Source organism: Diadema antillarum, unplaced genomic scaffold (genome assembly GCF_040938485.1).
Source record: "Diadema antillarum isolate AM-2024a unplaced genomic scaffold, OU_Dant_1.0 seq00000674_RagTag, whole genome shotgun sequence".
In the NCBI taxonomy this organism is placed as follows: domain Eukaryota; kingdom Metazoa; phylum Echinodermata; class Echinoidea; order Diadematoida; family Diadematidae; genus Diadema; species Diadema antillarum.
Window position 1 is genome coordinate 613671 of NW_027271580.1, and position 288358 is coordinate 902028.

A 288358-nucleotide genomic window follows, 5' to 3' on the forward strand; every position below is an offset into this window, starting at 1 on the left:
TTTACTTGCCTATGGCAACTGTTTGTCGGAGAACAATGAAAAATGTGCGCGATCCGTAGCAGGATACATTGTAAAAGGGCAATAAAAAAGGACTCTAAGAGTGCCAGAGAAGAAGATTGATAATAGTCTTACTTGCCTATGGCAGTTTTGTGCAAGATCAATGAGAAATGTTCCTCACAGCAGCGAGATCAGTTGGATATAGATTCCAGCAGAAAAAAGGATAAGACACAGTCAGCAAAACATTGATGTGCCTGTGGCTACATTAAAAAAAAAAAAAAAATCAATGTGAAATGCCCACGGATGTGTGGCAGGATGCATTTGATGGATATTTTGTAACCAAGAGAAAAAGAGAAATAGAGAGACATACATGTAGAGAGAAGAGAAGAGATAGATAGATAGATAGATAGAAAGATAGATACATACAAGGAGAGAGAGAGAGAAAGTGTGTGTGTGTATGTATGTGTGTGTGTTTGTATTAGAATTTGTCATTCAGGCTTTTATGAATACAATTGCCTGTAGACAACTGGATGTGCACACATTGATGCAAGTGGCAAGAAGGGCTTATGATGAAGGCTAGCCATACGTAGCAATGCCACATATATGTATCCATCAATTTAGGCATGCGTGTGTGTGTGTGTGTGTGTGCGTATATGAAATGAGGCAGTGCAAACCGTTGGACCAATGCTTGCACAGTATGAATGGCATATAGCAGGTCATCCAAATACACGAGGCAGTTGCCTAGCAACAGGAAATCAAAACAACCTCGCCGAGATAGCGGCAAAAGTTTTTGATGAGCGTTCAATTAGCATCCGTAGCAACAGAGTGCTGCAAATCCACGAGGGTGGCACGTCGCAGTAATTTATCTAATACCTGTGTTACCAATCCCCTCCCCCCCCCCCCCCCCCCCCACTGCTCCCATCTCTCCACAGCTCCTACTTTGCTCTCCATCTAAACAACATGATTGGTAGTCGCTGACGCACAGGGAGAAAATGAGCCCATTCGTCCACGGACTTTCCCCAATTATGAACCCCAATTATCAACTGTGATGGGTGTAATTCACGCTGTACTCAATGACGGTGCTACATACAGAATGCCCATAAAAATGCGTTAGGCTAGATTGTTATTGCTAGAAATTTCATCTTGAGGAGAGTCTGTTGTGCAGAAGAAAGCATGGACAGAATATTGACCTTGATTTCTTTTCCTTCTTTTTCTTTTTTTAACAAAGCAGGAACCTTTGTAACTATTAAGTCCTTCCCCACCTGCCAGAAAAAAAAAAGAGAAAAAATGAATTATATCAGTGAAAACAAATTCATTCATTTTTAGAGCATACTACTACTGGTTCCATGTTCAGCAACATTGGATTTCTGACTATATCATTTTCCATCATTAAATTTCTGAAACTGTACGTATCGTGTCATGACTTTAATCCACCCACTTTGGTTGTGAAGCAATCAATGGCTTCACAGTACTACCAAATTTTAGCATGACTTTGACCATCTTGAGTAATAAGTGATATGCTGTATATTAAAATAATGGAAAGATGTTTGACACATTTTTCTTTATACATGTACTACAATCCCATCTTCAAATCCAGTTTCTTCAAGCTGTGTGCAAGCAGTTGTGCATAGCTGGAAAAAACAAAAACAAGCAAAGAACAATAATTTTTGTCTCCAAATCATGAACCTTTTAGCAGATGAGATGCATGTTATATATAAAAAAGACAACCCTTGATCTAGGAATGAATTTACAGCATTACCCTATTGAATTGAAACTTTTTAAATGGTGTTAGAGTTATAATTTTCAAATTGCATCATTACAGATATTGCTATCCATCCATTTTCCTAGGCATTTACAGTTTAAGTTAGCTTAGACAAGCAGTAAATTTGAATGTATGTGATGACGTTATTTTATTTAGCATGCCTAGACAAGCAGTATATTTGAATGTCTGTGATGACGTTATTTTATTTGGCATGCCTAGTAGTAACAACATGCTCATACAGCATTTAAGCACATGTTGCAGTTGCATGCTGAAGTCCACAGAAATGGCAGTTCTTGCAGTATTAATGCATTGGTACATCAAATCATTGTCTTTCTAAGATGTGAATATATTGATTTGCACAAAAAAAACCCAAAACAAAAACACCAAAACAGACAGACTTACATTTGCAGCAGGTCTCAAGGTAAAATGAATTAAAAATGCATGACATGGAAGATACACGTAGTTCAGAGCAAACTTGCATTCGATGTATAAAAAAAAAAATGCAGGGTTGACTCTGAGTGAACCGGGGTGTACTTTGCCGCATTTCATGGGAAAATAAATCACTGTATTCCTGTCGTCATTGATGTTTGTGATGGCTTTCCGCATGAACTACAAGATAATATTATGTTTTAGAGCTTGCCACCATTTTCTAGAATGTGCAAGAACATGTGCTACAGATTTCGCGCGTAATCTTTCAATAGATGATAATTTTAAAAAATACTTTAAAAAATGAAATAATCTGATGATTTGTAGTCCCCTTCATCTGGCTTGAACACAGCACAACCTCTGGAGGTTGTGCCATGTTTGTTTGTTTGTTTATATGTTTTTGTTTTGTTTTTTTGAGGGGGGGGGGGGGGACTCTAAACATGGTATTGATGAGTTACGAAAATAATATTCCTATACACCATGTCACCCTGTGACATTCCAGCAATACTAACCTTGCAGACAGCAGACCTTTTTCTTTTTCTTTTTCTCTTCTATCCTTTCTTTCTTTCCTATTGTTTTTTTATCTATCCCTCTGCCTTTCTTTCCACACGGCTGTCTTCATACATGCACAGTGCTGTACAAAATACACACGAATCATGTTGCTGAGGAAAGCTTGAGTTTTGTGAAGCAGACATGCTGCTCAGCCGATAGTGACCTTTTGAAAGCTAATTACCATATTATCGACAGGTCCCCTTGTTGGCTCCCAAAGCAGTAGCCGTAGAAGAGGGAAAGGGCAGGGGAAAAAATGTTGTCGTTGAAAGGACAATCAGCACGAATATATTTAAGGATAATTTGATCAATGGGTTTTGTGGTCACATGGCGGATCCGTTCAAGGTCATTGGTTATATGCAAATCTATAGATGGTTATTATTGATTATTTCTAAGCAGAGAATTTAAGCAATGTAATATATCAAACTTGCCATCTCTCTACTTGAACCTCTGTTTGTTTTTGTTTTTAAGGCATGTTATCAAATTTTTAGATTTGAAAAAAATTAATCCTTTGCATCTGGAGGTTTATTATACAAATGATAGTTTTAAGTATTATTTTTCTCTTAGTATAAGGATAGAATGTACATCAAAAAGATATTTCATCTGTCTGAATTTAGACTTGCAGCCTTCTTATCTATAGTAATAATTGCAAACAGATTTGATCAAGACTTTGCAAATTCACAACTTTTGAACAGACTGATCGAGTTTTCTAAACTGATGTGTTCCTTTTACTATTTTTGGCATCCTCTGAATCCGCATATGTGTGTTTGGGGCAAATTTCCCTTCAAAAGTAACTTTGGGCTAGACCTATTCTTCTGAAACAAAATGGATTTTGACACAGTGAACAGTAAAATGACGTACAATAATTACCCTGGGGATACCACAGTATATAAGATGGCCTAGTGTTCACAAAATGAGTAACTTGCTTAATGTTTCATGTTGATATGAATGCACATGACTGACTGAAGGTCAGCAGTGCTGTCCTTGAAATGTGTGTATACAGGCATTGAAAAGATTTGCTTGCACAAGAGGATTACCTAGCTTTGATAAAAGGAGGGAGCATGTAGAAGAAAGAGCAAGAAAGATCGAGGGGGGGGGGGGAACACGTCAGTTTCATCAGTGTCGTCACATTGCAGTATGCCACTATATTTCCATGAATGACTGCTTCTCCTTAATTGCGTGTCAACTCATGATATTTCTAATATTCTTTAATATGTTTTATATTTGATATTTTCAAGGACTTTGGTAGATATTGATTGCTGCTAGGTCAGGCAAGCCTTAAAATCACAAGCAATTTTTGGAATGTTTATGGATAGTCACTTGCTGATGAATTAAACAAGAGGCTTTCATACATTTGTCAGTATGAACACGAATGATTTCAGGAAAAAAAAATGTAATACACAGTGCACACTCTACGTGATCAGTTGATTGTTATGTTGCCATGGAAACAGGAAGTGCAAACATGATATGGTGGTTCCTGGGAATTTCTTATCAACAGAGTCTGTGTGTGGGAAAAGCGGGTCCATGTCAAAGACAGATTATCAATCAAGAATCGCTCCGTTCTAAATATCCTCAAGAGTGCTGACTTATCCTAATGTTCATAGGTGACCACAGCCATTGTGATTTACCTATTCCTTTGCTCATTGCGTGCAAATGTCTGGGGGTGTGAATTCAGTTGATGGAAGAGATTTCATGCAGTCTGGTTTACTTTGTGAGACGGAAGAAATGTGAGAGCAATAAAAGTTGAAGCTCATCAAAGATCCGTCTTCACTTTGATGAATTAGTTCATCAATAATTCTGTGAAAACCACACTCCAGTGACTATGTTTTCAAGTGATCTGAGAAGAGGAAGGATGTTCAAAAAAGAATAAGAAAGAAATGCTTTGCGGCATTTGCTGAAAACAGTCCGTCCACATTGAATTACTGTTGCATTGAGACAAGCTTCCTTTTAATCGACAACCTAATATTACTTTATGAAACCATTACAAAGAGCTGTACATCCTGTTGCTCTCCAAAACACTTGACAAGGATGGGCAAAATTTGATTGTTTGATGTTTATTCCTGTTGATATCACATCAAATTCATTTCCTACAACCTGTTTGTTCAATTTGCATCACAGCTTGTCATAAATCAGCTTTGTCTATCCACTCGCAAATTAAACCAATCAAGTGGATCAAGAGAAAGAGCATGCTTCCTAATGAAATTCTGTTTACAAGCGACTGCGATGTGGCACAACCAGTTGTTACAGGTTACACAAGCGTGCATGCGAGATGCACTCAAACTCACTTGCAAAGATTGTGAGTTTATTCTCTTTTTGAGCACAACCATTGTTATCGATTTCTTTCCTTTCCTTTTCATGGAGCAGTGTGAGCGGATTACATTGGCTTCTGTAAAATATTTGTGATTCTAATGAATTCAGAATGAGTGAATTAATGTAAAAGGTGTGCTTGTGTCATACAATGTATTGCCATAAATCTAAATACCCTGGTATCATAGGGCCACTGTACTTTCTACTGAAGTTGACCTTCAACAACTACAGAAAAATTAAACAGACCGGTATAAGATTTGTAGACTGTAAGTCAGACCCCCACAAAGTTATGAAATTTCACAGTTTAACATATTTTCTGAAAACAGAGCTGTTGGTCACTTGTATGTTTTATGACATGATGGTGCTGCCCATCTCCTAAGCCCTTTTGACCTTACCTTAGCTCTTTTATCAGCTGGATCACATAATACCAATCTTGTCTGAATTTCACTTCGTCTTTTTTTTTCTGTAAACTAAATTCCTGAAAGAGGTGCGCTAGATTTCATATCAAATTTCACTGAGGGTTTTGATGATTTGACACTAATGACAATTTGATAGAGGAAATGATAGCTGTTGAAATATTGAGAAAAATATGGCAGATTTATTAGATTTTTACCAAATGAATGATATTAAAGTAAAACAGAGGTGCCATTGTTTTCTCATCAGCAGAATTATGAATGATATCACTGTTACATGAAAACATGCACATTGTTAACAATTCAGTTGTACTTTTGTGTTTGTCTTTCTGTTTTCCAGAAAGCAAGGTGAATTTTCTGCTTATAAATATAAATTGCCACTGGCAATTTCACTTTCGAGGGCCTATGATTTTAAAGACTGGAAAGCGTACAGTTGTGATCATTTGTTTTTTTTTTTTAATGCCTTAGCCTCCAAAGGATGCGGGGGCTGCATCATTTATTGTCGACTGTTTTTATTGTATTTTTCTTGTAGCTTCTACTGGTGTCAGTATGATGCTGTTGTGACCAGTAAAAGAAGGTCAATTCAATAGTCACAATGTTGAGGAAAACAAGTTTGATTATTACGGCCTTTTCTTCCTCTTTGATATTACCTTGGAAAGGGCATTTGCAGTTCATTCAGGTAAAAGTAATTTTGAAAAGTAGCAACAGCAGCCACAGCAACCACCACCACATAAACAAGTACTAGCGTCATCTCATCAGAGTGAGAGAATGAGTGGATGGCTTTCGTAATTACGTGGTTACCCAGGAACTACAATGTATGTGATCTGAGAATGGACTGTTGTCTGTTTGCTTTGTTTTTTTTTTGTTTTTTTTTCCCACTGGGATATTTATTATTCCACACCAAACATAATGTATATTCATCTTTTTTTTTTTATTTGTATGTTTTATTGATTTTCTTGATTACAAACAATACAAATTACACAATAATTATGATCATATGGAACAAAAAATTATGTCTTATTGATGATCTTATTTTAATGTATATTCATCTTAACACATAATACATCATATTATTAAAATCAGCACTTGGAAAGATATGCAATGAAATATCGTGACTCAGACCATCTTATCATACATATCAAGAAAACAGGTGTCTAACCAGACAGCTTTGTTTTGTTTTGATATGTTTGTGTTTGGTTATTTTCTTTCTTAGAACATCTTTGTAAAAATGCAGTTTTGTGTTTAACGTTATTTAGAACATCTGATATTGGATGAAAACTTACAAAGACTAGATGAAAATGATACATGACATGACATGTCAAATGTGTCATAAAAAGCCTAATTATTAATGTGTGTACATTGTATGGAAGCCGAACTTTGCTTTGAAGGGATACTGAGTAACTTCACTCCCAAATGATTAATGTTACAAAGTCCAATATTTTCCTTGATATTTGGACAATCACAATTTGTAATAAAAGAAATACAGTACCACATGGTTATGTGGCCTGATGGAATAATGAAAGCTAAGCATAATGAATACGAATATTAAGATTCAGCACTTTTTTTTGCCTCAACCCTTCCTCGTACTTGCACATATTATACATAATTATTTGCTTTATTGGCTGGAAAGAAAATAATAAGCATTCTGTGGTGGTTTCTCAGGCTTGAGACAATGATTCTATTTTTTTTTTCAAACTACTGATTTGTTTGAAACCCAGCAATTCATCCACATGTGTATGAGGAATATGGAAATTTCATGATGACCAATTTATCCCAGTATTAGAGATTTTTCAAATTAGACATGAAAAAAAAAATTCCTGAATTAATTCTTCGACAGAATGGAAAAAGGCAATGTGGAAAAAGGAAGTTGCACTTGTCTAAACACACCTTTATCTTTGATGAGGAACTAAAAAAGGGGAAAGGTATACGTGAGAACTCACCCTCCGTATTCATGAATTAAGGTAATTCTAGTCCATAGAGTACTTTACACCCAGTTCACCAGACTCTGCTGTTGTTTACATGAATGTGTTGCACTCAGCACCTGGTTATTCCGGTCTTGTAGGGTGTAATTTCAGCTGTCGCAAAGGACCTCGGTAGTGGGTATTAAGAAATGATGTGACTGGGAGCAGAGAATGCAACTTTTCAAGCACACATTCATCTCTTGTTGTTGAGGAAACAGCTGAAATATTTTTTTTTTTAATGTGGAAAAACAAATTTTAATGTTATCTGAAATAATTGTGATGTGTTTTCCTCGTAAGATGATAGAGTTTGAAGGCAGCATGCACATCATATGCTTGATTTCCATCTTTAGAAAAACACAAATTCAAAATCTTATAAAGAAAGATCTATTAAAAAAATGCTGGTTGACCAGATGTTGGAAGTCAGAAGGACTTGTTCTTTAGTGCCTCACACAAGAAATTATTGCACAATAGATTTTTAGGTAGTGAAGTCATGAGGGTTAAAGGGACAGTTTAGTTTTGGTGTAGAGGGCGCTTCAGATTTTTTTTTCCTTTTGTGAGATAAACTGTTCTCAGTGGCTACTACAGTACAGTTACAGTATTTCAAGACTGATAGGACTTACCACATCATGGAATTCATTCGGAATCATGTTCTGTCATGTTTTTATCTAAAAGAAAATGTACCCCTATGAGAACTTTATTTACCTTCTTCAATAAAGCAGTGAAATGACAAGTGTTCTTTTTTTCTTTAAATCAATCTTATAAAGGGGAGACACATTGCTATAGGGACCACATAGAGAGCTCTCTCATCTATGCGACTTTAATAAAGGCTGCATTTATCAATTCTCCCCTGTTTGAAATGTGTTGAATACCCACTATCAAGACGCATTTGTAAATGCCTATTGGATGGAGTTTCTTGAGTTGTTGCATTCATCAGCTCTGTCGTAGGTCAATTGGGAGGACTTGTCACTGCACAGCTCTGTTAGGCAGTTCGACCTGAGGAGCAGAGATGTGAATTGCAGCGGTTGGTGTGGGTAGGTCCAAGCTACAAACGCGTTTTTAAGAAACTTTGCGTTAATCAACTCTACAGAAACATGTTTCTGGCTCAAACGCGTTTGGGATCGCACTTTTTCGGCATTTGAAAAATTGTGCTTCTAACCCTTTAGTCAAATCAGCATTGTGGTTATCAACTGCCCAAAACTCTGTGAAAGTTGTTCGGAAACCGCAATTCTGCACCAGAAGTGAGTTGATAAACGCACCTTTTGATATGTGTGAATCTTTTTGGCTAACATTAGAGATGCAATAAAGGCATTCAGGTCTGTCTATAATGCCATCTGATGTGGATCACAAGGTTATCTTCCAGTCGTCACAGTGCAAGACAAGCACAACACCTGCTTGCACTACATCTACTGGAGATTCATCGTTTTCTCTTGACTCGAACCCATATTGTTTGATGTTTGGCATTCCCATAATCTTGGCGCAGGGGATGATCTGTTTCCATGGGTTATAAATTCTGCTTACACCGTTCCACACCAATGATATCAAAACAGTTTAAGGGAAGCAAATGGGGACAATTTCCTGTACTTGAAGGCCCTCTGCCCTTTCTCAAGCAAGGTCACATGGTGAAATTGAACGGCATAATGACTGCCGCTTCTGTTACCACTTGCCTAAAATCGAGGGCCATTTCACTTCTGGTTTGAATTATGTCTCCTGTTTAGTGCTTGTGCCCAGAAGCTCACTTTTCATTACGATGATGGGGTCGTTGCTTGAGTGGTAACAGGCCATAGTGCTGACCCCTGTGTGTAGTCCAGAATGAAAGTGACCTCTGAGAGTAGTCATTATAATGACCATGTAGCTTTGCCCCAAGAGCCCAGGTCAGTGGGTGATGAGTGTCATAGTCTTTGCTTTTTATACTTTTTTTAGGGTAATTTTTCATACCGTTTTGGCAATTTTCCACGTACACAACATTTTATCTATTCCTCACAATCTATCAGTGTTAGTATATCTTGAAATTCCCTGCATATTATGGTTTTATGTAACTTATCACAGACACAAGCGTAAAGTTTTTTTTGTCCCTTTCTTGCATCAAACAGAGAGCGGAGAGGGTACTTTTTCTGATGTGTCGTCACATCAAATTGTATGCGTAGAAACAATGCCAGCCTAACAAAGCATGGTTTTCAAAATTATTGAGTCAACATGAAGTTTATTGGAATTATTTCGTAAGCCATTCGTGGAATGGTGGAATGATATCGTAATGATATGCCATTGTCGGTGTCAAAACCAGACATTTTTGTGTGCATAAGACTTTCACAAATTTTGCAATAAGCCAAGATTTGCGAAAGTAGAATGCACAGGAGAGGTTTTGTCTCCACAATCCAGTGCATGTACTTTACCTGGTACATATGTACTTGCAATATTTTCACGGTGGGCAATTCACGAAAGTTCACTTAGGCTACAAATTTGCAAAAATTTCATGCCATGAATGTTTCTGGTTTTACAGTGCTCGAATGATATGGCATGATTGGTTATACTGGACTTGCTGTAACTAATGATTCTGCCTGATACATTATGGCAACATACAAGTACACATGTTCAGTCTGATAGGGAAAAAAGTGGCTGTCTCCCAAGTTCTATGACTGCAAGTGAGTGAGTGACTGAAATTGTGAGACTAAACCCTTTGATAACTTCGCAAATAAACTGCCCATTGCAAGAGCCTGTGTAGTGAGTGAAGCATACATATTGTGGATGTGCAAGATTGACTGCCACGCATAACACATCAATTGTGCGATTGTGTGTGTGTGTGTGTGTGTGTGTGTGTGACCATAGCATGTGTCAGCTATTATTGCCGAGATATTGTAGGATCCCTGACATGAGGAAAGAGAGGGAGAGAGATAGAAAGAAAGTAAGTGTGTGAGAAGGGAAGAGAGATGGTAAGATGGTAATCATAACGAGAGAGAGGAGATCGGGATGAAGTTGTGTAGGGAGTGGATCAAGGAGGCACTCTGAGGAATGTAGTAGTATGTATCCTAGTGTTGCTCATCCTCCATCAGATGCTCCTTCCTCCCAGCTACTGCTTCCAGGACGTATCGTCATCCTTCCACCCCGGTGAAAGTCGAGCCAAGGAGCTGCATTCATCCACACGTCTGTCATATATTGAGTAGGATCTGTATATGGCTGCATAAAAAGCAGGGTGATTTTCTGCATCAGTCTTTTTTCACTGACCCTGGTCAAATGATGTAATGCCAGCCTCTCCGCAGAGTTATCCCCATCTGGGTGGCAGCGGAAGGCAGAGAGGTGCAGCTGCCTGGTAGATCCTGAAATGTATCTAGCCTGCTCTTTGATCACTGCTTGTGGCTCTTGTCTGCATGACAGTGATAGCGGTGAGAGGCATCCTGGAAGATTAATGACATCATCTGAGTTGGACGTCTTGGGGTGAAGCGAGGAATTCTTGATGGTAGGAAGTGGATTTTATGGCCACGGGAAGCGTGTCCGTTTGCGAAATCTCGGTCTGTGCAATTGTCGCTCTCAAGGAATTGAAATAGGATGAGGAGGATGCTGAATCGGAAGTGCTTGGAGCAAGTGATGAGGATGATGAATGTGTCATGACAACGCCTCGCTGCCGTTTTTCGTCTTGCTTTCGCTTTGTCGTCCAATGTTTGATGTATGCCTACGCTGCAGTTTATCAGATTGTATCAGGGGATTCGCACACCTTCTCGTCAAGGTTTTGCAGCTATACTTCATCTTGTGCACCGTGCAAATTCCTAGGAGAGATGAGCTGCAAGTGGGAACCATGGACACTGATTTAATATATCATTATTAGTCTCCTCCTATTCTGTGTGATCTAATTCTGCCAATGTTCACTGGTTCTTGTGTTGTCAGCAATGTGCCACATTGTTGAAGACACAGGGATGATTCCCGAGTGGTTCAATTCTTTTTCATAGGAGTCTGAGCTGCTGGAGCGGGGGTATTAATCACCTTCAGTGATAGTTCTAGTTTCAACTAAGTTTAATCAACACCGATGTGCCCCTGATGAGTGCTATATATGTTTGTAGCACTATGCACTTTCGTTTGCTTTGGCATGTGGAAAGAGAGGTGGTTCAGGGTGATATTTAATTCTTTGAGGATGATTTGTACAAGACGTCAAGCTCTAGGTTTTATCTTTGAGTGGCACTACACAACCTGGGATTGAAGAGGGAATTTTGTTATTTCATCCTGCTGTATGCTTGTGTCAGTTTTTAGGACATGACATTGTGTCTTATACCATACATGTACTTTTACTCACTTGTAAATACTATTTTCAGCATAGATTTACAGGATAGCCTTTCAGGTACAGACACTGTTGAACTAACGGACCTTTTGCCATGAATGGTACAGAATTGTAATTGAACCAAAACAAATTTGACCTCTAATGGTAGAAATATGTTGTGTAATACATGTACAGCTTACAATAAAGAGGGCAAGATATATTCTGAATGAGAAACATACTGGTTAGTATTCTGGGACAAGGCCATGCAGCATTTTAAATGAAGGGATGTAATATTGTGATATACTGTAGGTGATTTATCTGTCTACCTCAGCACAAAAGTGACTCCCTGTACCATAAATATTCCAGTTGCATTCATTTTTTGGGGGTGGTGAGTTGTCCTTGAAACACTAGTGTGGGAATATTAACCCGTTTGATTGATGTATAGCTGGGGTGATTGTACTTCCCTCCTGTGACCTATATTCAGCTATATGCTTGCATCAACAGCATTTCATATCCAGAACACGGAACATTAATTTCAGTGACAAAGCATCATGTGAATGTTATCATCAGTTTGGAACCAAAAGGGCATTCACTTCATGATGAAGTGAACACGAGATTGACAATCATCAACAAGTCATGCCGATTTGTCTCTATCCTTAGCGCCTGATCGATATTCTTTTAAACTGTATGAAAAGCATTAGGTCCCTGTATAGTCTCTCTGTGTCAGACCTGTATATGAATTAACAAGTCAGTACATTCTAATTTCTGTCAGTAACTCATACGCATGCTAAGATGTTTTAATGACCAAACTCATAAGCTGCCCTCAAAATGTGTATTTGTGTAGGTTGGGGGGGGGGGGGTATAAAGTTTGACATATGTTTATAGGGACACGGTGATCTGTGCTTGAAATGGTCAGCAGAACTGGTTTTGTGTTGCAGCTGATATTTCAGTTCATGTAGGTACTTCACAGAACCGTTCAATTTCTTCTTCAAGAAAATATTTCCTTGTTCAATGAATTAGTTTTGCCGTGTGGAGTTGGTAGTAATAGAAAAGAAGACTTTGATATTCTGCAAAGTGAGCGCACATGCTCAAGTCGCGCTCTCCGTGCGTGTAGAATAAGGTGATGGTCTTCCCTTTTGCTCCTGTGCGGAGGATAATCCTACAGAGAAGCTATCATATACAGCCTCTTGTTTTTACTACTAGTATATGAATATGACTGTTTAAGAGCATTGCCTTTGTATAACTACAATGTACGAAGTTTTGTCTCTTGCATAATGACAGAGATTGCTCTCTCTCCCTCTCTCTCTCTATAGAGCCTCTGCATTTTAATGGTTACCATTAACATCTCAACAACAAAGTAGATTTTAAAGGATGTTGAACAAAGTGATAGCAGATGGCATCGTATAATGAAGATGTTATTCTTAGCATCATCTCTCGCCTAATGAAGCAGCACTTCTAGAAGCTGGGCATTAGAATCACCCAGGTCTGAGAGGTGATTTCCTAGGTGTAATGCCCAATCAGTTCCTTGGCAGTTAGTGGAAGAACCCCATAAAATCAGCCCCACAGCGGGAATGCACATGTCATGTCATTAGCAAACTCGTCGAACGAGCACTCGCCTAATTGGTTTTATGGCTCCAAGTGCATCTTATTCAATTAGTCCTTCCAATTAGTCCTGAAATACTGGACGGTGTAATCCCGACCTGCTTTGCGAACTGGCCCCCTGTTTTATCGCAGTTTCTCAAGTTGTTTGCATTTTCTGTTAGAAATGCAAAGAACCAGTTTTAACTGACGACCCTTTCAGAATAGCCCAAACAATGGACAAAGTCAGTCATCTTGAGAGGATATTGTGTAAACACTACACATTTGTGAGGAGAAAAAAAACGTAACAGAAATTCGAACTTTGGAGATTTAATTGTGTCCAGCACTGTGAATGCATGATGGATCATGTTGAGTAAAATTAGGCCACTTCTTTAAAAAAAAAATTAAGTTTTTATGCATCAAAATTGTAAATATTGTCTTTTTAATCCATGTTTGACATCACGTCATATCAATTCTAATTCATATATGTAGAATGACTGAAGAAATATTCCATATGATTTATTTCTGACTGAAAGAAAAACGGCAGCCCTCTTAATTAGATTGCAAGTATTGTGGAATGATTGTCCATGAATCATGGAAAAAAATTACAAAATTTCTCAAACTACTTCCGTGATTATCAGCAATATTTCTTCAATTTGCAGATAGAATTAAAAATCAATAGACCTCTACAAAATCAAGTCAGACATCTCAGGCCACATTTACATTAAGCAGGTATAATGCCTCGCCATCTCAGTATCACTGAATATACCATTGAAGGAGAATTCATGTGACAGCCGAGTGGAAGTGACATCCAGGAAGGAGGAGAGCTCTGGATTTCTGCGTCTTCGCAAATATCATGAGTGCAAGAAGCCCATATCGTTTGCTGCGTGCGGTAAATTTAGCCAATTCCATACTGGATGGGCACAATTGTCACGGGCAGACTCGACGGCAGCCTCCAAGGAGAGAACCATAACACGATTGAAGCGGGGGGAATGGTAAATTGGGGTAACCAATATGTCTAGCTCGACTTACATTTCCGGGAGTAGAAGTGGGTATGAATATGAATGGAACTGCGAGATACGATCGGGCTAAGGTATATCTGACCGTGCCTCTGCCCTGTGGCTTCGGTACACAGTGCCAACTATCCTTACCAGAGATTTGAATAGGGATTCGGGGAGTAAATGAATCCATTTCTGTTCTATTTATGGACTATCAAGATGCAAAGTTTGAGCCAAGTGGGCCAGACAAAAACACAATAAAAACGTGGGTACATGGAATCATCTTCCCCCCCCCCCCCCTCATTTGATATCCGTGCAGGAGAGATGGGCAGTGTATGAAAAAGTGAACAAAAGTAATTTGAGATATTTCACTCATTGCCCATGGTTACCATAAACCAGGGTTGGCATGATTTTTGTTTTTTTTGTTTTTTTTCCTTTCAATTTGTCTGCACCTAATTTCGCAAGTCATCTGCTAGCGATGGAACTGTGGCTTGTATGGTGGAGTACCTGTAGTTTTTTATTGTTTCCACAGGGCTGTGGTTGTAGTGAAAAGGGGGAGGTCATTATTAATGTAAGAAACTGCAATTATTGGACTGTAGGGTCTTCGTTCTTTTTCCTTTGCGTCATACGTAAAAGGCTTGTGTTAGGAATAGGATGTTCATTGAATACCTACTTTATCAAGGGTAGCAAAGACAAGGGAAATGGAGTGAAAAGTGGGACACTGCTATCAATGTGAAAAGCCGCCTGAGGAGACAAAGTACCTATTCATTTCTCAAATTTCTGTCAATTCGGGGTTTTGAATAGACCCCTCAAAATCAAGTCAATTTTCACTCCCTATCCACTGGGGCTTTTATTCCTGCAAGTATGAATAGAGCATGACCATTTCAAATGGACCATGTCAGTCTCCCCCACTATATTCAATGGAACAATGACTTGTTTTTCATCAAAGAAATGTTCAAATGATACCCCCCCCCCACAAAAAAAATGAAATAAAGCAAAGAAGAGTGATAATCCTTCATATATAGAATGCATTTACAGCCAGTCACTGAAAAAAAAGAATACTGTAATATTTGATTTTTCTTCTTAAAATTTATGTATGAGGTTTGAAACAAACAAACAAACAAAAACTTCCTTGTCATTTTCCAGTCAGTAGAGAGAACTGTCCATCCTGTGTATTTGGTATCATTGGATTCATGATAGCCTGTTTTGTGAAGCTGAAAAAAACTACAACAAGACCGAAAAATGCCACACTATTCCTTTCTTCCCTTAGTCCCATGAATAATTAATCGGTCATCCAACCCCAAACTGGGGCTGCCACTCGTGATCGCACCGATTCTGACAAGTATGCCCTTCAGATTTGTACTTCAAACTGTCACTGTGAATTCCAAACCAGCACCCCCCCCCCCCCCCACCCTTCAAACCAAAATATCCTCAGCCAGCCACATGTATGCGACTGGACACAATGTTTTCCTCAGTCAGTCTCTGAAATGTATGGTTACACTCCTGTACTGAGGGATAAAAGTGAGATTTTCATTCTCATTCAAGAGCTAGAGTACAGAGCTATTCATATTTTTCTTCAATTCTCAAGGTGTCCTTTGTACATTTTCACAAGGGTTATGATTAACCTCTCTTTAAAATTAAAAGGTGTCTGCATAACTGTCATTTTAATTTCTTTTATATTTTTTTCGGGGGGGGGGGATGAATGAAAGAATTGTTATAAATAATATGGTAGTTGTCATTGGGGGCAAAATTGAAAGCTAGGAATTAGTCATTAATGGAAAGTTGAAATGTTGACGCTGTCATTGCTTCTAATGTGGTAACATACTGTAAAGCGAGGAATTTTCGCGTGCATTTTAATTTCGCGAATTTCGCGAGCGCCAAGATTCGTGAAATTAAAATGCATGCGAAAGTTCTTTTCTACACTATATGCATTGAATGCCAGTGGCAGTTCGTGAAAATTTCATGCCGCAAAAAAAGGCCGTCGGCTCCAATTCGCGAAAAATTCATGCTGCGAATATTTCATGTTTTACAGTATTCAGGAAGGCAAATTGTTCCAGTCAGCACTTCCATCTTGAGATAGAGGACTTGCAGTAGACTGCTCAGCCATTGGTGCATGCACATTGCTGTGGCAAAAGCTTGCCGTCTCTCTACTTTCATGATCTTTCAATGCAGTAGTAAGCAAAAAGCATAATATTATGATCCTTGACAGTCATGATTTTCAATGTTGCAATATTTCCCAATGGGGATAGGTCTAAGGCTGAAGTTATCATGAAGCTCAGATAAATGTCACGCCCCCGCCAGCATCAGCTTTAATTGTTTTGTTTCTTCTGTCTCTTGGGAGAATTCGTTTCTCTCTTCATTTCTCTGAGGTTTTTAAAGGGGAATTTTGGACCAGTTGGAAGATGGTGCCAGTTGGTGCCAGTCGGTGCCAGTATGTCGTACACTATCAATGCAAAATTGTGAGGTAATGACATCATCAGTTATTTAAGAACTGTTTTTGAAAATTCATCAAATCTTTCAGTGTCATAACTTCCTTACTTTTGATCCAATTTTTACCCAATTTTCTTTGCTGTGCTTGTCATATTTTACTCTTTCTTTTTGCACTAACTTTTAACTGGTCCAAAATTTCCCTTAAAGTATTCAACAACTGTGATGCAATACTGAGTGTCCATATTAGGTGCTCCGTTTTGGATGAGGCAGTAATGTCAATCTCATTATCTTTTTTTTTTTTTCATACATCTCAGCATTATCGTCCTGATCAACCCGTCCTCCAAACACCACCACAGACCCCTGGGATACAGAGTATGTGTGATATATCCCCTCTGATTAATGAGGAAAATCATTAGCATAGGACCAATCTAACCCCTTGATTGGCATGCTCCACGTACAAATGCCTCAGTCAGCAGCATTCAAGGATAGAAAACAGAGGCGGAAAGAAAAAAAAACCACACGGAGATCGATCTGAGTCAGGGAGAGACGGAATAAATTATGAATTATTTTTGTGTCTCTCGCGTCAGTTTGATATGTGAATTTTTTTCCCCCACTTTTTCATCCAGTCGTGTGTTTTTGCAGATGTTACATTCCCAGCTTACTCTCCGTCAATTTTCCCCCTCCCCCTTCCCCCCCCCCCAATGTGTGCTCTCTCTCGTTTGATTTACTCCGTCTCAGTCATCTGCCCGTTTCCGTCCATGTGACCAGGGTGGAAGACACAAAATTGTGTGATGTACGGGTGTCGGGATGCGTATTGGGAGAGTAATCGCGGAGTGAAAGTCTTGTTTGCGCAAGGATACATGTGATTGAAATCCGCCTCAAATCACCTCCTCCCCCTCGCTCTCTCTCACTGTGATGTGCAGCATGTGGATGACTCTTGATGCTTGTCTTGTGTTTTAACATCTCAAGCAGATGCAAAGTGTTTGATTGGTTTTCCTTCTCTTTTTTAAAGAAGATCTGTCTCTGACCTGTTTTTGCGCTGGACGTACAGTTATCACTCCTGATATGTATACAGCAACAACAATTTTGTGGTAGTCCATTTGCCTTGTAGTGATAGTCCGTTTTCCATTCAGATGCCAGAAATGCGATCTTACAAGTCTATATTCCATCATTATGAAGGAACTTTGTGCTACTGCAGACTTTGTGCTCCATCTGTGGCTGCTGGATGAAATAAATGGTGTTGAGGGATGAACCGCAGTTTGTGATGATTTCTGCTGATACGATTCTTGCCCAGTTCTCCGTGTCATTCCGTCAAAAAGAAAAATGATGACTTTTCGGGGAGCCGCGTGGCCTGGTCGTCTGCGACTTGACGAGAACACTGGTTGCTTTGCACACGTATCATGGTAGGAGGCAGTCGCAGGATACATAGCGCAGCAATCGCCTCAGCATGTCCGTTTCGTCGCAGCAACGCTCTCTGGCCACCATGCTGTGGCTGGATGTGTACGTTGGGGACAAGGCGCGATTCAGCCTCCCCCCACCACACAAGAAGAAAGCGGGCCCGAAACGAAAAGGCGCCACCTGTAGCTTGATGATCATTGGGTGGGTAAAACGATTGTCGGCATCAATGTTCTTTAGCAATGCTTATATGTGGATATCCTGCAATCTTTTTCCAAACTTTTTCTTAAATCAGCCACACTTTAGACCAGAGTTTATGTGAATGGAATACATATTTGCATCAAAGCTTTTAGTCTCAAGGACTAATAGGCTCATGTTGTATTAAAAATACCACCAATCTTGAAGATGTATTTCTTTAATTTGTTGATAGATTAGGCTTTGTGCTATTTATCAAAGTTTTCTTACCTTTCATATCACCTTTTCTCATCTTCTCTGTCTATGTCTATTTTCCTTTATTTCTATATTTTCTCTCCTGCAATATGCAGTCTTTTCTTTTGATAAATGCAGTGTGTAGAAATGTGTTATTATCATTATTATTGTTATTATTATCATTATTATTATTATTATTGTTGTTATTATTATTATCATGATTATTATTATCATCATCATTATCATCATCATCAGTTTTACATAAGCTCATATTATTACTGTCACTATTATCATAATAGTAATTCATATCAAGTTAATATTATTATGATGTAGTATGATACATCCCTGTTTGCAATTTACACACTGTCAACGTGAAAGTGAAATTGAGGTTGTATAGGCATCATACTCCATGCCAGTTAACCAAGGTAGCCGGCATAATCATGAGGTTCCACGGCCATTCTTGCACCTTCATGCAAAATCAACAGTGTCACCATCTGTCGGTGATGTGAAATGTAAATGAATCTTGACAAATTATCTGGCCATTGATTTTTGGCCATCAATGTCTGAACAGTGAGGGTAAATGTGTGGGCACACAATGTCTATTTGTGATTCCATGAGTTATATTAGTTGGTTCGTGAGCCCTGCACAACCGTAGTTCTTGCTTGGATGTTTCAGCAGAATTTGAATGGGACATGAAAATCACATGAAGGTGTAGAGAGTGCAGACTAGAGAACATTATACTGCGGTAAAGAGAGGCGCTGTACCTTGCTAACTTCCTATTATTGATTGTCAAGAGATTCTTTAATGAAAAAGTGTTGTTTGTCAACAACAACAGAAATGAGAGTATGAAGCTGTAGCTACGAAATGCTCACCAAGTAATATGAAATTATCAAATGTGTGATTTCGCAATGGAAAAAGAAAAAGTACTTTTCCTGTTTCTCTCTATGAACATTTTTTGTAGGATACATAAACTCATCTATAGATGTTCCGTGTCACGGCTTAGCTGCAGAGAAAATATATATCTCTCTCTCTAGTCTCTCTCTTTCTTTTGCTCATCTGCTTCCTTGTTTATGTTCATGTATGTCTCTATCTCCCAAATGATCAAATGAATAATTCCTCAATGTGTAAATGTTCACTCATTAGGTCTGTTTAGATTGACATCTTTCATGGTGATTTCAAAATAGCCCATGAATATATTTCCATGTTACTTATGGCCCAGCTATAAATGTAGCGTCTATCCGTCTGTCTCTCTTCAGCTTGTATACTTCCTTTGTGAAAACCTCTGTGTGTGTATATGTGTGTGTGTGTGTGTGTGTGCGTGGGTGTGGGTGTGTGTCTGTCTTTCTGTCTCTCTGTCCCATTATTGCTCTCTCTGTTTGTTTTTGCGCAAGTTTCCATATACGTGCATTTTGCATCCAGACTGTTTTAGCAGCACTTGACGCATGATGTGTTCACAGTTATGATGGATAGGGTAGGTGCAGCCCTGCAGTGAGGCATTATATTATGAGCTGTGATATATGATTGCTCCATTTTGCCTCTGCTGGTGCAACCACACTAAATCCTCGTTTTTTTGTTTTTTTTTTTAATAAATGGATGGGGTAGGGGGAGTGAAAACAGTGTAAATAAAAAACTTGATGTTCCTTGATATCATACATTTATACTGATGAAAGAAGAAAATCGTTTGCTTTTTATGAGAAACCTAAACATGATAAGATTAGCAAAGTGAGTTTATCTTAGATCAATCTAGCCTTCATTCATGGTTTCACTATTTTTTGGTGCCCTCTCCTATGTCCACACTATGTTTGATTTTGCATCTATAGTAAACAATCCACGATACTGCTGCTGTGTTGATTTTGCTGTACTCCTATCATACACGTGATGTGAGAGAACACCAAAATTGACATGAGTAGTAAACACAATATTTTCTTTTTCATACCTTTTGCCAGCTGTATTGAAATCAATGATAATTCATAAGTTTTCCTATCAAATTTTCACCAACTGTATGCTGGGTGAAGACATTCAACACGTCATACAGCGGGTATTTGCCAAATGCTTTCCATTAAACATCAAGAAAGCGGCAAACAAAAAAAATACCAGTTAATGATATGTGTAAGGCATGCATAATGCGTGACTAGAAAGCAAGTTATCATCGTGCTAACCTAGCCTGCCCCCCCCCCCATCCTTTCTTGTATCGCAGTCTACTTTCACCATTCACTCATCACGTACCATCGTTTACAGGGCCCTAAAACAATCACTCAACCCACAATTTACTGTGCCTGGTGGTTTAGTCGTATCCATGGTAATGACTGTGAGAGGCTCGGTGCAGCAGCAGCAGCACGCGAGCCTGGAGCGTGCATCCATTGTCGAGCCGTGGGGGCTTGGCTTTGCTTCAGCAGCAACTGATTGTTGATCAAGAATGAGAATTCAAGTTTGATTGAAGAAGGAGAAGGGAAAGCCATTGGAAGGACAAATGCTTTTGCCCGAATGTATACTTTATAGGCCGTGGCATTTTCCCGGCATGAAGGAATATGGGATTTAGAGAAATATGAATAGAGTGATTTTGATGTCCATGTATATGGCTGTTTGTTTGTTTGTGTGTGTGTGTGGGAGGGGGGGATGAAAATACGTTGTATGTACTTACTGATGTGTATATAAGGATAGTGTTTTTTTTTTTTTTTAATACTTGAATTAGCACTCGATAATGATGTACATATGAAAGGAAACACCTCTTTATGAATGAGCATCTGAAAGACATGAGAATGTCTTTCTTCATTTCTCTTTTTAATTTTTTCAGAAATGTATCCTTATTTGAACGAGCAGAAAAATGAATTCAGCTATAAAGCGTAGGTAACTACCAGTTGATATTCCCCCCTTACATCCTTTCACACACGTATATCAAGTGTTGACCAAATGTGGACATAACATCTTTATCATTCAATCTTCTCACTTTAAGGATATCCCTCTTTTTAAAGTTACGGTACCCCACTGTGTAATGCTAGTGACTCTCTTTAACTTCTCTCTACCTCCATCTTGTCTATCCATCACAGGCGTGGCATATCTTCCCGGAACGAGAGCCACGCAGTGCCCCTCCCGGAGCGGCCGGACGAGGCACTCCCCTTCCCGTTCATCCACACGGTCAGCCAGGCACTGGACTCCTACCTCACCGCCTCGGTCAGCGACGAATCCCTGCTGACAGAGGATGACCCCCAGCACATCCTGGTCACGTCCAACAATGGCTGGACGACAGGCAACTCCACGGAGCGGAGCAGTCTCTTTTCCTGGGGAGATGATGTGAGACCCTTTCCTAGTTTGTTTTTTTTTCATTTTGTTTCCAAACCTTTTCCCCATGTAATTTATTTAAGCAGCTTTCAACATATCTAAACATAGTTGGGTCAAAGATGGGGCTTTGTATGTACATTAAAAAACAAAGAGAGATCCTGAGTTTGGAATCCTGCCCATCACAAACATCCTCTGACAAAGATATATTGCTGACCATATTTTTGTTGACCCTGGTTATTCCAAAAAAGAAAATGAGCATCTAAATGGGGTATCTCCCAGAGGGACTAATGTTTTCGAAAGCAGTGAGTTTTAGGTTTCGTTAGGGTTCATAAACAGTTGCAGTTAGGTTCATACACAGTTGCAATCAAATACGCAAACAGTTTTCATTGCTGAAAAAACATATTGAACATGTTCAAGACGATTGCAACGGTTTATAAACCCTGATGACACCTAAAATTTGGTAAAATTTGCTATGCTTTCAAGCACTCGCCACTCTGTGAGATACCCCTTTTAATGCTAGGTCGATGATAAAGTCAAGGCCCTTTGGAAGGACAGTCTCCACTCTGAAGAGTCCTCCCTGGGCGAGTAAGACCATGTTGTTATCACCATCATTGCTAATAAGCATTTTGAAAGCCTTGCTGAATGCATTTTGTAATCCCGTATGTTTTTTTTTCTGTAAGGAAAAGAAACAAAGAATAAATGCATTATACTGGATGTAACAAAATCTACCACTTGTTATGAGGAGACAGTAAGTAACCTGATGACTATTGCTCAGGATAGAGAAAATGTTAGTATGTGTACATGGTCTGTTGCTCTACATTATTTTAGTCTCCTTGAACCACTATAGACACATGATTGCTGAAGGAATGTGACAGTAGTAGCTCCCTTCTAGATAAGCCTGCCTGAAATTCATCTGTCATGAGCAACACATAACAATAGTTATTGTTAGTGTTTTCTAGGGGATGTAGGGTGAGGGAGAATGGGTAATCCCATTCTGAATCTGCAAAGTATCCACCTCAGACATCTCCCCCCCCCCCCAAAAAAAAAAAAAAAAAGTCAAAACATCACAGCAAGAGAAGAAAATGATACGATATCTACTTGGCATGATCTCATGGATTTTTATCACATTCTTGTCCTGAAAATTGAAAAAAAAAATGTGCAGGAATTTGACAAGCAGTCGGCCAAGCGAGTGCAGCGCATGTTTGAGGAGATTGACAGCATGCTGTACGAGGGACAGAAGAGCTCATCATCCAGCTCACAGCTACACAACGAGTGCAAAGTGTGGAAGTCTCGCTTCCCTCACCTCAGGTGAGTTTCACAAATTCTTCAGTTTTCCCTTCTTTTTTTCCCCCCGAGGTGAGATGAAATGTGAGAAAGAGAAACTGTTGTTCTGGATTTGCTCACCCACATTGTCATGATCTGTCCTGTGCATGAAAAGTTGAAAAAAAAAGTAATTTGCAGCGAAAGAGGTAGCATCACTTTCTTTACTCTCTACATTGTCCTGGTGTCATCATTATAATCATACAATAGCAGACAGAAATTGTGAATCAAGTGTAAAACAGAAAAAAAAAATGGTTCAAATGCACCAAGATAGTTTAAATCAAATCCATGTTGGCGAGTCTGTTCGCAGACACAAACAGGGTAACGTAGGAATATCTTGCACCTACACATGTCAGCATGCATTCAATATTGTTTGTCTTTTTTTTTTTTGCCGTGCATGATCGGTCACATGCATTTATGCAATCAAAATTTGCATAATGCATAGCCTCGATGTAAATTATTACCTTGGCGAATTCCGACCCATGCAATTGATAAACGTGGTAACCTGAGTGACTAAAAAACACTGACAGTGCCCATGTTCAAAATTGTCAGTGCATGTTCCCTATGCATTCTGTTGTTATTGTCATAAATGGATATTTGTTGAGAGTGGATAGCTGTAATTGTGTTTGTTTGAGATATTTTCGTAGTTTTTCGTTGTTTTTCGTTTTTTATTTTTCATTTTTTTGTTGCTCACAGTGCTTGGGCCTTTTTTGTATGATCAATTTGTTTATATCAAATTCTATGTATGATGTGTCTGGTAAAGGCCTACTGGCTTTGTATGAGTGACTTTTATGGCAAAGCATGTGTCATGGTTGTGATTGAGAGTAGTGCCACATTCATACATGTTTGAGATGTTTGAGCATATGAATCATGAATCCTCGCTATGGGGCATGTTATTTACCACTGGTACTGAATTGCGAAAGAAGCTCAGCTTTTGTGAATATTTTTGTTTGAAAAACAGAACAAAAAAGATCTTCAATGTGATTTTCTTATTCAGAGAAGTCTGCTGTAAGTGACATGCAGTGCTTCATTATACATCCAGTTTTCTTTTCACAACACATTCAAGTGCATATTGACTCAGCATCAATAAAGAGTTATATGAAAGGTTGAAGAACATTTGAATTCTCCATCATGTAAAATTGGTATTTGCTTGAAAAATATGTGGATAACTCTAAATACAAGTTTCTAGCAGTCTCTATTTCAGTCTTTCTGTTATGAAAAGTACCAGTTTTTAGAACATTATAGGTGTAGAGCTTGGGCATTTTTTTATCAGAAACCTCAAGGCAAGAAAAAAAATCCTTTTCTGCGAGAGTGTGATATTGTAATGTGTATTGCATGTAGTAATTAATTGTGCTTTAAAATGCCATAGAGCACTAAACTCTTGGGATATGTACAAATTGTACATGCAGAAATGTTGTGAGGAACAAAATGCATCTTTTCCCAATTTTGTTGATCAATGTTTTTGTTAATACTTGTTGTAGTATATTGTTTTATATTTTGCCAAATACTAGTAAATGAATGAATGAATGAATAGTACTAGTACTGCTTCAGAATCAATAGTAGCCCTATACAATCTATGAAATACAACTTCATGGTTCTGCAAACTACCACGGTCCATAACGTGATAATTCCTAGACTGAGTTCTTCTTTGAAGCGGACTGGTGTAATTCATTGAAAGGATGGTGGGGGGGGGGGGGGTGTTGAGAGGAAGAAAAAAAAATATATTGATGAGAAAGATGAAAGGATGTGCTCATGTTGTGTCTGTAATACATGGAAGTGCAGTGACCCCTGATGGAGCCACATCCGGCAAGGAATGTGCGTGTGTTTCTACCAACTCCAATCAATAATTTTCTCTCCTGGAGTGTGAGGCAGTCAGGGGCTTGTTACGGTCAAGTGATGTCATCGCTCATGCGTCCCTTTGGAATGTGAAACAAGAGCAATGTGCACAACACATGCAGTCGCTGGATGAGGATTGGAAGGATGTTGATACCGTTAAAGACCTTGCACCTTGTGTATTTTCTTTCCTCTTGTCAGTTCACTGTTTGTTTGTAGTTCATACTCCAAATAGCAATTGTTGTGTTTTGGTTACATTTTCGGACTTTTCGTGGCCATAGACCTCAAGCCTCCCATACAATGATAATTGTCACATGGCTGTCATTCAGTTTTGATTTAGTTATTAATGAAACATTGTAATGTCACAGAACTACCATGTGTGGTATCTACATATTGATAATGGTATCAGATGTAATGCTTCTCATTCATAATGAGAACAGACATGCACTGTAGTCTGTATATTGCATCTGTTTTCAAAATGGCAGACATAAAGGCCTAATGCATCCCTATCATAATGATACCAGATATGCACAATGTAATGTGATGATCATGGTCCTTACAGAAAACAATAAGTATCAATGAAAGATTTAGACTGTCATAAAAATGTTTATAACAGATTATTTTAGCTGATGAATATGCCCAAGTCTTGGACAAAAAGGGGCAATGTCAACAGTGTTACTGTCTCAAAAAGCCACAGAGCTAAATGGCATAGATTGTCAGATACCACTGAATGTCCAGACCATTTCACTGCAGTGATGTATCTCATCATGTGAATTTGTGATTTGAAAGATGTTTATAAATGCTGGACAGGTACGGACATTAAAGCTCATGAAAGCATTATATACGAGACTAACTGCTTGCATGCCTCTATATCTTCCAAGGATAATGGCAGTTTTGGAGACATTTTATATAGACTGACTGTATGTGTATAGAAGATGCTACTGTAGAAAAAGTCAAAAGGTAATTTCACTCACAGTGAGCAATCTTTTGCCTTTGCAGTAATAACATGCACAATTCATGTTCTGTGGTGGTATGGGGGGGGGGGGGGTATTGTGACATTTCTCTGCCAACTACCACTCAAATTACAATGGGCCATGGATTGATTCATTGTAGTGCACGGTGCAACTAGCACTGAATGTGGCTGTGCAGGAAGATATCATGATTCGTTGTCATGACGATCCAATCATGTTGCCACACAGAAATATACAAAAATGGTACTGTGAATGTGAAACGTTAAAGATTTAAATATCTAGTACTGTAACTGAACATTTCATGTGATATATTTACCTTTATTTATGTAATCATTTACTTATTTTATCTTTTGCATGGTCTTCTTTACAGAAAATTGATTATTGAATTAGATGCATGAGAGCTTCATGTACTTGTTTGATGTGCAAATGTGGATTTTTTTTTTTGCAATTTATTTTTCCCACTGAAGCGAGTGATCGTCAACCTCAAATATTCTGTTTATAAGATACTTTCATTTTATTCCTCAAATCCATCATGGATGAGCATAGAGTACTATTAAGCAAACTTACCTCGGTAAGTATTGGATGGGGATACAAGATTGGTAATACATCATGTATGAATCCAATGCAAAGCTTGTGAAATACAAAGATGTGTGAGAAACTAAAAAATTAATCTGTGATGTGCCAAATCATATGTCACTAGAAATTAATCACAATTGCTTGAAGGACGGGTAGCATGATTTTCTTAATCCTATTTAAAAAAAATGCTTCTACTACTGTGACTTTGATGTATATGGATATTTATCATTTTTTATTTTCTATTTTCTCTTTTCCTTCCAGAATCCTTGGTAGTCAACTCCTAGCCCCCAGGGATGATGGGTTCCAACTCTTTCCTCAGGGTGACCCCTCATCGGCGACCACCGGTGTCCTACTTGACATCGCTGATCACGAAGTTCCTGGTAGATCAACTCAGGATAGAAATGGGTGAGTGGCCAGTTTTTGACATAAAACTACTCTTTCCAGAAACAGTCACTGTCATGTGCAACAGTGTTTCGTAACTCTTGTGCAAGGCCAACTGAATAACTTACCACTAAGTGATGAAACTTGAATGTGAGTGAGACGATCTGAGCTATACTTTAATGTAGCGGTAGTACCTAGGTACTTAAATGGGTTTTTACTACACACAGCAATAGTGCAGTACTTTATAGAAGTGCATAGCTTAAGCTTCTTTGGGACACACTAAAAATGCCAGCCTGGTCGTTTCAAGAAAATCTGGTGTTACACTTGTCAAAGTGAATAATGTGCTCATCAGTCTCATTAATGTGAAATAAGATATGAGTGTTAAGAGCGCAGTGATGTTGTGTTTAGAATTTCTCAACTCTATTTGTCCATCGTCTAGAGGAGAATCGAGCAATACTTTGCCATAACTTGATTAACACACTTGATTGCGGCAATACGTCTTTTGTATGGATGTTCAATGTGACATCTATTTCAGTATGCTGCCTGTGAAGTGAGTATGTAGTCATGCTCACCATGGCATGCCAAATTTGAGCAATGACAGAATTCATACTGTAGAAATCACAAATCAAGCACCAAGGTTTAAGCAATTTCTGGCATTCAAACATTGAATCTCAAACAAATTGTGCCCAAGGGATCCAGGGAGGGATGTTGGCTTCATAGCCTGCTCGCCTGTGTCCACAGCACGAAGAGCAAATTAGCTTTAATTGGATTTATCTAAGTGAACGGAAATGCTAAGACATTTAAGAAAATTTGGCATGGGCGAGCGGTAGCCTTGATGCATGCTCTACACAGTGGCCATGTCTGGTTACCATGGAGACTGGTGACGTGTGAGGGCATCTGGGAAAAAAAAAAAGAGGACTTTCTGCCTTTCTTGTATGTTCCTGTGTACACGGGGAGTTCCCTTGAACTTCATCGATCGCGGCGGTTTTGTTGATGAGCGTGTGAATAGAGATTGCTGGTGAAACCCACTTAGACGTTCCACCTGTCCGCAGCGTCGGCCATTGGAAGGAGGACAATACGCGGGGGTGATGATAAATGGTTCATCCCGTGAATGTAGATCCCTGTAAGACAAGTGCCGCTCCGCGTAGGCTCAGAGCTGCGTCGTCTTGCGAGCGATGCTGCAAATTGTGGCACCAGATGCAAGATATGAATAATCTCCATGGCAACCCAATGTCATGAAAATTGATTTGCACATATCTGAAGGATGTCCACAAGATTACAGATGAATTTGTGTGATTATCAAAGTCTGACTAACACTAGAAGAAAATTTACCTTGCTTAAAAATGCTTAAGATATGAATGAATAAATCGTTCACCTCTTCAGTTGTGATACCAAAGGATTACATTTATGTACACAGTGTATGACCTCATTAAGATACTCCATTCCTATTAAATATTATGCTGAATGTTACACAAATTTAAAGCACCATATCAGCTAGTTTTTACAAGTATTTCAAAAATCATGAGTTATGACAATCTGTTAGGCATCTGTCAGTGATCTTACTGGCTTTATTGTGTGACAATGATATCAATATGGTGAATATGATACTTTTTTTCTTTTTTAGTGATGACATGCTATTTTTGAAGACTTATCTGGTGTGTACTTTCTTTATAACCATTCATTTTGCTCAAATTCATATTTTCTTTTTGACTCACTAGATTTCCCTGAAAACACATTTCTCCAAGGTTTAGAATTTCCTTTTCTGTCTTTTCGAATATATGCCACTGAACATTGTTGAATTTGGTCTCCTTCATGCAGCCTGACGCTATCTGGTCACCACATCCACCCTATTGCCAGTCTGGACACCTCCTTCTCAGCTGAAATCTCGCCAATGGATCATTTCAATGGCCTCGATGAGGAAATCTTTGAGGTGGATGGAATTGTGGAGGAGTTCTTTGCCTACGACCAGGGAAAACTAGGGTAAGCAATTGAACCCTCTTTTAGGCCACAATCAACTGCAAATTGTGCATGAATTATGTGAATTGTACAATTTCTCTAGATGCTTCTTACGTTTCATATTGAGGTTAGACTTATTATTATGAATTTTGATATTCCTAGTAGCAATAATGGTGATAATGGTACTGTAATAGAACTTTTATGAAAATAATGATGCTAATGATAAAGATCTATAATGTTGATAATAAGAATAAAAATGAAACAACCCGCAAGCACCAATAACCACTGAAGCTTTGCAGTTAAATGAAACTTTTTGAATCAGCCACTAAACCATTTGATGTTAATATATGTAACAAAATCAAAAGAGGTTGAGTGAAAAGACTGCAGCATGTATTTACTTCTTGTATTGCTGACTTCCACTTCTGATTGATGTTCCTTTTATGATAGAACTGAGACATACTAAGTTACTGTAAAACCAGAAATGTTTGTGCGAATTTCTAATTTCGCAAATTTTGCGAGAGCCAAGATTTGCAAAATCATAATGCATACAAAAGTTCTTGTCTACACTACATGCATTGGATGCCAGTGGCAGCTCATGAAAATTTGCTACCTTGAAAATATCTTGCTTTTTACAGTATATCATTGTAGATAGAAAAAATGATTTCACTCAAGTCTGTTGAGATATTAGCTATAAAGTCTCATAAAGTGCATTATAGTGTTTTAGAAGTGATTTTGATTAATTTTCCCTGTCCTCTCTCTCCCACCCCTACCCCCCTCCACAGAGATGATGAAAATCATGAGAGGAAACGGTACCACACGGCGCGGAGGCGAGAGGGCTTCCCCCCGCTCACCCCCAATGCCTGTGTCCAGAACACAGTGATGAGTCAGGTCTTTGACGTTCTCTGGGCTGAAATCGTGGGCTGGATGAGGATGCTTGTCAGAAGGCATCAGGAAGGTAAGTGGACCTAAAAAAAACCCTCCCCCCCCAAAAAAAAAAAAAAAGAAAAAGAAAAAAAGAAAAGAAAATTAATAAATAAAGAAAATATAAAGAAATAAAAAAAAGTTAAAAAAATAAATAAATATTGTGCCTTTTCCTTCCGGATCTAGAAGCTGAACCTCTTTATCTTGTAATCAATATTAAGTCTGTTAAAAACTTTCAGCAAGTGAATTTCTGATTGAATACAGTACTTATGTGCTTTACCTCAGTAATATGAATTCTTGTCTTGGTTTCCCCTGAGCATTATGTTTCTGCTCTGAGCTGAGATTTTATATATTTTTGGGTTATTCTGCTGTTTTGTTTTGTTTTTGTTGTTGAGTTTGTCTTTGTGTTGGTGTTTTGATCTATGTTGTGTGGCGAGCCTTGTGACATAACAAAAAATTCTTTGAAGTTGATTGAGGGAGTGTGCAAATGAGAGGTCTGTAAAAATGTTAACACATATTTCCAGATTGGATATCTTCTTTACCTTAAAAGAAATATTTCGTAAATGATTGACAAGTATATTATTTTATTCTAATATATGACGTGTTAAAAAAAAAAGTCAGTGCAGTACAAATGAGGATAAACGAAGACATAGCATTAGCAAAAGTTCCTGAAAATCTCATTATTTTGTCAAACATATTTATGTAGACAAAGACAAAGGGCTCCACCAGGCTGTGGAATCGGACCACCAGGACAGCCACATGACCCCCATCCTGGCTCCTACCTTTGCCATCCCACTCAGCCCCAGTCCTCTTGGGGTGACTACAGGGAGGCTCATGGAACCTCCGGGCAAGCTGGCCCCTATGGGATCGGTAAGAACCTGCATTCCTTTCCATCCCATCTTGTCAATAGATTTTACATGTGTGTGAAATGTTGCTGAGATGTCAAAATATTGCTCTTTCTGTCATGTACTTATCTTTTTAATATGCTTTACACTTAGTACCACATTTTGATGTCAGTGCAAGAAATCATGTTGGTCTTTATGCAAATCAGACATTTTAGTTTGAGGAGTATCATTTCTCAAAAGTGGTGCACCATGAACATTACATTGTAATTGCACCATTTTTAGTATTGCAATTTTATATGATGTCAAAAGCTTGATTTTCTTTGATCGCAAGGAAGACAGAACACAAAATGCAGTCCACCATAGTGTAGGGAACACCTGTGAATAAAGAGTAACTGTATGTAAAGACCTCTCAACTTTATCATTCCTATCAGACTCGTTTCCATGTCAATGATGCTGTCTGAGAAGGCTACATTGAATATCTCGCCCTGGTATAGTCTTTGTGGACAGGCTTTACTACAGAAAGACGACAAATGCATATCATCATTCTTTCTTTTATTGCTCCAGTTCCGTGCTGGTCCTTCGGCACCATTCAACTGGCAGACCCGCAAGCCCAACATGTTGACCGGTGTAATGACCATCTCCTCCAAGGCGCTCCACAACAGACAGGGCGAGAAGGACCGGGTTCCATCTTCCTTGATGTGAGTCTGTTTGACCATACACGGTGTCAAAGGTCAACTCTCTTTCAATACTGCACAATCAAGTCTTTTTCCCATATTCTTCTTTATCTATGCTATTGACTGCTGAGATATTTGAGAAGCTGTGTGAGATTTCTTGTCTAAAAGCCTTACTAGGAAATGCTTCTTTTTGTATTTAAATCTTCAGTTTTCAGGGAAGCATAACAGCCCAAAGACTGAGTTATCATTCATACATGTTTTGGATTTTGTTTTGTGTTGTTTTATCTTTTTGTCAGTTCTGATGAGAGGATAGTAGGAGGTGTAACGACATTCAAATGATCAGGGTTTTCAGTGAGAGTTACCTGTGTTTGTAATGCCAGTTTAGTTGCAAAATGTCACCGAGTATTCTTCTGTCACCCTAGTGAGGAGGCCCCGGCACTGCCAGCCAATCTAACGAGACCCAACAGCAGCAGCCTGGCCATCAAGCCCCTTGGAAACCGGCCGACCAGCACACGACTGTCGGATGTCCACGGCCACCGCATGTCGTCGGCGAGGGGCGGGAAGAGCAGGCTGCGACCGCTTGAGAGGACCAAGACGCCAAGTGTGCCCACCATGGAGGGTATCGTCATGGGAAAGAGAATGTAAGGATCCACATTAGCCATGCCCTAAATGATGCCATCCTAGTGATAAGAGCATTAAGTATGCCACATCCAACTGCCCCACCCTCACAAAAACATTGCAATAACTATAACCTAATCTCCACATCTATACAAGAATATCTTGGTTTAAACTGCACACTGATATCTTGATGTTTGCAAAGACAACCTATGGTCGCACATCAAGAGAGGCCATTCATCAAAATCACGCTCTGCTTCAGTATAGCCAGTGCACTTCACTGACGGGGGGATGTAATTTTAGCACATACCTTTCAGGAAGTAAACCCTCCTAGATAAGCATATATACACATTTTGGGCCCCAGTTCTATGAGCATGTGGTTGCACAGTGAAAAGAATTAGCAAGGAATATGCATTGAGTTTAAAGAAAAAAAAACCGGATATCATGAGGGACGTTTGATAATCTTTCTAGTTATGCCAGGAAGGAATTTGACGTACAACTCCTTCCCCAAATAAACTGGTGATTTTATTCTCGATTTGCTCAATTGGGTGACATTCATTAGAGGGGAAACAAAACACTCTGGTTTTCATTCTGATACAAAATTAACATAACTTTAATCTGGTGATGAGAGTCCAGCACTATCTGCATGTTTTGGATGATATCAGAGAAGAATCATTCTTTTCTTTCACTGTGGTAAAAAATGAAAAGAAAAAAAAGAGTGTTTTTTACCATAATGGACTACTCGCTTATTTGTGTGTTTGTAATAAATCTTTTTTTTTTTCTGTTCTCTTCCTCTTTCGTTTGTCCATCCAGGATGACTGCCAATGATAGGCTGAACTCCCCGCCCCACCCAACAGCTGCATCGCCCCCTCACCACTGGAGTAGGAACACAATGCTGCCCCCTATCGAAGCCGTGCCTGACAATGTTGGCATCCTGAGGGACAACAACAGGCCACCAGTAAGTTTTGTTTTCTTCTCAGTAATTTTCATTAGGGCTCTTCAGGAATAGAAGTGGAGTACACCACCTTTTTATCATGATACACTTTTGATCTCAGAATGCCCCCAAACAACTCATTATCCTTGCAAATTATGCCAACCAGGCAAGTTTCTTGGTAGACCCTTTTGATATATTGCAAGCAATTATTTTCAAATGGTGGGAGATGGATGTTGAGCCCTTTTCAGAACTGTGTTTTTGGCTTAAAGTGTACTAAGATACTTGTATATGTTCACTTCACACTTCATAAATGGGATGTGCATCAGCTTATTCTATGCACAACAGCTAGTGTCAAATCAACTGACGGTTACCACTACCCCGTAATGCAGTTTCACACTCTGTATCATGTGCCATATACTTGTGGATTTTGCAGTTTCAATTTACTCGGATATACTAACAAATCAAGTAGCAAACCATTAGTATGTGCATGCTATCAATTTCTCTTATTCATATTCTTCTAGATTTGTTTATTGATATTTGCCTCTTTTAAATGATGCAATTTCACGGTCCTTTTCACGTGTGATATGTTCATGATTTTGATGTAGCAGTGTACCCAGAAACGCAAGCTAATAGTCTGCATACTACCGATTTGGCTCTTTGAAAACTTTTCAAATTTTATCTTTGAAAGGGATTGTATTGACACGTCCAACGTTTGTTTGGTTTTTCAGACTTCGTCGGGAAACCGCGAGTCCTCCAGGCAGAGGATATCGAGTGCTGTCATCGACAACAGGAGCCAAAAACCCAGCAGACAACTTCTGCCGTTCCCCTACAACGACTCCAGGCCAAACACTACACACTCATTCAGGGTGAGTGGCCAGATAAAAGTTCCAACCTATGTTCACGTTCGTGAGAGATATCAGTACGGTGGTCCCTGCTTTATCTGGAGGGGTTGGGAGACAAGTTCTTCTCCCATTGAAGAGGGGCTCACGCTTAAACAGTGACTGGTATTGGCCTTTGCACATCACCCAACATGAAACTGTGTGTGTGGGCATTACACTAGTCCGTGCACAGTTTTTAATCCCAGTGATATCCGTGCACTATGACAAGCAGAAAACAAACCCCGGCAATAAAGAAGGACACTGGACATATCCTGCTGCCCAACAGTAAATGTTCAGACTGTGCAATCAGCAGAATCTATCCGGGATTGGTTAGAAATTAACCCTTCTGTTGGGGAAATGCAGTCACTGTGATCAGTTCTAAGAATTTACCTGTACTTACTATGTTAGACATTAATGATGGACAATGAAAGTTTTTCCATCAGAATGTGTCTTGACTAAGTGGTTTATGGTTCTGATTAAGCGGTGAAAATAAACAGAGAAAGTTTGTTACATTGAAATTTGTTGCATCTAAGCGGGATTTCAGCTAAAGCAGTTCCTGAGTATTTAATGAACAGAGTACCACCAAAGTCAAACATATGGAAGGTGGGCACACATAGAAAAAGATGTCACCACCATACACCATTTTGTTTGATTCCCTTTAGGCAATTTCAAAAATGAACATAATGATTATCAGCAGCCCACACCTGTGGCCTGAAAGATAGCAATGTTGTAGATTTGGGGGAGAGAAGTCTGAAAAGAATGGTGGATTTTACATGCACGCCAGCTTCATAATTGCATCGCCAAAGCACACAAATTACCAGCCAGTGCTCAAAGAATAACAAAATGAACACACTACCCACAGTTATATGCATTTTATGATAATGACTCTCTGGTGTAGGTTCATCTGTAATTATGATCATATATTTTTCAGCTTGTGCAGTCCAGCATTGTTTTTACCTTGATTTTTCTTTTTAACCAGACTCAAGCTGAACTATTTGTTCGACTGTTTCCATGTGTGCTCTCTCTGTCTTTCTTCAAAGACTATGATAAGATGAAACGAAATCGCTAAGGACGGGAAAGAGATACTGTGCCAGTCTGTACTACTTTCCTAAGACTGTATAGTTAACAGATCTATGAGTGCTGCATTTATCTTGTAATGTCCTTGTTGTTGCAATCTCTAAATCCAGTCTGACATGATGCTCGCTAGACGCTCCTCCACGCCACAGGGAATGGCCAGCCTACTAAAAGCCAACCTTGGCCCGACACCAGGTGAGCGTACAGCCCTGCATGGTTGGTGGGGGCCGTGTCCACTCTATTGAGGGAGATGTATACGCCCTCGCTTGGTGGCCCAAATCAATTATTTAATGGGCATTTGCCGAAGTGGCTCGCTTTACAGCAAACCTCACATGTGACTTGATTGATAACTTGTGCCTCAGTTGTTGCATATTGAGTACCAGGGCATACAGCATACGTGTGTGCATGTGTTTCAACTTTCAGTGCAAGTTTTCAGTTGTCTTGTTACCACAGTATCACATGCGGCACAGTGTAGTATATTGATCCCCCACAGAGAGCCAAAGTATATGATGTCAATTTTTTTTTAATTGAAGAGATACGGCATAGATAAATCAAGAGTTAATTCTTCTTTCTGTAGAGCCTTCATTTATAATTCTTTTTATGTGTGTGTGTGTGTGTGTGTGTGTGTGTATGTGTGTGTGTGTGTGTGTGTGTGTGTGTGTGTGTGTGTGTTTGGGGGGCAAAGGCTCGTAATGATAAGAGAAAGAGTGTCCTATAGTTGTAGCTTCAAATGATAGCTCATATGGTGAATGCGTCAACAACTTGGATTTTATGTAGTATGACAGATGAGCAATCTGTGGCTATATATGATTTAGAATTCGTAGATGCTTCCCTGCATAGCAGGGGGAAGTTATTGTCAGCACTTTTCAAAACAAATTGTGATTGCTCCCATAGAATCAAATTAGAGTTGTTTTATTTTTTAAGATTTTCACCACATACATTTTTGTTTTCTCTTGCCATTGCTCAGGTTACATTAAAATTGACTGAATTGTTTACTTTGAATGTCTGTATTTATCATATTTTGCAGTTTCTGGTCACCTGAACGACCTGGGAATCATCACAGGGCGTGGCATTAACCCTGGGGGTCTGTCCCAGCTGGAAGGGACCATCGGGGGCGGTCAGTACGGGCCATCGCAGCCGGGTTACCTCAAGACGTTATAGCGAAGGCTGTCGGTGCAGGGCTGCACCACCCGAAATTACGCCCTACCCTACCAGGACTTTCCTCGCGACATCACTTCTATTTTTCCTTCACATTATTTATTCATCAATTCTCTTATAGTCACTTTGGACACAATGTCTGCTGTGGAGGGGCTTGTATCTTTGACATTGATTCAAGATCTCCAGTGCTTTATTCGTCAAAAGATGAGGAAAGATGGTGAGACTCATTAGTTGGGGTATGGTAGTCATGAGATGAGATTCCCTGCAGGTAGCCAGAGCTGCTGAGAAAAAAAGAAAGAAAGACGTTTTAGTGCTGGTTGCACAAACTGGAAGCAAGCGCATGAAGCATCTTTACTCATATGACCAGCTCCTCTGGCCTCCCACCCCTGGAGAGGGGGGTTAAAAAAAGGGAAAGATAAAGAGCTAGTAAAGATTATGGAAGGCAAAATGAGTTGAGACAAAAGTGTGGAGAGAACATCTATCACTGAATAAAGATTGACTGGAAGGAGTCCTGTAAGGGGCGAGGATAGCAGCACTCCAGGGGAGATATCTATTGCTCTCACCAGTTCCACTGGTCCGAGGGATCATGTGGATAGTCACCTTGACCTAGTGCGCTCGACCACACTCGGCATCTTGCGTAGGATTGCTCAACTGTGCCAGTGAGTGTGAGCTCGAAAATTTGAGCCGAATTGTACATCATACTTGCGCGAGTCCACGGAAGAGGGCTTGAGCCGTGCCTCGCTCACGAGGTAGAATAATCCCTCGTACCGGAGGACCGTAGGCCTGATGAGTGCAGGAATATGTAACACACGCAGCAGAGACACAAAATCTTTTCTGAGAATGATCATCATGTACTCGCTGCACGGCCTGACTTTCATTCCATATGGGCCTCCAGGGATTTAGATTCTGAAGCAGCTGTAAAACTAGATAATGAGTAGCTCTCAATTACTTAATCTGTTACTTTCCCGTTTGCCTGTCTGTCAGGTCATTTGATGGAGTTCAGGTTCAAGGAGCCTGACATATTTCAAGTTTGATGGAGAGTTATTACAATCATATCGCACTGTCAATGCATGGGTGATTCTCTGGATGTCATTCAGAGTATCGTCTAATTAGTTTTCCAGGTCCTCATAGTATGTCATTTGTGAAAACCTTTTATTTGCTTAGCATTTTTTTTGTTAGTCATAGATGAGAAAGTTATTACTGTGATCATCAGTTGATCTAAGGTTACTGCCCAAAAAGATAATTATAATAATAACAAAATGTTGTCAGTGCTTCTGTGCAGCAGGAACAACACTTCATTATCAACAATGATAATAACATAATTGAAGGCGTTGCTTAGTGCTTCGTTCATTATTGAAGTAAAATTCAATGCTTTGTAATCGGATGCAACCTACAGTCTGATATCTATTTTCTGTTGGAAGGGGGAGGTAATGAAGGGGAGACTTCAAGATAAGGCACTTGAAGTTTGCCACAAATGCATCAGATAGTGTATTTGCGTTAGCTCAACTCCAGCAAAGTTTGCCTCTGCTGAAAAGTAGGTTTTTACTATCGAAAGCGAGATATTATCATTGAATTTGACATGAAATTGCTTTCTTCAAGGCTGACATCAAATAGAGGAATATTGTTTTTGTTTTCCTCCTTCTCACATCTGTAAGTAGACAGGGGAAGAGAGAAAGGGAATAATATTGTGCTGAAAATAAGACTGCTTTTTGTTTTGTTTTCTTTGTAGAGGAAAACAAAAGCTGCCAAAGACCAATGGCTGAAAATGCTGACTCTCGTGCTTCTGTTCAAAGGTTTTCTTTCTGTAATTTGTTAGAATGAAATAGTTCATTATGACATTGTGTATTGAGGATTAGCTGTGATATCATCTTAAGAGATTAGCATTTGATTTTGAATATTTTGATTCTTGTACATCGCATGCGGCTTGTTAAGTTGAGGAAAGTATCACTGTATTTTCCCCTGCTTTGCTTGCCCCAGCATTTGGAAGTGGAATGTGCCAAGGTAGATTAAGTTGTGTGTGTGATGGTTGCATAGTCTTATGTAGACCGGTAGACGGAGAATTTATTTTGTTAAATTCTGTCTTTCTGACCAGTTTGCCATGTGTGACCACCCAGCTCAAAACCCACACAATGTAGGCCGAAATGAATGTCCACATATCTACATAGTTGAAAAGAGTAAGCTTGGGTTTAAAAACAGTTTAAAATGGTATATAACTTCTTGAAATTGAGCCATCCTAACCCTTTCAAAATATGATTGACATAGAGTTAGGAGGTGCAGTTTTATAGAAAAGGGAGAAAGGAGGATTTAAAGATGAGGGTCAATCAGGCGTACTTTGCAGAAGTATCAGTGAAAACATGTTCTATTTCACAGTGAAAGCAGCGCCTGTCCAAAAAGGTATGGTCCGGAAATATCCAGTACTGCTAATATCCAAATCTTGGTTTTGTATTCAGCTGTCGAATTTTGACAGTAGGTAGAGAAAAGATTACTCTCCAAGATAAGACAAACTTTTGAAAAAAAAATTGAGTTAGTCAACTCAAATGACATATTTTGGTCCATTACTGCGTATCCCATTCTTCAACTTTTTGTGGGTTTTGAGCTAGGCGGTCACACATAAAAACGGCAGTGCTATGTACAATGTTTTTATGAAACTGTATTCTTTTTTCTTAAGCTTTAAACCTACTCCAAAGAGAATTTTTGAATGCCTTCTCGATTCATAGACAATCTCTTTTGTCTCTGCAAATATATTCCATTATGTCCCATGTATTTTTCATTTGATTGTCCCGCATTGTTTCATGTTTAAACCACAGAGTGGGTGTTATCCAGAAATGGCTTTAATGTAAGCTGTCTGGCATGGGGAAACACATCCATGCTTCTTCAAAAGATTACCCTAGTAGTTGGTTCTCACAGAAGTTTCCTTCATCCATGAACAGCATCATTACTACCAGGTATTGATTTCCCCGAATAGCCAAGGATTTGTTATTGTTGTTGTTCATCTTGCAGTCCTTGGCTACAGCTCTCATGTGTCAGAGTGAATAGGGGTAATTTGATCTTTCTTCAGAACACTCTTGTGTTCGAGACAGAGTGTGATGCCAATACCAACGGTCCCACTTTTCTGGTAGATCGTTTGGAGTGCAGCTCCATGAAGAGTGCCAAGCAGATTCTCGCGGCCTTGCCTTATACACATAACAGATCAAATGAGAATGTTTGGAGACCACACACCTAAATCTTTTCCAAAATTTGCTGCAATGTAGCTTGTATTGAGATGGTGGTGGAGGGGGGGGGGGGACCAATAGATCTCGTCAGAACTCAAAAGTGTTATCGTTGACAAGATCCTCTTTTTATCCCCAGTTCATGGATGTACATGTAACCCTGCAGATTGTCAGTTCTTGATGCAGTGAATTAGAACTGAAGACTCACATTGTCAGACTTTGTAAGTCTCATGTAATTGTGTCATACTACTGTATTCATGTCAACATTTTGTGTTTCAATGTGAGTAGTAGTATTCTGTTCAATGGCCCGTGTGAGATATATTGACCCCTCTCCTTGAACTACCCTCCATAAAAAAAATAAAAAAAAATTTAAAACAGCAATGGTTTCTAGTTGATTCCTTCACAGCCATCGAGATTGATTTTTTAAAAAAATCCATTTTGTAAACATAAGTTGGAGAAACAGAACCATACTTGCTGACTTTCATTCCCTGAGGTAATGCCATACAAGTGGTTGCACATTCTGTTTATGGTACATAGCTCATGTATTAGTGAACACGAAGATGACCATTATCTAACCGTATGATCAATGTGATTATCAATGCATAGAAGACAATCAATATTCTTTGAAGACTTTTCAATTTTATCATTACTACTTCAGATTTTTTTTGGTGTGTTTGTCAGTATTGTTGTGAGAGTGAAGTTGAGGTGTGTTGTCGCGGCATCGCCAAGTTAAAATTTGAAGACGTAAGGATATCTATAAACACTTGCATGGGCAGCTGGTCCATTACATTTAGCCACTCTTGTTGTTTTCATCTTAACTGTGCTAGTGGAGGGCAGAGGTGATCTAATTTTTTTTTAATATGTACTCCTATTCATTTACCCTTGTCACTCAGGTGAGTACTGTAATGCAATTGGGAAGAGGGGGGGGGGGGGGGGGAGGGGAGGAGGATCTCTGCATCACATGTAACAGTTCAGCATTTTATTCCTTCAAGCTTGAAAACAAAGCATCCAGAACCACAGTACTAGAGCACATAGCTGCAACGGTTTTTGTCTTCATGTCCACATGAGACTTTCCAGATAACTTTATTACTAATTCCTGTTACTTTCAACTGTCAGGTACAATTGTGTGATACTTTTAACCATAAAAGTTTTTTTTTTTAAATATTATTTGGAGGGGGGTCAATTGTCTAGAATAACACTGTTCGGCAATGTCTCCCCTTTCAGTCGTTGTCAAACAGGCACTGAAATGCATTTTAGCACCCGACAAACAAATGGTTTCAAGAGGTCTCTATTTGATGTCATTGTATTTCATGTTTGAACTCTTCTGTGGTAGAGTTTTGCTGAAGCCTTACGTGATCACTTGAGTAACTGTCCTTGAGCGTATAATTGAAATTATTTGGACATCGTTCTTTATTAGTTTGGTTCAGTTTCAGTGTGAACGCACACAAGCGTCGCATCGGATGCCCTGTTGAAATTATGAGACGTGCCTGATGGTAAAACCATTCAAAATGTTCATGTGCATCTTCAACAAAAGTAACTACCGTTTATACCCTTTACATGTACATGTATTTTCCTGCAAAGTTTGTCAATCTACTGAAAATTGGTCAGGTTTTACTGACAGTAGTCATTGGGAAAATTATGGATTTCGTTTTCAAGACACCGTGTGAGTGGTTTGCGTCAATTGCTCTGTTTAGCTGGTTTTTCAAGTATTGTTTCTCGTGCTCCGATTCATTCTAAGAGTCGACAGCCGCTCAGGGATATTCGCTGGTGAATACTGGAGGTCTTGAAATGTTGCATACAGAAATGGTATTGTGGTTTTGTTTCACTGTCCTGTATTTTACTCATTTCTCAAATGCTGGGTCTTGATGCGATAATTTCAAGAAGTTTTACAGCAGGAGGATACTTCAATCATGACAGGCATTTAGCCTGTATATTGGTAAATCTTTAGACATTTTTTTTTTTTAATGTGACTACCAAAAGATGTGTAAATAGATAGAGGCATAGCCAAGAGCATGACAATTGTATACACAGAATTATACATGTATGAAGGAATGAAACATTTGTAAAAATAAAGAAATAACAATATCAGATAAGCAAACCTTGCACTAGTAATGGACTTTGTGTTGATGCTTGAGATGATGAAATAGATGACAAAATGATTTGGTGGAACTGGTGATGCAGTATAAGTGCATTATTGTGAATGATCCCTAACCCTAGAATACAGTGAAAGTAAAGATAGTGGACTAAATAACGGTCAGATACAATCAAGTGTAGGCACATGAATGTGGATTGGATGTTAGGGGATGTTTATGAGAAAGAAAGTGATGATGATGATGATGATGATGGTGGTGGTGGTGGTGGTGATGGTGGTGATTATTGATGGATGATGGCTATGATGAGATGAGAGGCCCATATCTTTGCATAGTTCCTGGTGTGCAATGAAAACTGAAGTAGGTGAGAATACATGTGTTGTAACCACGTTCTTCATGCACAACATTAAAACAAGTTACAGCAATTCGCATCAAACTAAAATGCTGGCAGTGAAGCTATTTGGTTGGTGGGTATCTGCTGCCATTATAGCTGGAATTGTAGCATATAAATTGTTTTTTGAAAATTGTTGTAAGGCATTAAAGGTCCTGTTTACCATTGGGAGCAGTGATTTAGATTTTTTTCGAGATATCACATTTGATGCATATGAGTTGGTCAGTTGAATCACAAAACTTCCTACCATAAAAAAGTGTGCAATAAAGCCTAAGATATAAGGAGATATCACTAATTTCTCAATAAACCACAACTGTAGAGGGTTTAGTCTAGAAACATTTTTATCATACCTATCATATGCGTTTTATATATTCATCAATACTTGATATTGATTATACTGATAAACATTTTTACATTGGTTGCTTCTATCCCCAACTCACATTTTAGAACCATTTTGAAGCATTAAAGCTGGGTTTTTGTTTCATCTGCAAATGGTAAATAATGCCTTTGATGTATCCGAGTCCAGGCTTAGAGTTCAAAGAAGCACAATAACAGGGTTCATACGGGTCATGGAAAACCTTGAAAGTCATGGAATTTCGCCTAGTCTTTTTCCAGGCCTTGAAAGTCATGAAAATCTGATATTTTCATCAAAAGGTCATGGAAAGTCATGGAATTGCGAAAATTATAGAAGTTTATCTGTTGTTTGTGTGAGATGTATATGTATTCCCTTTGCTCGCTTTGATTTGAGATCAAATTTTTTGTTTAATGTGTTTAAAAAAGAATTGTGTAAAAGTCATGGAAAGGTCATGGAATTCTGGCTAAAATGGTCATGGAAAGTCATGGAATTTAATTCATGAGAAAGAGTATGATCCCTGAATAATGTTCTGCAGATGAGCCGCTGTCATAAATGCATCCATCTAAACCTGACGTATAAAGATAGAGAAGTTAAGATCGAAACTCACTTTGCACACCGTACATACATCTTTCACAACACTTTGACTAAGAGGAGAAAAGGACTTACATCGGAAAATATCGAAGATACGTTCATCAACCTTCGCCCAATGTCTTTGCAAACTTGCCGTGAATGTGGAGCATGGCGTAGATCGCAACTATTGGAGTTATATTTTGTAAGATATATGGCGGTCATTTTGCATGCTCGATCTTTTATATCCCGCCAAAGTTCATCTGAAATTGACATATTTTGAAACTGGATTATAATCTTCAAGTTGTCTTTCGATGAGAGTGCCGAATACAATTCAAACAAAGTAACAGTGAAAGAAAAAGAATGAAAAAGTCAAGACAATCTGATGCAATAAAAGCGATGCATGTGGGGCAACGCATATTTTCGTTTTGTTCCAAGTTTTCCATGGCAAGTACGTGTTCAATAAACACAGCACATGTCTGTTAAATTTAGAATAGAAAGTTTGAAAGTTTATGAAAAAATTGTTTAGAGAAAACAATTAGTTCTTTTAATAATAAGTTCCTTGCGTGGTGTGATTATCGGGATATGACGTTTCGCTCTAGCTCATTCGCGCGTAGCGTATGCATAACGTTCACACTATAGAAACAAGCAAATCGTACATAATGAATAACATCGTAGCTCTTAATAAATTCCATGGCGTGTCATTTTCCAATTCTAAGAGCGTTGACTTCGATGCGAACAAAACGTAATTTCACCTGTTATTCATGAATATTTTGGATTTTACGCGGTATGTTGCTCATTGCGTCAGTCCATGAATTCCTTCATGACCTGCGCGCAACGCATATGCCACTACGCGCGTACCTGACAACTTTTAAACGCAATGGCACAAGAGCGCGAAAACTCGAAAGGTTTGTATTCATTGAAAGTGTCACGTGTGAGTTTAGACTGTATGTCTACACATTTCATATAAATCCCCCGGATTTCACGTTTTTTTTCGGCATATTTTTTCTTTCATACATGTATACGCAATGCTCGGACTTCCAGGTAAGATATCATTGTTGATTTCAATACATTAATAATTTGCATAAGTTGACCTTGACTGAATTGCGTCGAGAATAAAGGGAAGTGGCGTTCAGATTTGCGCTTCTCTCCCCCTTTTCTTCAGAAGTGCAGAGTTCTTGTCCTGTCAGTAAGTAAAAGACGAAGGTCATAGATGACTTGTAACCCGGAACTACTATATTTGAAAACAAGAATATCAGTGGAAGTGTCGTCAACAAGTTCGATGATTAATATATGTTAATACAAGTTGTCCGTTGGTAAAAGAGGCGTAAAGCACATTGGTTTCGGTTGATGCCGCGAAACTCTCCTTCCATTTCCGATACATGTTTTTGTTCGGAAAGAATTAAGACACAGTAACATCACATTTCTTTTAGAATGTCTAGTGAAATCGATTGTTTCTTTGTGACGTTCTTACATCGTACGGTCTTACATCATATCATGGACATGATCACACATTTGAGTGTATTTTTTTTTGTACCAATATACGATACTACCTGTAATAGGAGTAGCATGTGTTGCGATTTCAATGTCCTATATCTGTTTTCAAAGTCGATTTTACGCTCAAAACAAGATTTTGAAATTATAAACAAGTGTGTCTAGACTCATGGTTGTGCTGATGTTAATGTGAATGTTATTCATTTTCATCAGTTACGTTTATCATATCAAATCTAAATGTTGAGCAATGTGTGTTTCTCCATTTTTTTCCCACGTCGCCTCTAATTGACAGTTACTAGATGTGGAATCAAGACGTTCAGTGTTTGGCCAAGATTCTACATGATTACAATTCGTTATTTCGAAAGTTCGTATTTCCGAATATGAAATACGGTTTGGTATTCCGAAGATTCGTCAATCCGATATATAAAAACTAGGTTCGTTATTTCGAAGGTTCGTTAATCCGACAGAGAAATAAAATCATAATTTCGAAGGTTCCTTATTCCGCATTTTTTCCCCTTCTTTTTCATCCACTTTCGGATTAACTCATCTCTGGAATAACGCAACAACTTAATGATCGCATCAACGAATCCTATTTCATTTTCAGATTCGGAATTTGTGTCTTTCGGAATAACGAACCTTTTTTTTCAATTAACGACGAACTTCCAGAATAACGAACATATTACCCATTCTATATCACAGTTATTGAGATGCAAGTACTAAAAATATATGTTATTCGAAACTTCGATCAGCCATGTTTATCAGCTCGCGGTTTCTCCGCTCGATGCGATGGTATCACCCGAGCTACGCAGCCACAACATCCAGGACATCTCTGGCCCGCTCGGTCTTCCCCGAACGCTTCCATTTCTTAACCACCCCCACCCATCGCTCAAGCCTCCCGACTTTCCTTGGGATAAGATTACGACTCTGTCACCATGGCAACAGCGGAGACAGGAAGTCATCATCCGGAGACAGTAAGCGAACCCGAGGAGCGGTTCAAGGAGGAGGGAAAGGCGTCTCACACGGTAAGGGGAGCAGCGACACCGCTCGCGGCGGTGCAGTCGATCGTGGCAACGCTAGCGGGCACAGTGGCGGCAAGAAGGGTAATGGTGATGGTGAGGGATACCAGACCGTCAACCCGACAACCATTCAGGTATCATCATGGGTTACTGAGAATATCATCATTCCTAATTATCATAGGCGCGCTTTCATAGCGCATTCGTGATATCGTCTCTGCCTTCAAGTACTGTAATGAGACCGACCCCTGGAAAAGAATGGTACATTGTAGCTGGGTATCCACAAATGCGAAAAGTGTCGTGATGTCGTTTCAATATAAGTCGTTAACATCATACGAAAAAAAAGTCACAATTACCAACATACCTTCAAATAAAATTTAAAAAATGAGATGCAAACTCAAATTATATATCCTTCAGTTGATGTCGAAATGAAATCAAAGTGACTACGCAGTGTTTTTTGTCTTCCCTTCATGGAAAACAGGTCTACGCGGATCCAACGCTTTCACGAACTGTGCGCGAGTTGTCCGTGATCCTGCAGCGCATGCGGAGTCACGTGAAGAACCTGAAGGAGGATGTGGAAGACTGCACGTTCGAAATCCTGCGACAGAGCCAGTCACTGAGGACGCTGGAGAAGAACGTGAAGGAGACGAAGACCCTTTCAGCGGACGCCACAGAGTCACTCAAGATGCAGCGGGACGACTTGCGGACCTTGGAGAAGAACCTGGTCTTCTTTTCGAAGATGACGGCGAACCACGACAATCAGCTGCGGGACTCGATCCTGCGCCTCAACGAGTGCGACAAGCGGCTCCTTGCGGCCGTGGCGAAGCTGGACTACGTGGGTTCGTCGCTGGAGCGAGTGAAGCGACTTGTGGACGAGGAAGTGCGCGCGGAGCTCCGCGAGTTGAAGCTTGCGATGCGGATGGCGAAGAACGATACGAGGAACATCCGGGAGGTTTTGATTCGGGCGGGAATCGTAGTCCCCGACCCGTCGCCGCCAGATGAGAGCGGGCCACCAAAGCTAGAATGACATCGCTACAGTATTACAGATGTGCCTAGGGTTGTGATACTGAGCTGTAATGGCTAATCTTGATGTGATTGTCAAGTGGAAATGCCAGCGACAAATGCCTGCAGCAAGAGAAAACGTTGTCGACAGAGCTGTTACCCGACCATCAATCATACCCTGTACTTGTATATATTTCTTCCCCCTTTTTTTCCTGTCAAATAATACACACACCTTCAAATGGGAACCAGAGGCCTGTTTTCAATGGCATTATAATGAGAGATATTGAAGGTTCATCAGTTGATATAGAGATTCCAAATTGAAAAGGGGCATTAGAATCAGTATTTGTGGATGAGTTTTGAGCCACTTGATATACACATATCAATGATAATACATATTTGTATATGACTGTGTAATGGTAGTTGACAGAAATTCATAGCCTATTAGGTAAAAAGACCTACCCTTTAATCAAAAAATATGTGCCATAATCAAATTCTGCAAGTAATATACTACTGATGTGTGTGTGTGTGTGTGTGATAAACAGTTCATGAATAATGATTGTTTAAAGATATTCAAAGCTTATAATATATTGTCATTCACCATGCAGCATTATGTGAAATCATCATCTATTTCGCCATTACAGGTATGAATATAGAGATTTAATATTTTGATGATGGAAATGACATTCAAATGAAAAAGGTAGATGTAATCACGTACAGCAGTCACTGTGACTTGCTAAGATACGGGGTAATCACTGCAAAATGTTGCATTTTAGGCGAACATTACAGGAAAAAAAATCTTGAATTCTAGTATATCAAAGCTTTAATAAAGTGTGTGAGACGAATCAGTTGGGACTCTAAGAAATTTGATTCTTTTGTTTTTTTCCTCCTTCGTCTTCTTCTTTTTCATAAGTTAATTTCAGGTTTTTGTTTAATTCAAGTTCATTACATAGCAAAGGAACCATCACGTTTCTGAAGACAATGACAAATGTGATTAGGAAGCTTAACCTTAATGTTTCATGTTTTGTGCTTTTTACTTAATATTACCAGCTTGCCTTAGCATGAGCAGTTGGACCTATTGTGTGTTCACAATATCCTTTGCCATCATCACTGGTATTGGTGTGCCTGTTGTACTGATATGGAGGAAGTTGAAATAAAGTAATGTTTGTACATTAAAAAACAACAACAAATCAAAATTGCAACTGATTGACAAATTGCCCTACATCGACATAATGAAATTTTGAACAAATATTAAAAACAAAAAACAGAAATGCTTAGTATTAGACTGTGTGGAGAGCAGAAAAGAATACTTCGTAGATAATGAAGCCAACATCACTTGATTTTTTTTTTTTCAAAATAATTTGAGATTTATGACTACAGCTGCAGCTATTGTGAAGGTTGTGTCTTTCTGAAGCAGTGATGACAATAAACTAGGGTTTGCCCAGCCATTCCGGACCATACATTGAAAACTTCCCTTTGTATGCTTTTCATTTCTTTTGCATATTTCCCTTTTCTCTTTGCACAAACCAAAATTCTGCCTCATGTGCCTTAGAAAAAAAAAATCACCAATCTTCCTTTCATTCAGAAGAAAAGAAAAATCAATGCTAGATGCTAATTAAAATGTGCGTGTGTGCCAATGTACTCTTCCCTCTTCCAATGGACTGGCTGATATCAGGTTGAATGTAACAGCATGTTCAACAGAATGATGAATTAAGTCAATCTTCAAAGACAGAAAGAGAATAAAAAATAATTGGACATCAACTTTGCATGATACCATAGTTTATTATCAAACTGTTTCAAAGTATTTACAAATTTGTATATCTCCATTCCCTCTCCATTCATACTGTTGATATATGGAACAATGACCTACTCACATACCGGCACATAGAGAACAATGTGGGTTCATGTATCTTATCACAAAGCTTCCTACATCAGGCAACTCTCTTTTTTTTTTTCTTTTTGAAGGAAGTAGCCCTCATCTGCAAAGCATCATGGGAGACAGGGCAAAATACCATCAAGGAAACTTGTAACAATGAAACATCCAAGTTCACTTGTTACTACGGTCTGTCCATGTTGATAATGGACATAGGACACCAATCCCTTCGATTCTCCAAACATTGCTGAGCCTAAGACCACCTAGAAATGACTTTTGTGCTAAAAGATTGACATAAGAGATATTTGGAGGATCATTTTCAATTTCACTGTTCATATTAAAGGGTAGTGTGAATATTGCTTTGGCAAAATATGATCATTATTCTTTTTTTTCTTTTTTTCTTACATTCCAGCAGCTATTTAATACTGAAATACTGAGTTTGGCACACATACTTGCCAGCATGAAGTATCACATGGCTCAAGTTATACACATTACCCAGAACTTATACAGGGATGTATTTTAGTACCTCACATCACATTACATCTTAGGGCTTCTTTTGATATGACAAAATGCTTTTTAACTATGTTGTTAGTCCTTCAAATTAACATCTCCTTTGCCACAGATATCGAGAGTAATAATAACAGCTGGTTTGCCAAGTGCATTTTAGAACACATGACCTGAGTGAAGTCCTGATGCTAAATATTCCTGAATGGTGAATAACAGTGTTCTTAATGACGTGCCAGAGTTGTCAAATTGCCCACAAACTATCTGAAGATTGATGCAACTGAAGCATATTTCCCCCAAATATCACAGAAATCTTGCAGATATCTGTACTTCTATAAAGTATGTATGCAATAGACTTGCAGTGGTTGAACACACAGTAAATCCAGTTCCAATACGAGTATCAAAGAAATTTTCCAATCCAAACAGAGAGCAAAGCATTAAAAAGCGTACCAAACCATGTGTGTTGTTTGTACAATTAGCCATTGTACATGCAGACCTCGCACTACTTACAACAAACAGTGTAGAAAAAAATATCTGGAAATTTGAAAGACCAGGATGAAGCCATGGAACACATTTCCTGCTTTTCAAGCTAACACAAAGACGCTTAAAATAATTCCCAACCATCAACAATAAACAAAATAAACATATTGAAAGTGGACTGTAATAATGTCAGGATTAATTAGGTGCGGTTACCCTATGCAAAACTACGCATAGTTTGCTTCCCGATAACTTCCAGAAGTTTGGGCACGTAGTCACACTACAGACAAAACTATGCATACTTTCAGAGATAGAAAACTACCCGTATATTCGGTCTCTTGCAGGAAAAAAATGCAGATGCACAAGAGCGTACAAAAGAATGCACAATGTGCGTAAACAAGAAGAATGGAACTGTTATGGCATCACAGATTTCCTGAAATTTCAGTCGCATGCGGTCACACTGCATAAAATTACACACAACTTTGTGAGAAGTGAAAAACTTCCCCAGTGTATGCAGGAAGTTTTTGCGGGAAGCTTTGCTAGTAACTTCTTGAGAAGTTTGTGGTCACCTACCTAAAATATGTGAAGCAAAATAACGGGTAGTGAAACTATGCATAGTTTCGTGTATTGGGACCGCGCCTATAGAGTATTATCTGTAATGACCCTTACATGATCCATGCCTCTTTGAACAAGGAAGGAAAAAAAAAATGCTGCGTATGACAAAAAGGCATATCATACAGACAGCAGTAAAAAATAAAAAAAATCACACAAACAGACAAACAAAACAGGCCATAGTCATCATGTCACAATCGAATGGGAAATTAAAAATTTTTAAGGCAGCTGGAAGATGCCTTCAAGAGTAAGTTGCAAAAATGGACACAATGGAGTTGGGTGTCCCTTTTAGACCCTCCAGGCACTGCCTCACGTGGAGGGAAAAGCAGTTGTTTCTGCTCAGTCTCTGTCCTTGCCACGGTGAACTGGAGCTTGACTTGCACTGCACATGCATGTACAAGGTCGACACCTCGTCCTTTTTGAGCAGTTTGTCCATGTTTACGCACCAACGGATTAACGCATGCCTGACAAAGTGATACCAACAAATAGTTTACGATGTTTGGCATCAAGGCTGTGTGTGACAACATCCCTCCAACGTTTTGTTTATCATCCTGTTTCAGAACAGTTATGCCGTGCTCACATCTGAGGGACGAAATATGAGTTCAGAATAAAATGACCCTTTTCAGCCATGCCTCACCAGTTTCACGTCAAGTATACCAATGACTTCCTTATCAAAACAGCAGCAGTAATTCAGCGATACACCTGTAGCCAATTCATATGTCGATGAGGATGCCGCGAGCTGCCATCTCGTAGTCCTTCTCGTGCTCCACAAGAAAGAGAATGTCCGATATTGTCTGCTCCACAGCCGAAAGGTAAGCAAGATCGCTGATTGGCCGGAAGTCACTGATCCCTTTGGGCGGGAACTTGAAGTCTGGTCCAAAGTTGATGCTTGCCTGGAACAAAGAAGAAATATAATAATACTGAGCCTCCAACAATCATTTGGAATATAGTAGTCATGAGCTGCAAATAAGAAGTCAAATATGGTAACATCTGGTGAGATGGAATTTCACATTCATTTCAGATTCAAATGGATTATACTTCAGAAGACTCTATCCACTTGCAATGATTGAAATAAAATTGAAAGGGCAATGAGCAAAGATTTTACTGTTATCTCAGTATTTCCATTGCTTCTGATTTCAACACTTCGACCTGTGAAAATGTCTGGCAACATGCACCGAAAACCATCATGGGAGGATTTAAAACAGACAGTCTGTAGAGTCTGTGCGCAGCTTGTCAAGCCCCACCAGGCCGGAATTTAATCTATGTTCTTGTACGTACAAATCCACTCAACACCACAACAACCCCATGGGTTGGGCGCCAGTACTTTACAGGTTAACCAACCCCTCTCTCACACAGTGTCAATTACTTTTCAAGGTGTGGTTTTGAGAGAGTCAACCCAAAGGGCATCTTCTGGAGATACTCACGGAACACTGTTTGTAGAGTGAGATCGCTGGATGGTAGGTCCCCTCATACAGGTTCTCATATGCCACTCCCTTATTCTCGCCATTCTTGAAGAAAATTATCTGTGTGGAGATTAAAACAGCATAGGTAGTATTAAAAATAACAACCATTGTGGCACAGCAACTGCTCGCTTGTACCTACATGGATTATGAATGTATTTCATACAATCAGCACTGAAACAAGCATATATCAACAATTCAACTGCTGATGTGTATGTTGTAAATTATTACTATTATTATTTTTTTTTCTTAAATGAATCAATCACACCCACTTTCCCACACAGGTACACAAGCTTTTTCTTTCCAACATACCTTGGTCCTGTTTCATAAAGCTGTTCGTAAAGTTACGAACGACTTAAGAACGACTGGTGGTCAGTTCTGATGTACTTTACTTATCAGAATTTCCATAATTCAGCACAAGAATTGATCACCAGTCGTTCTTAAGTCGTTCCTAACTTTACGAACAGCTTTATGAAACAGCCCCCTGGTCTTCAGTGAACTTTGGTAATTCTATGTATCACATCTTACAAAGAAAACATAATGAAGGATGGGAGAGAATGTGTCATCCTGTACACAGAGCAAATGCAGCCAATTTCATTTGGACCAGATTGTTGATACAATGGCTCCATAGGAGGGCTTTGCAGCATCAAAGAGCCAACAGCTTTCACATAGCATCATCAACAGTGCACCCACCTTGCTGTTTTGAGTTGACTTGAGGGCCTTCTCTGCTTCTGATGTCTGATCCTTCTCCTCAAAGTAGAGATGACTCTTGAACTTAATGAGAGCCTTTGGAAAACAAAAACAAAAGCATTTCATTGAAAAGAAAGAAAGAAAGAGAAAAGGGAAAAGCAAGTAAGGCTTCAAAATTCAAACAAGGGAGGCTCCAATATCCATTTTCCACCTGACAACAGTAACTGCCTGCCAGCCAGTCAAACTGCAGAAACAACTCAGATGAGTCATGAAACTGTTGGAGGAGTGATCTGAATGCTAGATGGTGAGATTCACACCTTGTGTTACTATCAAGTCTTCCAGTAAAAACTGTACTGAATATAAATCCTAACGAATCTCATTTCTTCGTCTACTGACAGTGATGTGCAGAAACTAAGTGACCCTCATGGGTGCAGAACAAGAACCGAAATATGTGATGACCACATGGTCCAAGAGCAGAGGGTGAATGCATTCTACATACAGTTTGAGGCCCATGCCCCTATCAAGGGTGGAACCCTCATCTACAAGCATCACTACAGGGTCTTAGTCAAATATGGTCTGCTTGTAGATCAAAGTGACCCCTAAAATGTGAGAAATATTACTTCAACATTGATTTCTTGGTCACTTTTCTTTCCACAATAACAACTTTTGATTCCAGATCCTGGCTGGTTCACAAACCACTCCACTCGTCATTCCTAAATAATATACAGCCTGTGCTAATTAAGATTGACTAAAATTTACCACATGGCATTTTGTTTATATCCATGTGTCATCTCCTTTCATATCTTATGACTCATGTATCATTATGAGACATACAAACGTGGGAAAATGTGAGGAGGATCTTACTCACCCTGTCTTTGTAGGTGGGGGGAATGATCTGCTCAATGGCAGTCTTATCGGGGAGCTGTATGTAGAAGCCCAGCGTGTCCCCCACCCCGTAGGCTTCGCTGTAGTGCTTACCCCGGCTCTCATGGAACCGCGTCCCTTTCCGGCTCCGCCATGAGTACGAAAACTTGTCGTATCCAAGAGGAGCTTGCAAGTTGCCTAAATATGCAAACACACAGGGAGGTAACAAGAAAAAAATATATTCAAATGTCTTGAAAATCACCATGAGATCTTAGACATGATAAGAGCTGCTCAGGACTCGGGATCACCAGTGTAATAGTTGATGCTTTTGCATGTGCTGTAGCACGGGATGGCATTCTCAGTTGAAACATTTTGCTTTACTGTGCTATTGATAGTCCCAAGACTTCCAATACATCAAGTGTCAGCATACATGTTCAATCTCTCCCATTAACACACTCAAACAGACACAAGTCTAAAATGAAAACCTCCCCCCCCCCCCCCCCCCATTTACAATATTGTTGATGCAGTACTGGCCTTCCATTTCAGTCATAACCATCAATTTCCATGGTTTTGAGGTAATCAAAATGCGCACCACCCCCTGACTTACCAAGGGGCTGAGACCACCCCAGCCTCGTGGCACTCCCTTCAGGCATCTGGTCTATCGTGACCTCAAAGTACCACGATCCCCGGTTCACGCCGTGGGTGGAGCGGACCATACAGTAGCCTCGATCACCGGTCACTGATAAACGATCCTCGGATATCTTAAGCTGTGGAGCTGGCAGAGGAGAAATGGAGCAAATCGGATATGAGGAAATTAAACTAGTATTTGTATCATCTTGGCAAGGCTCTTCATTTGCATAGAATTGCTGACCGAATGAAGCCATCAGCAAAATTAAACACATAGTATGCATTTGGGGAAAAAATATTGAGAAGTTAGTACCATTGCTTTAATGCAGATTGCAATGATATGGAGAAGCATAATTGATGCATGACAGAACTTCACAGATAGTCATACTTTGAGATCGATGTGAGATGTTCAAGTTAATTGCCAAGAGAGAATCTGGGTGAATTATATTTTTAGCAATCACAAAAACCAAAAAATATTTGGTGACATATTCCTATTTCATAGTTTTCAACTGCCAAAGTCCAGGTGGGGCACAGTCTATTAAAATGTCAAGTGCCAATTACAAACTGACACTGAATGTGTAATAAATCAAATATTGTTGGAAATGAGCACCACTAGTCAAAGGAGGTACTAAGCAAAAACTGAATATTGGTTGCATAAACACCAAAGAATCTGGACTAATGTATATACCTCTGTCGTGCAAGGCAAGAAGAACATCCTTGCTGAGAGCCATGCGGTAGAGGTGGGCGGGGATGGGCTTCCCGATCCACTGGTCTTCCTCGAAGGCACTGCTGGGGGCATGGGGGTCCGCCTCCGTCAGGATGTACCTGTAGCCGTCCTTGTTGAATGGGTGCTCCAAGGGGTAGCCATGTGGGGGTAACTTTTGGGATGCAGGTACTTCACTGGCCGTTAAGAAATGTGCAACAATTCACACGACATATTCAGTCATCCAGTTAAGTATGATCGAAACAGCAGAAGGTTCAAAAGCTATACAAGCTTACCAGTACTTGCTACAGACATGCGAAGTTATGTCACAAGGATTACTATTCAACTATCTAAAAAAATTCTGGTAATTATGTAGGTGTACTCAAGAAACTGCCGAGTTCCCTACAATTCAATTTCAAGACCTTCTCAAGAGACCCACTTTGTATATTGCCAGGTGAAAATACACACAAAATCTGTCTTTCTTCATTGCAGCTGAATCAGTAGTGTGATTAAAAAATAATAATGAATAAATAACCCCCTGCTGATTTTCATCGGCATGGGTAAAAAGAATATACAGCAGCTGAGAATATTGAGTGCCTGTATGATTATAACTATGTTTTCTTTTGTCTGTTAAATATGTTAATAAATCGTTGGTACTTGATAGGACTTTGCTTTTACCTCCTTGTTCTTTTACTGGAAGTCAGCCCCTGGCTGCTTTCTAGACCTTTCCTCTTGGCACTACGGCTGATTCGGTTGGAAGCTGACAAATTGGAATTCCCTTTGAAGAAAACATAGAAGCATGATATAAAATGAACAAGAACAGTAATGTTGTCTACTGACCCTTACAGAGACTCCAACTCTCCCGTTTTCGACAGGAGATCTCCTGCCGAAAACCCATTTTTGCAAAATCTCCCGTTCTCCCGCTTGAGATTTAATTTCTCCCGCCCTGGCTCTGTGTCTCCCGTTGGAAAGGATTTCTTACTTATTGCTATTGTATGTTGAAAAAAAATAAGCCTTAGATAGCACTACAGAGCATCTAGAACCCTAGGAACTTCGCGCTTCGCACACATCAACTTGGAGTCTCCCGTTTGTTAGGGGTTTCAGGCGGGAGAATCTCCAGATCAGAAGGTGCTTTGGGTTGGAGTCTCTGCCCTTATTTCTTTATTTACCAGTAGATGGGAATAACAAGTTATGTATTTCCTTTGCCCATGTAGGTATCACATAGCAGATACTGCATAGTGACATCAAGAGCAGCTTGGCAAACTGAACAAGTGGTGTCAAATAAGAACTGTCAAACACTTTGCTATCAAATATCATTGAGTTATCATTGGCTTCTATATCCTTCTTGTAACTATGGCAACCAAGGTACAAAAAAAAAGAAGACACGTCTTGGGTGTGTGATAGCATCTTAAAACTATGCTCCACTTGCTTTGGAAAAGAAATAACAATTTTACAGAGTCAACTATGCGTATAAATCAAAAGTGTATAACATGTGATATGCTCTTATATATTCTCTACATAAAACTGAGACAAATTTCTATTTTACATAAGCTTATGTACAGAGTCCATCAAGAATATCAGGTAGTCCTACACATTTCACATCCCTCATATGATTGAGCTGACAAATGTAAGTGGTAGGCCATACAGAACAATGCATTCATTTACTGAATCAATGCTGCTAAAATTTTACTATTTGTCTGTGTGATACAACTACCTGATATTCATTTCTTCAATTTCTGCATGTTTTCTGTCTTGTGTGTTTGTTTTTTTGTATGGAACGTTTTTATATCAAAATTCTCTTATTAGTGGAAAGCACATTGTGTTGGCATGCTTGGTATCTCACCATTGACAGAGCTCAGAGACGAGCTGAGTTTTTGCGAGTTGTCCAGCTTAAGGCTACTTCCTAGCTTGATCTCTGAGATTGGGCTGATTTTGGACAGGTCCTGTTGGATTCATGAGATAGATCAAAGAAAGAGAAGATGACAGTAAAAGGAAACACTCATTACTCACAATTCATACACAAAGGACAGCTCAGATTTACCTGATTCAGATTCAACCTCTGAGTATATTCTTGGTGCTTATACTGAAATGTGCGAGTCTCTAATGCAATACAATAAGGTAACAGGGAAAAGTGATGGCATTGATTGAACCACCACAAGATTTTGCATACACAAATATTAACGCACTGTAAAAGCACAAATTTTCATGGTGCATTCATTTTCGTGCATTTCATGCTATTTTGGGCTAGCGCGAATTCTAAAACCTGTGAAAACATCTGCACTATTTTCTCTGCACATAATAAATGGGTTGACAATCATGCAGTGTGAATTCTACAACCTGCGAATATGTTTTTGAGTCGCTCGGCACGAAAATTAATTGCGCAAAAACATGGACACTTACAGTAAGTGAATTTTGGTGAGCTGACAAGAAAAGCATGATCTTCAGCAATGTATCTACACACTGTCTAATTCATTTCTGTCAAACTCCAGTCAGGGTGAACTAGAGAGGGGCCGTCAAAGGCGGCAGACCCACGCCTGAAGTACAAAGTCGGGGTAAACATAATGTGCATTCGGTCATCTACCAGAATTCGGTCACTTAATTGCCAGTGTGCTTTATCACCAGCCAGTGAGTTCTACCAAAGATCGTACACTGACATCGTTGACTGAGGTGTACGATCTTTGGTTCTACAGTCACATCACACGCAAAGTCACATCATTTCACATACGGTAACACTCATTCACAACAGAAAGTCCTTTAGTCTCCTCCAAAAATCCATCAAATATCCCAAATTCCACCGTCAAAAGTGCAGAATCGGAACTTTTCCAAGCGCGCGCGAATTAAGTCCAGTTTTAAGAGTATTGTCTACGCGACGGGTCGCCGAAAAAGCGCTAAAAATCGAGAAATACGCCGTTTTCTTGCGGGATATTTTGATTATAGCAAGCCGAGAGTGTGATGATATCAAAGGTCGTATGAGTGTACGATCTTTGATGGTATCCACAAAAGCGCAAAAGAAAAACAAAATTTACGTACCCCCTAAGCAATTACCCCTATGATTAGTGTCTACGGGAATTATTCAATGCAAGGATTGAATGCAAATGTCTACTGCACCAGTATTCGGTCACCAACGAGTGCCGCAACGTCCCCGATGCAATTTTGCACCAACAGTGTAGAGCGCGATGCATTGTCAGCGGCCTTGCACACGCATTGACATTGAGCGCGCATATCGTGCAGTGTGACTGCGACCGAGCAAATGCTCCTCCAACGAAAAAAGCAATCAATGTTAATTTGAAAAATCATCAAAATACGGGCCAGTTTGTGGCGACGGAGAACGAACTTTCATAAATCTAGAAGGACATAGTCCCTCAAATAGGCCTAAACGTTAATTTCGGAATTCTTACGAACATTTGAGCAGCGAAGTCGGATCGTTTGGGAGTTTATGTTTTCGTATGGTAGCGGAAAATCGCAAAGTGAGAAACGGAAAATTTTCGGAGTGGTCACTACTAGTGGGGTCAAAACTTCAAGGTCACACAGAATTTGCAAGGGTCAACCGATTATCACCAAAATCTAATCGATTCTTTCCTACCATTATCCAAACATCCCCTGAACATTTCGTGCAAATCCGTTTACCCGTTCTCTTGTTATCTTGTACACAAACAAACAAACAAACAAACAAACAAACAAACAAACAAACAAACAAACAAACAAACAAACAAACAAACATACAGAACCCTTTACATAACCCCCTGCCGATTTTCATCGGCGTGGGTAATAATGCACTTCCAACGTAGATTTTATTATGTATGAACACATAAAGCAGATGGACAATTTGATTGGACAGTACAGCATCACTACAGCCACAGTGAAAGCAACAACAAATTGCACCGCACTTGCAGGACATTTTCTTCAGTTGAGATACTGACCTGGTCCACTAAGCCAAAGAGGGGATACTCTGCCTCGCTTTGTGATATGTCATCTGGCTTCTCCTTACAGATGAAAACATCATCCTCTTTCATCTAAAGAGAAATAAAGAGAAAGAGAAAGAGAAACAAGAGCATATTTGACATCAATAGTGACAATGCATAACTGCTCTCCTTTCATTTTGTTTTACTGTTCCAATATATCACAGCCATTTGACGCACGTATTCGCTTCCTAACTTCTTCGCATGATGAACTTTCTATGATTCATACAGCAGGATGATTGAAAAGAGAGGAACTCCATCTCAGAGGAACAAAGCTTTCATGATAAATGATGCTTACTACAATGAGAGAAAAAGTTTACTATTCACTGGCTGGATTGTGACTTAATCATATATAAATTGTAACGCATCGTTGGTACGTAACCATTGTATCAGCCTCTCCAGCATCTTTCACTGTGACAAGTCAAACTCTAGCAATTATATAGACTCTTGCATAGAATGTACAAAGTAATGCTCAGAGAAGATGCCATGTTAAGTGCAAAACCTCAGCTCACAAAGATGGAGTGCTATACTTTACTGATTTCTGGTATTCTGGTCACAAGATGAATAAAATGTCACGGTGAGGATATAAAGTGCAAATGATTGGTGCTTGTCCGCCATCTCACCATGGCCTTGACGATGGTCCCATGCCAAGTGACCGTGGTGCGGCGGGGCATAGGAGTCAGCTGCTCCCAGTGGGTGTCGATAAAGGGGATCATGTCGGCTTCCTTGGAGAAGAGCACCTTTGGGGGGTCGTCACTTTTGTGCTTGGCCAGAAGGTTAGCCAGGGCACAGTGGCACAGCTCTCGGAAATCTGACAGAGAAGACAAGGACAGGTTGCACAATGTAGAGAGGAACAATTTCAATCTCAATGTATGACAGTGAATAAGACACTAGCAAGACAAGAGGAATGAAGACTAAAAGGGCTATTGAGATCTATCCCTATCGCAGTACAAATATGGCAAATTGACGAAAATCCATGTTCCAAATTGCATAAGAATTATGTGCACTATAAAATGTGTACTGTGCTGCTAAAGTATTTTCTCAGGAAGGAAAGACATAGTAGAGCTGCAAGTTGCAAAAGATAAAGCCCTATTATGACAGATCATGGAGGCACTACTAAAACAGTCCAGTATGGTCAATTTGGGCAGCCTGGTATGATGAAACTATGCTTTATAGAAAATGTTTTCATTGCTTCTTGATGATGAAGTCAGGTCCGGAGAAAAGGGCAATGAAACCAGCTTGTGGGGTGTGAGAAAATCACATGTGGTGTGCAATATGGGCCTCAATGAGATCATGACAAGCTGTAGACTCTTACTAACTGACAGCTGATGTCTACCTCAGGCACACATGGGAGATTATCAAAATCATGGTGCCATGATCTTGAAAACATTGGTTGTTATATTTTTGCTTAATGAAGCGAGATTGATTCAGCAAGTGTTCATGCTAGAGCTTCAAGTCAGCAAACTTACTTGCAACTTTTCTGCTGAATGTTTCAATTTTGCTGGCATTGCAGTTTTTGCAGGTGAAAGTGTAGGTTGTCATATATGGCAAGGAATTTCTGTTGGGTTCAACAACAAAACAAAATGAGAAAAAAATGGTTAGTTAAGGTACATGAATGCAGCTGGTTTTGTCTCAGAATCAAATTTAACTTGAAGTGCATATTGAAATGCTTCTTTAATTTCACTGTATATGATCTAAAATACACTGTGGCCCTAGAAATCAAAACACACATTTGATTTGTCATTTTTACAATAACCTGCACTTCTGAGGCACTGCATGGCTCTCAAAAATGAAAATTTATTGAATTTTAAAGGACTTCAGCTGACATAAAATTTACCCATACTTAAGAGTGCATACTTTTCATACTGTGAAATACTGACACAATACAGATGAAACATAAAGATTGTACTTACACTACACTGACGGTTGTGATGCAAGCTTTGTGGAACCACTTAGCACACTGTGTACACTGAAGTTCAACGTCCTCAAAAGCCCTGCCCTTTCCGCTGAAATATCACAGACACAAGTGACATCTTCATTCTCTGTATCTCTTCATTATTGTCATCTCAAATTCAGTTATACAAACAGGTCACATGGATTCCTGTCAAATGACAAACTGATAGACAACATCAGACCCAACAACAGTTCAAACGAAAAATAAGAATTACTTTTAAACAACTAGTCATTTCTATCACCACCAACTTGAGATAGATTCATACATATTTTTCTTGACATTTGGATAATAGTCAGACAATTTTAGATTCATTCTTCATTCAATCACACTACTCGGGACAAAGCTCAAAATTAATCTTCCAGCATTTTGAATTTTCTCGCAATACATCAAAATGGTCTATCACGAAACTTGTATGGCTGATGTGATTTGCTAGGATATTGAGTTATTTTGGAGTATTTTGAGATCAAAGTGGTAATGTAATTTGATCACAGTACACAACTTTCATTCCTATAGTGCCCTCCTAATCAGCAGTAGTCAGATAGAATTTTGCATGATGATGGGTCACGCCCTAACAATTGTATTCTGAAATAGGCTGCATGTGATACACAATGTACGAAACGAAGAGTGTTGAAACATTTCAGCTGCAACTGCTAGCCTTCATCAGGTAAACACTGTAGAGAGAGTACTGTGCAGGCGGCTTTATAGCGCACGTGAGGATTAGTTGCACACAGGAGAGGCCCATGATTGGCTAGCAATACGTCATTGTTTGAAGTGCTAGCCGTGCTGCTAATGGCTGATATGGAGGCTGACTGTACCCGAAAGAGCACAGTTATTAGATAGGACCAGACTATAAAATCTCACCAGTAGCAATAATCTCCCCCTGTCGTTTCTATACTCTCTTCCCCCTGACTAGTGTCACCACTCTCCATGGCCATCACAGCTTCAGAGATGTTTTCCTTGTTCTCCACCTCCATCAGGACTTCCTCCTCCATCGCTGGCTCTGCCGGTTTCTCTTCCTCCTCCACCACCTCCTCTTCCCTCACCTCCTCCTCTCGCTGCTTCTCCTCCTCCTCCTCCTCCTCCCCCTTACCGGTGGCTTGCTCCACGACACTCATCTCAACTGACTCCTGAACCTGTGTCATGTCAATGTACATAGATGAATAGCTTGACAGTGACTTGCTATCTTTCTATTTATGTTTTACAAACATCACTTTATGTGTATATATATGGGAATATATATGGATAATCACAAACACACACTTAAATATAAATTAATTGCATAACACAGGACATCAACTACCAAAGAGTTTTTGTGCATATTACTGCTAAAAGTACACTTTTCAAATAGGGTTACAAACTTTGCTCAATTACATAGAAATAGTTGCAAGAATTTAAAATACATTGAAAGGTTTATTTACTGAAAGTCTACATTATCTGGGTGACTGAGTATTTGCTTTTCTTGCATGTCATAACCTGACTTCACAGAGGATACTGACCTGAATTGCCTCTGTTTGAGTTTCTGTCACCTCCATTGGCTCCGGATCGTCAGATGGCTGTGTGGATAGAGTGGTTTCCGTTTTGGCTTTGTTCTGCTCATCAGTGTCAACTTCATCTGTCTTCTCTGCTGCCTTCTCCACCTCCTTCTCCTCTTTCTGCTCTACCTGCGACTCTTCTTTCCTTTCCTCCGCTTTCTCACCATCAGATGAGGTTTTGGCACCTTCTGGCCGATCATCCTTCAAGCTGCCTGATCCACTGAAACAAATCACACAACCTACCAATTATGATTCGATTCAAGGAGGGACATTTTATACCCATCATTGCAACCTTGAAAGCTCAATCCATTTTCAACATAAAAACACAAGGACATGAAATCTGAAATTCTGAAAATGTTTGCCAAGAGCAGTTGAATTTAAAGGACAAGTTCACCTTCATAAACATAAGGATTGAGAGAATGCAACAATATTAGTAGAACACATCAGTGAAAGTTTGAGGAAAATTGGACAATCGATGCAAAAGTTATGAATTTTTAAAATTTTTGTGTTGGAACCGCTGGATGAGGAGACTACTACAGCTTGTGAGTCAAATGCATACAACAGTTTAAAGAAAATGTAAAGAAAATTCAACATATTTTCATTTTTTTTCGCATAATAAAAGAGCACTTGACTTGCCACTTTCTAAAGCCAGGGGGAATAAATATTACCCATAACATATGTCGGTAACGAGTCTGGGGAATGTGTACTTTTTTCAAAAGATGAAATTTTGTGAAATTCTCTTTATATTTTCCTTATATTGTTGTACGCATGTGACATCTAAGTTATTCACACACTGCAATAGTCTTCTCATCCAGTGGTTACTGCACAAAAACTTCAAAAATTCATAACTTTTGAACAGATTGTCCGATTTTCCTCAAACATTCAATGATGTGTTCTACTAATATTGCTACATTCTCTCAATCCTTATGTTTATGAAGGTGAACTTGTCCTTTAAGTAATGCCATGTTTAACCATGATTGAAAATTGAAATACAGTCTTAAATTGCATAAAAACTGGCATACCTACAAAATCTGTATTGTGGGTTGACTGGTAGCATGCCATGGATCTTCAAATTTACAATTTATACACACTGTAGCCTCATTCATGATTAACATCGGTAATGGCAGTCTTATGTGACCTCAAAATTGTGTGATAGTGGCATGCACGTTTGAATCAACTTATTTTACATATCCACCAAAATATGATGATTGATGACATAAATCATTATGTTATTTTACATTTATTATGCACCTGCACAAGCACTGCAGCAGAATGCACCATCTAAAAATAAAATGTGAAATTGTCAAAAAAAAAAAAGCTCTGCGAGTTTCTAGTCCCATCACTTGCCCAAAGATAAAGTAGGGGCACCAATTTGCTGCAGGGCTCCAGTTTGCGGCACCCCTACGAATATCTCACCATATCTTCAAAAGTAGAAGGGTAGTTTTTTTCTAAATTGTTTTATTTCAACAGCAATTGAAGAGCTTTCTTTTGATACCAAAATTGTGAAATAACTCAGATGATGGCCTTCATAATTCTAATCTAAACTGTCTGTGTCACTCTGTTTTTAAAAAAGTATGACTTTCTTAAAGAAACGTTAAGATTTTGTTCTGTTGCTAGGCAACCACCATCATCCCATGTTTTCATCTTTATACAAAATCTTAATATCAAAAGAGGCCTGGCATGGTAAGGATTCCTCCTGTGACTGTGTTAAATATTCTAAAATTCATTTCCTTTGTCAGATTTGAGGATTGCAACAGTGACCACAATGTCAGGGATGGGTCAGGTTTGCAGCACCCCTATGGGATTTACACATTTTAGCGCTATTTTACATGTCACAATGGGTGCAAATTGATGAAATGCATTCAATCTTGAAAAACTATAAAATCATGAAGGATCGAGATAATGAATCCAAATAAAGTGTTCTAACAAGCTGAAAACTAGTTGGACCATCAAAAAATATTTGGTTTTTGCAAAATTTTAATGTTTGAAGATATCAGGGGACATTTTTGTTTGGGGTGCCGCAAATTGGACCCCCCTGCCACAAACCAGGTTCTCTTGGTGGTTGCAAATTTTCTACATAAAAATTGATTATTACGACTAGGGAAATTTTCCACCATACAAAATTGTGAAGCAGTGTCAAGAGGCCTTTGGTATGGCACCTCTTCCAATAAAAAAAATGAATAATAATTTCTGTTGCCCGTTTTAACAGAATACTACAATAGAACAATACCCTTGAAAAAGCCTTAGCCTGCCGCAAACTGGGTTCGCTCGCTACGCGCTACTCTAGTAGATCTATAGACAGGTCTAGTAGCTATCCGCTATCTGGCCTTGCAGCCTTGCCGCAATCGCCTTGGCCCAGCTTCAATGCCTTTCCACCTCCCCCGCCCCCCAACATCCCAGCGATCCCCCGTCCTCGTATCCCGCCACGCCTCCCTCCCTCGCCGGTCGCCTGCTGCGATGGAGGCGTATGAGACCCCTATTATATCATAATAATATGCTTTACATGGCAAATGCAGTGCAAGTCGCTCTGTCGAGTTATAAATAACTAGAATTTTTAGTCTAAATAAAATGGATCTGTACACACTACGTGATTGATGATCATACAATACAGATACACACACACATGTCCGGCGTCCACACACACACACATGGCTATGTTGTTATACTAACGCAAGTTTCAAGGCGTCGGACCACAGTTTTATCGTAGCCTCAAGCATTTGATGACGCGAGTGACCATTGCATTATGAATACCTCCCAGATCAACCCTCTGAAATACAAACTTAATGAACTGTCAGTGAAACTAAAACAAAGTTAGTACGAAGCACGTAACTGTAATATTTCAATCCCTATACTCATGAGAATCAAACTTAACGACAAATAACATTATGGTGGTTTCAAACCTGTCTTTGTTTTCCGCCATGGTGGCTTCCCCTCTGTGTGGCCGACTTTGTGGCTGTCTGTAGAGATTGTGGGTCGTAAATCAAACTTAAATGTTTTTGCACTTATAGAAATGTGCTGTGCCAGTGAAATTATTTATTTCATCGTAAATATATTTATAAATTTTCTTTAATTTGTTTAGCAATTTAATCAAATAATATTTATGAGTCGCATCTTTGACATATTGGCTCTGTATTTTCATCACAGATTAGTGTAGAATGAAAGTGTGCACGCGCTGCATACAGTAACTTTCGCGACAAGAAGGCCGGGTGAGATGAAACCACAAAAAGAGTTCTGTGGATGAAACCCCCGATGATGCGACAATCAACGCCTGCTCGCGCACCGTAGACGTACAAGAATCTGAAGCAAAAATGAAGGCAAGCGCATGATAGAAAAAAAAAAAAAATAAATCAACCAACAAAACATTCGTAATTGAACAGAAAAATAGTTGAATATGAAGCCTTGTGAGTAAAGGACATGAAATAAAATAAAGTAAAATGAAATGGAATTAAAATAAGATCAAATGAAAAAAAAAATGATAAAAGAACAATGACCGAATATATATGTTTGCAATGATAATTGCGGGGCCTAATCTCCTATCAGTTGCTCGAGAAGAATTATATTTGTGACTGATAAAAAAAAAAGAAACAGTCAGGGGTGCTGAATAAATTGAGATGTCATCAATTCAGAAGGCAAATCGAAGAGGAAAAGGCGATTAAAGATAATGTAAAGAAAATGAAATATTTTCACATTTACTTTTTCAATACAGGTATGGTACCAGTGGCGTATCTAGGGAAAACGGCGCCCGGGGCAAGCGCGAAAATTGCGTCCCTAATTTCTGAAAAAGACTAGTGTTCAACCCCAACCTGATCCCGGCAGGGACTTTAAGCAAAGTCCACATGATATGCTTTTCAAGCTCTTAAAAGGGGTCTTTTGAAAGTGATTTAAATGTAATGAATTTTGATAAATTTTGGCGAGCGAGCGCAGCGAGCGAGCCGAAAATTTTTGTATTTCAGCTGACAAAACATGGAATTCTTGTCATTTTTTGCTTATCAAATCTTACAATTCTAATCAAGATAGTGACGGCCTTATAGATAACGATTTATCTATACCAAGAGACTTATTATACTTTAAAAAATAATCTAAATCAGGGGGGCATTTCATGAAGCATTTTGTCCGACAACTTGTCGGACAAAATTTGCTCTCAGCCAATCAGACGCAAGGATTTCAGTAGCTTTTAATAGTTTGTCAGACGAGATATCTGACAAATTGCTTCATGAAATGCCCCCTGTACGCGCGATTGAGCCGAAATTTGTATATTTCCGCGTCATCATGACGTTTTGTTCTTATCTCCTTTTTGTTTTGATAAATTTTGGCGAGCGAGCGCAGCGAGCGAGCCGAAAATTTTTGTATTTCAGCTTACAAAACATGGAACTCTTGTCATTTTTTGCTTATCAAATCTTACAATTCTAATCAAGATATAGTGACGGCCTTATAGATAACGATTTTTACCAACAAACTGAAGACTTGAAAAAATACTCTAAATAAGTACGAGTGAGTGAGCCGAAATTTGTATATTTCCGCGTCATCATGACGTTTTGTTCTTATGTCCTTTTTGTTTTGATAAATTTTGGCGAGCGAGCGCAGCGAGCGAGCCGAAAATTTTTTTATTTCAGCTTACAAAACATGGAACTCTTGTCATTTTTTGCTTATCAAATCTTACAATTCTAATCAAGATATAGTGACGGCCTTATAGATAACGATTTTTACCAACAAACTGAGGACTTGAAGAAATACTCTAAATTAGTACGAGCGATTGAACCGAAATTTGTATATTTCCACGTCATCATTACGTTTTGTTCTTATCTTCTTTGATTTTTTTGGCGCCCCCCCCCCCCCGTATTTTCGAAACCGTTGGCGCCTTCTTTTGATCCAATTGGCGATCGCTTCAGAACAAAAGAAATTGCAGCCGCTGCTCCGTGAAACATTTTGCCTGCTAAACATAAAATGACATGTGTGAACACAATAGACATTGTCATTTTGTCCGCGCCATCATCCCATTTTGTTCTCACCTTCTTCTTCTATATAAAATTTAGAGAGCGAGCGCAACGAGCGAGCCGAAAATTGTTGTATTTCAGCTTACATAACATGGAATTCTCGTGTGAACACAATAAACATTGTCATTTTGTCCGAGTCATCATTATGTTTTGTTTTTATCTTTTTTTTGATTTGGTTTTCTGCCCCCCCCCCCCACCATTCTTCCTTCCCCCCCCCCCCCCCCCCTTTCCGGTGAGTTGTTTCTTCTTCTTCTTCTTCTACTTCTTCTTTTTTCTGTTTCTTTTTTTCTTCCTTTTTTTCTTTTTTCTTCCTTTTTTTCTTTCTTCTTCTTCTTCTTCTTTTTTTTGCGCCCCCAAGGAGTGGCGCCCGGGGCACGTGCCCCCCTTGCCCCCCCCCCCCCTAGATACGCCACTGTATGGTACGGAGGTGAAGATATGGCTCCACATGTCTGCCAATATAGCTTACAAATGGGCAGTTATAAAAAAAAATAGATGCATTTAACTTAAGAAATGGAATGATGGGAGCTAGCAGTAGGACCTATATTAGAGCAGTCACGAATATCGGAGCAATCTGCAGTGTAACACGGCAGACAATGCAGACAAGTCATGTTAGAATGACTGATAATCATAATGATTGTATAGGCCTACGACCACTATACTGAGAGATAGGGTCCTAACTGTATTCAATAATGCAAGGTGTGTACTCTGCTTACAAGTTACCTGATTTCTTTCAGATGTTTTTTTTTCTGAAAAATAATGTAAAGAATTCGGAATACACGTATTTGCTTACCGGTACATAGGCTTAATTGCTAAAAGGAGGATAGGGTCTACGATTCTTCTGAGGTTCATAATCGTTTATTGTGTGTTTTTTTTTAACTCTTTACAATGATTTCTTACTATTCTTATCATTATCATTCTTTAGTGATATTAAAAGATGATAACGTTCTCATGGCGTTTGCCTCATCCCGATGTAAGGATAGGCCTACTTGATATAGGCCTTCTTATTATATTGATGGCAACAACAACAAAAAAGGGGAAAAAAGGAATCTTCTCTTTTTAGATATGGAGACTATGCAGCTTCAAGATCAGACTTATTTTACCCTGTCAGCTACAGCAAAGAGCTAGTGGCTCTTTGGCTATGTTAATAGTGTCTAAAACAGACAAAACAAAACTTGTTTTGTTCCGTTTTTTATTTAACCCCTGCATATCTTCATTTTGACATTCATGGTGTATTTATTGATTTCCAAAAGGCCTTCGACACAAACCACAAGATCCCCTTAAGCAAGTTGAGTTTTTATGGCATTCGCGGCAAACCTTTACAATGGTTTCAGAGTAATCTTGCGAATCGATCACAAGTAATATGTTACAAGGAAACAGTCAGTAGTCCGAATACTTTAGTGTGGTGTACCACAAGGATCAGTTCTCGGGCCAACGCTCTTCTTAATATGCATAAACGACCTACCAAATTCAACTTCATTTTTTAATTTTACTATTTTGACTATTTGCTGACGATTCAAATATATTTCATACATTCAATGTTGGCCAGAGGGAAGTTGACATGGGATTATTAATCTGCATTTAGGGAAAATTCAAGAGTGATGCAATTTTAATAAAGTAACAATTAATTTGAAAAAGACAAATTATATGATTGTAAAAAGTAGAAAATGGGAAGTTACTGTAAAAGGAACAATGAAACTATCAGATAATGTCATTAGTAGAGTGAATGAGGCATCTTTTGTTGGAATATGCATTGATAATCATTTGACTTGGAAAAGTCACATAAGCTGTAAATAAATGTGTAAGACGGAAGGTTGGTATTCTGTTTAAATTACGACACTGTGTCCCCCAACATACACTTATTCTACTTTACAAATCCTTTATCCAGTCCAACATAACATATGGAATTGAAGTGTGGGGGAGTACATGCAAATCTTATCTAAACTGCCTTCGTCTTAGTCAGAAAATGGCCATGCGAGCTATCACTTTCAGTCCACTCAGAACACCTTCTGATCCCTTATTTCAAAAACTGGGAGTAATGGATGTATTTGAACTGCATAAACTTTACATCTGTACATTTATATTTGATTCATCAAAGGGAAATATGCCACATGATCTAGTAGAATATTATCAAAACATCGAACATTCTTATTCAACAAGGGGTAAAAAAGAAGGCTTGCTTTATCTACCAAAATGCAAAACTATGTATGGCCAACTCTCACTTTCTTATATAGGAGTGAAATTGTGGAATGCTTTGCCAAAAAAATTAAGGAGTATTAATACCAGGAAAAATTTCCGAAGTAATTTAGCAAAACACATTAACTCTGTATAGACAATGGTACTACAAACCAATAATGTTATAACAGTATTTTTAAATGTATTTCAATAGTTCATTATGTAATACGTGTTTAAAAGGACCAACACCTACTAGCGCCTGTGCTACCTCCTGGTTCTTTTAGCAACGTCATTGTGTGCAACATTGCCATATTGTAGCTCTTTTTTAGATTAATAGTTTTAGATTACATAATCATTTATCAATTATATATTATAGATTATATTCAATATGTTTTGTTTAGATCGTCGTATAGACAGTTACATGTGCTATGTATTAATATTGATGTATAAACATGTATTCAAACTTTCCTGTACATATGTTGTTGTTACAAATAAACTCAAACTCAAACTCAAATACAGCCTAAGCCTAAAAAAACTGAATCGTGTTTTAATTGTCACTGGTAGCAACCATGACAGAAAGTAAGTTTGATTTCACTGATTTGGAAAATGTATAGATACAACTGACTTCTCTTTGGGCCATGGGTTGCCTAACATCATAATTAATTACACAATGTATACTGAAAGATGATAATCGTGTCTGAACATGGGCGGGTGCTCCGTAAAGGTCCAATGATCCTAAAAGATCTTACACGTCACACCTCCTATCAGCCTCGTGTGTGTCAGGGTGAGTGTAGCTCATAAGAGCTGTATTTACAATACAGCTCTATGGTGTAGCTTTACCAAGGATGATAGAGCGCGGCACTCTGTCATCTTTGGCCTTACCCCTATGGTGGTACAATGTACCGAATTGCGCGCACGGACCATCGCGCTCTTCATCCCGGCCATGTTATCATAGTACACGCCTCGCCTATGGGTTTTTGCTGGCTGTACTACTACTACTGTAGTATTCTCGATCTCGCAAGTCTCATGCTGCGCAACCAGCGTGCACATGCGTGCGACGAGCGCTGGAGATCGTGATCGTGTGCGTGGACCTTGATGATAGATGAGTGTACTTTACCATTGCCTTGCACAGTGTTGTTTTGTGTGGCTTCGAGCTGGCTAGCGCACACTGACTACGATACGGCACGGCACACACAAGCCTAGCCTGCATAATATTGCCATTGGGATACTGCGTGCATGCATCATTGTGAACTCAGAAAAGGCCTCGAAGAGAAAGGACGTTCGACAATGAAATTAATTAATTGCGTCACCTGCACAAACCAGAAATGCTCTTGAAGTGAAAATTGATTTCTTGCGTATTACATGGACTTATCAATGAGTGACAGAGGTATTAGAGATCAGGATTAGCCATGAAGAAACAGAAGAAGTTTTCGTCCTTAGTCGGACGATCGTACACTGTTGGGCGACTCCAAGTGACCGTCGATGAAGTTATTGCAGAAGGTAAATGATCGAGAGTGAAACGTCGTTCTTGCCCTCTCGCCTGTCTAGGCCATTGTTTTATGTCTTTTTTCCGCAATTTGTTCTGTCCTTGCCAATTCACTGCTTATACATAGAGCCCTTGCTATGTTGCTTCTGATTTTGCAATATCAGTCTAGTACAACACGTTATAGACGTCTAATACTATTCGTGAAGTAGTGTCTAGCCTTGTTAGTTGTAAGGCCAGGTAAAAAAAGAAAGTAGTTTCTCGTCCGGGTTTTTTGAGCAAGGCGATGAGGGAGGTCCTTACTATTTGATATCTTACTATTTTTTCAAGGATCGTCAAAATGAAAGTAGGTCCCTAGTATGTGTTTCTCGTCCGGTAATTCTAAGAAAGGTAACGAGAGAGGGCTTTACAATTTTCCATATTCAATTTATGAAATGAAATATCACTCTGGTAGCTGTGTTATGAGACCAGGTCCCAAGTGTACGTCTTGCCTGCACTCTGTGCATTTTCAAACAAATAGATATATGTGCCATACTTGAAATGAAACTTCATGCATGCAGAAATACATTTGCTTTTTCTTTCCACTACAGATGTCAAGGGAAAATGACCATCTTAATACTGGTATTTAGTGTTGTAATGGCTTTTCTGATACCAGTGTTCTTGCAATTCTGATGTATTGTGCTATTAATTGAAACAGGTATAAAACATGTCTTTCAACAAATGTACGACTGAAATAAATTCCATGATATTCAAAACACTGCTTTATTTATTGGTGTTTGTGGCTTTTTGTGTCCACACAGCTGGTATGTATATCTGCAGTTCTTCACAGTACAATTGTAGCACATTCAACTGGAAACTGGCTTGTACAATTGCAGATGGATGTCAAAATGATACTGATATGGCATTCTAGCATTAAATGTTTAAAGATGTTTCTTCATGTTCTAAAAAGACATTTGATAATCACTCATTATTTGGATGATGAATGATTGTATAACAGTACACACTACAGATGATACCACTCACAGCTGTGTCCGTGAATTTACATCGTGAAGAAAAGTATCCCGCAGAAATACGAGACAAACCAGGATCCGTGGAAAAGTTATTTATTTTGTAGATACATCCATTTAATAATTCTACATTTGCTGGAAAAGCGCATTCATTTTCTCTTCAAAATAGAATGTATCGCCGTGACAGACCAGGGGATGGGGACCCTGGACAGCTACAAAACACGCACACTTTGCCGATATACGGTGCGGCACGGCCAGTGCACTGGCGCATGGCACCAGGGAGTGTGGACCTCCCTGCTGGCACCGTACCTTCCGACACTGCACACACATGCACATAGTCACAATGACATGAAAATGTATACAAACTCGATACCGTACAATCCTCACAAGCATTTGTACAGTACAATTCATCCGCTTAAAATATCAGAAACGGGGAAAAATACGAACAACGCGCGAAATATGCGTGGAATATCAGCGATTGTTCGCAAAAATGTTGCCGCTATCGCGTTCACAACGTACCGAGTGCGCTGTACATCACAGCCCAGTACAGGCCGGCCCGCCGCGCCGCCCATCCAACTACAGTGCAGTTCGACTGCTTTGTGGGTCATTCCTTCTTGCCGATCGGCCGAGCTCGCAGTGTGAAATGCATGCGTTATTACATACGCACTACACACAGAAGCTACAGCTGTACTACAGTCTACAGCTAAGTAGAGGACGCAAGGCGTAAAAATTAGAAATGAGACGTCACGATTGTTAGGTGAATTGTCGATCTTTCTTTTTTTCGGCCGCCGAAAAAATAGTAAATATCAAAAAAGTCGATGCGGCAACTGAAAATCGATGCGGGCGGGGAGCGGGCTGGGACGAGAATTATGAATTTCTTGGTATTTTCAGCGCCATTTTGAAAATAGTAAATAGTAAAAAAATCGATGCGGCGGCCAAAATCGATGCGCGCGAGGACGAGAAACTGGTTTCTTTTTTTACTTGGCCTAACTAAACCTGAACTCGACAAGGTATCAAGTGTATTACTAAACGTTAGACCCATTCCATTACGCCCTACGGTATCTAAACTCTGTTAAGTAGTCTGTAGAATTCTATACGTTAGTCTAACGTTGGGCTTATTCTACTGTAAGATTTTTTATTTTTTTTTAAATCAGAAATGTAGATCTATTGCACAATGTTGCATAGAGACTATGCTGAGTGTGATGCTCGTACTCCCAACCCTGCCCTGTCCAACACAGTTCGGGAAACCCACTCACAAGGGGGGCCCCTCCTTATAAGTAACCCGTCCCCCTTATAAGTAACCCCATCCCCCTTGTAAGTAACCCCCGGGGCACCCCTTATAAGGAGTCTCCACGCTTTTTTGCAATGCAACGCGAAAATGAAAGGACTGCGGCAATTCGCTTGATTATGTCCATAAAGCTTCACAAGTTTCCTAGTTAGGTAATCATGTACAAATGCACACCTACCGTTTGCTTCGCCGTTTGTCAATCAAATTTTGTGCAGCTATTGGAGATGCTAAATTGAACCATATCAGAGAGTTTTCATGGAATTAGAAAGCCGAAAAGGTAAGAAAAATGAGAAATCGGAGTTGAAAAGTACGTCGGTCGCGAACATAGTTTCCGACGTAAGTAGTGCACCGATTTCGCAGAGAACGATGTCAACTATTATAATCGATTCTGTTAGTCTCTAATTAGCCGCTTACTACAATATCGAACTTGACTCGTGCAATACGTGTAGCTCCTACTTTCTTCTTTTTCATATTTTTTTTTCTGATTGTTAGCTCACCTGAGTTGAAGGCTCAAGTGAGCTATTGTGATAGTTCTTTGTTTTCATTGCCACTATCATGATTATCACTATTCAAATTATTGATACAGATTATTCATACCAGGATTTAGACATCGATCCTTTCTTTAAAAATTGTGGCAAGTATTGATTTTATCATGACTAAGTTGATAATAATAATTTGAGTAGTGTTGAAAGGAATAGAATAAGGTTGAAGGAAAAGTGGAAGAAAAAGGTTAGGCTATTTAGAAGGGAGAGAGAAAGAGAGAGAAAAGAAGATGAGAAGGAAGTTGAATTCAAAGGGGATTTGTCTCTAGTAATCTACATAATTTATAGGCCTAATTTAATAAATTAAAGAGAATAGTATTAGTATTACAAAAAGTGTATGTTTTACAATCATGTATTAACATTGTGGACTTCTCAAAGTGCTCATTTTACCTAAAAAGAAACATAATATTGAAATTAAAATAGTAATATGTTTTTAATTGATAAGTTCATCTTAGGGATAGTAGAAAGTAATTGTTTTCATGATAGTATTTATTTTTCCATTTCATTTTTTTAATTACCGGTATGTATACAAAAACTGCAACCCCAGTATTTGCTTTTGTTTTGTAGTAAAAATCCATTGTATTGTGCAATATTCATGATGGATAATTCCCATTTTTTCATATATCTTTTACTGTTTTGTAAACATATTATCCGTCCATCATCTAGTCAGCAAACAATGTTGACAAACATACAGTCACACGCAGGAGAAAATTAACTAAAACGATTAAAAAAAAACAGACGCATCAAGATCACTTTCTTTCTTCCACATTTTACTGTCGAGCCGACGTAATTATTGTGGTTAAACACCAAACAAGCGGCTGTATCACAGACTACAACGATCGATTATCATCGTTATATCGCTCTTCCACATAATCGATCATCCATCATGCTACACTGACACAGCCGTCGATCGGCGTACTTTTGAGTCAAAATTAGCTACTTTTCTTCTGTAATTGACTATGAAAGTTCATGAAACCGTCAAATATGGTCCATCTTGACATTTCTGATAGCCACAAGAAGTTTTCATTGACAAATTAAGGAAGGAAATGGTAGGTGTGCATGGTGTGCATTTGTACATGATTACCCCTAGTTACTCACGAAATTTGAGCAAAATCGGTTCGAGGCATCATATCTAAAATCATGGATTTAAATGCGATGTCAAACGACCCATGCGAATGCTGAAATGCGAGCGATTACTGGCGTGAGTGTCGCCAGGCGCGGCGGCGCGGCAATGCTTGAGTGCAGACGTGGCGACTGAGTCCCACTCAGTCGCCATTTTGAACATTTTGAACATTTTGAACGGGATGAATTGTGTGCGCTTCATCGATGATACTGCTACGTAGTACAATGTACATGTACAGGCATGTTTACGCTACTAGTACTGTGCGAAGAGACGATACCCTAGATTGCTGTGTACTGTAGCATGCATGTGTGCACCGCACGCATCGATGCTACAGTCCCCCGTGACTACGGTACTAGAGTCACAGCTGTACTACGTATTTGAGTGCTTGTACTCGCAGTCGAGCCGCTCGCTACGTCGCTTGTCGTACGCTGGCATAGCAAGCTATGTAGCAGAGGCTTTGGATGAAAGCAGTGAATGTGTACTACAGTAAAGTAACCTGCTGCGGAGCGCGAATTTAAGAACCCGCGAATACGTTTTCGAGCCGCTCAGCGCGAAAAATTAATCGCGCGAAAATATTGACGTTTACAGTACTCAATTAATATGTTGATTCAAAACAAAAATGAATATTTGCATTTATGGCTTGATTGTATTTGCATATCATCCTCTGGCTTCACCCGTAGCATATACTGTACACCCACTGTACATGATACTCATAGGGAGATGGAAAGAGATTTTCCCACTTCCCTAGGGTACCTACAGGTAGCATGCACATGTGCATTGTATTGCACTCCCCCATAAAATTGTTGTCACTCACGCTGACTTGGTTCATTTTTGTTCTCCGGGATGAGGTCATGAGGAACACTGCAATAATTATTAGTCAACACAGCAAGCACGCATGACGCTTGTCATGCATTTCACTGACTGCCCTGCCTCATTCAATGAACTTTCTGTCATAACAACTGCAGATATTTAGTGATGATGGGATCACGAGATCTCACCAGCCTGAAACTCACTGTCCCCTCCCTAACCCAATTCTTCTGATGAACAAAGCACAAAGTAATGCATGATCACCTTTCCTTGGCCAGCCTGCTCTTTAAGAACAATGCAGCAATATTTTGAGTGTGAATTGTGTGTTACTGGAATTTCAGGCATTGTTGTAATATCCTCACTCAGAGTAGCACAGTATTACACTGTAATGGGTCAAAGGACCACTTGGGATAAACTTCTATGAACGTAGTCCACCAAAGATTTAAAACAGAGGGTATTGCTCCTTGACAGAGTAGTATACTGAATATTTCTTCATTTTCAACTGTTTACCGACTTCATTTTCTCTCCCTTCATTTTGTGATACATCATTTGAAATATTATCACATGTCTTTGTCACTTCTCTCTCTTATCTCCTTGATTTTCCAAACTTCTTCTTCCTTTCTGGTTCATCTTTCTCCTCCATCAGTGATCAGGATGAGTGCTCTCGTAGCAGAAAAGACCTCTCTTTGCTGAAGTTTGCTCTCTCTTTTAAGGTTTTGGCAACAATGAGTGCATGTATTTTCACCGGTAATTAAAGCAGTAGCGTATCAAAATGCAGTGTGAAAATCACACTTTAAACATCAAAACGTAGAAACCATGCTCTAACATGCTTTAGCGGAGTTACATGTATGCATTTGACAGATCAAATAAATGCCAGATTAAAAGATGGGAAGGTTACAGTACATGTGCAGATGTCAGCATCATGGGAAAAAAAAAGGTAATTCTTTAATTTTCCTGTCATTTCAATTTGCGCACTTCTAGAAGAACAGAAATATGTGTATAACTTTGAATTCTTTTCTTAACTGTCCTGAACAAATCCTTGTATTTCAGTGTAAATTCCATGTTGGAGTACATGTTTTATGTACATTGTACAGCCAATAATTTGATGAAATTTGAAACTTTTTTTTTCTTTGTTTCCGAATTTCTTCTTGGAGCTAGAGCACACTGAGCATGACGTCAGAGTATGGAGAGATTTTACACCTTACATTTCAATGCTGCAGAACCCCAGCAAACATTTGCATGGACTATAAAAGTTGTACGAAAAGTTGTCACTCCATCTACCTGTGTAACACCTTCCTGCCATAATTAAGCTTTGCCAATGTAGGGCCACTACAGTAAAGGCCATTGCTCTGTATATTGAGAAACTCAAGTGTGAAATTTGGCAACACCATGAGCAGATGTGTGTAATGTTGATATGAAAAGATTTTTACTTGAGATCTGTGATTATAATTTCAGTTTTTAGAGCTGTTCCTCTGTGACATTTTGATGCCATGCATCTGTATGTAACTAAACCATTTTGTAATTTCCTAGAAGGGAGGAGGGGCATTATTAATGGAAATGTAACTTGAACCAATTTTTGTGGTACAGATGACAGATACAGTAGTCCAGAGAAGAAAGAAATGTCAAAGCTAAGGCAGGGCTACACACTAACCCGTTATTGTCTACTGGTCCGACCTGTCTGTCGGACCAGTAGGTACCCAGTTTTTCAATTTTTTTACTGGTCCTAGACCGTCGGACCATTGCCAGTGTGCAGTGTTGGCTAGGGGTGCATAAATGTGATATGTAAATATATGTTAACAGGATGTCAGATACTCTCTACATGAAGTGCCAGGTAAAGTTTAGTGCATTATACACACATTTAGTGTTATTTCATGGTATTGGCAACTGATGAAAGAATGAGATATTTACAATGACACTTTTGTTTTAATTAAATAACATTATGAGGGTTTCTCCACAGAAAGTGTGATTTAGCTTGCCGTAATAGCTATACAGTACTGTATATACATTGTATGTTGTACTTGTGATTTCCTTGAGACCTATCCATCAAATGTAGCTAAACTTAAGTGTATAGGCCTACCAGTAATAGACTTAAAAATGAAATCTATATATGCATTCTGTACATTATGAACAAAAGTTGTAGCGGCCTGTCCGGTTTATTCTTGGTTATTCCATACAAGTGTGGATGGGAAAAAAACACTTCTTCGTCTGCACAGAACAGTGGTAGACTTTCTTGGGATACAATACATATCATGGTATCAATTGTCAAGTTCCCCCCCCTTTTTTTTTCCATTAGACACATACTGTATAGGGCAAGTCCAAGATAACACGCACGTTACGTATGGGACATTCAGAGACTTTTATGACCTGAAAAATAGTGTTAATGGCCTTTGATCATATTGAACTTCATCATGGTGATTGATATCTAGAAGAAGTATAATCATGTAAAACATTGAGAAAAATGACCTTGACAATTATATTCTAGAAGAGAAAATATGTGCCGTTACGTATGGGACCAGAAAATTTTTGTTTTTTTTGAACATTTTTTTCAACCTCAAAACTCTCTGAAAGTTTATCATTCTACAACTTGTAACTCACTGTGATGAAAGTCACAACACTCAAGATTATCACAGGTAAGTTTCATGTCATTAGGCAAAAAGCTCTAATTACAGGTTCTAATTAAAGACAGACATGACGTGTTACGTATGGGACAGTTACGTATGGGACAGTTTGTCCCCCATTCATTTAGTGTGTGAAGAACCATGTTTATGGGTATTTTGCATAATTATTGAAGTAAAATCAGTTGAAACTACTCAAATACTGATCCAGATTGTCAAGGAAACAATATTCCCCAAATATTCACCATCATAATCATATTCAATCATATTTTTATATTTTTATGACCAACCTGGGTATGCATGCCCTTTGTCCCCCATTCATTTAGTGTGTGGAGAACCATGTTTATGGGTATTTTGCAAAATAATTTTGCAAAATACCCATTTAAACAAATTTTTGCATAATTATTGAGGTGGAATCAGTTGAAATTACTCAAATACTGATCCAGATTGATAAGGGAACAATATTCCCCAGATATTTACCATCATAATCACATTCAATCATATTCTATATTCTTTATGACCAACCTGAGTATGTATGCCCTATTTTTATCAGGATAGTTACTATTGAAAAATTTGAATAGTTTAAAGTGTTTACTTCCATTGATGAAGGGCAGTTTGCCATTTAGTTTCAATAAAAAACAACTTGACACAAGAAATATTAAGTTTAATAAATAAGCAATACCTGCTTCGTGGAACCCCAGTGATCGAGTAGATATGTGATGTCTGTCTAGCAGTCAGGTCATTGATTCGAGTCACAACTCAGTATGTATACCCATTAATTTTGTTGTGGCTACTACTGAAAACTGAATAAGGACAATTTGTGTATCACTTGCAATTAAAAAAAAAAAATCATTTTACTTTTAATCTTTTTCCTATATATTTCACAACCATTTCAAATTGGATCTCCATCACATAAACTTTGAATTCCTCTAGTCTTAGGATTTTATGCTCTTAAGTAATACATATAATTGGTTTCCAATCATCTCTTTAAATGTTGAAAACTGAATCCCCATTTCTACAAAAAACTATACCATCCCTTTAATGCTGATTTTTCATTGTGTATTTTGCCATTTTCCCCTTCCCCTTTCTGAAAATTGTTCAGTCAAGTTCATGTATTGTTTCAAGTGTCTATAACTCAAAAAGTAGCTACAATGTTGGGATGCTTTCTTCAGGATGATTGACCATTTGTGTACTGAGAGACCTTCCCAGCTAGCTACATGCATTCACATGCAATATGTATGAGGATGTCCCATACGTAACGCATTTGTCCCATACGTAACATTATTTCAATGCCTAATAAAAAATATTTCTTTCACTTTTTTTTCTTTTTTCTCTGGTATTTAATTTCTCTAAACAATAAATTAGAACTTTCCAAAAGGGCATTAAAACAACCTTAGCAATTTCAGAAAAAACCTAAAAAAATGACCTCATTTTGTTACGTATGGGACATCTCATGATAGGACACGAGCTAATTTGCATAATCATTTGCATAATCCTTAAATTTTCATACCAAGTTAAACTATGTGATGAACTTCTTATGTCCACATATTAATCAAATATCATTTGCTTTCCTTTGAATTAATATGAATTCTTATAAATGTCCCATACGTAACGCTGTGTTTCACATTTATGCAAATGAAGCCCTTGAAATTTGCATAAATTTACATAATATCATTTTTTCCTCCACGGAAATCAAAACTTCAACTCATAAGCTTCAAAATGATACCAAACATGTCAATATTGAGCAAAGATGAAATTTTGCCTTCTGAGGGGACCTTATCTTGGACTTGCCCTATATTACACAGGAGAAGGAGAAATTGTCGATGGTCGTGCCAGAGGCATGAACTTCATAATTTATCTGCTGTGAGGGTACGATACAGAGAATCCTGGAGTGGGTAGACAGTACCCATGATGTCTGCAAGGCTGTTTGCGTCTTCATCAATTCATCAGGTCTGCTGTATTTCTTAATCAAATAAAAGCTCTTCCCTGCAAGTTCCCTCTTTGCCCTCTGCAGGCTCCAAGATAGGAAAACAAAAAAATCAATCTCACTTGCAAAATGGCCTTGATGCCCTTCGCCTCTCCACTGGGGAATAACTAGAACATGGGACAAGTCAGGCAGCGCCAATAAAAGAGAGTGATAACCAGAACAACTGCTTGAAAGTTGATGAATTCTAGGAATAGGTAGGAGCTATATAGTGGTGTTTGATTTTTGTTCCATGAAACCATCCCCCAAAGGATATGCTATTTTGTACTTAGTTTTATTTTGTGTTTTAATAGGATTTGTTTGTTTCGTTTCTTCAGAGCAGACAGAGTTATGATTTACTGCTTGGTAGGCGTACATTGTACAGCTCCTTTGGTGATCACATTTTCTTTCCGTGTACTCTAGCCAAGTCCCCCCCCCCCCCCCCATACATGTACATGCAATTTCAATTTAGATGCACATGCACATGTGCATGTCTGTGTACAGATCTGTATGCACAGGATTTTTTTCCAGGGCTGTGTAAAATGTGGCTATTACACAACTGTGAATACGAGATGCTGTGCTAATTACATACCAATTTTGATTGCTATTCCATCTCTGCTGTAGTGTGTGCTAATTTTAAAAGTATGTATGTACTCTATACTCTGTGAGTAAGCAGCTGGTATTACTTGAACTCTCCTCAAGTGTTTGTGTGACTTCTGCGACTTCATAGGAATGATCAATAGGTGGAGGTGATCATACAGTAGTTTGCACAAATGATGAAGGTGTCCAATAGGGGGACCTTACAGTTGGACTCAAGTATCTGAATTAACAATTCTTATATTTATGTTCTTGAAATATGGTGGCTGGATTTTGACCAAACTTGCCAAGAATCAAGGGGGGGGGGGGGGGCGGAGGGGGTTATAGTTTGTGTAAATGGTGGTCGGCAACCCTAGGGGGTCTATAGGACAAGACCCAAATATCCCAAATTAGGAGGATGTTGCATATTGGGGCCTACAGCAATCCCCAAATCTCAAGATTTTTAAAAAATTTTACGTCAGGTGGGGTGCCATGATAACAAAATGTGCTGCTCACATGTGAGCTAGACGTGCGGGTCTCTTGTTAGTTTTGTGTTGTTCTGTGCTCCATACACAAGTTTTCCTCCGAGTCCCAAGTTTGTAGCCTTGTGATGTTATGGTCACCTTACAGTTAGCATCCGGTGTCTTCTGGTTATGAATATCAATGTCGGTGGAATATTGTGTATCACATATCAGAAAGCTGATCCCTAGCCCTTTCTAAAGTCTGAATTTTGGTGAGGCAACAGTCTGCATTGTCTATTTAGTTTCCTTGCAGGAAAGCTGTGATGCATCTACATTCTGCAAGACATAACTTTGATAAAGGGTCTTGAGTATTTCACTTGTCTCATATAATGTGAATGTTATTAGGAATGGTTGGAGTACCTGGTGTACAACTGTATATCATACAGAGTATGCAGAGTCCTTGTGACTGCTGTGAGTCATCAGCCTGGGAATGCATGCATGGAGGGGAAAGGGTGGACGGACTTACATCAAAAGTTTGTTGACACCATCATCTTTGTTGCAGACTTGAAACACAGTAACATTCCAAGTGCGTCTTCGGCCCTCGCACTAATTGATCCATAGATCTTCACTGTAATATGTACATTGTAGGCCTACATGCCACAGTACAGTGTGTCAAAATTGGTACAGTATAGTAGGGAAAGGAATGTCGAAAGAAGCTGTGTAAAGTGATGTGTCTTTGCAATGACAGTGTCTGATTACACAGTAACTCCTGATGATGATAATTGTGATCGTAATTATTATAGTTATTATCATCATCATCATTGTGTAGACCTCTATTTACAGCCATTGTAAGGGATTGATCTAGAGAAGTACAGTATTTTGTGCAACAGCCATTTTGTACCACATATTGTACAGCGTGTATTTGAGGCACAGACACTCTATACAGTGTAGGCCCTACTTCTTGTCAGTTTGTCTGTGTTGCAAAGCCCTGTGACTCTTGGGAAGGATGCAGGCGTGAAGTGTGACAGATGTGTAGTATACTACATAGCAATCCAGTTTTGCACACGAGTGTCGCAATGATGATACCTCAGACACTCCTGTGGGTGCCTGCATATTATATTTGTGTCTCATGTTTTGCTCCTATTTCCTCCTCTGTCCCTTGGGGGGGACAAAAGCAGAATGAAAACAAAGACATCAAAGTAGAGGGTTTGGGAGGAAGCCAATCTTGAGATTTTAGATTCTGTAATGCAGGACTTGCTGAATCTCCCCTCTAGTGCTGCTGAAACAAAGAAACCAAGCTGCTGGTAGCCTCGTGCCCACAATACCAAATAAGTGCTCTTCACAGAAGCCTTCCACAAAATCATAATATCTCTGACCTCCATGCCTTGATGGCAAACACCAGAGGTACCATGTAGAACTGTAAACAGAGTCTGATCACTGGCTAGAGTCATAGAGATAGACTGTACATGACTCATTTCAGGTATGGACTTCATACTGTATCTCCATTTGATAAGTCTCAGATTGATAAGAAAATTATAGTTGATTAGAAGAGCCCATGTCAATTTGAGGGCACCGCTCAATAAAGACAATTCAAAAAATATAGATGCAGAACAAAGCACAATGCATATATTATGAGTACCCTTTGTTTTGGCAGACACGACACAGTACTTCCATAAATAACTGTGCAATTTTGAAGTTCATCAAGTGTGCTTTGTAAATTCAAGTACAGTATAAGCAAATGAAAAGTGTCATTTTCCCATGTGTACCGGAAGAAAGAACAAAAAAAAAATTTGCCCCAAGGAAAGGATGGTAAAACCAGAGTTCACATGTTTATCAGTTTTTAGTAGGATCAATTCAGTATAGTTAGATATGAGAAAAACAACTGTCTTGTGTACAAAAGTAGTGTCTGTTGATATTCAGATTCGTTATACTTGTCTGTCTTTTATATTGTATATTCATTCTACAGGTGGCTTTGCCTTGGTCTTTCTGGTAAAAGGTCGCAATGGAATGCACTATGCCCTTAAGCGGATGTTTGTCAACAATGACCAGGATTTGGTCGTCTGCAAAAGAGAGATCAAAATCATGGTGGGTATAAATTTTCATGAGTTGCAAACATACTGGTACCATTTCACTAAAGCTTATTAAAGGACAAGTTCACCTTCATAAACATAAGGATTGAGAGAATGTAGCAATATTAGTAGAACACATCATGGAAAGTTTGAGGAAAATCGGACAATCCGTTCAAAAGTTATGAATTTTTGAAGTTTTTGTGCAGTAACCGCTGGATGAGAAGACTACTGCAGTGTGTGAATAACGAAGATGTCACATGCGTACAACAATATAAAGAAAATATAAAGAGAATTTCACAAAATGTCATCTTATGAAAAAAGTTCACATTCCCCCGACTCGTTACCGACAAATGTTATGGGTAATATTATTCCCCCTGCCTTTAGAAAGAGCAAAGTCAAGTGCTCTTTTGTTATGTGAAAAAAGTGAAAATATGTTGAATTTTCTTTATATTTTCTTTATACCGTTGTACGCATATGACTCACAAGCTGTAGTAGTCTCCTCATCCAGCGGTTCCAACACAAAAATTTTAAGAATTCATAACTTTTGCATCGATTGTCCAATTTTCCTCAAACTTTCACTGATGTGTTCTACTAACATTGTTGCATTCTCTCAATCCTTATGTTTATGAAGGTGAACTTGTCCTTTAATGTGTATTCTGTCACAGTTGTGTGCGGCAAGTAGACAGCATGTTCAGTTTATGTGATTTTTGGTTTGTTTTTTCCTCGGCAATCATGGTCAACTTTTAAATCATGAATGCAAGGTCTGTGAATATTGTTATTTTTTTGACATTGCCTTCCACATCATTGAGCTAACCTGGGTCCATTGCCATTATTCTTACATTAATTTTGAAGACATATAAGAATACCATCAGGTGGTCATCTGAATGATTTACTGGGTCAATTGGCATGTCCATGACATGTCCAGAGTGGTTGCATTTGATTTTTTGTTTTTTGTTTGTCTTGTCTTGTTTTGTTTTGTTCATGTTTTTTTTCTCTCTTCATGAAAGTTGTACTTGCCCAGTAACTGGACTGAACTGGACTGGACTGGACTAATTTACCCTTCACAATACACATTGATATTGCCCCACTGTAGGCTTGTGTGTTCTAGCCTCAATGAAATTACAGTCGATTGTGAAATGTCTAGTATTAAGTATTCATATTCTTTTTTGCTTTCTTCCATGTGGTAAATCTGTGTCCTTCTGACATGATAGATAGTACCATGTGCCATTTTACAATCCTGTTCCTCACAACAACAACAACAACAAAAAAAATGATCTGCAGGGAAATGGCAATTGCAGCCATCACATTGACCATGTGTACGCATCATTGGCAATTGTAGAGGCCAGTGTAAATTGCCTTGCACACCACAATATAGGATGTCATTTGGCAGCTCTGCATCAAAGTGAGTTCATGGAAAGTTGATAGCCTGTCACATTTTGTGTTACTTCTGTCAAATGGAAATTGTTCAAAGTAAATTGCAAAACACCCACATTTGGCCCTTCTGACCAGAATCGTGCCAACATGAACACTATTGACAGCTCTGTTGTGGGGCTTCAGTCAGTGCATGTTGCGGCATACTGAAGGTCGAAAAGTCTTGTTGCATGACCAAATAATCACAATTTGATCTTGGACGAGGAAGACCCTGTGCAGGAACTTATCTGTTATCAGGGGATTGTACTTGCTCAGGGCCACATCTTGAAGAACTAAATTACATTCAGTGGTTGCAGCGATCGATCGATCCCTAGATGCATTTGTCCTAGAATTTGGTAGCCTGATTGCCAGACTGTGGTCTTCTTTTTTTTTTCCCCTCTCTCTGCCTCGCTGCACCAAAGTACCTTATTCAATGTGAATACTTGTAACCTTATACGGAGAAATATATGAAAAGACAAGGGCTCATGGCACGGCTACCCATTTCAGCTCACATGGGGGGGGGGGGGGGGGGGAGGGGATGGGGGGTTTCAATTCTGAGCAAAATGCAACAGTAGGTCCAATGGAAACATTATTCACAAAATTGCATCCTGTAGACATCACTAATAAGAATGATAGAAAAGAGGTCGAAAAGAAAATGATCCAGAACAAGTAGTGGTCATTTTATATAGATCCCCTCCTCCCTCCCCCCCCCCCCCCCCACATTCACAATAATATTTGAGAAGCCTACTAGTGGCCCAGGAGCCAACAGCAGTGCAAAAACATGATAAAGAAATAAAATAGACTAATATCAATTAGTAAGCAAGAGAAAAAGGAGATGAGAGGAGAGGAGGTAATTAGAATGAAAGAGGAAAAAAAAAATCATATCACTCTTGATGAAAGTATGGCAGCATAAAATATGGCACTTCAATTTGATAATTGCATGTAGCAGTGCCTTAAGATCCATCTGTCATGTCTTAATTGGTGGTAACTCCCATAGGTTTTTCTTCGGTCGATACCCAACAATTTTTGTCAAAACTGAGGCACTTTCTCATTATAGATGTCTGCTGTTATGTCAATGCATTTATTTCATTTCCTTCAATATTTTTTCCCCCTCCCTCTTGTGCATTTCAGTCGACGCTCTCTGGGCACAAGAACATCGTCCCGTACGTGGACTCCAGCATCACCCGTAGCAACAGCGGCGTGTACGAGGTCCTCATTCTCATGGAGTACTGCAGAGGTGAGCCTATGACGGTAGTGCGGTCCATCCCGAGGCTAATGGGTGGACGATAATTGCGCCGCTGTTGTCGTGAAAAATGAAATGATGCCTGATGGGGCTGAAGATTCCCAGTACGGGGAAGGTCGGAAGGCAGTGGCACACTTTACCCACATTTTCTTTGTGCTGTTTTGACAGCCGTCATTAGATTATGATGCCGGCATTGCGCATGTTGTGAGAGTGCTAAAGAGTGTACTGAAATGTCGTGCTTTGCTTCCCGCATTAAAGGGAAGTCTCCAACTACACTGCTGCATGCATGTTACGAACCATCATAAGCTCTGAAAGCTCCTGAGTTGGTCTACTTTAAAAACAAAATATAAAACAATAAAAAGAACAAAAATCCTGAAAGGTCATATATTTTTGACAAGCCAGTCATTTTGATAAGTTGATACAAACCTGACTACAGTATTGATAAATTGTGATGCCATGAAACAATGAAAATGAAATTGATCTTTTTGGAGGTTTCTCTTTGTAATTCTCTAACTAAAGCAGTTTCGAATCTCCAAGTGGTTGCCTTTATTATACCTGGCCTGGTCTGAAACAAAAATGTAATCTTGCTCGAAGGGGAAGTCTGTCAAAGCAGAGCATAGCAAAATCAAGAATTTGATCTTGATATATTAATCAAATAGTGCACGCTCCTTTCAAAATAAAAAGGGTAAGATATGGATGACTCATGAATAACTCACCTTGGGTTTGTGAAATGTTAACCCATTGAGGATGAGTCCTGAGTATACTCGGGCAAGTGTCTATGGGAAATGTGTGTTGTAGCAAAATCAGCCCATCCTCAACGGGTTAATTAAGAGACTTCAGTGGCTTCAAATCAGTCATTAGGAGGAAAAGTGTGACTTACAATGTACAAGTAATCAGAAGCAGTACTCTGGGCCAAATGGACAGCTCGGAGCCTCTAGATTTGTATCAGGGCAGCAGCAAGGTGCTTTATATAATTCTTGCCTTGAGAGTATCTAAAGGGGACCTTGTCATCAGTAGCATAGAAAGAGCTCACCAAGCCCTGAGCTGCTCATGAAGTCTGTGAACATATATGCCAGTTTTCCTCTCATATGTGACATTTTCCCCCGTCAGTGTGGACAGATTTCACACACAAATAATAGCTTTTTCTCCCGCTCTGATACAGAATGTTCAGCCTTGATATTATTTTTCTCATGGACTGAAGACATATTGATAACAATTCCCCTTGCCCTCATGACTGTCATTAAATTCAGTATACTGTTTGCCTTGGATAATGGTGGGTCAGCAGATTCAGTGACGCTCCAGTGGGTCAAGCTGGTCTCTTTTGTCCAACATGGTGACTCATCGAACAAGACCAGGTCTTGATGGATATTTCATGGTTCATTTCTCAGAAACCAATACACAAAGAGCTTTTGTATTACTTTTGTGTATTCCATTTGTCAGACCCTCACATCTTACACAGACTCCAATATAAAAGCCTATGCTTAGAAATAACAAGGCATCTTTCACAGCTGTTTTGTTCTCTGGTCATGGTATCTGCACTGCAGTACAATTAACTTGTACAGTGGGTTTTTTTTTTTTCAGAATTGCATAATATTATGACAAAATATGACAGCTATTGTTCACCTAACCAAGGGTACAACCAATCAGATTTGTGATGTTCATTACAACTTATTCATAGAGCAAATCAAAGCAGTAACACTCAAGAGGTGATTTTGCCCTGACTCCCCTCTCTTTCTCAACCCTCCTCCTCCTTACTCCCACCCCAGGAATATGGCACAGGCTTTCTTGCATGTGTTTTAGGCATTCGTGAGTCAGGTCCATCAACATTTATAATCATGTAGGCCTACATAACATAACCGTAGGTTACTTCTGACAGCCAGAAAGTTTGCTTGAGTCTTGCTTGATAAAGCAACAATTAACACTTGCTGACATGATTTCAAGGATTGAATATGCGTTGAGTAGGTACTGATGGATGGATGAGCATATTTATTGGTCCTCGGTGATCCCTGAATATGAATACATTAACAAATTGGCCTACTCTCAGTGGCTAGATTCTATAGGTAAAATAATGGATTATGCTCATGGATTTTCCATGATGGATTGCCATTGCTGTCATTTTTAATCCCCCCCCCCCCCCCCCCGAGTTTGAGTGGGTGGTGTTCCTCCATAATTATAAAACAAGGCCAAGTTTGCATGCATATCAGAGGGTTTCCAGAGCATTCCAGGATGAAAAAGGGACGTCCTGGATGAGTGAAATGCAAACATGGGCAGGTCCTTGTTAGTGCCCATATGATTGAGAGAGCGTGGAAAGAGGACATATCATGTTATGGTCAGATCTTGAAATCATATTACTATTATATTTATATTTGTTTTGATTGCATCAATATTTTTTGGTAGGTCTGTTATGTACTGCCATAAACAAAAAGGGTTTCTATGATTTTTTTATATTTGTAACTTGAGACCAGATGATTTAATGATGATCCCTACTTTTTATGCCATTCTCTTCCCTCCCCCCCCCCCAAAAAAAAGACCTTCTTGGCTGAAAGGAAATGGCTCTTCTGGAGAATTTGTTGCTTCTTTCTATGATTTAGATGGCATTCTCAAATGACTATGCTTTAAAATGTAAACAAGCCCCTATGCTTCATGAATAAGAGAAGGGGAAGCTGTGTTCAAGTGGGAAAGCCTGCGGATGCTCTTTTACCAGCACCATTTGAAAGTGGCTCAGTGTGTCCTTCTCCAGGTAAACATCCTAAATACACATGTAAGTGCAAGGAGGAGGTGGTGAAGGGTCGTCTGGTAACCTTTCAAGGTGGCAGTGTGTTTTGTCCGTGTGGAATTGTGCCTACGCTGTATCGAGAAATTGCGTCTCACGGGCCATGAGTGTTTGAGTCGATCAACAGTCTGCCCCGCCAGAAAAGAAATAGGAACTTGACACGAGGATATCCTGTATTTGATGCACATAACATATCACATGGTAGGCTGCGCAGCTTGACAAGACTGCTTTTGTATTTTGTATAGATTTAGCAGGATTCAGTCCTCACCTCTTCAGATGCAGAGTGTTGCTACTGCAAATGAACATGTGTTTTGCTTTCCCATTTTGAAAAGCCCTCAAAAGAGTTGGGTCCATATGCTTACCAGTGTGTCCATGATAGCTTGCCTTTGGGCATAGAGTCTTTTATTGCTTTCTGTGGATGTTGTGCATCAAATGATGTATGCAGCGTTCTGCTAATCAGTGCTCTTCATGCCTCAAAACCTGGTGCACTATTGCCCACCTCTTTTCATACTGTTCCTCACTCTTTGAACCCACTCGCATCACCATAGATACTTCATTTCTCAACTGCCCGTGCCCTACTCTTTCTTCATCCCTTGCCACAAAAGTAAATTAATTTGGAATAGCTTTCTTATAAAACAAACAAACAAACAAACAAACAAACTAACAAGTTATCAGCAATAATGAAAGACATATCTCCCACCCCGCAGCCGTGATTAAATCCAACTGCATGATACATGTAGGTTTCCCCCAGATAATTTCAGAAGAGTAGCTGTCAGTTTGATTATAGGGTCTTTAAAGGGACTGTACAGTTCTGGTTGAGGTGAGGATATATTTAACTTTTAGCGTTTTGCAAGATATTCAGAAACCACTCTATGACATGTCAAAGAGCATGCAATTCTAAGGGGAATCAAAAGTTTATTTGGTGAAAATCGGTTTTGAAATGACTGAGATATCTAAAAACAAGTTGAAACAAAGAGATCCTAATAAAAGACGTGGCCTTTCGCCTTTTATTATTATCACTTTCTTGATATCTCAGCCATTTGAAAACCAATTTTCAGCAAATGAATGTTGAATCCTAAAAATTACATGCTCTTTCATATTTCATAAGAGGTTTCTCATTATCTCACTTAGGAATGTTATAAACCTGAATCCACACCTCAACCAGTATTGCACAGTCCCTTTAAAGGTTATGAAGGAAATTGCAATAGGAAATAAAGGTCATCCTTTATTAGTATTGCATTCATTTAATTTCATGATTAAGGTGTCGGATTCTGCATGTACGTGTATCATTGCGAACCTAAGCACCTATAGACAGAATTATGATTTGTTATTGATCTAGGAAGTTTCGATTCCAGCATTCAATGTCGTTGTCTCGATTCAGAGTGAGCTCACTCAAATTTGCATGTGTTGGTAAGAAATACATTTGATGTAGAATGTTGTGGCACACTTTCATAGGCCTACCCTTTTCATGGATTTTTGTACACAGTGGAAGCGCATTTGAGATTGTGTTTACATCTGTGACAAATTGAGATGGCTAACTTTAATGCACTTCAGGGGCTCAAAGAAAATTGTTTAAAATGCACAGATAACACAGACAGTATAACTTAATAGTTGATCGCTCAAAATTGCTTTGAATGCTGTGATCACTCGTTTGCTTGGATGGTACAGTGTATGACCATTTTGCCATCCAGTACATTTCCTGCAAATTGGAATGAGAAAACATTGATAATTTATATGCCTCATTAAAAGTTTGAATACCAGGTCCTGGAAAATGAGTATGGACTCTCAGAGAGCTGTGTATTAACCCAAATCTTTGAAACGAAATGCATTGAAAATGGATTGAACTCTCCAAATCAGGAAACTGACCTGGATATTGTGTAAATATTGTATTTCTACACATGGTAACTTAACAACAAAGCACTAGATATGTTTATGTATGATTTGTCCTGTTTTCCATGTATTTTATTAGGCCTTTCTTAATATCAAGAAATGTGAGCATGCAGCTCTATCTGTTTACGAGTGGAAATTAAAAGCATCCTACAGTACTGGGTCACAGAGCAAGAGAAAAATATTTTCTGCAGCTGCTATGTATCATATTACATTTTTTTTTTTTCAAATCACCATGCGAAAGGAAAACCGATGCACTGATATAAGTTTCTGTGTCATGCGTTTTTGCTAAATGTTTGTAGTGCCTTACGAAAGGTTTTGTTTTTCATGTTTAATAGAAAGTTGACTGAAGGCATCTGTTTTCAGGAATCCAATGCTGCTACATGTGCTGGTACACGTGCAGATTTATATGGAGCATATTCAATTTGATGTGCCTACCAGTGGTAATATGTTTAAACTAATAATAGTAAATATATGTTTGCTCCATTGTATCTGAAGTAAATGCTCTGAAATGTATAAATGTCACAGAACCATTGTCCAGATTTTCCATCTGAGAAACATTTTTAAAACCTCCCATTTTATTTTGTTGTCGTTGCTGTTTTTGTAGTTTTGTTGTCCGTCATATGCTGCTCAGAGGGATATGCACTGCAAGAGAAGCATCAAAAGACAAAAGTCCTTCATGTAGTATACATGTATAGACTTCATTATAATTGAAGCCTGGTGAGCAGACTCGATTTTTAATTGAAGCTTCGGATGTCAAGTGTACCGTGTGGCCGGTAATAGCTGGAAGTAATCATTCCATGTACTGTGCATAGGAGAAAGCAATCTCATGCCATGCACATATACAGCATGGCACCAGCTCGTTGGTAATCCCTAATTCTTGGGCAACCTGTCTCCCGTTTCACCCTTTAAAGATTAATCCCCTAGCTGCCTTGCCTCAAAAAGGTTATGCGCCCTTCTTCATGGTGCCAGCCACCCAATCCAGCCTGGAGTTTGTGTACGCATCTTTGGTTTAATACCTCAATGAGGAGGAGAGGAGATTGCATTTGCCACAACACTTCTGGGAATCCTAGGCCTCCATTGAGTCGATATGTCTGGTCTGGCAGGAGCACCCCTAGCAGGAGCACCCTGCTTCTATCCGTCTCTCACCTTACGTGTCCCCAAAATGAGGGATTTCTACATCTGTGACCTGTGTCCTTTTCCCCAGAATCCTGATTTCCTACATTCCCGTTCTCTCTTTGATCCAGTGTGTGTGCTCTTTTTATGGCATACCCATGCTTGTACACTTTATCAGCTCAACTACATATATAATATACCAACCATGAACTCACAGATTCATTAGCACAGTAGAGGCTTAAATCGTGTGTCTTGAATTCTCTCTCTATTTAAACTCTATAAAGCTCGAAGATTTTCACAGCGTCGACCACTGCTCACCGAAGGAAACGGTGAATTTCCCTCTCATGGTGGTGCTAAAGCTGCAGGGTAGGAAGTGTGATACAGGGGATGAAACGAACCTGACCACACAAAATTTACATATTGTAGGGGTGGCTACAATGTATGACCTTCATATATGCTTGTAAGCTAACGGGGTAACCCATTATCAGTGGTCATGTATTAGAAATGGTTTTGGCTACATGTATGTAACAGGATACTGGCGCATCATATGCCATGTAAATTTTGCATGTATTACAATGTTAAGTACCCATAAACATTGTAGGCCCTATGCATATATATATATAGTATGTGTTGTTGAGGTGGGTCATTTGTTTGCCTTGTCTCCAGTTTTCAGTTTCGATAGGTGATATGAAAGGAGCCCAAGTATACAGTATTGTGTCTGTCATGTTTGAGGTGGAGAAGGGGTTTGAAGCCATTTTTTGTCTGAAGAATTTTTGAAATTGTTTTACGGGGCTATGCTTAGAACTACTCTTGAGGTTGCTCTGTGCTTAGCATGCCTAGGGACTCAGTTGTCACACTTAAAGTTCACAATTTAAAATGTTTCTACTATAAAACAAAACAATGAAGACCATAAACCATTGCATCAGTGTGTGTATTATCTCTCATGACCTTTATGGTCAGATGCACTAAATTAACTCACATTTTGCAATAAACAAGTCATTTTGCGCAATCTTTGATATGCAAGCAGTGGATAGTGCTTCATGCAGTTCCACTTCGTATTCATCATTATGTTGCACATTGGACTTTGTATTGGGAGCTGCATTCAATATATTATCCATCCTCTATCTTTGTTGATAACTAAGGAATGGTTGTCTACTGTACAGACCATGACAACTGAATCATCAAAACTTCTGTCCCTCGAACACTAGGGTGATGGAAAGACAATGACAAACACAAGTCTCACATAATGTCAGCGAGCATCCATTATGTACTTTTAGTATCGAAGTACTCTTAGTAGTCAATATGCCCCTAACTAGCTTCATACAGTTAGTGGTAAAGAGGCCCTTGCTTAATCAGGAAGGGTTGGGAGACGAGTTTTCTCTCCTTTAACCCGTTCACGACCAATAGCGAGTTAACTCGCTGGAGTACATGCCTGTCTATGATCTTGAATATAAGCTCTGTATGCTGCCCTCGTGCCGCAAAAGTTTGGCCATTTGTGTGTTTGCTGCATCCACTTTATATAGATACCAAATACGATAGGGAGTTATCATTGAAAATTCTTGCGAAAATTGTCAACAAAGCTCTCCTTCCACTCGAATTCATGCTGTGCTTCGCTAGTGTGGTGTAATTACGTGTGAGTCTATGGGAGCTCTGCGGTATCGTAAGTTCAAGCTACCAGTTCTGATTTTCTAGACTGAATAGTTATTTTTCTATAGTCTCTAGAGTGAAATAAAGCTGATAGCGTGAAAACCTGATTAGCAGAGAATATCTTTTATACAGGAATATTCCTCATTCGTGGCTTGTGAGAAGACTTGACTTGAAAAGCAGTTTGCATTGAGCATGCTGCTAAACATATTATGAGTGAAACCCTGTATTTGAGCATAACATCAAACCATGCACAGTTATTTCACCCATTGATATCCAGAGCAGCAAGTACACACACTACAACACGCATAAACAAAAGGATGATTAAGAAAATGACACAGTAGTCATATAATTTGTAGATATGTCTCTAGAGGTAATACATTTCCCAATGTAATCCTGTGCAGAGTTCACAATATGTATGAAGTCACGATGCCTTTGACTCTGCCGATGCTGAGAAAGAGGCAACACACCTAACTTGAACATGTTTCTATTACACCATTCAAGCGATCAATGCATACATACGCATATAACAGTGAGTTATGAACACATTTGCTTTTTCGACATTCCTTTTCCGATCACCCCTACTTTCTCCTCTGTCACACACACAACATGTACATATTATGCACAGCTAAGAGAGAGAGAATGGATTTCACATGGGGAAGGTGACTCTTCATACTCACACCAAGGAGCTTCAAGCTCCTTGCTCACTCCAGGGAGGTGGGAAGAGTCTTTCCCACCTCCCTGCCCACACTGAAGTGGGGCAAGTGCATATACACGTGCATATGTGAGTGGACGTGGAAGCTCATGGCACTCATCGTGATTGCCAACACAAGGTCCTACTGCCCAACACAAATATCTAGACTACAAAGGGTAGAATTCGCTTGGAAATAACCCTTCTCATAAGGAAATTAAAGTACATCCCTATGGCTATTTCTAAGGATTTAGTTATGATTTTAGACATTAAAGATAGAGAGTTGAAGTGTTACATTCGAGTGTATGTATCCTGGTATTTAAAAGCAGTTTGTGGTTCCAAGTATGTCAAAATAATATAAATTGTACATGCATAAAATATTTGTTTTGTCAAAGTTTGTTGTGCTTTTAAAAAAATGATTTTCTTGTCAAAGCATTTTCCAATTATCGGGTGAGCAATGTTACATATTTTTTTTTTTTTAATGGAAATGATTTGGATGTGGATGTTCAACCCTTAAGAGAGCATGGTGCAATATTTTGGCATCTAAGTTCTGGCCAGGCAATGATATTTGACCTCGCTGCAGCTGATTGACTCATCAGAATGTAATAATTGATGTTGAGACTCTAATATGGGAGTAGTGCCAAAACTCATTCTTCACTCATTCTCTAGGACATGGAATATGATATTGGGTTCTGGTATGATCTATTTTCAGCTTTTTGTCTAGGCAGAGGAAGTTGGTAAAATACACACACACACGTTGTGTGTGTTGGAGTATGAGTTTTGCTTTTCAGAAAAGCAAACATCCATAATTAATGGGCATTTCAGTCAGCCACTTTTCAGACAAAACTATATCTTCACATCAATCAGCACTATTTTATTTTTATCTAATGCCTAAAGAACAATGTTGAGGATTCTATGGTCTGAATACTGGTATGATAAGCATATCATTTTCTTAGAACTAGATCCAAAGTACAACTACATGTGATATGCAATATGTAGGACATGGGACAAAGGGGGTGGGGAGAGGAATTGCAATGAACTTTATCCAAAGGGTTCGTTCAGAACAGTTTGTCTTCTATGAGTTTATATTCATTGTTTGCTGAAGTACAATTACATGTGATATGCAATATGTAGGACATAGGACAAGTTGGGGGGGGGGGGGGGGAGAATTGTAATGAACTTTATCCAAAGGGTTCGTTCAGAACAATTTGTCTTCTATGAGTTTATGTTCATTGTTTGAAGAATTGTGGCTAAATAAATAACATTTAATGCTTTCATGAAAATGCATTCCAACATAAAGACCAATTAAAGAATTTAGATTTGGCGAACCAAAGTCAAATTAAAGTGTTTATAATTCCTCATATGTCATATGCATGGTAGTAGTTTTATATTGTAGTTTCTGATCTCTCTCGGCAGTAAATGAATTCTTTCTCCTTAGATGTGTTTGATTTGATGCCCAAAGTCCTACAGAGGGTTTATAACCATTTAAGAAAAAAAAAAAATCGGATGGGGGGGGGGGGGGGGGATGGATGTCTTGTCAGAAAAAAAAATATGTGATTTTGGGTTGTTGTTGTTGTTATGTTTTTTTTTGGGGGGGAGGGGCTTTTTAATGCATGTGGTTTAATTACTTTTGTTCGGTGTGAAATGCCCTGATTTCTCAGAACACCTCTCTCTCACTACCTTTTCCTCTCTCTCTCCCTCCCATGCCTGTGCCATTTCCCTCTATTACAGTCCTGTACTTTTTTCCCCCTATAGATGTGTTTGTAATGGGTCCGATGCTCCGTGTAAGATAAGCCACGTGGAAGCAAAAGCGTGTCGTGGTCTCATACGAGGGGAGACATGCTAATACATGCATGACGACAGACTGTGGTGGGCTGCTTTACTGCACTCTCTGGGATGCCCAGGTACAGCGTGAGGCGCTGGTGCAGTGGACTGGGGGGGAATCTGGCAGCCCTACTGCTAAGGATGGATTACCACGGTGAAAAGGGTTATTGCACCGCCAGGCAGCAGGGATTTGGGGTTGTGGCAAAGATGAGCAGGGGAGGGGTGGTGGGGAAAGGTGGATGGGATCGGGTGGGTGTGTCAGGTTTATGCCTACAATGTATGAACTAGAGGTAAATGATAGACATTTGAGATATGGGGGAACTGTGCTGTGATTTCATGCATTTGAACATTGTAGAGAGAATATTCATTGAAAATTTGGTAATTTCCAAATGGGAAAAGGGGGGAGGAAATGAAAGATAATTGCAAGAAGATTAAACAGAAACAAAGTTGTACTTTACAAGTTGTACTTTACAAAGTTGTACTTTACAAAGTTATACTTTACAAAGTTGTACAAGTTGTACTTTACAAGGTTGTACTGTACTATACATATTTTTATGCTTCTAAAATGTTAGAATAGACCTGAATGTGCAGATATAAGTTAGATACATATTTCCAGGTTTTTCATATTTGCCCTTATGTAGTTTTCATGAAAGTGAATCCAAATGATTTGAAAAAAAATTAGATGATGAAAAATATATTTTTATAAATTATATGAAATATTGTATCCGTACAGTGCAAGTGCTTGCCACTTATCACATTCAAAGCGAAAAGTGGACAAGCTTCATCATGTAGAGCTCACAATGTACTGGCTACTCAGCAAATCATGCATACAAATGTACTGAAGAACAGTGGTAGTGAATCAGGAAGAAAAAGCTGTAATAATATGGGTACATGTTTGATGTATCCCAGTTAGTTCCCCAAAGTCAGTAGATACATGACATTTGTATCTAGGTAGATAGAGAGATATATAGGCACACACATAGATTTACACTTGTATGTTCATAGAAATTGGAGGAAGAATGATTTGAAGGGAATATCAAGGCATTTAATGATCATCTGATAACACTACCTCACTAGTTTATTTTGTTGAAATCTGTTGTTTTCTGGTGGGTTTTGTATATTACTTGTTTACTCTGGTGATTGATTGATCTCCTACCATAATTGTACTTTTGGGGGGAAATGTTAATCATATGTAAAAAGAAATGAATGGAACATTATAAATATCAAGGCAGTTATGTCTTTTCTCATAACTTAACAAACTCTTTTCCCCCCCTGTTTGTTGATGAAGGAGACTGTCTTATCTGTGTAATCTAATTCACAGGATTAGCTATCTCACCAATAGATTGTAAAGATGTGTATTCATTCATCAAATTTCTAGTTTGTCCTAGTTTTTAGCTCTCACGTCTCTGCTATCTGATATTGATGCAGCTTTGACTATTCTAGCTTTATGCCGGATATTGTGAAATATAACTTCAAGTGCTTAGAACTTGAGCAATGCCAAGTTAGCATTCATTTGTGGATAGAATGTTGGTTTTTTTTTTCTCCTTCTGGAGTACATATGGAAAAAGAAAGAAAGAAAAAATTAAACAAAACCCTAGGAATTTATCACCCTTTAGGCAGGAACCCCCATTACTAGTTCTTCAAAAATATCCCTTCCCTAACCTCAGTTATTATCCATAAATGTAGTTTAAATCTGTGTATTGGGTATGATAGTTAAGATCAACACCTATCCTAGCTAGTCAAGGACACATACAAAAACTGTTCTCAGATTATTCTTTTACTTTCTATTATATTTTTCAGTTAGCATAAAAGTGACATAACAAACAAGTAAACAAAACCAAACAAAAGATTTAACTTGTCTGTGGTAAACCTTGTAACCCTCTCTTTGTAGGTCATTGCAAGTTGCACTATGGGAAAAAAAAAATCCTGAAGAGAATAGAAAAAGAGGTACAAGGTATTAGACCTAAAGGAGCATTGAGCTTTAATTAGCTTGTTTTAATTTTAATTTTGTAGTATTGCACATAGTATCTCAACGCTTTGCAGGGCATCTTTTATTCCCTTGAAAGACAGTGGCCTTAATCAGGGATGAGGTTTATGTGATAAAATGCCATGGCTAGTGTATATTGTGAGCAGTCCTCGGCTGGCATGAACTTATTGTGTTTTTAAGAGTGTAAGGGTAGCAAGTGATGAACTTCTTGAATGACAGTTGCCTTTATTATAGATGGGATGGATTCATGATTCCATGAGCAACATTCATAGCCAGCTTGAGAAGGTTGATTCTTCGCCTTGAGTTGACACGGTTGCATGAGCATTTTAAAGAAGCCTTGCTGACGTCTGTCCTTCAGTATTACATGATGTGAAGAAATTGTCATTAGTTTTATTAGTGCTGAAAAGGAAAGCTCATGTTTTTACATGTCAAAAAAAACCCCCTGTGTATAAAGTGATGTTATGCATGAATATTCTGAGTGTATCCTCACGTTTGTATGATATATGTCCCTTTTGAGCTAGACATGGAAATTACTTGAGGATATACGAGATAGTTGACACAAAACATGAATAGGGACTTTTTGTTTGAAGCTCATGATGTTTATTGATGTATTCTCTATCAACAAGACCCTTTAAAGCATGATGTTTTCCTGTGTTTTAGTTGTGCAACCAAATTGCACATTTACACTTTAGGCATGTTACCTACTGTCTGTACCTTTGTACGTACAAGTACTATGACCTCTTCTTGCATCCTGCCGATGTTGTGTTAAGCTCCACCAAACTGAATTATTCATTATATTCAATGAGATCAAATGAAAATGTATGATCTATCCTTTTGATAATATTTTGATTAGAGTGATTTGCACTGTGTCACATGAAGTGTGCATGCTGGTCTGCAGATTCCTTCTGTCTCAGTGAGTGTGTGTGTGGTTTTTTTTTCATTCATTATATGCAGATGGACATGTGGTACAACAGATGAACGAGAGGCTGTCGGTGGGGTTCACAGAGCAGGAAGTGCTGAAGATATTCTGCAACGTGTGCGAGGCTGTGTCCAGACTCCATCACTGTCAGACTCCCATCATCCACAGGGATCTAAAAGTGAGTACTCACCTCTGCCTTGCTATTTTTAACCCCCGCCAAGGAGTTTATGTTTGTTGGAGTTAGTTTGTTTGTTTGTTTGTCTGTTTGCAAAATAACTCGAAAAGTTATGAACAGATTTAGAAGAAACTTACTGGAAAAAATGATAATGACACAAGGAACAAATGATTGAATTGTGGTAGTGATCCAAGAAATTTCTGTGAATTTTTGAAGGATTTTTTATTTTTCGGCAAATAGGGTCAATGAGTTTGGGAGGTCAAGCTGTGCATATCTGAGGTTTGCATACGCACAATAAAGCTTGTACTCTGCTCAAGGCGCCGTGCAGCTGGAAGCTGATGAGGTATTATAAACACAAGGCTTCTTTATTAGTGGTATTGGGAAATAGGGTGATTTTCAGTGTGCGTGTATGGGTGGAAATGAGATGCTCAACAGAGGTCTACACTTTGAGATTTGTTGTATAATTGTTTCATTGCTATTTTTGCTTTTCTTTCACAACTTTTCATTTTATCAATAAACTAAGAGGTGTTTCGAGCTAGCATAGTGCAGTACAGAAGGTATCCAGTCACGGGTTAATTAGCACAGTCAGACAAAGGCCCTGTTTAATCAACAGAAATGAAGGATAATACATTTCATTACCACACAGACTTATGATAGAAATCAAGTATATAATCAATTATAGCTCTTCATAAAACAGGGCCAAAGTGTACTGACGATTGCCATCAAATAAGGCAGGAGACATAGAAGAATATATTTCACCATCTGACAACAACAACAACAAAAATCATCTTCCTTTTAAGGACAGGTTCAAGAGTAGAAATAAACCAACACAAACTGGCTGTCCAGCAAGAATACTGTTTGCTGGTCTCTAGAACCTATTTTTAACACACAAATTCCTGTGCAAGCATTGTGAAGCAGGACCTTCCTTCCTGTATGCCTGGGGAGACTTTCAGCTGTGGGGAGAGATGCTGCTGGTGATGTGGAACAACATTCCTGGGGTCCTGCCCCACCAAGAATTGCTGAGAGATGTTAAACTATCCTATATGAGATGTCCCTTTTTTGTCAGGTTTGAGTTAGACTATGGTTATTTCATAATTATTGAGGTTGCCTCTTAATGTTCTGGGCACAGAAAAAATTGGAATGCGAATAATTTTCAGAACATGAAAATTTCTCTAGAACAATGGAGAGGTGGTATTTTGACACCCTTTTCTGAACGCCAGCACCCGATCTGATGGCGAAATTTGGGGGACCCTAATTATATCAAAGCCGATTTTCATCAAATAAACTTTCAATTCCCCTTAGAATTGTATTCTCTGGAGTGGTGTTTAAATATCTCACAAAATGTCTAAAAGCCGATTCCTCACTCAACCAATACTATCCTTTTGAGGGGAAAAAACCCTGAAAGTCACAATCTGTAATACTGAGAGTGATCGGAATACCGATCGTCTTTAACATTATAAATTTGTGTGTAGCAGAGTATTCATTCGCTGGGACTCTTTATGACATTCTATGAAGCAGATGTCTGGATTGTACAGTATTCACTGTGACTAGGGAAAAATGCCCCTGTGTATGATGATGCATTCTCAGCGAAAAAAAAAAAACAATGAAAAGGAATAGCAACGACATTTCAGCATTGACCATGTTGGAGCCATTGCAATGCAAAACCTTGTGTTCCAATACCCTGCCATTTGTTTCTTCGTAACCTCAGTCTTTGCAGGCTGCAATGTTATGGAAGGTATTGTCAGGAACAAAAGAGAGCTGTCATTTCCAAATCTGTATTGCATTGCTGATGAGTGCTTGGCCGCATGTTGAGACTTTGTCACTCTTCCAGGAAGTTCAGAAGAACAAGCTACCTGCAGTTCAAATTATCTCTTTGCCACTACCAAAGTACATTTGTATTGTTGATTGTTTTAGAGTGGCCTGTGTGTTATCTGGGAACAGGGAAGAGATAATGCATCCTAAATTGTACATCGTAGCCAGTATGGGAAAGAAACCTTTGCTAGGCAGCGCTGCTCTCATGTGCTGTGAGTGCATTCCACTGCTTTGTTTGCTGATCACATTTGTGTTTACCCACTATCTGCATAATGGAATCACCACCTCCCATTCTGTGTGTCCAAGTAGAGATTATGGGTGTGTTACTATGGTTTGTCTGCTCTCATATGGTTGAATCTATTTAATAAAGACTGATAACAATGCAAGTGGCATACTTAAGAAGATAGTATACTGACCATTGGAAGGATTTTACGATTCATAGGAGTCACATGTTATTTTTTTACCCTCAAAACTCCCTGTAGTGTTTCTACAGACTATATTGTGTCACCAGAAGTCTCCGAGTTTCAAAGTGCAATACTCCAGACCCTGTAGAACCTTCGGTAGCAATGTGTGGATAATGAATCAGTGTTAGTTAAATTGCTATCTTCCTTTTCCCCTCAGGGTGATGCCAACAAGAAATTGGGCTGACCAACATTTGTTTCACCTCAATTATGAGGTAGTGCGATAAAATCAAGAGAAGTCTGCAGTCAGTTTCCTTCAATAGCTTCAGTGTCACTTTGAACACTTCTTCAGATGTGCTAAGTTAATATTGTGGAATTGAAACATTCCAGTAGATTTTAGACACATTTCCATTTATCATCCGTATTTTGCTCCTTTACCGGAGTTTTTATGGGAAATGCCACTCGTGCATACACAGTATTTCATGCGTGTAATAATCCATCCATTCAATTTTAGTCTACTTTTGTAAGAGCTTATGAAGCATCTATGATGTACATTGTATGTTTGGAAGATTGTAAGCTTTTGCATGCGCACTCACAATGTGGCTCTAATCTACTCGCTATGCTATCTTTAATTCATTTGTCAAAATGAGCTACTACAAGTATGATGAGACCTGGATATTTCTCTTTAAAGGAGTTTTTTTTTTTCTTGCTGGTAGAAAGAACTTGCATTATAAATGTCCAAATGCAGCTGTCGGTCTAGGTCAGTTGTTTTTGTGCAACCAGATACAGCCAGGAGGAAAGAGAACTGTCGTATAAAATATTACTGTGAGTATCTTTATGAGGCAGCATGGCATTACATGTGCATAGTCAGTGATAATACAGCGCAGCTGTTTGTGTGCAAGACCCTGGCATTACATTAAAATCTGCATTGTGTGTGCAATACTCTACCTGCACTTTTTAGCGTAGTTTATTGCCATGGCATGTAAACAGAGTATGAATGCACTCACAGGAGAAAAATTGAATTCGTGAATAACAAAGCAGCAAAACAGCAGCAAAACTTGCCCTGCATATCTGTACATGCACACAGAATGTACACAATTCAAGTGAAAAGGTACTAAATGTAGAGCAATATGCAAGTGGAACATGTCTCTACTGCACAGTCCTACATCATTGCTGTAGTTCACTGTCCCTCCTCTATCATTGGGTCTGAGGAGTGATGAATCAAGGTGATATTGATGTAGGCCAGAAGGAGCAGGGACAGTCCAAGAAGAGGCCTCTTCAAATTTCTGCTTCTTACCCCCTCCCCTCCCCCCCCCCCCCCCATTCCAAGGTTTTGACAGGCCTGACGAGGCAAGTAATTTATTACCATTTGCGGGAGGACCTCTTTCTACCCGCTGGCTAGACATTCAGAGGAATCTTCATGCCTCTCTCTACTGCATTGAGGCAGTGCTGACATTATGATAGTATCAGACCCCCTAGAGCAGTAGGTCTTTTTGAGAGAATATTAGGTCTTTGTGTGTCACATTATTTTGTTCCTCTCATTTTGAGGCATATGATGTGGTATTTAGTACCCTGGGGTATCAACTAAGAATGCACCATTTTGCTGAATTTTTAAATTTTATTATGGTGCTGTATCCTGGGTTACCATAAACTAGGTGAGGGTAATTTTTGGCACTTTATGCAAGAACATTTTGAGATCTTAATACAGCAATAAATGAACGCTTCTGAAAAAGCTGCTATTCTCACGAATTTCGCGATCACAGTTTGATCACAAATTTTAACAGCACAAATTTAGCACAAACAGCACAAATTTCAGTTTAGTGATACCTCACTGGTTTGTATAGAAACGGGTATTCAGTTATACAGAATACAGAGCATAGCAAGTGTATTGGTAATGTGATTTATAGAGCTTGGGATGTATCTCATAACGATTTGTACCTAGTAGCATTTGGTACTGCAATTATGAACACTCATATCAATATCCTCTCTTTTTTTATCCTGATTTTAATCTTTGTCATCATTTTATTTAAATTGTAATTATTGCAGAAATAGTTTCCTTGTATTGCATTGCAATCTGCTATGCATTTTTTATACCACTGCTACACAAAGTGTCTGGTGTAGCAGTTTTCTTCCATAGAAGAGTAACAGAATACCATTTGAAATAGTTCCTTCACCTGAAATTGCTAATCAAATTCTAAGTTGAAAAATATTCCCTGTATTATATCATTATTAAAATCATCACTAACACTTTCTCTCTGTGTTGCATTCTGAGATACGATGTAAATGAGGCCATCCAAGGGTTTTCTTCGCATACAAACGGTCAAAGGACATGCCGGGACAATGTCAAAATGTCATACCTTCCTTCTAGGAAAGAGAGAATATCACAAGTTTTAGCAAAGTTTTACACAGATATAGGATTTCAGAAAAGTTGATGGACAATATTATAGATGTAATGAATTTCAGCTGTATGCAGTTGCCAGCATCCTATGCCAATGGTGCTATACATTTCAAAATATGTCTAAAATGTTGTAAATTGAGTATTTGACAGGAGCAGAGATAACAGGATTTTCAGTAGAGTGATCGTTTGAAAGATTCTGTGAGGCCGTACAACAGACGGACCTTCATATTGCCTGCATTTCGCTGGTGAATTGAGAGACACTTTTATGCTCATCAAATTATGACTGGGACAAGTGCACATCTCAATGTTTTTCTTTTTCTCGCTTCATCATTCTTTATTGCACCCAGGTTGAAAATATTCTCCTTCATCGCAGCGGCAACTACATGCTGTGCGACTTTGGCAGTGCCACTGGGCGTGTCCTGGACCCCAAACATCACAGTGTCAACGACATCAAGGATGAAATAGAGAAGTAGGAAAGCTTATTGGCGTCTGTATGTCTCTCTCCACTTTCTCTTTCTTTTCTTTTTCCTCTCAATCTCATTCTATTTCTCATACTTTCTTTCTCTATCTACATGTAAATGCACAATGTGGAAAGCTAACATGTGTATAATACTGTGCAGTGAAAGAGGAGCTTTTTTCAGGAATTTGATAACATGAAGAATTACAGAGTTTGCTTTAATCTGTAGTGAGCGCAGCAAGCCCTTGTTCAATGTGAATTATGTCTGCCATCACAAAGCATGGTAACCTTTCTGCAGTTTTGTTATGAGATGGATCCTGAAATGATGGACATGCTGTTGGACCAGTATCCAAATGAGCACTTGGTCAGTTCTTAAAGGATTGCAAATTCAGATTAAGTGTATTTTCATGAGCATTGAAAGATTAGTGAGCCTGTCTCATGAGGGCTTTGTATGTTTAATTATCTACATGATAATGTAGTTCTGTTCCTAGTGTCATGTATCTTGTAGATAATTCTCCATTTGCTCCATGTCCTTCTACTGATGTGCATTTTTTTTTTCTCTTGTCCCTTTTTCATTCCTCCTCATCATCATCAATCTCAGGTACACCACAGTGTCGTATCGCTCCCCTGAAATGATTGATCTGTACTCGGAGAAGCCCATTACGACCAAGGCTGATATATGGGTGAGTGTGCCACAGTGCAAATAGGGCCAAAAACGTGGTACTCCACATTCTCCTTTCCAAGAAACGCCTCTGTCTGCAAGAGAAGAGCAACCAAGATTGATGCCCAACCAGTTCCAAAACTTCCATTTGCTTATTAGGTCACTTGATGCATGTACTTTTAATGAAGTGATTCTTGTATCCTTTTTCTAGCACTTTCTATAATACTTTATCATGAGGTTGTTGTTTACTGTATGTCAGGTACCTTTGCAAAATTTATTGACTAAAACACTACTTTCTTCACCAAGAAGAAAAGGAAATATTTTTCAGAACCTACTTTGAGAGTACTGTCAGTCACCATCAGGTAATGTGACATTTACAAACAATGCCTGACGTATACCAGTGATGTGATACACATTCGTAGTTGAATGATAATAAGCTGTGTTTTATATAGTACAGTCATAAAATGCTCATCAGTCAACTTAACATGATGAAACTGCCATAACTACAAGCTCAAAAACAAAATGTGAGCTTCTCAAGATTCTTTTTGAAATTAGGTACTGAGGGTGATGAGTGGGGTTCCTTTGGCAATGTATTCAACAATGTGGGGGCACAAAGTACAGCCTTTATCGTCATGTGCGGTACTTGAAGCACTGTGATATCTGTCATGGAGTACAGTTCATAATGTTATTTATCCGTTGGGTAAGTGTCTATCATAGATGGGAAATACGTGTTGTAGCAAAATCAAACCGTCCTCAACGGGTTAAAGATTGGGAGAGTGTAAGATCAGGAGATAAATGTATGGGAGCATAAGCACTTGAAAACCAAGAATGATATTTTATTTGTGACAGGAAATGCAAGTAATGTGACATGTTTGCATGCTAAATCGTAATTACATTAAGACTACCAATGAGTTGTTTATATTCATCTTCAAGAGAATGTTCCGCTTGTCTCTTCCCTGTATTATTATTATCATGCAGGCTCTGGGTTGTATGCTGTACAAGTTGTGCTTCTTTACCCTCCCGTTTGGTGAGAGCAGCCTGGCGATCCAGAGCGGCAATTTCACGATACCAGACAATTCCAAGTACTCCAGAGAGATGCACATCCTCATTCGTAAGTGTGTGCAATAAAGAATTGCCAACCTGGGTTATGTTTATATTTGCTGTCGGGGCAATGCATGTGGTCTTCAAAAGTTAAAGAATAATCAGAGTTGATGTGGCATTGTACTCAGTGATGGTTTGTTTATGAAGCTCTCATATTTCACTAGTGTCAGTTTCCAGATTTATCCTGTTAATCATTAGCGATGAAGAGTGAGAGAGAGAGAGAGAGAGAGTGAGAATGGCTGAGACTCCTATACAAGTTGCCTGTACCACTAGCCTCTTGTATTATGGTACGTAATACAGCCATAACCCAAACCTGTTGGCAAATCTCAGAATGATGTATATTTGATAGCAATTTTTTGCCAAGTCTTATGTAAATAAATGATGTTGTTCTGTTTCACATTTTGTATCACAATCATAATATGATCAGTCCTGAATCTCAGAATTATGTATGTGTGATATCTTCCATTTGTAGCCAAGGTTTATAATGATGAATCTTTTGTTCAGTGTGGTAACCCTACTCCCAATTCCATATGATTCTTGTAATCATATATATGTTTGATATGTTGAATTTGTGGCCAGTTCTAATGAAGAGGATTATTTTTGTATTCTGTATCACAGCCATAGCCCAATCCTGTTCATGATTCTCAGAATTTGTTAAATATCTTTACTTAGTGGCCTTGTCTCATAAAGTTGTGTGTGAATCTGTTTTGCCCCATATCACAATTCAAAAGTGATTATGGTTATGAATCTTCGAATCATATTCGTTTGTTGATATATTCAATCTATGGTCAGGGCAAGTGGTATCATAAAGTTATGTAGCACCCTGCATATGCTTTATGAAATGTTGCAGTACCAAGCTATGTTCACTGTTCTCGTATGATTATCATATGATTCATATTATTGACATTGTTAGGATTTCAGGACTAAGTAAAGAGGACCAAATTAAACATATAATGTAGGATTAACTTCTAGCTGTGTATCTACACACCATTACACAGGTCCAGATGCCATACATAATCTGATTTTTATTTGTGGGTCGTTTTTTTTTTGTGTGTGTGTGTGCATTGGTTTGTGCACATATTTCCATTCACTCATAGTATGACCTCCAATTGGTTTGTCTTCCATCTGTTGCTAGGTTACATGCTGGAGGTGGATCCTGAGCGGAGACCAGACATCTTCCAGGTTTCTTACCTGGCATTCAAGGCAGCTGGGCTGGAAACACCTATCCAGAATCTCCATGTAAGAAACTTATCAAACAGTCTCATTCTATCTCCCTTGAGCACAGGATATTTGTTTCTATTTCAGTTCTTGTATTCCTTCTAAATTCTCTGTCCAAGTGCTACAGCTCCATTATTCTTGGAATCACGTACTGTGTGTACTTAAATAATTTGACTTATGCTGTTAGTCAGGAGTGTAGTTTCCTATCATATTCCCCTGCTTAGGGAACGCAAACCCAAAGAGCAATGTGGTTTGAGTGAAAGCAGCAACATTAGTAGAACACATCAGTGAAAGTTTGAGGAAAATCGGACGATCGATGCAAAAGTTATGAATTGTTAAAGTTTTGGTGTTGGAACCGCTGGATGAGGAGACTACTAGAGGTTATGACGTATGAGTGGACAACAATACAAAGAAAATATGAAGAAAATTCAACAAAAATTCACCTTTCTAGCATTATAAAAGAGCACCTGACTAACCACTTTCAGAAAGCAGGGGGAATAATTGCTACCCTTAACATATGTCAGTATCAAGTTGATGGAATTTGTAATTTTCATTAAAAATGATTTTTTGTGAAATTTTCTTCATATTTTCTTTATATTGTTGTCCACTCATACGTCATAACCTTTATTAGTCTCCTCATCCAGCGGTTCCAACACCAATACCTTAAAAATTCATACCTTTTGCATCAATTGTCTGATTTTCCTCAAAGTTTCACTGATGTGTTCTACTAATGTTGCTGCTTTCACTCAATCCACATTGCTCTTTGGGTTTGCGTTCCCTTGTCTTTTGTGTCAGTCATTCAGTCCATTCTGCTTTGGTTCTCACCATTGGCGGGGGGGGGGGGGGGGGGGGGGGGGGGGAGAATGAGGAGTCTGCAAATAGAGCTGTTAGGACTAGAGTGATAGCACTTTGTATGGGTGACTGTACTAAGATTAAATCCCTCTATGGAAACCCTTTCCGTTTCCATGTTTATGCAGAGGAAAGAAAGGTATCTTTGTTGGTCAAGATAAGACGTCAAAGTGGTGGAATGCTGTGATATGTTCTCCATATGAGGCAATTTAAACTCAATTTCGTTGATTCTCTGTGTACACCATCATGATGTTCCATGACGTGGAACTTTGATGTTTATAAGATATTTGATAAGAATAGATACTGCGCTTTTGTTGACTTGCTGAAATGGAAAAAGAAAAAAAAACAGACAATTCAGTTGGGGGGAAAAAGGAAACATAGTAAAGATATTCTTTTACAAGCAGTGGCTTCATGTTCAACAGATTCCAATTTCGGTATACTGCTCCGAGTGTGTTTCTGCACAGTTTGCTAACGTCATGAAAATCATTTGTGTGTTTACCTTCTCTTTAACTCAAAAGTTTGTGGAGAAAGAGAAAGTCGGTACACTTTCCTGCCATTGTCTGCTTTGTGTCAGCTGTGGTCCCTGATAAGCAGATTGAGGGCTTGTCCCGATACACTTAAAGACCTAGTCCCTTATTTGCAGTAAGCAAATTGACAATAGAATGTGGTTATAAGCGTGATGGTTTTGTAGAGTGTGCATGGATTTTACATGATGTTCCTGTTCTATGAATAAGTGTTAATCATGTTGTTTGAACCCAGTTTTAAGTGCATCCCATCATTTGTTTCTCAATTTCCAAACTGAAATCCCCCCCCCTCCTTACCAACAAAAAACCCCCAAAACACAGAAATCGCCCATTCCTGATATCAGCAAGCTTCCCCTACCTTTGACGGAGAGCGAACAGCGTCAGCAACATTCCAGAAACAAAGCCAACAATCAGAACAGGTAAGACGGAAATTCAGTGTTTCCTCCCACCAAATTGTATGTTACCTCAGAGAGGGGAGCTGGCAGTTATGATGGGCAAATTTTGAGACGGCTGAAGCCACTGAAATTTGACAAATTAATCGTGATGTGCAAACAGTAATGGATGTCTGTAAGCATGACACTAAATCGAAAGATATTTCCCTTAGAAGTCAATGTATATAGACAGTAGAAAAATGTCTGCACGTTGAGAAATTGAAAGATCACACAATTTTTTTTTTGCCCGTCTTTTTCCATTGTATACACCAGATATTGTAACCCTTGTAAACACTTTTGTAGCTGCGAGGATTGTGCTGTGAAGTTGTCAAGTTTACAGACAGTGGACAAATTTAGAGTGGTTGCTAAGGTTTTAGTTCTAATATATGGATTGTAGCCTGGCCCACGCTGGAGTTATTTGCTGTGCGCAACCCTCCTTCTCATGATGGCAGATTAATTGATCACTGAGGTCGGCTCTATTTTCACTGCCGTTCTTCCAGCCTACCTTCACCATCGTCTCAAATGACTTCCTCTCAGGGGGGTCACATGACATGTGATGTCTTATTTATATTTTGATTGATGTCCTTCTTTCTTTTTTACCCCTCACAGTCGTGTGCCCTATCTTTTTTTTTTTTTTTTTACCCTGTAGCTCTGAACGTGATGAGTGTATATCAGAATGTTGCAGATCAGCTGCAAGATGGATGCTTGCTATCACATAGAAGTGATGCTTTTGAAGGTCAACAACGCATCGGCTCCTTTTAGCGAATTCCCCAAATGTTTCCGTGTAGCTACCAAAGATGAGCAAGTCACAACTTAAGATAGGTCATGCATTTAGTTGTCTGGTTAAAACACTATGTCAAGTAAAAGGCATAGACCAGTCATATTCAACATTTGCTGATAATGAAGGAAATTTCTTCTTATTGTGGGCAGGAACAAAAGTTGATGAAAATATTACCCATTTCATCTTCCTGATTGATCTTACTGATTGATCCCAACATGACTGCTCTTTAACCCGTTGAAGACTTGTCCCGAGTATACCCGGGTAGGTGTCTATGGGATATTTGTGTTGTAGCAAAATCAGCTCATCTTCAATGGGTTAAACATTTAAAATTTTTCCTCCTTCAACCCTTCATCAACTCTCCCTCATATCAGAACCCAGGCTGCACCAATGGAGGTTAGCACCTCGGTCACACCCAGGCAGCGACCCAAGGGATCCCAGCACGGAGGGGCTCCCCCTCCGCCAGGGGGCTTTCCCTCCCAACCCCGACCTCGGTATCTCGGCAGCGCTCGACGAAGCAGACACAGCAGGCTGTTGCAGCACAGAGTGAGTTGGCACAGGGAGGGGAAACCCCCCTGCTCCCCAGCAGCAGATAGTGGGGAGAGGGAAAAAAGGGGGAAAAAAAGGGAAAAGATTTTGAGGCTACTAATTATTCAAAAGAAAAAAAATAAATGAAACTGCATGTTTATAAATGAGTGACAGTGAATAAGTGGATGAGTTGGAACTCCTCGGGACTGAAGAAAGTGCATAGACCCAACCATACTGTAGACGTTGATATTTTCGTGTGATTAATTTTTCGCGCTTAGTGGCTCAAAAAGCATATTCGCGGGTTCTTGAATTCGTGCTACGCAATTGTCAACCCGTTCCCAATGTGCAGAGAAAACTGTGAAAATATTTTCACGGGTTTTAGAATTTGCGCAAGCCAGAAGTAGCGTGAAATTCGCGAAAATTAATGTACCGTGAAAATTTCTGCGTTTACAGTGTTCAACTCTTACGAGAATTATATTTCTGTTTTTTTTTCTTTTTAAACTGATGTGATTTTTCAATTGTTTGGAATAGTTCAAGCTGTAATTGAATGTACATATGTTTTAATGTGCTGATCTTTCCTGGAGTGGTCCATTTGAATGTTGTATTTGATGTGTTGCATTCATGTGCAGGATTGAGTCCACCTCAAGTTCAACCACAACAAGCAATGCAGCAACAACCACAGCAGCAGCAACATCAACATCAACAGCAACAGCAACAGCAACAGCAACAGCAACTGTTGCAAGAACAACAATTAGCACAGCAGAAAAACCAAAGACTTCTTGCCCTTGCCAAGCAACATCAACAGCAGCAACAGCAGCAGCAGCAGCAGCCACAGCCACAGCCACAACAGCAGCAACAAGTACCATTCAACAACGCAAAGGCACAGCCAGGCTATGGTCAGCAGCAACAAGTTGCTGCTTTCATGCCGGGACAGCCTCCCCAGCAAGTGGCGTTTGCTGCTCAGCCACCCTACCAGCAACAGTTTCAGCAGCCACAGCCGCCGCAGCCAGGATTTGGACAGCATGGAGCCTTCACAAGACCACAGCAACTGACCTTTGAGCAGCAAGCCAGCATACAGGCTCAATACGCTCAACAGCAAGCGGCTCTTCAACAGCAGCAACAGCAACAAGCAGCACTACAACAGCAGCAGCAAGCAGCACTACAACAGCAGCAGCAAGCAGCACTACAACAGCAACAGCAGCAGGCAGCCTTTCAGCAGCAGCAGGCACTGTTACAGCAACAACAAGCAGCATACCTCAGCCAGCAGGCTGCGCTGGAGCAACAGGCTGTGTTGCAGCAACAGGTGAATTGATTTTTTCATGATAGATTGTAGACAATTGAGCAACATAGTTTGATATCTATAGAATAAAAAAAGAAATTTAGTTACAGGCTGTCTATGATATACTTAGAAATATTGAAATATTAAAAGTTGATTAAGTTGATATATTAAATGTAAGTATGCTAACTCAAGAGAGAAAATTATCAAAATGCCTGATATTGAAGAATATGGAAATGGAAATAATATTCTGCAAATTAGTACCAACTTGTCATATATTACTCCTGTCATTAATCCATGTAATCGAAGCAATGGGTGAGATTGGCATCAGCTTCTTTATTATTACTTTTGCCAGCCTAATTCAAATACTTGAAAAGAAAATGTGTGCATCTCAAAGCACAAATTTGCAATTAACCATCCATGCTGTTCCACAAACACCTTTCTAGATTTATCCATTTTTTATTCAAACATGGTTGGTAAAGGGTGAGGGTACCACTCTGTCCGTTCAGGATTTGTAACTGTATCCACTTTCCCCCATCACAGCAGCAACTAGCTTACCAGCAACAGCAGCAGCAACAGGCAGCTGCACAGCTGGCTTCCCAACAACAGCAGTACCAGCCACGTCCCCACCACCCTATGCCCAGCCACCACAGTTTCTGCCCCAGAGCAGCAGGCCCTGTACCAGCAGGCCCAGCAGCCCAGCAGGCCCAACAGGCAGTGCTCCAGCAGCAGCAGCAGCAGCAAGCAGTATTTGCAGGCCCAAGCGCAGGCCCAGGCCTTGGCCCAGGCTGGGGCCTCAGCCGTGGGTACTCTGGTAGAAGGTAATGTGGTGTCATTTTTCTCTGTAACTTATGTACCAGAAGGTTCTAAAACCGGACATTGTTTCCCTTGGGCGTAGTTCTTTGGGCAGGTTATGCTATCATGATGTGTTGTATATGCCACGCATATCCCACGTGTGATATTTCGTGAACTGGGACTTGTAAGACAACTTCGCGAAGTTCTGTGAATTCACAATCAAGAACAACATAATGGAATGAGAAAGAAATTTATAATCTTCTTTTAAGAGAAAAGTTGGCAATTTCCCACCTTTGATAGGATACACGGGTATTGTGCTGCATTAGGCAATATTTTCATAAATTTCATGATTATTTGGTTTACTCATGAAGTTCACAAAAATAGATACACCATGTATACAGTTGTTTTCTTCTTTATGTGTACAGTGGAGGGTAGTGAGTGTTGCTTTAGGGTATGTGAAGTTCAAAATGTAACGTGATTAAGAAGAGTGTTTGAATTCGAGAGGATTCCAACCATTCTAGTAGAGTCACAAAGTAGACACTGGACTTTTCACTATTTGGTTTTAGCCATGAGTCATTTCAAAACCATCTTCAAGGACTGTGGCTTTTGTAGATCGCCTTTTCTTCCCTGAAAGAAGGCATTTATTGTTAAGCCATCACAAGTACTTCCCCGCAAATCTGTATCCTGTGTGGTATATTTGGACAGAGAGAGTCTAAAATCAAAGAGTTGTACAATAGAATTAGCTCTGTGAAGGGGTTGTCCTCAAGTATCACTCTCCATTATCTAAATAGCTTCTATTACTGTCTACATCAGTCACTTTGCCTTGGGAAGATTCATGTCAACTTTCCTATACCCAAGGTTTGCTTTGGAGCGTTAGCTTTGTATGGTTAATCTTTCCTTGCTACATGTTTAACTGGCTTCGTCTTTTTTGCATTAGAGCTCCAATAAAAATGTGAGGATGATCCACTTTTTTTTTTCCTTCTTTCTCCCATTTTCCCGTCCCCTCTCCACTGAAACAAAGTTGACACAGCCCACGTGTCACCGGTGCAGGAACTAGCGAGTCCAACGAATCCCTTTGGACAAAACCAAGTCGTGCTTTCAGTTTTGAACACTGCGGCGACCGAGGAGGACTTGGATAGTGAATTTGATCAGCTCAGGAAAGTCAGTCCAGGTATGCAAGAAAATCCTGACTCAATTGTATGACTCCTCCAGACTTTGATGCTAGATGCAGTATATCATGTCCTTTTGTTAACCCTCAATCTTATTCCTTTTTTTTTTTAGGGGGGGGGATCAAGCTGAATATCTTGAAAGTAACTTAATTATAGATCTAATGAATGTCAAAGATCCAGATAAATTTACACTATCTCTGTTCAAAGAAAGGTGTTATGGAGCCAGTTGCCTAGAGAAACAACGATGTGTCCTAGGTGACTGGTCAAAGTTGAGTTCTGAAATGATATAGTATTTGCCAAAGCTGAAACAACACTTCATTGAATTTATAGTAGACTTGCTATGGGGTTGTACTATCACAGATCAATGCCTTGAGATGATTTTGAGCCTCAGTCTGCTATTAGTCAGAAATGGCACTGACCTGGTGATTTTACAGAAGGAAAAAAAAAAAGTGACTGGAAAGCAGCTTATTTTTTTCCTCTCTCTTATCATATGGACCAACAGTCTAAACAGGTCTACAAATGGGAGAAAGCGTGTAAACTGAGATTTTAAAGAAAATTAATGCCCTGTGTCTTTTTGGAGTTTGTAAACTGTTCCCTTCCAGTAAACCTGCCTTGTCACTCCCAGCTCAATATGCACATGCTTCATTTGTGCTCATGTATGTTTCCATACTCTGTTGACATTCTCCCCCCAAGAAACCACGGTAAACGTGCCACAGCCGTCAGTACAGGATGTCCCCGCTCAACCCCTGGCCACTGACGCCTTTGGTGCGGTCCCTTTCAACTTGAGAGGTGAGACACTTACAGGAAGTCTGTCAAGAAAGTTAGATCATGTTTGATATCAGACATCTTGATCTGTTGTTGTTATTCCCTCTCAGTATTGGTATTTCAATATATTCGTAGTGCCATGTTGCCTGTATCAAAAGAGAGACCCTCTGAAGTAGAATTTAAGGATATTGGGAACCTTGTCATTCTCCTTCTTTAAAAAAAAAAATAGGACTAGATAAAAGAATGACGTAGCTTGATTCATGATGGTAGCTGGCTTGATGTCACCTAGACAACTGTAGCTGGTGATGGGATGACGAGGTGGTTTTTAAAATGTAATTTACCCAAACATATCCTAGTATGTGAATTCTACTAATGTAGAACAAGTGTTATGAAGTAAAGTTTGGTTAATTCCATATGTTGTTGCCCTCTCTTGTTTGTCACTCTTCCACAGTTCGTAATGTCAGAATTGTGAGAAAGGTTTTAGTGAAGTTGTTGCTTCTGTTGTTATTGAAAGTACACAGTTTGACATGTTGCTCAGATTTGTTTATGGCAAATATTCTGCTTACTTCCTGGTGGAGTCATGCCAAGAGCTCTTTTGTTGTCCAAGAAAAATTCATTAGTTTGAAATTATGTTTAAATTGGCTTAATATTTGTAGTAATGGTGATATGACAATCGATCAATGTTGACATTCAAGATTTAGTAACTATTAAACAGACTTGCAAATTTTCGATCATCTTTCTGTCTCTACTGATTCTTGTAGAAGTTTTAGGGAAACTTCCCCTTCAAGGACCCTTTAAAAGTATGACTTACCACTGAGTCCATCAAACCACTCATCTCATTGCTTGCAACCTTCTCACAGATCGACCTCAGTCCAGCAGTGCAGCTGAAATGGAATTGATAGCCAGTGTAGGTGCCTCTCAGCCTCCACCAGCCATTGGTCAAGTAATGGAGACATCCCCACCCCTTGCAGGAGGAGAGGCAGCGGAATCCCAGCCCTCTGGGAAGGCTGTGGATGTCTTTGGTGCAACCCCTTTTGGCCTGCCAGATGGCAAGGTGCAGCAGCCCTCCCAGACCCAGCCGCATGTCCAGCAGCAGCGCAACATGAGCCCAAGGGAAGCAGACTTTGTGGGCGTCACTGCGGCAGAACCTCAGCCGGAGTCGGCGTCCACGCCCCGCATCACGGTCGGCTTTGACGACGACTTTGTCAGAGACGGCAAGGCGGACGGCTTCAATTTGGACCGCTCCCAGCGAGAGCTGGATGAATTTGGAGCCAAGCCATTTGGGACAGTCAGGCAGGACTGCGGCAGCGAGTCCAGCAGCGACCATGAAGGGGAGCGACTGTCCAGCAGCTTGCGAGACTTCAGCTACGACACCTTTGACAGTGACTCCATCGACATTCGCAAAGATGAGGAGCATGCCCACAGGGGGCTCCTTGATCAGGAGGAGTCCTCGGAAGAGGAGTCCGATGATGACTCGGACCACCATGACTTTGACGAGGTAGGGGCCCAGCCCCTGATGAGCGATGATGGTCATGGTTTGTCGGACAAGGAGTTAGCCAGCCTTAATTTACGTGAGGATCTGCCTTTGAAGAAGGTTCCCAAGAAGGAGCCACCAGTTGCCAAACTCATCGACATGACCGACGATGACCCCTTCGGCCAAGCCCCTTTCAAGGCCAAGACGGGGAGCCTGAAACGTGCCACAGAACCAGTTGGCATGTGTGCCCTCACCCCTCCAATCTCGCCTCCCATGCAGGAGGAGGACCCATTTGGTGAGGCTCCATTCAACCCCCGCAGTGGGCTCCAGAGGGAGACGAGCAAGACGTCTGTGGGCTCGACTGGTTCTGATGTCTTCTCCAAAGCGCCCTTCCAGATGTCCTCCAAGAAGCGTCAGGGCACGGGGTCGGATGCCAGGAAGGCCAAAACTCAGCATGTCTCTGGCGAGCAGACTGCTCTCGGCAATCCAACTCCTCCCATTTCGCCAACAGAGCTTGGGGTGCAGGCTGTGTCTTCCAAGGTGGCTAAGCAACAGGCCGATATGTTTGGGGCAGTTCCTTTTGACACCGTCGCTTCTCAAGTCTCAGACTCTCAGGAGGGCAAAGAGTCTACCCAGCCAGGTATGTTCTTTGATTTGTGTAGTCAGGAGTTCTCCTTTCAATGGAGTTCCTTTAAAAATCCTGTATAAGTCTGTGATGCTCTAGATAGTATTGGGAAGATCCCTGTCCATATTTTGTTCAACATTGACAAAACAAGCTAAACAAAATTCATGTTGATATGGAAGCCTCCCTTATCTATGAGAAGAACTCCACATGAGTGAGGGAAACCATGGTGGAGAGTGTAGGATTGTGAATCAAGTTCAAGTAACTCTCAGCATCCAGTTCCATCTGTGGAATATACAATGACCTGACAGACTCTTCAGCAATCAAAAGGTCAAATATTGAGTACATTACAAGGCATAGGATGAGTATGTTGCCTTTATCATTCCTTGAAGTTTAAACTTCTCTCCTTAATTTCATGTCCCTTAATCTCTCAAGGTCCTGCCAGCCATAAACGTCCCCATGTGGTCAGTACAGCGGTAGGTGTGCGCCGTTCGAGTCGCACATCTTCTGGGGGACGGAGGAGACGCAGTGGCAGCAACAGTTCAAGGTCCTCGCGGCGCAGCAGCTCCAGCTCAGCATCCAACTCGCTCAAGTCCAGTCCAGGCAGCCAGCCGAGGCTTCAGGGTTCACAGGACAGTCTCGATGCCTTTGGCTCACGTCCCTTCATCCAAGATGATGATGCCCAGTGCAAGCTGGTGGAGGGCAGACTCGGCTTCGAGGATGCGTTCGCCCGGAAGCTCACGCCGCCGCAGATGCACAAGCAGTTCGAACTGCCACTGACACAGCAACAGTGCCGTGTGGATGACTTTGGGGCCGCGCCCTTCACGAGCCCGGAGTCTCCGCCCGCAGCCCGAGCCCCAGATGACGTAGATCCATTCGGAGCAGCACCATTCCGCCCGCCTCCAGTTGCTGGCCAGCTGAAGCGACAAGGTGCCAGAAAGGCCAGAGGGTCCGTTGACGACCAGGGCGCGATGGAGAAGACCAAGTATGCTCCAAGGCAACGCCGGAGCTTTCAGACCGATCTCTAAGCACCTTTTCTCCCCGGGCTTGAATGTTCTTTGTCAGCTGGCATGCCACACTAGGTGACAGGCAAGTTCCACAGTCAAGTGTATTTGCCAAATTTTTTATCCCTCCCTTTACAGTGACATGCTATTGAAGGTGTCTAGCATGTGGATGTGTGTGAGGGCAGACTACCCCCTTCCCCAAATAAAAAAAAAAACCACACACATTACATGCTGAAATACACAAGAGTCATGTTGGTGATGTTGATTCTGAGTAAGTCATGGTCAGTTCATATTTACTTCCATTTTTTAAGTTTCATTATTTCCTTTTGGAAAATGCAGAAGAGAGAAGAGTTGAAATCTGACAAATCAAAGCACACTTAGCTCAAATTCACTGCAAGCCATGCTTTACATAAACTTGATTGATTCAGAACTGAAATGTTGAATTGCCTGAATGCCTTGTTGATTCTCACCTGCACTGAACGTGTATACTGAGCAACCTCTCTAAATGTTGAAAATGGATATCACAGCATCAGATTATGGTCGACTGGGTTCTTCAGACAAACTTCTTCTCTGTTTCTCTCCAAAAAAGGTCGTTTCTCTGTTACAGATGCAGTTCTGTGTTTAGCACAAATGTGTCATTAGGGGGTATGTATGCTATCTGTTGAGTGTATCTGTGATTGGTAAATGAACATACTTCTCTACATAGCATTAAGGGAAGGCATCTAGCAAACTGATGGCATTGTTGGAACACAATGAAAGACCTGCAGGCCCATTGCGACATCGGCTAGTGTGTGATTTGAATGGATATTTTAGTAGCCTTGCCCGTTTGATAGATAATTGTCGAAAAGGATCCATCATTAACAGTAATTGTTATATGCCAAGTTGTTCTTACGTTATCTAATGACTATTACACAAGTATTGAATATGGTGTAGTGTGTTTCTATCCTGTTCTTCGTGAATAGACATAAATTTATATATATCTATATATATTTGTACATTACACACAAAACGCTGTGGTTAAAATCTAGTTTTGTAAAGCGGTAATGTCGTGTTTTGGGGATTACAGGCATTTCAGATGTGGATGTACATGTGAATGAAGGCGTTCCACAAATGTTCCTGGCATTACCAATAATAATGAGTGAAATGTGATGCCTTTCTTTTACAATGACTAACGAGTATTGGGCTTCGTGGTTGTGATAAGTGTTATCAAATTGTGTCTTTGATGGAGAAGAAAACAAGTTTGCTTTTCGGGTTTCCGTTATGTCACATGCGTTGATCCTTTGTATGTCAAACTGGAAATCTTCAGCCTCAAATCTGTCAAATATCAAAGCAAGTGTTTTTTGTCTTGTACAGACTATTTAACCTGGCTTATTTGGAAGTCGAAGTGTAATTGTTGAAGGTCCAAAGTTGATCTCTCAGTGAGTGCAGGCAGGGAGAGAGAGAAGGAAGAACTGGATGTGCTTTTAAAAAAGACTTTGGAAAGCAGGTCAAGACAGTAATGGATAAAATCATTCAAGAATGATACAGGTGGTTATTCCTAAGTATCCTAGATATCACAATATGCGTGCAACCATAGACAACTGTGAAACAGGAAGCAACGTATCGATGGACGTGGAATTACGATGCATCCAAAGCTTGTTTGCCCATGTCTGTTTCCAGTCGCATGCAGCAAATCGTACCGCTGCGTTGCTCACTAATTCTTTCATGATATCAGAGACACGATTACAAGCAACGATCATCACCAGAATTGATACTCCTGCATAACTAAATCATTTTGTATAGCTATGTTCATCGAAAGAAACATCTTATCAACTATGGGTATATGTTTATGTGAGTGTTCGTTTGTTTGATCTTTTGTGAATTTCAAGTTTTTACAGTGGATGTTAACCATTTTTTACATTTTAAAAAGTGATTTTTTTTTGTGCGAGTGGGATGAGAGTGGGATGTGTTTGCTGTTTGCATCCCCCCCCCCCCCCATAAAAAAGATGATATTTTACTCTGAAATTGTACTAAATGTAACTTTTCCGATATCTGGTGCTTTAGGTAAATGTGTCAAGCAGAAACGTGCTTCAGTCCTGATTTCTTGCTCAGCTATATACTGTTTCCCATGTATCCTTGAATTGTTTTGATAGCGGGGAACAATCATTGTCAAACTTGGTTACTTTTCTTTGCTTCATGCTAATTTGGAGGGGGAAAAATGCTGTTTTGGTTTGTGAGGGTCTGCAATGCACACTGCAAATGTGATTTTAGAATTTGAGTGAAAACTTTGCTGTCATTTCTCTTTGTTTTATATCGATTTTAGAGAATGCATACTTGATGCAGGGGATTGCAATACTCTTTCAGGCGAAGGATGAAAGTGTGAAATATTTGGTAAACTTTCCTCCGAGACAATGAGTTTTGAGAAATCAGTAACAGGGCACTGACCTAAATAATAGGAAACTATATATTCTTGCCACGGTGAATAAGAAATTTTGAATGGAATGTTGAATAAGAATGATCCGAAAGCTGCTGCAGTACAAGGTGTAAGCATTTCAAATTGATTGCTTGCAAGTCTTCATTCCGCTTGTTTACCATGTTATTGTCATTTGCAATCAATGTAACATTAACATGCATTAAGTCTTCTGTTTTTTTCAGTTTGCAATAGATGGTACATGGTGAACTTTTGCTCAGTAATGTTTGTTTTTTGTTTTTTGTCAGTATGTACGGTAACCAATATGATTGATCTTAAGCTGCCGTTGAAATCTAGTTTTACTCTGTCCAACCATCCAAGTGGTTGATAGATTTCATGCTACGACTGAATTTAGAGATAACCTATTGTGGAACTGATATCTCAGTTTTAAACTTGACAGCCTTGTACAGTATGTTTTCATATTTTTATTGTATGCTCAGTTCTGTTAAGTTGTCTAAAATGGCCACACAAAATGTGTTGTTTTGTTTTTGTTTTTTGCTCTCTCTCTTTCATTGATTACCACCAGGTATGAGTGAGAGATAATGATGCATTATGTTCTGTGTTTCAGTTGAAAAATGAAAGGATTTTTCGTTGTTATTAGAGTAGATTTTATGATTACTTTACAGAATTAAGAGGGATGATTTTGACTTGAAAAGGGCTTTGCAAGTACTGACACAGAACATGGCCAAGCTTGGTATTATCCCGCAATGCATTTCTAGTTCCATTTTGAAAGAGTGACACATAAGAGTTAAGAGCGGGAGCGCATTGAAATCAGAAGCTTGTACATTGCACTCGTGACAAAACTGCAAAAGAAAAAAAAAAATGCAAGCAGCGTGCATGATGTCGAGTCGGGCTTGTGAGGATGCAAAAATCAGAAAATGCCAGTAGGACGATTTCAGTTTTGTAGCGGTTGGTACCATAGCCTGGCCCAAGTTTCTGTGGAGTTCTTTCAGCCGCTCTGTATGATAGTCAAAGTGTAGAAGGGGCATTGGTAACCCACCCCATTTCCCCCTGAAAAAAAAAAGAGAAAAAAAAAAGAAAAAACTTCTCATTTCATTTGCAGGTTGTCATTCGTGTACCTTCGACAAAAGGCTAACAAGTATCCCAATTCTGTACAGTTCATGTAGAAACCTGCAGGTGGTTATCCATCTTGTCATTATTTTTAAAAGTATGAAGATTTTTGTTTTGTTTATTAATGTTTGTATCTTGAGACAATGCACAGTGTATCATATATTCACATGCGGATTTGTGGATCCTTTGACAGGGGGATGTATGTGCTGTCGCTTTTGCAATAACTTTGTTTGTTTGTCTGTCTGCCAACAACTGTTTACTCAAACATGTTTTGTGTAGTCTTTGTAGAGATCATACACTTTAGGCCCCATACAAAAAGAGGTCAACTTTGTTTCCCAAAGTGTTATCGCAGTAGCTGTAGGTTTGCACACCTTTTATTTGTGAATATACATTGTACCGAGGCAAAGAAGGAATGAGGAGCGAATGGTGACATCATAATGATGTAATGTATAATTTATTCATTGTCATCGTATCATATCTTACAGCAATTATTTCATAAATATGAAGCATCATGGTACATCAAAGAGTGTATATGAAAAGTGGGGGGGGGGGGGGTAGTAAAAAGTTGCCAATGGAATACAAGATATATAAGACAAGTTACAACTATACGCTCTTTTTATTTTAACCTTTTATCTCTTAAAGCCACCGTCAGGGTATAGCAGTAGTAATGACCACCATGCCGATTTTTGTAACAACACTCTAGTACGCATATTTTACCTGCAAAGAAAATAAAAGGAAGTTTTTCTACAGTGAAACACATTGGAGAATTCTGCACAGACAATGAATATTTGAATCGTTTTTAGGTATCATCCATTTATATCTGTCCATTTTGTGTTGATATGAAACGGCAAAACATGGCAATAGCAATTCCCGCATTTACTGATCACGAATAACGGACAATGCCAGACTGATATCGTTTAAATATTTTAATGTCTACTCTTGAATTAAAACAAAAAAGCATGAGAAAATAAAAACTCTTTAAAAAAAAAAAGAGTTCCGTTTCTTTGTGTGTCTTGTGAGTTGCAGTATGACTTAGTCACTACTTGTGGAACATCAAGTTGAAAGACCTTAATTCATATATGGAATTTTACAACTTACAGTTCCTCATTATATACATGTAATCTCCAACACAAAGGGCTTTGGCTTGTATCCTTGTTCACTACATATTTGTTGTGTCTAATAAGTCGGTCATAGGTAAGTGACACATTATCAGTTATTACCATCAGTAGTACGACATGGTAGGTGGGACAGCCAGATCTTTACCTCACAATGTTCATTTTATGGTTTCAATCAAGAACTTACTGGTATATTATTCTTTACTTGTTTCTCATGAGCATTTGCAACAGTCTCACAATTCATAATGTGGCAAAATGACAGACGGATAACTCTGGTAATGACACCCATGCAAAACTTATATCAAACTACATTGTATGTCATGACTTATTACATGTTGTCACAGGAAAGCATGACAAAATGTATTCCCCTAACCGTGAGAAAATTCTGCTGAACACCAATACCAACTGCTAAAATGTCAAGAACCCATATCACAGTGGCATCATTTGCCCCATGACATGCCATCTGATATTCTTAGCATGCATTTGATGGTTGTATAATCGGAACAAACATGCTCCATCCCCTTTCGGAGCCATTTTGGAGTGTCAAATGTGTGTGACCATACCCTCTAGCAGGGTAGTTAAAATCAAATCCACTGTTTAAATTGAGCCCATGGACTAAAACAAGGGCAAAATAGGCTTACCTTTCACAATTGTGCATCAGTATGCATTCATTATTAGAGCATCAGGACAATGCCCCGTGGCCACAGGCAACATAAAATAAAGCTGTGCTGCTGGGCACACAAGAGTTTGACCTTTTGCCCAAAATGCCTGGATGTGGGATGGATTCCAATTCATGAAATCACATACGAATGCATGTAATCTTCACAACCAAGCATTAAGCATGACCTTTAAGTGTACTGGTGACACTCTTTTGCAAGTGAATGCTGCTTCTCCAAGTTGAAATGTGGCAAAATTTATTCCAGTTTACGCATTTGGCAGCAAGTTATAATGGCTACTATTTCAAAAAAGAAAAAAAAAAAGAATACAACAGATAAAATTTGCATGTCACTGTGAAAGTACTACGAGTAGAGAACAATGCTCTACTTGAGAAAAGGTATAAAACATAGCAATGATACCAGTATCATTCACAAATGTATTCACTGTCATATCGTGCAACTAAATTCACTTGGTAGGTGCATTCTTCGTGTACCAAGCTTGATATACACACTATCAATATTATCAAATCAAGTCATTAGTGAATCTCAACAAAGACAAATCAAATATCTCATAACATACTATAATTTATTCATAAGAAAATACCATCTACAGTACTCTAATCACTCTCTATTGCATACATTTCAACACAAGAAAGAACCATAGCAATATAGCAGTGCCACTAAATTAATGAACCTGCCCAGCAGTGATTATACATATTATACAGTGTATCTGCTCCATCTTGCAATGCCATCAATTCATCTTTTTTTTAACACCCCTTCAAGTTCACAAGAAAGTGGCTGGCAAATAAAAGATAACCTAAATAGGTCTATTCTCTTCTGTACACATCCAGGTATGCTCACTTCCAACAGTGCATCAACCTACTCTTTTATCTCTTCTTCTGTTTCTTTATTTCTTTAAAAGAAAACATGAAAAGAAAAGACAACTTTCGGATCTGGTCATTCCTTTCAAAATAGCAGCACCATGCATACTTCACCAATGAATCACAAATAAATGTTTTTGAAATTAGCGCATTCAACACTGCTGACAAATTATCCACACCTGTTCACCACATTTTTGGCAAACCTATGTGTCCAGTTCGAGTTTGTTTCACTTTTTCAATCAGGACAATTTGACGAGGGCCATGTTGCCACATCAACTTTTTTTCTTACAAAACATGAACTCCTCCCTGAATAGACTCATTTTCTCCCCAACGACAGAGACACACCAGGGTGATTTAACATCACTCTGTCCACAAACATGCCCCCACATATTAATTTTGTTGAGGTTCATTCATTCCAACCTGGCTACATCCAATATGTTGGTGTTTTAAAGCTTTCTCCATTGAAACCAGAAAGAGAGAAAAACCTATAAAAACGGAACAAAAGTAAAATCTACCTTGACTTCACATCTCTGACCCTTTGGGAGGTTTACTATTTCACTCATATAAGGTGTAATGCAAGCAAAAATACACCCAAGATATTCTTGTAGTAAAGTTTAGATACAGGGGAGAGTGTCTGCAAATGGATCACATTTCTGGTCCTGACATTTGACCATCACCAGTTACAGCCCCAAATCAAATTATCATGGCTTCACAATGTACAAAAGATGATTGAGTGTCATCAATTACTACTTAAATTATCGAATTGAAATGCCAAAGAAAAAGAGAAAATATGTCATCACTGATAAACTTTCATCCTTGAAGTTGTAATGTACAATTTAACTAGGTCGCATACACATATTGCACATTTCACAAGAAATGTAGTGGTAGTAATGGAACAATTTCACGCAGTTGATGGATAATCAGAAATAGCACCTCTGGCACGATTATGTGGCAGAGTTATACAAAAAGTTGATACATGTACATTATGGGAGAGATAACTAGAGAATTAAAGAGAATAAAGGATATTGAAGTTCCTAACCGACCACAAAAGTTGTATATAATGTAACACCATCTATACCTGATACAGTTACTTCACACACAAATCGGTGTTAAAGTATGGCTTTGCTTTCAACACAGCGCAAAAGAAGTACTGCCTTTTGAAGTGCCCACTGATGGAGCAAAAACAAGTGGGAAAAAAAAATCAAGCAAGACAATCAACCTGCTATACTTAGCAACTAACAATAATACTGTTTAAAGTCACTGACAAAGTAGCAGATTTAGATTCATGTATTTATTATGAAGACTATTTGTCTGCCACTTGATCTAGAGCAAACTCACATAATTCTGCACCAAAATGAAGTATCAAAGTTCGGCTAAAATTCACAAGAGTTACACAATAACATTACCCTAATTTCATGGAAATCCAGTCACAGTTAGAGTAGATATTCTTAAGCACTTTCTTCTTTGCTTGTCATGGATAAGCTCACAGCCAGTGATAATTGTGTAAAATACAACCATTTTTGCTTCCTATCAAGATGACACACACAAAGGGAAAGAATAGTATAGAAAAACCAACCAAAGTGAGAAAAAACTGTTGGCTAACTTCAGTTTGCATCAACGTCATCACTCATGACACACTATGTGACGGCAGCAGGAAGCATGTCTAGCAGTTCCACTAGCCAGTCTTTAGGAGAGGAGGAGGCGAGGGTTCAAGGTTGCAGTATCCAGCATGGGTCCAAGCCATCCATAGTACAAGATGAGATGACTGGCCGTTATCAAGCGCTCTTAGCGAGGGATGCATCTACACTACCCTGTTTGCCCTTCCTCATCCTTCTTTCTCGAAATTTCCATTTCTCCCCCCCTCCTTTTTCTCTCAACCTTATTACTCTTCCTGTCTCTCTATATATTTCTCTCTATATCTCTCTATACATTTCTCTCCATCTCTCAATCTATATTTCTGTCTCTCCATATCCCTCTCTCTCTACCTACTGTAAGACCAGAAATTTTTTCGTGCACGAAACTTTTGTGATTTTTGCGCAGAGGAAAGATTCGCAAAAGTCAAAATGCACATGAAAGTTCTTGTCTACACAATGCATTGAATGCCAGTGGCAATTCGCAAAAGTTTCACACCACACACACAAAAAAAAAGAGGCCATCAGCTCCAACTCACAAAAGTTTTGCGCTGTGAATGTTTCTGGTTTTACAGTATCAGCATCTCTTTCTGTCCATCTCACTAATACTCTCACTATCCCTCAACTACTTTCACTATTCCCCATCTCTCTCTCTCTCTCTCTCTCTCTCTCTCTCTTAACCCCTGTATCCCTACGTCTTACCCCAAGCTCTCTCCATCAATCATTCCACCCTTCCCTCAACCAGTCTCTCAAACATGGGAGTAGAGTCTGGAGCGGGCAATGCTGCTCTTCAGCGACACGTCCTCCTCCCCCTTGTCGCTGTAGAGCTGGGTCTTACGGGCGCACTTCCACATGGCGGCGAAGACCCTGCTGAGGCCCAGCTCCTTGGGCTTGTCCAGACCACGCTGGATGCGGTGCTTCATCACCGCAATGAACTCCTTGTTGCTCAGCTTGCCGTCATCTGGTTGTGGTCGTTGTGCATGTGTGTTGTGTATGTGAAACAAGGCAATGCATAAAAGATTAAATGTTTCATATTTGACATACAGTAGGGGAAAAAAAGGACATTAATTTAAAGTGCGGTTCTACTCCATAGTCAAGTTGACATAAGTAGAGTAAGATCTAACAGTCCATGGTGCAAGTTTAGGTAGAATCAGACGTAACATAAGAAAGCTACAAAACAATGACAATTGTCGCAACTACAAATCCACAAGTGCAGGAAGTGATGTCATTTCCTCACAAGTCTCCAAGTGACAGGTATGACAATTTCCCTCATACAGATATTTTCATTTTATTGTTGACATCTGTACTTGGTTGGGCTCTATTTTGGGAGGGGGATGGGGATAATCATACCGAAAAGTTACTTACCATTTTCATCAAAGAGAGTGAAGCAGATGCTGACAACCCTGTCCGACAGATCCACATTAGCAACCATCTTGGCCACATGCTTGAATGTATCTGTCAACCAATCAGAATCAAGCAGTGCTCTCAGAATAGAGTACACAATCAGAATATATAAGAAAAACAGAAAGAGACAATACCACAGTAAAACAAGCCTCCACAACAGCCACACATTTTTTTACAGCAATAACATAGTCAAATCAAAAACCACAAACTATACATAAATTGGCTTAGCAAATATAGATGAAATATTGATTTTTTTTATTGTAAATTATTTGAAGAGTGAAAGAGAGAATAAATGCTACACGTCTCATATCTTGACCTGAGAGCATTAGGATGTTACTTCGAAAGTCTACACACTTAAAACCTTACTGTGAATGGTTTCTACCTTGAAATTTGTGCACCTACCAAGATGCATCTAGTACTTCAAACACCAAATTCTACCAGACAAACCTCACTCAATAACAGATTTCTGGCTGAGCTAAATTGCTCATCTACAACATCATGGAAGTTAGATGATGATGTAAACTCACCTGGGTCTATAGCAGCTCCTGCGACATGGTAGAAGGATAACGCTGTGTCCACATCGCTGATATTTCTCAGGAAAGCCTGGAGAGCTACAAACTCCTCAAATGTTACCCCCTGTTGGAAAAGATGTAAAAAGACCAAATGCAATGACAGATTTAAGTTATATTATTGGTCCAGAGCACCATGCAGTACAAATGCATCTTTCGGAAGCATAAGCTAGGGATGGAGACAGTGCAAAGATACAGGGGGTGCTGCATCACACCGGCAAGGTGCAGTGGAAAGTCACATTAAGCCTAGGGTAAATTTGTTCAAGTACTATTGTCAAGAAGTTTATAAAACCCTTGCGCAATGAGGCTGATCATCATTCAGCTACTGTATACACTGTTATTTTCCAATGCAGATATTTTCGCAAATGAGGAGGTCATGGACATTTTTGCGAGATAGATATTATTTTCACAAATTAACGCAGAGGCCTTCAAAGCGCACTATTACCTGAGCGCATGGTGACATTTTCGCGTATTGTTAAATTCCCAGTCCAACTGTGATTCGCAAAATTTGTCAAAAATTACAACTTAAAGTTCTCCCATTGGCTGAATTCAGGCAAGGTGACTACAGTCTATCAGGCATAGGATGAAATGCCATTTGAATTCTTTATACCTTTTTAAGTCTGGCTTTGGAATGGGGGTATTAAAACATATATCTTCATAATATTCATTTAATACTCATATTAGTACATTTCACAGGAATACATCAAAGTTCTTAGCAAACTCCCTGGTGCTGTGTTCTTCTCATTCTCCCCTTCACTCTCCTTTCTATTTCTCTCTCTCTCTCTCTCTCTTGGTGGATTATAAGATAAACATTTAATCATTTGGACAACAGCATCTGCAAAGCATAATCAGTCTTGAAGTCGATTAATACACATTCAGTACAGGTGTATAACTCCTAAATATATATTTTTTTCTTGCGAAGTGTAAAATATGAAAAAAGGACCAACCACTGTATTTCATTTATGCCAAAAGAAATTCATGCATCACAGATAAAGACTTTGGTATTTTTTAAACATTACAGCATGCCCGACAAAGGCAATTGAAGTCCTCTATTATGTATGCAAAAAAGAAGTTCCAATGTCCTGTCGCAATATCCTCAGTGAGACTACCCTTCAGTGTTTTCTGCGTGGTCGGTCCACAAGTAATATCCTACCTGCTCATCCTCTTCAAATTTCTTCTTGACCCGTTTCAGCATGCGTGAGCGGCGCTGCTTGGGTAGGTTGGCGTAGACCAGCAGGAGCTTGGCCAGACTGCGCTCTGTGATGCGTCCGTCTACCGGGTCGTACCTCCTGAACTGTCGGCACAAAAATACATGTGTGGAAAAAAATGAAGGGTTCGACTGTTATTGCATTTTGCTCCTCCTCACATTCAGAACAGAGGGAATATTCCTTTAAACTTTTCTATATCTGGATATGACAGAATCAATCTGGAAAGATAATACAGCATCTACACATTTGTAAGTTTTCAAGGTTATGTTGTTGTAAGATATAATTACACTTCCTGCTATTTACTGCCACTTTTTCTCCCTTGTCTCTTTCCATCTGTCCTTCCCTTACGTTTCAAGTTCGAAGAGATCCAGCTCTAGTCTGCTGGAACTCAAGGAACTGTTCAAAATTATCCTTCTTCTCTTTCTCTCTCTCTCTCTCTCTCTCTCTCTCTCTCTCTCTCTCTCTTTGATTCACAATCAGCTTGACAAGATCTAGCCTTGAGACTGCATGAGAGAACTCACTCTCTCTTCCTCTCAACCCCAACCCTACCAAGATCCTTCCCCCTCATCCTCCCTTTCTTGTTTGTTTTTCTTGACACATCTCTAGTTTGAGAAGATCTAGCTCCATCGTCTGCTGGAACGTACTGAACTGCTTTAAGCGCAACTTCTCGCTCAAACCCTGGAGTTGTATGTCGTAGACACTCTCCTCCTCCTCCTCCTCCTCATCATCATCATCATCCATCATCATCATTATCATCACCATCATCATCATCATCATCACAATCATCATCAGCATTATCATCATCATCATCATCATCATCACCATCACCATCATCACCATCATAACTATCATCACCATCATCACCATCATCACCATCATCACCATCATCATCATCATCACCAGCCACCACCACCATTATCATCATCATCATCATCATCACCAGCCACTACCACCATCATCATCATCATCATCATCATCATCATCATCATCATCATCATCATCATCCATCGTCATCATCCATCATCATCATCATCATCATCATCATTATCGTCCTCATCCTAATCCCATTACTCTCTGACTCACCTCCAGCTTAAGGAGATCTAGCCTCAGTTTCTGCTGGAACTCGTTGAACTGCTCAAAGGTTAGCTTCTTGCTCAGGTCCTTGCCAAAGAAGTAGGTATTGAGGGAGCTGTTGATGGGCTTGTCCAGGGTGTTTCCCGTCGTCTTCCGATCCCGGTGACGCTTCCCCGTTGCCGTCTGCGCCCTCATCACATCTGTAACCTACATGGAAAGGGATGACAGGTGTTTTGTTTTGTTTCTTTTAGTGTTTTTTTTTTTAATAGCTTGAAAGGCATCTTGCAACCTGATTGGTCCATTGCTTGTCACATGACCGTGCATTATCTACTTAATCACAACACTGTCCACATACTATCTTTTGGAATCACTTTCAAAAGGTTACTAAATTCTGCCGACATCATCTTACCTCAACCTCCACATTCTGCAATGTCTTTCACACAATTGTGGGTACACCTCAAAATGTTATGGTGGTTTCTCTTGTGATGTGAGTGTCAAAACTAATACCGCTACTCATTATTACCACTGTCACTTGCATTTGTCACCTTCAGTAACAGCATCAACCAGATCGTGGCTATGATTCACGACTGAGAGCTTTTGTCTTCAGACCATGACCAGCTATGGTATATGTGTCTGTCAAAACACAAACGGAAGGCAGCACCAATAGCAAGATGATCCAAGCCTGCTCCAACTCTCCTACCTGGCAGAATTCATCATAGGATACTTCTCCGTCTCCGTTCAGGTCAAAGAGGCGGAATGCGATCTCAAAGTGCCTCTCTGGAGCTGAAGAGCAAGATATACACAGATGTTGGAAAGGGATTAGATAGGGCACACACAAAAATACACATGCACACATACACACACACACACACACACACACACATAGACAATCCAGGCTCTGGGTATACTCTTGCCCACATTTCATCTAGCACTTTAGCACTGGCACGGTATTTGCGGTGGTAACCCATGACAACAGCTAGGCCAGACAAATCAGCTTAGAGCATTTTTTTTTCTTGCTATGGTAACTGCAGTTGTAGTACTGCTTACATTTTGTACATGTGTGCAAAAATTACAAACCTCTTCATTCTAAAAGTCTAAGGATTTTAAAGACTTTAGAAGTTATGAGTTAAGAAGAATACAGGGCTTTAGATCACATATTGAATGTTTATCTCACTGATGAACAAGGGCATACCTCATAAAAGTATCCAAATCAAACAAAATAAATGAAAATACTGCATACATCATTTAAAAAATGGAACAGGTTTGATAGTGGATGGAAAATGAAAGTACATGGTGCGTACAATGTAGGAACAGTGTCGCTTTCTCATTTTCTTCCCTGGCCGAGTTCTAATGACTTCATGAGCCCAATTTTACATAAAATTCTCGAGTCCATCCAGAATGTACATCCACGACTACTAATCACAGAAAATGTTCAATTCAGCACATATCCTTGTTCTCCCAGCTTGTGGAATTGAACATTTAACTCGAATCAACTCACTGGAGAGGACAGTAAGGAGGAACATATAGTCGGAGAAGGAAATGAGGCCACACTCCCCTAGCAACCGAAAGATGCTATCCTCATCCAGCTCCCCGTGGTCGGCCTTGTACTTCTGTAGAGACACAGAGACAGGGCCAAGAAATATATATTATCTTCAAGTTCATTTATTTATCTCTCTTCAAGATAAATCAACAAAAAATACACATATTCTTGCAAAGAAAGGAACACACAGCACAGAAATTAGACAAAAATAAACAAGAAAGTACGGCATTGCAAACATACACTTCCCTATCATAAAGTGATCACAAATATCAGAGCATGTGTGAAATGAAGGCATTGACTATCATGTGATTCCAATACCTGTGAGACTTGTGTCAATTCCAGCTTTTTCTGTGTGTGATAACAAAGCAACATCCACAGCTTGCCTGCCTCAAACCTACTGATGATCTAACTATGCAACATTGATGCTACCTTTCTACTCTGCTGAAGTTGCACAAAATCATTAAAATAGAATTGACTGGCATGAGTAGACCACCTGACCAACAGAAAGAATCTTAGATCAAGAAGATGATGATCAATCTTTTCATGAAACTTCTCACACTTCTGCTGCTGAGCGATGTGAATGAGTTCAAGCCAATGCAACATTCTCAGAAAAAGGTAGATACAGCTTGTCAAGTTGCTATTGATAGCAACTCAAATACACTGTACATAATTTTATTCATTAGTGGAAAAGTGAGCAAAGAAAATGGGATTCCATCGGGATCCCGATGGAATCCCATTTTCTTTGCTCACTTTTCCACTAATAATTTATATTCTTTCTGGTCAGTTTATTCTGTCTTTATTAATTTTATTCATGACGGTATGCAACCCCCATGATATCAAAACACATGCCTACAACTCTCGACACAAAATTGCTCTTCGTCAGCATAACTGTTTCAGATATATAAATTTCCATGAAATATACATCTGGTAAAGAAAAAATTAAAGAAAGTAAAGAAATGAAAATCTATTCCAATATATAAACCATTTGTACACAAAATCCACTAGAAATTACCCTGGGAAAAACCCATATTTCACATTGTGTAAAACCCAAATGCACTGATATATGCAAAGGACGATCCTATTTTTGAAGTTGGAAAATGAGAGCATCACTGTATTCATACCTTGGGGTCAATCCTCTTGAACTGGTCAAGGCCAAGGCCGTCTGGCTGCTTCTCGTCTGGAGTGATGGACCTGATGAAGTCGGCTGGCACCATGTATACCTCATCCTCATTCATCACCTTGAGGGTGGCGAAGTAGCGGAAAATCTTGTCGGGTGTGGAGTATGCTCTGATCCTGTTCTCATACTCGATGATCTGTGGTGTTGGTAGTAATTGATCATTAGTGGCAGTTATCTCGCATCTACACTGTCAGTTGATTTTCTATTGGCCTTAATTAACACTATGTCCTATTATATCAATAACAATATATGGTAACATAGTCACTCAATCATAAATTTTCGATTTCCAACAATGTTTGTCTAAACTGCATAAGAAAGGTATTGCAATTGATTGACAAAGTGTCCTAATCAACATATTAGCAGTGAATTGAGAAGTGTTTTAGTAGTAACAGCCATGACAAAAAGAAATCATGGGCATACATACTCTACCAGGATTCTTTTGTCATGGCTACTACTGAAACACTGATCAATTCAGTGCTTAATTACATCAATTTAGGGCAATTTGTCGATCAGTTGCAATAATAAACAACTTGATGCAAGAATTTCATTAATGTGGAAGAGAAGTACTGTTTCACATCTTCCTTCTTGTCTTGTTGAAAAATATCATATTGAAGAATTTTGTAGAAATATCCCCCCCACTACATCTTTAAGATGACTACCCAAAATGATAAAAGGAAAAATAAAACCAACGCAGTATACATCACCACCATCAAAAAACAAACAAACAAACAAAATAAACAAACGAAAAATAGCAGAACAATGTCTTACCCTCCTGTCCCTGAACCCTGGCCCTTTACGCTTCTTCTTCCCTCTTTGCTCCTCCTCCTCCCCCTCCTCCCCGTCGCTTTCCCTGGACTCCGCGTCCTGGGCTTGGACCGAGCTGCTGCTGGCTCGCAGCGTTCTTGGGAGAGACAGACAGAGAGAGAGTGAGAGAAAGAGAACATGATCACTACAACCTTCTGACTCGGGGTTCATGCAAAAGCTGACAAGCACAAGTATGCAATTTGAATTATGGTCAGAAAGAGAGATGCTTGGGAGCACAAGGACAACAGGACTGATAGTATAGTGTTGGTTGAGGTGAGAATTCAGCAATTTCAACTTTTTGCAAGATACTGTACTTAGAAACCACTTTATGAGATAATAAAGAGGATTCAATTCTATAGGGAATTCAAAGTTTACTTGATGAAAATCAGTTTTGAAATGGCTGAGACATCCAAAAATAAAGTGAAACAAAATGAAACACACTGGTCCTAATGAAAAAGGTGGGTTCCTGCTTTTATTTGGATCATTCAGTTTGGGTATAGCAGCCACTTCAAAACCAATTTTCATCACATAATCTTTTAATTCCTATTAGAAGTATACGCTCTTTCATATTTAAAGAGGTTTCACATTATCTAAACAAAAAAATAATAATAATAATCAAAAGAAGTTGGAAACCTGAAGCCCTATCTCAACTGAAAACTGCACCATCCCTTTAAGTCTCCTCAGGACAATGCGATGAGGATAAAGTATCATTATGGGCAAAACCACTGTTGCCATGGGACTGAACCAAGGACCTCATAATTAATAGTTTGTGGTCTACTGAATCAGAGCAGTTTCTTACAGATATTTGAGCCCAGAAAGTACAGTAATTGATAGTCCAAAATACACACATTGCCTCTGCCTTCTCTTTTTTCTATTTCATAAAATATACTAGCTTTTAACTTTCCCCTTCTACCCTGGGACCTTTGTTTAGGTTTCCAGACATGTGACCTGTAAAATATGCATGTATTCACAGGCATAGTTCTGTTTGCAAAGAAAACTTGTGGCAAACAAATACACAACAATTTCACACTCGCTACACTGTATATTAATTGACAGACGATACATTTTAAATACCAAAATTTATATGAATTTCATCACTATCACAATAAAGATGAATTATCTATTGACAATCAAAACCAAGATCCCTATACATGTTAGAGTAAAATGGCAACTGTAACAGTTGACACGAAAACACTTGTACTTGTCTGTACAATTCTTACAGCATCCAAAACAATTTCATATCAATATTCAGACAACTGTACTAAAAAGAATGCTGCTGCTAAAATTATTTTCCTCACCTTTCCCACACAAATCCACCTGCCACTATGCCAGCAGTACCACCAACCAGTGCAGCCAGCAGGCCTCGATTCGAGAACCCTTGGTTAGGGGGCATCGTGGTGATCTGCCTCCAGTGCTGCTGTGCCAGCACCTGCAGGCCTCTTCTGGCGACTGCACGCAACATTCTCTCCGACAACTGCCGGCTCTTTGTGCCTAAGACAATGAAAACAAATAGTGAAAAGGGTGAGCATACACCTATATTCAATTTACAATTATATAGTAATTATCTCTGTTTGCGAAAGGGTGCCTATTTGCAGCAGGGGCAGTTTCATTTGTTGATGAAACTGTTCATCATGTGCAGAGAGGACTCAAACTTCCCATCACCTGCATGAGTATGAACTCCCACTTGTGTTCTTTAGTGAGACCAAGCACACTTGATGCTCTTTATTAACTACCAAACTGTTAGCCGTTTCATCAGTGTTTTTATCGCAGCCCCTGCAGCAAATAGGTATTCTGTCACAAACAGGGAAAATTACTCTGTGTTGAATATAATTTTGCTGATGATGTGTAGAACTCTAGAATACAAAATTATGGAGTCTATACACCCTAGTGATTCGCAAACTTTGCGAAAATTAAACCCTCGCAAAAATATTACAGCTTAGATCTATATAAATTTAGTACAGTGATACAGTACTGGGTAGGCTGCAGAATTTGCGGCAGCTACATTTCCTTAGTTTCACATTACTTAGTCAGGATCTACCTTAGAATCTAAAATAAACTGAGTCTGTGAGTGTGATTGTGAAGCCGAGGTAAAATTAAATTTATATTTTCTAGATTCTGTGTAGTAAATTAATAGAGATCATACATCATAAATATGGACAGAACAGTATCATCACCGTAAAATACATTTCCAGACGACTATAAAAAGTAATACTACATGTAATTTACTATTATTAGTATTCTAATAGCAGATAGAGTTTGACAAATCATCTACATGATCATTTAGATCTCTTGCGCCTTGCATCATAAAGTACACAAGCTACGTACAAGCACGTCGTTTTGAGGGTATGGGACTGCAGTCACTTCGATGGAAAACAATAGTAAATCCAGCCGGTTTCATCCAACATTCCTGGCCACGAAATGTGGTTTCTACCATCGTACGAAACATGTAAAATGTTGCACTATGAACTTACAATTTCAAAACAACACCAGCTGGGCACCGAGCTGTGCTATACGAGTTAGCTGCAGGCACTACCTCAAACTTGTCAGGCACCCTTTTACTGTTTTTCCAATTCCCGATCCTGTAATCTTTCGTCGCGCATAATGCGTACGTACAGTGTACGTGACTCATTGCACGGTATTGGTACATGTACACCTAGCTATATCCTATAGAAATTCCAATACTACAGTGCATCGCATAAATACCAGTGTGGCATATGTGCGTGTAATTTACCCAGTAACTGTCAGAAGCCTCACAAGATTTCCGTCAACCGCTGGTGAATTTCTGTTTGATCGCATCATCATATCCCCAGGAAAGGTGTATCTGAGTTTGAGAGATACCTGTAAGTTTGATTACTGTAAATCTATGAAATTAAGTAAACTGTCACTCACTGATTTCTTGCTTGGACTTGGTGGCAGGACATACATCTAAGTACATGGGACTGTGATCAAGCACAAGCCAAGTGTTTATGTGGTTCCGAGATGTGACAGTGCTGCTGAGCTGTGAGCTGTGTAACCTAAACATTGGTTAGAGATTTAAACTTTACCGGCTCATGGAATGGCGTGGCCTTCATTCATAATCTCGAATTAAGTGTCTGTGTAGCCTAGAAAAAATAATCAGTTTGTGTCTTTAGCAGAGAGCAAGAGGCCAGAGCTGCCAACTCTCCCAGATTCTGTAAATTAGCTGTAAATTTAATGTTAAACTTTAGATCTGACGTAGTGTGCGTGATCAGCGTGAGACTCCGCAATAATAGTAATCTTCATTAATTCAACTCAAATCATGGGCAATGCGCTTTAAAATTATCTCCCAATACTATAGAAACTCTACTAATTATTGGTAAAAATCTCCCGGATTTTGATTGTGGATGATGACGAATTGTCCTTTCTGTTAGTGTTGCAGTAGGGTTGGACCTGCTACTCATCGACCGCCTAATGTTTATTTGCTTTATAAGAATATTTAACACTGAAATTCACGTAAAAAACTTGACCTACGTGATTGAGAAAATCCAGCTCTATCAAATGCCGTTGTTCCCTTTTCGATTCGAAGTTTCAGTGCAAGAATATCGCCGACGAACTTGCGTGGCCTCGTTTCAGCTCCCCGCGGTAAATCGCGTTATTAGGATCGACCGCTGTTTTTGCATTGACAATGCACGCAAACCGAGTTGTATTGAACACCGTGTTGTACGAAGCTTTTTAGAAGCCTTTTAGAAACTTCCATAGACATTACATTGTGCTGTCATTACGATTCGGTGAAAATATTTATTCGAAATTTTGTCCTTGATTAAAACCATTAATGAACAGTGAATTATCGCGTTGTCCCACACCATCCTCATCTACATTCAAAGCCAATCCATTTTTATGTGCTTTGCGTGCAGAGAAGTGCATACTGAGTGTTCAGTGCGCGAATTATACGCGGTCGGTTTAAAAGAAGGTGGTCGATATGTAGTAGGGCTACCATACCGGGCGGCAAGCCATCCCGGAAAAAAAAAAATATTCCACCATTTGCCTAATATTTCACTTTCACATCACACATCTTTTTTAAGCATTTGTCTTTTTGTAAACCATTCATCTTTGTTTTACAACCATTAGTCTTTTTGCAACCCCTTCATCTTTTTTTTTCACAACCAATTGTCTTTTTGTAAACTATTTCACTTTCACATCATTCATCTTTTTTGGAGCATTCGTCTTTTTATAAACCATTCATCTTTTTTTTTACAACCATTAGTCTTTTTGCAACCCCTTCATCTTTTTCACAACCAATTGTCTTTTTGTAAACCAGTTCACTTTCACATCATTCGTCTTTTTTAAGCATTCGTCTTTTTGTAAACCATTTCACTTTCACATTCATTATCTTTTTTAAGCATTCATCTTTTTGTAAACCATTTCACTTTCACATTCATTATCTTTTTGAAGCATTCATCTTTTTGTAAACCATTTCACTTTCACATCATTTGTCTTCTTTAAGCATTCGCCTTTTTGTAAACCATTTCACTATCACATCATTTGTCTTTTTTAAGCATTCGTCTTTTTGTAAACCATTCATCTTTTTTTACAACCGTTTGTCTTTTTGCAACCCTTTCATTTTTTTTCACAGCCATTTGTCTTGTCAATAAAAATTCATTTTTCATGAAAATTATACATTCCATCAACTTGATACTGACATATGTTAGGGTAGCATTTATTCAACCTGCTTTCTGAAAGCAGATAGTCAAGTGCTCTTTTATTATTCTAGAAAAGTTAATTTTTGTGGAATTCCCTTTCTATTTTCTTCATATTCTTGTCCACTCATACGTCATAACCTCTAGTAGTCTCCTCATCCAGCGGTTCCAACAACAAAACTTTTAAAATTCATAGCTTTTGCATCATTTGTTCGATTTTCCTCAAACTTTCACTGCTGTGTTCTACAAATGTTGCTGTTTTCACTCAATCCACATTGCTCTTTGGGTTTGGGTTCCCTTTAAACTAAAGAGTTCAAGTAAATGCAACATTGATAGCGCGATGGATTGCATTCTGTTAACTGCATTAATTTTTCTTCCACTTTCTCTTCTCAGCTGTGAAAATCGATTAACACGTTTATTGTCAAATCTAAAAATCTAAAACATTCCACAACAAGTATGGAGAATATATATTTTATCATAGTGCTCTCACACTTTCCTGTCACATTTCCTGTTTTTTTTTTGTGTGTGTTCATCAACATGGTGTTGTCATCTTGTACAATGCATGAAACCGAATTTTACCAGAGCATATTTATGTACAATGTACTTTTCTCAAGTGTTTGGATACAACAAGAGTCCGGATATAATGAGAAAAATCACCTGGAACTGACGATCTCATTATATCCAGATTCCTCTCCTTGGTAAAAAAAGTTCATGTGTTCAATAAAAGTGACTCTCCTCATTTCTACAGTCCCTTTAGTGTTTCATCATTCTTATTGTCCCCGCCGAACGAGTTCGAGCAGGGGACTATGAAACGGGCTCCGTACGTGTGTGTGTCCGTGTGTCCGTCCGTCCGTCCGTGTGTCCGTCCGTGTGTCCGTCCGTGTGTCCGTCCGTGTGTCCGTCCGTGTGTGATCAAAATGTTCAAAATGCTACTCCTTCGCCATTTCTAACCCGATTTTGATTCTGTTTGCTTTATATGATAGCACTACATGGGAGCTTTGAAACTTGTATACAGAATTTCAGTTGTGACCTTTGACCTTGACCTTTGACCTATATTGTACATTTTGCTTCAAAATGCTACTCCTTCGCCATTTCTAACCCGATTTTGATTCCGTTTGCTTTATATGATGGCACTAGGTAAGGGCTTCAAAACTTCTACACAGAATTTTGACCTTTGACTTCTTTGACCTTTGACCTTGATTTTTGACCTATATTGTACATTTTGCTACAAAATGCTACTCCTTCGCCATTTGTAACCCGATTTCAATTCCGTTTGCTTTAAGTGATGGCACTAGGTGAGGGCTTCAAAACTTCTACACAAAATTTTGACCTTTGACTTCTTTGACCTTTGACCTTGATTTTTAACCTGTATTGTTCATTTTGCTACCAAATGCTACTCCTTCGCCATTTCTAACCCGATTTTGATTCCGTTTGCTTTATATGATGGCACTAGGTAAGGGCTTCAAAACTTCTACACAGAATTTTGACCTTTGACTTCTTTGACCTTTGACCTTGATTTTTGACCTATATTGTACATTTTGCTACAAAATGCTACTCCTTCGCCATTTGTAACCCGATTTCAATTCCGTTTGCTTTAAGTGATGGCACTAGGTGAGGGCTTCAAAACTTCTACACAAAATTTTGACCTTTGACTTCTTTGACCTTTGACCTTGATTTTTAACCTGTATTGTTCATTTTGCTACCAAATGCTACTCCTTCGCCATTTCTAACCCGATTTTGATTCTGTTTGCTTTATGTGAGGGCACTAGGTGAGGGCTTCAAAACTTCTACACAGAATTTTGACCTTTGACTTCTTTGACCTTTGACCTTGATTTTTTTACCTATATTGTACATTGGCTACAAAATGCTACTCCTTCGCCATTTCTAACCCGATTTCGATTCCGTTTGCTTTATGTGATGGCACTAGGTGAGGGCTTCAGAACTTCTACATAGAATTTTGACCTTTGACTTCTTTGACCTTTGACCTTCATCTTTTTACCTATATTGTACATTTTGCTACTAAATGCTACTTCCGGCGGGGACATATATTACGCACCGTGTAATTTCTACTTTTCCTTGTTTAGTTTCTTATTGTTTCTTTTATTATTCATAATATGTATGTGTACAATGTATGTCTTTTTGCACACAGGAAGGTGACCGGAAGGGGTTTTCATAGAAACGATTTACTCAGGACTGGTTTACAACAACCTGTATCACCCATCACTGAAACGGCTGACTGGTGGTCACGTGTAAAGGAGACGGAGTGAAAAAGTTTGACATCCATGATCACGTAGCAGCAGAGCCGATCACGATGCAAGTGTCTCAGTACCGCGGCGTCCTCTATCTCCAGTACTTCTTGCTTTTCGTGGACCTCTTTGTCAATGCCTTCTGTGACCTCCTCCGACTGGACAATGTCACGCAGCTGGTTCTCTTCATGTGAGTGTGCCACTATGTGATGTCTGTCTGTATGTCTGTCTGTGTTCATTCAAACTGTTCGTTATGCTTGCAAATTTGAGCATTTCTTGCTGTACTCATCAGCAAATGTAATATCCAAACTTTTGACCAACATTTGTGGTCAAGATAGATGTATGCAATAACACCAAGGTCTCTTTAAAAAAAAATATATATATACACAAGAAAATTACCCACAAATCTTGGATTACAGGGGTAGATCCAGGAATTCTGTGGGGGGGGGGCGTGACTAATATTTGCGGTGCCACTTCCGGGTTTCATTTCATTTTTTTTCTTTTTATTTCTTTTGTTTTTAACGAAAAATAAAGAGGGGGCGTGCACCGGTTGCGCCCCCCTCTGTATCCGCCACTGGATTACATGGCAACCACTGATGTGCCAAAGTGCCATCATCATCTGGTAACTAGGTCCAGGGCCCACAACAATATGCACAGGTAGTGAAATGAACTGTTAGCAGTTGTCTTTTATCCTTTGGGCCTGTTTTCAAGAGTTCTATTTGTGCCCATTCTCAGCAATTATGATTATTTTCATAACTAAAACTGTTCAAAAAAACAGCTTTAGCAAGAGAGTTTTCTACATTTTTTGAAAATGATGATATACTGGGTACTGATAACTTCCTTGTACAGGTTGGAAGTGTAGAAAGTACATCCACCAGTACCTGAAATTGTCCTTGGTCATTAAAACTTTGCCTTTTATGAATATCAAAATTAATTGTTTGGACTAAGAGCACTGTGGTACAGTGCTCTGAATGTGTGAACAGAAGGTGTTTGGTTCAGTTCCTGCCCAGTGAGTTCATCCTTGGTCAAAATGTTCTGCACACTATGTCCCCCTTGACCAAGGTATATTGATATACTCATACTGGCAGTGTTGGGGTAATAACAATGGCAGGGCCCTCTGGTAGAGCAGTGCTAACCCTGAAAAGGTCACCTTGGCTACATAAGACTACATATTCATTTTGTGAAGACTGTAATCCTTTAAGCATTCTGTTAAGCTGTTTTCCCCCTCTTCAGGTGCTGTCTGCTAGACTTAACAGTGTTCTACAGAGCAATCTTAGGAAAAAAAGTAAAACAAACAAACAAACAAACAAACAAATAGTCAACTATCTTTCTCGTGTGAGCATTGGAGTTAGACAGATTGAAAACAATGGTGACAAGCACTTGTTAGACATTTATAACCACTACTCTAATGCATGCAGTTTCTTGTCCTCCAAATATTCTAATTGAAGCATAAACATTCATATATGCCTGATTTGCAGTTCCAGTATGGCATCTCATATGCATTTAATGCATAGAGATGACCTTATACCTGGATAAGAGCTACAAATGAAGGTATCAAGGGAAGAACAATGCTTTTCCATTGATTTTATATAATCCATAATAGCACAAATCATTTGTGCTATTACTTTATGTATTGTTCCTCTTTAAATCTCTCCCCGCAGTATGACCATACAGTGCACCTCATCGTGTAGGAAAGGGGTTTACAGAGAGAGGTAAAATTGTACATAGTATATGTTTGCTAGTGTTTGATATTTTATTAACAACCAATATGTGCATTCTCTTTGTCTTCTTTTAGCATTCAAGACATCAGTCAGATCTTCGCCACCATCGTTATGTTTCTCATGTTCTTCAACACGTATGTCTTCCAAGCTGGTTTGGTCGGCTACCTCATCACCAAGTTCAAGTTCACCATCGCAATTCTCTTTCTCTACTTCATGCTGTGTGTGGGGCTGCATATATGGACTGTGGTAAGAATATATGTTTCTCTGTATGAAAATGTGCCAAATTGTATGAGTGGAGCTAGTTAAAGATAATAACAAGTTTTGGTACCTCAAAAGTTTCCCTGAATTTCCTTGTCTTGGTTTGTGTTTCACGTTAAAGTACGTTGTCTGTGAGAATTACTCGCCCCAAAGTGCTCTCATGTCTTAATAATGGTTTCGTACCAGAGCCGTCGCCGTACGGCGTCGATAAATATTGTACGAAACCACTGACTGCGACCAGCAGTGTGCAGCCCATTGTACGCATACTAGCTAACTGCGACCAGCAGCCCCATACGCATAGCGTAATGGGGCTTCGCATTGTAGCATTCAGGATCATGACAGAATTAGTATCGCGGGTAAATGTCAACTTAAAATCCAAAAATTTCTTCGATTTGAAGACTTACCAATTAAGTTGAAGTATTGAAAACAGGCTTCGAACAACGTTTGGTTCTGCCAATAGTCCCTTTCTTTTCGAATTGATGACTGAATGTGACTCGGTCGAGAGGACCTTGGGAGAGCTACATACACTGACTACTACGGCCAGCGCATGCGCACACAAACATCTTATCCGTTGATGGATTTGAAATTTGTGCGCATGTGATGTGTTCGCATGCACTGGCTGTAGTATTCAGTGTATGTAGCTCTCCCAAGGTCCTCTCGACCAAGTCACATTCAGTCATCAATTCGAACAGAAAGGGACTATAGGGAGAACCAAACGTTGCCCGAAGCCTGTTTTCAGTACTTCACCTTAATTGGTAAGTCTTCAAATTGAAGAATTTTTGGGATTTTAAGTTGACATTTATCCTGCGATACTAAATCTGTCATGATCCTGAATGCTACAATGCGAAGCCCGATTACGCTATGCGTATGGGACTGCTGGTCGCTATGCGTATTGGGCTGCTGGTCGCAGTTAATTGCATGATTACTAAGACATGAGAGCACTTTGGGGCGAGTAAGTCTCACAGTGTTAGTTATATGAAAGGTACTTTAACCTGAAACACAAACTAAGACAAGGAAATTCAAGGAAACTTTTGAGGTACCAAAACTTTTTATTATCTTTAAAGGTAGTCTAAAATTGTTTTAAAAAAGCAAGAAAGAAAGAAATGGGGGCTTTCATTCCTGTATAGATGATACCACATTTATCTCTAATAGAATATGACAAAAATAATAAAATGTGTGCATGAAACAACAATTTAGCTCTGATAGTTGATTGGGTTTACATGAGTCTTCCAAAATACCTTGACTAGAGCCCTTATGCCAAAGAATGCGAGAATCATACAGTATTCAAATTGTAGATACACCTGTGACCTATATCATGATAATGGATAATATGTATGGAACAAGACTGCTTGGCTATAAAATGACTTTGTTCAAAACAAAGAAACAAAATACATCATACCTCTCTTGGGTGAATTTCTGTGACTACAGAGTTCACATTACAGCTTGTAATTGTCACATGCCTCATACTTGCAAAATGATTGGAAGGAAAGACAAAAGACTCGGTGTCACAGAACTTTGACAAGAGAACAGTATGCTATGGTGCTGTTTGTATCAAATTACATCTCACCTTTATGCAGTGGTCATTACCCACAAATTGCCATGGTTAGTAAATCTTGTAGGAATACATGGAATACTGTAACAGTGAAAGTAAATGGAAAATCCTCATAGTGATAATTTGTATCATTTGTAACTTGACTGAATACCATGGAGTGTCTGTCACTACAGTAGTGACAGCTCACAGTGTGGATATGTTCAACTTGTGAGGTCCCATACTGTACTTCCATCTTTCAGACCCTACGGTGGAACAACGTGGATGCCTACATATGGCATAATGGCTACCAGGCCTTGTATGTCTTTCAGAGAGTTGGTAAGTCCGTATTGCTTAAATTCTTACCCCTTGTGTTATCACTACCAAAGAATGAAATTGGCATCATGTATGGTATACTTGCGAAGGGTAATGATAAGTTCAAGAAAGCAGAGAAATCTGGACAAACAGGGCAGAGTCTAAAATAATAGACTCTAAGCTCTAAATTGATGTATCTGTATAACTCAATACAATTGAGTGCAAAATACAGTTTATCATTGCATGGTCACTTTACTATAGTAACTTATGGGGAATTCATACATTAGCCTATGTGTTGCATTGAATATGCTGTGATGTTGCAAATGAAAATCAATCAGACCAAAGTATGCCTTATTAATGTGCCGCCAAAATTTCCTGTATAGATAATAATGCCATTTGCTGTGATGGATAGAATTTGTAAAGTATTTCCTTTGTGCAGAAAGGGTAAAAGGTATATCTTTGTCAGGAGTCAGAATTGATGACCTTCATCAAAATGTATGATGGCTGTGTACTTGTGGCAGCTGTAATGGAGGCATCCTAGTCAACTTGGTGCTGTAATCAATTTGCTCTAATTCCTGATAAAATTGTCATTGTGAGTTGCAGCATTAAAACAGGGGTGGCCCTTAGTTGCCTATCTCTTCAGTTCGCATGAAGTGTTCATCATAAAATGACATTTGTCATCAGTGTGGGCATTGGTAACTTTGATATGATGCTGTACAGTACCATACATTTTTCTTTCTAAAAGCTCTGTATGGGTATTTCATTTGTGGCAAGGGAAATAGATTAGTTCATTGTCTCATAATCATCAAGTGTCGCTGCTTTCATTTTCAATGAGTTCTGCATTCAGAAGTAGTCATCCTATCAAAACTTGACAAAAGTAGGTCTTCTATCCTGGTTTGTAAAGTGGGAGGCTTTCACTTTGTTGGTTTACAGTGTACCACATAGATTCTTTCAGGGCTAGGTGTGGTCCTGATGTGAAAGTTGGGTCTACGGTAATTACCCCCTGGACAATTACCTCAGATCCTTTCCCTGACCCTAACCCTAATCCTAATCCTGAACCTAACCCTAAACATAACCCTAATCCTAATCTTTACTCTAACCATATTATTTACTAGTGTTTAGCCAGGGGGTAATTGTCTGCCTGGGGTAATTGCCCTGATAGAGTGTAAGTCATATGAAATGGGTGCTTTGAAATCACTTATGAAGACACTTTCACTATGAACTTAAAGGTCCTGTTTATCTTTGGGAGCAGTGATTTAAAAAATGTTCAAGATATCACTTTTGATGCATATGTGTAGGTCAGTTGTATGACAAAACATCCTACCTATTAAATTTTTGCAATAAAGCCTAAAATAGAAGGAGATATCACTATTTTTCTCATTAAACCATAACTGTAGACAGTTTAGTCTGGAGACATTTTTATTATAACTATTGTTCACATTTTGTATATTCAACAATATTTAACATCGATTATACTTGTTCAAATTTTTACATTAGTTGTTTCTATCCCTCACTCGCATTTTAGAACTATTTTGAAGCACTAATGCTGGGTTTTTGTTTCATCTGCAAATGGTTAATTATGCCTTTAATCTCCTGATGTTTGTTACGTATCGGGGCAATTGCCCCCCAAAGGCAATTACTCCGTGCTAAATACTGGTTAGTGATAAGGTTAGAGTAAAGATTAGGATTTGGCTATTTAGGGTTAGATTTTGGGTTAGGGTTAGGAGTAGGTTCAGGATTAGGATTAGGGTCAGGGTCAGGGGAAGGGTCTGGGGTAATTGTTAATCTATATACTGTTCCATCTATTTGTTCATTTGTGTACCAGGGGCTGTATTCTACTACTACTACTACAAGCGCACTGCTCTGAGGCTGGGAGATCCCCGGTTCTACCGCGATTCACCGTGGCTGAGGGAGCAGTTTGACAAAGTCAGATGAGCCACAACAAATCGATGCAGTTGTCCATATTGTAAAGTATTTATGCAATTGGTTTAATTTACGACCAAGTCATTTATGTGTACATGAAAGTGGCAGTACTGGTGTTCATGCAAGAGAAGTTGAGTTATTTATACATTGTGTCAAGAGCTCCTGCCCAGTTTGTGTACTGGTATACTTGTGTGTTCTACTGTGTCTGAAAGCAAGAGTTTTTAAGGAAAGTTCATACACAAAGTGTTTATTACCTCCACTAAGGAGGTTATGTTTTTGCTGGTGTTGGTTTCTTTGTTTGTTTTTCTGTCTATTTGCAAGTTAACTCAAACAGTTGTGAACGGACTTGGATGAAATTTACAGGAAAAGATAATAGTGACACAGGGAATAGATTATTGAATTGAGGTCATGATCCAGATTGCTGTCTGGATCCGCAATCTTTTTATTCTTTTTTTTTGAAAATTTTTGAAGGATCCTTTATCATTTGCAAAAGGGACCTACAAACCGGGACTTCAAGCAGCGCATATGTGAGGTGTGCATACGTGCACTGATGAGTGCGCTCTCGAGACGCAACAGGAAGTTAATGTGGAGACACCAGAAAGGATTGGAAATAGAGTCATTTTTAGGGTATTAATTATGTGAAAATGAGCTGCTTGGTGGAGGTCTGTGCTCTGCGAGTGCTTTTCTATTATTGTTCATGTGTTCTGTCTATTGAGCAATATGAATAAAGTGAATTTGTTCTTGTTTTGCAGTCAAAGCAAAATACATACCATATCCAAGTGCATCTTCCTATTGGATATTGACTGGTCTGCATGGGGTTGCACACACCAGGCTGCAATATTATGCTCATTAATGTGGCACATGAATATAAAACATAAAAAACAAACAAACAAACAAACAAACCTACAAACAGATAGAATACTCATTGTCATCAGATGACTAGATCAATCAATGGATTTATTACACAGACAGACACTGTGTGCACAACCAATGGGGTGCCTGTGTGTCAATAGTAACATATGTTTGCAGATGTTACACAGCTGCTCATTAAAGTGAGACTGCTTCACATTTCAGCCATTTCTGAAGTCTACTGCCCAAGATCAACGGTCACAGATGTTTCCCCTGTTTCAAAATGAATCATTTGGTCTGATGTTGTCCTTTTTGTCTGTAAATTACTAAAAATTGTTCTCCACTCTGCAAAGCTCTCGTAACGCCCATTTTTTACATTGATGAAATATGGATGTTATTGAAATGAGTTCACCCGTGTTGTGTTACGCAGTATGATTTGAAGTTGGAAAGGCAGGGAGGAATCACCTTCAGAAATTTACCTAGTCAATGTTAAGTCTTATAATTGTCACTGCAACCTTACGGTAAAGTTGATGGTAAACCATTACAAGCAGTGATTACTTCCTTGGTAATTGTAAAATATTGGTGTTGAGGCAGTGAAAGGAAATTTAGACATTTTGTAAGACCCATGGAGTTAGAGTTTTGCTCAGCACGGGGTGATAGTAAGCGTAAGGTGATAGTAAGCTTTGGATTTACATGCATGACTCTTGTGATCTGCAATGTGACATCAGCCCCAAGACTTGTGCATACCTCCAGCTGAGGATCATGTTTTCACACCAATCCTATACAACCCACATTTTGGGGTGATCCTGCCCTGTGGGGGGAAAGAGCATCTTCTTAATGTAGGTTGTGATCATTTGATTATGCCTATGCCTGTGTGTTGCATTTTGAATATGATATTTGTTTTTTCTTATGACAGGGACTTGTGTGGAGGCATGGCACTGTCAGTAAATTTTGCACTTCAGTAACTTAAAGGGATAGCATAGTGTTGGTTGAGAAATGGCTTCAGGTTTCCAATCTTTTTTTTTTTTTTGTTATTGTTTTTTTGTTTGTTGAGACAACGAGAAACCGCTCATAAAGCATGAAAGAGCACACAATTCTAAGAGGAATTCAAAGTTCATTTTGATGAAAATTAAATTTGAAATGGCTGAGATATAAAGCAAGAAGTCCTAGTAAAAGGGATGACCCACCTTTTAGCAGTACCACTTTTTTTTTTTACTTTGTTTCTGGATATCTCAGCTCTTTCAAAACCAATCCACACTAAACTTTGAATTCCTTTTAAAATTGTGTGCTTTGATATTTCAATTATGGTTTATGATTATCTTTCAAAAAGTTATAATCTGAATCCCCCACCTCAACCAAAACTATACCATCCTACCAGACTGTTTTCTCTACTTCCAAGCTAATTCCAGAAAATCTGAAATTCTGACTCAAAAATTTTGTGATAACTTAAATCAATTTGCAAACATAATCAACAAAAGTACACAAGATATATCTAGACAGTACTGATATTTGTTTGTCTGTTTGTGGGTTTTTTTTGTGTGTGTGTGTGTCTGCTAGTGTGATATGAGTTGTATCATTTATCTTAATTATGTATCGTAAATTATTTGCAAGGGGAAGGAAAAAGTATGACACATCGGAAAGTATAATTTTCTCTTTCTCATCTAAACTCGCAGTGTGACTTTATTTATTTAAAGTTTCTGTTTGGATAACTTGGTAAGTTATGCTTCCGTGTAAATGGGTTAAGTCGTAAAGTTGTGTATTCTCAGTTGTATGACCTTTGAATATAATGTATAGTAAATTTTAAAAACTTGCCAGAAAAACCATGCACCATGAATGGATTAGATCAGATAAAGGTATGTAGAGCTCTTTTGTAAAATTATTTTGTGTGTGTGTATGTATGATTAATTATGTGATCGACTTTCTTGTACCAGTGAGCAGTATTTTGGTCTGAAGCTTAACGTCAAACATATCTTACAATATCTATCTATCATATTATTAGGAATAGCTTGAAAGATAAGTAAAGTTTTACAGTGGACTATTTTCATTTGTATCTCTCCCTCACCTATAGATTGCCCCAAATTTACCTTGGTTTTACAGTTACACCAAGCCACATGTTATGCAATACCAGATGTATCACATGTGACAGCTGGTGGAAATTTGGTACCCATGACATAGGGAGTGGTATCCAATGGGCATATGACACCACATGGCATAGGCCACTTCATTTATACTGTATGTTTTTAACTTGACATACTTTCAAACACATTACGAGTGTGGAGGAGGAATTTATTTCAGCCATTCGTGCTGGTACGTTGTCTTGACGAGCAGTTTATTGCGTTTGCCAACATTATAGCTGTTTCTTTGCCTTAAATTGCAGTGAAAATAAACATAGAAAAGTCAAGTGCTTAGGAAAGGTTTGCTCAATGAAAGCAGGTAAACAGAGTTCAATATAAACAAATGATGTGACATCAATCAATCCTGTACGGTAGTTCTGTATGTTTACCTAATGGCAGCTCCACACACTAATGGAAATGAAGTAGGTCATTTTGATCAGTGTACTGTTCATTGCAACATGAAACATACCAAACAGGAGGGTTTAAAGAAATTTTAGGAAAAGCATGATGTCTTAAGATCTGACACATTGTGATTTTGATTAACTAAACCTAATGAATTCAATGCTAATGATGTTTCATAACAGTCTGAGATAAATGGAATTAGGAGCGGGACCACTTCTTTTAAATTTATACTGTGAAGTACATAAAAGCATGGCACAAAAAATGACAAGAGCTGGTTGATGTGAGTGGATTGACTATAAAATGTATGTACAGTTTCTCTGTGTATTGAAGCTGAGACATAGAACATCTGATTTGTTTTGTTTGCATTTGTAGTACTTATAGACATATGGTTCATATGTTGTCGCCTTCCGTGTAGTATCCTGCATCTGCAAGCCCTTTCCCATTCTCCATATGTCTCATCTGAAAGCACAGGTGGTATCGGCAGACCATGTGTCAAATGTCAGCTTTATAAACTATCCACCTCCCCCCCCCCCCCCAAAAAAAAAAAAAAAAGAAAGAAAAGAAAAGAAAGTTGATAAATAAATAAAATAAAATAAATATTTTTTTTTTTTAAGGAAAAAACCCAGAACAAAACAAAGCAAAACATACAGGATAAAGAATTATATTAATTTCTGTAATCTTTTGGCATCTTACAATTGCTCTGAAATGTAAGAATTTGGTCTGTCTTAGAAAGTGTATATTCATGAAAATTTGTTTAAGGCTTTCATTTGAAGTCAGAAGGAGTGTGTTCCTTCTGTAAATGTCAGCATTTGGGGAATTGGGAGTTTGGGGCATTTACAGAAAATACATCAGTAAAGAATTGAAATGTCAGAGGTCATCTTCAGGAGACGCCTAAGCTGATACTTGACGTGTGGTACATACATAAGTATTCCTAGAATATCTGCCATTTGCAATGAATTCTTGTGGACATTTGGTGTGCTCTGAATGAATGTTAATGCTTTTCCTTGCAGCCGTAGATAAAGCAAATTATATTTGAATTGAACATTTTGCTTTCATTCTTTGGTTTTTGTTGTGATGGTAAACATCAACTGATTTCTAAGTCTGACTCTACAGGCATGGACTCTCCACGAGTGTTTGTTCATTCTAAAGTGCTTGAAATTACTAACCACCAAGAAGTTGACAGTACTATGCTTGATTATTGTATTCACCCATATTCCTTGATATGTATTCACCTTTTGTAGCAGCTTATTGTATTGGGAAAGTTTAGATGAGTTTTCGGCTTCTGTTTTCCTGTTGTTACATGCTTTCATTGAGAATGCAAGACACAAAATTTGTGAAATGTTGGCATGGCATGTCATATTCCATCAGGTGATGCATCACTTTGTTTCATTAGCAAACACACCATAGGTCAGACCGTGTATTCCGTCCCATTATTAAATAACACCTTGAAATTCAGTGAAGTGCTACTCGTATGTTAAAAGTTACTAATCTATTCCTTACGATAGACGGTGTCAGTAATGTATTCAAATTCTATGCAAAAGCTTTGTTCACAAAAGCTGCCCTTGACAACCACAAAGGCTGTCTTGGGCTTTTCCCGACTACTTAGCATCAACTAAGTGAATTCCTGCCTAAGGAACTTTATGGGAGGGAACAAGTGAATGAAATACTTGATTATATTGCAATGCACTACACAAGTGGTCTACTACCAGGCTGCACAAACATTTAATTTACTTGTTCTCTATTGCAAATATTGACATGTTGATTTAAGCTTTTGTTTGATTGGTACAAAGACATGTAAATTTGTTATTTGATGAAATCGTGTATTGAACGCGTGAGGTCGTAATGTACTGGGAGGTGCATGCTGAGTCCAATATCGATGTAAGAAGCAGTTTGCATTGAAATCCTTTCCCCTTCCACAGTTATGATTATGATTATGATTTTCATGCTGCGCTGGGTGAACTTTACCATGTTTGTACATTGTAATTGGAGAGAGAGGGAGCGAGCTACAGTGTATTGTTTGAAACATGAAACCAGAACTCTTTTTTTTCTTTTTCTTTTTTTCTTTTTTGATCAAACTTTGGGCCAATACCCTTCTGGCCACCACTTGTTGAAATTGTATTCCCACTCTTGTTTCGTCTGTACGTGTATGTGATTTCTCAGGTTACTGATTATGGTATTTGTGGCAAAAGACCACAAAGTTCATATTAAAAGGTGAAAGATATCCAGTGACTTGATGTTAGAAATGAGCAAAGTCAACTCTTAAGTAGCAATGATTGCTCCAGTTGTGTGGTGTGTGTGTGCAGTTCAACAGACAAAAAGTTTACATGTAGGTGTCCATTTGCAGAGGTGAGATTTAGACCTGGGTCCCATTTCATAAAACTTGTGATCAGTAACAACTCCCACATTTCTCTGACAAATTTGTTCTCAGCCAATCAGATGCAAGGATTTCAGTAGCTTATAACAACTATTGTAACTTGTTATGATAACAAGCTTTATGAATCGGGGGCCCAGTGTGCAGTGTTTGTGAGTGTGTGTGCACATTTTTTATCTTTCTTCATGTACTAAAGGATGGTATGGCTGTCATGATTACATCCATTGTACTTATTATTTGATAGTGTGCCACCTTGTATAAAAACACAAGTCTTTGTGCCCACACTTTGCAGAAGTTCTTTCTACTTAATAAACCAAAACAAAATGAGCAAACTATCAGAAAGCATGAATGCAAATCAGATTTATTGTCCATAGACTCTGAAGACAATGAGTGGATGACATTGATGTGAGTTCAGTGACCAGAATAATGATAGTAAGAATGATTTTAATGATGATAATAATAATAGTAATAGTAATAATAATAATAATAATAATAATAATAATGATGATGATGATGACGATGATGATGATAATAATAATAATAATAATAATAACAATAATGATGATGATGATGACGATGATGATGATAATAATAATAATAATAATAATAATAATAATAATAATAATAATGCTGATCTCATTTGAAAGCATGTAGAATGGCAAACCATATCTTTGTTGTAATTATTAGAGGTGCTATCATTCTAAATATACATTTTCCTGTGATTATCAACTTTAATGATCATCATTGTTATGATGATCTTACTGTGATAATATGTTTTGAATATACTACTACTGTTATGTGTGTACAAGGTGGTAAGAGCTGAAATGTTATTTGTTTATAAGATAAGACCTTTGATGACTTTTTTAGCACAATATAATCAGGTCTTGAGTGGAATGGGTGTACATGTACCTGGTATTCATCAGAATCAATGTCAGCATCCAGTTGTTTTTGATGTATTGTATTGTAATATTAAAGGAACATAACACCATTGGTATCGAATGAGTGTTTCAGATTGTCGATCCTTTTCGTTGCGGTCGGCTCAAACATAGCAAGATTTGCCATGTATTTGAGAGTAGTGGTTGTTAGTCAGACTCTGATAACAGATGGCGTTGAAGGAGATTATGACGCGTTCGGAAGAAATTCCTTCCACTTCTCTCAGTGTTTGCAGCTGCTTCAAAGTTGTTTGAGGAGAATCAGCAGAGCTATGAAGGTGTGTCTTTATGCAACTCATTGGGGCCCATGTGTATTCTGTGCACAAGATGACACCTCTTTCCGTACTGAAAAGGTCACACTGAGTGATGATGATGATGATGATGATGATGATGATGATGATGATGATGATGATGATGATGATGATGATGATGATGATGATAATGATAATGATAATGATGATGAGGATGAAACAGCATTTATATAGTGCCATTTATCTGTAGAAACATTCAAAGGTGCCTGGCTCGCACAATGTGTCACACATCATTCACAAAGTGGCTGTAAATAGTCCTTCAATTCAAATGTAAAGGTATTACAAACTCACATATTATTATGAAGCTTTACCAGGGCCAACTAAAACCCAGTTATGCAAATCAATGTTTGGGCCTTGTGTGTGTTCTTTTTATGCCTCCGCCACGAAGTGGTGCCGGAGGCATTATGTTTTCGGGTTGTCCGTCCGTCCGTCCGTCCTTCCGTCCGTCCGTCCGTCCGTCCGTCCTTCCGTCCGTCCGTCCGTCCGTCCGTCCTTCCTTCCGTCCATCCGTCCTTCCGTCCGTCTGTAATGAATTTTGTGGACAAGGTAACTATCGAAACCTGTTGAGGTATCCTAATGAAACTTGGCATGTATGTGTATTAGGGGGTGAAGTTGTGCCTATCAACTTTTGGTGGCACATGCTCAAGGTCAAAGGTCAGAAGGTCAAGGTCAAATACATAAAATTTCACTATTTCCACCATATCTATTGAATGCCTGAAGATATTTTCTTGAAACTTAGTGTATACATGTATTACTCAATTAAGATTCTCTGGTGAAAGTTTGGGTCATGAGGTCAAAGGCCAAAGGTCAAAAGGTCAGGGTCAAATACATAAAATTTCACTATTTCCACCATATCTATTGAATGCCTGAAGAGATTTTCTTGAAACTTAGTGTATACATGTATTACCCAATTAAAATTCTCTGGTGAAAGTTTGGGTCATGAGGTCAAAGATCAAAGGTCAAAAGGTCAGGGTCAAATACATAACATTTCACTATTTCCACCATATCTGCCTGAAGATATTTTCTTGAAACTTAGTGTATACATGTATTACCCAATTAAGATTCTCTGGTGAAAGTTTGGGTCATGAGGTCAAAGGTCAAAGGTCAAAAGGTCAAGTAAAATATTAAAACTTCTTTTTTTTCTCCGCACCTTGGAAAATTGTTCAAGGTATCTTCATGGAACATAGTATATACATGTACTGACTGGAAGTGATTATCTAGAGAATGTAGGGTTCATGGGGTCAAAGTTCAGGGGTCAAAGGTCAAGTGCAAGACTTCAAAATTTTACTATTACCCTCATATTTATGCAATGCCAGCAGGGTTATTTTTTTACACTTGATGTATGCGTATGTAACCTAATAGAAATTCTCTGGAAAGTTTTTTTTTTCTTTTTTTTTTGCCTCAAAGGTCGAAAGGTCAAAGATCAAGTGAAAGTGCTGAACTAACTTTTTCCTCCATATCTCGGAAGTGGCTCTAGTTACCTTGAAACTTAGTACATATTATGCATGTTCTACCTAAAGTAATTATCTTATGAATTTTAGGGTCAAGGGCCATATGAAAATGGTAACAATTTACTATTCAATTCAGAAATTGCACTTTTTCTCCACACCTGTACCTTGAAAATTACTCAATGCCTAAATGTATGACTGGGTCAAAGTCAAGTTAAAGTCCTTAAATCCCTAGATACATGCTCTCCTATTCATCCAATTAAACCTACATCAAGGGAGGTGAACATTCAACACATTTGTGACAAACTTGTCATTCCAATATTTTGCCAATTTTGTGAAAATGTAATCACACAGTGTCCACATGTACTATCTAGACCTATTGGGAAAATCATGCATTATGGCGGAGGCATACCAGTCGCCAAAGCGACATTTCTAGTTATTGTTTTGTTTTAAGTGTTGAACCCATGCCCAAATACATATTAGGCAAGCAGAAGAAATATCTGTGGTAGTGCCTCATCATGTAATGATGAAAAGAAACTTGCACAATGCAAAATAAGGTAGCCTTGTGGAACAAATAATATGATAATATTAGTACAGATTGATGAGGTTCAAATATGATTGTAAATAAGTGTCTATATAAATATAAGTGTGAATATAAGTGTCTGCTGCCCCCCTTTGGTCAGATTCAGCAGTTGGATTAATTTTGTTCATTCATTCTTCATTCATTTCACTCCTAAATCAATGGTTGTGTGTAGTAATGAGAAATCACTGATTTCTCATTCATGATTTGTGTGCAGAGAGCCGTATGGTAGAAATTAGGTATCCTAGATTTACATCATTACATGTATTTAATTGTCATGATGAAAATGTCCATATTCATGCCATCATGATTTACAATTTGCATTATGCCATAATTTACAGTTCACATCATCGCCAGTCTTCAATTAATAAAAGGGCATCTGAATTATTTCAGCATTTGGGATGGTATTCAAAATCTAGGTTTATATGCCACCAATAACATTAGCCTATAGAATTTCATGGAAGACAATTTGAATGCTGTAAGTTTTATACACAGCAAAAAAAAGAAAGTAAACACTTTTTCGAGATCATATTTTTCATAGAAGATTTTAATGAAAATGAATTTATTATATACCATATTAAAGGTAATTTAATAGGCTATCAAGTTAGAAGGTTCATACCAAAGGATTTTTTACACATGAGTGAACACATTCATTTTTGCCTGCCAAGACACAGAAGTAAAAATTGCAAAATTTGACAAGTTGTCTTTCATTTGGCAATGCCCTTCAAGATAACAATGACAACAAAAGCCAGTTTAACACAATGAGAGACATCAATGAAATAGCATAAACAAGTTTCTGTTCTCTTTATTTCTTTAAAATCTCAAAAAAAAAAAATGGGAAACTAAAGGGGAAATAAGAATTTCCTGTCAGCTTAACCTTCAAACGACATAGGGAGTAGTGATGCAAAGATGATTAAATAAAGAGAATTTCTTGATTTTACTCTTTTTATTTAGTAAGTCAAGGATTCATTGGATAAATTTAAGCACCAAACATTATTTACAATTCTCCTAATTTGGAAACAAATTGAAATTTCTACCATTTCTATTAACATTGCTTTGTCTCTTATTTCATTTGAATTTGGGCTTGACTCAAGATTCATTTTTCTTCCTTATTTTTTGCCTTTATTGATATTTTGGGCTTCAAAGATATTTTAGAAATCAAAGGTTCATTTTGCAACTCAATTCATGTACCTAATTGTGTTAAATTTGTCTTTTGTTCTTATTGTTATATGAAGGAGCTCTTGCGCATGAATGACAACTTGTTCATTTTTGCAATTTTTGCTTTGGTGCCTTGGAAGAGAAAAACAAAGGTGTTCACTCATGCGTAAGGTTTTCCATTTTATTGACCTACTAGGCTGATAGCCAATTAAATAACCTTCAATATGGTATATAATACATTAACTTTTAGCCAAATATTCTATGAGAAATAGAAACTTGAAAAGGTGTTTACTTTCTTTTTTTTTCTGAGTGTAAAAAAAAAACTGTCTCTCTAAACAACATAAGTTAGCAGCGGTTATGCTAATCTAAAATCTTCCAAGTAGTGACGCATTCAGACACATTACTGGCTTGGAAAGGGGTGTCAACGAAGAAATATTTGCCTGTGATTTTGTAGACATGAGTATATGCACAGTGAGAGCCAGTGTTTCATAATATCCTTCATTAAAATTTCATTCAGTGACGTGTGAATCATGCAAGTTTAAAAATACAATTAGGTACTGCATGTAGGCCTATTCCACTCATCACACAGACACAGACACATGCATACATGAACACACACACACACACACACACACACACACACACACACACGCACGCAGATACACCTGTTACCTAAGAATGAAAGTTACCATGGTGTTCTGTTTGTTCATAGGCGATACCAAGGGAAAACAGCTGGTTAACTAATGGGCAGGACCTTGTGTGCATAATACAATTGTCATGTATTTGAGGAGTAAAGCGAATACAACCAGTAGACTGATTAAATATGAATGTCAAAGCACATGGTCCTTTATTGGGGAAACTCATGTTGCTGTTTTTGTGAAAGAATGGATCCCATGGTGTTCTCCTGTCATTTACGGTGTGGGAGTGAAATGACATGCTACGAACCACGCCAAAACAACAAAACGAACCAACCAACAAAATCAAGCCCATTTTTACACATACAAACAAAAACACGACGTATGAGGAGATTTGAGCAGTTCGGATTCTAAGTGGTTGATAAAGATTATATTATTGTGCACATGTATATTATAAGCATATTCTAGCATGGTGAACGGACGTCTCCGCGACGTCTCCTTAGTTTGCGGCCAAGTCGCTAAGACTAATTTTGTCCGCGACGTCTCCGAGACATGTCCTCTACTTTGCCGAGACCCATGGCGACCTACTTTGTACCTGCGACGATGTGAAGACGTCCTGAAGACGTCCCGGGGACATCGCGGTGAAGCCCCCGCGACCTCCGAGTGAATATGATTATGTCGCCTTGTTCGGAGATTTCTCGGACGTAGCCCTGGAGTCGCCTTCTTATTGAGAGTGCAAACCATTTCTTGGTCTTTCGAGTCGCACTAGTTGCGATGACTTAGCAGTCGCCTGCAATCGCGGCGACATCTCCCTTGTGAGATAGATCCTATTCAGGATACCTCCTTCAGAAGGCGGAGGTAAAATTACCCTTAACATACATGTATGTCAGTAACAAGGTTAGCACTCTGTGCTTTCCTGTAAATGAAAATTGTTGAATCATCTCCTAAATGTGTTCTTTAGAAACGTAAAATGATTTGAAATGATGACCATGAGCCTCCGGCATGAGCCCAGTCCAGTGTGTTTGACAAACGGAAGATCATACAAACACACTACAAATTTAAAGCCAACAGGGCAAAAATTGTGTTCTGATATAACTCTTATAAGCGTCAGACGTAGAGAAAATCTACTCGTAAACAACACTCAGTCGCGGATATCGGACATAATCACTGACAAAGATGTATTGAGAGGAGGTTTTAATGAATTTCCTTTCGATAAAATGTTTATAGCCTCAGGGCGGTCTGTGAGCGCGTTGGTGATCACGCCCCGCTGAATGTGGCGATGGATCAAGACGTGGCCTTCGCACATTCTCGCCTCTGTCACGATGGCGTCTTTTCACAAAGTCCACAGTGGATTAGGCTCCTCAGCAGTTTTCCTATACTGAATTCATCACCCTTGGAGGAATCTGTGAAACTGAAATGCATAAGAAGGTTTAAAGATCTCTGTGTAATCACGATCTTCGGCAAGTATAGACGCAGCACGTTGCCCTATACAGTGGGTATCAAAAAAAAAGGAGAAGAAATAATTCAGGGTTACTATAGAGATTGTCAACTATGGAGAGCGTATTATGTTGCTTGTGAGGAAAGTGGAACCTTCCTCTTTCCATTGATACCTAATTATGTTGACAAAATAATGTCATGCATGACTGAGGACATGAACTTCAAAGACAACAATGACAAATTGCACTTTTTCCAAGTTTGAGTGTATTCATGAAGGAACACTTATAAGTCTCACTGACATGTATGAGATCTGTCCATGAAAGGCCAACCTGCACGACTGCAGGTTTGTGTTTAGGGTTTCTTTTAACCTTTTATGGTCCGTAACCTTCAACATAGCCGCCTGTCCGATACCCTGATCACTTCCTCAAAAGATACAGTCTATTTTTCTCTTTTCGTATTCAACACATAGCTCACAGCGACAGACCATGCCCTGAATATAAGAAGAAAGAAAGTGGGTTGACCTTTTGGAGTGACCAAGTTCTGGTACATTTACTCTGTATGTTATGTAATAATGTCTGTATTGCACTTAAAAAGTACCAAGCATATTATGATGACACGCTGACATTAGAAAGAGCAACCTGTGTCAACTTTAATGTAATAACACAGGCTTTCACGTCAAAACAGTGTCCTATAGTGATACAATAAAATGGCTTATTGAACTCCATGAAAACTCTAAAAAGGCATAATAAAAACACAAAGGGACCCTACATTTTGAAAAAAAAAGGAGTAAATCATAACATTTTGAGCTCTGAAATCCAAATGAAAAAAAAAAATCAGTTTTGGAAAGTTGACTTGAAATAATATTTAGCCCATTACAGGAATTTTGTTAAAATTTCACACTCTTTAAAAACTTGTATTTTTAGTAAATTAATAAATAGAACAAATAAACACCGATAAATTCGTACTATAGATATTTTATTGCGGTGCAATTAACGCTTTCCTCTCGCTGTTAGTCCCTTTTCATAAAGTACACCTATTCATTTTATTCGCATCATGTGTGTTCTTTCACTTTTAATGTTAAAGTTTCCTTATCAGAATTATTTCCTCTTCTCTTCCTCTACCCCTCCCCCCTTTGTTCTGCTATGAAATGTATAGTAAAAAGAAAGAATATTCAAGCCGCTAGTTGAATCATTTAAAAAAAAGACTGGCTTGAGAGACTACGACGTGACCAGGCGGCGATGGGACATCGCGGATAGAGACCTAAGACGGCCATGTATTATGGAGGAGGGATGAGCCTGGGATGCGTAACTGATACTCGATCAAGCGACTCTACGACCTCGAGTCAGATCATGTAACAGGGATTCAGAGACTTGAGACTCATATACCGGGGAGCAGACCAGACGTATAGAATAACGAGGGCATCTCAGTATTAAAAAGCAAAGAAACAAAAAAAATAGAAGTTTGATGTGTACGAGGAAATCGCATGCACTGGTATGATCATGAACCAGCGCACCGCCGCGTCAGAACCAGAATCAGATTCCTCCCTCATTGATTTATACGGCAACTGAGAATCGATCATTTTTAAAGGACTGAATGAATATTATTTAGCCAAGTTTGAACAAAATTGACCTTTAACTAATTAGTACACATATTTGTGTATTCTTGTCACAGGGACTTTAACCTAGATTTAACAGCTCAAACACCAAAACAAAACCCAAGACACACAATGATCCAGTGCAACGTGTCCAGGGACGGATCGGGGGGGGGGGGGGGCGCACCGCGCGCGCGCCTTTTATTTTCATTATTTTTTTTTTTGCTAAAAACAAAAGAAAATCAAACAACATAATATGGGGGTGGCGCTCCTCTTTAATCTTGCAAAGGCGCCTCCCCCTTACGGAATTCCTGGATCCACTCCTATGATCTCATACGTAATGATGTTCCCGGTGACATACATAATTATGCACCCATACAGAGATAAACGACAAAAACAAACACAAGTAAATGCTTCTTTTCATAATCTAATATTCAAGTGAGTGCCTGTTTCATCTTGACAACGCTTTGCTACTAGTTCTAAGTATTTGCATGGAAAGCTAGGTGCGTGGTGATTAACCCGTTAAAGATAAATGCGTATATGTGCAATTCCAGTTCTTTTGACGATAACCACTATCATGCACCTTGAATGCTTGTCGTCACGTCTGGTTCCGCTCCGCTAGTAAGCTCTCGGACTGCCACTGTTAAAGGAACAATGTAGTTTTGGTTGAAATGGGGCTTCGGTTGTTATTTATTTATTTATTTTTTCGATAATGAGAAACCATTTATGAAATGCGGAAGAACGTACAATATACTCTAAGAGGAATTCAAAGTTTATTTGATGAAAATCTGTTTTTAAATGGCTGAGATATCCAAACACAAAAGTGATCCAAATAAAAGTGGGTCCCAACTTTTATTAGGGCCTTTGTTTAGGACTTATTTTGCTCTAACACCACATGAATCATGTGTGCGTGTGTGTGTGTGTGTGTGTGTGTGTGTGTATTTGTGGGTTTTTTCTCTCTCTCCCCCTTTTTCACTTCCTTCTTTTCCGTTATGACAACAATTTTATGTTGGGATTTGTCCAGGGTGTTTGTTTAGGCCTGTAGTTAGGTCTCTATTCTTATTCAGTTTGTGAAATAAGAGAGAAGGCTTGATTAGTACCTCCTTGATGTAATCGGGAATGTACCCTACAAACATTGGGTTTTTTTTAGCATACCTCCCTTTTTTCTGGAATTTTCACTTACTCGTGAAATGCTGTAACCCTCCTTATCAACTGCATTACTTATAAATTTCGTTCATCTGTACATTCTAATGTTGACATCGTTGTGCACATTTTTTTTTCTGTGAAACTGGAAATTTGTATGTTCCTGTGGGAGATGGAGAAAATAATAATGAGTGAATGAATGAAATCAATATATTCGCACATACGTATGCGTGGATATATATAAATAAATAGATAGATAAATAAATAAATATATATATATATATATACATATATGTATATATATATATATATATATATATATATATATATATATATATATATATATATACATATATATATCTGATGGGTATATATATCCGATATGGGTATAGTTTGTTGAGGATTGACGAAAAGTGCTCAATGCTGTGAAGCAGAGCATTTTAGGCGTACCTGTTATATTATATCATATTATATTATATATATATATATATATACCACACACACACATATATATAATATATAACAACAAAAAACTTTACATATACATATATAATATATGCTCTCAATACATTTACGTAGGCCTATATGTATTATAATAATGGATCTATACACGCTTATTAATGTGTTATAATTACACAAAATAAATCTTGTTGAGAGAAAGAGAGCGAGGGGGAATTATAGAGAGTATGTAGGCCTACATTTATGTGGAAGTGTATCGTGTTCCGTGCATGTTTTTGTTGGTTGTTGTTTTGTTTTTGTTGTTGTTGTTTTGTTTGTTTTTTGTTTTGTCGTTCCTCGATCGATGCACGCCGCAACCTACTGCACGGCTGTTGTCTTGCCAAACCCAAGATCCCCTTCTTTGCAAGCCGGCATCATCACATCGCCACCTTTCGATCTCCCTCTGACAAGCCCGTCTGTCTGACAAGGCGAAATGGTGCCCTAGTCGTCACCGGGGGAGATGAATTATGGAGCTGCTCCGATGCATGCCCCAGACACGGTCGTCAATTATTCCATCAAAAACGTTTTTCGGCTATTCCCAGTCCACCGGAATGCCTTCTTCTATAGTCTTCAGCAGTATAAGAATGCCGCTTTCGACTGGTGCACATATATTTGATCTTGACTAAAAACGTATTAGTTTTGTATGGCTTTATAAGATAGCTGTAACGCCTGCGTTATCGCCATAGCAACCTGGAAATTGTCTTGGCTGATTCCACAGCAACAACATCTAGGCATTAATTCTGATCTTATCTCATGGTTCTGCTTTTAATTATACATCTCATTTGCTATTCCGGTGGAAAAGATCTACAAAAAAAATCACGCACACACACACACACACACTCACACACACACACACACACACACACACACACACACACACACACACACAAACACACGGATGACACACACACACATTCCCACACAAAGCATTCACATCATATACATTCTTTTTTAGAAGACCAATCCAGTTTATGGCACTTTCCGCGTCCACGCGGATTATTTCACTGCTGAGTTTTTTTAGCAAGTGCTCGTCCTTTTTACAGATTTGTATTTCTGCATTGAATTGTTATTCTTGGCGCCATATCTCTGCTCTTGCTACTTATTATGTGATAAACAACATGTAGAACAGCAATTATTTTGCAAATTGAGAAAAAAATTAAAGAAAAGCGTAATATGTGTGAAATCGTTCATTAATGGAAAAAAACACACATTGTACTTCATACAAGAAAGAAAATACCTATATTATTATGACGTATAATGGTGGAACCTATAAAATGAGAGGTATAGATATGTTGTGTTTTTACCCGTATATAAGTAGAAATCCTACATCTTCACAGCACACCACAGCTTTCCATCCAATCTACCTGAAATTTATCTGGGGATAGTTTTAGCACCTTCGCAGTTGCTGCATCAAAGCTGATGTGGAATAATTCACCCCTGACCATTAGACAATTATAAGGATCCACACCACGTTGTTTAAAAAGTTCTGAAAACATACGTATTTTAAATCCATTCTTTAACGCTATACAGGTATCTTTCATGGACTTAGCGTGCGATATCCACAGATATAGCTTGTTCAAAATACGGTGTTTTCATTTACTATTCTATATTGTGTTCATAAATTTTATATTCATGTGATTTAAAATGCAAGCCTTATCTTGGAAGAACCTTCTACGCATAAATTTATTGTACTGTACAAATTGCATTGTATTGTTCTGTTACGCAGAAAGGCACCTTTTGAAAGATTTTGTACACTCTCACTGCATATTTTATAACGCACTGGAAATTCCACGCATGCATAAAAACGTATTGAGAAAGACGCAGTTGTCATTTAATACATTAGATTTAAATTTGTATTATGTACACACACAAACACACACAAACACGGAAGTGCATTTATAGATTACTGGTATGTTGCAGGCTTGAAGTTGTTTCTCATCCTAACCCATGTATGTGTACAAGAGCCTTGCTCTTGCTTCTCAGATGAGCTAATCTAGATGCTGAAGGACAGGAATAATGCATCAGCAGGGCTGAATATTTTAGAACTATTCAATCATTAATAATTTTTGTGCATGCGTGAATTTTATCCAATTCTTATTCCTTTTTTTTAAATCTCTTGTAGTACCGTAATGAGTCATTCGTCTTTCGGTGCAGGTGCACTTTGCAAAACAAATTTTAAGTAATATATATTCTGCATGTCTTTGCTGCTTAATGTATGCTCGTCTGGTTACTGTATACTCATTCCTTGAGTTTTCTCTTGTTTTGCGCAGTGTTTTCTCGTTTCTCGTTACGGGCCCGTCGAGTGCTCCCCACGGACCTTTCGAGGCGTGACAGAATTGCTGAGTTACAAGAGTCGTTTCTGTCTTTCTTCGCGTCGGTGGACTAAGCGGCATGTAGATTGGCTTTCACACATTCGTCAGGAGGAGAGAGGGAGGGAGGGAGGGAGAAAGAAACGGGGGGGGGGGGGGGGGCGAGAGAAGAAAGGGAGGGAGAGACGCCTCACTATGATCTTGCGAGATCTCGGACTGCCCACGACCCCGGACTCCCGGCTCCGCGATGCGCCTGACCAGCGGATCAAGTCAAGTATAAGGCCCACATGTACATGAAAACGCGTTAAAATGCTTACATGTCGAGTAATTAAAGGCTAAAGGCAGAAGAGAGAAAGAAGCGATTCCATTGCTTCTCTTCCTCTACCTCCTTCGCCATTCTCTACTAATATTGTGCTGCTGCTACTCCTATAAATAGAAATTAATTCCTTATGCTACTTATAAAGAGGATTGGTATCTCATGGTCTAATTCAGTTTTTAGGTTCAGCTATTAATTATGTAAAGTTATGCGACTTCGCGTCATCACAGTTTTGTCATAAAAAAAGTCCCAAATTGGTTGTAAAAGGCGTTGGTTATTATTAATGTAAATTACACCGCCAGGTTGAATCAATTCAGGAAGTAGCACTTCTTAGTTGAATCTTTAGTGGCCAACGTACAGCGCACTCGAGATTGTCGAGATGACTGATACTCCCTTTCAACAAAGACGAGACCGCTTGACAGACAATGATAACGAGTGTCCAACGTTCCTGATATATCGTTCATGCTCAGTGAAGTCCAAAGTCTCCATGATCTTTCAGGGAATGCAATATTTTTAGCATGGTCGCCATCAAACGTAGTAAATACATACATACTTTTTTTGTCTCAATTATTCACTATGGTTCTCTGACATACAAAATGCATGCATGTTGATTTGTGTTTATTCATGATACGCTCAACATCATTTTCGCAGTGTAACGAACATCTGGAAATAGTCCATATATTTTGAAATAATTTTTCTTCTATTTTTCTTCAAATTACTTGGATACGCCAACAACAAAACAAAACAAAAAACCTTCCAAACCAATACTTTATGAGATCGAGCATAACTTGCATGTTCCCTCACCATGTCTTTTGTTAGTCACATTAATATCACAGAAGTATGCAAGTTATGCTGAGTCGAGAGGAAGATGCATGCCAATGTCTTTTGTTAAACATGTCAGTACTTTAGCAATGATTGACAGATGAGGTCACAACCAGAATATTGGTTTGGAAAGTTGTTGTTGTTTTTTGTGGGCGTATCCAATTCAGAAATCTGAAGAAAAATACAAGAAAAATTATTCAAATATAATATGGAATGCTTCTAGATATTCGTTTCACCGCAGAAGTGATGTTGAGGGTATTATAAATCAACACAAATCAACATGCATTTGTATGTCAAAGACCCTTTCTGAAGGGTTCAAATAAAACGCACTGATAATCCCGAAACGCACTTATTCCGCCCTTATAAAATTCATGGAGTAGGATTCAAACGTAAAGAGCTTACTGCCATTAAATTCTCGTACAAGTGCAGCACGCAAGGATCATCGCAGTTACACAACTGCAAACTAGACCCCCTGGACAAACGCGGGGACCTGCCTATAAATATCAAGTCATAATAATTATACACCACGCATGAAAAAAAAAACCGCTCAATTGCAAAATATTGTCGAGAAAGATAAACTTTTCCACATATACTTTCTGGCATGTTCATACACGTCGAGTCAGTTCAGTAAGAATAGTTAGATTATGGAAGATAAAGTAAGTCATTCGCTGAAGTTAGAATTAAGTACTATGTTGGGTTCACACACAGCAGAGGAAATTCACACATCCTGCACAATAAAACAAAACCAAATACAACTTATGCCTCTCGTGTACTGTAATTATCACTTTGTTTTGATGTCAATCGATGTTTATTCTATTCCTGGTGTATGTGAATTTCCTTTGTTGTGTGTTTACGGAACATGGTATACTTCCTGCTGACTTTGCAATTATTGCTGAGGGGAGGACGAAGAAAAAGAAGAAAATACGCTTCATATTCGTTCAAACTTGTTTAACAGGCACAAAGTTCTGTAGAATAATTGTATATGAATCCCCTTTGCACAAGGACACATTATAGACTGAACACTAAAGGCTCGAATTCACGAAAGCGGTATACAAATTTAAACCATGGAGATTTTAAGTCCTGGCCTATTAGCCCTGGTCCAATAGATCATGGGCTATACTACAATTTAAAATTGTAGCACTTTCGTGAATTCGTGAATACTAATACTAATACTGATACTGATACTGATACTGATACTAATACTAATACTAATACTAATACTAATACTAATACTAATACTAATACTAATACTAATACTAATACTATAAATACTAATACTAATACTAATACTGATACTAATACTAATACTAATACTAATACTAATACTAATACTAATACTAATACTAATACTAATATTAATACTAATACTAATACTAATACTAATACTAATACTAATACTAATACTAATACTAATACTAATACTAATACTAATACTAATACTAATACTAACACTAATACTAATACTAATACTAATACTAACACTAATACTAATACTAATACTAATACTAATACTATAAATCTTATACAGTCCTGTCAAATTTTGAACTGTCTTCACATCTCTATCAAAATGTCTCTCACTGAAGGGTAGCAGGCTTTCAATGAATGTCCAGTGTCATCTCTCTAATCGAGCACTCTGTAGTCTCACCAGTCTTTCAACCATCTCTTTGCATTATTAAGAAATGCAAGTATTCTTTTGCTGATTTTTGTGTGTGTGTGTGTGTGCCTAATTAAGGAGATTTAAAAAAAGAAGATGATTATTATGTGGAGATCATGGAAAGACCGACGGGTAAAAAAGACAAACAAAAACAAAACAAAACAAAAACGGAAATCGCTGACATACAGTGGCGTAGAGCGAGAAATCGTTGATGACCATTATGCTTTAATAGGAGTTAGTATTTAAGGTTCTCCATTTCGTTAACATTGCCATTCCACAAAGGGCAATAGACCCGTGAAACATTACAGGAGACAATATCAATTTCACTTGAAATGATAAAGACATATACATTTCACGTTTATAACGCAATCATGGTAATCAGATCTGTTTAATGTCGGAGGTATTTCTTCCTCCCTGGTTCGATATCACAGTGCAACGTATCTTGATAAAAGAGCTGGTGGTGTGAGTGGAATTCAATAACAACCACTTCAAATGATTATTTAGAGCTTACAGTTTGGTGCGCCAGCTGTGATTATAGGTAGGGATCGCCTCCTTCAAAAGACAAGTTAATTGACAACCATTAAAAACTCAATATTATGGGACCTAATTATTTGAAAGCTAATTTTGTGTTCTCCGTGCAAACACTCGAACACCTTACTGTATAAGAAACCTTGCGTGTTTAGACAACAGATGGAACCAATAGAAGCCGTAGACAATCAGCTTTAGGCTTTCTCATGTATAGGGACACTCTGATTCAGTTTCATACGCCAAGTTGTTCAAAAAAAATACAGGTGCATAGGGAATGTAAAGGTTGGGGAAAATGAGCTGCTATTCTAGCCCAGTATCATTTGATTTCAGGTTTCCACCTCGTATACATCCTAGGTGCAAATGCGTATGTGTGTGTATGTGTGTGTGTGTGTGTGTGCGTGTGTGCGTGTGCGTGTGGGAGGGGGTTATTTTGATAGGCCAAATAAAAGACAGGAAAATTGTCTAATGGTTCTACTCAACGTGTAAAAGGGTGATGTGTGTAATTCAAACGTGCGTCTGAATGTCTGTATGGTATACACACACATACAAACATAGCGCAATCTTCAGAAGATGTGAAATTGTCCCGGAAGTTGTCTGCTATTATGTAATGGTTTATTTCCTCAGTATGTTATATCATATTCATACAGTCAATAATTATTTACTACACCATGACCATTAAAAACTCGATTAGGCTCCATTGGAGGTGTAATATTTGTACCAAGCGGACTGTCACGTCTTGCGAACAGCCAAGATTTTTTTTTTATAGATAAAGAGCGCCATCTGTTGTCTTTGGAATCGGCCTGTACGAGATCCCGCGAAATGGATACCCCTCCCCCATTCTTGTACTTCAGAATACAAATTAGCATTTTGCTTGCGTGTGTATGCGTATGCATTTTAATGAAATGGTGCTACTTTTCACACGTCACCAGAATTTTTGTGTCAGTGTCATATACAATAAGTGAAAAGCATCCACTTAAAGGGATGGTTTAGTTTGGCTGTGATTGGGCATCATGTTTCCAACTTTTTTTGTAAGATAATGAGAAACCTCTTATGAAATATGATAGTGTACAATTCTAAGAGGGATGCAAAGTTTATTTGATGAAAATACAAGGTAGTCCTACAATTTCGCTAATGTTACAGTTTCAGTTCTTTATGATAATAGGTCACTTGGGTTCTGTCTATTTGATCTCTTTGTTCTGCATACCAAACTTTACCTTAATTCTTTGCAGTTTTTCGGGCAATATTTCTTCAGGTGTTTGGTTTGTGCGATGCACTCGTAGGCCTACCTACCTTTAGTTTTGTTTCATTGTGCTTAAAGTCTGGAGTATCGTCGCACAATTGTAACACGTTCTCTTGGCTTTTCAGTTGAAAATAATGACATGCTGCTAGTATCGAAATAGTGTGTGTCACATATTGTTTAAGACGAGAAACTCAAACATTCTTTGTTTCGTCTTTTCTCTGCCTTTCTACCCCCCCCCCCCATCAAGTCTCGGACCTGTATCATAAAAGACACACTCCGTGTTTTGTTCACTGTGTATGGGATTGAGTTACGACTGATATCAAATCTAGCAGTCAGTCAATAGACCTTTTAGTTCCATTGACTCAAAATGTGCACAAATTTCGCACACATAGTAACGGACAGGAAATTATAAAACGCGACACACGTTCACAGACGTTTTAATACAGCTGTATCTCTACCGTGTTCGAACACCACAGCATGACAGCTTACAACATCGTGATTTCCTGCGCCACTCGTACATTTGACACTCGAAATGTTTTATCTAAACATTGCGAAGTAGGCTTACTTGCAGTGGTATAATACGTCTAAGGAAGCCATGGACCTATTGATTTCGTTTTTAGTTGATGATGTGGTCTCACAAAATATCCCGTATGAAAATCTCCACTAACTATTTTAAAAGCATGAAATTCAAAGAAAAAAAATCACCAAGAGGAGTCATTTGATAAAATCTAATCATTATGATACATCATTATCAGTGAGTCATTTGTGTCATTCTCGTGCAGCTTTGATGAACATCTGCAGCACGGACCGAAAGTTTGGTTAAATATAAATCTACACTGAAACCTAGTTTAGTCCACAGTGACTGCATCCTTCCTCTTCTCACTTTTTACATTGTATATACATGATAATAATACATTCTCAAACATGAAACGGCATACACTGTATGTATCTGCTGCCATTGTTACAAAATAATTTTTAGGGCCTATATTCCTGGTTTCGATCGGCAAGGTGCTAAGGAATGCAAATAGACCTTGACCCGAAGAACTGAATTTATTGGGAAATGATGTCACGATTCTGAGCCCCCTGAATCAAACGATTTTTGACAAATTCTCCAAGTTTCATAATAACATTGTAATTATGCATAACATGCATACTATTATCACTGATTAAGATATTCGTTACAAAATCAAAATGAACATCAATCAATATAATCATGCATAACATGCATATCATTGAATGAGATACTCGTTACAAAATCAAACTGAACATCAATCAATATCAACACAGCATCGGATGAGAAACTTTCACCTTTTGTTCTCTGAGATTGTCCTATAGTGATACAGATTGCTGAAATATCCTCTTCATAATCTATGCATTTCCATGCTCTCAAGAGTATTTTACCGAAGACGTGATGTTCATGCCAGCCACTGCGTCTCTAAAGCATTCACGGAAGTGTGCGCTGTAAATCTGTCTCTTGGCAGACACTGTGTGCCCCAGTAGGCCTCTTTCCGCTCGTTTTGCTTCCTTTCATTTGTGTTGCATCGTGACGCGAGCCAAAAATTTCCATATCTGTTGATCTTGATTACTTTCAAAATTTAGAGCACATATGGTCACTTCCGTTGCAGGATTATACGGCAGAAGTTAAATTTAATTTCTTGGTGTGAACTCAGTCCAATTCGATGATTTTCTAAATGGTGATTTGAATCGACGCCAAATCATTTTGTTCTTTATCGGACGCGCCATTTTTTTTTTTTGCTTTTTTGTTTTTAATTTGACTTTTTTTGTGCTTTTGGAATAGGTTTGTTTGTTTGTTTGTTTTTCCTCATCATGGCAGGTTGTTGCAGATACAGTGTGACAGCAATCTGATAAAGTCGGAGCTATATACACAGGAAGGAAAGGCTTACTGCTCCATAATTTCAGACTGATGTTCGTATAACAGTAGCTATGTCTGGATGGATCACGTTTGCGTCTTCACACACCACCTCAAAATCATTAATACGGCTCACGAAAAAGGCAATTGCTGTCATATTCTGTTTTTGAAGTATTTTTGTAGTCTCGCTCCACCAAAAATTACAACAAAACATACCTGCATCGTCACCCCTTGAAATCTCCGTATTAAAGGAAACACTGTAACAGATTAGACATCTTGCCTCATACGAGATAGGGATCATTTCGCGAAAAAAAAGTTTTCCCACGCAACTGAATAGCTGGGTTCACACTGGCAGAAGATCGAGATCTTAAAGATCGCGATCATAAACTTCGCGATCTTCTGCCAGTGTGACGGCGGCTTATGACTCATATCAGGATATCATGATTTGCGCACTGCGGGTTGAGGTCATGTCGCTTGCCTTCAACATGAAAATCCCCGTCTGACTCTGTAATTTGCGAAGGTTTTGATATCGTCTCTTTCTCTTTCGTAATTCTTCTTTTCTCTTCTCTCTCTGCGTTCAACACCTAGGAGTATACGTAAGTGTTATCTCGACTGTGACGCCTTTTTTTTTTTTTTTTTTGGTTGATATTCTATATTTATTCCAGAGCCACGCCAGTGAGAGTAACAGAACAAAAAAAGAAAAGAAAAAAGAAATGAAGCTCTGTAACCACACACTCTCCGAATAAAATTCTCTTCATACTTCTTATGCCGTTTGCAAAAACAATACAGATGTAAAATCGAACTCGAATTAATAACAAAAATGTATATAATAAAATCTATTGAGAACAAACTCAGGCAGTTTTTTTTTTATATTGATACATGGTGCAAAACAAGCGAATAAACAAACATGCGTGTAACTATTGATATCAAAGCTCAACGTACTATCTAGTAGTACTATATAGTTTCCGTGCATGAAGAGAATGTCACAGAAACAGTGAAATCAAAATTATTGATTCAAGCAGCGTGACTCGAATGCGCAGATGTTTTGTGTTTCTCAGAGTGGACACTGTTATGAGTAGTATCTTCTTTTTTTTCTTCGCTAAAATCATAAGCTCTTGTTCAGGATAATGCTGCATTAAATCCAAGCTTATAGTTTATAAGCAGCTCACATCTCTGCAGACTGTCATGGGACATCTAAACAATTTAAAGGAAGTGTATCTTGATGTCCATGCATGAACAATGGCTCTATCTAAAGCGACATGCAGTTTTTAATGCAAAGATCAACAGCATCAATCACTGCACCTTGTGAACGTGACGCATTGCAATCCGTATTTAGCGCTTTCTGAAGGCTCGTAACCAATGGTTACGGCCAGTCTTGGCTAGAATCCAGCTCTGTGGAGTGACAAATTGTTCGTAATGTTGATCATGCTTGTAGGTTGTAGACCGTGACGAAGACTAGAGACAAGATTGGAATCGCATTTCTTTAGGGTGGCCCTATATAATATGCAACCTTTAACACGTGTTTAAGGAGTAGGAATGCTTGGATTTTTGTTGTTTCTGTTCATCATTTTTATTGTTAAAGTACGAATATCCTCACGGAAGACCGACTAAAAAGACAGGAAATTAACAGAAGTTTTCCCTTAAAGCAACATCCCCCGCGATTTTCATTGGTCGGTGGTCCTAGCAACGAGGGTTCATCTCTTCCTCGAGATATAGGTGTCAGCGTACTAGATCCCATGTATTAATGCGCCACATCCTTCCTTCATACACACACATTATCATACACGAACACACAGACACACATTATAGCCACAATGCTAGCCTTCTTCAAAGGCCTCGCACTGCTGTTCCTATAGCACCGACAGTATGTCGTGAGTGACGCACGCCGATCAAGCCTCTCGCTGTTCAGCTGCTGTTGGCAGAACCAGAACTCTCTAGTTGAAGACCTCCGTGCTCACTTAATTTCCATACTACAGCGAGAAGACCTTTGACAGAGGCTAAAACACGCCAGGAAAAGAGAAAGGGGGATGCCGTGAGTCAGTGACGCGGTTCAAAAAGAATGGCAACATTATTTGAATGGAAGGATTATACTGGCATTCTTCGAATCTGCAGTGATAACCCGATATGTATAGCCACTAATGATAGACAACAGTACAGTATACAATGTATCACATAAAAGTTTAGATAGGTATCATAGAATTGAACATGATGGGACAGGAAGAATAGAGAAGAATACAATAGCGCTATACACAATTTACAGTAGGCCTACATGCTTGTGGAAAAGAGTAGAGAGGTATCAAAAGAACGAGTAGGGAAGAGGAAGTATTGGTATAAGTTCATGTTCATGCTTTGCTTTCATTCATTCATATTTTCATAAACAATTCCAATATTTTGTTGTCATCTGCTTTCATCACTGGTATCGACTGAACCACTCGTTGCTATTGGATCAGGAAATTTACAAACATGCACCCATTATAGTCAAATTGTGATTTGATTCGATTTGATTAGATTTCTGCCCTTTTTTTTTCAAACAGACAAAGATGAACACATACATTATCATTCGAAAACATGATGAAAGAGGAAAGTTACAAAGTATATCATGATCTTAGAGCATAGATCAATTAATTTGTGAAACAAAGCATTTCATAATCACATGAATTTTATTATAGAATCACTTATTTTTTATTGCTTACAGCATAAAACTCGTTGAAAAAGAATATATTATGTAAAAGAAAGGAAGAACCGACTAATGAATACAGTTGAAGAGAATTACACATGCAACTGTCTCTAAGAAAGTAGGCCTACACAGAGTTTTACATACGGTGCAATGATAGAATAAGACTACAGCAAATTTTAAGAGATAACAGATGCATAGCGGAAATAGCCATTCGTCACTGCCAAAACAATTTCGGGAACTGAAAATAGTGACAAATAGAAGTGTTAGCTCAGGTGGTAAAGATCAGAAATGCTTCTGCTGATGGAGAATTGCTATTCTTTTCAAAACTTGGCCACTTAAAACGCGTCAGTGCACATGATGGTTATATACGTGAAACTCGACATCAACAAAAACACATCCATACATGGCTATTGCATGGGTATTATAATCTGCACCATCTGGTGAGGGGAGGCCCTCGCATTGCTACCTCATAACGCATGGGCAACAAATGTAAACATAATTATAGTCTAACGAGTATGAAACGGGTTTGAAAACAATTACTATTTACACCCAGGAGCCCCAGGAGCCCCAGCAAACTTACATTTTTGATTAAAGTCATTATCATCATCTTTCCCCGTCTCACTGTGATGTAATAATTACAAGACAAGCGAGTAGAGGGTCGCACGTGAAATAGCCTTTTGCCAAGACCCTCTCGCTGTATGGTTGTGAGCAAAAATGGGGGCGAACGAAGGGAACTCAGCTGAGTTAGACACCGCTCGCCCCTTATAGCCATCTACAACGAGCGGCCGTTGACAAAAGGCTACAGGTGAAATAGAACAAAACCACCAGCAAGCCTCTCTACTCCTGAGCTCCGCTTCACACTATGCTTGTATAGTATTAAACTGTGGTTCTTTTACCTGCGATTGTTGGTCTAAACAACATGATGAGGGCCTTTAAAATATGCCTACTCCGCGTTGCACCTCACACTATATAGGGACATTGCCCAGTGAATGCCGCTGATCGAAATCAACTCGTTTCTTCCGTGATGAATATAATTCCTCGTGAATTTTTATGCATATCAAAGTCGTTTCCTAGGAGCATAGGTCTATTATAAGCTCGTACACGCCCCCTCCCCACCATTGGCATTTATAGGAAGTGTTTTTTTTTCTTTTCAATTTACAGAAACTGGTAAGATTGTAACGTTTATTCACCTTATATTAATTACTGTTATCTTTGACAGGTACAAGAATAAATGATGTTGATGTGAGATCATAAATCATTTCTTACTTTATTCCTTCGATATAGCAATATGATCATCGTTCACATAAACTTACTATATTTGTTTCAGATTGAAACAACTAATTTTGCTACAACTCTTATCACTGCATAATGGGACCCTGACATGTATTACAAAAATCTAACCAAAATATTTCGCTAAGGTATTCTGATGCAAGCGGGTTTGTTGGTCAAATGTATACTGATAGATCTTGGGAAACAAGTGAGATGAAAATACCGTTATGCATGCACTGTCAAAAATTATAATTTTTTTGATCAACATAACATTCCACCTTTTAGCAGTTGTAATGCACAGACTATGTCTTCGCGATGGTTCCGAGTTACTACCCATGGATCAACATTTCGTTCCTCCTTGCACGCGAAATATCCACTTTAAATAACGCCACCGGCTTCTTGTATATTTCCCACGTCATTCTGCTGATTCTATCTGCAGTAGTTTTAATGGAGGGAAGTAAGTCGAGGAGGGGGTGGGGGCATCTCGTTCTAGTGTCTGCTTTAAAGTTAGAGGAAGCACTGTAGAAGGGCGCTACGTTATACGTGACCGGCGGGTTTTTTAGTGCCAGGAAGTTCTAATTTGGGACTCTGACGCAAGAAAGGCAACGAACACAGTCCATATCGCAGTCTAGTATATGGGACTTGTTAGATGACTCGATGTTCGTGTCTTCGCACAGCGTTCAAACAACGTGTGAAACTGTATTATACTGTATGCGCTTCATATAGACAAGTTGGCAATGTTACGTGTTTGTCTCTTGAATGTTCTCCAAGTTACCGGTAATAGCGTGAAAGAGTTTTCACAAATTCAGGCTATAGTTATTCACACGGAGCAAGGTTAAATGGATTATAGAAGGGGCCTATGTATAGATGCAGCATTTACAGAGGTAATTGGGCGCAAATCAGTGACATAAAGATTCAATCCGATGTCTGTGTAGAAAAAAAAATCTTTTTATAGGGTGACACTGAAAGGAGTTGGAAAGAGGTGCTTTGTTGAATGCGTATGGAAACGGGGAGAGGAAATGTTTTTGAGTAGAAATTAAATTATACATATTATCATGATGATCAGATGGAGGTAATTCCGTAGTCGAAACGCTGATAGCGATGGTTTACAAAGGCAAATTGTGATTATCATTAGCATTACATTAAGAGATAATGTAAATGACATTGCTACATAGTATCAACAGTGTAAACACACACACACACAATATATATATATATATATATATATATATATATATATGCGAATTACATAGGCTTCAAGATGTGTTTGCGTCGTTCGTGGTCATCGCGTCAAAAATTGTTAGGAAAAAAAAAGCCTGTCACCAAATCATACGTTAAATAATCAATGAAAACAATAATGGTAGAATATAAACATGAAGAAGTACGTTCAAAAACGTCGACTTTTTACCTTTCTACCGATATTTAAAAAAAAAAATCAAGGCTGATGATTTAAGCATTTGACTAGATGGAATTTGTTTTAAAAAAGGATAACACTTTTTTTAGCAATGAATTTGCAAAAGTCTAAGGTGTAATCATGATATAAATTTATCTAATTTCATGAATTATGTGATCAAGCAACACACTCGCACTCATATATTGTGTACTCCAGACATGACAGACGAAACAATGAAATTAAACAGTTAAGTCTGGATTTTTTTTTGTACACCGTATTTGTGTCGCTCTAAATTTAGAGGAAAAATCAGTTCTGAAAACAAGCGTGTATAAACGCCAAACAAAGAATAAAAACAACTACAACGAATTCGCAAACAGACGATCATGATTGTTTTCTTATACGAGTGCGCATACGTAAACATAGCGTCTCCCAATGCTATACAGTTGCGTAATAGCAGGGAGATGGGAAGAGCAACAAGAATGAATGGGAAGCACTTTCAGTGGCAGGTGCTTTTAGGAGACGTCATATATATTGCGTAATAGAGGTTATTTGAGTATTGGGTGTTCTTTTTTTCCGACGCCTATTTCTCCATTGTATACGAGATGCCATGACATACCGTGCCAGAAGTTTAATAATAACACCAATAATATCGAAACTGTGATAATTTCTGTATGATCTTTTTTTTTTGTAGTTTTGTATTTTGTTTTGTTTTGTTTTTGGTTTGTCTGCATTTATGTTTTGTTTGTGTTTTGTTTCTTTTTTTTCTTTTGCTGTTGTTTTCAAACGTGCTGTGCGAATGGAAGTCTACAGTGAGGTCAAAGGTCGTGTGTCCGGTGAAGGACAGGAAGTCATCGTCGGTGCGCTTAATGCTTTGCGTGATTTTTCAGAACCCAGCCACTTTCATGTTCGTCTCTTCCCCAGACGTTGCCATCCTGATGGAAGATTGAAACAATTAAAGAAAAAAAAAAGATGTCTGGTAAATACTGTAAACCTGTTGTGAGGAACTTGTAATTGTTTGTTTGTTTGTTTGTTTGTTTGTTTGTGTGTGTGTGTGTGTGTGTGTGTGTACTTGTATTTGATTGGTCACCGTTCAATCACTTTGTGAAAATTATGACTTGATAAACATGAACATTGAAAGGGTGAGATATGAAGCGGGGGGGGGGGGGCGTGCAGATCAAAGAAGTGGATAGAATCAGGGAATTTAACTAAAATGCGTTCATCCAAAAAGCGTCTGGCGTCTTGCCCCTCCACCTCACCTGTTGAAAGCCGAGGTATGACTAAAGTAGATGTAAATCAGATTGAGATGTATACAAAGGTTCCATCGTGACATTTGTTGCTCCTGCGACAATTGCTCCCATGTCATGCAATGTCTGCATACTAAGCCAAACATAAATTCTACCCACAAACATAATCCTAACCCTAATCCTAATCTTAATCCTCACATCAAACTAAACCTGAAACCCTATTACAACCCTAACCCTATATAACCCTATAAGTTCTTGGAGAAAATGAGACCCGAGCAATATTGTCGCATGAGCAAACGTCTTGTCAATGTGTATTGTTTTTACTGCAGACACTCATCGGATATCCTGAATTTGTTTCTTCCGCAAAACATCAGTATTGCCCCATCACGTTTGGGTACTCTGAGTGCCAATTGACACAACAGAAAACCCATATTATCGTACGCAATGTTCAAAGTCCCTGGTTATAGTCATGCAGAAGGGGTTAAAATTGCTTGTTCTTGAGTTAGCATTTCAGAAGAGGCAGAGTACAGCCGCGTTTGATGCCATGCTTTTTGGCAAAAATGTTGGCTGTCAAAATGTCAAAGGTCAGTGCAACAGAAACTACCAGAGGTAAAGATGTCAAAGAGAATCAATGGCAAAAGACCCCCCCCCCAAAAAAAAAAAAAAAAAAAATGTTACGGGTAGATGAAGAAGGTAAAAATGACAGAAAAAAGCAGTGGTGTAAATTACTGACAAAACTATTAGGGCCTAGTGGTAAAAAAAGAGAAAAAATTGAAGAGGTACAGATGTCAGAGGTAAAAATACTAGAGGTCAAAGTGTCAGAAGTGTACCTGTTGAAAGTAACAATATCAGAGCCAATGGAGTGTGATCCTGACAAACAAATTTATGCCCCTCCCCATTTATTTCTTAGGTTATATGAGAGTTTGACTGTTCAGCAATGTACATACCTGCATGGCAGGTTAATATTAGGATCTTCAGAAAAGGCAGAGGACATCCCCGCAGATAAATGGTAGAGTCCTGGTAAAGAAGATGAGCACAGATATGTTTATCTATGTACCGTGGCTGCTGTTGTCATTCCACATGCTGACACTTTCACAAGCATACAACTCATGTCTTCTTCTCTCTCATCCGTTCTTCATTTCGGGTAAGCTGCTTTCACTTTTACTTAATTACGCCTACTTTTGAGAAACAACAGTAATTATTTGTGAATGACACAAGATGATTCTATAATTGATAAGTGTTATTGATGTCACATATGAAAATATGCACTGATTTGTAAGGTATAGAAATTTAATTGTGATTGTGTATGTGCATAGATATATAATTATGCTCATATTCAAGTTTCAGTTGTATTCAATTTGAGAGTTTAAGCAGATCACATAATCTTAGGTATACATTTACTTTTATAGACTTGGTGTGTTGTACAGATTATGTTTGTAATGTAAACAATTCCAATGTGTTAAGTACAAATTATGTACATCAAGGACCTGTTCTCAATACCAGTGTGAAAGGGGATATTAACACCCTATATAGACCTATAATTCCTAATCATTAAGAGCTGTTATGATAATGATAATAATGGTGATAAGAACAACAGTAATAACAACAATCTTATATATGACATTATATATCTCCATCTCAATACGCTTTGCGATAGATGTGAAAGGGGCCTTTGTTCCTTGTGTGAGAAACTTCTGTGAGAACGTTGTCCGATAAAGGAACATTTAAATGATGATGATGATGATGATGATGATGATGATGATGGTGACGATGTGGAAATCTATTCATGATTACAAAAACTTGTATTATGTTTTATCATAAAAATGCTGGTGATATGTGATATGAGCTGAATCCGCTGAAGAGCTTCAGGCTGCTGTATCAGCTGTTCATCGATATTGCGATATATGGAAGCTCTCTCTCTCAATAGAAGTCAAACCAAAGTGGTTATTACTTTTTTTTTTCTCTGTAGATCGAGTTCGCAGGTACCCATGGTGTTTATGTTTGGCGTCAGCTGTCTGGAAGTTGCCTTGATTACATTTTAACTTGGGGTTATTACTTTATTATAATGGTTCTTTTAAAAAAGCTATGAGAAAAAAAATGATTTAAGCCCGTGAGCTACGTTTATGTATGCCTATGTCATGTATGTCTATGATATAATTCCTGATCCATTCTGTGTTATGTTTTGTTGGAAAAAGAATGAAAATGAATGAATTAAATTAAATCAAATTTAATATAATTTGATTTAATATAAAGAGCAGAACTTCAAAGTTATCCTTACATGATGATGTGCAGTGTGAACTGCTTGATATCTTGTGGTCCCAATTGTGCTTATAACGGTTGTGAATTTTAGATGTACTGAAATGTTTCATAAGAAATTCTACAAGAGTTCTCTTACGATTAAACAGTGAGACAGCTTAATGTACAACTTATAGTGAGCTTTGAAGGTTAAGCCTGCCTTACACTATTGAGAAAATGTGAAAATATGATAAGTTTTCTGGCAAGGACAAATGATGATGTATACATGGAAGATCTGAAACGAGCCCTAAGAATGATCATTAATACAACAACAGTCTCTAAAAACTCGCAGGCATAATCTATGCAACAAATTTACCAAGTCATTGCTGAAGTCACAGAATTTTGGAAAACATACCAAGTATTCTTCATCCTCAAGGAGATAGACACATTACCCCACTGTGAGGTGTAGAATAGAAAGGTATGAGGGGAAGTCGAATTGCATACCTACTTGAGTCATTGAAGGCTATGCGATAACGTGTTCTCCCTTCTCTTGGTCTTTCCCCCTCTTTTTGTTTTACTCGTTTTTATTGCTTTCTCTTATTTCTCTCTTTTTTGTAAACATAAATAATTTATTCTCTACACACTGTTTCCATTCCCGCTATCTGCCTCTGTGACCTATAGGTCTCCCCATATTTCTTGTTCCTCTTCTCTTTCATCTTCATCTTCTTGTACTTTGTACTTCCACTACTGCTGCTGCTGCTGCTATACAGTGCACTCGATCCCGTTATAACGAAGTCCGCGGGACCGGCGGTTTTCTTTCGTTATAACGAAATTTTGTTACAGCCGAACAGTGAAATACATACAATGTAGATATATATAACAAATGATAATCTCTTGACCTGAATTTTGTTGTAACGAGCCTTTCGTTATAACCGTGTCCGTTGTAACGAGAGTGCACTCTACTACATGTGTACTATACTACTATTTTTTTTTTTACTATTGCTTCTACTGCTTTTCCATCCTTCTCCCTTCCTTTCCTTTTCCTTCTATTCTCTCCTTCATATTGCTGTTTCTCTTTTCTTTCTTCCACTCCGTCTTTTGCTCTATCCTTCTTTCCTTCCCGTCTTCTCTTCGTGTGCCAGATAGACTTGATACAATCTCTAATAAGTTTTACCTTCTTCCTTTCCCCTATTTTTCTTCTTTGATCCTCTTTCTTCTATTCTTTTTTCCTGTACTCTTCTTTCTTTCCACCTCTCGTTTTCTGTCACTGTGTCTTGTTTTCTTCCATATTTCTTCAACATTTTAAAAAAAAAATTCTACGCTATCTAATTGCTGATATTGAAATGACAAAGAACATCTGGCTAAAGATATTCAATTTGACCATGTTGAAATAATTGTTAACACTTGAAACTTCTAAAGCATTAAAAGACTATTTATGATGTTAAAGGTCCTGTTTACCTTTGGGAGTAGTGATTTTTAAAAAAATTCAAGATATCACATTGATGCATATGTGTAGGTATGTTGTATCACAAAACATCCTACCATATAAAATTTTTGCAATAAAGCCTAAAATAGAAGGAGGTATCAGTATTTTTCTCAATAAACCATAACTGTAGACAGGACCTGGAAACATTTTATTATAAGTATTGTTCACATTTTTTGGGTGCATTTAACAATACTTAACATCGATTTTAAGGACTTAAATTTTTACAGTGGTTGTTTCTATCCCTAGCTCACACTATTTTTAGAACTATTTTAAAGCCCTAATGCTGGGTTTTTGTTTCATGTGCAAATATATAGTAAATTATGCTTTTAAAATGTACTTCAATAGCTAAAATCTTCAAATGGTTTGTGCACCTACATTTTTAATCATATCAAATGTGTAATAGCTGAATGTTACAGAGGCATATCTTCTCACACTTGCCAATTCTGTTTATCTCTCTCTCACACACATTCTTGATAATTAGATATTTAGGTGAGTTATATAATTAGAATTTAGATCATTTCAAATAATAGGTATATGAATGTCTCTTAGGCATGTCTTCTCTAGTTCATTGTCCGTTTTTTTCTCTCTCTCTATCTTTCTCACGTTCTGTCACTTCCTCTCTTCTTATCTCTTTTCCCTTTCATCCTAATCATCCATTCCCTATCTAAATTTTCTCAATATCTTGTTTTCAAAATCTGCCTATCATGCCATCTGCTTAATGGGTATGAAAGGCAAGTAAATTGACATTGCAGGAGGAAAAAGGTTACTATTTAATCAGATGCTATTATGTTTCTTACAGCTCAGGTATTTCAATGTGTGTATGAAGTGGTATCTTATATTTTTTGAATAATTTATGATTCTGTCTCTCTTAATACTCCCCCTCCCATATATCTTTCCCTTATTCTTTCTATTCCCCCCCCCTCCTCCTCTCTTTTTTCCTCCACTATACCTGTTATAGGTATTTAACACTGTTATGCACGCTTAATTCATGTATCAACATTGTACATCAATACTGAATGTTCCATTCAATTTAATAACTCGTTACCATCAATTATACAATTACTTCGTACAATACATAGGATGGCCATCAGTCATTTCCAATTTAAGTTATCTCTATGGCATACTCAAAATTGAATACCTCTACGTTCACGTCTTTACTACCCCATTACAACCACTTGATACACCTTCCTATTGTGATCATTGTTTCATTCTTAAACCCTCCCACTTTGCAATATTAATATTAATCTCAAACTAGTACTCAGTTATATCTGGACATAGTATCTCAAATTTCTTTCTCTGTCTACAATGCAAAGTTGAAAGGATAATATGCTGTAACGATTCCATTTAGAATTGTGTTTTATTCTGTTTTGGTTCATAGTCATGTATTGTGTTTGCTATACCACTATTATCTATGTACATCATATATTAATTGGTTAAATCATTTGCAATTCAGCATTGGGTGGTAAGGGATGACTTCTTACCAAATGACTCAAAGTACAAATAATAACCAGCACATAATATAATTTATAATCTTTTACCTCAAATACGATAAAGAGATGTTTAAATCAAGGTGGGTGGTGAACGTGAAGAGCATTTTGGACAAATATGGAAAGTCAAAGTTCAGATCGGACTCTTGTACCGAATATCAAGTGGGTTTAATGGTCTTTTCATTTTAGATTAAAATGATATTGCCTATAAGAATTGGAATGAAGAGGTTCATAGAAATCGCCTCTGCTCTACCTATTGAATAGAATGTTCTTGAGGAATATTTGATTAAACTAGATTATGCTGAGGGATAACTTTATGCAAATTTTGATGTGTAAATCATAGATTACCCATTACCAAAACTACTCATCTCCTCCACCTCCCAGACATGTCAATCATTTTGTGATAAAAACATTTCTGTCATTATATTCCAGTTTAAAATGGCAATTGCAACAGCAGAGACTCCAACTCTCCCGCTTTCGACGGGAGATCTCCCGCCGAAAGCCCACTTTTGCAAAATCCCCCGTTCTCCCGCTTGAGAGTTAATTTCTCCCGCCCTGGCTCTGTGTCTCCCACTTGAAATGACTTCTTACTTATTGTCAATGTATGTTGAAAAATAAGCCTTAGATAGCACGGAGAAAGAATCTAGAACCCTAGAACTTTGCGCTTCGCGCACATCAAGTTAGAGTCTCCCGTTCGCGCACATCAAGTTAGAGTCTCCCGTTCGCTAGGGGTTTCAGGCGGGAGAATCTCCAGATCAGAAGGGGCTTGGGGTTGGAGTCTCTGCCACAGAACAATCCACTGTGAAATTCAAAATCTCATCAGGACCACACATTTCCACACAGATAGCAAACAAGGCAAACTATACACATGTATTACACTCTTTTTTCTTTCTTGTTTTGAGAAATGCACTGAAATCTTTATTTCTCACTTCAGGTAACAATTCCCTGATATCTTTTTTTTTTTCTTTTTTTTTTCCACATGATAATTCACAGTGCACTCATTAAGCAATGCACTGTAAGATAGACATGCTGATTGAAATACGTGTATCAATTTTATCGCATGCTGTATTTTGTTGTTGTATCTTTTTTTGCCTGCTATTACTACTCTAATATCAGTATTCAGTGGTAGACAGTCCCCTATGATCTGCTTGCATAAAAACACAAATCAATAAAAATTTGATGCTGTCAGCTATATCATAAGCAGCTGCTACTTCTTACAGTGCCACAAGATTACACACAGGAAGTTGCTTCCCATAGCACCACCTCATTTGAACCAAATTTACCACTTTGGTCCACATTTTTTTGATAGATAGCATTTTTTTTAAAAATGAGAAATGGCTTACACTACACTGTGCTGAAAGAACAGTGTTGTGGCATGATCACTACAACAATACCTGATCAATAAGTTGGGTTTTTTTTCATAGCCATGAAATGGATGTCATGTGCACACACTTTTCTGCTTGTGGGTACATTAAAAACAACCAAAGCGGACAATAACGCATGGATTTGAGCGAGCCCCCCCCCCCCAAAAAAAAAAAAAAAACAGACCCTGTGACACACTCCTATATATTGAACCTCATTCGTTTAGTGTGTGGATTTGGAAGCAGGCAATTATTATACACAATGGTTGAATACAAAATATATCAACAACAATATACTCAACATATTATCTCCAAACTGTGCAAAACAGCACACTAATGACACTAACCATAGTATTTTGTGATTCATCCTTTTTGGCAAAACACAACTGGCAAGGAACATTCCAGGACAGGACAGTGTTTGAGATAAAAATAATGCTGAATCAAAAAATCACACTGAGTCATGTTAGGTGATTTCAGTCAATGTTTTCTAGGACCACTACAGTGCACTGCTCTTATAACGAAGTCCTCGGAACTGGTGGCTTTTTTTTCGCTACATCAAAATTTTGTCACAGTCAAACAGCAAAGTATACTAAAAGATATACAGATGATAATTTAGGGACCTATGTTTCAACTTTGTTGTAACAAAAATTTTGCTACAGTGAAACCCCATTATAACAAGGTCCCTGGAATCGTCGATATTACCTCAATATTAGCAGTTCCTCGTTGTAACTGTACGCACTAAAAACGAAGAAAAACATAAACGTGGAGTCACATACCGAGAAATCAAACCTACACTTGTATGAGCAGTCTTTGCGTTGTTATCATACAAGTACTTGGATCACTATCACACAGTGTAACCGTGTTCGTTATAACAGGAGTGCACTGTAGTACACACAATGATCATAATTATTACTCAATTAAAACCTGGTGGAAGAGAAATATTGCCCTTCATTATTATGATTCTTCTGTACATCAATATTTTCAGAGCAATTCTTTGTCTGTCACTCCTGAGCATTACTCTATCACAAAATGTTTATTACACCTTTCTCACCATCTCTCCCTCTCTTTTCATGCACACAACACATTATACTCACACATTAAAATCACACACCAGTTTCATTATTCATTGGATAGCTCTCACAAACAATGCAATGATGGACGCTAAAACATGCAATGTATACATAATACAGAAATCTTGCTAAATAAATCATCATGGAATATGGCTCAAACTATGAGTAAACAACATTCAAAAGAACCAGGGTAAAGTGTATATATATTTATGCATTAAAAATGTCCCTTTTAATATGCAATCACAAAATGTTTACCACTGAGTATGATAATTCTGGAACGGGGACAGACTCATGTGTGGTCTATAACAATTTATATCGTTCAAGGCACTGTTCAACAATACGACCTATTGGAAATGTATCTTACCTGTATGGTCAAAGTATCAGATGTCATGTAAATATGAAGCTATGAAAATAATATAAGAGTTTTAAAAAAAATGCTAAATGCTTAAAAAAAAAGAAAGAAAAGAAAAAGGAAACTCTGGTAGTGACCAGTGACTACAGTGTACACTCATTTTTAAAATGGTTTATTAGCATGGTGATATTTGTCTATAAATCTATAAGTGACAGTATAATTCTCCCAAATTTTATATGCTGCAATTTTTTTTTAAATCACAAAAATTCACAAAAATTTGCCATCATGAGACTGAAAAACAGGTATTGAATCCTGCAGATGTGGAGCCAGCTATAACTTTAGCAATCAAGAGGCTTGGGGGGGGGGGGGGTGTGAGGAGGAGAGGGAGTACATCCGCAGAGGTGATAAAAACAACATCAGTGACAGTTCATGCTCTGGCAAACTACGACGTGATGTGCAGAAATGACACAACCTTATGACTATCCCAGCTGCTAGTCCCATGCTCACAGGACATTAACTTCCTTCACGACTTAAAAACATGAAAATATCCCAAATACTGATTCCAATCAAAATTTCACTTCGCCAAAAGCTCCACCATACAGCTTCCAACAAAACAAAACAAAACAAAAAGTTGTTTCTTTAGTAGTGACAGGGCAATAAAAATAGCAGAGCAAGATACATAGAGTGCTATTTATACTTTTTGTCTGATACATACACATTTTGGAAACTTGTGCATTTTCACTGCCCCACATTCAACTAGGGATGCCTCCTCTTCTCATGCTAATCACTATATTTGCTTTATGACCCTTCATTTATATTTGATGAAGTTCAGTAATCTTGACCATTGTTCAAGGATTGACCCTTTAGCCCTTTCTGCGCAAAGGAAATATATTCCAATTGATTTTTACCTTCTACACCACCTGATGTTATCAGTGGACTTACCAGATGGAATATTTTATGGCCAGAATATTAGATTTTAACTTGATTTTGGTGGTCCTTGACTTGTCCTTGGACCACTCTTACCCATTGTTTATAAAGGCAAATACAGCTAACTCAGTGTTTGTTCATCTCCAATCTAATACCAGATGATACAATGTATTACCACTAGGCACTTCTAGAGTGGGAGCATATACTGTAGAATGTGATGGCACTATAACCATGGCACCGTGGCATCGTCATGAAGAGTATGATTCTGCCACTTAAAGGGATCGTACACTTTTGGTTGAGACCTAATTTCAGGTTTCTAACATTTTTTGGTGGGATAATGAGAAACATCTTATGATATATGAAAGAGCATGTAATTCCATGATGAATTCAACATCTATTTGATGAAAATTGGTTTTGAAATGGCTGAGATATCCAAAACAGAGCGATTCTAATAAAGTGTGGGACCCACACTTTATTACGATCGCTTTGTTTTACTTTTTTTTTGGATGTTTCAGTCATTCCAAACCCAATTTCCATCAAATAAACTTTGAATTCCTCTTTGAATGGTATGCTCTGTACTATTTTAAAAGTGTTTTCTTAGTATCTGGCAAAAATTTAAAAGCCCAATTCTTATCTCCACCCATACTGTACCATCCCTTTAAAATTTCCCTTCTCACATATGGGAGCAGATAACATTATTACTTTCACACACACATACAAAGTGTCTTCATAAATGTTGATAATGAATCACGGCTGAAAGGACTAAGTTTACCATTGAATTTCAACATTGTGTGGAGTCCACTGGTGTAAAAGCAGTTCTGCATTGAGATTGGATATTAGCCTGAACTCCTCAGGTTTAGATAAACATCAACAACCCGAAATAGGATGAACGATATCTTCAGAAACATGTGACACTTGTTGATCATCTACAGATATGAACACATTCTTAAAAGCAAGGTTACGACCAATGCCATTACAGTTCTGAAATGCCTAGAAGCTGAAACCATTTTTCGCCATATATTAAAAAAAAGAAGCTTTCTCTGTATTGCACAAATATGTTGCAATAGCAGCCAGAAAGCTGTTGAATCAATGAAGAATCCAACAATTTTTCTTTTTCTTAAAGAAAAATCAGCTAAAAATATGGATTTTCATACATCAATTGGGACTGTAACACCCCCTCCTCCCTTCCGCCCCCCCCCCCCCCCAAAAAAAAAAACCTAAAAACTGCTGGGTCGATAATGTGATTACTGTGATGAAATAAGGGGTACTCACATAAGCTAGGACAGTTCAGTTTGCTCAGCAAATGTGTTGTAGTAAATGGTTCAAAAACTTTCATGTTCAACAACAGCTGGTTAAAAAAAGGCATACATGCAGAGCTGCTAGTTTCCTCTGATGAAATATCACAAAATGTATTTTTTATAATTTTTTTTATAATTTTTTTTTAGGGCTAAGGAATAGGTACAAGAAAAGTTAGTATGAATAAAGGAATAAGAAATCGTTAAATGAAGCAAATTTTAGATGAAATATCAATGGACCTGAAATGCCAGGGCTTTCACTCAGAACATGAACAAAGTTTTACAGTTGCAGTAGAGAGAATCCTAAAATGGATTTTAAAAGTTCAGTGAAAGTTGAGAAGTGCAGAGGCACTCGAGCCCAACTTTTTTTCTTTTCTTTTTTTTTTGGTATTACTATTGACACCCTCTCTGTCTCAGCCCAGCATGGACAGCCAGATGAGTATTATTCAATTTTGAAGTGGACATTGACTCGAGCATAGCAATGTGATCTTTTAGCACAGCAATGAGATCTTTTAGCACTTACCCTTTCCCCTTTCCACCATAAGCTTTGATTTACAAGAGACAAGCAAACTTACTATTTGTGTCTCTTTTTTCGTTGGCGGCCTTTGGGCGGCATGGAAAGTGGTTTGGGCTTGTAAAGCTGCTCATATTTAGCCCAATGCCAAAGATGAGCATGAAAAAGACAAAGATATCTAAATAAATACATAAATGGCTAGATAGACAATAGATGATACTGAAGACAGATAGACAATTTATACAAACCATAGATATATGCTGAATAAAAAGATGGTAAAACAGAGTTAATACATACATTGATGGCTGATAGAGAAAGAAACATGGAGATAAACAGTTAAAATCACTTTTATGTTGTGCTAGACATCACTTACATAAGTATGAATAGGTTTTTAAATAGACAAATAAAAGGCATTTGGGAATAGATGCGAACATTTTGACAGAACAGGCCAAGTTTAATCGGGAGTCGAGTTGAAAAATGGGCTTGAAGAGGCAAGATTCCACAATACAGTGATAGATACGTAGTTGCGAAATGAATGCAGACAAATGTAAAATCCAATGACTTTATCATCTAGAAATGAGGCTGTGAGAACCACAATCACGACTGTGAAATCAAAGGGAACTCCCCTTGATAACAGCTAGAATCTCATTAAAATCAGAGAAGTAGTAAGAAACTTATGCACCTCTTGTTGTGGTGGTAGAAGGGCAGTACTCACATCTGTACATTAACCCCTTTCTTGCTGTCATAATGGGATGATCACATCTTGCACCATTCCTACCAAGCAAAGTTTCACACTAGATTCCATTTCCAGAAGTTTTGTGTTTGCCATCTCACAGGTAATCTGAAGTTTGAATAGCTGTATTACAACTTCCTAGAAAACAACATACGCTTGTACATAAAGGGAATACAAATTGCTTCAATCGTCCTTACATCAAAATGTTACATGAAATGCAAAATAAGAAAGCTACATACATGCATTGATACATAACATGGAATTTGCACAAAATTTATCTTGTCCATGTTTTTTTTTTTTCATACAGATATTAAAAAATCATTGTCACTCAAAGAAGAATTGCACAAAATTTAGCAGTGAACATTAAGTCTAAAGCTACCCTGACACTTGAACACATTGGGCTTGCACATGGTTTGCGCCTTGGCACATACCATTTAGTACCAATGCGGGAAACAATTAATTGTGGCAATTCACAAAGTGTCAGAGAATGTTGGCCAATGCGTTCAATACATAATTTGCATTAACAAATTGTCAACACGTTCAAAATTTTGGCACAACTAAACTTTTGGGCAACTTTCATGATGAACCCTTCTTGAACTATGCAGAATCTTTCGTAAACTACAGGCAGCCTATGTGCAAACTAGCCATTTCAGGCAGGGCAGTGCAAAAGTACATGAACCGTTTGAAACAAGTCTCACGATTCCCCCTACCCCCACAAAAAAAAAAAAAAAAAAAAATGACCACAGCAAGTATGTAGTGGCAATGAATATCGATGAATGAATAATGTGTAAGGTGTAAACTTGGCATGACAATGCGTATGGTGTAAACTTGGCATGACAATGCGTGTCATGAAGATAACACATTTCTTGAACTATTTGTAAATTCGACACAACCTTTCAACATAAAAAGGGGCTACACTGTGTACATGCCACTATAGATAGCAGACACTGGCACGCCATAATGCGGGGGCAGTACAGAAGCCAAATTTGTGCAAGTGTGTTGATTCATCTTTTTTTTTTTTTTGGTAGTCATTACCAGCAATGACTGGCTTTTGAGTAAATATCATAAATATTGTCAATTAATATTATTATACTTATTACTAGAACGCTGTAAAAGTAATATGACACTACAGAGCAGGTTGTGCATATTTGCAGAGATTATACAGGTAGTATCTTCTCCTGATACACAATCACAGGTAACAGTCATGCATGCTTCATACAATAAAAACAAAGCTATTATTGCACAAATTTATAGGTTTATGGATCCCTGTACTTTGCCCGATATGAAAGGCTGCGTCATTTTGAACGATAAAGAAATTGCCAGTGCATTGCTGTTTCTGCCCCCACGAGATTTGTGTGTATTTCTCAAGTGTCCTTCAGGAAAAGAGCTTAAGTGCAGTAACCCTGCATTCACATTAGTCCTAGCGACGCGGGACTTTCTCCTTGAAAACCATAATGTGAACGTTCACTGGGACTTGTCCCCTCAAAGCAAGTCGGGTCCAGGGGCAAGATTTGGAGAGGAGAGTGACTTTGGGGTGCAATTGATAGCATTCAGCTGTATTTATGAAATGTGTGCATGCGCCATGATTGGTTTCAAGCGAGAGAGCTCACCCCAAGCCTCACCCCGCGTTCACATTGGTCCCCGCGATGCGGGGACAACCACAAGAGATCTTATCTTTTTTACGACTGACCGTCCACACTGCTATCTCATCTGTCCCCGAGCTGTGGGGGCAATTTGGGTTTGGGGCGAGCTCTGCCACTTGAAACCATGCAACCACGCATAGCGCATGCGCATATTTGATGACAACAGCTGGACGCTATCAATTTCGCCCCAAGGTCACTCTCCCCTCCAAATCTTGTCCCCGTACCGACTTGCTTGGCGTGGACGAGGGGACAAGTCTTAGCGAGCGTTCACATTATGGTTTTGGGGGAGAAAGTCCCACAGCTCACAGACCAATGTGAACGCGGGGTCAATTGCCCCACAGCTCTGGGACAGATGAGATAGCAGTGTGGACGGTCAGTCGTAAAAAAGATAAGATCTCTGGTGACTGTCCCCCCAAATCAGGTCCAATGTGAGCACAGGGTAAGACTCTACACATCAGTTCAAGGGAGAGTCATCCCTTTTACTTGATTGAGATAAACACTGCATGTCCTCAGTGTGATCATGATAACATCAACTGCTAGCCATTTTAAAACTTTGCATATTCTCTTCCCTGATCTGGGAGAGGGCCTACTGGGTCCTTTGCAACCTGTATTCAAATTGGTTCCCAAGTTGCGGGGTAAGTCCCACACCGCAGGACTTTTCCCTCCAAAACAACAGTCTGGATGCTCACTGGGACTTGTCCCCTTGTCCACACCAAGCAAGTCGGGTCCAGGGACAAAATTTGGAGGGGAGAGTGATCTTTGGCCATAATTGAAAGTGCCCAGCTGTATTCATCAATTATGTGCATGCGTGAAGTCTAGTTTAACACAACATGGCTCACCCCAAGCCCCAATTGCCCCTGCAGCTATGGGACAGTCGAGATAGCAGTGCAGACAATCAGTCATAAAAAAGATAAGATCTCTGGTGACTGTCCCCGCAACAAGGGGTCCAATGTGAATGCAGGGTAAGGTACAGTTGTAGATGCCTGCCAAGTCATGCACACAGTGTTCATACTTTAGTCCCCGTATTGGGGGGGTGAGTGTCACGCCGCAAGACTTTCCCCTCCCAAACCATAGTGTGGACACTTACTGGGACTTGTCCCACCCCCTCCCCCATTCCCATGAAGCTAGTCGGTTTCGGGACAAAATTTGGAGGGGAGAGTGACCTTGGGGCGTAACTGATGGCACCCAGCTGTATTCATCAAATGTGCGCATGCGCGATGCCTGGTTTCAAAGTGGCATGGTTCGTCCCAAGCCGGAATGCCTTCACAGCTCGGGGACAGTCCAGATAATTCTGTGGATGGTCAGTCGTAAAAAAGATGAGATCTTTCGTGACTGTCCCCATGACTGATGCGGGTTCTAATGTGAACGCGATATTAGTGAGATGTAGTAAGAGCAAACAGCAAACTTTATGGTGTGAGCATCATCATAACCATGCATAAATCATCTGCTATACTGCGGATGAAAGAGCGATGCAATAAACTTGTGAGTGGAGGTGCTATGTATCCATGGTCCCCAGCTTTATTGTGGTGCTATAAAAACCATAAATCCACCTGCCTGGTAAACTGAAGGATTTTATTAGTGGTTAATATCTGCTTACACACTGTAATTTCAGGAGGTGTTAAATAAGCTAGCTCATATTCTTTAACAACCTCCATTTACCTACAGTAGCAACAGAACCTAACAAATGCAGGTGTGGTTTGCCTTATCGTTCATAAATTTAAGTTAATATCCAACAAATACTTGTGCAATACTGCCTAAGAATACATACGCAAAGCCAGAAGGCAACAAAAAGAAATGTTAACAAATGGCAACCAGTGAAAGGTACATTTTGTCAAGCTGTGCTTGCAAATTCAACAACATCTGATGAAAGACTGCATGGTCCATCAGACATAACAAGATTCCATCTAACAAGACTCTGGTGACTGGTCTGTAAAGCTAATTTTAAGGTGAAATTTGCATTCATCATGCAATTTTCTGTTTGTTTGTTTGTCTATTTTTAGATTGGAACCCACAATGCCAAGGTCACTTTCCTGAAAACCCGCATGGAAAATTTGCTTTATACTGGTACTGTGATGATCGCTGGAGTTGTTCATTTCATCCAAGTGTTATTTTTGTCTTTTTTTTCCCTTGAAGTTACTAGGAGCTCATATTCTATCTACCCTCACTCTTGAACTTTCCACTTAGTGTGCAGTGTATTTCACTGCATTACATTAAGAAGAGAGAAACAACAGTGACAGCAGCTTTTTGGAAGCAGCAGGGGTTACAAGTACACATCATTTCACAATTTTACCTTGAACGCTGCAACACACAGCTATCTCAGGGGTCTAGAGTTCAATTGCAGCTCAGCAATGAGTGATGGCAGGGAAGGAGAAAATAAATGCAGAATGTTAGAAGGGTTAGAAGGGTTGAGATGTTTAATTGAGCCTTGAGTAACCTCCCGAAAATACCACTTCAAACACCGATGGTCAGCACATTCTGTACATTCATGGCAACAAAAGTCAACATCTATTACATCATATGGGTTAATCAAAGTACTTTGGAGATTAATGTACACACTGCCATTTGAATATTTTATGGCAGCCATTGCCGCAACGACTCTATCAAGACCTCAGTATTGCCAGTGTGGCTGTTGCACCTTATGCAAGCAGTCCACACATAATTTCTTTACCTGCCCTTTCCCTGAATGACATTTTACCTCACTAGCAGTAAGTTACAGGTTATCATTTTGTTTTAGCATTGCCTATGTATGAAAATGTATCTAATCCATTGTGCTCAAACATTTGGTATTGTTTTATCATTGTTTTTTTTTTTTCAAATGAAGATTTTCTCCCAAAGGTGGGGGGGGGGGGGGCATTCCAAAATGTGCTGTCAATTGAAGAAAAGTGAAAATAACTGGTACTTTGCTAACCGACGTATGATTTCATATTGATATTATCAGAAAATGAACTTGCAGTATTTGGCATCAAAAAGTAAACATTTAAAGATGCAGTAATTGCAATTGAATTACAGTAAGAACAAAAAAAACATTAAAAGGAGTAATTGCTATTACTGCAAGCATGCTCTGGCGAAGCATGGCCGCTCCTCCATATCAGGATATGACACTCGTTTCTTGCATTTTTCATAAAAGAGTGGCCGCCCGTCTCCCAAAATATTTTGTAAGCTGCTTCTGTCTGATGTAAGTTGTAAATGGCAGTTCTGTCTTAACCATCAGCTGGCAGTCCTTATCGTTCTCTGCGGAGGGTTTCAGGCGGAGGCTTTCAACATTGATCCCGGCAGGGTGCCACACATTTTTGTCATTGATCACAACTTTCTCGACGCACTTGTCTCTCATCATTTGATTCATCTCTTCCAACTTGGTGACCTCGCGGCGCATCCGCTCCTCGCCAAATGCCTGCACTTTCTCCCAGAATGTCCTGTTGAAGTGGTTGTACAGTTTGGTGTCGCCCCGATTCCACTCCCGTGTCTTCCGCGCCAGCGAATCTGTGACAGTCTTCACCGACGTCTTGCTGCGAGCGTTAATCTTGAAGTAGGCAATGTCTTCAAAGTCCCAGCACATGAGGTCTTTGAGCAGGATGAGGGACTCGGCGAAGTACTCTGTCATCATGACCAGATCAAATTCTTGAGCGATTTGACGGATCTTCTTGTCCACTGCTTTCTGGTCTTCTTTCTGTTCATTTGGGAGGCCCAGATCGTAGAGCATGGAGTCCTTGGCATGATTCTGCCCAAAGCTATGGTAGTAATAGCGGGATGGATTCGCTAGGAACGTTGCCAGGGCATTTGGCTCAGGGATGCCATACCTTGCGGGGTAGTTCAGGTAGGTAAAGGTTGACTCAAACATGGTGGCAGGGTCTCGGATGATTGTCACAAAAGCTGCATCTGATGGTAGAATTGACTCAAATCCTGCAGAAAAACAAATAAAGAAGAGAGAGAAAGCAAGATTAAAGCAAGAATAAAAGAATGATGTACTAAGTGTACTTGATCGGATTTAAATTGAGTTGTTTCATGTGACCCGCAGGGAATAATTTTCCTTGTATCGCATCGCAATTTGCTATGCATTTTTTTACATTGTGAGTGCTATACAAAATTTCTTGTGTGTAGCAGGTTTTATGCATAGAAATGTCGGAACTTTGTTTAAAGTATTTAACCATTGATCAAAACTGCTATTTATACAATGTACAATGTAAATCAAATTTGAGAGGTAAAATTATTCCCTGGACCCTGATGAAATCAATGAATGTCAGCAAGCAAGCAAAAATGCAACATGTACAATGTCACTGATGGCTTGATGTCATTTGCAAATGGCAGCATGAAATCAAGCTCTAATACTGACAGTCATATCAACGTAAGCCATGCCAATCATACTATAAAGTCTATCTAATCCAAACACTAGTGATGTCATCACACCATCAAAAAGTAGATGGGATTTGTGCCAGAATTGTATGATCAAAGGAAAATTATGGCTTCTGGTTCATGTTAAACAAGACTAATTACAGATCTATGAATGCTTTGTAACATTTTCCCAACTTCTTAGAGTGAACTCTACACTACAAAGAGTGGTATGCATTTCTACAGACCTGTGTAATACAACTCTGATCTTTACAATGTACCTGAGAAGGTGCAATGCGTTTCTGGGTACCATACTAGTACATGAACACATACAGGATGTGTATGTCACACAAATAAGTTCAGGCTCTGAGCTTACAGTGAATTAATGTCCTTGTATCATATTTCTAATCTTTGGTTCTCATTCATAGACTGTAGAATAAACTATTAGGAAAGGATATTTTCTTTCTTACTGATGGGCAAAGCCTGGTACGCTACATACATGTATCACTGTATTGCACAGTCAGTATGACACTTCAAATACACTGTAAATGTATGTACTTTCCTTAGATAAAATGTTGTGCCAACACTACATACAATATGAATTGGGAAGACCTTAAAGGATATTGCTTATAAATGATAAAAAAGCAAAGACACTCAAACAGGAAATCTATTTGGTACTAGACAAAATTATTGGATGACTAATACAACTTCCTGCAAATTGATGGGTGCAGCTATTTTGATCCTGTGAACTTGTACACAGTTCAATGTAACACCTACACTGTAAATGAGCTACTTCCATAACATCTAGACTAGATCAGAGGTGCTTGTATGTTCCTCTGGCATGTGACAAGTAATATAAAACCATGCAAACTAAGTATTACATTATTGCTCACACCTGGGCATTGGAGAAGTACCAAGCACAGATTCAATACACACTTTGAAGCTTGGTGTTAGCTGATTTTTCACAAAGGTATTCAAGAATTGCAGTCAATCCCACTGATCACCAAATTTTAATCCCTATTACCAATATCTAAATAAAATAAAACGAACCGCATTATCCTTTCTTGGTTTAAAAACTACCATTCAAATTGTTAACAATTTATTATTTTTTTCAATAACAACTTCTTCCCTCTCTACATGTGGTGTGCCCCAGGGTTCTATTCTGGGACCCATTCCGTTTTCTAAATGATACTAATTCCTTACTAATCTCTGATGACATAAATCTCTTTTATTCACATGGTATAGAACATATTAAAAGGCATTTGGTACTACACTATTAAGGAGCATACGTGTACACATTCGCACCAGCAGTCAACTGTACACGTAAAACTATTAAATCCCCTCCCCCTTATAAATACCCAATCTATTGTCATCACAATGCAACGCTAGAATAATAGATAATCTGGGGGGCGTTTCATCAACGAGTTCGTCGGAGATTTTACCGACAAATTTGCTATCAGCCAATCAGACGCAAGGATTTCATTAGCTTTTAACAGTTGTCAGTATAAATCCTTGCGTCTGATTGGCTGATGGCAAATTTGTCGGTGAAAACTCCGACGAACTCGTTGATGAAACGCCCCCCAGGCTTCTCTTTCATTTGTATTGTTACTTTCTTTTTGCTCATTTGATGAAATTCTTCTGCATTCCAATCTCACCAGCACATTCGCTGTAATTCAGTCAGATCACTGTTTATTTCCCTCTCCTGAATAGTTCAAAATCAACATCTTGTCTGATCTTTCCATCTTTTATCAGATTACTGTACATGTACATAGTATAATTGTACTTTTTGTTATGTTTGAATGTGCAAATTGTATGTCTTATTGTCTTGCAAAAAAAAAATATGAAAAAACAACTGCAATTTATTTGACGTACAGTGTAAGTTCAAAGCTGCAAACTCTGAATAGATTTGAATTTGAATAGAAAAAAAAAATGCACTAGTGTACAAATGACCCCACAGCAAATCTCTATCTTACTGTACCTCATATTGACTTATAGCATAGTAGGCCTATGTAAATACAATGTTGTTTGAACATACACACAACATAGTTACGGTAAATGGCATCTTCAATCAATAAACTGAGCTGCGAGTGCCGACGATTAATTAGGCTAGCAGGATTTACTCAGTCCTACAGGTGCTCACAGAGACCATACATGTAGAGACCCCCCCCCCCCCTTCCAGCACACTGATCCCCCTCCACTCCCAAGTGGAGCAGTTTTAGCTTGAATGGAAGTAACTGAATGTATCTTCCCTTTACACACACTGCTCTGACAGGGAGGGGGTGAGGAGCAGCTGTGAGACCTGGGCCCTGTTCGATGAAGAGTTACGATTGATTACATAGTAGACTGCTATCATAAGTCTATGGCAGCCTGTGTGTTAATGAAATACATATAATCCCTTATATCTTTTGATAAAACAGGGCCCTGGAATAGTTCTCTAGTAAAATTGAATTTTGGCATAGTCAAGTAGCTGATAAGTACACACTATCTTACACTTTAAAATATGGGCACAGACGGCAATTGCTGAAGTCAAAATCCATAGAGTGTACAAAGAATATACATTGTAACAACGCAAGTGTTATCTATGGAAAGCGAATAGTATTATAGAAATTGAATACTTTTGTATAATTTGCTTTTGAATGTACAGAACTTAGTGAGGCATTGACTGATAAGCCATCAACAAGTACATACAAGTAGATCAGCAAATGTTTGCTCACACATAAAACAACACTTTTCTTTGTTACTGTCCTTAGCTATTAAAGGGACTGTACAGTACTGGTTGAGGTACGGGATTCATGTTTTGAATATTTCTAAGTGAGATACACTGTAATGAGAAACCTCTCATGAAATATGAAAGAGCATGCAATTTTAAGAAAGATTCAACATTTATTTGTTGAAAATTTGAAATGGCTGAGATATAAAAAAAAAGTAATCATAATAAAAGGCGACAGGCCACAACTTTATTAGGATCTCTTTGTTTCACCTTGTTTTTGGATATCTCAGCCATTTCAAAACTGATTTCATCAAATAAACTTTTGATACCCTTTAGAATTGCATGTTCTTTGACATCTCATAGAGTGGTTTCTGAATATCTCGCAAAACGTTAAAAGCTAAATCCTCACCTCGACCAGAACTGTACACACCCTTTAACCCATTGAAGACGAGTCCGAGTATACTTGGGCAGGGGTCTATGGGAAATGTGTATTGAAGCAAAGTCAGACCGTCCTCAACGGGTTAATCAGGTGGTGCACAAAAGGTGATTGGGTTGTCCAATCCCACAGAACATGTTATGATTCCCATTCACACAGATAATGCTACAGTATGAATACAAGTTAGGAAGCAGGGCACCATGTGAATGTGATATGAGTTAACCTTGCTGCAGAATTAAAACAGATACGGGTAACCAGCTTTTCTACCCGTCTCAGAGAGAGATCAGTACTGTCAGCTAACAAGTGAATGGGTATCAGCCCCACACTGTACCTGCAGGACATGCATGCGATGCTTAGTCCCTCCAGGAGATACCAGTATACAAAAGTTGTATGTCACCATTTTTTATCGTATTAAAGCAGAGTATGAGATAAAGCACATTCATTCATTGGCAGTGTGAACATGGTTCATATTGGTGGAGCTGCTTGCATTGTCAGTCAGCTGTGAGAGGAGTTTGTGCAAGTGAAGCAAACATCATTTGACCAGTTCACACATATTCAAAATAAATGTTTTCAGAAATTTACTTTTGCAATGTGATGCAAAAAACTGTTAATTCTTGTGTGTGGAAACACAAACAGATCGCTACATACAGCTATCTACATCACAATGCAAGAATTAGTTCATTTCTTTTTTCTTTTCTGTTTTGACCGTTGTCAGGGCTGCCAACACTGGAAACTAGTTGAAAGTGAGACTCCCATAGGCCAATGCTATAATTTAGGAGTCAAAATGAGTGAGATCAATAGAAATTCATGCATGCAAATGAAATAAAGTTTTACAGTGAGAAAGGACCAAAATGCGTGAGTCTCACGCTCAATGCGTAAGAGTTGGCAGCCCTGCGTTGTGATAATCTACCTTGTATAGTATAAACCTACAATGGCACACACACAAAAAAATCAAGCGACCCCAAATTTACATAATCCCATAATCCAACTAGCCACACTAGATCCGCACTATATAATACTGGGTGACATGCTCCTATCATTGCTTAGGCACATGCAGTTGAGAGATTTAAAGTGCTTGGCTTGCAGAATTATACGTTAGTAGTTTGTTTAGATTATGTGTCAACAGTGATCAATGAAATTGACATTTACAATGCGATGCAAAAATCAACTCTTGTAAGCGAATGGGCCTACATGTACTATGGTAGACAGACCTTGCTTGTGCCACTTGACAGGGTCCGAGGGCAAACCACTATTTAAACCAATGTAAATGATGTATCTTCAGCAAATCAGGTTGACAAAAAAAAAAGTAAGTAAGCCCACATGTGCCCCATGCACGACTGATCTTTACATTATTGAATAAGTCATCATTCACTATGGTTTTGCTTTGGCCTTGTTGGGGCAGGATATAGGGGGATTTGTGCATTTCCAGGGTATCTTCTGGCGATGCATCAAAAATTAGCAAGAGCTCTCGTTTATAAAACAAGAAAAAAAAAAGGTCATGAGATTCTCAGCCATGCAAAACAAAGAAATCCTCAAAAAAACTAGTTGAATATTAAAATGCCGAGCTTCTTACATGAGCATGTCTTGGCTCTGCAGACTGTATGGTTGCAACAGCAAGCAAAAAAGATGCTTGTCTCCTAAATTGTCAAATCCACAGCCTTGGGACAAAGTTGATGTTTGAGGATGAGAAGCTAGACCTGCTTTGATGGGTTACGTTTTGTTTTGTCGTTTCCTGTCTGTGATTAATGTAGGAAACAGCAGTCTAGCGATATCACTGTAAAACTTTTCTGAATGACAAGACTGATTATCAATTTTTAGGCTTGGCTTTTGAGCAAGACTACCAACTACCATGAATATTAATGCTGAAATCTCAATTATCTCTAGTAAGAACGGCATCCCTCTTTATGATTCTCTTTATAACTTGCACCCACTGACACTGTACATGTATTCCTGCCTTAGCACTATTTCTTTAATTAGGATGCGAGAAAAACTGAATGTTTAAAAAAGCAAAACATTGACTACATGAAATTATGTCAATTTTGAAGGTGCATACCAATGAATACCATCATCTATAGGCTATTATCTGTACCTATCCCTAACCTGCAGCAAAGTGGGAAGTGGTTTTCTCAGCAGTAAAGTACAACCTTGGCCCCATCCACAAATACCGAGAGTCACGCTTCTGTTCTCACCATCTTTCTTAAGTCAAAACAAGACAGCTTGAAGTGGGCAAATACCTTCTATAGTCAAAGAATAGTTACGTTCAGACGGGAGCCCTTAACCTCGAAGTTAGGAAACTTCGAGGTTAGAGCTTGTAGTTAGGGACCGTGAAGACGCACTCGTAGTTAGCAAACCTCGAGGTTTGCTCGATGTTTCGAGCCACAAGAAATCTTATGGTTAGCGCTCTAACCACGAGCTGCGGGGGGTCCCCACTCGTAGTTAAGCACCGTTTGGACACAAAAAACAACGAACTCGAAGTTAAGAGTGACCTCGCCGTAAACTCCAGCCCCCACAATTTCCCTCTGCTTCCGGGTCAACCTCCCAAACGTACACCATGCTATGACGCACGACACAACAACATCATCTTTTCTTCCCATGCGCTTGATCTCCGTTACTGAACACGTCAAACTCGCTACTGTATTCTATATTCTTCTCCGACGCTGAAAAAATGTTTTCGACGAATATCTTCATAAAGGCATAAAGTCATCAGTGCAGTGCTATCTCTGCATGTACCATGACAGAGAAAAAGAGTACCTGTAGTAAGCGAGTCCGACAGGGTTGGACTAAAGAATAAATAGACGCCTTGTTAGCAGTGTGGGCTGAAACTTCCGGTTTTGTGGTTTTAACATCGAGTGGGACCCACTCGCAGTTACGGGGGGGGGGGGGGGGGGGGGGGGGGGGCAGAAGCTTAACCTCGAGGTTAAGATTTGTCGTGTGGACACACATCGTAGTTAGGGGGCAAGAGCTAAACCTCGAGGTTTCCTAACCTCGAGGTTAGGGCCTGCCGTCTGAATGTAACTAATGTCAGAATATCCAGCACTTCCTGATTCGCTGTCACAAATCTCTATTCTGACAAGTGGATTGCTGAATGCCAACACAACAGAATAGAAAAGCTCTCTGAAATGGTACTGGAAAGGAGATTAAGGCTGCATTTATCTGACCAGGCTTGGCGATACAGTGCAATTAACTCGCCAAAAGCTTTCACCCTTGCTGCCTAATCTGCATCTAAAAGTTTCATTCATTTATTTCCATATCAAAACATAACATCTACAAATATCAAAATACAATTGCCTTAGAACATTTATACATTTTGAATGGAGGGATCATAGAAAGCACACAAGAGGCTTGTTGGAAACGATCCCCTACAAACAATTATCAATACATTTCAACTAAACAATTATCATACAAATTCATTTGATAAAACAAATGTCAAAGATACAATGAAAAGAGAAGAAAAAGTAAACAACTTCTTGAAGCAAAACGGCTAGAAAAGTGTTGCAGGCAGGACAATCATAGTATCTCACCTCAGAAATCATCATTTGATAAAATCTATACAGCAATTTCGAGGAAAATGCTGACGAACAAAACAATGTGTAACAAAATGACACATAAAGAAATGAACTAGAACTCAATAGCAAATTACCATTGTGTGTGCATCTGAATGTATGCTGACCATAGAATGGCATTAACACAAAAGATGAAGGTCAGGCCGGTGTTGGCAACGACATCATGACCTCAACAACATGCGCAGTGAGAACTGTGCATCTATACAAGTACCATGTTTTCCAGAGCAGTCAAGATTATGCGTCTGAACGAAAAATTTTTATATGTTGTCTCTTTATCAAGTTTTGCTATAATCTGGTTTGTGTCTAAACAGGGGTTTAAATGCATTTCAAAACAGCATTGCATCTATCTACTCACAGAAAGGCTATCTTGGTCTCAAAAGCATTCCAAATTGCCCTTTGAATGGTGTTTCAAATTGGCATAATTTCTAAATTATGCATTTGAAAACACGGTTGCTTTACCTATTTACCAAAAAAGCCTCAAACACATTTAGCAAGGATTGTGATTCTACCTCAGAAAATTAATAGATTAACACAAAGTAAGCCATCCTCATGAATATTCTTCTTTTTTCCCCCTGTCACCAGACCAGGTGAGTGAGCATTTTGTCCATGGGAAATTTGCCTCAAATAAACATGCATATTCATTGAATGCAGAAACATAATTTACATTGGTGAAGTTTGAGGAAAATCTGACTTGTTAAAAGAACTAGAATATGTTAAAATTTTGGTTAAATCCATGTGCTGGTCATTGATGTGGAAAAGGCTACAATCAATACTTGATGTTACTGTAGGGCAACAAGATCCAACAAGATCAAGAAAATTAAGAATTCCATAAAATTTCATATTTTTTTAAATGAAACGTAGATGTTTTATTTGTTCTAAAAATTTAGCCCTTTCACTTGTTTCTGATGTTAAAGGGGGAATCCAGGACAAATAAATGTTAGTTTAAAAAGACAAGGCAAGTGCCATAATGTGTATCGCCCATTCGCGTAAAAGAAATTGTATACGAATGGGATATAACAGATGAAAAACAAAGTATAACAGATAAAGAGAGATATAAAGGGTAAAAATTTATGGCAAAAAAGAAACGTGCCATAAAAACTTAACATTGGGCTCTTAAAGTTCGTTGACCCATGCTTGTGACCATTGACCTTGTGGTGACCATCCACTCCCCAAGGGACATCTACCATCCAAGTTTAGTCACAAATGGAGTAATAGATCAAAAGTTATGACCCATAATAGAAACGTGCCATAAAAACTTAACGTTGGACTCTAAAAGTTTGTTGACCCCTGTCTATGACCTTTGACCTTGTGGTGACAATCCACTCCCCAAGGGACATCTACCATCCAAGTTTGGTCACAAATGGACCTATGGATCAAAAGTTACGACCCATAATAGAAACACGCCATAAAAACTTAACATTGGGCCCTAAAGTTCATTGACCCCTGCCTGTGAGCTTTGACCTTGAGGTGACCTTCATGTATAATAAAATGTGAAACTTTGTATGACCCCTCTTCCCTCGAAGTTTGATTGCAATTGAAGCCCAGAGTAAAGAGTTATTGAAGTTTTTGTAGTGTTACGGACAGACGATGGATGGACGGACGGACGGACGGACGACAGACGACGGACGGACAGATGCCGCAGGCGATCCCTTAGTCTCCCCTCATGGGCACAAGAGTCAAAGTCTGATCGAAATTGGATAACAAGGCCAGTGCCAAAATGCGTCTCGCCCATTCATGTAGAAGAAATTGTTTTTCTAACTCCCGGAAGTTCATTGACCCCGCCTATGACATTTGACCTGGTAGTGACCTTCAACTCCCACAGGGACATTTACCAGCCAAGTTTGGTCACAAACGGACATAGGGATCAAAAGTTATGAGCCATAATCGAAACGCACTGTAAAAACTGAACATTGGGCCTGAAAAGTTCGTTGACCACTTTCTGTGACCTTTGACCTTGTGATGAACTTCAACTCCCCAAGGGACATCGACTGTACCATCCAAGTTTGGTCACAAACCGACATAGGGATCAAAAGCTACATTGTATAGCCATTGTTTCATCAAAACATGTTGTAAAAACTTAGCATTGGGCCCTAAAAGTTTGTTGACCCCTGTCTGTGACCTTTGACCTGGTGGTGACCTTCAAATCCCAAGGGACATCTACCAATCAAGTTTGGTCACAAATGGATATATGGATCAAAAGTTTTGAGCCATAATCAAAACGCACCATAAAAACTTAACACTGGGCCCTAAAAGCTTGTTGACCCCTGTCTGTGACCTTTGACCTTGTGGTGACCTTCAACTCCCCATGGGATTTCAACCATCCAAGTTTGGTCACAAACGGAAATTTATATACATCTAAAGCTATGGGCCATAAACTTAACATTGGGCTGCAAAGTTCATTGACCCCTGCCTGTGACCTTTGACCTTGAGGTGACCTTCGTGTTTAGTAAAATGTGTAACTTTGTATAACCACTCTTCCCTCCAAGTTTGATTGAAATTGAAGTCCTCAGTAGAGAGTTATTCAAGTTTTTGTACCGTTACAAATGGACGACGGACGGACAGACGGACGGACAGACGCCACAGGCCATCCCTTAGTCTACCCTCACCTCCGGTGCACTCGACAAAAATGAAAGCAGTTTTGAAATTGTGAAGTTTTGCTTATTTCCAAGAAACAGGCCTTAAACAGTCAATACGAATTATGCAAAATTGATGCCATCATCTCCTTATAGGGTACAATATGCCAGAATGTAGTATACATAAAATCATAAAATTTTCAGTTTTCAATTTTTCACAATGTCAAATCCTGACATATTCGACTGGTCATTATTTTGAAATCATTCAGTCAGGGACAAAATCATGTTTTATACGCTTAGACAAAACAAGAGACCCGCGGGTCTAGCGCTCACCTGAGTATCGCAAGTTCACCTTTCACGCAGTCACTAATCTAAATTATTCACAGCTCTACCAAAATTTGACGAGGCATTCTCAAGTGGAAGATGAAAATGTACAATAAGGGCCCAATTTTTTCAAGATTCCTTAATTTGGGGGAATTGGGGCCCCCTGGGGCCCTCTGGGTGGGGCATGGTGCCCAGTTTGATAAATTGAGATCCTGACCACCTAGGGATGCTACCTGCCAAGTTTGACAAAAATCCATCATGAGGTTTTCAGGAAGAAGATGAAAATGTACAATTCAGGCCTCCATTTGGACCCTTCCAACCACCCCCCCCCCCCCCACCCCCAAGAGGGGCACCCCTGGATCTCCTATGAACAAACTTGAAACTACAGTCATTACTGTACTCACTCATAGTATTATCTCAGCTCTATAACTTCTGATTCTAGAGAAGATTTTTAAAGATTCCTTCATTTGGGGGGTTTGGGCCCCCTGGGGGCCCCCTGGGCGGGGCATGGTGCCCATTTTAACAAATTGAGATCCTAACCCCCTAGGGATGCTACCTGCCAAGTTTGGTGAAAATGGGTCATGGGGTTCTCAAGAAGAAGATAAAAATGTACAATTCAGGCCCCATTAGGACCCCTCCTCACCCCCACCCCCCCCCCCCCCCTGGGTCCAAAGGGGGGCACCCCTGATTCTGCCATGAACAAACTTGAAACTACAGTCATCAATGTGCTAACTCATAGTATTAACCTAGCTCTATCACTTCTGGTTCTAGAGAAGAAGATTTTTGCGGATTCCTTAATTTTGGGGGCTTTGGGCCCCCTGGGGGCCCCCTGGGTGGGTCATGGTGCCCATTTTAACAAATGGAGTTCCTAACCCCCTAGGGATGCTACCTGCCAAGTTTGGTGAAAATGGGTCATGGAGTTCTCAAGAAGAAGATGAAAATGTACAATTTAGGCCCCATTAGAACCCTTCCCCACCCCCCTCCCCTGGGTCCCAAGGGGGGCACCCCTGATTCTGCCATGAACAAACTTGAAACTACAGTCATCAATGTACTAACTCATATTATTAACTTAGCTCTATCACTTCTGGTTCTAGAGAAGAAGATTTTTACAGATTCCTTAATTTTGGGGGGTTTGGGCCCCCCTGGGGGCCCCCTGGGTGGGGCATGGTGCCCATTTTAACAAATTGAGTTCCTAACCCCCTAGGGATGCTACCTGCCAAGTTTGATGAAAATCGGTCTTGGGGTTTTCAAGAAGAAGATGAAAATGTAAAAAGTTTACGCACGACGCACGACGGACGACGGACGACGCACGACGGACGACGGACGACGCACGACGCACGACGCACGACGGACGCCGGACGAAGGGCGATCGCAATAGCTCACTTGAGCCTTTGGCTCAGGTGAGCTAAAAACTGCCATTTTGTGTTTTTTTTGGGGGGGGGTACAGGATCAATGAAAAATTGTGGGGCAATAACATCATCACCTCACTGCCTCACTCATTTACATATTTTCATATCAACTACTCAAGAACTGTTGTACAAAAATTATCAAATCTTTCAAATATTTCAAATTTCATACCTTCCTTGCTTTTGATTCAATTTTTATCATATCTCAACTGTTGTGCTTGTCATATTTTACTCTTTCTTTTCAGACTCACTTTTAAGTGGTCTGGAATTCCCCTTAGTTATAAAGGGCAATATGTATTCCCCCATCTTCTGAAAGAAGTAAGTCAAGTACGCTTTCATTATACTTCAAATATGATAAAGAGACCCAGTGAGACTAGTGCTCACATGAGTATTGCAAGTTCACCTTCCACACATTCTTGTAGACAATTACAATGGCAAACTTGGGACTTTGGGGTCTCCAGATTGAGGCATGGAGCCCATCTGTGCACATAAATATTCTACAATCACAGTGATAATACCTGTCAAGTTTGGCAAAATTTTGCCCCTAAGTTTTCAAGAAAAAGACTTCAATGTGGAAATCATTCCCCCATTTGGTGCCCTAACAAATCTGTGAGGGGGCACCCTTGGATCCACAATGAACAAACTTCAAAACGCAGTCACCTATGTCCCTACTCAAGTTGTAGCACTAACTTTGCCCTACCTTTTGTACTTGCTCTGGATCTAGAGAAGAGGGTTTTTGTTATATCCTTAATTTCGGGCCTTTGGGCCCACTTGAAGAAAATGACATCCTTTTCCCCTTGGGATGCTGCCTGCCAAGTTTGGTAAAAACTCATTATGGGATTTTAAAGAAGAAGATGAAAAAAAAAGTTTAATGTATGCACATACCATAAGCCAGACAGTGAATGATAACAACAGTTCAAATGAGCTAAAAAGTTTATGTACAATGCATGACAGACAAAACACTATATATAATGCATGATAATGTGGCAAGCTTGCAAAAGTCTTCACGCTAATTGACTTCCTTTTCCCTGCATTTAAGACTGTTTAGGCCTACTGACCAACAATTACTAGCAGTTATTACAAAACAAGTACAAAAAAAATACAAAGTCGCAAACAAACAAAAAATCTCTAACAGAGTCTAATATATATATTATATATATATATATATATATATATATATATATATATTCATTGCCTGCACTATTATAGGAATTCCTCATTATGAATGCTCCTTTTCTTTTCAATTTTGATTTTGATTTTGTTTGTTTTGTTTTTGTTTTGTTTTTGTTCTGTTCTGTTTTAGGTACCTTGGTATTCGTATGCAGACCAGTACAAGGATGCTGAAGTGCAAATGTACAGAGCAAAAGAGGCTTGACAATGACATTCCATGGGAGCCTTTGAATGATCACACTGACAGCTGCTGTTCTCACCACAGGGATACTGTCATTGCACTGACTCAAGACTCCAGAGTCAGAAAGATTTTCAAGACCTTGCTCTTTTCATGGCTTCAATATGCAGAAAGCGGCAGACGATGGGCTAAACAATGTGGCACCACAATGTGGAAAGCTTTCCAAAGTCTTCCCCCCAATTGACCTCCTTCTTCCTGCATTCATACAAGACTGTTTACTGACTAATACAGCCCTTGTATCCGCATGCAGGCACATAATGTTGAAGTTCTAGGAACAACTTGGGTTTCTGCAATATACATTGGCATGCTAATAGAAGCCAACAAAATAGGTCTTTGTGCCTTAAGAGTCACACAAGTGATGCATGTTGATTTTAAAGATTTGCTAAAAGGAAAGAGAAGAAGAATAGTACCCTTGTAACTTCAAAGTGTACACAGCACAGATGACACATCTGTGTCCAATCCTGGCCCATGCTTATGCCAGTGGGTGAGCGGTTCTTTACAAGCTATTCTGATGATCAAAACACTTCACGTGTCTTCTACCCAAAATTGCAACAAATTGGGTTTGGGGGAGGAAGGGGGGGGGGGGTGTAATGCATGCCTCTTTTTAGCTGTGGTCTGTCAAAGTGGCTGATCCAGGGGGCACATGCCACCCTTTGATTTTTTTATACAATATATTTTTTTTTACCATAAGTACGCATGAAATCGCATGATGACAAAAATACTAATATAAAAGAACCTCCCTACCATGGGGGGACCCCCCCCCCCCCATGGTAGGGAAATAACTGTGTTAACTGCATTTAAAGGACAAGTTCACCTTCATAGACATGTGGGTTGAGTGAATGCAGCAATATTAGTAGAACACATCAGTGAGAGTTTGAGCAAAATCGGACAATCCGTTCAAAAGTTATGAATTTTTGAAGTTTCTGCTCAGTCACGGCTGGATGAAAAGACTACTATAGGTTGTGATGTCACATGAGTACAACGATATAAAGAAAGAATAAGGAAAATTCAACATATTTCCATTTTTCTCGCATAACAAAATAACACTTGACTTCTCTCTTTCAGAAGGCAGGGGGAATAATATTACCCTTAACATACGTCAGTAGCAAGTCGAAGAAATGTGCACTTTATTTAAAAAGTAAAGTTTTGTGAAATTCTCTTTTTATTTTCCTTATATAGTTGTACGCATGTGACATCATACACTGTAGTAGTCTTCTCTTCCAGCAGCGACTGCGCAGATACTTAAAATATTCATAACTTTTGAACGGATTGTCCAATTTTCCTCACACTTTCACTGATGTGTTCTACTAATATTGCTGCATTCTCTCAATCCTCATGTATATGAAGGTGAACTTGTCCTTTAAGAGAATTACTATCTCCAACAAATGTCAAAGCAGCCTCTCACCTTCTCTGCTGAAGCGTGTGTGGTGACACAGTATATTAAACTCCTTGACTGGGAAGGACATGGCAAATTGCTTCTGGAAGTATGTCTGCCCCAAGTAGTTGCCCGCAGGTGGCAGAACAAAGTTCAGGTCGTATCGGTCCCCGTAGCGCATCAGGATGTTCTGCACAGTGCTGCTGCTGCACTTGTGCATCTTGAAGAAGCCGATGTTGTTTCGTCTTGTGCACTCTGTCTGTTTCTCCCCCTCCCCCTCCACCATAGGCCCCTCATTGGCATCCTGGTTGTTCAATTTCATCACGTTCTCTTCATCTTCATGAATCGTCCCATTCCAAAATTTCGACTGCTTTTTTGACTGTCCTACATTTGATTCCTCTGCATTTGATCTTCCAGTGTTTCTTGTTAAATTGCTGATAATCTGAGTTAACAAGACAAAAGAACATAAGATGAATATATTAGATGTCAGAATTGATAAAGTCTTTTAGGAAGAACGAAACAACTTTTCAATTTAAAAAGAGATTTCCATGGCATTTTATGCAACCATCAATCACATTAATACAGCCCCTCCATGACTTGCCTTTAGAGTAGCCACACCAACCACAACAAACAATAATGAAGTGTAATCTGAGAAAGTCGTGAAAGCTATAAACACTCTTCTTACTCTTAATAAGATATTGAACATGAATGTCAGAGAGATTTTTTTTATTGATCCGTATAAGAGGACACTGAGTTTGGTACGGTACCACAAAACAATATCAGCATGAAAAGCAATTAAAAGAAAAAATAGGCAGACATGATCCATGCTAAATATACTACGTATATCTTTGAATATTAAGACAAGAAAGCAAAGGGTTAGTGCAAGGTCAAACAAATCAAAAATAGCTAAGTACTAGATCCCTTCTTAGTCACTTCCTCCAATTAGGATTGGAATCCTGAGCATGTCCTACAGTGTAAGTATTATGTTCAAACTTACTTCTATTACATACTTTGTTTTGTGCATGAAATACTGTAGTGTACCTGTAATTTCACAATTTTCTTGGCCAGCATTAAACTGTCTTCACGAATAGCTACACTGTATTCAAAACATTATCAATCAGGGAACTTTGGTTGGTTCCAAAATACACACTCTCCAAAATGAAGAAAAAAGAAACCCTGTTGTATCTCAGTGAACAAAGAGGTGTTCTGCACATCTTTTGTAAAAGCTACAGTTAGTAAAGAAGAACACTGATACAGCGCCACTGCATTTTAATGAACTCTCACTGAAAGCAGCATGATGCTGTACCACCACGGAATTGCACAATACTGCACGTCTCTAAATGAAAGGACAAGTTCACTATCATAGACATGTGGGTTGAGTGAATGCAGAAATATTAGTAGAACACATCAATGAGAGTTTGAGAAAAATCGGACAATCCATTCAAAAGTTATGAATCTTTTAAGTTTCTGCTCAGTCACGGCTGGATGAGAAGACTACTATAGCTTGTGATGTCATATGAGTACAACTATATAAAGAAAGTATAAACAAAATTCAAGATATTCTCATTTTTCTCACATAATAAAAGAACACTCGACTTCTCTCTTTCAGAAGTCAGGGGGAATAAATTACCCCTAACATAAGTCAGGAACAAGTCGAAGAAATGTGCACTTTATTCAAAAAGTCAAGTTTTGTGAAATTCTCTTTTTATTTTCGTTATAATAAATCATTGTATGCATGTGACATCATACACTGTACATTAGTCTTCTCCTCCAGCAGTGACTGCACAGATATTTTAAAAATTCATAACTTTTGAACGGATTGTCGGATTTTCCCCAAACTTTCACTGATGTGTTCTACCAATATTATTGCCTTCACTCAATCCACATGTACATATATGAAGGTGACCTTGTCCTCGAACTGACATTTCATGAAAATGGGAAAACAATGACAGACAAACAATCTACTCACTGATGTTTCTCTTGGTTCTGTCTGGTGATATGAGTTCCTCCATATCCTGACAGGATCCAGAAATGATGCTCTGTTTTTGGTGACATAGACAGAGAAAGACCACAGTTAATCTAACTTTTAAGCTTCCACACATTAAATCAATCAATGTTCAAGAGTAAGTACACTGTATTTAAAGGTTGCGGGATATAAGAAACATAGTACTTTCTAAAAACCAAAGTGAAACATAATGTCTTGAAGTATATGTGTGGTTAACATTCCAATATTGCTATCAATTGCTCTTTTAATCATCAATTACGCATTGCACTGTTGCGCTAGTTGGCACCATAAGGTGTAGTTTGCTTAATGAGATTAAACTTTTAAAATGGAGCCCTGACTTGTGATACATGTATGAGAAATAAACACACACACACACACACACACACATAGCATTATTTACTTCAGACACTTGAAGACAAAAGCAAACTAACATTGTTTAGTTAAGAAATTTCCATCTAGAAAACAAAATATAGTTTTCAAAATCAGGTTATTTTTGTCAATACTACTCTGATGTGAAATAAGAATGTATTGTATGAAACTTTCTCAGTCCCATCATGCACTGCCATACTGAAAATATTTAGTAGAAATCCTCACATTATCAATCTTTAAATGAACTTTCTCTTTTAATTCATAAATTTTCATTAACTTTTTAAAAGTCACCAGTTGCAACAGTTTAAATTAATGTACATGAAATCAAACATAATTCATTTGCATTCTTGGCCTTATAAGGGTCTGTATCAAATTGTTCAAAATGTGCAAAGAAATCTGCACAGAAATATGCCACACAAACAGTAATCCATTTCTGGCTGCAGCCTTATACAATTTCTGATCTGAGGACATAGTTACTTGGTGGAGCTGCTTTTCTACTGTGTTGTACAGTGTATAAGTCAGTTCGCAATTAGCTCATAAAGAGCATTAATAAGGATAATAAACTATCTTTTTCTCAGTTGGTTTAGGCACTTCACTTGTTTTCAAAGTCACATGCAAATAAAGCTTGCTCAACATAACAATATATGGAAATCGTTTTCACACAAAAAACATATAAATAATGCATTCCAATTACTTGTATTAGATTCCATGTATAAACAAGCCTTTACTTTTCAGGAAGACCTCCCAACCTTTCTATTTTAAATTGAGATTTCTAAAATAGGAATGACTGGGCAGCAAAAGTACATGAGATAGAAAAGAAAGAGCAGTTAACATAGAAGTGTGTAGTAAAATTATCAAGTTAAATAAGAAACTCAAATTGAAACACGAGCTGAGAATGGTCAAAATTGAAATTCTTTCCTCCAAATTCAGAATGGTTGGGAGGTCTGTTCAGACTAATGGTACAAAATGTATGTTACGACACTCAATACATTTCTACAGCTGTATGCTTGGAATCCAGCATGTAGAGTACGAGTTGTACAGTAGTTGCTGCTTTGCTGGACAGTCCTTGGATAAACTTCCTGGTTGTCAGGAACGAATACAAAAGTTGTTACATAGAGGTACACCTGTACACCTTGTACAGCTTAACACATAAAAAGAATAGAAAAAAAAAAGTGGTTTATTGTGCTGATAGCACAAAGTATCTAAAACGGCGATTCTTGAGAGCCTGTAAAAATCATGAAACCAAAGTTTGTGCTCGTTCTGAATTCTATTAAAATATGGCCTTTGGGTTGACTCTACTAAACCTTTGATACTCCTGGCAAGGCAACCAACTCGTGCATTATACAAGTTGCACAATATCACGTTTACTCATAAATTTTAATAGTACCATGCCCTATCTTGACCATAAAAGTAAATTTGGATCTTGCAATTTTGAATACTGCCTACTGGCATTGAAGTATAGTCCTCCTTCAAAGATCCTCAAACTTTCTTTAAATTTCCATTAGTGGGCAGCATTACTTGGTGCACAGTACATGAATTACAGACCTTGGTAGGAATTGTGTACACAAAGTACAATATTAAAGCAGGGACAAAACAGGACTTTCTCTGCAGGACAGGAAATTCAGTTTCAGCTACAGTGTACCACAACAACATCAGCAAATTCTCCAGCTTCAATGCAGAAACTGAAGAGATGCAATAAATCCCCGTTACGCATCCCGAGATGTGGAAGTGTGGATCAATGAAATTAGTGGAAAGGGACACTCGTCATTAACTGCATGCATATACATGTAATTTGCATTTTAAATGTAAATCATACGATTAACCATTGACTGCACACAATTGTACATCCTGTGACAGAAGCAACTTTGCTGCAGCACAGAGAAATCAGCTAGTGCAGTCTCGGTTGGTAGTGATACACAATTGCACTTCAGCCCACTTCTGCATAATAATAGGTGAAGCAGTTATATGTTTGTGTGCAGTATTGCCAAACTCAGACAGGTCTGAGTTAATGGGCATTTTTAATTTACACCCAATGTCCATAATGACAGTCCCTTCTTCACCTGAATGAAAGTAAGTCATGTGATCAGAAGACTTACACCACATACATTCTGTGTAACTGTCATAGGTAATAACAACAACAAAGTAACAAGAAAATAATCTTTGCAAAAATATACATTTCAATATAATCCACATTTGTCACCTTAGGAAGTTTCTGATGTACAGTGTATTTATTTTTGTTTTGTTAAACTACATTACTATTTGCTACAATACAGGCAAGATTTTGAACATAAAAATGACATCAAATTGTAATGTTAGAATAATTCCATAGGAACAAATAGGATGGCATGTAGTCACCAGGGAAAGACTTCCTTGTGCCCCCACACATATTTTGCCATACAACTGTTTTTTACTCAACTGTAATTAATTGCTATGTCTGCCCACCACCATTTCTGCACGTTCTGACACTCTTTCCAATGGCTCTATTTGCCTATCATCCCAGTATAGCTTCTTTTTTTCTTTTTTTTTTCTTTTTTTTTGGGGGGGGGGGGTGCATAGGGAAGTCTTGCAGTCACAAGTTTCCAAGGCATTACTAGTGACAACTTCTTTACCCTTTAAAGATTTTTGTGGTATCCCTTGAATTATAATCTATATATGCAAGCAATATGTGTGCATGCATCTCACACTGTCTGACTTTAGAATGTCAACACCTTTGACTTTGAGGGAAACTCAACTGGCATACACAGTGTAGGAGTTTTACAGAAAAGTCTTCAATGGAGATAATGATTTGACTTGATCAAATGAACAAGGTGAGCACTTGCCTGATTGCCGGGGCAAGTAAACATCAAAGTTGGGCAAGTGTTGTGAAACAATGAGAAAAAAATATGCTTGCATTAATTGGGCGAGCAATTAGTATTAAAGCCACTTTTTTTCTCACTTTTCCTCTTTCAAACCCACAAAGTCAACCATACAGAGGCCCAAAGGTAATAACTTGTTACTTAATGATGCACATGGGGGGAATACAATAGGTGAAGAAGCCCCAATGCAATGCAACAGCAACACTCGATCCAACCAAGTTTATTACACACCGCTCCCCAATGTGTTTATGTAAGTGGGTGAACTATGAATCAAAGTGTGCAGTTCATGTGTACTGTGTTTTATCAAGCATTTGGCTTAAAAGTGATATTCTATATCATTTTATATATTTTTTAAACTTTCTTTACATGCAATTAAAAGTCATGTTCAGGCAAGTGTTTTGCAACAATCTGAAAATCTGCTTACTTTACTTTACTTTACTTTAATCCATCGCAGAGACTCCAACCCAAAGTACCTTCTGATCTGGAGATTCTCCCGCCTGAAACCCCTAGCAAACGGGAGGCTCAAAGTTGATGTGTGCGAAGCGCGAAATTCCCAGGGTTGTAGATGCTCTCTGGTGCTATCTAAAGCTTATTTTTTCAACATACGATAGAAATATGTGAGAAATCCTTTCCAACAGGAGACAAAGAGCCAGGGCGGGAGAAATTAAATCTCAAACGGGAGAACGGGAGATTTTGCAAAAATGGGTTTTTGGCGGGAGATCTCCCGTCGAAAACGGGAGAGTTGGAGTCTCTGCCATCGATGCTATTAGGTCTGGGCCTGTTCATTGATCGAGTGGTGGTCATTTGAATCAATCTTTCAATTATGAGTGGTTCTATCTCAAGGTGTGTGTGTGGAGAGAGAGGATTCAAGACATCTTTTAGTATTCTACAGGGTCATTACAGATGGTAATTCTTTCCAGTAGTTGTCTAGTCTGTTTTTGAAGGAGTTCACAGATGGGGTATGGGGCACTGACTACCTCTTCTGGTAGCTTATTCCATGATTCCATCACTCTATTTGAGAAGAAGACTTTTCTAACAACAAGGTGAGCGAATGTCTTCTTTAGTTTCAGAGTGGGACCACGTGTTCTGTCTTCATTGTTAAAGGGCAAGTTCACCTTCATAAACATAAGGATTGAGAAAATGCAACAATATTAGTAGAACACATCAGTGAAAGTTTGAGGAAAATTGGACAATCGATGCAAAAGTTATGAATTTTTTAAATTTTTGTGTTGGAACCGCTGGATGAGGAGACTAACTACAGCTTGTGAGTCATATGCGTACAACAGTATAAAGAAAATGTAAAAGAAAATTCAACATATTTTCACTTTTTTCGCATAATAAAAGAGCACTTGACTTGCCTCTTTCTAAAGGCAGGGGGAATTATATTACCCATAACATTTGTCGGTAAGGAGTCAGGGGAATGTGTACTTTTTTCAAAAGATGGAATTTTGTGAAATTCTCTTTATATTTTCCTTATATTGTTGTACGCATGTGACATCTAAGTTATTCATACACTGCAGTAGTCTTCTCATCCAGCGGGTACTGCACAAAAACTTCAAAAATTCATAACTTTTGAACGGATTGTCTGATTTTCCTCAAACTTTCAATGATATGTTCTACTAATATTGCTTCATTCTCTCAATCCTTTAAGATATGTTTATGAAGGTGAACTTGTCCTTTAAGATGTAGCAGGTCAGTGTCAGTGTTACAGTGTATATAAGCCATGGAGATACTTGTAAACATCGATCATATCACCTCTCCTTGTGCAATGGACAAGCTTGTCTGACAAGACCAAGTAAGTTGATAAAAAAGGAGCATTCTGATATAGGGTATCTAGTTCTTATTGTTTATTTTGCAACATGAAGAATGGACAAATTATGTAGGCCTACAGATGTTCTAATGTTAGCTATGACCAAAGGCGAGTTAAACATGCATCCCTACTTGGCATTTTGTATGTCAATCATATGATTCATAGCAATAGGACTTGTTCAGGAGTTTTTTTGTTTTGTTTTTTTGTTTGTTGTTGTTGTTTTTTTTTTACAACTAGAAGTCTAGATTCTGTGGGATATCCAGGGGAGCGCACCAGGCACCCTCTTTATTTTTTGTTAAAACACAAGGAATAAAAAGAAAAAAAATGGAGGGGGCGAGTTGTCCATTTTTTTATGTAGATCTATCAAAAAATAAAATAAAACATTAAAAGATTGTTTGCAGTGAAATAGGTCTATTCGACTTTTGCTTGAATGCAACGCCAAAAAAAAAAAATAAAATAAATAACAACCCCCCTCCCCCCACACACTTTACTGAATTCTTGGATCTGCCCCTGAGATTTACAACTTTTTACAACTTCAAGAAGGAAGCTTTTCTTATCATGAAAGATAAGCCACTTCAATCTTTACTTTCCTTGATTATCTATTAAAGGGATAGTACAGTTTTGGTGGAGATGAGAATTGGGCTTTTAACTTTTTGCAAGATACCAAGAAAACACTTATGATATAGTACAGAAAATACCATTTTAAGATGAATTCAAAGTTTATTTGATGAAAATCGGGTTTGGAATGACTGAAACATCCAAAAACAATGTAAAACAAAGCGATGGTATAAAGTGTGGGTCCCACACTTTATTAGAAATAGAATCGCTCTTTTTTTTATATCTAAGCCATTTCAAAACCAATTTTCATCAAATAAATGTTGAATTCCTCATAGAATTACATGCTCTTTCATATTTCATAAGAGGTTTCTCATCATCTCACCAAAAATGTTGGAAATCTGAAATTAGGTCTCAACCAAAACTATACGATCCCTTTAACAACACGTTAAACAATAGAACTCTAACGTTAGGGCCTACAGCCTACACTTATCACACTTTTCCATCATTCACAGCCCAGAGCAGAGGCTCTCTACTAAATGCAGCAGGGGTCTTTCTCATGATATCAACGCAATGTCTTAAAACTATCTTGATCTAATAATAACGTTTGGCATCGCGTCTCTACTACCTAGCATCCCCAACTGCCCAAGTTGCATTTCCACCCTACTAAACGTTAGTTATTACAGACTGTTCAGCGACTGTTGAGGTGCCGGTACCGGTACTACAATTGTAGGTATACGTGACCTCACCCTCACTACTAAAGACGTTTAGACGCGTGTACTGCCTGGTACCGTTCCCTTCTTAACCGCTAGAACTAAAAAGGACGAAATTCGTTTAAGAAGAAGCAAAGTAAATATCAAACACAAGTCAAAATACTTACTTTTCAGATTGCAAGACTCCATTTAGAGAGTATTCCTTAGTAACTCCATGAAAGACGAGAAAAACCGTGGCAAGTATGACACAGAAAATGATCACTTTCTTCGGTACGCGGTTCGCCATTGCAACAGGGCCAACAGAAAGTTGTTTTGTTATGACCCCTATGATGGGGGTAGGTGGGTTCAATTATCCTCAGTTCATTCTCGGGTTACCGGCTAAATTCTTTAACGACCTTCCGAAGACAAATGCTCATTCTGTTTTAAACTCAAACGAGTGTAACAGTCATTTTTCAGGCATTATTTCTGATGCCAGGGCGCAACTGAAGCAGAAAAATCGCCTTCCGAAGAGGTTAACTTCCAGCCAAAGTTGTACGGACATTAGATATCACTTTCACTGATGGAGTGTCTACAGGCGCAAGGCTCGTTGCTCGCCGCAGCGTCTTGCAAGATCATTTCGTTGTACGTGTACGTAAGAAGTCGGTCGGGCATGCGAAACGCCTGGCTCCGCGTGTCGGCGCAGCGCTAGCGATCGCGAGCGGGCAGTGTATAATTTCCCAGTGCTGTTTACCCCGGCCCCGCCCGTGAGTTGATCAGTGCATCTCATAAAACTCAGTGCTCATTCGTACTTCCTCTGCTAGACCACCAGCATTTTTATTGATTTTCCTGCCTGCCAAGTGGTCCTACCTCCGCTGAGGTGTCACACTATGAATAAACAGTAAAGTGCACTTTCCTGTTTCTTTCAAGCGCATCCCGGAGGAGGGAAGCCCACTAATCATCGCGAAATTTTTGGTTGTTGGACAGAAGTGTGCGACAAACATATTCTGCATTTGGTCGTTAGAGAGCTAGAGTTAAAATGTAATGTTTTGTTTTTGTTTTCCATAGTGTCTCTCAGTGAGCTTTTAATATCCTTTCATCTGTTCTATCTTATCAAGTCTAATTCTACAATAAGACAACATTGTACATGTATTTAAAAAACGACCAAGATGATGACAGACCAGAGTACAAAGCGTGATAACGTGACTCGATAGAGGCATACTTTCGTCAAAAGGAGAATTTCTTCAAAAACTGATACCAATACTAGTAGTCAATGACCATTACCTCTGATCTTAATGCTCATATCCGAAACGGGATCTCTGAGTAGATGACACTGTACTGTGTCTCTAAGGAATAAGGGAAACACTTTCTTTTTTCTTTATTAGTATTAGGGGCCTACTTCTTTTTTTTTCTTTTTTTTTTGTTGCCATGATGGTAATTTATAAGCATGCATTGTTTGATGACAGAGTTGCCGAGGATGGTATATTACAGGGGCGGCGCAGCCGTGGGGGCTCGGCCACCCCCCCCCCCCCCACACTCTTTTTTTTTTTTTTTTTTTTGCTTGTCAGCTGAAGAAACCCGGAAGTGGACGGGGACGGGGAGAGATGAGCTGAGGACTTTTTTTTTTTTTTTTTTTTTTTTTTTTTTTGGTGCTTGTTAGCTCATGAAACCCGGAAGTGAGCCCCCACACTTTTGAAAACAGTGCGCCGGCCCTGTATTACATTCTATCGGTGGTGAATATTATGTAGGCCCTATATCCCTAGCTTATAAGTTAGACCCACCAGGGATCGAGTCTGGAATTTACACAGCGCACAACACAAGCATATTTGCAGCGAATTGTCAAGTACTATTCAGAGCAATCAAACAAACTTGTACCTATACTTCGCCCTGCTCGTGAGTACTGAGAAGGAAAAAAATATATATGTATAGTCTAGCAGACCTTTGAAGGTGTTTGAACAAAAACGTACACCTTTGTTTGCTCGTAGTCTACCTATTCATGCTTGCACACCTCTACTACTCTAAACATTTGCCTGTGATGTAGGATAAGCAAGCCCCCTCCTCCCCCCAAAAAAGTGATTTTTTATTTTTATTTGTATATTTGTTACTAACTGGGATGAAGTTAGACCTACTCGACAATGCTGTGGTAATGAGAACGATAAGGGTGTAGCCCATACTGGAAGAGGGGCTGTGCTAAGAATAAAGAAACTATTAAGCCTGAATATAATCATAACCATAAAACCATTGCACCTTCTCGTGAATGGTAGTCCACACGAACGAATGAAAATCATCCACGCGTAATTTCGTTCTTATTTCCCATTCCACGTCTGGTTTCATGATACTTTTAAATATTTCGTTCGACCTATAGTCTCGATTAGGCATTTTCGATACCTCATTCAATAAGAAAAAAAAATAGAAGAGCTCCCTGCAGTATATCAATTAATCGTTACCTGCATTATAAAATTAATTGTCTTGATAACGCTGATAAGTCCTAAAATGTACAGTATACCTAAATAGACTTTATGTTCCGTGATTGATAGAGGGCGCCGTTGTACATTGTGTTTTCCTCAAAGAGATTTTCCTCCTATAAAGTGCTCACAGTCAGACAGACAACCATTGGAAAGGGAGTGAGGGGGATATATAGAGGTACCCCCCCCCCCACACACACACACATAGGGAATAGAAATGTTTCATAACTGTTCTTAACCCATTTCGTACGGGAACCTGGTGGTCTGCGTATTAAGTCTATGGGCATTTTAGAATTCGGTACAGGAATGGGTTGAATTGTCACATACAGTTTGGTGTGGGAACGGCGTGTTTCCGATTATTATCAGCTTGCCATGCTATAGGGCCTATGGCAAGATGATGGAGTGTGGTCTGAGGTTATTATACAAGTCAGGGGCGGTTCAAGGAATTCCGTAAAGAGGGGGCGCCTTTACAAATTTAATTAAAGAGGGGCTAATGCCTCCCCCCATTTTTTTCTTTATATTTCTTTTGTTTTAACAAGAATAAAGGGGGGGGGGGGCGGCGCCCGGTGCGCCCCCGCCTGGATCGGCCACTGCAAGTCCTATATCCTCCGTGCGAAGATTATAGGTATTTACGTGCCAGTTAAACGTAAAGAGCATTCTGATGATTCTGTAACATCAGGGACTTGATATCTAAAGTATTGGCTTCACATTACACTTGTAAATAAAATCGACCTGAGTGAGTCCTTACACTTTTCATACTGAAATTATCAGAAAACATCGTGAGGAAAAAAAAAAGAATTACGAAGATAAACTTGGTAACAAGAACTTTAATTATCTGCCGTTGATAAGGAAGCCTTCCTTTTAAATGAATGCCTCGTTTTAAGTGTGAAATGTGAAATTTTGGGGACTTTATCTTTGTTAGCATCGATTCGAATAACTCGTACATTTTTCAATAGTGCAATAAAATCGCAGTTACATCTGAGCTAAATTAAAAAAAAAATCAATGCAAATTTTAAGACATAAATGAAGTAAGTTGTTTCATTTACATTATATGAAGCACAAAACACGAAAGACAGTTAATCTCTCGAGTATCTTAATATAGTGTACATTTTCGTTTGATATTAATTCTTAATACTTTTATCTGGAGAATATTATTGACAGGTGTGAGAGTGATAATGTATGGAGCTGAACGTCTCGAACGGCATGGGTATGGACGGTGCCGTGGCATGGAATATCAAGGGCGTCCTCTACGTCTTATCTCATCTTTTTCATGATATTGTTGAACCATGGACCCTACTGTAGTTGAACTAAGGAGGAAGAGCGTGGGGGTCCATGATACATTAATACAGAACGGATTAAATGTTGGGCAATTTTTCTATGATCATGAGATACTCATTTCATTTTTTAAAGAGATCTAGAACCTACCCATCTTCCTTCAAAGGTAGACCAACAAGACAGCGAAGGAAAGATGGTGTGTGTGTGTGTGTGTAGGGGGGGGGGGGGGTCATTTGATCCTAAACATTTAAAAAAAAATCAATCCAAAACAGTGAATAAAAGCAGTTGACCTATGCAAGACTCCAGGGTCAATAGTTTCAAAATGACAGAACATGCAACAACAATATCGCGTCCAAATGGGGAAAGTTTGTAAATGACACTGTATTTTTCTAGAATAAGCGAAGACCATATTACAACTTTGTTTAAAGTAATCGAGGTTGCTTCAAAACTCTCAATTCTAAGGGAAGTGCAGTTCATTGATTCGATAGTGTTGATACCTGTTCAAATGTAAACAAGCTATGTACTGTCACCATAAAGTCGGCCTATATAGATTGTCTAGTCGGTCTTACATGCTCATAAAATCCTTGCAATCAATATGTAATATTTGTTAATTTCACGTGATTGTCATTTCCGTGCAGATGTCCCCCCTGTCATTGTCTCCTTTTTGTTCTTTACTCGAATATTACTTTACATAAAACACTACTTCCCATCATCTTTCAATTTTCTGTTTTTTCTTTATTTTGAAAACCTAGGAATGGATTCAACAAATGCAGACGGATCAGTGAAACACGTAATGAAAGGTAAAGGGAAATAATTGGACAATCCTTTGCAAAATTTTTGTGAATGATACGAGTCTTTTTATCAATGCCTCTGATCAATGCCAGAGCGGGTTGATCAATGTTATATGCCGCCCTCTGTCGATGAGAACTCTACAACAAGTCGTTACCGTGATGGTGACAGCGATTCCATGATGCATAGCAGAGATATGTTTTTGTTAAAGGGAAAAAAAGTCCTTTAAAGGATATACAAGGGACTTATCGAACATATTCGATACTGTTATAACATAAAATATTAGTCTCAAAACTTAATTTGTAGTACACTGCATTCGAGACCAGACTCTGTTCTGGTTCACAAATCGTTTGCAAAACCTTAACAATACAAAAAAAAATTAGATACAATAAGAAAAAAATAAATGTAGGCCTAATACAAAAAAGTAACTTTTACAAAGATACATAATGATATGAAACTATTCGTTTGAAATCAATGTATTAGTGAAAAAGAGAGGCCCACGTAAAAGACAAGTTTGTAGAGTTAGGGGCCACTCAATCAACTTAACTTCCAAAAAAAAAAAAGTAGAATAACGGAAGCAAACACAGGGGCACACAGACGATGAGGAAAACAAAGGCGTAAAAGAACAAGCAACAAGAGAAAATGTGAAAGGCAATAACGGTTTTTGTAACATATTAAAGTTTTGAGGTTGTTCTTGACAACCTGAAAACTTGTCCGAGGCTTGTCCGACATAGCAACACGATTATGCAAACTGGATTCCGGCAATTGAATATCATTTAAGAAGAAGCAGGTTAATGGAATAGCTCTTCTATAGCTGCGTTCAGACGAAGGCAGTTTTGGTCGGAGTAACTTCGGAGGAAGGGTCGAAGGAAGCTCATGGTCGGAGGAAGGTCGGAGGAAAGGTCGGAGGAATATCTCGCTACCACGACTAGCCGTCGGAGTAAATTGCCCGTGCGGATAAGCCCTCGGAGTATCTATGACCTTACAAACTTTACGACCTATAGGTAATACTTCCGGGGTCAAATCGCAATGTTGACATTTTGCGAGTACACGTGCGCGTGCAGTACAATTCTAACCTAGTCGATCGCGACGAAGAGCTAGCGCTCAGAAATTCTCATCAACAAGAATGGAGATTGGAGAAGACAAATGCCGCTGGTAAAAAACAATCGTATGGTCGACGTGCGCGGCGCTACCACTTCCGGAAGTTACACCGACCCTCCACGGTGATCTCGGCGAAGGCCGTAGTAAATTGGTCGGAGTTTCTTCCCACGACCGTCGTGTGGACATAGAGTCGTGGTATACTTATAAGATAAGTATAAATTTGAATTTTAATTGCTGCGCCATAAAATTTTACTCCGACTAGAAATACGTCTCAACATGGCTTCTACGTTCCCGGGAATGAATCATCCATAAATTGAATACATTACGAAAACGGCTTGTTAGTTATGGCACGGACACATTAGGCGTTTTCACATCAGCCCGATAAAAATCCAAGCTCGAAATATTTTCGCGATTGCGAACTAGCGCGCTATTTCATTTCTTATTTACATCAGCCCGAAGAGACTTAGCCCGAATTTTTTCGAGCTAATTCGATAGCTGAGTATGTGCAAACAGCATAAGTAATGTGTGTGCCCTCTCAAAAATTCCTCATGATTTGTGTGCAGTTTGCCTCGATCGATCGGGCCACACACGCTAGGCATAATGGAATGCATCGCGCTAAATTCTCGAGTCGTTTTCACATTATCAAATAGCGCGCTACTATCCCGCTATTTCAGAAATTTCCCGAGTTGGAGTCGAGAAATTTTCTCGATCAGAGCGATACAATTAGCGCGTTAATTTGTGTTCACATTATCAAATAGCGCGCTATTTCGCTATCGGGAAAATTTCCCAAGTCAGAAAATAGCGCGCTATTTCGAAACATCGGGCTGATGTGAAAACGCCTATTAATCACGGACGTTCATCGCTCGTTAGAATTCATGCGCCTGTTTCTGGCAACAATGTCACAAAAACATTTTAAACATGCTTTCCTGCTTTGATCTCATCATCACCGCCGACGGCTAGCCTGGATAGAAACAAGACGGCGCTTTGAGAAATCTGAAAAGTATATAGGCTTACATGCGCAGAAGATATAGTAATTCTCTTTAAACAATAAGAAAATGCATGTGAAGTTGTAGCGTACATTGGGAAATCATCGCTCAGACAATTTAATTTGCAAAATGCACGCAGGCCTATACTTTACAAGAGAAAGCAAATGTTTGACAGGTTGATTGTGGTTTGAAATTTGTTTTTTGTTTTCCCCATTTGTTTCCCATTGTTTCGAAGTAAACATGGACAGTAGACTGTTGATGACATGCATGTCCTACCATTATTAAGCAACGTTACGTGCGTGTGCACAAAGTGTCTACTTTAGTAATTACCAATTTTGTTACAGGAAAATTGTCATGTTTTCAGGTTTGCGACTCCCTGAACTCGGTGTTTAATGCAGTTGAGTCTGACAAGGCACCTCAGCCAAATAAGGCCTAAAACCGAAATAAGGGAAACTGTTCTTTTGTTGGTGACGATGCACGATTACACAACGCGATTGTCATTGTCCAAACACAATGTAACCTCTGCTACATAAGCTGCTAACTCCGGGGTTAACCACTGTGGAAACGCGTCAACAACAATAAATCAGTCAGCGCACACTAATTTCGTTGAACTTGGATTCTTGTTATTCAGCGTCTAACGATGATCCAATGATCATTATCATACACAAATTACAACGATGCTGCTACAGTATAAACTTCAATTGACAGTTACATCATTATGATATGACGTAGCTTCACACAAACGATTTGACAGTAATGTCGACATGACTTGACACGACGATGACGTTATGCGATGATGCATTTGGCGGTATGACGTGACGTTATGCGACGGTTTACTGAAATAAGCAAATAATGAATTGTACAGGTTACTATACGAATCAATTCATAACTATTGTTCAATGATCTCTAAGCCAATGAAATATATAACACTATTTACACTAGAAGCACATTATAGTGTGACCAATATATCCTGGAAGATCTATCCCATAATATAGATACAACGAATTTGTTGTCTTACAGTTACACAGTTATTGTTTGTCATTATTATTGCAATTTTGTATATATCGCCGCAAGTCCAAATATAATTCGGTACATCTTATTCAATACATATACTCCTTTCTTTATTTATTGACCAAATCAATTGAATTACTGTATGGAAGTGAAAATGTATTTCTTGTAAGAAACAATTCCAATGAATTTATATCTCAACAGGTAACTCTGAAACTCAATGCGTGTGTATATACACATCAATAACCTACAGACTATCCTACCAAACAATCATATCATACAATTAAACTCAATGTGAGCCTTCGTACACAGCAATCAAGTATATCGATTATGAGCTTAAATCGGTCATGAATATATAGTACAATGTATGGTACTGCTATATACGACACAGCAACGTGTCATTTATGTGTTATTTACATCATCAGGGCCCCGTTGCTAGAAACTTTGCGTTTAAACGCAACTTGCAACTGATTGTCACTGGCCAATCAAAATCATTGTTGCATGCATGTCTTCTTATAGGGCAGACACTGAGCCAATCAGAATTGTTGTTTCAAAATTAGCAATTATTTGCAATATTGATTGCAACTTTCTTGCAACGGGGCCCAGAGCATATAGAAAACTTTAATGAAAATTATCCATTAAACTGGTCTAAATCCATACGACAGTGTTTGATCAGCTACATGCATCCTCTATCCCAAACAAACGAACAGAGTTCACATTTCATGTTAGATATCTGTTTACAGCAAAGTATACTCAAAAGGCTGTATTGTATAATATTGCAATCTATCTTGTCATGAGTTCCATTTATTATGATCCATGATCAATTAATGATGGAGTATTCTTGGAGAATCATGACTTTAATCAGAGTTAACCTTGTGGTAGTTGCTGTATATAGTTGCTACCCTCTCAATATACAATATTGAGAAAAGGCTTAAACATACGAAACAATGAATTGGTTGAACTTCTAACCAACTGTTTTAAACCCCGTTTTCCTTTTTTCTCATTAGTGTTTTCTCTCCTCCCTATATACTTCTAATGTACACAATTTTGGAGAACTCTCCTCTGGGGTTCCAAACTCTGTTATCTTTAGCCCTTTTTACACTAAGGAATTGTGTTTCTTAACCCCGTACTTTATTTGACCCAGGACTATCGTTAGACACGTGAAATTATAGGTCTCATATGGAAGGCCATCGCCGCCAAAACGTGTGCCAAACCATACGCACACATGTCAGAACGTACGCATGCCTATTTCATAACGTACGCATGGTTCTGTCATAACATATGCATGGGACATTTGCTATTATTTTTCAATGAAATTCCTAACGTACGCATGCTTCTGTCATAACGTATGCGTGGTCTTGCCATTACATACGCCTGGATTCGGAAAAAATGTCACACTCTCAGACAGAACCAAGCGTATGTAATGAATGAACGATGCGTACGTAATGACAGAGCCACGCGTACGTTATAAATAACGGAACCATGCGTACGTTATTACGGAACCATGCGTACGTAATGACTCGACGATGCGTACGTGGTGCATCATATATTTTTCTGTAGCTATTACGATCTCGCACAACCAATGAGAAAGCAATTATAAGTTAACATATCAGTTCGGTTTAGTCCAATTCAGACTCGGACTTTATTCTCTTGTCTGCATTGAACGTACTTCAAATGAAAAAGAGTATTCTTTTTATTCTTTTTTTGAAGAACAATAAGGTGCACAATCAGTACATTCATATAAGTGAAATTAAATATACAGTAGTCTGATGACAGAATGCAAAATTGTGTTGATTTCAACAATTCAGGATAGAGGAATAAACGGTGATCTAACTGGTTCATGGTAGAATGATTTTGGCGGGATTGGAATGCAGAAGTCTGTCGTTATAAATAGGCTAATAACTTGAAGAGACGACAGTCTGAAGAAAAGAGTTTTAAAAAAATAATAGGAAATTGAAAGTACAGAGCAAACGCGAAAACCATGTTATTTGATATTCTGGAGTTTTGCGTTGCATTGATGAAAATAGATCGTCAAGTCTAAAGGGATGAAGTGAGTGCAATATGCCTTAAACTATACGCGTGAATTTTTCCTGAATGGTTTGATGTTTAATACATTCGTGAACAGTGATCCGAAATATCAAATGCATAAAGCATTTCGTGAATGACATAATTAGATGTTTCCTGATCTTTAGAGTTTGATATGCTTTGTCATGGGAGATTTGAAAGAAAAACAAAGGTGTCGCGCACGATTTGATTCGTTCCGGCAGTGATTTCTATTAACTGCAAGGTCCATGGTATGAGATAGAACTATGGAAGAGGAGTTGCTTCGGATTATTGAAAACGAAAAATCTTTGCAATGACGTGCGGGATAGGAGGTTGATATTGCAGTTGGGGATGAATGTATCGTGGAAGAAATGAAGTAATTGTGTTGATGTGCTTTAACATAACAGACTGGTAGGTACAGAGGTCACGTACTCTCATAGTTCTATAGGTGTTTTGATAAAGGAGAGGTATGAGCTAAATAGACAGAATGTATATATACACATTGGAATGTCCTTTTCTGTACGAGAAATAACGCATCAATTTTGGATTTGTTACAGTAACTCCATACAGTAGGCTATTACAGAAGTTGAGCCATGGTGAAACAAGATAGTTTCTCGGTTGAAAAGCAAAATATTTTCGCGGCATGATATTGTCGTGACTTGGAGCCGACGGTCTTTTTTCGTGGCACAAAACGTTCGCGAATCGCCGCTGGCATTCAATGCATATGGTATAGTAGGCAAAAACTGTCGCGTGCATTTTCATTTCGGAAACCTTGACTCGCGAAATTTTGCGAATTGATAATGCACGCGAACATCTCTGGTGTTCTAGGATAAATAAATTATCAGGAGGACTTTCTTTTTTCGGGGGGGGGGGGAGGAGGGGTCAATTCAATAAAGTGTTTCAATTGCAGTTGATATTGCTCTACATCAAGGTATAAATAGGCACCGAATTAATCAGTGTTTAGTAGTAGCCACGATAAGAAATAATCAAAGGCCTACATATTCGGGCGGGATTCAAATTTACGACCTCCTGAGACCTCTGTGACCTCTTGCGGCCTCTACGACCTCCTGCGACCTCCTGCAACCTTAATTGCACAAAAATCTATAAGACATAATGGACCAAACCTTTGGAACACACCTCCAGATTATGTTAAATCATGTAAAACGTTATATTCTTTTAAAGCTAGGTTGAAAAACGATGTTACTGTCAGATTACAATCAACGAATATTGAATCTGAATAAAAATTCTGTTTTGTTTAAGGCATTTATTTTCTTAATTGAACACAAATTTTCCTTTGCCGTCCATGAAAAATTTATTTTGGTGTTATGCCTCTGCTCAATATCGGGGATATGCATGCCAAAATAAGAGATGAATAATATCTTAGAACGCTTCAGAGACACTATGTGTCTGCGCATATAAAGCGTCTCATGTTTCTGTGATTAATTCGTCGTTGAACAATAATATTTCTTTTTGTAATGCAGATGAAATTTGCGCTTCGTCTCAAGTTTTGTTGGTATTAGTATAGAAATTCTGTGTGTCGTCAGTACATATAGGTATATACTGTAGATGATCAGAAATGTTAGTTAAAATATAACCAATTGATAACGTTGGTAAACTGATTCTCGCCGATGTATATACTGCATAGTTTATTGTTATAGAATTGGATATTCTCGTATATTCCGAAGATCAATATTAGAATTGCCCGTCAAAATTTCATCTCTGTTTTCTTAAATATTAATTGAGGCAAATAAAAAACAAATGTGAGTTAGAGGATAATTTATTTTGAAAAAAACGTGCATAGTAAAAGCGTCCACCTTGTGAACGATGCTACGACACAGATCAACAGCTTCTGCCCCCCCCCCCCCCCATCGGCTGGTAAATAAACCCCCAAAACAAAAAACAAAAAACAAAAAAAAAGACCTCACCAAAATGGTAATTCAAGGGTTAGTAAACTGCTTTTGAAATCGACATGAAAGGGCGATCAAGAAATAAGATATTTTTCTAAGATTTCTTTTAACCATGATTAAAGAGGTATATAGTGTGGAACATTGTTCAAAAAGCCTGGAACCGACAAAAGATTGTGATTCAGCGTGATTCCTGGTTGGCATTCTAAATATAAGCAGAATGTGCGCAGTGTACTCAGAACATCCGAACGGCACTATGGGCGCGTTCGAGCGCTCTCCTAAAGTGAACTGTACCGTACCGTACCGCGCTAGAGGAGCGTTGGAACGCTCCTAAAGTGTACCGTACCGTACTGTACCGAGCCAAAAGTGGATCACTTCCCGATGTGCTCCAAAAGCGTACCAAAGCGTACCATAAGTTCGTTGTAAAGCATGCGCGTATCGTGTGCATACGTCACAATGCAAAAACATCATTCTCTTTGTTCGGGGCAGCTGTAAGTAGGTCAAGCGCAAGGTGAATGACCTTCTCGCTACAAACAAGCGTGACCTTTTCTAAAAATAACTCGAGAGGTACGCTTTCTCCACAGAGCTTTCGAACGCCCCCAAACTGGCACAGTACGGTACGGTACGCTTTAGTTCAGTTCGCTTTGGTTCGCTTTAGAGCGCTCGAACGCACCCAAAGAGTCTCTGCAACGTTGCGCAATGTGATACTACACCTTTGTACCTTACGCTTCGTTATCAAAGCTAGATCATTGATTTTAGCAGTGTTGCTTTGCAATCTTAAAATGCCTTGCATTGCCAATAATAAAACTTGACCTGGGCTATTTCCTAACCTTTCCATGTATATAAAACATATACACACACAAACACAAACAATTAGGGGATGCTCTAAAGTGTAGATTTTGGACATCTTTCCCCCGCTTGCTCACTTCGACGCCCCCTCGCTGGTCATACCTCCCCCAATCACGAACATAAACCGACACCCTTGACTACCTGTGGTGGATCAAGGGGGGGGGGACGCACTATGGGCGCCCCCCTCTTAATTTCCAAAGCGAAAAATATAGCTACAAACAGCAGTTTGGGGACTGTAAAATGTCAAAAATCCGCTCGCTCGCATTTAATCGTTATGCCATTCTCCTGATGTTACTGTCAGTAAATTGCCAGCAGTTGCGCCCGCTGAGCCCCTTTAATTTCCAAAGCGTAAAAGCATAAGCTACAAACGGCAGTTTTTGGACTATAAGATGTCAACATTTTCAAGCTCGCTCTCTCCGCTCGCTCGCATTTTATCGTTATGCCATTCTCTTGATGTTACTGCCAGTAATTGCCAGCAGTTGCGCCCGGTGCACCCCCCCCCCCCCCATAATTTCTAAAGCGAAAAAATATCGCTACAGACGGCAGTGTTTGGACTGTAAAATGTTAAAATTTTCAAGCTTGCTCGCTCCGCTCGCTCGCATCTAATTGCTATGTCATTCTCCTGATGTTGCTGCCAGTAATTGCCCCCTTAAATTCCAAAGCGAAAAAACATAGCTGCAAACGGCAGTTTTGGGACTGTAAAATGTCAAAATGTTCAAGCTTGCTCGCCCCGCTCGCTCGCATATAATCGTTGTGCCATTCTCCTGATGTTGCTGCCAGTAATTGCCCCCCCTTGAATTCCAAAGTGAAAAAACAGCAACAAACGGCAGTTTTCGTACTGTAAAATGTCACAATTTTCAAGCTCGCTAGCTCCGTTTGCTCGCATTTAAGTGTTGTGCAATTCTCCTGATGTTGCTGCCAGTAATTTGTCGTTTCACACTGTCATTCCATAATCCATGCAAGGAAAACTTACAATGTTGCTCAATGACTGCTCTGTGGAATGTATCACATTCCGTTATGTATTGTAGTCCCCGTTAAGTTTGCAGACTGACAGCGCACGCACACACACACATACACACGCACGCACAAGCATACACAACCTCAAAATTACTTTTCCACGAGGTGACCCCCCCCCCATGTCTTGACCCACGGTACGCCACTAAGCGTAGGTGTGACTTACTATAAGTGCTTGTGATCAGAATGTGGGTGAATTGGTCTGTATGAAGGCCTGATTTGAGGGAGATCACATTGACCATATACACGATATACCCTGTGTCGAGAATTAGAGTAGTTTATCGACTTGCAAATTTGAAAAGGTGATAGCCCTAGTAGTTTTGCTTCGTTCGCGTGCTATCAAAATCTTCATGCCACTGCTGAGTACAGAATGTCTTCCGTGGCTGTGGCACAATGGGTCCTACGCCGAGATATGTAGTAAAAAAAAAAAGGAAACCTCAAAACACGACAAAGTTTGTGTAAAAAAGAATATCAATTACTGCAGTGGACACTTGTGGGCAAACAAGTAACGTTGCTTCAGTGGTAAGACATATCTGTCAATCGCTACTGTCCATGTATACTCTGAACCAATGTGCGAGAAATGGGAAAATTAGATTACAAATCACGATCCACCTGCCAAAGTATTTGCTTTCTCTTGTAAAGTACGTGCAAATGAGATTACTTGAGCGATCATTTCCCAATATACACTACCGCTGCACACGCAATTTCTCTCTTTTTTGTTGCATTTTTCCTGATCTAAGAGAGTTATCTTCTGCGCATGTAGTTTCTAGATTTTCAAAACGTAGTATTATTTCCATCCAGCCTGAATATTTTATATTATGAAGGATATGGCAATATGATCAAAGCAGGAAAGCATATTTACAGCAAAAAGTTATTGTGACGCCTTTGACAGAAACAGGTGCATGAATTGATTAACAAGCGATGAATGTCAATGAGTAGTAGGTTCATGGTTATAATCACATAATTATTAGCTTCATTTGACGAAGTTGATCGGAAAATGATAATATAGGCTTTCCAGTGAGGATATACAGTTTCAAATATTTTCACAACATTATGCCTCAGACTTATGATTGAACTTTGCACATTGTTTTGGACAGGATTTACTTCTGTTCAATGTGCTTTACCATCAGGTAAAATGTAATTTCATTGAATATATAAACAAGCGAAATATACGGCCGACATTATGCTAGTGCTCAAAAGAATCTTCAGATTGCTTAGAAAGACGGCGGCATAGAATCCCAATCGCCAAAGGCACAAATGCACCTGTGGAATTCTTTTGTGAATCCTTACAAAATTGACAGCTGTTTGAATAGTTACTGCCAGTTGGAACTCTTGTTCTTGAACCTCCTTAATTGGTATCACATAGGGACTACCGCCAATTCGGTCATTCCAACATACCCGCTATATATTGCTCACGAAATGAAAAGACTATGCGTACGTAATGACGAGACCATGCGCACGTAATGACAAGACCACGCGTATGTGAGGAAAAGGCCATACGTACGTAACGACGAGACCATACGTATGTAATTCCAAGACCTTACGTACGTAATGACAAAAATCTATTAGACCATACGTACGTAATGACAGAAGCACACGTACGTAATGGTAAGACCACGCGTACGTTATGACAGTAACATGCGTACGTTATGACAGTAGCATGCGTACGCTAAGAATTTCATAGAACTATAATGACAAATGTCCATGCGTACGTTATAACAGAACCATGCGTACGTCACGAAACAACCATGCGTACGTTCTGACATGCACGCGTATGGTATTGGCACGCGTTTTGGCGGCGATGGCTTTCCATAGTCTCAACCAAAACTATTCCTCGTTCTGTTTACACTCGCTTGCTTGGCACCGCAATTGCGGGGTTAGCACTGCAATTGCGGTGCCGCGCGTTGCTACCGATTAGTACAGGATTATCGGTGGGGCTAGCCCACTTTGGCAAAAACAAGTAAACAGATGGTGGGCCAAGGAAAGTCCGGTACCAACGGTGGGGCTAAGCCCCCCGCCCCTTAGCCCCACCGTTGGTATGTTGTTGTTTTTGTTTTTTAAAGAAAGACGAGAAAGTGCGCGGGACTAAGCAAACATTTGCAAGTGTAAAAAGCACTTTAATAAGGTACAGCTACAGGCTGTGGTTTTAAGTGCGTGCATATTCTAAAGGAAAGAAAACTTGATGTATACATGACGTAGACCTATACCTTCTACAATGGGTGTATTGAAAGTCATGGGAGGGATATCATTCGGGGTCATCCCACTAGACCGACACCCATGAGTCATACAGCCCACGAGTTCGACATTGAAAACAGGTCCATTAGTCATACAGCTCACGAGTCATACAGCCCATGAGTTCGACACTAGGCAAATAAAGCCCACGAGTTCGACACTAGATAAAAACAGCCCACGAGTTCGACAGATACAACGCGGCGCGTAATGTGTCGGTCTCGTGGGCCTTGTTGCCCGGTTGTTGGCTTATTAGTGTCGAACTCATGGGCTGTATGACTCGTGAGCTGTATGACTCGTGGGCTAGCTGTATGACTTGTGAGCTGTATGATTTGTGGGCTGTATAACTCATGGGTGTCGATCTCGTGACGTGCACGCTATTATTCTGCCGTTGTACTTAAGACGCACATAATCACTATATTTGTCTTGGCAGTGGTGACGATGGGATTAAAGGGGATGGATACACTGATCAGTGGGAATCAGTGGGAATGCTGGTGGATGATTGTTCCAATCCTTGTGGGATTCATTAAGAGTACATTATACATATATTGTCGTGTGAAAATTATTTGCTTCAGAATGGTCTCGTATTCAAGTAATGTGCAGTTTAATGTTTCCAGGTTAGCATACCTGTACAGTGACGGGGCGATCGTTAACGAGCTGTTAACGTTAAGGAAGACCTTCGTTATTAGTCCATACATACAGGTCCATTTAGGAGAAAAAATGAGAGACAGAAGAGAGAAAAATCGATTGAATCATTTCCTTTATCCCATCCTTCGCTTAACGATATCTGTACGCCTTTTTCTGTCGTTCCTCCTTTCTTCAGTATGTCAGAAAAAGAAGAAAAAATTGTCAAAGTAATTTAATGTGCAAATGAGCTTGTTCAAAGCCTATTCTTTCCCGCTCGATGCACAGATGTGAAAGACAAGCTTCTTTACCACAAACACTGTCTTGAGTGCATGACCAAGAATAACTTCGTGTCACATGACTTGGTTCATGTTGTGTTGTAGTTGGTACGTGTACTTTGAAAATGTATTCCAGTTCGTAACATGACTCCCCTGGGCATGACTGCAGCATTAGGAACAGATGTTTATGTCTGCAGATATCAATTGTTGACATTCGACTATCGATGACAAGTGAGTGGTGATGTTTTGTGAGATCTTGTAGACTTATCGCCGATTAATCTCTTCACTATACGTGACGCTATTTCACATATCTTTTGTGGAAATAATGAGGGGGCAGGAGATACCATAACACATGACTGGATTTGTCCTTGTATAGCCTGGATAATGGAAAGCGGTGCCTCGTATTATACATGGCATTATCGCATACGTGCTAGTTTGCAGGCACAAACCCTTGTTGGTCGTAGAGGAGTCTGCGCCAAGACTACTATATGCACCACTTCGGCACTGTCCCATAGGCCCTGTGTTGTAGCTTCTCCCAGAGGCTGCAGTGCAGTTTTGCGTGTATTAGTCTTAGCACATGCAGACTCCTAATACGACCAACAAGGGTTTGTGCCTGCAAACTACATACGTGCTGCCAGGACTGTGATGTGAAAATCATAACCACACCAACACGATCACACGAGGTTTCCAGAAGCAGATTTCTTTGAAAATCCATTTGTTAGTTACCAATAAGAGAGAGTTAGTCCACACTTCGTCTGAATATCGCAGAAAAAAATTGTGTGTGAAAAAAAAGAAAAGAAAAGAAAGAAGGTCATCTGTATATAGCTGAATGTAAAAACGAAAACCAAAAAAAAAGAAGAAAATAAATGAATAAAAATAAAACACGCACATACACACACACAAAACAAACAAAAGAAACTTTAACAGAAACACAAAAACGACCTACTATATCTCTTTAAAAAAATCGAGTGAAAATTTTCACTCTTAAAGGAGTGAATACAAAAAAAGAGTGAATTTAGAGTGAAATTGTAGTGAATTTCGAGTGAAAATGTTCATTTTCACTCATTTTGGAGTGACCTCAGGGATCACTCGAAGATTTTGGAGTGATCCCTGACGTCACTCTAAAACGAGTGAAAATGAACATTTTCACTCAAAATTCACCCCCAATTTCACTCAAAATTCACTCTTTTTTGTATTTACTCCTTTAAGAGTGAAAATTTTCACTCGATTTTTTTTTATAGAGAGTACCATCTATAGCTCATCGCCTAACAGGCATGGAACCAGAAACACCTGGAAATTTCAAACCTTAGAAAGGCTACACGAAAATAAAATCAAAACAAAACAAAACAAACAAACTACTGTAAAGGCCTACTATAGAAATAAGTTTCACATAAAAAACATTTAAACGAAAAAGAACACACAAAAAAGAAAAGCAACCCACTACTAAAAACAAAACAAAAACAACTTTCATATAAAACCATTAAAAAAAACATAAAAACGAAAAAAACAAACAAAAACAAACAAACAAACGAATAAACAACTCTCTATGTACAACTCATCACCTAACAGGCATGGAACCAGAAACAACCCACGAAAAACACAACCCACTAAGCATGTACAGATCATCACCTAACGGGCATGGAACCAGAAACACCTAGAAATGTCGCTCTGGCGACTGGTTGTATGCATCAGCCATAATGCAGGGCTCTCCCAATAGGTCTACAAATTGAAATGGCATGTTTGTCACTTAAACGTGTTGACTGTTTATACTTATACCTTGAATTAGGTTTCAGTAAGTTGGATGGATCGCTAAACTGTTAAGGGAGCAGTATTCAGGGCTTGTTTTCACTTGAACTTTGACCCTTGCCTTTGACCCCATGGTCTACTATTTTTCAAATAATCTCTAACTGGTAACATCCATTTTCCAGATAACACTTTGAGCTATTTTTAAGATATGGGAAGAATTATGGCATTTAAACATTTTCCCTTGACCTCTGACCCCATTGCCAAAAATTTTCCCTACAGAATCAATGTGCAGTAATGCACGTATGGTACCTAGTCTTATTAAGTTTATGCATAATTGAATTATCTCCACGGTATGAAGAAAAGGTGTAGTTTCACCATCAGGTAATAGGATTTTAGCATTTTAAGCTGACCAATGACCCTTGACCTTTGATCCCATGACCCGAAAATTCCTAAGGGAATCATTGTCAGGCAGTACATGCATGTAGGACAATACCTTGAGCCATTCCCAAGATATGAAAAACGAAAAAAAATGAAATGTTTACGGTTAGTATTTGCATTTGACCTTTGTCCTTTGACCCCAGGGCCCAGAACTTTCCCAGAGAATTTTTATGTGGTAATACAAGTAGCCTATACACTAAGTTTCAAGGGGAAAAAATTAGACACTGCATGGATAATAGGAAATAGTAAAGTTTTTACAATTTGATCTTGACTTTCGACCTTGACTTTGACCCTAAGAGCCAAAAAGTCCCAATCATTGACATGCTATACAGCGAAGAATCATTGAGCCATTTCCCGGATTAACGGCGAAAAAAGTTTTTTTTTTCACTTTACCTTTAACCTTTAACTTTTTCTCTTAAGAATTTTAATAAGCCCGTTGCCCACTGTCATGTGCGACCTGAGCCTGTGAGCTGGTGACGAGCTGATGGTGCGAGCTGCACTTGGCGTCCAATAGAGCTCGCACCAGCTCGCAGGCTCAGGTCGCACAGTGGGCATTGGGCTTCAGTTTCAAGAAATAGTCATTGCGTCTATAGATACGGAGGAGATAGTAAAATTTCGAGGATTTGACCTTGACCTTGAGCGTGTGCATCCAAAAGTTGATAGGCACAGCTTCGTCCACTCATACATACATATACCAAGTTTCATTTGGGTACCTCAAATGGTTTACCCTGTCCACAAAATTGATTACAGACGGACGGACGGAAGGACGGACGGAAGGACAGACTGACGACATCCTGGAAACATAAAGCATTCGGCGACACTTCGTGGCGGAGGCATTAAACACGGGTGCTGTTCGTTATCCCGAAGGTTCGTTATTCCGAAGGTTCGTTATTCCGATTGTTCGTTAATCCGAAACACACAAATTCCCTATACCTAGAGGTTCGTTAATCCGAACATTTATTTTGAGGCGTTATTCCGAAGGTTCGTTATTCCGAAGGATCGTTAATCCTAAAATTCAATTCATTTTTTTTTTTTGAATTCATTTTATTTCCTTACTTCTCATTTACGGACATTATAACAGAATCAAACAAGTTCTTTCACCTTGTAAACAATGTGCAAAACACAAACAATATACATGGTGATAACACAGTATGTGTAATAACTGGTCAAATTCGAAATGGAAATGGGGTTGATCAAAGACGGGACCTACATGAAAGCAAGCTTGTTTGGCTTAGCCCCGAGTAATCAGTGTTTGTGAAAAAGAAACGGAGAACAGATAGTAAATAAGACCAGATGATGTAAGGGTGCCAAATAAGAAAAAAAAAACCTAAAATGTGAACTATTACTGTGACCGAGCTATCATTGGTTTCAGGAGTACAACATGATTTGCATAATCATAAAGCCTCTTATACTTTGGTATATACACTATAAACTGTTGTTGCATTAAAGCTATCGCCAGGATATGATCAGTAAGACACAAGAAGTAACATGTACAGCTATCAAGCCATTTGGTGCCTGCCGTCAAGCTCTGTATAGAAAGTTAGAGAGTGGAAGAGGGAGAGGGGAATTTTAAGAGAGGGAAGCGATGTAGAATGTGGAATTGATAATGATGAATTCGGAGAGCCTGACAGCAAGACCCAAAATGGAATCTGCAGCGTGTTGACAAGAATGTTTGATCGGACAATAACATACCACAATATTACATAAGACATTACAATTATTCAGTTTCTGCAAGATATGCACTCAATAAAAACTCTTTTAATTTGCGTTTAAAGGAATATAAAGACGAGCAGCTTGTTATTTCGGGGGAGAGGTCATTCCAATATCTAGGGCCCGTATACATTATCGTGTTTTTTTTAGCGAAAATTGTTCGAGTACGTGGAAGGTGAAATGCGTCACTTTGGCGGGTATAGGATAATTATGAATCAAATAGTTTTTCCTGAACATGCGAGTGAAAACATCCGGTAACTCCTTTGCAGAAAATTTATACATAAATATGCCGACGTTGTAACTAAATAAATCTGATGTTTTCAGTATCTTATTTTTGAAAAATAAATCATTCGTGTGGGACAAATATCCAACATGGTTGATATTTCTGATGGCGCGTTTTTGAACACGGAACAGTATGTCAAGGAGATTTCTAGGTGCATTCCCCCAAACAAGAATACCATAATTAAGGTACGGAGTAATCAAAGTAGAATAAAGATTAAGCAGGATTTCACTTGGAAAAAAACATTCTTCAGTTTATTAAGAACACCCGCATTTTTGGAAAGAATATTACTTAAATGACTGACGTGGGATTTCCAAGACAAATCACTGTCAATAAAAAGCCCTAGAAATTTTACACCACTAACTTGATTTAATTCAGTTTCATTAAACTTAATGTTACAAGGAAGGGTTTTAAAACTGTTGCTAAAAAGCATACAATGAGTTTTATCGATATTAAGTGACAATTTGTTGGCGTATATCCAAGATTGCACAGATTTAAGTTCTTTATTCATTGTGTTAACAAGAATATAAGGATCTCTGTGTGTAAAAAACAGATTGGAGTCGTCAGCAAAACATATAAAGGAAAGAATTGGCGAGGAACTAGGAAGATCGTTAATGTACAAAATGAACAATAGTGGGCCTAGTAAGGAGCCCCGTGGAACACCACATGAAATTAACTTTAACTGAGAATCACGACCATTTATACTCACAAATTGTTTTCTGTTTGATAAATAATCTCGAAACCAGTCCGAAGCCTTCCCACGTATACCATAATGTCGTAGCTTGTAAATCAAAATATCATGGTCAATTGTGTCGAAGGCTTTTGAAAAATCAAGAAAAACTCCAAAAGTGTAGGAGACATCATAGGGATGTGGTGGGAGACATCATAGGGATGTGGGAGACATCATAGGAATGAAATAGGATTCGCTATTCCGAAGGCTCGTTTATCTGAAAATGAAATAGGTTTCTTTATTTCGAAGGTTCCTTAATCCGAAAATGAAATAGTGTTCGTTATTCCGAAGGTTCGTTGATTCGAAATGAAATAGGGTCCGTAACGAACCTTCGGAATAACGAGCTTTGTTTCATTTTCGGATTAACGAAGGGCCAACCTTCGGAGTAACGAACCTTATTTCATTTTCGGATTAATGAACTTTCGGAATAGCAAACCTTATCACATTTTCGGATTAATGAACCTTCGGAATAGCAAACCTTATCACATTTTCGGAATAACGAACCTTCGGAATAACGAACCTTCTGACTAACGAACTGTAACCTTAAACACACACACACACACAAACAAACACACACACACACACACACAGAATGCTACGGGGTTTTCCAGAATCTTATTTCAGTCCATACATTTTGTCCTTACCGGTATATTCCTCTGCAAACCCAAACCCAAAGAGCAACGTGGGTTGAGTGAAAGCAGCAACATTATGTAGAACACATAATTCAGTGAAAGTTTTAGGAAAATTCAACAATCGATGGAAAAGTTGTTAATTTTTTAAGTTTGATGTTGTAATCACTGGATAAGGAGACTACCAGAGTATATCATGACGTCGTTGCATGTGGACAATTACAGACGGGAGGGGCATCTTCTATAAGACAATTTTGAATTGGTAAGATTTAGTTTACAATTGTATAACAATGTGTATACAATTTTTTATTCAATTTCTGTTAATTGTTTTTTATATCTCTTTGGACTGAAAGGAGGTTGGTGTACGACCCCCCATGATCCCCTCTGGATCCCCCTGGATTCAAAAAGAACATTAATCTTTCTAGACCAACTATATGAGAACTATGTGGCCATCAGTGATCCCATTTCATCTTTCCCATCATTGTATGCTGTTTTCAGAATATTTTTCCATCTCTTTTGATTCTTCAAATTATATGCTGATTTGAGTAGATTTTGAATCTGATTAATGATTTATTAACAAACTTCAAGTTGATGATTCCCATGTTAGGCACGATGCCAGTGTTTATGTCTTGAAAAATCATGTGGGTTTGAAAGAAAGGAGGTGGTATGCATTTTTCAGAATAGAGTATCATGATTGGTAAAAAAGAGAAGACATTGGAGTACTCAAAAGTTTGTTTTGTTTCTTTCTAAAGGTCAATTCATGGGCATCATGAGTGGTTAATGCGTGCATACATTGTCTATACTAAAACGTAGATATATCATCTAAAGCAAGGAATGTTTTCTTGTCGTAAAATTCCTTTCCTGACATCCCTGTATTTAGCTTTGTTGAAACCTTTGTCAAGTCGTTATAGTTGTTTTGATTGTTGTTTTCAAACATATTTGCTGCACACTTGCAAGTTGTTGTTATTGTTGTTGTGACCTTTGTAAGTTTTGTAAGTTTTAAGTAAACAATAAAAAGGCTCAGCCGTTGGAGCAGTTTTATCACTAATGACGATAAAATGTTTGTTGATTTTGTTCATTTTCTTGAGTATTCTTCAAAATACTCATGATCGTGAATATTATTCACACGCCATTACAAGTGAATGAAATAATTTTGTTTGGCGAGCGTAATGATGAGAATGCACCTAAATGAGTAATATATCTATTCATCTCATAGGTGCATTCTCATCATTATACTCACCAAAATAAATTTGTTTATTCACTCGTAATCGTGTGTAAATAATATTCACAATCATGAGTATTTTGAAGAATACTCATTAATAATACTCACCAGTGTGTCATTATAGTGTCAATCGCAAAAACTCACCTATCTGCATTACATCGGGAACTCACAAGATGAGTACTACAGCAGAAACTCAATTTGATGAGTAAACTTTACTCATTTGGTGTGTCACTATATAAAATATTATATTTCAAGACTCTGAAGTAGCATTTGAAAAATTTAATCATATTGGGCATTATCAATGCGAAAATCTTATAATAATTTTTTTGGGGACATACTGCAGTAAGTCGTCCCAAAAATTACAATCAGATTTTCGAATTGATAACACCTATTATGATCAACCTGTGTACGTGCTACTTCAGAGCCTTAAGGTATAACATCTTAGCTCTATTTTGCAGAAAACCCCATTCAATTTGGTTCAGCGGTCACAGAGAAATGTGGATTGTTGTAAAGCATGTCATGAATCGGATTCTTCCGAGTTTAGCATTTCGATGATCTTGTGTGTGAACAATAGACAGAACTTGGACAAAAGAGATTCCCGATATCCTCTACAAAATTCCGTATTTCTCTTTGACCACTGAAGCAAATCGAATGGGGTTTTCTGTAAGATGTGGGCAATGAGTTATGGTCTCATACCCTGAATTTTTATTAAGATTCATTCACTATTTTTAAAGATATCATTGCGGAAGGCCGCGTTGTAATTTTTTTTTTGGACATACTGTATTTCCCCATTTCACAAGTTGGCATTTCTTTCCATTGTAAATATCAAGTAAGAATTCATCTCATATCACAGCCATCTGGGAATCTACACCGTAGAAGCAATGCTTCTATGTAGATTCCTCATATTTCACATGTTAAATCGTCTTAAATGCTGTACTTGACATTATTCATCCATGCTTTTGTACTGTTATGTTTATGGTTTATTTATTTGTTGAAATGTGAAATATGGAACGATGAAAAACAAACAAAATAAAACTGTGGATGCGCAATGCAAATGCATGTTGGCCTGTGTTGATTCATGATACTCATTTCACGTTTGTAACCAAAATGAATATGTATGAAGTGCCATACATTTCATGATTTTTTTTTTTCACAACAACCATTCAAACCAACATTCTGCATGCCAGTGACACATCTGTCAGTCATGAAAATTATATTATGATTAACAAAAGGCATTGGAATGCCCCTTTTCTAGACAAAGCATAACTTGTATGTTTCCATGTTAGTCCATGGGCCAAGACCCGAAAAATGGGTTGTTGGTACCATCTGAGGTGGCACAACCTTTTTGGTGTCAGTTTGTTTGTCGGGCATAGATATGCTTATCAAGCTATGATAGCATTTCCAAATGAGTAGCTTAGTCATAATAAATGAATTTTTAACCAATTTGGTCTCGTTTTTATATCCCTATACTTCTGAATCGAAACTAAACCGCTATACAAAGAAGAGCACTGCCTTCTGTATGTCCACAGGTGTTCTGTTGTAAACGCGGTGCGCTTAGTTTTTATTCAAGGCAGCGAAGGGAATATCCAAAGGTTATGATGTCCACCGCTGTCACGCGGTGCGCTTAGTCTTTATCTAGACCAATGTACCGTTATCATATCTACAGTTCCTCATAAAAGGGATTATCTATACTGTTTTTATACTACCCTATCAACAAATACATCAGTTTTAAACAAAAATCACTCTGTTCGTTTACAATATCATTCATTATAATGTATTGTAGTGTACCGGTACATTGTTTTTGCATATCTTATATCGTTGGAGGGAAATAAAGCGACATTGGCGTGGTATCAGCGTTTTCACCGTAGCGTTTTCGCCGGAAAATGATAAATAATTGAAAGATACGGTAAAATTCACGAGGAATTGCTTTTGTTGTTGTTGTTGTTTTTAGATAAAAGGATATACACTGTATCATACGCTTTGGATATTCCCTTCGCCCTCTAGAATAAAGACTAAGCGCTGTGGACATCATAACCTTTGGATATTCCCTTCGCTGCCTTGAATAAAGACTAAGCGCACCGCGTTTACAATAGAACACCTGTGAACATACCATAGAGCTGCATTTTACAGCTCTATGGAACATACAGAAGACAGTGCTCTTCTTTGTATAGCGGTTAGTTTCGATTCAGAAGTATAGGGATATAACAACGAGACCAAATTGGTTAAAAATTCATTTACTATGACTAAGCTACTCATTTGGAAATGCTATCATAGCTTAATAAGCATATCTATGTCCGACAAACAAAATGACACCAAAAAGGTTTTGCCACCTCAGATGGTACCAATATCTGGCCTGGCCCATGGACTATGTTATCAATGATTATCAAAATACTTCTAGTAATGCTCTATCTAGGGGATGGTGCATTCCAATGTATTCTTCTTTTTTAATCATACAAAATATGATGCACAGGACAGAGTGGATCGGTGTAATTGGATGCGCAAGTTTGTTTTGAACTGTTTCAACTCCCTGTTGTATATATAGACTGTTTCCAAAGTTTAACAAAAGCATCCAATTCTCACTGATCCATGGAATAGGCCTGTGCATTATTCGTTTTGTAAATTTCATGAAATTCCACATTTCCCCCTCAATCTAGCCCGACCAGACGCTGTACAGCGACTGAGCTGTGTATCATGCGTCCGGCACACGTACCTATAAAGACTTGTGCCATGTGTTTAGTTCGGATTTTACAGGACGCATTGTATACGTTTTGGAAATGATATCACCGAATGATATTGCACATCATAATTGATATGATAAATTATTGAAACCATGATAATGTAAAATTGACACGACTGTAAACGTTTATATGAGTTGGTAAAAAGTTTGTATGAATTCAATTCTACTTGGTCTTAGTTCGCCTGTTAATGGTGGGTAGTATGTTGTTTTGACAAACGATAGGTGTTGACTTGTAAGTTGTCATGAGCATGATATTTCGTGACAACAATCATCAACACCTCCGTGTTTTGCGGAATTTCAAAATCCGGATTGAATCCTTCTGGTACACCACCCGTGGAAAGGGCTTAGGATAGTAAATCTCATTTTCCCTTCCACTGAAATAATTTCCCCGTAATGTCAGTCATAGGTGTCGGAAATACTTATGTTCTTTTAAATATGGCAGTTTCATATCTTGACCATCTATTCCACATGAGACATTATATGTCATAGCTTGCCACATCCACAATAGTCCCAAAACAATCTTTCTCCGAAAAAAAAAAAATCATTATGGTCTGAATGGAGAAAATAGCAATATCGCACAGCATTGGAAGTGCAGATTTCATGGGATAGAGAGATTCGATAAGCAGGAAACTAGTATAGGCTTTCATACACTAGATGCATACCGCAGAAAAAAACAACAAACAAACGTGGTTGAAACAGGACACAAAATATTGGAAAACCAGCTCTACACACGTATTTTATTTTTTCCTGCCACGCCGCGCCGTTCAGCACCCCTACCCCCACCCCACCCCACTCCCACGCATACGCCTTCCACCACGCCTTCGAGCGAAACACGGGTAATCGTAGTCGTTGTTTCTAGGCCTCTGATTCTCATCTCGGCATTGTAAGATGGGAACAATGAGAATGGATTTCCACACTTTTCACAGATTCAACAGAAATACATAAGGATATTCTTGATGTGAAATGATTGATTGATTGATTGATTGATTGATTGATTGATTGATTGATTGATTGATTGACTGATTTATTGATTGATTGACTGATTGATTGATAGATTGACAGTATTTTATATTGTATATTTTTTGTATAAATAAAAACGGCTGAATGGCCCATATTCAGCGATATCAACATGACATCGCTGGTCTTCCATCAGCGATATCAACATGACATCGCTGGTCTTCCATGGGAGCCAGAACTTCAAAATTACAAATAAATGTTCCACAACATAAAGGTATATGGAATACATAAGTTGAAAACATGAAAATATGAAATACATAAATTGAGAGAGGAAAAAACACACAATCGTATTATACAAGCAAATAACACAATTAAGAAAGGGTTACAAGAAAAAGAAAAGGGGAGAATATAACAAGTCATTGCTTGTGATAACCTGTACTAGTCAAAATACTAATACAATTCTTTTCCAAGGACAAATAAGAATGAATGAATGAATGAATGAATGAATGAATAAGAAAGAATGAATGAATGAATGAATGAATGAATAAAAGAATTAAGATAACGGGGCAACAACTTAAGAACAAAGTTACATTAGATCTAAATGAATTAACACTGGGGAAATCTTTGTATCCATGGGAAGGTCATTACATGCCGTCATTTAAATATCTATATTCATATAATATAATTCATATCTATATTTATATCAAGACATATATTTTTCACATGCATGCGTGAAGACATCATCTTTCTGATATAGATACTAAGGTTATATGGCAATTCAATCAGTTTTTAATCAAATGTTTGGGTTTTTAGTATGTAATATCATGAATACGACATATAGTGAAGTGCCAGTTTCTTCGTGCAACATGGTCTATATTTATATATCTACGCTCATAAAAGTGGTGTAAGAAGATAATAATATGTCTGTGAAGATAGACTACTCGCTACTGACTGACTGGTCACGCACGCCCTGCCCTGGATAATAGCAGCGTGTGTGTGTGTGTGTGTGTGTGTGTGTATGTGTGTGTGTGTGTGTGTGTGTGTGTGTGTGTGTGTGTGTGTGTGTGTGTGTGTGTGTGGTTATAGGTATGGTTGCACCTTACCACCAATGATACCAGTATTCCACCAATAAAAGCATCGCAGCTCTTTGGTAAGGAGCTGTCCTTCTACAGTAGACTACAAGTGCTACAAGGCATGCATTTACCGTTCGCCTTCACCGCTGGACACCACGCGTAGCAAGGCATCGTATGTTGATCGCTCCCACGAGTGTACTTTCATTGGCAGCTAAAATTACATTCAATCCACCCGACTGGCCGGACCTGAGCCAAGATGAGGTAAGTACTGTTGGACCTTTGTACCTGGTCGCCTTACACGTGCTATTTACTCACTAGAGCAATCATGCACTCTAGGACCGCAGTGCACAGATATCAAAATCACTACTTTCAAACGCTGTAATTTACTAAACGATCTTTGCATCCGTGATTATGATAGATGTGCCTCTTCACCATATTACATTGCACGAACTATCACACTTCATGGATTTACCTTGCTATTCATACAGAGGTAGTGTATCGCTCAGGATGAGCACGCTCTATCTATAATCTACGCAGTGCATCTAATAAAAGAACGTAGCTGCTAGCTGGCATGTATAGGTATCATTGGCCAATTTGGCAATTTTGCTGTATGCTTATTCGATCCTCTCGGGCGCGGGCTATACTTCATTTCTCGTCATTTTTGCTTTGCATTTGCTCAATTAAAACATTAAGTCAGAATTAAACCACAACAGATAACGATGATCTCCCATAGAATTGATTCTGTCGATTTTAAACCATATGCCCCTAAATATGACTGCTTTAATTGTACTTGGGCTTCACGTATCATTTTATAACGCATTTCTCCCGCACAACACAGTCATTCTATTTGAGCAAAGGTGGGGACATTTTTAGGAGCGAGTTGCAATAATCGTGTGTATTTTCATCCGTGGAGGTCAGACTGTGACTTTGCAAGTCAAGGCGTATAGGGAGTCATAAGCGACCATGCACAATGTGGTGATAGACACCCAGGATCGTATGATGCGATAATTTCCTTGAACATGTTCATGTGGGCATTATGACGTCAGAAAGCTAGTGCAAGATCCACAAGACAAGAGTCACGATTATCGGAGCTGTGGCCTTGACAACGTGACGGCATCATGAAGCTTCGGAATGTGTGCTTTCGTTTTGCACGATATTTTAGTTTTGGTCAAGACCTAACTTCACGTTTATAACATATTTCGGTGAGATAACGAGAAATCTCTAATGAAATATAAAAGAGCATGTAATTTCAAGAGGAATTCACTATTTATTTGATGAAAATTGGTTTTGAAATACTGAGCTAAGCTAGATATCCAAAACATAGCAATCCGAATAAAAGGTGGGACCCACCTTTTTTATTACGATCCCTTTGGTTCACTATTTAGATGTCTCGGCTATGTCAAAACCGATTTTCATCAAATAAACTTTAGATACCTCTTAGAATGGTATGCTCTGTACTATTTCATAGGTAGTTTCTTGGTATCTCGCAAAAAGTCAGAAGTCCAATCCCTAGCTCCACCAATGATTTAATGAAGCGATTTGATGAATCTCCACTGAGATTAGATGAAGCGATTTTTGGCTCACAAAACCGGAAACGATTGATAAGTGAGTAAGTTGTGGCTTGTCATGCACGTACATGCTGATGTCCCATTCGATCACTTTGTTTAAAGGTAATGATACCTAAACACTTGGAATGAGTAGTGAAGCAATGTTAGTAGAACACATCAGTGAAGTTTCAGGAATCACACAACCCGTTCCAAAGCCGTGAACTATTTTTTTTTTTGGAGGCCGCCATCGCTAGATGAAAAGAGTACAACAGCTATATGGTGACACCACCTCAGGACAACGATTATTATACAAATGATTCCACATATTTTCATTTTTCTCGCATAATAAAAGAGCATTATGACTGACAAACTCCTTCAGAATGCAGGTGGAATAGTTATATCCATAACATTCAAATTATGTCGGTATAATGCAAGTTGAGGGAATTTGTGTTTTCATGATTTTTTTTTTCTTTTCATTATCAATGAATTTCGAATTCGTCTTTTGTGTGGCAATCGCTCTAGTGTGACGGATTGAGTGTATCAAGAGCCATGGGAATACTGTCAGTCAGTACAACCATGGAACTATAAAACATTATGTGTATAGCTCAACAGTTCAGTATAACGTGGTCAGAGTAATTATTGATGGCCCATTGCGGAAGTGGATCACTATGTTATATTATACAGTATTTATGCCAGATTGTCGGACACGATGCGACTCTCAGCCGATGGTTTTGTCACATTTCAAATCGGGAATGGAAAATCTGTAGGTCCTACCTTGTAGTACATGTAGTAACAAATAACAATCATCTCGACATCAACAAGAAAAAAACAAACATTTGTGTGTGTATATGTGTGTGTGTGGCTGGAGGTTTTTCAATCACAGCGGATGTACAAGACTCGTGCAAGCAGAGATTATGATGTCATATTTCATGTCCATTTGCCATGACCTCATTGAATGTATTTGGTTTTATGCATACCAGAATAAGCGCGTACCTAAGACAGAGATTGACATGTTCGTGACAACCAAGCGGCTTGTCTGGAGGCTAGATTGAGGCTTACCCGGCATAGCAATGACTATTGCGTGCAAAGTGCATTTTAAATATTGAAATGCAACTGGTGGGTGTGGAACATCTAGTTATGTTCGATCCTTATGAGCAGAATATTGAAACTGATGGGCTATTTAAAGAGAAACGAAAAAAGAATGGTCACGCGAAACACCACGAGTATAGAGACAAGCCCCCACTTTGAGGTGATACCGCACTTTATGCATGGGGCTCGCGATTTTCGGCGCCATCAACTATTATATTATATAACCGCGCTGAAGAACAGCGTTTACCCCGACAGCCTTTGAGAAAGCAGGGAGTACAGGATAATTAAAACTCGACTCCCTCGAAAAGGGCTACTGCACCTCCTTTGAATCGGTCCAAATCATCGAAACCGTTCAATCATGCGTCTAGAGAATTCAGACTGGGTATAAGAACCGTCTGAACAACGTATAGCGGTCTTTGTACAAAACCCGCCCCCGTTGTCATTGAGATCCGCTAGCATGTTTTGTATATGAGTGTCTTATTCTATATGCCCGAACTACCCACACATTTGAGTATGAAGATCCGTAATTTATTGAATAGCAATCTCGTCGCTTTCAGGAGTGATGAAAAGGATGAAATTGATAAGTTTACTCATGGCCTTGATTCAAGTGTCGTAGCTGTTTGTAGGATTTCAAGCTGCAATTCCGCTTATTTCTGATCGAAACCTCCATTCATCTAGTATAGTTTGACACATGCAGGCAACCTTTTTATTAACCATTGTTGAAAGGGAAACTGATGCGCCTTAAATTCGACGGTTTTTATGAGGAGAGTTAAACAAACACTGATGGCTCAGCACAGTGAAAGTAATACTTTATATGGTACAGAAATATACAGAGATGTTGATTAAATTTCGTATTGTCACAATAGTCATCTTCGCTGAACAATGATATCGCTCATAAAACCATTTGCAAATAACTTTCGAAAGGAGAATTCAGGGTCAGGTGAAAATTAGTCTTCAAAGGAGGAGTAGGCCCTAATTTTTCTAAGATCCAAAAAGAAAAATGTGATCAAAACCCGATTTAAAAAAAAAAACACACACACAAACCAAAAAACAAAAACAAAACAAAACAAAACAAAACAAACAAACCAGGGAAGTTATGAAATTGTGTAGTTTCGCAAATTTTGGCTAAGCAGTTTTCGAACAATTTGTATGAATAAAAAGCAAATGAGTGGCATGATAAGGTCATAACATCACAGTATTATTTTCCGTTGATCGTGTACAAAGAAGTGACTTTTTTTGGGGGGGGGGGGGTTCTGCTATTAAAGTGTAGAACATACGTGTATTCCTGGCTGAATAACTTCAGAATAATGCTCAGTCAGATTAAAAGGATATGAAACTGGGACATGATTGAGTTTGAACCATAGAGATATATCATGGAACACCAAGAAACTGGAAATTTCACGATTTTGTGTAGCGCCTAAATATACACAAACTTTAATTATGGCAAGTTGTGAGGCGATGATTTCATCATCAACATTTCAATAATCAACATTGAGTGCTCGAGAAATAACTCGTGAACATTAGCAGAACTGTATAAATTCGTGTAACTTTCATAATTCTAATCCGAGTTTGATCGAGTTTTCATTATTTTGCATAGAAATCTTATACAAATAAAATGACTTTCCTATCAGGCTGACTTTTCAATGGTCTGGAGTTTCCCTTTAGCAAGACTAGTAATGTAGTGTCATATTCTAATGGTGATAGCCATTGCCATTTTACTCTTCTTCAGCGCAACTATACGAAACACTGATCTTTCAGAGGATCATACTAATTATTATAACTCCGGCATTGACTTAAGGCAAGATGGATTATTATGACCAATTAACGCACGCATCCATGCATGGGTCATCCATGGATAATAAAAGCATCTTGCCCAAGGGTAATTTATAATTCGAACCAGGCTGTACCCGGGTCCAGAGCTGAAATAAATATCCATTATTACTGCATACGGAAGCTCCTATATTATTAATTTTTACCACCGAGCTCTCACTGACCTGCGCACGGTAGACCTTCGATAATCTTCTGTGTTACTGTAAAGTTCAAATGAATTATAATTATTTACAAGCGACAAAATTAAACCCATCCCCGCATCGAGATGGAAATCATCGCGATCATAATGAGCTACTATGACTTCGCAACAAAGGCACTATAAACAGGGCGTATATGTTTCCTGCCATTAAGGTTTGACCAAGGAGGTACTATTGGCAATATAGTTTGCCTATATACCTTCTTGGTTCGGCTAAAACATAATAAGAGTATTTATGCTGTATAGACAAGCAATGAGAAAAATCATCCCTTTTATAAATTGGCACATTAATGATCATTTAGTTTGCAAATGTTCCGCAACACAGGCCTATATGGTTTGACAACGCACTTTCCATATACTTTCCTTTTTCCCCAGTTTTGTGCAATTGTAATCCTGTTGGACTGAAATTAAGCGCCAACTTATAAAAGCCACGTTGAACATGAGACAAGAGTTTCCTTTAAGTTTCCCTTTAAGTATTATACGAAAGGTATCCATTATAATACAGCGCATCATTTAACCTTGCAAAGATCTGATTAATGCGGTTAATGGATGTTAGCCACATGTCAAGGTCCAACAACAAACGCGGTTAATGAAAATTGATGGAATGGTCTGTAGGTGTACTGTGTGATACCGTAACATAATATGGTAACAATAATCAGGCGTCTATCTACATTAGCATTTTCCATCTCGGGCCATGCTTATCCTCCGGAGTGACAATTTTTCAGAAAAATCATATTTAGCAATAAATTGATCTTTCTACTCATAAACAAGTGGGAGTTTAAAGGGGGTAGGGTGGACTGAACTTCGCTCTGGGCTCTTCAAAGCGGTTTTGCGGCACCACTGTGTTGTGAGAATTTACGTTGAAAAGATAATCCCTGTATTGAAATAGATGGACGTTCATACTTTTATTTCATTAAACAGGATTATCGTGTTTCCTCGAAACACGAAATCCTTACGTGTTTTACCCCTGTATGCTATATAAATTCACCAAAAATGAAATTGTATATAATAAGAAATGCTTTCAGACCGACTAATTCTGCATGAACAGTTTTGCACATAATAAGGACAATATGTGGTGGATACACGATTCAATTCCATTTCCACGTATATGTGTGGTAATTCTATACTGTTACTGAGAAGCAGTTACTCAGTGGTATACACAGTACGTTTCTTATATTATAGTCTTTTTTTTTGATAACCTATATTGTTTTTTTCACCGTGTTGATACATGCCCGTCAAGGTTGAATGCTATAGCGATTTGTGTTTATTTGCTTTAGATGGAAGGGTGAGTGAGCTTGCTATTGTTTCATTTTTCTTTATTAAAATCATTGTTTCCCTAGCAGAATCTAGGTCAAGACTTACACCTGCTTGGAAGAGACGTTCATAATCATTGTAGAATGTCCAATACCTGTTCGTGTCCAACTCTCAGTGAGCCTTGTGGTCATAAACACGCAAAAATGTAATGATGCAACTTCACCGATTTCGCTTGTTTTGAGAAAACGGTCTGCTATCCATCAAGCAAGAAAAATGACTGTGGGTTATGCGCATTTGCCTGTTTAGTCATCATTAGTCATTTTTAGATGGGAACATTATTCAATACTCGCATCAGGATCTCGAACAACCGAAGAGAAAATGGCGTATAAGCAACCGGAACGAACCGCAACTCAGAGTTATGGTATGATATTCAATGATAGCCTGAAATTACACCGCTTGATTCTGTATGCGCTTTTTTAAAGGTACTGTATGCCAATGGGAGCAGTAGGCGTTTTCACATCAGCCCGATGTTTCGAAACAGCGCGCTATTTTCTGACTTGGGAAATTGGAAAATATCTCGAGCTTGGATTTTTATCGAGCTGATGTGAAAACGCCTCGTGATTTACAAAATGCTCAAATATTTTGATGCATAAAGGGATGGTACAGTATTGGTGGAGATGAGAATTTGGCTTTTAACTTTTTGCGAGATACTAAGAAAACACTGATGATAATAGTACAGAACATATTATTATTTTAAGAGGAATACAAAGTTTATTTGATGAAAATCGGGTTTGGAATGACTGAAACATCCAAAAACAAAGTAAAACAAAGCGATGATAATAAAGTGTGGGTCCCACACTTAATTAGAATCACTCTTTTGTTGATATCTCAGCCATTTCAAAACCAATTTTCATCAAATAAACGTTGAATTCCTCATAAAATTACATGCTCTTTCATATTTCATAAGAGGTTTCTCGTTATCTCACCAAAAAATGTTAGAAACCTGAAATTAGGTCTCAACCAAAACTATACGATCCCTTTAATGTGTAGGTCAGTTGTATCGCAAAACACCCTATACCATATGAAAAATTTCGCAATATATAGAGCCCAAAATATGTGGAGATATCACTCTTTTCTTGATAAACCATAACTGTAGACGGTTTATTCTAGGAGCAATTTTATTATAACTATTGTTCACACTTTGTATATTTGACAACACTCAACATTAATTACACTGATTAACATTTTACATTGGCGTTTATTCTATCCCTAATTCACACACTGTAAAAACATCGGTGTTAGATTTAACACCATGGGTGTTAAATCTAACACCGATCAAACTTCAATAGAGGACCACACCCACAGGTGTAGAAAATATATTGTGACGGTGTTAAAAAGTGTTCGCCTGGCATTTCGTGGTGTTAATTTGACACGTGGCTTATGGTGATATTTTTGACACTGCGCTAGAGTTAATTCAATAATGACACCGCATGGTGTTGATTTGATATTGGTGGTGTTAATTTCAATGGTACAACACCCGTCCAGCTTCAGTAGGGGACCACACCAACTGGTGTTACTGTGGTGTAAATGTGTTTACACATTTTTTTCAAAAATCAAGTACTTTATCGGAAAATTCTTTATCGTCTTGTTGAAGTTCAAAATTGACAAGAAGTGCAGTAACTAAGAAACTATTCAAAAAAAAAAAATTATTGGATTTTGAAATGACACCCGGAGGTGTTAATCTAACACCATGAATGAGCACCGGAAATTTAACACCAGCTCGGTGTTTCATATTTAACACCGGACTTTTTGCAGTGCATTTTAGAACTACTTCGAAGCATTAAAGATGGGTTTCTGTTAGCCTACAGTATTTTTTTAACTCATTTTTTTTTCCTCAGCGGCTATTATAGGTGACACGACATTTTCTCCTGCGACAATTGCTCCGGTCTTATTTTCTCCAATTAGGACTTTATAGGCGATAGGGTTAGGTGTTTGGGTAGAATTCATTTGTGAATTAGCGTGCAGATGTTTCATTGGATCAATTATTGTCCCACGAGCAAATGTCATGGAACCCTTTTTTATATGACGTGAAGAACATCGCTAAAAGGAATGGAATTCAATCAGTATCCATAGGGCTACTGCATGTCTAAATCACTGTCCAACAGTATAGCATTCTCTTGTATAATGCTTAACCTGTCAAATGCCGTGCATGAATGGCACATTAAATAACAAATATAATATTCCTGTGCTATATTATCTTGCACGAGATATCTGAGGCACTTGAACCGTTGACATTAAGAGGGAGTGGGTATTTAATGTAGCTGGACCATCAGATCGGTGTGGCCTTCTATACCCATTCTGCAATCTTGTAGAATCGACACGATTGATATGTACAATTGTGAATACAATGATACAGAACTTATTCGCGATGCCATCCTTTGTTCCTGAATTTTTCCACATTTTGACTCTGCCAAGGAAGGCAATATGTGTGTGTGTGTGTGTGTGTGCGCGCGCGTGCGTGTGTGGATGTATGTCTTTGGAAGCGTTCTTTTCTTTTTTTTCTTTTTTTGTCGGTTTAGTGATATTACTCGAAAAAGTTATACATATAGGCATTCTGATGAAATTTACAGGATGTGTGCGTTCCCGTAGTTCACAAGGGCCACGTGATTGCTTATTGGTGGTCATCCGGTTCAAGGACTGGATCCAGGATCCTTTGGAAGGATGGAAGCATAATTCTATGAAATATACATTGTAGTGGTCCTGCAACATGACCTCGACGAAGGTTTGCGCTCTCCGAGTCTCTTTCGTGCCTATTTTCCCCGTGTGGACAAGGAGGGGGGCTTCATGTTTTCGGGTTGTCCGTCCGTCAGTTCTCTCGATGTAGGTCCTAATGAATAGATAAATAATTGAATGAATGAAGGATTAAATTAGATTCAATAAATACGTAGATAATAATAATAATAATAATGATAATGTAACACTCATCCCGCGGTGACAGAGGGGGGGGGGGGGGGGGGGGGGTGGGTATATTGCTTAATCTGTAGGCAGAGAAAGATAATACGTCCAGTCAAGATGGATGCAGGGATGAAAGTGTCTTTATTCTCAGTATAAATCATACTGATTTCCAGTGATTAGATCAATCAAAATCATAGTTATCAAACACATCTCTTAAAAGTGATTTATCAACACAATGTAACTGACACATATAATTTGCTGATATGACACTTCATTCTTCTTTAGTGTTCTTGATAAGCTATCTCGTTCAATACTTGCATAATGCTTGATTTTTACCTCAAGAATCTAATAACATAATATAGCATTGAAGGGTAATTATAGCACTTGCTAGTAAAATTCAATCTAAGCATTTTACTTGCAATAATTTCTCATATTGTGATAATTAATCGTCAGATTATTCTTTAATAAAATCATATGATTTAACTTTAACCAGTCATATAAAATGTGAATGCGCGGCTACATACGGCTCAATTTATCTGTAAGTGTATCTACATAAACTGAAACATAATTAAATGGGCTTTGATACAATATCCAACATGACTATGACAACATTCACGTCTTTAGTAAATACATGTACTTAAAAACAAACTAAAAACTGAAAGTCCTAGTATGCTGCAAAACAACTCTAACTTCTTTAGTTTTCCTTTATCTCTCAAAATGCCAGCTTTGCTCTCTCTTTCCTGCTCAATTATATTTTATTCCTCTGTTATAAGACAAAGCACTTCTGTACAATCTTTTGCGATGCAAACTTTTATAACATTTGAGATGATCCCCGCCGTCAGGCAAAAGCGAAAGTATTTCGGGAATTTCAAGACAGTCGCTCTACATCACTTCTCACTGTTTCTATCTTGTACAATATTACAATGCAACTCTGTTAACATTTATACCAAGTATCCATATATTCACAACCTGTATACTTGTTCAGGCATTTGGGCTCTCATTCAGAAAAGCATGTTAATATGAGCTACATGTACCTTGCAGTCAATCCCAAGAGAGCCGTATAAAGGTCAATGGACTCTGGGTGCGTCGCACCGTCTAGGAGAGCGTTTACACTGACCGTTCTACTCTGTCTTCTACACGGGATAGCACAGCCTATGGCTTGTTCACACTCACACAAATAGCACTTAATCCGGAATCAAATCAGCTTAAGTCGCAATTTCAACTCGTGTTGTAATTAAAACTGCGTAATCACTACACAAATATTATAACACAATTGGGAGTATCCATAATCAATAACATATCATAATCACGCCGTCATATCTAGTATCGAATGATAACAAAGGAATATTCGGCAGCTTCGCAAAAAACACCGTTTGTAATCTAAATTCCTCTTTTCTTGAAGGAGGAAGCATACAATTCAAATACAAAACACGAAATGTCATAGAATTCACTAAATAAACCAGTTAACAATAATGATTTAGAATGATTTAACGGGGGTAAAAGTTAGATTTCTTACCTGTACAACGTAGGCAGAGAAAGATAAAACGTCCAGTCAAGATGGAAGCAGGGATGAAAGTGTGCTCAAAACCACATCCATCTGAGTGATGTCATCTTTCTCTGAATTTGAGGGGACTTGGTTAGCTCCACTATTATTTTTAGGGGTGGATTGGTTAGATTTGTGAGGGGTTTGTTCTCTAATTTGAATCAATGCATAATATGACTGTGTAAAACTATCAAAAAAATTAGGGGGTCTATTTTCTTGGGGCCTTTACAATAATGATAATAATAATGATAATGATAATGATAATAATGACGATAATAATGATAACAATAATAATAATAATATTGATTATTATTATTATTATTATTATTATTATTATTATTGTTATTATCATCATCATCATCATAATGATAATGATTTTGAAAAATGCTCAGTCGGTTATGTTGGTGTCTGACAAGATGTTATATCGTGTAATGTACATGCTCCGATTAAATTTTTGGCCAAAACCCCCGTTATCAAAAGTCTCAGCTGTTAATTTCATCTTTGAATGTCCAGCCAGCAGTGATTCAGGGCAGATACACAAGTAGAAAAAGTGTTTGACTTAAAATGAAAGTGGTGAAAGATCAAAGGTCACTGAACTACTGCCGACATGCCATTTTCGATCATTATTTCAGCTGGACCAACCATTTGCAGTAAGAGGTCACTATATATACTTCCATACCATTACTCCAGCTTTAAAATAGGAACGGCAGTGGTAATACAATAGGTCGGGAGCAACGTATAGGATAAAAGCCATGATACAACCATTTTGCACGATCGCGATGGTATGATGGGTCAAGGATCAATGTACATGTATACCTTCGTTGAATAACTTCGTTGAAAATGTAATTTTCGGCGCTATAGCTTCAGCTATAGGAATCTCAAGTGGTAATGTCTGGTAAGAAGTCTAGAAAATGATTAATAAACAAGGAAGTATTTATTTGCCTGATTGACAAGGGTGAAAAGGTGAAGGTTAGATGAAAAGACACAGAAATTTGCGAAGTATAAATGTTTTAATGTCGTTACAACTTCCACGAGGTAAGTCGAATGAGAGTGTAATTTGGTAGAAATTCAGTGTTTTTTATGGACGATTTTTTTCTAAGTTTAGTTTCGTTTAGTTTCGTTTTGTTCTTTTTGGGAGGTAAGGGGGGAAATACCTAAGCTGTTGTATTGCTTCATCCAAACAAGCACGGAACACGCGGAGGAATCTCGAGCCGTTGGGTGAGACATCATGTCTCAGACATGTCAAACAACGTTTATCGCATCAATGTCAAAGGGGTCACACCCATGAAGCATGCAGGAACGTTGAAACCAAAACGTGTGATAGGAGAGTAGGGTATGTTTAGGAGAAGAATTCTACTGCAGGGGAGGAAAAGGAGGAGACGGAACAAAAACGAAAGCTCTGTCATGGAGTGAAGGCACAGAAATATTTAGAAAAAGGAAGAGACGAAACTGGGGGCAATTATTGTGTGCGAAAGATGATGTCCCATATCTGTAGGCCTATAATCAGGAGCCTGAATACTGATAATAGTGTGGTTGAAAGAAAAGGAGGGTGTGTGTGTGTGTGTATTGGGAGGAGGGGTGTTGTTTGCGTGCCGTCATGTTTAGCTGTGATATTTTGTAGCCGTGCCCCAATTACGAACGTACAGAAATCGAGAACGGTTTAGGTGTGGTTCTTCATTACATGTAGGAGAAAATGTTCATGACGCTATAAATGACGTAGAATTTCAACAAAATAAAGACACTACAACAAACACAGGCCTACATATTGACCAAAAAATAAATCACAATACAAAGTGAAACCAAGCTGAAGCTGAATCTGAGACGTACAAGATCTCATCTCTGGCTACGGATGATTGTCTATAAATTCGCTTTACGGCAGCATGAAAAATTGCACGAAATACAAGTACAATTGTACAAACAAATAGACAAACAAAGCAACAATTCGTCAAACATCCCCGACAAACAACAAGATTAAATGCCAAGTAATGAGTCTGTATATTCCCCAGTAATAGTCGTTTCCAAAATGTCAGTTGCTCAAACAATAAAAATACAGGAAAATTTTATTTGGGACGAAGGAGCCAAGTTACGAGTATCGGGTATATTTCATCATAAATATTTCTTTACAATGATCTCGTGTGCAGGATCGTTGTCCGTCGCAAGTCACGTGACTGATATAGGGATCGAATTCCATATGTAGCTATGCGGAGGTCAAGCTTGTTATGAAGAATGTTGCAAGGATAGGAGCACTGACTAATTTCAGTTGTCAACATGCGTCGGGAAGTGATATGAACTAATGAACTGATAAGTTCGAAAGCCGAGCTCTATCTTGGTTGAAGGCAGAGGGTTGTATCAATACAATGTAATCCCGTGTAAATGCATTTATGATATACGCCCCCTCCATCGGCCTCGTTATATTGTTGTGTGCATAGTAATCCTATGAGTGTCTGTGACATTATGAACTTCGAAGTCATGACCGGTCGTGATCATGAGCGTTTTTTGGCGCTTCCCTATAGCTGTAATGATATTAGCCCGTTTTCCATACAGCCAAGGTATTAATTGTCCCCGCGACAGTTGAACAGTACAGGAGGGCTCTAATTTTACAGCATGTAAAGTGGTATCCACCACATGTTCAAGTTGATTGTAACAAAGTAAAACTAAGCAAACAGAAAGAATTTAAGAAGTATCACTTGAATCATAGCAAAATATAGGATGATCGGTACATCGTATAGATATCAGTTTATGTTCACCTTGTTTAATTTACTGACGGCGGTATCAGTCACAGCCGTGTTTGCAAAGGTGATGGTGCCATGCCTCACATGTGTCTCATACATCTTCGCTGAATTTCTCTCAAAATAAGGGGAAAGAAAGTCGAATAATCATGTATATGGATTGAAAAATGCGGAAATATCGATGGTACGCACCAGTGAAGTTTGAATAAAACCGGACATAACCCGTCCAAACGTTATAACGTTTAAAATTTCTGAACAGCCGTAGTAAATGACCGGAAGACTGCAACAATTCGTGGTGTTACGTATAGGGCCTGCATGTAGAACTCTTTGGCGGTGTCACACCGTCATGGATAAAGATATAATTGTAAATAAGATTTTATATACAGAGAGAATTCAGCATATTTTCAAAAATAATGAAAAAGTATACTTAGCGTACCTTTTTCAGGAGGCATAGAAAAATGATATTACCCTGAACATAATATGCCAGTAACAAGTGGAACGTATGTGAACATCTCGGATGATATCATGAAATTCTGTTGAATTTTCTTCATAATATATTCTTTTATATCGTTGTCAATGATCCTATGTGACATGATTACAACGACATATAAGTGATGCCACGCTGACATCACGAATTGTGGTAGTCTTCTTATCCAGCGATTGCGGTACAGAAACTTAAAAACAAACAAACAAACAAAACACACACAAAAACAACATGTACACTTTATAACGGATTGTCCGACTTTTCTTCGAAATAATGTCACTGATATTGTACTAATATTGCTGTATTCACTTAAAATCCACATGATATGAAGTGCATGCATATTGTTTTTATTCCCCTCTAACATAAATGCAGAAAGTATACAGTAACCACGGTCAGCACGTCAAATTGTTCCGGAGTTATAACGATAATAGCAATTATGATAACTGGATGTGAAGTGAAAGTGGTGGTCCATATGCTGAACCACTGACAAAACAATGATTACGATTATTATTTTGAATATGTATAAACCAACGAGAAAGTTGTGAAATGAGACGGGACCATTACTGCCCGTCTAATTTGAATTTTATAAAATGATTTTTACTGATTCACACTGAGCCATGCTTCCGGCAAAATCCGAATACATGGTTCAATCCTTGTATAGCGTTGTAGAGGTATATTGGACGCCAGATGGGGGAAAAGGTTGAATTTCATGAATTTATAGGTCCATTTTATAAAACGAATGATGCACAGGCCTATATCGTGGATCGGTGAGAATTGGATGCTCTCGTTTAACTTCAGAAACAGTCTAAACACTGTTGCTGCTCTCGTGGGTTTATATACATGTAGTTCCAGTTTTCACCGATCCACTCTGTTCTGTGCATCATTGATTTTGTATAATGACTACTGAAATTGTGAAACCTGTTGCATGTGAAAGTTAGGTAACTTTCACAGATCGCTCTGTCTGATTCTGATGATGAAGCTTCAACGGAGATGAGACGAAACACCTCCCTGGTAAAGTGAAAGCTCCTCTGAATTCTCTTCCATGCGATAAAATGTATGCTCATGAATACGCGTATAATTAGATGTATTTCTTTATATAGTACTCTTTACAGATACTCCTATTTATGCTTTAATGTCAACGTTTTGGATTTGTCACGATAATTCCGTTTGTAAAATTGAAGAAAGGAAGAGAAACTGAATAAAACAAATAAATTGAATGTCGAGGTCAAAACATCAACGTCACAACTTCCGTGCTATGTCTATGCCCTAATTCTCATATTTTTTGTGTGGGCTCGCGCTGTAATCGGTTATAATACAAGCCATGGTTCAAGAGCGTACCAAAACACTTCGAACAAAGACACAAACAGGGTAGTCCAGTTGGAAGCATCACCGTGACATAATTCAATGAGTGTGCTCATGAAGGCGGGGAAAAAAAGTGGGTGGGTGAGCATTGTCAGAGGACTGGCCTGGCGTCGTTGTGTATCAAGCTGACGGCGGACTCCAGGGGCCTCAAAAAGGTGATTCTAGCGTATGTGTTTACTGGCATAACAGCAAGCATGCACTTGGAGCTACGTGTATAGCTTTATGATGTATCTGAAGGTGACAGACGTGACAAGTGGATTATCAATGCAGTGTTGTATGGCTCGCAAGGAATAGACATTTGCAGTATTCCAAGCGAGTTGGTCAGGCATGTGAACAACACGTGCAGGTGAAATGCATTGTGGTATAGGCCATACCGTCATGCTCGTCAGTATACAGATGGAAGGATAAGGACACCAACACAAATTTTATTACAGCATGGCTCACGATAGTTTCGCAATGCGCTCATCTGCAGTCCTTAGGCCTACGACAAGAGTTAATTTCCCGTTTATGCCTTTCTTGCGCATATTCATATCTTCCTATTATTTACCATACGAAAACAAATGCGAACGTTTGCCGTCAGTAGGGCCTATATAATGGATGTTTCTTTGTACATGTATAAGTGTAGGTCCTATATGCGTCGTTATGGTAAAATGTTTTTAAATACAAAATAAAATTGGTAATTCATTCTTGCAGCCTAATAAGGAAAAAGTGCGTCTCAAAGCATCGCACAACAGATGGCTGGTAACTAGATGCATAACGTAATATCTCCATCCGAAAATGCAAGCTCACGGCATGTATAGCTTCGCGCCTCAACAAATAACTTCACATAAAAAAAAACGTGCGTGATGGCGACTGCATGCATTGCTTTACATAATGAACAGCTGCATACACTTTGTATCGAACATACATGTATTGTATATCAATATAAGTGGTAATGATATATGCAGCTTATATTGCGCCAAATCCACTCTGTGTGCGTGGGTATGAACCACGAATTAGAATTATGATGTTCTACTATAGCTAAGCCCTACTGTATTTCTCTCTGTGTGTAATTCTGCATCCGCACACCGCGACATAACGCCGGAGAGAATGACATCAAAACTTACTCGTTCGAGGTGGCTGACTTTCGTTCTAAACATTCATATACGCAGAAAACTTTCGATATACACTGTACACAAGAACAACCTGCTACAAGCACTTTATTTTTCCCATGAACAACAAGCAGTGCAAACGGGCCCAGCACCCCGCAGTTCAGCTTAGTTCGAAGGGGGGTTTTTCGTTCTTCATTCTCAGCCCTCGGCGCAGACGACGAAAAGTCCCCGTCGAGTGATAAAAAGTAGAATATTTCAAATGATAAGGCTTTGTGATGAAACGACGACAGATTACATGTAGAGTTGCACTGCATCATTTTGTTCTACACTACAATGAAAGAAGCCTCTGCACCGCTGTATGCTCAGCACTCTGCAGTGTGCTCTTCCGCCTCAAATAGTCCCGGTAATCCTCGAAGTTCACCTCGTCGTATCGGCGCAGGAATACTCGTTCGCCGTTGATATAGAGGCCCTCTCGTATCAAGCGGTATCTCGCCTCGTTATCTTTCACTGTGATTAGCCATCTGTCAGAGGAATAAATTCGGATACAACATGAACTCAGAATCACAGTATAATGATGAAGGAGAAATGATAATAATGATTATGATAATGATAGCAATAATAATGATAATGATAATAACAATAACAATAATAATAGGTCCTATAGTGAAAATAATATCGAACGCCATTGGATCCATCGGTATTGGCATGAAATTCAGGAAAAGCAGAGATGCGTTCTAAATGACTATCGATGTGATATATCACAGGCAGTTTTGATTTCGGGGTAAGTTTTGTCAGTCTGAAGACAAGAGAAAAGTTGGCTAAATACAATTCTGGGGAGCATTTCATGAAGCTTTTTGTCAGACATTTCGTCCGACAAACTGTTAAAAGCTACTGAAATCCTTGCATCTGATTGGCTGAGAGCAATTTTGTCCGACAAAGTTGTTGGACAAAATGCTTCATGAAATGCCCCCCTGGTCCTTGTGTTGTTGGTTGTTTTTTTTTTTTCCTGGGGGGGGGGGAGGGGGGAGGATGAGAAATTTGCCAGATGGACCGAGTTTGTTGTAGGTTACGTACATACATCAGAACAAAAATCAACTTTGAAAACAAGTGTTTTCATCATGTGTGTATATTCTACAATGTGTAAACTAGAAATGAACGGGAAATCGGTTCGAGTGCTGAACAAAAAGGGGAATGGACGCATGCGACATCGTTGTACTCCCCACCACACAATCCATCACGTTTTTGTGCGCTTCCTTCCATCAACATCTCAAGTTTGCGTTCACTGACCAATGCTGAAAATTCAGTTTTCCCTGCATGCTGTTTCATTATTTTGATCAAGCTGACTTTTCTTCCTTTTTTTTCGTACAAGTTGTATAGGACCGTGGAAATGACGACGAGGAGGGTTGATAGTGAGCCTTACCTGTTCATGACACCGGCGGCTCCCAGCACCACGTTCATATCGACAAACTGGATGTGCTGAACCTTGTCGATGGGTATCGGTTGCCGTCTCTTGATGCTCGTTAAGATGTCTTTGTGCGTGAGGTCATAGCCAGGATACGAAAAACAGAGTGTGAGTGGAGCAGGCTGTGGTGGCGCTCTGAAGAAGCGAATTTTCTTCAGAGCAAACTTGTCGGACGTAGAATGAGATCGCTGGCTATCTGCCGCGTGCATTCCGTGGTGGGACTTGGGCTTCGTTGAATGGCGACCTCTGCGTCCGTGCTTCGATACTACGGCAGAGAGCTTCGCCTGCAGCGGTTGCCTGTGTTTGCGTTTTGATCGATATTTCAAAAATTGGCAGGAGCATTTTTGTTTTCGGGTGCCTTTACTCATGCCACAGATTTTAGGGTTTCATTATTTTTGTTTTTCCCTATTTTGGGGACTGTTTTGGACAAGAATGTATATTATGCGCAATCATGTCTTTTGATTTGTATTCGCAATCAAAACATTTGATATTGCCGTACCTTAATGTCCGCTGATATGTGAAAATCAACTTGCGCAGTCTGTCAGTTACCTCAACTTGGAATATTTGACATGAAAATGTATACATAATATATATATATATATATATATATATATATATATATATATATATTAATCTCAGAAACTTGAAATACTATAGTCGTCTGCTGCAAACGCGGGATAATGTTGCTTGTCAATTCATTTACTTTAGGACAATACAATTCACTTCTACTGATTACTTTAATCATCGGAGTTGCGAGGACTGCAATTCAGAAGGCTGTTAAAATAGTAGCTTAATGATAATGAGATTGTACGAGAGTACGCCCTCCAGTTTCTCACCTAAATGGGGTTTGACTTCTTTGTATCACGGGAAGCTTCACTTCAATTTCTTTTCTGGCCGTTGATTGGTTGCCTGTAAAATACTGGGACTTCGATGTGCCATTTTCGCGCGTAGAGGTCCGCTCTTCAGAGATCATCGTCGAATACGATGCTCCTTTGTTGCCGAATGATGTCGTGCTCGACGACGTTCCGACGAACGGACTCGTGAGTCGACAACGGGAACTCGAGATCGGCATGGTGGATCAGTAATGTCAGTTTTCTGACCGAATTTGGGGAGACAAAGTTGCTGCTCTGAAAGAAACGGCTCGTCCTCTATACGCTGCTGATAAAGAGGATGATATGCAAAAGATCAGATTGGATTAAGATTTATTTATTGTCCATTTAGGATATTCTTTTTGTTGGCAAATACGAGCGTACACATATATCTAACATATTCATGTTGGGTTGGGGGTACCACCTATCGTCACCCTAAGGATCTGTAGCTTGTTAATTCTAAAGATATAACACAAATTCGCCTAATTCTTACCTCAATAATATGCCATAAATACTGCAGTTTTGAATGTCGTGACCGTCTCGTTGATTATGAATCTCCGTTTTAAAACAGCGCAATTTTAATGCGTGCGTTCCGTTTTCTTCGCGCAGCTAAAAAGGGTACCTTGCGATCGGCACCCCCTCCCCTCCATAGGTAATACACGTGAATTTCACAGCCATGCGTCGTTACTGAGCGGATGTGTAATTTTTAGCTTGGTTTGTTAGTTTGTTTTTGAGTTTGATTTTCGTTTCTTCGTTTTTATTGTCTTTATAGCTAATGACACTTAATCCCGCGAGTACCTTTTCGTTCTATACGCAAACAGCCATGATACGCAGGGTGCCGATGGGAAGGTACCCTGCCGATAGGTGGTATGGTTGGGTGTTCATAATACCGGCCACCTAACGTTTTTCTATCAATAGAAACGTGAAAAATCTCACAATTTGTTTGAAATTTTACTCACGTGTGGAGAAAATACTCCGGATTCACAAGCGCGCACTGAAAATGCGATCTGAGGTACGCGCTCTAGATGGCGGCTTCGAACGCGTGGGGTGTCATTTTTTCCGCACTCAGTTGCCCTGTTCATTTCAACCGACCACCCTGACAATACGTATAAAGGGCACTTAAATGTGTTTTTTCGACAGGCCGCTGTTTTTTTTCTAGCCGTCATTTTTCCCCCAATAATATTTGAATATATTTTGAATCCTTCGATATTACTTTTGAAGGACTGTTTGATGAATTTGAATTGATTTTCATTAGGAAACTTTTCATCGTAATTGAAATAAATTAGATGAGTCGGTTTGTTTTTTCACATTCATTTCTCGTTTCTGCTTCAACTCGTACGGTCGTAGCGGGCGACAAAATAATTATGTCATGTGTATGTGTAACGTGTGTGCACGATCGTACAAGCGGCGGTGACAATTTTGGGGTCAAAATCGTCAAATTTATTACGGAAGGATACTCTACATCTAACAACGAGTCAGCAAAGGTAGGCCTAGTTATATGTAGTGACACGATAAATCTTATTCGATTTTGCTAAATTTCGTTAATTTAGAGGGAATACTTATTTGTTTTCGCCTCATTTTACTCGGTAGCGTAGCCCAGTGAAGAATCGAACACCGTTGCGCGTAGTCCCATGCGTACATTTTCTTTCTGTACGCGCAATGCCATTATAGTGCGCGGTCGGTTGATATGGACCCGGTCGGTGTGTTGAACACCTATACCATACCCCTACCATACATAATTATACACAAAAATACGATTTTCAATATACCTTCATACACAATTATACAAGCATAATTGTAATTATGCTGTGAATTATACAGTGAACGTATTTACAGTAATTGTGTAATGATACACAATATACAGTAAACACATACACCATTACAAAATTATAATACATTATATTTACCGATCAACAACAAAACATAAGAAAACGTGGAGTCCGTCCTTTCCGAGGATCAAAGTCAAATTTGGGCAGATCATCAGGTTGAACATGATTCTATATCACTGTATCTAGGGCAGTGGTTTTAACAGGGCACGCTGCACGTTCACGCATTAAAAAAAAAAAATAATAATAATGATTCGGGTTCCGTTAACCATCAACATGTTGAATATTGTTGAATTACAAAATATTTGGTAGAATACAATGACAATGGCAATAGAACGGCAATAATAGATCTCGAGCTATTACAATGTATAGCTGTAAAGATTTTGTTCTAGTGTCTACATACACAGATGGCTAGTTTCTTGACATTCTACAAATTTTGCAAGACTACAGTGATCACAAAGGGTTAACGAGATAAATGCTGACATGGCAAACACAACTTCGTTGGTCAAAATGTGAAAATTAATGAAATTTACCAACTTACCATTATGCTGCACAGCCAGTCTCTATACAGTGATACGAATATAACCATTATTTTAAACCATATGCGTGTAAGAGTGTATTACATGCGCATATTATTCCTGGAAATAGCCGTTTGCGCGCATCTGATGCGCAGCTATAGGGTAATCCCAGGAATTTCCTTACGTCACAATGAACTCTCATTCTTCACCTCTCTTACGGTATCTCGCTCGTCGATTCTCTACAAAACAAAACAAAAAAATGTTGGGTCTGTAAACAGTTGCCCAGTTATATCGGACTCATGTAGTAATCAGCGCACATAATATTCTTCACGCGCCATCAGCGTCAGAGGTAGACATAGTGGATGACTGTATTTAGTTTCTTCCTTTTTTTTTCTTAAAAAATTAGATAATTGACCAGTGTATCGTCGTCGCACTTTTTTGAGTGAAGCTTCCCAAATATTCCACCCAAAATGTACCAGTGTATGCCCGCTAAAGGGCTTATAATGAGTAGATAGTGAGAAAAATCTCGTTGAGGCCCGCAGTTTCCGTAGTTCCCGTGCTGAGGTTTGTAGGCAGGGCTAGGATCTTGTTGCAACGCAGAGCAGTGGCTACGAAGTGGTTCTCTCAAACTATAGCCGCGTTCACACTACACGAAAATACAGTACGCGTAGTTTCGCGAGAAGTGATAAATTTCGCAAGTGCATGCAGGCAGTTTCGCTAGTAAGTTCCCGAAAAGTATGCGGTCACGCTGCCCAAACTATATAGGCAAAGCAAAATACCGGCAACTACGAGTAGTTTCGCGTAATGATGTGACTGCGACTACTATCATTCAGTGCAAAACTTCCAATTTATATTCGGATGATCTGATAATGTTCAGCAGCGTACCAAGGTTTTGAAGCCATAGGACGCACATCTTTCCTTTTCTTTCCGTGAATTGGGAATCGGGGGAAAAATAGCTTACCCAAACAAAGCGATTGCCACAAGATATTGCTTGGCACACAGACATTTTGACGATGCTTGTTCTAGGTCTACTGTCCAGTATATCTCTATGGCCTATACACACGATTCCATCGTCTGCTGCTCGCAGGTGAACGCATGTACACGTAGGCTTATACTAAGTACAGTTGTATATCGTATGCGAGCACATTTTGATCAGGAATACAGTAAAGCTACCATATTATAACGTCATGCAACATTTTGGCTTGTCGGCTCAATGAGCATATCACGGTAAGTCGCATTAAAAAGGCGCTCTTTTTAAACTTTTTTGTTTTGTTTCTGTGCACAGCTTGGTCTATTATTAGGGAAGAGAACCACAAGTAATACCAGTACAGTTTTGTTACCCATATCCTGTCAAGTATTTAACACCTCTATTATCCTCCCGTCCAGTTCCTCCGCTGACGCAGACTTCGCCGCCCCTGGCTCTCCTGGTCGCTCGATAGACGTCGAGGCAGCGGAACGGGAATACCTCGGTGAACCAGGCACGGATGCCCCTCCTAGGGCGGACCAACTCGTCGTGACGGAAGTCAACTACGAGGTACAAAATTTGCAATCGTATAGAACCTTTTTTTTTTTCGCTATGCCCAAATTTTTGAAGGTATATACTCTCTGTGAAAATGTGTAATTAATAATGTCTGAGACTTATCAATCCAAATTATTTTGGGCGCTAATGTAGGCCTACTTTCCCATCTAATTCCGGAATTAGGTGCACCAAAAATGACAGGATATTCACTCACTTGAATTTGAACCAAAGCGGTCATTGGGAAGCGTTGATGTCGACGTTGACTTTGATGTCGTCGCTCAAAACAATTCGCTTTTCGCGAGCGATTGCGGCGCAGGCTGCCTGCAGTGGCTGCACAATCTGAAACTGATGAATAACATTATGCGACGAATCTTTCAGGTGAAGTGAGTATCTCATTGGGTGGGATATTAGTTGGCACCCTGGTCGCAACTCGAGTCTCCGTGGTCGTGGAGACATCTCCTTACGTCTCCGCGACGTCTCCTGGAATATAGCCGAGTCTCCGGGTAGTCGCGAGAGAATCAAACATGTTTTTTTTTTTCTTCGGGGATTCTTTCCATTCTCCAGCTGGTCGCGGAAATGTCTCCGCGACGTCTCCTAGTCGCGGCCAAGTTGCGGAAGATAATTGTATTCGCGAGATCTCCGAGTCGTTTCCGTGACTTTGCGGAGACGTATTGATGACATACGGGAGACATCGCGAAGACATCTCAGCGACCGAGATGTCTATGAGACCTCGCATCGACGTCTCCGCGACTTCTGGACGAATAAATTATTACCTAATTTGGAGACGTCTCCGAAAACGTCGTGGAGTTGCCTTTTTGTTGACAACGCAAGCCATTTTTTTTTTTTTTTTTTTTTTTTTTTTTTTGTCTTTCGAGCCGCACGAGTCGCGGTGACGGATCAGTTGCGGCAGTCGCGGCGAAGTCTCCTCCAGTGAGATACGGCCGTAACCGGGAGCAAAAACATCAACGTTCATAAATAATAATATGGCAAATTGAATGAAACTGGGTGGGAAATGAATTATTCCTAGAACGCACTCGACCATCTTGTAGACTGACAGACACAGACAACAGACAGACTGAGAGAGAGAGAGAGAGAGAGAGAGAGAGAGAGAGACACACACACACACATAGGCTTCACTTTTCATTCGTCGCCGTCGTCGACTATTTGGTTAAACAGAAAAATCCGTCTGTTCGGAGGAGTTGTATACCATTATTTTACTTTGGCGGTTCTCTGAGACAGAGAAGCCGGACGTAGTCTCCGCGGAACACATTCCCCGAAGATAACCAGACTGATTTTTCGGTGTACAATTTGGTGTATTCTCTCTAACTTTCCACAACTTTGAGCTATGACATCACATAAAGTGCCGGTCAAGTTTGAGTATTGGTCAAGTCGGACCAGATCAAAGGTCAAAAGGTCAATGAACTTACATTGAAGAACACTATAATCACATATTGCGATATGCATGCGAGACATTGCTTGGCGTTTGCCTTTTTTAAGATTATTGCATGTTTTTCAAAAGTGACATTTGATTCTTAAATTCTGATTCAAAACCAGTTAATTGCTGTGATGTCGCCATGAAAAATTTGCAGTTTACAACACAAAGATATATTATCCTTAAACAAAATATTTACACGGTTTACAGTTTGCAGAATTAGGTGCGATAATTAGATGTTTTTATGCCCCCGCCACGGAATGTCGCTGAGGCATTATGTTTTCAGGTTGTCCGTCCATCCGTACGTCTTTCCATCCATCTGTCCTTCCGTCTGTAATCGATTTTGTGGACAGCGTAGCTTAAGAACCATTTGAGGTATCCACATGAAACTTGGCATATGTATGCGTGAGTGGACGGAGTTGTGCCTGTCAATTTTTTAATGCTTACGCTCAAGGTAAAAGGTCAAGGTCAAATTCTTAAAAATTTCCCTGTTCACTATATCTCTGCAATATCTGAAGGTATTCTCATGAAACTTAGCGTGTACATGTATGACCAGGTAAAGATTCTCTAGAGAAAGTTTTGGGCCGTGGGGTTAAGGTTCAAAGGTCAAGTGGAAATGCTAAAATTTCACTTGTTTTCTCCATATCTTGGAAATGGGTCACAATCACTCCATAAAATTTATTATATATGCATATATTGCCCGACTATGATTCTCTTGAGAATTTTAGGGTCATGAGTCAAAGGTCAAGGGTCAAAGGTTAGATGAAGATTGAAAAAGCTGCTATATGATGATGAAATTACACTTTCCCCATTCCCTGAAAATTACCCAGTGCACACTCTTAATTAAATTAGGTAGGACGTATGTATATGTACTCACTGCACAATGATTATGTAATTGAAAATTTGGGCAATGGAGTCAAAGGTCAATTGAAGAATTATAAATGTCACTTTTTCCCCATATTAAAAACAAACTCAATTGTCATGAAAATTGGATATTCCGGGCCATAATTAAATGAAGAAAAATATTGGCCAAGGGTCAAAAGTCAAGTGAAAATGCTCAAATTCCCGAATACTTGCTCAAACAAAATCTGGTTCAAGATAGAAATCATATCAGATAGAAATGATATTAGAGTAAGGAATGGATATTGTGAAATTTATCACATCCTGTGGCAATAGGTTGTTGTTGTTTTCTTTTTTATAGTTAAGTATAGATAGACTTGGATGAAATTCTGAAAACCAACATTGTTCCTTGGTTTAAAGTGCCAGTTTATTCAAAGAGCATAATTATTAATTGACACACTTCTGTGTTGATTTTTTTTATACCTCCCTCCTAATTCTTACCACCTATCAGCTTGAACGAAACAGGCGCAACCATCACACCACTGAGTATGAATCTGAGGAGTTGTTTGTTCGTCGAGGACAAGACTTTGACATTGACGTGACATTCAACAAAGCCCCCAAGACAGAGGAGCTGGCACTGGAGCTCAGCATTCGAGGTGAGACCAGACACCATCCATTATTATTCTCCCGGACCCTTCATCTGCTTGAAATAGCTAACTCCACAGAACATCTTTCATGCAATGCTGCCATGAGGTGTAATGGCACTAACAATGGCCTTCTCAAGACAGTATGCAATGCCAGGCTCTGTCCATTTTTGCTCAAACAAAATTGCACGGCTGACAGCCACAGCGTGCGATGGAACTTTTAACTACATGTCACGTGATGGGCAATCGACCAATCGGATAGATACATTCTTTTTAGGTGTTGTATAAAAGTTCTTTAACCTCTGATCTTTCCTTGTTTCATTCATTTTGGAGAAATTCAGATGGAAGTGGTTAAGTAGGATTGTTTTCTGATGTATTTCATACAATTTCTGGAAACTTTGGTGATGTCCAGGTGGATGCTTTGATTATGATAAATATTTTGAAAGTCATTGATTTCTCAAGTAAATGTTGAAATTTGAACATAAATAAGCAAAATATCATGTGTACAGAGTGAATCTTCCTTTTAGAACCCAGTAAATTAACAGTAGCAATATGTAATTTTGTGGACATATGATTATGTTACATGCAGGGCTCAACATTAGGGATTGCCCGATGGCCTTGGGTTACTAAAAATTGATGTTGAGCCATCATATTTCCAAAAAGGCTAGCTCTCGGTGGTCCAATTGGGCAGCTAAAATTCAAAATGAATTTTTATAATTCCTTTTATTTGGGAATACCAACATTTCAAATTCAAAGATTTTAGAGGCCCAAATGGGCCACCAGGAAAAAAACAGTTAGTGCTGAGCCCTGTAGATGTATTATCCATCACGTACCCTTAATATCATATCTTTGCCTTTCTCTCGTGAAGGGGCAAAAGTTTCGTCAATCAACCGTGGAACTATTGTGCGCATACCGTTCAACCGATCACACCATGTTCCCGGCGATTGGAGCATCCGGGTTGGCTCTGTGGAGGGAGCCAAGTATTCCCTGGTGGTTTCTTGTCCGGCTGACGCCATGGTTGGGAGATATGAGGTGGCCATCATCATTGTAGACAAGCTTGATGCTGGTGAGAGTGTAGATCCTTCCTCACAGAGACTTTGCTGGAGGGAGAAAAGGTCCTATTTGGTGCCATCTCAGAGATAATGGCCCAAATTTTACAAAGACATTTCACAATCAAATACATGTGAGAAGTAGCCATACCTTGTAAATGGTCTGTGAAAAGAGTTGCTGGACATAATTGCGTCGGGGCAGCAAATTTCAAACTGCATTTCCCAACAAAATTGAGATATAAAATGCCAAAAGCGTGCTATCCTGTTGCTGTGGTAGCAGTAGTGCACATTGATACAGTTGTGCAATTTTGTTGAATTCAATTTGCTAGTTACGAGACAAGGGTTAAAGAATATAATGTATTAGAGTCATTGTATTAATTTAATGCAAAAGTAATTAAGATATTCAAACCTTTTTTAAACAAAACTACTAAAACTGTAAATGAAAAACTGAGGTTTTACTGTGCATATTGATCATACCCAAGGTAATTGGTAGCATGGATCAGTGCCTTTGTGCAGATCATCCTTGAACATTCCTTTAGGCATTGGGGCTCTTTATGAGAGCAGGCATACCACTATGAAACAAATTAGATGCACAGGATGTGATGAGATGCTCAACGTTGCGAAAACGATGATTTGATTGTGATTAAAACTGGCAGCAGCTGCATGCAGTACTGAAACAATGTTGGACCTCCTTATCTTCCCCAGAGCCAAGATTTTTCAAGCAATCGCCGCTCATCTACGTTGTGTTCAATCCATGGTGTGCCGAAGACACCGTGTTCATGAATGGGGAGGATGAGAAGAAGGAGTATGTGCTGAATGAGAGCGGGTTTGTGTTTACTGGGACGGCCAGGCAGGGCCAGCAGTGGGCTCGTCCATGGATCTTTGGTCAGTTTGAGGAATCGGTCATCAAAGTCATCTTTGACCTCCTCGAGAAGTAGGTGTTTACTGTAAACACGTTGTGGTTGTTGTTTAGGGAGGGTCAATGTGTAACACCTTGTGAATTCTGTAGCTCCTGTATTCCAAGTAGGCATATAAACACAAACAAATGTATGTTTTTGTGAATTTAAGATCAATTTATCACAAGTTCTTGCAGTGAGAGGTAGAAATGTTTCATGAAAAAACACTTCTTTACTTAATTATGACAAGATTATTAGATGTGTCTCCAATTGTCTATAAAATATTTTTCCTTTTCTTGTAGCTGTGAGAGAGTATTTGCCATTCACTTGATGAGTCATCATTAGGTTATCTGGTATCTTGAATTAAGTTGTGTGATATGTGTACAATTTCTCAACTTAATCCTGGCTCTGCATTTTCAGACCCATTATAAAAATGTGCACTAAAACCACAAATTTCATCAATTCTTTAACCCTAACTAGGCCGGGCTATTTAGGTAGTTGATAGAGCCCGGGGGGGGAGGGGGGGGGGGGGGCCTCCCAGGCCCCCCCCCTCCAGATCTCGGCCGTCGACCGCGCGATCGCGACGAAAATTGGCACACACATTGCCTATGATGTAATCTAAAATACCATGGAGCCATTTTTTTCAAAAAATCATCATTTATGCTAAATTATGCTAATTTATGCATGATGATGCATAAAATTGGACTATTTGGTATAAATCACAAAATAAAGCTCAAAACAGGCACATTTTTTGTGTAAATATTCTTTTTAGTGTCCTTAGCAAATGTTATAAAAAAATTGTGATATCAGAAAAAATTCTTAAGTATTTTATTGTTTTTTGGAATTTCTTATGTATTTCTTTGTTTTTTCGACTTTATGTTTTTCATTGTTTTTTCGATGAAATTTGTCCGCGACATCGCTCCGAACAAGAAAATATGTTATTCATTGATTTTAATCAATAAAACACCAAAATAATCATGCTTTTATGAAATTTGCCTGTAAGCACAGTTTGCATTGAAATTGTACACGAATTAACGTTTTTGAGTAATTTTTGGTCTGACATGCATGTACATATTTATGCGTAACTTCGGAACCACGCGCCTGGGCATCACAAATTTGGTGTCAAAAGATGCAGGAGACTCGAAAGAAAGAAGTCATGAAACGTCGCGGCGATAGCTTTTTGCGATTGCGATACATCGCGCGGAACGTCGAGGGGGGGGCCTCTGAGGCCCCCCCCCGGCCTAGTAAGGGTTAAGGGTTTCTTGTACTCAAGGATACCAGTGTTGTTATTTTCATTGTGCAAAGTCTCCTGGATTTACCCAGAAGTTAGTCAGGTTGCAGAGTTGTTGAATGATTGGCAGGCTTTGGTTACTATTACCCTTGTCGTTTCCTTTAAGTCTGGGAAATTAGTGGATTTGATGTAAGGAGTCGCAGCTCTTCTACAGAATTCTTTATTTGTTTTTCACCCACTACATCTGCTATACTAGATATGAAATTGTGAAATTCTTCTGAGAAATTACAGGAAAGAATGTATGGGTTCTATTTTGTATTTCTAAGTTGCTTCGATTCCGACAGAGTATGATATTATTAAATTGTCATTGCCCTTGTGTATTTGCTGTTTTTGTGCCTAAGGCACACTCGCGATGGAGCCAGAAGGGACCCAGTGGTTGTGTCCAGGAAGTTCACCGGTCTCATAAACTACATGCCGGTGTGGGGCCGGGAGGAGACCAAGACTGGAATCCTTGTGGGAAACTGGAGCGGAGAATATGACGATGGTGAGAGCAGGGATGTGTTACATAGATCGAGTGGCAACTCTTCATCATTCATGCAAACACATGCTTGGGTTCAAAGCGTTGACAATAGGATGTCTAACATTCCACTACACTACACATTACTACAGTAATGCTTTGCACTGCGTTAGTTGCAAGACGAAGTTTGGAGACAACGAGTGCATTTCACTTTTCATCGAATTACGAGCTATATTTCACCGTAAAATCTGAAGTGAAATGCTCGAATTTATTGAGAAGAGTTTTAGGAAAGAATTCGATATTATAAACATATATTTCTATGTCGCCAATCGATATGAAATGAAAATTAGGTCCTCTTAAAAACCTAAAATTTTTCTATGATGTGCACATTTGCTCATGTTATTTTTTAATCTTTCAATCTGGGATATTTTGATCTTTCAAATAAAGTCCTCTGCTATAGCGTGTTCCAGCATGCTTTTAAACTTTTTACTCTTAAAATTGTCGGTTTCACACTGCATTTTGATTCGCTGCTCCAGCTCAAGGTACACAAATTAATTGTTGTCATCGCATTCAGAGAGAGAGTGAACTGCAGTAAGGGGAAGTCTTTCCTGGTGTGAGAGCCGTAGTACGGAGCCCCGATTATTGCATGCTCTCTTTTGTCAAAGCACCTGGTTCCCACCTGTAGTTAAGCGCATAACTTCTCGGTGGTGCCACGCCTGACTTCAAAGGAGAGCGGGAGTTGTATCTCCTTCTCTCACACCTCCCTGGTGAGAGGAAAATGCTGCCACACATTTTTTTTCGGAGAGGTTATTTTCAAGGGAAACATAGTTCTCACCTGTGCAAGAATCCCAGACCCTTCCCCTGACCCTAACCCTAATCCTAATCCTGAACTTAATTCTAACTTTAACCCGCACTCTTACCCTAAACCTTACCCTAGCTGAAATCTTTACTCTAACCTTATCACTAACCAGTATTTAGCCAGGGGGTAATTGCCCTAGGGGTGGGGGTGGGGGTGGGGAATTGCCTTGATGTATTCAGTGTGAAAGAATGCCAAAATAGCTCAACTTCAGTTGTGTAAAGATGAAAATGTGGAATATTAACCAAAGATGTCTGCTGGAAGTACTACAGTCTCAGGGTATGCCAGATCATGGTTGCTATGCAAATCAATTTCCTCATATGAATGAATTTCATTTCATGTCCAAACCAGGTACGAGTCCAAGCAAATGGACAGGCAGCACGAAGATCTATGAACAGTATGCAGCAACCAGGGAAGCAGTCAAGTATGGGCAGTGCTGGGTCTTCAGCGGCGTCCTGAATACCGCCATGCGCTGCCTCGGAATCCCATCTCGCAGCGTCACCAACTTTTCCTCCGCTCATGACACCGACAACAGCATGACCATCGACACAGTCTACGATGCAGACACCTTTGAAGAGGTGGAGTACCTGAGCAACGACTCGGTCTGGAACTTCCACGTCTGGAACGAGGTGTGGATGGCACGCCCAGACTTGATCAAGGGTATGGGAGGCTGGCAGGTTGTCGATGCCACGCCCCAGGAAACCAGCGAAGGTAAAGAGAAGTCATCCTAGCTGTGCAATCCATCCATTCATTACTCACCTTAAAGGGGAATTCCAGACGATTTACATGATAATCACATCCTGCAGTACATAAATGGATAGCGCCAGGCATAGATTTGTGGAATTTGATGCGGTCCTTGAGCAGATAAACCAATACCGTATACTATGAAAAACCCAAAATTTGATACATTGAAGAAGGATGATGACATCGGAGTCTCACATATTCCAGTAACGTAGCAATGTCATTCTATTACAATAACCCTCGCTAAACAACTTTACCTGTGTAGACTTTATGCATATTTTTTTTTCTTTTGTTCTGCTTTGTTGAGCACCCAGTCATGCATTCTTATGTCAAGCTGCTATGTCATCATCCTTGTTCGTTGTGATTTGTTATGAATTTTGACAACATATTTGTCCCTCATCCCACTCTGTGTAAATTCTTGAAATCTGTACCAAGTTTAACCAATTTATAGATGTTCAAATGCAAAAGTCGGAAAATTATCCAGAAATCTCCTTTTGTACCAAACAATAAGGATTTTGTTTGAAGTGCAACTTCCTCGAGTAGGCTCAGTGACATATAGCACGTATGACAGTCATTATGTAAAAGAGGAAAAATGAGGTTCATGTATTACAAAGACTCAACAATTTGATATCTCAAGTACTGCCTGTCTGAATTTCAGAGTCTATAAAGAATGTTAGGAAATTAAAAACAATTTAATTGTCCCTGAGGCATGGTGCTGTATATTTCTTTAATCGACATAATATTTGAATGCATGCTCTCCTGCGCATTTGACTGGAGTTTGGTGTCAGGATCCATTTTTTTTTTTCAAAAATGCATTTTATATGGAGCCCAAAGCCCTATGAACTCTAACATTGTATTATTATTTGTTGTTATTGTTGTTGCTCCATTTTTTTTCTCTGAAACATCATGCTCATCTTCCTTAACCCTTCAGGAATCTTCCAGACTGGTCCAGCCCCCAAGATGGCCATCAAACAGGGACTCACCTATCTCAACTATGACACCAAGTATGTGACATTCACTAAGTAGCACAGCCCCGAGCTCCCCTTGTCCTGTAGGCTTAGCGACAAACAAAACTCATGGGAAATGATCTGGAGCCCATTATGTTACTTTGCAGATATTTTCATCTGATTAGTTGTCTCCTTTGCTACTGCCATAGTAACTGCTTATCATAGAGACCTTCACTGATTGCAAATCTCCATTAAGGAACCCCCCCCCCCCCAGCCTAATATTATTTTCTTGATGTTTACATGGATATTATCACTGGAAAGTGTGTTCAGTACCTGTTGAAAAAATAGAAACTTTATAGATGATATCAGATCAAGAGATGTTACCTTGTTTTAGTTTGTGATGATGATCTCTTCTTTGCAATAAATGATGACTTAAAGGGGGACAGTTGCAGTTGCCTCTTATGATTTATCCAAAGAATTTTCTTATATTTCTGTGTACAAGCCAATGGGAGAGATGAGATATGATGTCATTTCCAAGTATAATTTTTATCTTTTAGCAACCAATATCACTATCAAACGAAAAATGTGTACAACTTATGAAAATTCTACATATCCAATTTTCATAGACCCTCATCATCTTCACAAAGCATCTAAAAACTCACTTGTTTCATTAATGATCCCATTGTACAGCACATTTAAACTTGTATGTATATGGAAAATGCGTTACATAAATGTATTGTTGTTTTTGATGTTTTTGTTGTTTTTGTTGTTGTTGTCATGTAGCTGTCAAATCTTCATAATTGTGTTGTTTGCTCCCTGAAACTTTAAATAATTTTCTTGAGTCGTGTTCAAAGAATATGCTACAAAAACTACCCCAATATAGGAATTGCTGTTGTTCATTTAGATGCATGTAGCACAGAAGTACTTCCCTGAAAGCTCTTGGGAATCTTTCTAATTTGTTGTGTAAATGCTAGCAGCACTGCGTGGTACCATTTTGTACTACTGTATACTATTGTCTGATTTTGCTCAAACTAGACAAAAGTAAGCTTGAACATGGTTTTGAATTGCACTCAAAGGCTTATAGGCCCATATCTTGTTTTTTGTCGCCTAGGAGATCGAGTTGGATTTCAGAGTCGGCGATTCCCCTGGTTAGCACATCCCGCATAATTGTGTCAGTGTAATTAACATCTGCACCACAGGAGGGGCAGGCTATGATGAATTTGCAAATGTCTGCCTGACCTCGTAGGCGAGCTCCGAAGCTGCGAACTGTCTCGTCTCTATCTTGACGCATGTTGTGGAGCGTTACACGGGCAACCATGGTGTTCTCCTCACGAACCGCAAGCTTCTTGATGGCTGCCAGCACCTCGTCCTCAGTTTTGTTGGTGAGGCTGCCACCAGCGGCTCTTGTGAGGTCCTTCCGGAGGGGTTCATCGCAACATTCAAGGAGCTGTACGACCCTGTCTTTCCCTGTGATCTTGGTGGCATCCACATAGTCGGACCACCTTGACGTGAAGTAGTTCCATTCCTCGCTGGTACCAGCAGCAGCAACCGTTGGCCTCTTAACCTTCTCTACCTTGGCAACTTGTCCAGAGGTGTGAATGGCAGTGTGGGCGGTGAGGAGGGCAGCTACGATGGCGGCGTCAAGGTCTGGTGTGGTGTAGTCACAGTTGGGTATGGGGCAGCTAACCGCAGGCATGTTGGCGAGTTGATCGAATTAAGTTCACAATACCGTGTTCATAAATAAGAACTCTGTCTCTTTGTTTCAGAGCTGCGTACCTTCAGGTGCTATAGCCAACAATGAACACGGTATCTGCAGGTTGAAAGAGAAGGGCAGATGCACTGATGAGTAATGTAATCCTCTAATGTATGGAATCAAAGTCATAATGTCACCGAATCATTCTGATTACAATAGATTCTGCTTCGCTGAAGTGAACGCCGACCGAATCACGTGGATCGCGAAAAAGACTGGAAGGGGCAAGCCTGATATGAAGGTGTTCCAGATAAACAAGAATGCTGTGGGGAAATATATCAGCACCACCCGTGTCTCCAGCGTCACAGTGTCTCGCTGGAATGCCAGGGAAGATATCACTCACGAGTACAAGTTTAAAGAAGGTATGTGCTGCACTCAGTCAGGCCTTGGAGGGGTTCTGAAGTTATATATACTATACAACTAGAAATGTTTGCCACGTGAATCTTTTGCGAAGTGGAACCAATAGCCTTTTTTACGGCATGAAACTTTTGCGAATTGCCGACCATGAAAAAAAATTATGAGTGTTGTGCATGTACTTGTGGCACTGGAATTGTTGAAGCTCTCAGCACTCTGACTTTTCTAGCAGAGAAATTAAGTGATGCCATATTGCTGTTTTGTTTTGTTTTGTTTTCTGATTGACAGCACGTATGTTATGATATATATCATAACATATATGATATGTTAGAATATACGACAGAGTTTTTCTTTTAATGCCTCACATGTTTTTCTAACTTTCTCTTATTTCTTTGCCTTGTGATATGTTTTTCCACCTAAATAAAAATCTGTAAAAAAAGAAATCTTCATTTGCTTAGAATGAGAATATGGGCATCCCCCTGGTCTTCACTACATCACTGGTAGTTTCAAAAATACAATGTAGATGTATAACTGTGCTGATAGACTTTGAAGGACTTGCTCGTTCAAAAGGCCAGTAATGATGTAATTATGATTTGCCTGGCATATGTCCAGATGAGGAGCAGAGGTGTTTTGGAGGTTACTGAATCCTTTCATATTGTTTGCTCTTTTGGCAGATGGGGACGAGGAACGCATGGCCGTAGAGCGAGCAGTGTCCTTCGGCACCAGGCCCAACACGTACGGGGTCGACGAACAGGCTGACAAAGTAGAAATGGAGATCATTCTGGCTGAGCGCATTCCTGTCGGCGAGGACTTCGATGTGGCGATCAAATTCAACAACAAAAGTTCGGTTGAGAGACACATGAAACTTGTGTTCAACGCCCACATCTGTTACTACACAGGTATGGCAAGGTTGTTACCTGAAGCAGATTTGGAAGGCTGGGAAAAAATGGAGCAAAGTAGTACAGAGTCGGGAGACAAGTTTTTCTCCAAAAAGTGTGTATTTTGCAGTGCATGACTATGTTTTTTTTAGAATTTGCAGTAGTTGGCAGCCCTCATGATGGCTATATCCTTGCAGATTATCATGACTACATAAAGCTGCGTTTACACCATGTTCCTGGTGGCCATGGCTGCCCCATTTGCCCGAAACTTAGTGTGCCGTGAGTAGATGAGACATTCTCCTGTTTTTCCCACCTTCGCATTCTAGTCTTCTTCGATACAGTCCTCACCCCGATGAACATATTGCTATCAGATGCTTTTCTCGCAGCATGTGGTCAGGCTAGACTATCTATATTTTCAGTCGCGTCCTGCTACGGACAACCTCCAAGTTTTGTTACAGCCTATTACGTGCCACCCCGTTTTGTTACGTTCACCACGTTTTATCGTTGCATACAAGATTCCTCATTAGCACTGAGACTGCTGTGGCAAATTTTTTGATAGTCTAAAAATCTGACATGGCATCCACAGCAATCACGGCCTGTCACATTTGCCTATTCTTTCTTAAGGTGTTGTTTCAAGTCCATCCTGTTTTGTCCATGCTGCCCTGAAATGGGGCTGCCATGGTCGCTGGGAACATGTTGTAAAAGCAGCTTTAAGGGTACAGATTTATGTATGAGTAGACATAAGCCATTGCTTATGGGAAACCAGTGTGTCTGCTCACAAATTCGTGAAGGGTTTCAAAGACTCGGTAGTGTAGGGATACCATGGGGTGCGAAGACTGGCCTGGCTCAAATAATCGGACAATTCCAGTGACAAAGTGTGTGCAGCTTTGTCACTGATCTCTGTGTAAGTACACACACAGCCAAGGAATCTTGACTTAACCAGTAGGCCCTACCGCTGAGCGTATGCTTCGATGCACATATTCACTGACCATTGCTATTTGTGGTTTTTGAATGTTCTTCCATGGGCGATGAATGAATCGGGCCAACCATGAATCCCTGTGCTACTGGATCTTTAACCCATTGAAGACGAGTCCTGAGTTACTGGAGCAGCTGTCTTAAGGTGGCCTCACACTATGCAGTTTTTTCTTGCGACTGTTTGCGGTTTTGAGAAGTCGCACGCGGTTCTCGACCGCATGCGACTTCTCCCGACTTGGAGGCGTCTGCAAGCCTTGCGACCTCCTTGCAGCTGCTGTCAAATTTTGAACATGTTCAAAACCTTGCGATCATCTGCAGTTGCCTCTGCGATCCCTTGCGACCGGCTGAAATTTCGCAAGCCTTGCGGTCGTTGCGCTCACACTACGTGACTTGGTGATTGCGATCTGACAACCGCAACAGATCACAAGCACTGCGATCGAAAAAACCGCATAGTGTGAGGCCACCTGAAGGGAGATGCGTGTTGTAGCAAAATGAAACCATGCTCAACAGGTTAAGATGTGTAAGGATGAGGGTTAGCAGTTCTCATTCTGTCCTGTCATTACTTGACTTACCTCTCATATTTTCATCATTGATTGCTTGAATCCTTCCAGGCGTGCAGGCTAAGAAGCTGCAGTCAGAAAAAGCCGACGTACAGATTCCCTCTGGCATCTCTGAGAAGAGACTGGGCACAATTCTGGCAGAGCGCTACGCACCAAGTCTCGTAGACCAGACCATCATGAAGATTTGTGTCTTTGGCAAGGTCCAGGTAAGTAGATGCATTCTCCACCCCAGTGCAGGCGGCTGTAATAGTCTCTGTGATTATCTCTTTATCTCTCAAATTCCAAGCCTGTTGCAACCATCCCCCCCCCCCCCCCACGAAAAAAAAGGCAAGGTTAGATGAACAGACATGGTATTATTAGGCAACATAGTGGTAATGATAACAAGCTACCGTAAACTAAATTCTCTTGATATATAGTATGGCATAGACTAATACTAAAGAATATTGAAAAAAAAAGAAAAAGAGGAGAATATAGGTTGACCATCATTTGTTGGTCATCTTAGAATCATACCATTAAATTGACCTTCACCATTCTTTGGTCAGGTGTATTGACCATCACAAGTGCGTCATCTTAGAGTACCGGGTATGGACATTTTATTGACCTGCATTATTTTGGGGTTGATCTTTCAGGAAACCTCTCAGCAGGTTGTTGCCCAGGACTCCATCCAGCTCACTCCTCCAGAGCTGTCAACCAAGTTCGAGATCGTCGGCTCCGAGGTGGAACTTTTCACTGAGTTTGTCAACCCCTTGCCTATTCCTCTGACCAAGTGTTCCATCAGCTTCGAAGGAGCCCGCACACTTAGTGGCATGACTCTCTATCCCAAGTAAGCATAAATATGGTGCCATGGCACTCGATTATTTATCTTATCAAGTGGTGCATCTAGTGGTTTTGAACATATGCATTGATACGGTCGAGAATATGTTTAGCACACTTGAGCAAAAGACTCCTCTAAAGTGAGGTTTTGTCCGCTTGTCATCACCCTTCAGGAATTAACTGCCATGGCCAACATATTAACCCTAACCAGACCGGGCTTTTAGGTATTACCAGAAGTCCGAAGCCAAAAGGATGATTGCTTGTTTTTGTGAGCTCTCTTATGAAACATGATACTCAAGCAAAGGCACAGTCATTTTAGTCGCTACAGCGACATTTCTTGTTTTCATAAAGAATATATAATTATGTAATTTGAAAGAGGTCAAAGGTCAACAAAAGTATGCCAGAATTATTTTGTGACACACCATTCCCTTGGTAAAGTCTTAGTAGGCTCTCAAGTAAACATAATTTATACATGTAATAGACAAAAATAAACATGCAGTGAGCTCATTTACATCATTAAGAAAGTTTTCAAAATGAGAGCAATAATACTGTATCTTCTAGGGTACCATTGACCATTATGAACAAAATATTCAGTTGCTAAGGGGTTAAACCGGGAGAAAGAAAATATTTACCATTCTGTATTCAGAGAGAGAAATAATTGGCACAGAGGTGAAAGTATATTGTGGTAGCACCTGCTCAAGACAGAATTTTACTGACCTGCTCTGTTGTTTTGTTGTGAATTTTTTCTGCAGTGATGTCCCAGCAAAAGGCCACTTCTCTCAGCGTGTGAGGTTCAAGCCACGTAGCAAGGGCAAAAAGACACTGCTCATCGACTTCGATTCCAAGCAGTTGGCCAACGTGACGGACATGCTCGACATCGAGATCCCATAGGAGTTCTACGATGGAACTAATGGGTTCCTCGTGTCTGCATTTTGCATGCATGGGAATCTAGCAGCTGTTAATGATATAACAGCACAGACCTTGGGCTGATTGATTAAATAAGTCAGTTTATCTAGTAAGGAGGACAACATTGAATCATAAAAGTAGTGTAATTTCCCCACCAAGCAGTAATGTTGGCCTTTGTCACCTAAGAATATATCATTGTTGTGGCTCATAGTGGAACTTTTTCAGGCACATTCAACAATGGCAGCATTGTTTGATCACAAATGGCAGCATTTGTTTGATCCCATTCTTAGATCAGAGTCTTGGGCAAAGAATAGGCATTGTTTTTAGTTTCCTATTGAGCCTATTGGTTTTTATCTTTTTCTGTGATAGGGGCATTTCTTGAAAGAGAAGTTGTGTGAAATTTCTTTTTCAACATATGCGACCTCACTGAGATATTTTTTGTCCAAGAGATTTTAGATTACACGATTGAGCAAATACCAGAAATATGCATTTCCTTATTGCAAATGATTGCATTGCCCCAATGTGCCCACTTTACAGCAACCACAGCTCTGCAGAAAGAAGACATCCTTTCTTTTTTACCCTTACTTAACATATCTACTCTAGGACCTACAAATACATTAAGTCCTGAGATAGATGAAATATGATAATGACTGAAAAAAAAAATATGTAATTTTTAAAATATTTTTTTTGGGAGAGGAAGGGTTGAAAGATGGCCACAAAAGTTGCCTTGCCTGTTACTATTGCCTTCATAATTCTGTGTGTGTGATGTTTCTGTCTGAGTTCAAGCCAAGGAGAGTTTCACAAGGCTCTAAAGTGACTATAAATTTACTTTTCTTTTCATTCTTTAAGGAGGACATATAAACCTCCAAAATAGCGTGGAGTAGTTGTTCAAAGATAGTTGTTCAAAGAACATATAGTGATGTAATAGTTTTGTGTGTTTTAATGTCAAATTCATGAATGTGATACTACTGTGATTGAGAATTGAGACAGTAGGTTAGTAATAGTACACTTTGTGTAACCACAGTTTGTTTGTTTGTTTGTGTTTTGTTTGTTTTTTTGTTTGTTTTTTTGTTTGTTTGTGTCTTTACTAGAATGGCTTGGATTTTTAAGGGACCTAGAGCAGCATTGTACTTGTGATGGGTTTTGTCGGTTACGGAAGTGTTAGATGAGTTACATAGACATGTGATAATTTGATGAATGTTCTGATACTTTGGCATGAACCTAGAGCTTGTAGAACTTTGAAATGGATATTTTTTGATGTATTTTCTAGAAACAAGTAATTTTTCTGCAGTAGATATGTAGAATCTTTGAATATTTTGAATCATGTTTGAGCATATAATTATGGTACTTAGATTTGTAATTGTAGTGTTGTTTGCAGTGCATGGAAAAGATGTTACTAACAACAAGCATGTGTCATTGTAGAGTTGAATGTGATGAAACAGCTTACGTGGCAACAAATCACATTCTACTAGATTGTGCCTTTCGGAAACGGGGTATCCGGTATGTAACCAAATACTGCAACAATACGCCAGGAAGAGGAGTATGAATTCAAGCTACACATCTCAGGTTGCTATTTTCTATGTATGTACCACAACACTGAAATTCAGTACTACCCACCTCTAGTCTTTACCTCACATCACTCAAATACGTAAACATAGGAACTGGATTCTTGTCTGTTTACTGTATACGCCGAATATTTTGCGAGGTTTTTATTTTCGCAAATTTTGCGAGTCAGGTGCTATTCGCGAAATTAAAGACACACGAAAATATTGACTCTCATCACGCTGTGAATGTGAAGTATGCATATTCATTTCTCCATTTGGTACAGGACTCCACGATCGCGAATTTAACCACTCGTGAAATCGTCAGGAAATTCCTATTCGCAAAATTTTAGACTCGCTGAATATATGGCGTATACAGTATATATTGTAGCTATTTCTCTCTCTCTCTCTCTCTCTCTTTTTGTGTCAGATCTGTTAATAGGTTATTTTGGTGGGTAGCAAGTCTTTGCCCCCAAAACGGCCATCATGCCACTCTGAAAGTTTGTTTGTATGGTAATCAACTTTAGATGATCGTCAGAAATACAACTACCAATAAGTGGTGAATGAATGGTGTATCATCACATCACCTATCTCAATCCAAGTGCTCTTTGAAAAAAAAAAAATCTTTTCTCATTGTGACATGTGCGATATTTTACGAAGTTGTGTGATGCAAGTAAATAGTGTCATAATTTTTCGTAATCAGTTTTCTCACCAAAGTAAATGGTGTCATAATATTTCTTAATCAGTTTTCTCAATCAAGACATGATACTTGAGATTATTTAATTTAATAATTTAATAAAGTCATCTCACTAGCTGCTTCTGTGTGTACTCATAACAAAATTTGCATTGTATGCTATTCTTTGATACAAAGGTACTATGTGGCTACTTGGGTGCTACTTCAATTGAGACAGGCAAAACTCACCTGTTTTTGTTCCTGCCATACAGGAGACTGAGATTCACTGAAGCTAGTGATAATTTCGACAATTCATTAGTCATCTCAAATCAAAATGCTGTATGAACTTGTAAAACATGCTTGCTTTGTGTATGTGTGTGTTTTTTCTTTTGCTTTGCATTTTGGTCATTAAATCTTAAGTGATCAATATTTCAAACGAAAAATTTTTCTGTGTCCTCTACATACTCCTGGATCATGTGAATTGTATGACATGAGGTCTTTGTTTCTCATTCATTTCCACATCATGTTCAAGTTTGCTTTGCAATATCGTCAAATCAAACAAGAGATATGATGGAATCTTCCTCAAAATCAGGCGTAATCTAAGAAATTTGCTCAAATTCTACACTTGTACAAATTGTGCATGTATTTTTTTTCCTTTAGGAAACTGTTTGTCGTTGCTGCAGCACATGCAAATTATGTGAGGTATGAAGTGATGGCCTCACTGGAAGTCCGATTTTGATCATTTTGGGAAGCCAACTGGATCATGATGTGGAACTACACTTAAGTGAATAGTGTTGTGATTTTTTTAGTCTTTGAATCAACACAGAATAAACAGTAGCAGTCTGTTTTTCCAATCATCAGTAACCAACTGATACACACCCTGAGTGCTGTTTGGCTGTCTGTCCCTCCCTCTCATACTGATCATCGGAACTGCTTGTAGGATGACAAAGTTCATATACAAAACTTCACAAATTCATGGATGCTAGAAATCCTTGTATTGCAGTCTTGCATTACAGCTCTATGAAGAAACTACAATATCAAGGCTGGTATTACATATAAAGGGTGCTCCTATTACCATAAACACAAACACAAAATTTCGTTACCGATACAACGAAGTTCAAATTTAGAACCCAAGGCTATTATCGTGAAAGTCTATTGTGCAAAATTCCCTTTAGTTGTAACAAAATTTTGATACAAAGAAAGAAAACTGTTGCCCCCGAGGAATTTGTGATAACAGGAGTCACGTGTATCATGTTTGTCTGCACAAAAAAAAAATCGACTTCATTTCATCAGTGTGACATGAATGCCTCAAGGGGACAGAGCAATTCAACAAACAAACAAAAACCAAAATCAGTGAAACGGAGAATGAGGCATAGCATGTTCTTAGAAAGTGTCAAAATGACGTGGATAACCTAGGACATGTATCTTGTGTTTGTGCTTGTCTAAATGAGTGTGTGTATGTGTATGTGTGTGTTTGTGTTTGTGCGTGGCTGTGTGGTGTGTGCATGGTTACTCTGCTCAGATGGTATTTCATTTCTCTTTCAAATGTAATATTCATTTTCTTTGAAATGAACAACACCCCCCCCCCCCCCCCGTTTAAAAAAAAAAGAGAATCGTGAGGGGTGGGGAAGCTATAACTACACCATACGCTACATCTCAAGCAACTTTGATATTTTCTTCATGTAAAAAGAATTGGGAGTGGGAATATTCCACGCCAATAAAAACAAATACCACAGATAATCACTTACTGAACATCCACAACACCGTTTATTAAAAAATCAATAAAGCAAATGAATGAAATCAGAAAGAATCAACACCTAAAGGGGCTGTACAGTACTGGTTGAGGTGGGGATTCATGGTTTTTACGTTCCTAAGTGAGATAATGAGAAACATCTTCATGAAAAATGAAAGCGCATGTAATTTAAAGAAGGATTCAACATTTATTTGATGAAAATTGGTTTTCAAATGGCTGAAATATCCACAAAAAAAAGGTGATAATAATAAAAGACTACATGCTCAATCTTTATTAGGATCTCTTTGTTTCACCGTATTTTTGGATATCTCGGCCACTTCAAAACCGATTTTCATCAAATAAACTTTTGATACCCCGTAGCATTGCATGCTCTCTGACATCTCATAGAGTGGTTTCTGAATATCTCGCAAAATGTTTAAAGCTAAATCCTCACCTCGACCAGAACTGTACACACCCTTTAACTTCTAGTTTGATATATTGTAGATATTACTTGAATACATTCATAACATAGTTTATCGCATTACCAAGCTGACAAAACATAAATGCAAGAAAATGATTAAAACTAGAACAAAGAAGAAGTTCAACAATTATACTATATGATTTCTTTTCTTCATAACTTGTTAGTTAAAAAAGAAGAAGAGTGTGATGTGATAGCCATCCATCGCCGTTGAAACTGGTTCTAAACAAGCTCACCTGGTCCGAATATCCGTGAACATTTGTTATTGTTGCAAAAAAGAAGGCTTCCCATTCCAAATCCAATTCCAATTCAATCCCCAATTCCAACCTGCAAGACTATGACATCATCTGGTGATGTTTGTTAACCCGAAAATGAAATAAAGGTTCGGTATTCCGAAAGAGTGTTATTCCGAAACACCCAAATTCCCTATATACCTAGATGTTCCTTAATCCGAAATGGGAAAAAGGGATAATCCGAACAATTGTGGCGTTATTCTGGAGGTTCATTATTCCGTAGATTGGCTAATCCGAAAATTAAATAAGGTTTGTTGGTTCGAAGATTCGTTAATTCGGAAATGACATAAGGTTCGTTGTTCCAAAGGTTCTTTGATCCGAAAATGAAAGTAATGTGCGTACAAACCCTCGGAATCAACGAGCCTTTTGTCATTTCTAGATTAATGCAGTAGCAAACTTTCGGGTTGACGAACCTTTGGAATGACAAACTGCAACCGACATCATCACTTCGTTACTTTATCACATACAATGTACTTAACATTATTTGTAATGTAGTGTATAGCCCTTTCAAGTTGATGATGATGACCATAAAAAGTAAACGATGAAAGAAGAAACAACCACAAAATACAACTAACAACATTTTTTGAGGTTTTGTCTTATTCAGCGCTCCGGCGCTTAAAGGGATAGTACAGTATTGGTGGAGATGAGAATTGGGCTTTTAACTTTTTGCGAGATACCAAGAAAACATTTATTATATAGTACAGAGCATACCATTTTAAGAGGAATTCAAAGTTTATTTGATGAAAATCGGGTTTGGAATGACTGAAACATCCAAAAACAAAGTAAAACAAAGCTATCGTGACAAAGTGTGGGTCCCACACTTTAGTGGAATTGTTCTTTTTTGATATCTGAGCCATATCAAAACCAATTTTCATCAAATAAATGTTGAATTCCTCATAGAATTACATGCTCTTTCATATTTCATAAGAGGTTTCTGATTATCTCACCATAAAATGTTAGAAACCTGAAATTAGGTCTCAACCAAAACTGTACGATCCCTTTAAAGTGTCCCGATATCACATTCAACAGTAGCAATTTTATTGCACATTATCAAGGATCCCCATCAAAAATACCCATGTGTTTGATCAAGTATTTGAAAAGTTTTATTGCAAAATGAGTTAAGCGCAAGTTTAAAACATTCTAATATACAGTATGTCCACCATCAGAGAGACAGACTAAAACCTTTCTGTCATACCTCACTTGTAACATAACAAAAGAATATTCTTGCAGTTATGAATAAGAATATTCTATATTTTCTTACGATTTCCTCTGTTTCTTATTAGCAGCTTTAATCGCAAATATGGAGTCAACTAATTATGCTATATGAAACTTCATGACATTTATCACTCCAAATTCATCAATCAGTTGCCCCCCTTTTTTTTAACAAGAGACGAGTTGACTTACAAAAGTCATAATAACAGCGAGCAGAGTGCCCGTAGAGAAACACGAGATCGTCGTTTTATGAAAATACATGTACAATGTAGTGATAAGATCAATATCGATTTATATAGATATAATTTTTATCATCATAGCGCAGAGTGTTCGCCGTTTTTAGGCGTGTCGCTTTATATGGCGCCCTCAGTGGAAGCAAACCTTCTCCAGTCTCCCATCACGTCCCCTTCCGCCATGCATTTTACCACAGCACAAGTTTGGTAAAAATCATGACTCAGTCCCCCATCACTATATATATGCAAGTTCGTTCTTTGAAACACAGTTTTGCTGAGGGGTTAATGTCCAGAGTTTGAAGAGAGTGTACTTCATGACAATTAAGAAGTCAACTTTAATCAAATTTTCTGTTTGAGCAAAAAACTGATGAAATCAGAAAGTATAGACTATGTATAACAATAAATTGTTTAGAAAGGACACAGTAAACTATTCGATGTTTTAGAATTAAATTCGTTTGACTACATATTGCGCAAAACGATATGCCATTCATATCACAATTATTATTGAATATTTCTATTATGAAAAAGGGATAAGATTCAGCAACCCTCCAAACAAATAACAGCAAAGGGAGCAGAAAAAAAAACAACAAACAAAAGACACCTTACAGCGAACTTCAAGGAAGTCCAAGACCACTCTAAAGGAAGGAGGTGAAATATAAAGATCGCAGGATCTTTGATTTTTTCTGCAAAACTGTCCTATCGCAGGGGCGGATCCAGGAATTTCGTAAAGAGGGGCGCGTTTAAAAAATTAAAGGGGGGCGCACGCACCCCTCCCCCATTTTTTTCTTTTTATTTCTTTTGCTTCAACAAAAAATAAAAGGGGGGAGGGGCGTGCGCCGGTTGCGGTCCTCCCTGGATCCGCCCGGATCCGCCCCTGCTATCGTAACTCTTCTACATCTAAGATATTGACGAAGTGCGCGTAACTTATTTTCTACGCAGAGCTCAGAGTTGCACACCACACAACTTTGAAGCGCATGCCCGCAGGACCAGCACAAAAAAGTCACGTGGTCTCTCGCTGAGCCAATCGCATTGCACAAAACTTACTGCACCCGAGACTCCACCAATGGTTCCCATGCAATATTCCCGTCTGTGATCATGCTACTACCGGTATGCATCTTATGCTCGAACTTTGTGACAAAGGTCATCCTGCCAACCAGAAAGTTTAACCGACGATTGCCCGACATAGCAATCACTGGTGAAGGAAAAATGGATTTCCAGTATTGGAATGTGCTTGTGTACAGTTAGATGAAGCAGAATTATGTTATGTCCTCTGATGGAATATATTCATAATAAAGTATATAACAAAATATCTTCATTAAGTTAGAGAACCAGTTCGTAAGAATTTATCATGTGCTATAAAACCGGCAATTCATTAATTTGTAGGCCTACAATCAATAAGATTATAGCCTTGCAAACATGACTTTAAGAGTCAAGGGAATATTTTAGAATCATTGATGGAAATAAAAATACAAATCACATAATATATTCCGATTGATAATTGAATAATTTGATACATATTGTAAATATATGTTTCGATTGATAATTGAATATGATTATATAGGACAACATAGATATATGTTATATATATAATATATATATATATATATATATATAT

General features: G+C 38.9%; 8 protein-coding genes and 1 pseudogene across 9 annotated transcripts; 5 read left to right on the forward strand and 4 right to left on the reverse strand.

The window, feature by feature from the left end:
• Positions 1-17614: 17614 nt before the first annotated feature.
• Positions 17615-37127, forward strand: LOC139736943 (protein FAM149B1-like). Its single transcript, XM_071647616.1, has 13 exons — positions 17615-18263; positions 21536-21779; positions 22930-23075; positions 26729-26872; positions 28667-28828; positions 29587-29759; positions 30432-30595; positions 31135-31268; positions 31667-31885; positions 32673-32817; positions 33522-33659; positions 34859-34946; positions 35773-37127. Exons 1-13 carry the CDS (start codon positions 18112-18114, stop codon positions 35904-35906), a joined length of 2043 nt encoding a protein of 680 aa, XP_071503717.1. The 5' UTR covers positions 17615-18111; the 3' UTR covers positions 35907-37127.
• Positions 37128-44760: 7633 nt separating this feature from the next.
• LOC139736916 (uncharacterized) lies at positions 44761-46049 on the forward strand. Its single transcript, XM_071647589.1, has 2 exons — positions 44761-45159; positions 45504-46049. Exons 1-2 carry the CDS (start codon positions 44761-44763, stop codon positions 46047-46049), a joined length of 945 nt encoding a protein of 314 aa, XP_071503690.1.
• Positions 46050-49844: 3795 nt separating this feature from the next.
• LOC139736944 (set1/Ash2 histone methyltransferase complex subunit ASH2-like) lies at positions 49845-64200 on the reverse strand. Its single transcript, XM_071647617.1, has 16 exons — positions 64177-64200; positions 61241-61496; positions 60788-60877; positions 60606-60742; positions 59704-59796; positions 59260-59348; positions 58414-58601; positions 57752-57844; positions 55675-55774; positions 54510-54609; positions 53817-54028; positions 53109-53276; positions 52506-52699; positions 51641-51733; positions 50912-51010; positions 49845-50380 (listed from the first exon to the last, which is right to left on the reverse strand). Exons 1-16 carry the CDS (start codon positions 64194-64196, stop codon positions 50201-50203), a joined length of 2112 nt encoding a protein of 703 aa, XP_071503718.1. The 5' UTR covers positions 64197-64200; the 3' UTR covers positions 49845-50200.
• A 5476-nt stretch (positions 64201-69676) lies between these two features.
• LOC139736896 (uncharacterized) lies at positions 69677-120604 on the forward strand (annotated as a pseudogene).
• A 1321-nt stretch (positions 120605-121925) lies between these two features.
• LOC139736945 (calcium uptake protein 1, mitochondrial-like) lies at positions 121926-134479 on the reverse strand. Its single transcript, XM_071647618.1, has 11 exons — positions 134359-134479; positions 133186-133378; positions 131852-131984; positions 131028-131219; positions 129865-129976; positions 129067-129149; positions 128376-128573; positions 127238-127378; positions 126043-126151; positions 125477-125566; positions 121926-125072 (listed from the first exon to the last, which is right to left on the reverse strand). The coding sequence occupies exons 2-11, from the start codon at positions 133347-133349 to the stop codon at positions 124861-124863; spliced, it is 1434 nt and encodes a 477-aa protein (XP_071503719.1). The 5' UTR covers positions 133350-133378; positions 134359-134479; the 3' UTR covers positions 121926-124860.
• A 113-nt stretch (positions 134480-134592) lies between these two features.
• On the forward strand, positions 134593-144703 carry LOC139736947 (transmembrane protein 138-like). 2 transcript variants are annotated; one of them, XM_071647620.1, is made up of 5 exons: positions 134593-134727; positions 138692-138978; positions 140584-140755; positions 142559-142634; positions 144436-144703. In XM_071647620.1, the coding sequence occupies exons 2-5, from the start codon at positions 138854-138856 to the stop codon at positions 144543-144545; spliced, it is 483 nt and encodes a 160-aa protein (XP_071503721.1). In that variant the 5' UTR covers positions 134593-134727; positions 138692-138853; the 3' UTR covers positions 144546-144703. The 2 variants fall into 2 exon arrangements, with proteins under 2 accessions (XP_071503721.1, XP_071503720.1); XM_071647619.1 differs by lacking the exon at positions 144436-144703 and having other exon boundaries at positions 142559-143294.
• A 43997-nt stretch (positions 144704-188700) lies between these two features.
• Positions 188701-215438, reverse strand: LOC139736897 (galactosylceramide sulfotransferase-like). The gene is made up of 4 exons (XM_071647556.1): positions 215023-215438; positions 208518-208587; positions 206579-206990; positions 188701-192327 (listed from the first exon to the last, which is right to left on the reverse strand). Exons 1-4 carry the CDS (start codon positions 215139-215141, stop codon positions 191546-191548), a joined length of 1383 nt encoding a protein of 460 aa, XP_071503657.1. The 5' UTR covers positions 215142-215438; the 3' UTR covers positions 188701-191545.
• Positions 215439-243013: 27575 nt separating this feature from the next.
• On the forward strand, positions 243014-280566 carry LOC139736917 (protein-glutamine gamma-glutamyltransferase K-like). Its single transcript, XM_071647590.1, has 13 exons — positions 243014-243179; positions 265060-265207; positions 267976-268120; positions 268977-269174; positions 269863-270091; positions 271686-271828; positions 273009-273368; positions 274330-274402; positions 276258-276457; positions 277124-277348; positions 278914-279068; positions 279492-279685; positions 280428-280566. Exons 1-13 carry the CDS (start codon positions 243175-243177, stop codon positions 280564-280566), a joined length of 2214 nt encoding a protein of 737 aa, XP_071503691.1. The 5' UTR covers positions 243014-243174.
• LOC139736893 (uncharacterized) lies at positions 259327-261532 on the reverse strand. Its single transcript, XM_071647553.1, has 3 exons — positions 261297-261532; positions 260419-260757; positions 259327-259519 (listed from the first exon to the last, which is right to left on the reverse strand). The coding sequence occupies exons 1-3, from the start codon at positions 261530-261532 to the stop codon at positions 259327-259329; spliced, it is 768 nt and encodes a 255-aa protein (XP_071503654.1).
• Positions 280567-288358: the final 7792 nt, after the last annotated feature.

Coding starts and splice junctions, on each gene's coding strand:
- LOC139736943 (XM_071647616.1), top strand. CDS start 18,112: ATGTCCGTTTCGTCGCAGCAACGCTCTCTGGCCACCATGCTGTGGCTG. Junction 23,076..26,728: donor TCTCGCTTCCCTCACCTCAG/GTGAGTTTCACA, acceptor TTTTCCTTCCAG/AATCCTTGGTAGTCAACTCC. Junction 31,269..31,666: donor CGGGTTCCATCTTCCTTGAT/GTGAGTCTGTTT, acceptor CTGTCACCCTAG/TGAGGAGGCCCCGGCACTGC.
- LOC139736897 (XM_071647556.1), bottom strand. CDS start 215,141: ATGGCGAACCGCGTACCGAAGAAAGTGATCATTTTCTGTGTCATACTT. Junction 206,991..208,517: donor CAGAACCAAGAGAAACATCA/GTGAGTAGATTG, acceptor TTGTTAACTCAG/ATTATCAGCAATTTAACAAG. Junction 192,328..206,578: donor CACACGCTTCAGCAGAGAAG/GTGAGAGGCTGC, acceptor GTTTTTCTGCAG/GATTTGAGTCAATTCTACCA.
- LOC139736944 (XM_071647617.1), bottom strand. CDS start 64,196: ATGGCGGAAAACAAAGACAG. Junction 60,878..61,240: donor CTCAAACAGAGGCAATTCAG/GTCAGTATCCTC, acceptor GACATGACACAG/GTTCAGGAGTCAGTTGAGAT. Junction 59,797..60,605: donor GGGGGAGATTATTGCTACTG/GTGAGATTTTAT, acceptor GTGATATTTCAG/CGGAAAGGGCAGGGCTTTTG.
- LOC139736945 (XM_071647618.1), bottom strand. CDS start 133,349: ATGTTGCGTGCAGTCGCCAGAAGAGGCCTGCAGGTGCTGGCACAGCAG. Junction 127,379..128,375: donor TAGATCTCCTTAAGCTGGAG/GTGAGTCAGAGA, acceptor TTGTGCCGACAG/TTCAGGAGGTACGACCCGGT. Junction 125,073..125,476: donor CACTCTCTTTGATGAAAATG/GTAAGTAACTTT, acceptor GACCACAACCAG/ATGACGGCAAGCTGAGCAAC.
- LOC139736947 (XM_071647619.1), top strand. CDS start 138,854: ATGCAAGTGTCTCAGTACCGCGGCGTCCTCTATCTCCAGTACTTCTTG. Junction 138,979..140,583: donor ACGCAGCTGGTTCTCTTCAT/GTGAGTGTGCCA, acceptor GTCTTCTTTTAG/CATTCAAGACATCAGTCAGA. Junction 140,756..142,558: donor GGCTGCATATATGGACTGTG/GTAAGAATATAT, acceptor TCCATCTTTCAG/ACCCTACGGTGGAACAACGT.
- LOC139736916 (XM_071647589.1), top strand. CDS start 44,761: ATGTTTATCAGCTCGCGGTTTCTCCGCTCGATGCGATGGTATCACCCG. Junction 45,160..45,503: donor TCAACCCGACAACCATTCAG/GTATCATCATGG, acceptor CATGGAAAACAG/GTCTACGCGGATCCAACGCT.
- LOC139736917 (XM_071647590.1), top strand. Junction 270,092..271,685: donor ATCTTTGACCTCCTCGAGAA/GTAGGTGTTTAC, acceptor TTTGTGCCTAAG/GCACACTCGCGATGGAGCCA. Junction 271,829..273,008: donor GAGCGGAGAATATGACGATG/GTGAGAGCAGGG, acceptor TGTCCAAACCAG/GTACGAGTCCAAGCAAATGG.
- LOC139736893 (XM_071647553.1), bottom strand. CDS start 261,532: ATGCCGATCTCGAGTTCCCGTTGTCGACTCACGAGTCCGTTCGTCGGA. Junction 260,758..261,296: donor AGAAGTCAAACCCCATTTAG/GTGAGAAACTGG, acceptor ACGCAAACACAG/GCAACCGCTGCAGGCGAAGC. Junction 259,520..260,418: donor GCCGCCGGTGTCATGAACAG/GTAAGGCTCACT, acceptor TTCCTCTGACAG/ATGGCTAATCACAGTGAAAG.